At 36.5% G+C, this 288,358-nt stretch overlaps 1 protein-coding gene and 1 pseudogene across 13 annotated transcripts; both read left to right on the top strand.

Moving 5' to 3' along the window:
• The first annotated feature begins 44,940 nt into the window (after positions 1-44,940).
• Positions 44,941-193,700, top strand: KIF21A (kinesin family member 21A). 13 transcript variants are annotated; one of them, XM_027035892.2, is made up of 38 exons: positions 44,941-45,673; positions 122,263-122,485; positions 122,616-122,798; positions 124,202-124,351; positions 125,049-125,183; positions 125,988-126,155; positions 128,484-128,599; positions 132,612-132,807; positions 133,201-133,390; positions 133,763-133,826; positions 138,991-139,194; positions 144,751-144,789; positions 148,867-148,957; positions 149,368-149,485; positions 149,880-150,068; positions 150,495-150,694; positions 151,750-151,857; positions 155,400-155,468; positions 155,563-155,777; positions 155,929-156,082; positions 156,613-156,807; positions 157,478-157,579; positions 158,365-158,530; positions 159,006-159,026; positions 163,724-163,784; positions 164,139-164,193; positions 166,891-167,105; positions 169,675-169,779; positions 171,174-171,302; positions 173,634-173,672; positions 174,355-174,369; positions 177,763-177,899; positions 179,839-180,019; positions 182,001-182,165; positions 184,210-184,327; positions 185,742-185,912; positions 187,200-187,399; positions 192,446-193,700. In XM_027035892.2, exons 1-38 carry the CDS (start codon positions 45,630-45,632, stop codon positions 192,537-192,539), a joined length of 5,025 nt encoding a protein of 1,674 aa, XP_026891693.1. In that variant the 5' UTR covers positions 44,941-45,629; the 3' UTR covers positions 192,540-193,700. The 13 variants fall into 13 exon arrangements, with proteins under 13 accessions (XP_026891693.1, XP_026891695.1, XP_053082096.1 ...); XM_027035894.2 differs by lacking the exon at positions 159,006-159,026; XM_053226121.1 differs by lacking the exon at positions 174,355-174,369.
• Positions 193,701-215,073: 21,373 nt separating this feature from the next.
• Positions 215,074-215,610, top strand: LOC128311021 (60S ribosomal protein L23a-like; annotated as a pseudogene).
• Positions 215,611-288,358: the final 72,748 nt, after the last annotated feature.

Genomic DNA, 288,358 nt, shown 5'->3' with positions numbered 1-288,358 from the left:
CCAAGCAGCATATGCAACAAAAAAGCAGAACACAAACATTTAAGTAACCTTATTAGCTTTTGCTCAAATTTCTCTTTTCTCAGTTTAAAGTTATAAGCCAATCTTTCTCCCCCTTTAAAATTTGGGCATTTGAGTTTTAGGTTAGAAATATAGATCAGGCAATCACTGTTTGTGATTCATAAGCTAAGAGTATTGTATATTACCTCTTCCCTAACCCATGCCCAACCAGGAAAAAAGAAGAGTATTTGTTTTTTTTACATTTGTCTCTGTAGATCATCAAAGTAGTTCAGTTCAAAAAACACATATCAAATACTATGCTAAGTATTGGAAGCAAAAAGCTTAAAAAAGGGTGATTATTGCTGTCATGGAGCTTATAAGTTAAATAGAAATATAATTATAGCAGTAGTAATAATAATGATAATGCCTAACATTTATTGAATGATTCCTATGGTGCCAACTAGCACTAAATGTCTTAGATAAATTATTTCATTTAATCATCTCTGGAATAGGGATTATTATTTTATAAATGAGTAAATTGAATAGAGGGAAGTTTAGTAACTTGTCCACAGTCACACTTGCAATAAATGACAAAACTGTGTTGAAACTTGGGTCTATCAACTCTAGAACCTCATAATCTTAATCAGTACCTTAAAGTCCTCGAGGAGCGCATATAAAAAGAAATCAAGAGACGTGAGGGCACCTGTGTGGCTCAGTCAGTTAAGTGTCTGACTTTGGCGCAGGTCATGATCTCATGGTTCGTGAGTTCAAGCCATGAGTGAGGCTCTGTGCTGACGGCTCAGAGCCTGGAACCTGCTTTGGATTCTGTGTCTCCCTCTCTCTCTCTGCCCCTCCCCTGCTTGCATTCACTCACTCTCTCTTTCTCTCAAAAATAAATAAACATTAAAAAAAGAGAGGGAGAGAGAGAGAAGTGAAGATATTTTACAGAAGGACCTTCCTGTAACCTATGACTCCGCAGATGTCCTATTGATGCCAAAAAGGAGGCAATGAAAGTAACATAGATGTGGTCTATGAATTCTAGGCCTTCATACAGAATCAGACCAAGTTTTGATAAAAAAAATAAAATATTCTTTCCTTTTAATTCATTCTCTAATTTCCAGAGGTCTGGGTGGAATGCTGGGACAGGGAAGAACACGGCCCCCGTCCTTATAGATTTCAATTCTAGCAATTCATACATAATGCAGAAACTTCAGATTTCCAGGAATTTGTAAAAGCAAAACTAAACAAAAACAAACCAACAATACCCTGCAACTATCTGCCCAAAATTATCCAGGCATAACAGTTCTTGCTGCTATCTTTATATTTTTAGTTTTGAGTAATGAGCTCTTTGGAGAGAAACATATTGAGGATAAAGCTACATAGCAAAATGCAGAGAGAGGTAGATTGAGGTACATCTCAATTTATCCTGACAGTTTTTATAGCATTTAAAAAATAACACATAATTGAGGAAGACTTATTAGAATTTAGGCAGAGTTCATATTCAGAAAATTTCTAGAGATTAAAACTTAAATTTTCTGTCTGTTGCAAGATTTTCAAGGTTTATCAAGACTTTACCCAGAAGAATGCACTTTATGGGAAAAGTCTGACAATGAGAAATTGTATCTTTTGAGATGTGACACTAACAGGCTTGATAATTCAAGGAAGGATATTGAGAATTAAGGACCAAGAACAAAGACAGAAAACAAAAACTTGTAGAAAAGTTTTTTTTTATTATTGTTCCAAACAGTAAATAGATGTTTCATTTTTGTCATAACTCTAAGTTAATGAACATTTTATAAAGACTAGAGAAGAAAACTGAATTTTAACTCTGTGCCAGTTCACTCAAGTAGTAGTTAATATTTATTCTGAACACAATTTGCTTTTTTTTTTATTATATCTGTAAGCAAGTCTAACAGATGAATTGTTCTTTACTGTCCATAGACTCTGGGATATACAAAAAGAATATATACTCTTTTTTAAAAAATTGTTTAATGCTTATTTACTTTTGAGAGAGATAGAGACAGAGCATGAATGGGGGAAGAGCAGAGAGAGAGGGAGACACAGAATCCAAAGCAGGCTCCAGGCTCTGAGCTGTCAACACAGAGCCTGACGCGGGGCTTGAATTCATGAACCGTGAGATTATGACCTGAGCTGAAGTCAGATGCTTAACTAATTGAGCCACCTACATGCCCCAAGAATATATATTCTTTTAAAATCAATGAATAATGAGGTATGGTTATTAGGTTGAGTTTTCTTAAATGACCCTATCATAATATAAACATTCCAATATGCATTATTCTTTTTCACATGATCACTGTATAGCATCAAGCCCAATTATTTAATGTATTAACGTTACTGTTACAAATAATTTTAGAGATGCTCATTTGGGAATAGCTTTCCAACTCTGAATTGTATTTTTGAACATTTACTGCTCGTGAAACTTTCCCTTTAAGGGTGGTTTAATTTTTGCAGTAAAGCTAAAATCATCAAGCCAAGTCTTGTAAACAAGAAAGGTTGCTTATAATCCAAAATGAGCTGTCCCTAAAGTAATACGACTAACTCTGATATGAGACTTATGGAAAGTGGAGGAGTGATGATAGGAGAGGCATGTTGCACAATGATTTGCTTGGATAATGCTAAGTGGGTGATCAGCTGGATTACTAACTGATGGTGGAAGAGTAACACATTCATGGTGAACTCTGCAGAACAAACAGTAGAATTCATAGTTGAGCTTTTATCTGAGGACATACTCACTCAGGTGGAGCAATCCTGCTTGTCTGGACTGGACTAACCAAAATGGTAAGTTTTATGGAGGGACAAAGAGCAAAGAGAAAAATGGGGATTATGGTGATATAGGGAAAGGTTCTGTGTATTTTTAGATTAAATGAATAACCTAAAATTTCATTTTTACTGAAAGGTTTGAGACCGAAAGCTTTATGCTAAAATCAAAATAGATAATTTACTCAATTATATTGAATGATGAGGACCAATAAATCATGACACTGTTCTTTCCCCTTTCACCTATGTTATTAAATTAAGATTCACAAAATAAGTAATTAAACCAATCGCTCACAGGCATCATTCAAATACTCCCACTGTCTTCCCTTTTGAAAACTGGCATTTCTGCTCAAACTATCAGTTAAGGTATATTTTTGTAAAAACAAGAAGAACTTTTCAGAAACATATAATAAATACATTTGCAGTCATTATACTTGAGGGGCACCTGGGTGGCTCAGTTGGTTAAGTGTCCAACTTTGGCTCAAGTCATGATATTGTGGTTTGTGGGTTCGAGCCCCATGTTGGGCTCTGTGCTGACAACTCAGAGCCTGGAGCCTGCTTCAGATTCTGTGTCTCCCTCTGTCTCTGCCTTTCTCCCACTCAGTCTGTCTCTGTCTCAAAAATAAATAAACATAAGATAAAATAAAATAAAATACAAACTTGAGTTACACTTGGGATAATAATACATTAAATTGGCATAGCACTTTGAAGTTTTCAAATTACTTTCCTATTTCTGTGGCATAGAAGTAGGAAAGGTGTATCAGTTAGGGTTCTCCAGAAAAACAGACGAGCAGGGGATAGATTGCATGGATAGATAGATAGATAGATAGATAGATAGATAGATAGATAGATAGATAATAGATGTAGGTAGATAGATTTAGGTTAAGGAATTGGCACGCACAATTATGGGGGGTGGCAAGCTTAAAATTTGTAGGACAGGCTGACAGGCTGGAAACTCAGGCAGGATTTTTATGTCTTGAGGTAGAATTCTTTTCAGAGAAATCTTGGGTTTTACACTCATGGCCTTCAATTGATTGGGTAAAGCCCACCCACATCATCAAGTATAATCTTTTTTTTATATAAGTTTAAAATTTTAATTCCAGTATAGTTAACATACAGTGTTATATTACTTTCATGTGTACAATATAGTGAGGGATTCAACAATTCTATACATTATTTGGTACTCATCCTGGTGAGTATACTCTTAATCCCCTTCACCTATTCCACCCATCACCCACCCACCTCCCCTCTGGTGACCATCAGTTTGTTCTCTATAATTAAGAGTCTATTTCTTAGTTTGTCTCTCTTTCCTTTCCCCCACTTTGTTCCTTTGTTTTGTTTCTTAAATTCCACAAATGAGTGAAGTCATATGGTATTTGTCTTTCTCTGATGTACTTATTTCCCTTAGCATTATACTCTGTAGTTCCATCCATGTTGTTGCAAATGGCAAGATTTCATCCTTTTTTATGGCTCAAAATATTCTAGTGTGTGTGTGTGTATGTATACACACACACATATATATGATGTATATATACATATATATGTATATACTGTATACATATATACATATGTGTATATATATATGTATATATATATATATATATATATATATATATATATATATATACTGCCGCTTGCCGCTTCCTTATTCATTCAACAGATGGTTACTTGGGCTGCTTCCATTATCTTGGCTATTGTAAATAATGCTGCAATAAACATAGAAAGGCATATATCCTTTTGAATTAGTGTTTTTGTATTCTTTGGGTAAATGTCTAGTAGTATGATTACTGGATCATAGGGTAGTTCTATTTTTAATTTTTTGAGGCACTTCCGTACTGTTTTCCAGAGTGGCTGTACCAGTTTGCATTCCCATCAACAGTACATGAGGGTTCCTTTTTCCCCACATCCTTGTCAACACTTGTTTCTTGTGTTTTTGATTTTAGCCATTCTGACAGGTATGAGGTAGTTTTAATTTGTATTTCCCTGATGATGAGTGATGTTGAGCATCTCTTCATGTGTCTGTTGGCCAATTGTATGTCTTCTTTGGAGAAATGTCTGTTCATGTCTTCTGCCCATTTTATTATTTTTATTTTTTATTTTTTTTATTTAAAAAAAATTTTTTTAACGTTTATTTATTTTAGAGAGAGAGAGAGACAGAGCATGAACAGGGGAGGGGCAGAGAGAGAGGGAGACACAGAATCTGAAACAGGCTCCAGGCTCTGAGCTGTCAGCACAGAGCCTGACGCGGGGCTCAAACTCATGGACCGTGAGATCATGACCTGAGCCGAAATCGGACGCTCAACCAACTGAGCCACCCAGGCGGCCCTCTTCTGCCCATTTTAAATTGGATTATTTGTTTTTGGGGTGTCACATTGTATGAGTTCTTTACGTATTTTGAATACAAACCTTTGATCATATATGTCATTTGCAAGTATCTTCTCCCATTCAGTAGGTTGTCTTTTAGTTTTGTTGTTTCCTTGGCTTTGCAAAAGCTTTTTATTTTGACACAGTTCCAACAGTTTATTTTTGCTTTTATTTCCTTTGCCTTAGGAGACAATTCTGGAAAAATATTGCTATAGCCAGTTTCAGAGAAATGATTGCCTGTGCTCTCCTCTAGGATTTTTATGGTTTCAGGTCTCACATTTAGGTATTTAATCTATTTTGAATTTATTCTTGGGTATGGTGTAGGAAACTGGTCCAGTTTCATTCTTTTGCATGTAGCTGTCCAATTTTTCCAACGCTATTTGTGGAAGGGTCTATCTTTTTCCTAGTACATATTCTTGCCTCTTTTGTCAAAGATTAATTGACCATATATTCATGGGTTTGTTTCTGGGCTTTCTATCCTGTTCCATTGAGCTATGTGTCTATTTTTGTGCCATCAAGTGTAATCTTCTTTACTTAAAGTGAACTGATTGTAGATGTTAATCACATCTACAAAATACCTTCTTGGGTTCTTTTTATTTTATTTTTTCTCACTTGTCATATGAGGAAACCATGGCTCAGGAAAGTTAAGTAACTCAAGTCAGTCTCCCATTTAAGAAGTGGCAGAAGCCAGATTAGAGTTCATGTTTTGCTCCCCAGGTTAGGGATTCACCAATTCCCCTCTACCATTTCCTTTTTGACTGTTTTCAATAGGGCTCATAGCTCTTAGTATGTAACAGGGAAATTATTTCCTCAATCACAATGACTTTTTAAAAAATGTTTCATGATTATTTAGCTAGCATAAATATTTTATTCTTGATTGAAAAGATCATTTTCTTGGCTGTGTCATTTACTCTTTTATTTAGTCTCTTAACTTCAGCTATGTGATTCCATAAAATCCAGGAGAATCTACTGTTTTACTGATCACATGGGGAATTACCTTGATGTGATGGTAGCCTCCAAGTATACTACCAAGCAGCCTATCCCAGGGGCCATGGAACAGAAAGATTTACTGACAAAATTAAGATGTTCAAATTATAGTTTATTAAATCATTTAAAGATACCAGCATGAAACAATAAAAAAAAGAGGTTGATTACATTAATGCCCTTAGAAAAGGTTGTGAGTGAGAATACTATACTATCTGAATTCCTTATGAAAAGTTCATATGTCCTGCGTCTCTCTCAGTTGCATTAGATCTCCTGGTTTACAATGTGATTATGAAAATCATAGCTGAGATTTGAACAAGGTGCCCACAGACAGGATGTGTCTGGGGCAATGATACACATTTCTTCTATCAGAAAACTCAGGCCAATTAGTTTGTTGAGTCACTATGGTTCTTATTTGTGTTTCTTGGATTGAGAAAAGAACACTTGGGACCAAAATGGGATTATTATGTGTTATTATTATCTAGGGGTTGTCATGATCATAAACTGGTCTTTATGCTTTTTTTTCTGTCTTTAACACTTTTTTTCCCATCACAACTTCTATCAATTTTATCTATCTTTGGTATATGTTAAATATTAGTAATTCATTCTTGATATTTCATATATATTTTAAGTTTGCTTATGTTCTACATGCTAGTTGTTTACTCATTATCTACACTTACCTTCTGTAGACTTAAACTATATGTCATAACTTAATAGTTTATTTACTATCTATGCTTTACACTTTTTTTATGAGTTTTACTCATACCATTTGTTTTCTTGCCTTTTGACCATAATTGAATATTCTCAAATAATTTGAAAATTACAATATTGGAAGAAATAATCACAAATTTTATAAACCCCCAAGTCAATAATCTTAATAATATATACAGATCTTAGTAAAAAGTTGCTCTGAGAATAGAGCTTTAATGTTCTCATTGTAACAACAACAATAAAATGGTAATTATGTAAGGTAAAGAATATGGTAAGTAATCTTATTGTGGTAAACATTTTGCAATATACACATGTATCAAAGGATCACATTGTAAACCTTAAACTTACACAATGTTGTATGTCAGTTATATCTCAAAGAAGCTGGGAAAAAGAATAAATTATAAATTACAACTCCATTATGTAATTTGCCCATAACATCACTGCAAATTAGATTTTTATAATGAAGAGTGATTGTGCCGTTACACTGGCAGAAGATAGCAGGTCCCACCTTTGAGGCTTACTTCTACAGAATTCAAATGATAAATACAGCTTCTCATGGATTAATCTAATTTCTTAGATATTTATTTTTAAGATGAAGTGTTATGAATATTAATATAGAGCTCTTTCTATCAGATGACTTTGATTTTAAACCAATTCAAATACAAACATAAATATGAGGTGGTCTTTCAGTTTGAGTAGCTCCAACTATCAGGGGAAGAATATCTATAATCCTACTAGAATGAACAATGTCAAAATAATGGAAGAGGGAATGCTATCTCTAAGAGAATAGCTAGACTTCCGAAGAGAAGCCATTAAGGTTGAGTTTGATGAATAGAAGTTTGCAAGATGGTTAAGTGAGATGAAGAAAACACACATACAAACCATGCAGGACAGATATGGAGGAATAAAAAGAACATAGCATGGACAGAGCACGAGGCAAATTTGGAAAGGATGGAGTGCAGACTTTCTTAGGGTTGGAAGATAAATATAGTAATGTGACTTCTGTTCAGAACGTGAAGGGCATCGCCAGACTTTATTATGGGGTTTGGACTTTCTTTTTAGACAGTGAGGAATGATAAAAGAAATGTAAGATTGGGTGTGACATAATCAAATTTGTTTTCCCAGATATCATCCAGTTTGGGTCATGCAGATCAGATTCTGATCTTGGTTTCAACCTCAAGGCTTTGGGTAACCAGTTTCCTGCCAGCGTCTACAGCTCTGTCCAATAAACACCCGTGACCTGCCAATATCTTTTTATAATCTCTGTTAACACTCCTCCTCTTCCAAACACACACTTTGTACTTTTTAGTTATATTCTGAGCTGATGTTTTCCTTGTAACTTTTTATGTGTATAAATCTCAACTATCCCTTTACATAGGCTGAATCCTATTCTTTCTATAAAGTCTTCTTGAGCTGAAAAAAAGTTATAGAGCATCAGCTCAGAAGTTTTCCAGTTCAGCTTCCTCACTCTATTCTATACAGATTTCTTATAACAATTTTGAAAATGTTTTTCATTATTTAGTTCTTAGTTGTATATTTTTATGCAGACTTGCCTTACAGTTTCATTTGTAAGGTTTTTTTTGATGCGAATATTTTTATAATTATATGCCTTTAATATATTTATTTAACTTTAAAAGCAAAATTCTGAAAAATAATATCACTAACTTCCTATGCAACTCAAAATGTCATTATTAACAAAATTCAAGCCTTGCATTTTTGTAAGCATAATTACAGAAGTTTGGATATATGATCAAGATCACAGAAACAATGGCTGACTTTAATTATTCTTGTCACAATTGTTGCAGATATGACTTGGAACAGAAAACAAGAAAGTTAGCAGACTTATGGTAACAGGTTAAATGAATTGAGCTCTAAATTGCAGGCACTTCTGTTCATTTCTGAAAAGACTCTGTTTAATCTCCTGCCTGAACACATTGAAACTCTCCTTTTGTTGTGGATGACATGTATTCAGGTGTCACTCAGGGTTGGGAAACACCCCTTCTGACTGGTGCCTGGGAACCTTTAGGGCTTCTGGACTGAACAAAGGGGTTCTCTCCAAATACAAAGGGCTCAAATGTCTGTTGTTACTTCTCAGCCCCTCAGGAAGCAACTGCTATCTACCAGTGTGAACAACAAGAACAAGAACAAACCACTGAACTTTGTTGGTAAAATGGCAAGTGTTATATGGAATGTAAATTTCTTATGCTTAAAACTTTATTTTGCGTTGGCTTTATTTGGTAAAGGGATATGCCACACCAATTTTATTTTAAGCTTTGACTTAAAAAAAATATTTAAATAGTCTTGAATGGAAAAAGTGTAAAATTTGAATATGAATTTGAAAGTTTTATTAATAATATTTATTCAATGGGCTTATGTACATGACACTATTCTAGGTAATAATTAAATTTTCAAAGAATTGTGTGCAGTGGTTTTTATAATTAAGTCAAGGAAAAGAATAGCCAATGATTTCAGATTCTCCAAAATTTGAAGAATAGGAAAAAGTCCTTAGAAAAAAATTAAGAAAAAAGGAAAAAATGACTTGCTAAAGTTCATAAGAAAAAAGAGTAGTAAATTCAACTACAAAAGCCCCTTAGACCTATGTACATCAAAAACTCCATAAGGAAATTCAAAAGAAAATAACAAAATAAGAAAAATATTACAACTTATATAACTGAGAAAAAATAAAATTTCTTAATATACAAAAGGCTCTGAAAATTCAATAAAAAGACAAATAACCCACTAGAAAAATGGGCAAAGGCTATAAAGAAACACTTTATACAAAATGAAATAAAAATGTCCAATAACCATATAAAACAGAGTCAACTTCAAACACAAACAAAGGCAAAGCAACTTAGATGGGTAAAGCTAAGAAGTTTGGTAGTACCCTGTGGATGCAAAACATTCTCAAATACTACTAGAGGATAATATATAACATCATTGAAGATAATTTGGTAATATCTCTCAAAATTTCAAATACAAATATTCTTTAAGCCAACACTCACAATTAGAAATGTACAGTGTGGGTATACTAACATATGTATTAAAGATATATTCTCAGAGTGTTCACTTTGGCACTATAATAGCAAAAAGCTTTAAAAACCTAAATATTCATCAATGGAGAACTTGTTATTTACCTATATAAAATAAGATACTATGCTGCTATAAAATGATATGTAGTATAGATAGATATGAGAGAGGTAGAAAGATGTGGAAAGATGCCAAAGAATTATTATTTAAAAAAAGCAAGTTGAGAATAATGGGTATGGTATGATTGCATGTGTGTATAAAAAGAGGCAGAGAAAAAAGCACATGCAACAAAAGAAAAAATAGAAATATAGAATCTCATCAAAATTAAGAAAATTTGTATTTCAAAGGACACCATAAAGAAAGTGAAAAGACAACCCATAGAATGGGAGAAAATATGTATAAATCATATATAGCACAAGGCACTTACATGTAGAATATATAAAGAACTTTTCCAATTCAACAATAAAAAGACAAATAACCCAATTAAAAATGGGCAAAGTATCTAAATAGACATTTCTCCAAAGACGTATACAAATGGCTAATAAGTACATAAAACAATGTTCAGCATTATTAGCCATTAGAGAAATGCAAATCAAAAACACAATGAGATTCGTTTTTACCCCCATCTGAATGGCTAAAATAAAAGGCATACAAGTGTTAGTGAGGATGTGGAGAATTGGAACCCTCATATACTGCTGACTAGGTTGTAAAATCATGCAGTCACTTGAAAAACAGTTTTTTTTCCCACAAAATGTTAAACGTAGAGTTTATCATATGCTCCAGCAATTGCATTCTTATGTGTATCGTCAAGAGAATTGAAAGCAGATGTTCACCCAAAACCTTGTACATTAGTGTCCACAGAAGCATTATTCATAATACAGGAAAGAGTGGGCACTGAAATGTCTATCAACTGATGAATGGATAAACAAAATATAGTAAAGCCATGCATGGAATACTACATAGACATAGAAAAAAGTGGAACATGATATACATGTTACACCATGGATGAAGCTTAAAAACATCATGCTAAGTAAAATGAGTCAGACACAAATGGCAATATATCCCATTTATATGAAATGTCTGGAACAGACAAATTCAGAGGCAATAAAATAGACTAGAGGTTGCCAGGGACAACAGGGAATGGGGAGTGACTGATAATATGTATAGAGTATCCTTTCAGGGTAATGAAATGCTCTGAAATGAGATAGTGATGGTGACTTTACAAACTTGTGCATATACTAAAAACCATTGAATTGTACACTTGGAAAGGTTGAACATTAAAATATTTAAATCATATCTCAGTAAAGTTATTTTTAAAAGACAAATGAATAGACATGTGTGTACAGTTGACCATTGAACAATGCTGGAGTTAGGAGCACTGATTCCCCACACAGTCAAAAAAATCTGTGTATAACTTTTGACTCCCCCAAAACTTAACTACTAATAGCCTACTGTTGACTGGAAGTCTTACTAATAACAGAAAGAGTTGACCAACACATATCATGTATGCTATATATATTATGTACTGTCTTCTTACAATAAAGTCATCTGGAGAAAAGAAAATGTTATTAAGAAAATAATAAGAAAGAGAAAACCCATTTACAGTAGTGTACTATATTATCAGAAAAAATCTGCATATAAGTGAACCTACACAGTTCAAACCCATGTCTTTTTTTTTTATTTACTTTGAAAAAGAGAGAGCACGAGCTTGTGGGGGGGAGGGGAGAGAAGGAGAGAGAGAGAGAGAGTCAGAGAGAGAATCTCAAGCAGGCTCCCCACTGTTGGTACAGAGCCCTACGGGGGCTCAATCTCACGAACTGTGAGATCACGACCTGAGCCAAAACCAAGAGTTGGATGCTTAACTGACTGAGTCACCCAGGTGCCCTCAAAACCCAGGTGACTCTATGATCTGAATTCATTTATTAAACTTGGTAAAATCCAAGTGGGAAACAACTTTACTTGTTCTCCCCACTGGGCTTCAAACAAGCTCTGCAAAATCTTCCTTTTTTGGACAACATCTTAGGCAGATCCCCTTAAATTAACAAAAAGCCTCATTTATAGGTGACTAAGAGTCCAGTCCAGTCTATATCAAGAATTTAATTTTATCCAGTTCAAAGCTCCCCCCTCACTCTTCTAACCTTCTACCCCTTTATCCCTTCACCTTCTATTCCCTGTAGTGTCTGCTTTCATGGTACAGTTATCATCTGGCAGGTGTTCAGATTCTGGCTCTTCTTTCTTGGGCTGCTTTTGTGAGCTCTCTGGACAACTCTCTCCATCCCCACTGCTCAGAGCCCTCATTTGCACTGTGCTCTCCAGCAGGACCTAGCTTCTCAGATCCTACCCACATACCCTGACCCTGGGCGGCTGTAGGGGAAAGATCCTTTCAAGATGATTCGGCCCAACTACCTTCTCTGGCACCCATATAGATCACAGAAAACTTCTGGAAGTACAGGTTTCTCTTCCAGTGCAGGGACTGTTCCTCTGTTCAGGGTTCAGAGGCTAGCCTCTCTCTTTTAATCTTTTTCAAAAATTCAGAAATACAGACTGCATGTAATGGATATGTACACCAGAGAAAAACAACATCAATAATAAATTAACATCTATATACACACCTCCCAGATACTTTCTTAAGAAAGAGAACATTGCCAATTTCTTTGAATCCTTCTATTTCCCTCTAAGGTTGTATACTCTCCCCTCCCCTACAACAGGTAATTGTGAATTTTGTGCTAATTTTATATTTAATAATAGTTTCTGTCATATCTTATTCCCGAATATATGTATATTATTAAATAATATGTTGCTTAGCTGTGCCTACTTTTGAACGTTTATGAATGGAGTTAAACTCCAGACCCCGGAGACAGGTTGTCTGGTTTCAAATCAGGCCCCTCCCGGTTATGTGATCTTGGGCAGTTACTTAACCTTTCTATTCATCAGTTTCTGCATCGTAAACCAAAAGGGTAACAATAGCAGTTACATCACTGAATTGTTCCAAGGATTAAGTAAATTAATATTTATAAAATACCTGGTCTGGCACTAGTAATTACATGTTTAAAAATGTTTATGTATGCATTCTTCTATAACTTTTATAATGTTTTTTTTTTTTTGATGCTTATTTATTTTTGAGAGACAGAGACAGAGTGCAAGCAGGGGAGGGTCAGAGAGAGAGAGAGGGAGACACAGAATCCGAAGCAGGCTTCAGGCTCTGAGCTGTCAGCATAAATAATGTTTTATTTAACATCATTTTTTAAACTTTTATGAATTATACCCAAGGTTCATTTGTTAATTTCCCTATAACATTCTACCACACCATAATTTATTTATCTTTTTTACTCTCCATTGATATTTGAGATGTTTCCAGAGGCTATTTAAGACTTAGTCAAATCCTTTGATTACTTTTAAAATTTATCATTTTCTGGCTTTTTTAAAGTAAACTGTAGGAATACCTTATGTATTGCATCCTAACCCATTGTCAGTTTTCTGTTACTAAATAACTTTCCACAGGTTTTTGCTCATCTTTACTCTTAATAATGTGCTTTTTAACTCAGCAACATTTTTTACATTTTGAGATACTTTTAGATCCACTGATAGTGTGTTTCGATAGAGAAGTTCTTAATTTTAAGGTAGTCAAATTTCTCAATCTTTTCCTTTACAGTTAGTGCTTAAAAAAATTTTTTTTAATGTTTATTCATTTTTGAGAGACAGAGAGACAGACTATGGGTGGGGGAGGGGCGGAGAGACAGACAGACAGACAGACAGACAGACAGACAGAATCCAAAGCAGGCTCCAGGCTCTGAGCTGTCAGCACAGAGCCTGACAAGGGGCCCAAACCCATGGATGAGATCATGACCTGAGATGAAGTCAGTGGCTTAGCTAACTGAGCCACCCAGGCACCCCCAGTTCGTGCTTTTTTGAATCTTGTTTAAGAAATTCTTCCCTGAGACCATGAATATCACCTTCTATATTATCTTCTAAAAATGTCCATAATTTTGCCTTTTATATTTACGTCTTTAAGACACCTGGATTTATTACTATTATTTTTAGTATGATGTGACATAACAATCCACTTTCACATTTTTTCTTATTCACAGTTTTCGTAGTACTTTTTATGGGAAATTCCTCCTTTCTCCACTCATCTCCACTGTCTTTTCTGTCACAGATTAAAGGCCTACAAATTGTGGGTCTTTCTTTGAAGTTTGTAATCATATGTTTCTTTCTCCTCAACAAAAAATTGTGTCTGTTTATTGCCTATATACACAGATGTAATTGGCTTTTTTTAAAAAAAAAATTAACATATGTTTTCACTCTCATGTGGATCCTGAGAAATTTAACAGAAACCCATGGGGGAGGGGAAGGAAAAAAAAAAAAGAGGTTAGAGTGGGAGAGAGCCAAAGCATAAGAGACTCTTAAAAACTGAGAACAAACTGAGGGTTGATGGGGGGTGGGAGGGAGGGGAGGGTGGGTGATGGGTATTGAGGAGGGCACGTTTTGGGATGAGCACTGGGTGTTGTATGGAAACCAATGTGACAATAAATTTCATATATTGAAAAAAAAATTTTTAAAAATTAACATTTATTTATTTTTTGAGAGACAGAGCAAGAAAGAGCATGAGCAGGGAAGTGGCAAAGAGAGAGGGGGACACAGAATCTGAGGCAGGCTCCAGGCTCTGAGCTGTCAGCACAGAACCCAATGTGGGGCTCGAACCCACGAACCATGAGACCATGACCTGAGTCGAACTCGGATGCTTCACTGAGCCACCCAGGTGCCCCTGTAATTGACTTTTTAATAATGATTTCTAACTAGCAAACTTATAATAACAATTTTTTTGTATAGATCATTTTATGTTTTCAATAGTGACAATCATCTACAAATGATAACAGTTTTATTTCTTTCTTTCCAATCTTGATACATTTTATTTCTTTTTCTGGCCAGATTGCAGTGACTATAACCTCCAGGACCATGCTGAAAAGAGCCAGCAATGGGAATCCTTTCCTGTTTCTCATCTAGCACCATTAAGTAGGACACTAATTGTATTTTGTGTGTTTTGTGGAAATGTGTAGATATATTTCATATTATGTAAGCTCCTTTCTCTTCCTAGTTTATTAACAGCTTTTATAAAAAATGATTGTTACATGTTATATAATGCTTTTTTAAAGCTACTGTGCTGAGTAAGTTTTTCTTCATTAAAATTTTAATATAAATAATTAGATATTCTAATATTGAATGAACTTTCTATTCCTATAATAAAATCAACTTTGACTTGATATATCAACCTTAATAATATATTGTAGGTCTAAATTTGCTAATATCTCATTTAGGATTGATTCTTTAGTCAGGAGGGAAATACAGGCTACAACTTCTCTCTCTCTCTCTCTTTTTTTTTTTTTTTTTTTGCATTCTTTTCTGAATTTGGTATCAAGTTCATACCATTTTCATTAAAGAGGTTAGAGAATGTTCCATTTTTTCTACTTTCTCTCTCTTTTCTCTTTGCTTGTTTTGTTTCTTAAATTCCACATATGAATAAAATCATATGGTATTTGTTTTCCTCTGACTTATTCAGCTAGTATTATACTCTCTAGCTCCATCCATGTTCTTGCAAATGGCAAGATTTCATTTTTTATGGCTGAATAATATTCTATTGTGTGTATATGCCACCTCTCCCTTATCCATTCATCAGTAGATGGGCACTTGGGCTGCTTCCATACTTGGTGTTGTAAATAATGCCGTTATAAACATAGGGGTGCATGTATCCCTTTGAATTAGTGTTTTTGTAAATTCCCAGTGGTGCGATTGCTGGATCATAGGGTAGCTCCATATTTAACTTTTTGAGGAGCTTCCATACTGTTTTCAACAGTGGCTCTGCCAGTTTGCATTCCCACCAACAGTGCAAGAGTGTTCCTTTTTCTTCATATCCTCACCAATACTGTTTTTTTCTTGTATTGTTGATTTTAGCCATTCTGACAGGTGTGAGGTGGTTATCTCCTGGTGGTTTGATTTGCATTTTCCTGATGGTAAGTGACAATGAATATATTTTCATGTGTCTCTTGGCCATCTGTATGTCTTCTTTTTTTTATTTATTTTTTTAATATTTACATTTTATTTTTTTTTTAATTTTTTTAACGTTTATTTATTTTTGAGACAGAGAGAGACAGAGCATGAACAGGGGAGGGTCAGAAAGAGGGAGACACATAATCTGAAACAGGTTCCAGGCTCTGAGCTGCCAGCACAGAGCCCGACGCCGGGCTCGAACTCACGGACCACGAGATCACGACCTGAGCCAAAGTCGGCCGCTTAACCGACTGAGCCACCCGGGCGCCCCATGTATGTCTTCTTTAGAGAAATGTCTGTTCATGTCTTCTGCTCATTTTTTTTTTATTATTAAAAAAAAAACAAAAACAAAAACAGGCACCTGTGTGGCTCAGTTGGTTAAGCAACCAACTCTTGATTTTGGCTCAGGTCATGATCTCATGGTTTTGTGAATTGAGCCCTGAATCAGGTTCTGCATGCTGACCATGTGCAGAATCTGCTTGGGATTCTCTCCCCCTCCCCTGCTCACACTCTCTGTCTCTCTCAAAATTAATAAACTTAATTTTTTTTAATTTTTAAAAATATTTGAGAGAGAAAGATAGTGCAAGTGGGGAGAGGGGCAGAAGGAAAGAGAGAGAATCTCCAGTAGGCTCCATGCTGAGCATGGAGCCCAATGCAGGCTTGATCCCACAATCCTGGGATCATGACTTGAGTCGAAATCAAGAGATGGATGCTCAACTGATTGAGTTCCCCCTGTGCCCCTCTTCTGCCCATTTTTAATTGGATCATTTGTTTTCTGGGTGTTGAGTTGTATAAATTCTTGATATGTTTTGAATACTAACTCTTTATTGGATACATCATTTGCAGATAATCTTCTCCCATTGTGTAGGTTTCCTTTAGTTTTGTTGATTGTTTCCTTTGCTGTACAGAAGCTTTTTGTTTTGGTGTAGTCCCAATAGTTTATTTTTGTTTTTGTTTCTCTTGCCTCAGGAGACACATCTAGAAAAAAGCTTGCTATGGCTGATGTCAAAGAGGTTACTGCCTGTGTTCTCTTCTAGGTTTTTTATGGTTTCAGGTCTCACATTTAGGTCTTTAATCCATTTCAAATTTATTTTTTTGTATGATAGAAGATCTGGTTCAGTTTCATTATTTTGCATGTAGCTGTCCAGTTTTCCCATCACCATTCGTTGAAGAGACTGTTCTTTTCCCATTGGATATTCTTTCCTGCTTTAGCAAAGATTAATTCACCGTAGAGTCATGGGTTTATTTCTGGGGTCTCTATGCTGTTCTGTTGATCTATGTGTCTATTTTTGTGCCAGTTCCATGCTGTTGTGATCACTACAGCTTTGTAATATAACTTGAAGTCTGAAATTGTGATGCCTCCATCTTTGCTTTTCTTTTTCAAGGTTTGCTTTCATGGTCTTTTGTGGCTCCATACAAATTTTAGGATTGTTTGTTCTAGCTCTGTGAAAAAATGCTGGTGGTATTTTGATAGGGATTACATTAAATATGTAGATTGCTTTGGGTACTACAGACATTTTAATAATATTTATTCTTCTAATCCATGAGCATGGAATATCTATTTCTTTGTGTCAAATTCAATTTCTTTCATCAATATTTTATAGTTTTCTGAGTACAAGCCTTTTACCTCTTTGGTTAGGTTTACTCCTAGATATCTTATGGGTTTTGCTGCAATTGTAAATGGGATTCTTTTCTTAATTTATCTTTCTGCTTCTTCATTATTGGTGTATAGAAATGCAGCAGATTTCTGCAACAGATTTTCAGGATATGTTGATTTTGTATCCTGCAATCATACTGAATTATCAGTTCTAGCAATGTTTTGATGGACTCTTTCAGATTTTCTATATATAATATCATGCTATCTGCAAATAGTGAAAGTTTTACTTTTTTCTTGCTGATTTGGATGCCTTTTATTTCTTTTGGTTGTGTGGCCCTTTATCTTTTTGAGTAGAGCTTGTCAGTTGTATTAATCATTCCAATTTTGTGCCTGTCTCAGTCATTGGAGCATGTGACTCTTGATTTTAGGATTGTAAGCTTGAGACCCATGTTGGGTGTATAGATTACTTAAAAATAAAATCTTAGGGGCACCTGGGTTGCTCAGTCAGCTTAGGTCATGATCTCACGGTTTGTGAGTTCGAGCCCCGCGTCAGGCTCTGTGCTGACAGCCCAGCGCCTGGAGCCTGCTTCAGATTCTGTGTCTCCGTCTCTCTCTGTTGCTCCCCCACCCATGTTCTGTCTCTGTCTCTCTGTCTCTCTCTCTCTCTGTCTCTTTCAAAAATGAAAATAAAGATTAAAAAAATTCTTTAAAAAATAAAAATAAACAAAATCTCAAAAAAATCATTCCAATTTTGTCTTTGTTGATACTATTTTGTTTTCTATTTTCATTTGTCTATTCTTCACTGTATTCTTCCTTTTACCTTGAGTTTACTATGTTCTTTTTTCTAATTAGTTAAATTAGAAATGCTTAGTAAATTGCTTTTAAAAGTTAATTTTCAAATTTTCTTCATCTTAACAAGCATTTAAGACTATAAATGTACAAGTTCTGATAAGTAGTTTTTATATTATTCTTCTCTTTTCATCATAATATTTCCAAATATCTATTAGAAGATTTTTTTAATTTATAAAAGTTTCATATTATTTAAATTATAACTTTGCTATTATTTTCTTCTTAATTGAATAATAATATAAAAATGGGGTATAAGAATTTAATTCTATCTTGGTTTCTTGAAATGGCATTAATTGAACAATTTATTATTTTTTTTAAGCTTTAATTATGTTTATTTTTTTCTTTGCTCACCATTCTTCTTGTACCTCAAATATTTCTGGGATCATTTTCCTCTCTCAAGTTTATTTACTGAGTTTCGGTAGAATCACAAAGACAAACAGATGATATTAAAAGTAGAGGAAAGAAAATCCAGCAAACTTAAAAAGGAATGACCATTAGATTGACATCTGTCCCAAGAGTGATACAAAAACCAAAGGATATTGGAATGGTATCTTCAAAATGTCAAGAAGAAACTTCTAGCAAATTCAAAGTTCTGTATCTCAGTGGAACTATCTTTTAAAAGTAAGAAAAAAGACAAAGACATTTCAAACCAAAACTGAAAAAAATTACTATAAACAGAGTCAAGATAATGGCTGAACATTTCTATTAATTATTAAAAGTCATACATTTTCAGGTCCAGGAACCAAAAGATCATAAGCAACATAAATCAAAATCGATCCAAAACTTTCTCATTCTTTCTAATAATTCTAGGTCCTAGAATGGAGCATATACAAGCCTTTTTCACTCTAAACTTCATGTCTCTTAAGATCTCTTTAACTATATTTCATCTCTTTGTCTCCCATGCTACGTTTGTGTTATTCTTTTAGATCAATTTTTCCAAGTCTAACCTTCTTTCTTCAGCTAGGCATAACTTACTATTTGATCTATCCACTGTGTTTTCAATGTTAATTATAAAAACTTACATTTCTAGAGTTTCTGTGTTTGCTCCCTTTCAAATCTCACTAGCCATTTTCAAGTCTTTTTTTCTTCTTGTCTCTTATTTTCATTTGTTTGCTATTTCTTAAAGTATATCAAGCATGGTTATTTTGTATTCTGTGTCTGATAATTCTGTAACTGCAATTATTGCATATCTGATTTTTTTTTAATTGTTGGATTAGAGTATTATGGACCATATAGGTGGAGCTCAAGTTTATAATTAGGAAATCTCAGGTGAGATACATATTTTTTCCCATTCTATTTAGATCCAAAGATAAAACATGTACAGATGGTCACAATCTCACATTGTGTGATGAGTATCATTCTTTCCAGATCCTGCTTTTAGGCAGAGCTTTCTCCTATCTAATGTTTCTCTGTACTCACACTCCAGATTTCCCTCTTGTTCCTCATACAGATGGGTTACTAAACCCAGGTCTGTCCATGGTAATAGACAGATAGTCTTAGGGCCAATGCCACCTCCAGTTCTCTTTTATGCCCACAGATTGAAACTTTGTTTCTGGCCTCAGTTCAACCCTACATTTAAGTTTAAAAAATTTTAAATACAGGTTTTTTTTAAAGGCTTTATATTTTTACTTATTTATTTTTTAAATACTTATTTTTGAGAGAGAGAGCAGGGACAGGGCACAGAGAGAGGGAGACAAAGAAGCTGAAGCAGGCTCCAGGCTCTGAGGTGTCAGCACAGAGCCCAATGAGGGGCTTGAACTCATGAACCATGAGACCATGACCTGACCTGAAGTAGGATGCTCAACAGACTGAGCCACCCAGGTGCACCAAGGCTTTATATTTTTAGAGCAGTTTTAGTTTCACAGCAAAATTGAGGTACAGAGATTTCCCATATATCCTTTACATCCATACATGCATAGCCTTCCCTAGTATCAACATCCCACATGAGAGTGGTGCATTTGTTACAACTGATGGACCTACAAGAACACATCATTACCACCCATATTCCATAGTTTGTATTAGGGTCCACTCTTGATGTTGTACATTCTCAGAGTTTGGGCAAATTTATAATTACATGTATCCACCATTATAATACCATACAGAGTATTTTCACTGTTCTAAAAATCCTCTGTACTCTGCTTATTCATCCTTCCCTATCCCCAACCCCTAGAAACTATGATCATTAATGTCTCCATAGTTTTGCCTTTCCCACAAAGTTATGTAGTTGGAAATGTACATTATGTAGCCTTTTCAAATTGGCTTCTTTTACTTAGTAACATTCATTTAAGTTTCCTCCATGTCTTTTCATGGCTTGATAGCTCATTTCTTTTTAGCACTGAATAATATTCCATTGTCTGTATTTACCACTGTTTATCCATCCATCCATCCACTTAAAGACATCTTAGTTTCTTCCAAGTTTTGGCAATTATGAATAAAGCTGCTATAATATCTGTATACAGATTTCTGTGTGCACATAAGTTCTCAATTCCTTTGTGTAAATACCAAGGAGTACAACTGCTGGATCACATGAGTAAGAGTATGTTTAGTTTTAAGAAACCACCAGACTGTCTTTCTAAGTGGCTCTATCATTTTGCATTCCCACAAGCAATGAATGAGAGCGCCTGTTGTTCCACATCCTTGCTAGCCTTGGGATTGTCAGTGTTCTGGATTCTGGCTATTCTAGTAGGCGTGTAGTGGTATCTCATTGTTTTCATTTGCATTTTCCTGATGACATGTGATTTAGATCATCTTTTCCTATGCTTATTTGCCATCCGTATACTCTACCTTCTTTGGTGAGGTGTCTGTTAAGGTTTTTGACTATTTTTTAAATTGGGTTATTTATTTTTTCATTTTGTTGAGTTTTAAGAGTTCTTTATATATTTTAAATTAACAGTCCTTTATCAGATGTGTCTTTTGCAAATATTTCCACCTGATCTATGGCTTGTCTTCTCATTTTCTTTATCTTATCTTTCACAGAACAGAAATTTTTCATTTTAATGCAGCCTAACTTATCAATAATTCATTTCATGGGTCACACCTTTGTTCTTTATCTCTATGTAAGTTTTTAGGATGTTTGATTTTTCTGAATGGGGATTTATCAGAGGTTTATCACTGAACTTCTAGTACACCATACAGCCAGAAACAGAAATCCTCCTGACTGGATTTTTCTAGGTAAAGTCAAACACTTGCCTCTGTTTACATTAATTCTAGTGGGCAATAGGCAACTTCTCTCATTTCTATCACCAATCTCTACTCCTGTCCTGTAACACTTGTTCAGCAGGTTTCTGTAGCTCAATAAGTATCAAAGTAGGCAGGTGAGGAGGAAAGGGAAAAAGACTATATAGCATGTAGGTCCTTCTCCTGCAAGACACCCCTATCCTCAAAAATTACATTTCTTGATGCACTTCTTATTTGGCTTGTTATAAGACAGAAGTATACATAGTATTAATCCTCTTAAAAGAAACCTTCACTTTCCAATTTCTCTAGCCTTCTCATTTATAGGCTGGAAATAGGAGATGGCTATAGAACTACCTAACTATAATCTACATAGCACATCACTTTCGATCACTTATATTTTTCACCTGTGATTCTCAGCTTTGGGGCCCCAGTAGAAACCGGGAGAAGAACCTTTTCAAGGTAAAATATATATACATTCACACAGTAGTATGAGTATATATGTATAGCTCATCTCTGAAAGCCAAAACATAAAATAGATAATTGTGACTATCTCTGGGAAATGTGAATACTGAGTTGACAGGAAGGGCTATTGCTTTCCATCATATCATTTTACATTGCTTAATTTTTTTTACCATGAGCATCTTTCAAGTTTATTATTTAAAATGTCTTGAAGAAGACTCGATTTTTAAAAATTATTATTTATGAAGAAATGGGTCAGTTTTTATCAAGAATTGTGAGAAGAAAAAGGAGATATGTTTTATTTATAAAAGTTCATTTACCAGACAGTTATTGTCCATTTACTTATGTGTTAAGCACTGGGAAATGTAAAGATAAATAAGTCCCACAAAGACAACTGACAATCTAGTATAGGAAATAGATTTGTACGTAAATAATTCAAGGGAGTCAACCACTGCATTGAAAATGGGGAAAGTGAGTGTGTCTGAGATTTCAAATTAGAAAATATGTCTGTTCTGCACTGGAAATTCTATTCCACAGGTAAACCTTCTGTGTCATAAAGATGTTGAAGGATGGCACAAAAACAGACACATAGACCAATGGAATAGAATAGAAACCCCAGAACTAGACCCACAAAAGTATGGCCAACTCATCTTTGACAAAGCAGGAAAGAACCTCCAATGGAAAAAAGACAGTGTCTTTAACAAATGGTGCTGGGAGAACTGGACAGCAACATGCAGAAGGTTGAAACTAGACCACTTTCTCACACCATTCACAAAAATAAACTCAAAATGGATAAAGGACCTGAATGTGAGACAGGAAACCATCAAAACCCTAGAGGAGAAAGCAGGAAAAGACCTCTCTGACCTCAGCCGTAGCAATCTCTTACTCGACACATCCCCAAAGGCAAGGGAATTAAAAGCAAAAGTGAATTACTGGGACCTTATGAAGATAAAAAGCTTCTGCACAGCAAAGGAAACAACCAACAAAACTAAAAGGCAACCAACGGAATGGGAAAAGATATTTGCAAATGACATATCGGACAAAGGGCTAGTATCCAAAATCTATAAAGAGCTCACCAAACTCCACACCCGAAAAACAAATAACCCAGTGAAGAAATGTGCAGAAAACATGAATAGACACTTCTCTAAAGAAGACATCTGGATGGCCAACAGGCACATGAAAAGATGCTCAACGTCGCTCCTCATCAGGGAAATACAAATCAAAACCACACTCAGATATCACCTCACGCCAGTCAGAGTGGCCAAAATGAACAAATCAGGAGACTCTAGATGCTGGAGAGGATGTGGAGAAACAGGAACCCTCTTGCACTGTTGGTGGGAATGCAAATTGGTGCAGCCACTCTGGAAAACAGTGTGGAGGTTCCTCAGAAAATTAAAAATAGAGCTACCCTATGACCCAGCAATAGCCCTGCTAGGAATTTACCCAAGGGATACAGGAGTACTGATGCATAGGGGCACTTGTACCCCAATGTGTATAGCAGCACTCTCAACAATAGCCAAATTATGGAAAGAGCCTAAATGTCCATCAACTGATGAATGGATAAAGAAATTGTGGTTTATATACACAATGGAGTACTACGTGGCAATGAGAAAGAACGAAATATGGCCCTTTGTAGCAACGTGGATGGAACTGGAGAGTGTGATGCTAAGTGAAATAAGCCATATAGAGAAAGACAGACACCATATGTTTTCACTCTTATGTGGATCCTGAGAAACTTAACAGAAACCCATGGGGGAGGGGAAGGAAAAAAAAAAGGTTAGGGTGGGAGAGAGAGCCAAAGCATAATAGACTCTGAAAAACTGAGAACAAACTGAGGGTTGATGGGGGGTGGGAGGGAGAGGAGGGTGGGTGATTGGTATTGGGGAGGGCACCTTTTGGGATGAATCCTGGGTGTTGTATGAAAACCAATTTGACAATAAACTTCATATATTGAAAAAAAAAAAGAACAAAGTAGAGGTCACTTAATATCAATATCACCACAAAGAGAGATAATATATGGCTGAATGAAATCATTGCTGTAGAGTATTGAGTGAAATTATATGTAGAATACAAACCAAATGTTGACATCTGTATGGCACATATATGAAGGAGAAGGGCTTGACAATTTTATTTTGTTACAGAAAATCTATGCCATTAATGGATTTCCCTTTTATTGTACAAAGAGTCCTTCAACATCTTTTTTTAATGCTTGTTTTTTCTTTTCCATTGATTTTATTTATTATTATTATTTTGCAAATATATTTTCTACTTTGTTCTTTATAAAATAATTTGCTGGTAGTTCAGTGCTTCTTATACCTGATTTCATAGGTTTCTTAGCCAAGATGTGGCTTATAAATATTTACTTAAAAAAAAGGAAACTTTAGGGGCACCTGGGTGGCTCAGTTAGTTTATGTCTGACTTTAGCTTATGTCATGATCTCATGGCTTGTGGGCTCCAGGCCCACGTTGAGCTCTGAGCTGATAGCTCAGAGCCTGGAGCCTGCTTCAGATTCTGTGTCTCTCTCTCTCCATCCCTTCCCTGCTCGCACTTTGTCTCTCTCTCTCTCCCTCCCTCCGTCTCTCTCTCTCTCAAAAAAAAAAAAAAAAAAAAAAAAAAGGCAACTTTATGGAAAAGGCAAATCTTTGGAGATGGTTTAAAAAGATCAGTAGTGGGGCGCCTGGGTGGCTCAGTCGGTTAAGCGTCCAACTTCAGCTCAGGTCATGATCTCGCGGTCCGTGAGTTCGAGCCCCGCGTCGGGCTCTGGGCTGATGGCTCAGAGCCTGGAGCCTGCTTCAGATTCTGTGTCTCCCTCTCTCTTTGCCCCTCCCCCATTCATGCTTTGTCTCTCTCTGTCTCAAAAATAAATAAACTTAAAAAAAATAAAATAAAATAAAAAATAAAAAGATCAGTAGTTGTCAGGGGTCAGGGAGAAGAAAGGAGCAATAGGGGAAGAATGGGAGCTTTAGGCCAGTTAAACTATTCTGAATGATACTGTCATTATACATTTCTCAGAACAAAGAATGTATAATACAAATGATCCCTAATGTAAACTCTGGACTTTGGTTAGTAATAACGTATCAATATTGTCTCATTGATTGTAACAAATGTTCCAGGCTAGTGCAAGATATTAACAATAAGGGAAACTGTGCAGGGTGGAGGAGGTGTATGGGAACTCTACTTTCCACTCAATTTTTCTGTAACATAAAACTATTCAAAGAATAAAATCAATTAATTAAAAAAAATAAAAGGCAACTTTAAATTTAAGTTGTCCCTGAAGTGTTGTGTGCTGCTTTAGATACAAATGCTTCCATTTAATAATAAAAGGCATCAATGTTGCCTTTTTCTGTGCAAACCTGATTGTGTTTTAAACAGAAAGGCTGCCAATCTCTTCTGAAAGTTTGATAAAGTGTATAACAACTTTTGCGCTGGTATCTAGATGTAAATGGACAGCTAGAGCAATACAATTTACTTTTCCTATATGCAGCATCAAAATTCCTATTCTCGGGGCGCCTGGGTGGCTCAGTCGGTTAAGCGTCTGACTTCGGCTCAGGTCATGATCTCGCAGTCCGTGAGTTTCAGCCCTGCGTCGGGCTCTGTGCCGACAGCTCAGAGCCTGAAGCCTGTTTCAGATTCTGTGTCTCCCTCTCTCTCTGCCCCTCCCCCGTTCATGCTCTGTCTCTCCCTGTCTCAAAAATAAATAAACATTAAAAAAAATTTAAAAAAAATTGCTATTCTCACATTTGAAGTTTAGCTACTGGTGCAGTCACCACACTCAAATTCATTTGTCCCAGCATGTAAAAATTCCCATTCTAAAGAGACTATTTTGGAAGATGTCATTTTCACTTTTTCTCTCATAAAGCCTGTTGGAAACACATTTCTTCTAAAAAATCTTTTCTGACACTACACTTTACTCAATCACTGCCTGACTTTCTGAATAGTCCTCACTCTTCTCTTATTTCTGACTTCTCTTTGCAGCTAGAAATAATAGCACAAATCCCTTGCAGGAATACTTGCTTTATTATGCTTCACAGATTTTTTTTCTTCACAGATTTGTTTTACAAATTGAAGCTTTGTGTCAATCTTGCATCAACCAAGACTAATGCTGCCATTTTTTCCCAACAGCATTTGCTCACTTCATGCTTCTGTGTCACATTTTGGTAACTCTAAGCATATTTCCAACTTTTATATTTTTACACTTGTAATGGTGATTTGTGATCAGCGATCTTTGATGTTACTATTGTAATTGGTTTAGGATGTCCCAAATTGCACACGTATAAGACAGCAAACATAAGAAATGTGTGTGTTCTAACTGCTCCATATTCCCTGAGACACAACAATATGGAAATTAGGACAATTAATAACCTTACAACGGCCTCTCCGTGTTCAGGCAAAAGAGTCACACGTCTCACACTTTAAATCAAAAGCTCGAAACGATTAAGCTCAGTGAGGAAGGCATGTCAAGAACTGAGACAGGCTGAAAGCCAGGCCTCTTGTGCTGAACAGATAGCCAAGTTATGAATGTAAAGGAAAAGTTCTTGAAGGAAGTTACAAGCGCCTCCAGTGAACACAAGAATGATAAGAAAGTGAAACAGCCTTATTGCTGACATGGAGAAAGTTTGAGCGGTCTGGATAGACGACCAAACTAGCCACAACATTCCCTTCAAAGGCCAAAGCCTAATCCACAGCAAGGCCCTGGCTCTTCAATTCTGAGAGCTGAGAGAGTTAAGAAGCTGCAGAAGAAAAGTTGGAAGCTAGTAGACGTTAGTTCATGAAATTTAAGGAAAGCCATGTCTGTAACAGAAAAATGCGAAGTGAAGTAGCAAGTACTGATGTAGAAGCTGCAGCAACATTGAGACAAGACCCTCCACCAGCAAAAAGGTTATGTGTGGCTCACTGAAAGCTCAGAGGATGGTTAGCATTTTTTAGCAGCAAATATTTTAAAATCAAGGTTTATACATTGTTTTTTAGGCATAATGCTATTGCATGGTTAACAGTACAGTATAGTGTAAACACAGATTTTATACATTCTGGGAAACAAAAGAAAATCATTTCACTGGCTTTATTGCAATATTTGCTTTATTGCAGTGCTCTGGAACTGAACCACAGTAACTTCAAAGTAGGCCTGTACTTTGTGCCAGACCCTCTGTGTGCTAAGCATTTTACTTACATTAATTTAATCTTCAAGGCGACCCTTCCTAGTAGGTAGTGTGATTTCTATTTTACTAAAACTGAAGAAAGCCAGGACTATGAAATAGGTTTTGTACGACACTATCAGTCTTCTGCTTTCAAGGACTTTAGTGTAATTTTGTGTTTGGCTTGTACTATTTTAATGCGAATCCCCTTATATGTTGTTGTACTATATTGTAAATTTAAATCCTTGCCTATGTGCATGTTGTATAACTCCAAGGAAATGGTCAAGTCTGAAGATAAAGCACGGTGAATCCTTTTTCTCTTACCTAAAGCTTCCCTTCTCCAATGAATTCCCAGCCTTGTATTTAGTCCTCAACAAATATTGACAACCATCTCTCAAACCATTTTTTATTTTTTAAAGTGTTTATTTATTTATTTTGAGGGAGGGGGTAGGGGCAGAGAGAAGGGGAGAGAGAATCCTGAGCAAGCTCTGCATTGTCAGCCCAGAGCCCAATTCAGGGCTTGATGTCATCAACCATGAGATCATGACCTAAGTTGAAACCAGGAGTTGGATGCTTAACCACTTAACCAGCTGAGCCATCCAGGTGCCCCTCTAAAACCATTTTTTTAGTGCTGAGCACTATTCATGACTTGGCGCTTTGTGTGTCTGTGTGCTCATTTAAAATTTGTCATTGCAGCCAAATTGCCTTCCAGAGAGGTTGCTATCAATTTATAGGTAGTATAGTGTAATGGTTAAAAGAGTTGACTTGGGAGTCACTAAATGTGCAACCTTGGTATAAATCACTAGATTGTGCTGTCCTTCAATTCAACTGTAAAATATGAATGACAATATAGCAGCTACCCACAGGGTTACTGGGATGATTAAGTGAGTTAACATGTATGAAGACTACTTGGCACATTGCAAGAAGTGTATAAGAGCAACTCAACCATTGTTGGCACTTGAGATTCTATCAGAATGTCATTATTGTTATTAACAACCTGATGGGTATAAAATTCTGTTGACTTTTTTTTTTTGAAATTATTATGCAATGTATTTAAACAAAAAGATCTAGTAATTGTTTTATTTATTTACTTATTTTTTATTATTTAAAAATTGTTTTAAATTTTTTAAATTTATTTTTGAGAGACAGAGACAGAGCATGAGCAGGGGAGGAGCAAAGAGACAGGGAGACACAGAATCCGAAGCAGGCTCCAGGCTCAGAGCTGTCAGCACAGAGCCCGATGTGGGGCTCAAACTCAGGAATCATGAGATCATGACCTGAGCTGAAACAAGATGCTTAACCAACTGAGCCACCCAGGCGCCCCAAGTAATTGTTTTATTTTGCATTTTCCTAATTACTAGTAAGGTTGAGCATCTCGTGGTTTTTTGTTTGTTTCTTTGTTTCTGTTCTGTGAATGATCAGTTCATAGCCTTTGCTCATTTTGTAAAACTTGTTTTATGTTTTCATACTGATTTGTGTTTTAGAATACATTTGGGGTACTAATCCTTTGTAATAAATATAGCAGTATTTTTCTTTCATTGTTACTTATCTTTTAACTTTGTTCAAGATGTCTTTTTGTTTGCAGTTTTAAAATTTTATGTACTTACGTTAGTTAAACTTTTCCTTCAGGGTTTTCAATTCATGTCATATATTTTATGTTTTCTTCAATATTTACACAACATTGTTTTTTATATGTGGGTATTTAATACCCTAGGAATTTTTGTGAATGGGGAGAGGGAGGCCCCAGCCTCCCTGCCCCCACCCAAATGGTTAAGTATTTCCACATGAATGATCTGGAATTTGATCATCTGTCCAGGCTTGAGTGCTTGCATTCCTCATCCCTCCAAATCTGCTCTATTGCTTCTGTAGTGACTTCTTCAAAAAAGTAGGGTAGATAATCTTATCAATTCTTTCTTGGCTTTAGTTTTCCACCTTGCATATGGAAACTGACCTTGAGGAAGGTTGTGAACATCAAGCTGAGTACCATTGAAAGGCAGCTTGAGATGGGAAGGTGGTGAGTAAGTAGGCAAACAAGTCATTGTTTTAGCTTTGCTCCCATAAGAAATTGCATAGATCAGGAGGTTTAAATAACCATAGTTTATTTCTCACATTTCTGGAGGCTGGGAAATCCAAGATCAAGGTGCTGGCCAATTTGAGTGCCTGATGAGAACTCTCTTTCTGGCTTGTAGTTGGCTGCCTTCTTGCTGTGACTTCTTTGTGCACAATGGGAGAGAGACAGAGCAAGCTCTCTGGTGTCTTCTTCTTCTTCTTCTTTTTTAAGTTTATTTATCTATTTTTAGAGAGAGAGCATGAGCACACAAGCAAGTGGGGAATGGCAGATAGAGAGAGGAAGAGAGAGAATCCCAAGCAGGCTCTGTGCTGTCAGTGCACAACCCAACACGGGGCTCAGTCTTACCAACTGTGAGATCGTGACCTGAGCTGAAATCAAGAGTTGGACACTTAACCAACTGAGCCACCCAGGTACCCCTCTGGTGTCTTTTCTTATAAGGACACTAATACCATCATGAGAGGCTTACCCTCTAAACCTAATTATCTTTCAAAGCCTCCATCTCCAAATGCTATTACACAGGGGGTTAGGACTTCAATATATGAATTTGGTGGTGGGGGGGGAGGGGTAGATATAAACTTTCAGGCCATAACAGTCATTCTTACAGGTCAGTGGGTCACCTGTTGGTCACACCTTTCTATCTCAGACAGCCTTCAAGGCTGAGTTGATTTCAAAGGAGGGAATGAATGTCCTCTTGACATTTCAGAGCAACCTCACACAGACTGGAGATGCTGCCATTCTCTGAACCTGAGGTTAGCCCATCAGAAAATAGAAGGTGCGCTACTTCTGTGTGCCCACAGTAATTGGCCCAGTGTAGACAGCATCATCTTAGTGGATTTGGGATTGCCACTAGGCTCCACTTTCCAGCAGGAATGGCATATAGCACAGTGCCCATTATGGCTGGGATATCAAGGAGCATCATACCCATTGTCATTCACAGGTACCAGCTGGATTTCCCTCTCAATGTCCATCTCCTCCAGCATCAGATTCGTGCTGAATACCAGACACTCTGGTGACACAGTAGGGGCTTCATACACATGGTCTGGGCACTGCCATCCTGGCCTTGGCCTCCACCTCAGGCATGGAGTCCCACAGGAAGGTGGGGGGCCCCAGCCTGTAAAGATACTACATTTTAAAATTATCCACCCACCAGTAAAAACAAAACAAACTAATTTGGTATTTAGATTCATTAAGAAATTAAAATAATTAGAAAATATTATTACTGGTGTATGATGTTGCCAAATGAAAACATCACATATGCATTAAGTAGGAGTATAAGGAGCTATAAGGAGCAACAAAAGATAGTAACATATTATGGTTCATATGTTAGCACTCTTTTCTGTGTAAACTCATGAAATTTTATTTATGTTTAGCATTTGCTTCTAAATCTAAACTCTCAGGTCAGAATATGATAGGTATTTGGTGTGGTGAAATTTTCCAACTCTTTTTTGTATGTTATGCTGAATTATTTCCTAAATTTAAACATAGCAGAATCAAAATAAAACCCATGGGCACATCTGCATACCCTGTGCATGCAGTAAAGGCTACTGCAACTTAATTGATAAAGCCATGCTCCATGAAGAGCAGCTAGTGTTTCCTTAACTGAAGTTCATGTTCATTAATATTTGGGTTTAAGCAAAGTACCATTCATTCATCCTTTTGCTCAGTGAATACTTATTGAGCATCTACTTTGTGCCATTGCACCATAGCAGGCATTGGGCACAAAGCAGTGTACAATATACATGGTCCATGACCATAGTCAAGTCTGTGGAATTTTCAGCCAAATAGGAAAGAACAAACACGTGTAAAGAAGACATGGACTTTTACAATATGATTTCACTCATATGTTGAATGTAAGAAACGAAACAAATGAACGAAATAAAAAAGACAAACCAAAAAACAGTCTCCTAACTAAAGAGAAAAGACTAGTTACCAGAGGGGAGGTGGGTAGGAGGATGGGTGAAATCGGTGATGGGGATTAAAGAGTGCACTTATCATGATGAGTACTGAGTAATGTATAGAATTGTTGAATCACTGTGTTGTACACCTGAAACTGATATAATAATTATACTGGAATTAAAATTTTAAAAAGTATTTTAATTAAAAGACGACATGGATTTGTTAAAGAATAGGATTGTGAATGTGATCTAGGTGAAAGCAAATTTGTACAGAAGGCTTAAACTGTATCAGGGTAAAGTAATATTGAAAAGGACACAGAAATTTCTGGTATGGAGATGGCAAATAGGGTGTCTTAGAAACACAGATATCAAAGTATTCTTTAAATTTAATTTGGGAACCACACTATGCTGTGGAATCTTTTTCAGGTTAATACAAGTAGTAAAAAACATTGTTTTTGGAAGAGATTTTTTAGAAAAATGCATGCGTATATAGCTCATGACACTTGTTTAATTTTTATTTTTTAAAGTTTATTTATTTATTTTGAGAGAGGGAAATCCCAAACAGGCTATGCACTGTCACTGCAGAGCCTGATGTGGGGCTTGAACTCAAGAATCATGGTATCATGACCTAAGTCAAATTCCAGAGTCAGGCACTTAACTGCCTGGTTTTGTTTTTGTTTTGTTTAAACCAAACACTCAGGTGCCTGGGTGGCTTACTGGGTTAAGCATCTGACTCTGGAATTCAGCTCAGGTCATAATCTCAGGGACATGGGTTCAAGCTCTGTGCTGGGCTCCGTGCTTACAATGTGGGGCCTGCTTGGGATTCTCTCTCTGCCCTCCTCTGTCTGCCCCTCCCCCACTCATACTTTCTCTCTCAAAAAATAAATAAATAAACCTCAAAACAAACAAACAAAACACTTAGGTAAGTATTTACAAAATATCAATGTTATAAAAAGGATTTACAGATAATTTGGTAGCTGTTCTGGTGCTTAGACACTGACGTTGAGATGAATTGAAGAAAGGCAGACTGGAATCAGAGATACCATTTGGGAAGAAAATATAATAGTTTTGACAACTGCTTGATGTTTGAGTTAATAGTTTTCTTTATGTCTTATAAATACATAGTTTATATATTTATATTTTAATATTTAATAACCAAAATATGTGGGCACTTCAAAAATTTTACTAAAGTTTTATGTTCTTTTAAAAAATCATATGAGTGCCTGGGTAGCTCAGTTGGGTAAGCATCCGACTCTTGATTTTGACTTAGGTCATGATCTTATGGTGGTAAAATCAAGCCCCTCATGGGGCTCCATGCTGGGAGTGGAGCCTACTTAAGATTCTCTCTCTTCCTCTCCCTCTGGTCCTCCCACCGTGTGTGTGTGCATGTACATGTGCTCTCTCTCTCAAAAAAAAAAACCAAAAACAAACAAACAAACAAAAAAACCCCAAAAAATCCATTAACAAATAAATAAAAAACCATAACTTATTTTTAGGCGTGCCTGGCTGGCTTAGTCAGTAGAGCATGGATGGAACTCATGATCTTGGGGTCGTGAGTTCGAGCTCCACATGGGTATAGAGATTACTTAAATAACTTTTTTGAAAAACTCATGACTTGTTTTTAGTAGAATACTTCCCATATGTAGTATTCTATGGTTTACAATATATGAGATATTAGTAACACAGTAACTTTTCACCCTGTCAGGAATATACATCAGGAAAGATAAGCATTGTCTTTCTTCCCTCCTGCCTTCCCTCCTTTTTCTTTCTTCTTCTTTTTCTAATGGCTTATAACCCATAGAATAAAATAAATATCCATAAGTCCATGCCTATATAAATAAATAATGAAAGAAAGAAATAAATGGGGCAAGAGGGCAGCTTTTCCTTCTAGTAGAATTCCAATTAATAAAAATAGATTGTAGATAAGAATCATTGACAGATTTTAAAATTAGTGGATGAAAGTATAAGAAAAAAGATGATCATACTGTCAACACATCTTCCCATATTTATTAATTACAAAGACAAAATAATAATTTTATGGTGAAGAAATCCAGCAGACAACCACCTCAACCACATGATCAAAGTCAACATCAAAGTGGTGCTGTGGACTGAACTGCATCCCCCACAAATTCGTATGTTGAACCCTAAACCCCACTATGACTGTATTTGGAGATAGAATCTTTACTGAAGTACTTAAGATTAAAGGACATTCTAAGAGTAGGGCCTTGATCTGATGGAATTAGTGTCATTAAAAGAAGAGATATCAGAGAGTTTACACAGCACAAAGGCAGGTGTCTATAAGCCAGGAAGAGAGTCCTTACCAGAAACTGATCCTGTCAGACCTTGATTTGGGACTTCTAGCCTCCAAAACCATAACAAAACCAAAGTCTGCTGTTGAAGCTGCTGGGTCTATGGTATTTTGTTAGCACAGATTAAGACATATTGATAAAACATATTGGCATCATGCACCTCCTGATAGGATGTACTGTGAAGGCCACATCACTTCTCTGGTATTATTAAAGTGTCATTTTTCTTTAATAATAAACTCAATCAAGTCTTGAGAAAACATTAGACATACCCAAATTGAAGAACATTCTACAAAATGTGTGTGTGCGTGTGTGTGTATTTATCTTCAGAAATCTACCACTTCTCACTACCTTTATTGCTGAGCCTGGCCCAAGTCAGATCATTTCCTGCTGAGATTATGGTCATAGCCACCTAACCATCTCCCTCTTTCCAATCTCTAGCTTCTCTAAGTTTATTTCCAACCCAGTGGTCAGAGTGATCCTATTAAAGCATAGTTAGCTATGTCACTACTTAGTTCAATATAATCCACTGGCATCCTATCCCACTCACCAATTTTATGCCTTGAAAGGTCTGCCCTCGATGATAATCTGGTGATCATCTGGCCTTTTCTTCCCTGTACTAACCCCTCCCTTCTACTTCTCTAACATCATCTCTCAGTGTTTTTTTCCTGGCTCACTTTGCTGCAGCCATATTACCCACTTGGTTGTTCCTTAAACAGGGTCCGGTGTGTTTTTACCTGAAGGTTTTTGCATTTGCTGTTTCTTCTACTAGGGATGCCTTTCCTCCAGTTCCCCCATGGATCATTTCGTCACTTCTTTCAGGTTTTTCTCATGGATGCCTATTCATTCATACCTTTTCTGATTATTTTCTTTAAAATACAAAACGTTCCTACTACCCAAGCATTGTGTATACTCCTTTTTTTTTCCTATAGCATTAGTCACCATTAAGTATGTGTCACATTTTACTCATATTGTTTTATCTTTCTCTCTTCTAAAAATTAGGGCAAAAGTTTTTGCCCACTTTGTTTTCTGCTAGATCTCCAGTGCCTGAAATAGTGTTGCACATAGTTATTGAATAAATGGTTGCATAGATGAGTAATAATTGCCATCTAGATTGAATTTAAGCCATGAGGGAAAATGTAAAAAGGAAAGGAAAGAGGACCTTGCACTATGAATTGGGAGTTTGAAGATTTAGAGATCAGGAAGTGAAGGCCTGAAAAAAAGTCTAAAATACCTGAATTAGTGGCCTAGCAATAGAGAGTATCTCTGGGAAACAAACAAACAAATGAAAAAAAAAAAAAAAAGCAGTTAACTCTTAATTGCTATTTGGAATTCAAGGGCAATGTTTCCAGAAGAGAGATTTTGGTCATCCATAAACATTTACACACTATCAAATGATATGCACACAGTATCTACGTTTTAAAAACTTACAATCTAATGGGAAAGACATCTTTAAAACATAAATTCAAAGTAAATTAATAACCTTAATTATGCCTATGTACAATGTGAGTGTATAAAAGGGGCCCTTGGTCTAATCTAAGTGTGAGAGCATAAAGAAAAGAGTCTAGGGGTGCCCAGCTGGCTCAGTTGGTATTGTGTGCAACTCTTGATCTCAGGGTTGTGAGTTCAAGCCCCATGTTGGGTGTAGAGAGTATTTAAAAATAAAAAAGAGTCTAAGACACTTTCAAGATTGGGTAGAAGTTCTTCCAAATAAACAGGGGTAAAATGGAGATAAAGTGATGAAAGTACTTTAAATACAGTGTCATTTAGGCACTAAAACACTTGTTGAACTGATGTAATGACTTACAAGTGGAAATGGAACTTAGGTTGAACCCTTTTTGCATCTTCATTAAGAACTTCTCAAAGAAGTAAATTATCCCCTTGCCTTCCCATCACCAATTCTTAGTTCCCTGGACACCTAGCTTTTCTTTCCCCTCTTCTACCACAATTATTCTCTATGGTTACAATTAGTTGTGTTGACCTGATATATCCATTGATTCTTCTTCTGTCCTCGTTCCCTTTGGTTCCTCCCATACCTCCATTCCCATGTTCTACCTACCCTTTGACAATCACTTTATCACATTACTTCAGCCCAGATTGTCTTTCTTCTCCCAAAATGAACTCTCCCTTCCTTCCACCCAACTTGCCTATTTCAGCTAATAGTACTATTCTCTCAATTGTCTAGATTTAGGGATATTTTTGAAAACCACTTTATAAATTCATAATCTCTGATTGGAAGGACCCTCTAAGACCTTTTATTTTATTTTTTATATTATTTATTATTAAAATTTTTTTAAGTTTATTTATTTATTTTTGAGAGAGAGAGAGAGAGAGAGAGCCTGAGCACGAGTGGGGGAGGGGCAGAGTGAATAGGAGAGAGAGAATCCCAAGCAGGTTCTGCACTGTCAGCATGGAACCAATGTGGGACTCGAACTCATAAACCTTGAGATCATGACCTGAGTCAAAATCAAGAGTCGGACACTTAATTGAGCCACCCAGGCATCCCCTACGTTACATATTTTATGTTTATTTATTTTTGGGAGACAGAGAGAGACAGAGTATGAGCGAGCAGGAGAGGGACAGAGAGAGAGGGAGACACAGAATCTGAAGCAGGCTCCAGGCTCTGAGCCATCAGCACAGAGCCTGATGTGGGCAGGGCTCAACCCACAAGCTGTGAGATCATGACCTGAGCTGAAGTCGGAGGCTCAACCTACTGAACCACCCAGGCGCCCCACGCTATATATTTTTAAATACTACCTTTGTCTTATCACTCTTTCACTCACAAAGTTTAAATGGTTTCCTATATTTTATCAATCAAACCCTTCGGCTTTCAAGATTCTACTCACCTTATTTCTCTTGGTGTTGCAACACACCTTCTTTGTGGTGTATGCATAAGCAAGTGTGTTTAGTGCTGCCATTATCTTTTGCTAATTTAATGCCCACTGACACCTTAGTGTGTCCATATCTCTTTTTATCTTTATTCTTGATGTCAGTAGAAAGAAGTAATTTACTTATGTATTTATTTTAAAGTTCATTTATTTATTTTGAAAGAGAAAGAAAATTCCAGGCAGGCTCCAGACTGTCAATGCAGAGCCTGACATGGGGCTCAATCCCACAAACCGTGAGATCATGACCTGAACCGAAATTAAGAGTCAGGCATTTAATCAACTGAACCACCCAGGTGCACCCAAAGAAGTCCTTTAAATAGTAATTTTGAGATGTCTTTGGAGTAAAACTTGAGTTTAAAACTATTTTCCTGTCAGAAATAGTTCCTAACAACTATTTTCCTATTTCCCTTTGGACTTCTGCAAAAATTGGAGGAGTAGTTTGGGATTATAAAACAAACACAAATGTCACCAGTTCCTTCTGTCTGAGGGGGGTCTTTCCTGGTGGAGTCCACTGTGAAATAACTGTTATCAGATTAGATCAAGGAAATGAGAGTCAAGTTATATACCGATTTAGGTAAAGCATCTTACAACGTAACCTGTGTGTTTTTACCTAAAAACCACTGATTCTACCAAACAGGTATCTGAATAAAGAAAATTGAGAGATCTACATGTAAAGACTTTGTATTCTCTTATTTAATGTGTTGTTGTTTTGAGGGGAGATAAATCTAAGCACATGTTCATTGCAGAAGTTGGTGAAATACTTATATAATTGTAGATTATAATTAATTTTAACTTCATATTTTGCTGTAGGTTTTCTGAAATACAGTAAGAATGAAAAACCTAGAGCTTCATTAATCTTTTGGTTTCAGGGTTTCCAGAGCCATGAGAATTTGAAAAATATCCAGGTGGAGGTCACATGAAAAGAAAATGGTGAGAAAATAGAAAATGAAAGCAGGAAATTCAGTTAAGAGATATGAAAAAAAAGTGGTGGTATTGATGGATAAATAAAAGAGGAGGGGTAGTAAACAGTGAAATGTTCTCATATAAAAATAACTAATAAATTATCTTTCAGTGATTCAGTTCTATAATATTCCCCCCCCCAAAAAAAAACCCCACAAAAACACAAAGAATGAATGACTATCCCAAAATGCTTATCAAGTTGAGTCCTGCACAGTTAGAAAAAAAAAAAAAAAAACAACACACTCCTCTTAACGAACTTGGCTCAAGACTTTGGCTCAAGACCAGCATGACTTAATAGCTGTAATTTGCATTTGAATGCAATTAACTGGGCCAGTACTTTGGGGTAATCAAGCTGTGTGCAATACGCGTAAGCTGCAAGCTCAACAAAAGTCCAAAGCACTGGAGAGAAATCTTTACTCTTCGAATTTCCCTTAGATTTGGAATCCTGGTGCAAGCCCTTAAACACAGTTTTAGATTTCAGAACGCTGATTTTAAGTGTGGACACAGAAATTTAACTTTTCTCTACCTGTTTATTCTTAACGAAAAGAAATTTAGATACTCGCCGTTAGTTTTCCTTAGAAGAAGAATTTCACTATTTTTATAAAAGTGATTGATGTTACATTTTAAGAATTTCAAGCAATATTAAAAGGTACAAAGAAGGAAATGAAAAAATCCCTCAAACCCACCCAGAAATGACTCCCAGTATTCAAAATAAACATAAATGAGAACAATGTGAGGAAAATGTGTAGTTAGTTAAAACTTTGATTTTTCTAGTAATGTTATGAGTCATTAAAAAATAAATTTACACGATGTGAACAAACTCCTTTTATCATGAGGTTAACTACTGTAAGTATTTAAGCTCACCTTGTGTTACTTTGCAGTATATGTTCTTCATATGCAAACACTTGTACTGTAGGCTGAGATTTTCTAAGCCTAAAGAATAAAAAGTATAGTGAAATTAACAGTGAAGAACAAAGAACCCAGAACAGGGAGTCGAGATATCTAGATTTTAAATGAGCTCTGCCAATTGGGTAGTGTACGTGTGCGTATTGGGGCAGGTTGGGTGTGGGGGTGGGGAGAAAGAGAGTGGGGGAAGGGGCGGCAGCTGGAGGTGGTGAGCAATTCTCCTCTCAGGAACTGTTTCCCTGTCTGTAAAATGGAAGGGGTGTACTAATTGTAAAATGTTCTCCATCTCCAAAATTATAGAAGCCTAGCTTACATTCGCCACTTTACAGAAACTCAGGCGCTCTAGTTTTCTTCCTGATAGTTTGAATGTAACCTTTAATAGCCACTACAGTTTGGAAATAGTCTCTCTGAGAACTATAACCAGTAGGCAGCAGACTATCTACAATGAAAACTTGTTCTGTGTTGAAATCAAAGCATAGCATACACTTCTGGTAATCACTTATTTGTTGAACAAATAAGTACTGGCTGCACTCTTGAATTTTCCACAGATTCTGCCCTTTTAGTAATTTACAGTCTAGTTGAGGAGTTAAAAAGTGATCATAACAATAACAAAGACATTAATGAAATGTGATGAAGATCTGAAAGAGGAAAAAATCACACATCTGGTGCAGAGGCAGAGTGAAATCACAAATAGGTTGAAGAAAGGGTGATTTTTGAGTTGGGCCTGAACTATAGATAAGATTTTGACAGATAGTTGTTTGTTGGAAGGCTTCTGTTTCCTCATATGTTACATGGAGGTGGTAACTGTACTCAGCCTCTAGAGATGAAAGAATTATGTAAAATAATGCATGTTAGTCACTTCACACATTACAATGGCATGGTGTGAGCGTCTCATAAACGCTTTCCATTGTTATTAATGAGGAAAATGAATAAAACAAAAAGAATCAGTAAAGGAAAATTGGTATTTCTGATTGTGGTATTAAGGGTTGGTTTCCTAGAGACTGTTTTCAAAAAGATTTCTGAGGAGATGGCTGTCTAGGCATGCTCTTCCAAACCTGGTTGTTTGCACATAAAGTTGTAATCAGAACTTTTTCTTTTAATCTTTCTGCTAGCAGCAAAAAGGAAGAAGCAAATAACTTTTAATGACTGATTAGAATGTGAAAACAAGAAAGACACTGGGTAGATGGCCTAGAGGGAAAAAACTCGTGAGACAGTTGCTCTAATGCATGTTGTAGCTTCTTTTTGGCTGCCTGTTTACTGTGTGCTAGAATCTTTCTTCTGAATGTACCTTAGACAGGTGCAGCTGCAGCATCTGTATCTGTTTCTTAAAACACTTCGTATTACAAAGATATTTACCATAAAATTAGCTAGTTTTACAGGGCACTTATTGTGAGTTAGTGCTGTGATTAACATATGATAAAACTCTTTCAATCTCCAAAACAACTCTATAAGGTGAAAAATACATTGCCGATGTATAAGAAGCTGAGACTTAGGTCCCATATCTTGCCCAAAGTCACTTAGTCATTCAGCTTATCTTTAATGATCCATATTATGTGTCAGACACTGTTGTGGGACCTACAAATACATGACTGAATAAAACAGAAAAGAGGGGTGCCTGGGTGGTTCAGTTGGTTAAGTGGCTGACTTTGGCTCAGGTCATGAATTCAAGGTTCATGGGTTAAGACTCTCTCTCTCCTGCTCTGCTGTCAGCACAGAGCCCACTTTGGATCCTCTGTACCCTTCTTTCTCTGCCCCTCCCAGCTGGTTCTCTCTCTCTTTTAAAAATAAATAAACATTAAAAAACACATTAAAAACATAAAAAAAAAAAAACCCAGAAAGGTCTCTGCTATCTTGAAGCTCATATTCAAATGGAGGCAGACAATAATACAAAAAAATTATCAACAAGAAAATATAACCTAGTGAAAAGGGCTATGAAGAAATAAAATAGTGATGATAGTGAATAACTGGGGGTACACAGTGCTGGCTTCATGGGTGAATGGTTAGTGCACTCACACAAGGCCCTGGGCTTAGAGGGCCTTTGCTATTAATTTAATGCTCTACTATCACTGTCTTTTTAAAAAATAGATATATAGTTTTTTTTTAAGATTATGTATTTATCTCTCAGAGAGAGAGAGTGCATGCACATGCAAGAGCAAGGGAGGAGCAGAGAGAGGGGGAGAGAGAATATTTCATGAAGGGGTCCAAGCCATGAACTATGAGATCATAACCTGAGCTGAAACCAAGAGTTGAACACTTAACTCACTGAGCCACCCAGGCACACTATCTACTATCACTGTCTTAAAATGCTTAATAATTTGATCTTTGGATTTGTGTTTCATGAGGGAGATCTGATAAAAGACTAGTGCATCTGGGAAAGTAGAGGACATAAGGCAATATCCATGTCCTCCATTCTTTGTGGCACCATTCTCCTATAGCTTTTGTGATGTCCTGTGAGCATAGAAATCTGGTTGATCTATAATGTGTGGGAGTTTGGTGGGATTCAAAGCCAGTATAAGTATGAGGTAAACATGTTTTGTGTGTGTAAGCAGGGATGCTGATACTTTGAGAGGCTATACTTCCCTTGGACCAGATCTTGCTTCAAATAAAAAAAAGAAAGCAGTGGCATTCTAAGAAATACACTGACCAAAGAACCCTATCATATTCTTTCTTAGTCATCACTTCCCCGTGGGTACTATTAATGATGATGTAAAAGGAAAACAAAGACAGGGAAAAGTAGTTCCTCTTTCTTTCAGTTCTTCCTTACTCATCTGTAAGCCAAAGGTAGAAAGTGTTAGTAGAATATAGATGTATCAACAAGTGAAATAAAAAAAGTTGAGTTCGTTTTGTGCAATGTTTTCACAGTTAAGAATGAAATTCATATGCATGTATGTACTACACAATAGGAACTGTATAATTTTGATAATTCCACATGTGAGTTAATTGCTCTATTCATAGTTAAAGCTGGCATTGCACAATGTAAAGATGAATGGTAAAATTAATGTTAATAATTAAAAATTTTAAACTTTTCTTTGTGGAAAGTAATATTAAATAGCAAATAAATACCATGACAAGTTGAGCGAGAGTTCAGAAGAAAGAGCTTTATATTTTAACATCTTTTTTTTTAAGTTTATTTATTTTGACAATGAGAGAGAGAGAGAGAGAGAGAGAGAGAATGCATGAGCTGAAGAGAGGCAGAGAGGGGGAGAGACAGAATCCCAAGCAGGCTCCACACTGTCAACACAGAGCCCAACGTGGGGCTTGAACCCATGAACTATGAGATCTTTACCAGAGCTGAAATCAAGAGTCAGACACTCAACCAACTGATCCACCAAGGCTCCCCTGTATTTCAGCATCTTTTTTTATTTTTTAAATGTTTTTATTTATTTTTGAGACAGAGAGAAACAGAGCATGAGCAGGGGAGGGGCAGAGAGAAGGAGACACAGAATCTGAAACAGGCTCCAGGCTCAGAGCTGTCAGCACAGAGCCTGATGCGGGGCTCGAACTCACATACTGTGAGATCATGACCTGAGCTGAAGTCGGACGCTTAACCGACTGAGCCACCCAGGTGCCCCAAGTATTTTAGCATCTTTAACAGAATTTTTATATTGCTTTTCTAACAAGATGCTGTTCATTTTCATTTTGCATTGGGACATGCAAATCATGTAGCTGACCCTTGTGGGGGTGCTACCTCAGATGGGATGATCAGGAGAGGTCTCTCTGAGGAGAAAAATTTAAGTGGATATCTAAAAGTTCAAAAGGAGCCTACCATGGGAATATTTGGGGAAAGAGCATTACAGGTAGAGGAAATTAGCTACCGCAAAGTCTCTAAGGCAGGAGAGAATTCTTTGTGTTGAAGAAACAGAATGAAGGCCAGTATCACCACAATGTAGTAGTTACGACTTAGAGTAACAACTGATAATGTTAGGGGTGCATGGTTGGCTCAGTTGGTAGAGCATGAGACTCCTGATCTTGGAGGTTCTGAGTTCAAGCCCCATATTGGACATGGAGATAACTTAAAAAGTTTTTTCTTTTGTTTTTTAAAACCCACTGATTAAAGAGAAAGAAAGAAAGAAAGAAAGAAAGAAAGAAAGAAAGAAAGAAAGAAAGAAAGAAAAAAGTAAAAAGATAAGGCTGGAATCTGGAGAGGCCAGAGTGTGAAGTGTCCTAAAGTCTAGAAGAACTTACTCTATTTGTTACGTAGCCCTTGGAAGGTTTCAGGCAGGGGAATGCTATAAATGACATAGATTTTAAAAGATCACTCTTTCTGCAGTGTGGAAGTGAGAGTGGGCTCAGGGAGACCATCCTGAGTGATCTATATCTGAAGAATTCCTCACCCTTTCAGAAAAGAATTCATCATACTTTTGTTACAATTTCTATTATCGCACTTACGGATTTCCAAATTTGTTTTCTTGAACTAGACTGTAAGCTCCTGGTAGACCTGTCTGTGCTCCTCATAGACTCTACTTTCCACTATTGCTGGCATATAGCTTTACCACTAATTCTGTCTACAGGCATTTATTAAATATTAGTTGAGTAACTGAAATAGGATTTAAACTATACTATGGTAAACAGCTCTTCCCTTAGAGTTTTCTTCAACTTAAGATAATAAATTAGGTGAGCTATGATGTAAGGGGTTAGATAGCAGCTAGAAAAGAATCTAAATTAAATACAAAGATAATTTACAAATTTGGAAATTTTGGGGAAATGACTCAGTCCTCAAAGGAAATTTTAATTTTTATACTGCTTTTTCCTGAAACCGAGCAGAAAGCTACAGCTGTTACTGGTGCTAATGTTTTGGCCAGAAGTTCTAGCCTGATGGGTTGGAACTGAAGCTGGGTTAATACATATATTGATTGGTTTGCATGCTATGTAAATGTGGTGCTGAATTTGTTGTTGATGCTGTGAACTAAGGAGTTTTCACATAAAGGTCTGATTTTTCCTTATCTCTTGAGAAGTAACAAACATACAAACAAAAAGCTTGGCAGCATTGGGTCTGCATTCCAGCAGGCCAGAGCTGGTGATGGCCACTGTCTTTGTAAGAGGCCTGGTGTTTTCTATTTTATCAGTCCTTACTCTGCCTGCTCAGACTCATGTTAAGTGACCTGCCTGGCTATTGCTTGGTAGAATTTGTGTTTGTGACATCTCCTACTGAGACTTATGTAAGCTGGTGCTATTTTAATTTATTTTTTAATGTTTACTTACTTTTGAGAGAGAGAGAGAGAGACAGACAGACAGACAGACAGACAGACAGAGCATGAGTGAGGAAGGAGCAGAGAGAGAGGGAGACACAGAATCCAAAGCAGGCTCCAGGTTCTGAGCTGTCAGCACAGTTCCCTCCGCGGCCAATGGGAAGCTCGAACTCATGAACCCGGAGATCATGACTTGAGCTGAACTCATGGGGTTAACTGAGTGAGCCACCCAGGCACCCCTTAAATAAGATCTTTTGGGGTGCTTGCATGGCTCTGTCCGTTAAATACCTGACTCTGGATTTTGGATCAGATCATGATCTCATGGTGGTGAGATCCAGCGCCGTGTCAAGCTGGGCTCTATGTTGGGTGTGGAGCCTGCTTAAGATTGTCTCTCTCCCTGTACAGCTTCTGTGCTTATGTGTGTGCATGCTCTCTCTCTCTCTCTCTCTCTCTCACACACACACACAATAAAGAAATAAGATTCTTCTAAAAGGTCTTACATTATTTATATTTCTCTTTAGTTTTCTTGCTAAATTTGCTTGGCTTTAGTTGCCTTCCTTGCAGCGTTTATCAATCCAAGAAGCAAGGAAGCCAATCGAGAGCCACCCAGTCCCACCTGGGACTCCCAGGGCCAGAGGAAATGGTGCTCTGGTTTGTTAATATATAAATACTGAGGGGAGGACAGGCTCTCTGGAGGGCAGAGGAGAGCTTTGCCACTAATTTAGTCTACAGAAGGATACTCCCTATCTCTGCTCTCTTTACCTCCTAGCCTTGTGTCTGTTAAGACTCAGGGGTATGGAGGTTTAGGGACAGAATACCTTTTCAAACTATACACAATGATATATCACACAGGCCTTCATTTAAGGCCATTAGATGTATCTTGTTTGTCCCAGAGTGTGCTGCCTCCTCTGACCCTTGCTGCTGGATCTCTGCTGGCTAGGGTGACTGGGTGTGCGAATTTAGGATGTCAGTACTTCGGGCTGTGTCTTTACTGGGAAGGTGCCATTTAATCTATTACACTGTTTTGTACGAACCCGCATGTTTATTTAGAGAAATGTATGGGGCAGTCCACAAAAGATACTCTGTGGCGAAGCTAATAAAGGCTGTTGCTACAGAGCTATCTCAAGGCATGTGGAAGCACAATAGTCACAAGCAGAAACCACAATGGCTCAATGTTGATAGAATCCCGGGATTGGGAGGTGCTTTTTGAAGGCCAGGAAGGGGAGGGAAAAAAAAAAAAAAAGGCAGTGTGTGAGGATTTACTACACAGCAGGTCTTGGTGGAAATTCAGTTCTGGGAACACTTGGTACCAGGGTGCAGTTCATTTACTAGCGTGCACATGACTTAACAGAAACGCATTCAGGAGTCTCGGAGTAAATCGTTTCCATATTCCACGCGGGCTGGTAAACGGCCGACGGACTGCAGAAGAGCCCAGCTGCCCAGACAGTGGCCAAACCGGGGAGCCGGTTTAGCACGAACGACTGACTCCCTGGAGGGAGGGCGATCCGCGGGGGGCTGGGGAAGGGGGTCAAAGTCCAAGCCGGAGAGAGGACAATAAGCCTAAGGGTGGAAACAAAGCGGCCCCAGGGTGGCAGCTGACCGATTCCCGGCGCTGCGCTCGTGCTCCAAGCTCAGACTTTTAGCAAAGGCGCAGGGCGAGCACCCGCTGCTGCGTTCTCCCAGAAGAGCCTAGAAGGGCGCACGGACTCGTCGCCCTCGGGCGTGGGCAGCCCGCGGCCGGCATCCCTCCCCCGCGCGCCTCCCTGCCCAGCAGCGCCAGGCAGTGCCCGCCGAGGGCAGGGCGGGGCGCAGGCCGGGGGAGGGCGAGCTTGGGCCGCGCCGTGCGGCCGCCGCTGACGCAGTGCGGGGCCGGAGCCCTGAGCGCCCAGGCGGGCGTGGAGCGTTTTAGCCCGGCCGCCCGCAGGCCGCGTCCCCACCGGAGGGGGCAGGGCGCACTTACCGGCCGTCAGGAAGCCGCGGGCGGCCTGCTGGCTCCGCCGCCGCCGCCGCCGCCGCGCTCGCCTTTCAAGCGCGCCTCGTCCCCGCCCCAGATCCTGGGGGGTGAACGCGAGAGAAGGGGCGGGCGTCCGCCAGTCGCGAATCACCTCCTCCTCCTCCTGCCTCAGCGCCGCCGCCACCTTTCCATTCAGTCGCCCAACATGGCTGGAGCGCGGCGGAGGTGAGCCGGTCGCCCCCTGCCGCTCCAGTCTGCGAAGCCCGAGCGCCGCGGCTCCGGCGGTGCGTCGGCTCTGCGGTGCAGAGGCCCAGGGGCCCTGCTGTCGCCGGCCGCCAGCATGTGGGGCGCCCCGGACGAGAGCTCGGTGCGGGTGGCTGTCAGGTGAGGACCGACGCGGCGGCGGCGGGAGGGTTGCGGGTTGGCGGGCTGAGGGCGCGGCGAGGACGCGATCTCGTCCAGGGCAGCCGTGGCCGCGGTGCCGAGACCTGAGGGGGCGGTCTGGCGGGAGGCCGGCGTTTGGGTAAACTGAGGCTGCGTATCCCCGCCGGCAGGGCGCGCGCGGGGAGACCCTGCAGCCCCCGCGCCGGCGGCCTTTGCAGGTAGCGGGCGGCTGCGCGACGCCGGGTCCCCGGGGCGCCCAGACCGAGCGGGGGTGGAAGCCGTCGCCGCCCGCCCCCGCCGGTCCCGCACCAGGGGAACAACCGCCTCAGGTGGGGCCGCCTTGGGCGACTGCCTGGCCGGCGTCGCCCGGAGGAGCTGCCTCGGGGCTGGGCTGCGGTGTTCTTTTTATTATTTAGAGAATGTCTGTCCTACGTGTACGTGCAACTCCGGCCTTCTGAGGCTGGAGACAAAGCATCAGACTGACAGCGCTTCCGACGCAGGGTTCTAGATGCCCGAGCAGATGGAAGTCTCGTTAAGCATCACGGAGACACGCGTAGCACAAGCGTGTGGGTGTAGGAGACACATCTGGCTGGCCTGTTTGGCGTTGGAATGGGAATTCTCTGTAAGAATTACATTTCTTGGTGTCAGGCCTGTAGAGGGAAGAAAACTCTTCAGCAAGTGGAATACATGGGTGACTGGGTGTAACAGCCTGACGTTAGGCAGGGTGGATACAACACAGCGTTATACACGCCTGGGTGTGAGCTTTGAAATACCAGATACATCAAAATTGTATTTTGGTCAACGACAGATGCACGAGTATCGAATATAATTTAGACTGTTTTGATACATATCAAGAGGCAGAGCTCTGACAGTTGCTCACGGAAAATTGCAACATCATCACTGAAATATTAATGAAGCATTCATGGTAGAATAAGTGCGTCGCTTTCACAGCTCTCTGATGGTCTACTGTGAATCCACTTCTCTTTATACTTTGAGGGATTATAAAAATTTTTAAACTTTGAGGGATTAAAAAAATTTTCCTCGGAAAATTATTGAAACAAAATCTGCCATTCATGGAGCCTTTCTGGAAAGTTATTTTAAAAATGCTGTCATGTCAGCATTATTATTTTAGTGGCAAATCTTGGTTAGGCATAGAAATGGCAGCTTTATACACTTTGTGTCTTTAATCAATTTACAGAGTAACATGTATTTTATTTTATTTTATTTTATTTTATTTTATTTTATTTTATTTTAAGTTATCTCTACACCCAACATGGGGCTCAGACTCATGACCCCGTAGATCAAGTGTCATGCTCTTCCAACTGAGCCAGCCAGGAGCCTGAGAATAACATGAATTTTAAAGATTTTTTTTTTTTTCTCTTACAGATCAGGAAATGATCACCCATGGAGGTGACAGTTTTATGACTGTTTAGAATCACCTGTTTTAAAGCTTTTGGAGTTTTAATTTGACATTTTTGGTTATTCTGGTTAATTTGACATTTTGGTTATTTGACTACTTATTCAATTGTTGGATTAGTTTATTTCTCCTAAATACTGCTGCTACCTCTCTTTTGGCCTTTTAATACTCATTAATGACTGTACCATAGCAGAAACCCAATAAAAGGCAGTTTTGTTAGCAGAGCTGGTCGAAGAGGTGAAGAAGGAGCATAAAATAGTAATGAAAACAGAAAATTAGGGTGTAAGAGAAACCATTTTTAGAGATTTAAGGTTTTTGTCTGAATTCTCTAAAATATCATAGGGCGGGTTATTTGCCATGCTATTAAATCTGCCGCTTGCACTGGAGGTGAGCAGTCACGGGTGACCCTAAAATACAGTTGACAGATGAATAATTTATATTTGATTTTGGTATGTATGTTTGCACCTTTTAAGTGGTAAGCATGGGTCTGTTTGGGAAAGGTTTATAAAAATGTTAACAACTTGGTAAGCTGCATTGTGAAGGTCCTTTTTTTCTTTTTTCCATTAAAAACACTGAATAGATCCACTCTCTAAACTTATTTTGCATAGGGTAAAAATAACTTATGTTTTTATAGCACTTTGGTATTTATAAAGTGCTTGGGACATATATTTTCATTTACAGCAAATATTTGTTGAATGCATATCCTTATCTCTGATTATCCTGATTCTGAGCTAAAAATAGGAATAATTCTTGGACACATACCATGTGCTAGGGTCAGTGCTGTTAAGATGTTTTATATCATGTAAAATTTCATTTATTTGCCATAACAGTCTTTGATTTAGGTTCTGTTATTATGACCATTTTACAGATGAGACACAGAAAGATTAAGAAACCTGCTTAAACTAGTAGCTACTGATGGAACCAGCATTCCAAGCCAGACAGCTTGTCTCTACAGCCCAAATTCTTAGCCATTAAACCCATATAGGTGAAAGGCAAGAACATACTTCACAAAGCTTTATTTAGCTTGAGGTCGGTTGCCTTTTTTGGGTTCTAGTTCAATTACAAATGAGTGGCTTTGACAAGTTATGCATACCTTGATATTGCTGGAAAAGATAAAACTCAGAAAGAGAGGACCTGAACTTAGTTAAAATATTTCCCCAGATTGTCTTTAATCTTTCCAGTGTCCTCCAATCCTACCCTAGTTTGTGACAGACTTCAGCAGCAGGATAAGTAAATCAACACACAGACAAAAATCAACAGACATTTGACCTGCTTTTCCTCTTCAATGAATAATGTAATAACAGGTATAGGAGACTGACTCTACTGTGAAATGCAGAAAGTGTCCTAGAGGTTCTTGTGTTTTGTTAGAGGAAGAGACTTATCAGTATGTTAAAGCTGATGACTGTATTTTAAGATTTCTCATAGTAAGTGCAAGGGTCCTATAAAAATTTGGGGAAAGGAAATGCAAAAGAAAGTTTCTTATTTAGGGAGAATATTTTTTATTCAATTTCTGAAAATGGCTTTTACCTTCTGAGGTATTTTGCAGGGTATCTTTCATTGTGGTGGATATAGATTCAGATAACAGCCCTACTATTCAACCCATGTAGCTTTTGAGCACTTGAATCATGAGTAATGCTAGTCAGGAACTATATTTATCATTTTCTTAAAATTAAAGAAAAAAATTATCTGAGAGAGAGCGCATGTGGGCATGCACATGCAATCGGGGGAGGGGCAGAGAGAGGAAAGAGAGAATCCAGAGCAGGCTCTGCATTGCCAGTCTGGAGCCTGATGTGGAATTCGAACTCACAAACCAGGAGATCATAACCTGAGCCGAAGTCGGATGCTTAAACCAACTGAGACACCCAAGGCACCCCATTTTTAAACTTAAAAAAATTGGTCCTTGATTTAGTTTTTGGGTAACTTTTGAATATTCTTTTTTTTTAATGTTTTAATTTATTTTTGAGAGAGAAAGACAGGTGTGAACAAGGGAGGGGAGAGAAAGAGGGAGACACAGAATCCAAAGCAGGCTCCACAGAATCTGAGCTGTTGGCTCTGAGCTGTCAGCACAGAGCCTGATATGGGGCTTGAACCCATGAATTGTGAGATCATGACCTGAACTTAAGTGAGATGCCCAACTGACTGAGCCATCCAGGCCCCCCTTGAATATTCTTGAAACAACTTGGTTATATGGATCTATTTTTTTAACTTTAAGTTTGTATAATTTAAATACTTACAAAATATTTCTGGTAAAAATTTAGTGTCATAATGACATATGGTATAATATATACACTGGATTTAAAAGATTTAGTAAGAAAAAATGAATGCAAATATGTCAATAATCTTTGATTACATATTAAAATTATATTTTGATATATTGAGTTTTAAAAATTCATTAATTTTAAAATTAATTTAATTTTAAAATTAATTAATTTATTAAAATTTAATTAATTTATAAAATTATTTATTAATCTGTCAGCACAGAGCTCTATATGGGGCTTGAACTCACCAACCGTGAGACCATGACCTGAGCCAAGATCAAGAGTCCAATGCTTAACCAACTGAGCTGCCCAGGTGCCCCAATATATTGAGTTAAATAAAATATTATTAAAATTAATTTCACCCTGGGGTGCCTGGTGGCTCAGTTGGTTAAGTGTTCGAGTTCGGCTCAGGTTCTGATCATGTAGTTTGTGAGTTTGAGCCCAATTGGGCTCTCTGCCGTTAGCACAGTGCTTGCTTTGGATCCTCTGTTCCCATCTCTCTCCACCCCCTGCCCCTCAAAAATAAATAGACATTAAAAAAAAAGAATTAATTTTATTTATTTATTTTTCCTTTTAAAAAATGTGGCTCCTAGAAAATTTAAAATTAAATAAATGTTGTGCTCGCTTTAGCAGCACATATACTAAAATTAAGTAAATGTTGCTCATATTAAATTTCTATTGGAGCCGTGACTGAGTGACGCAGTTGGTTAAGCATCTGACTTTGGCTCAGATCATGATCTCACAGTTCAAATGTTTGAGCCCTGCATTGGGCTCTGTGCTGACAGCTCAGAGCCTGGAGCCTGCTTCAGATTCTGTGTCTCCCTTTCTCTCTCCCCCTCCCCCGCTCAGGCTCTGTCTCTCTCTCTCTCTCTCAAAAATAAATAAACACTAAACCATTAAAAAATATTTCTATTGAATAGTACTGCTCTATAATTTAAAAAATGTGAAAGAAGTACAGAATAAAACTACGGTACATCAATATATAGAAATAAATCATAACCACCCCATCATAGACTAACCACACCCTTAGATCAAGAAATTCCATAATAACTAAGGTGTCTTTTTTAGATAGACACACACACATACACACACACACAAGACTTGATTTAAAGGTAACATTACCGCCCCCCCCCCCTCCCCCGCCAGGGTACATAGGTGTGGAAAGATACTGATTATGGACTCAGTATGGTAGCCGAAGTCTTAGAAATGTGGTAAATTAAATGGATGGCTTAGGTAGATGTCATCAACAAAAATGAGCAACAAAGTGTAATATATATTCTATTCTTAATATCTAAGTATACTGATTTGAATCAGTTAAGTCAAAATAAGATCAATTAAACATTTTGAATTCTAAATTTAAGACATTATCAGATGATGTGCCTTTTTCCCTTCCCTGTCTATGAATGCTGATTTAGCAGATTTGAAACTTTTTTCCTTTTCAAGAACTTTAGTTTGCAAAATATGTCAAGGGTTGGACAAAAATAGAGATACAGAGAAGACCATTGTGTTTTTGTGTCATTGTCTCTATGGTTGTGAGTTAAAATGTCTTTGTTTGGCTTTGGCAGAGAGCTGTACCTATTCTTGACAGTCAGTTTGGATTAGTTTGTAATGTACTCTAATTGGGTTTCAATTTGCTGTGTTTTTACCTTACTAAAGCAATTTTAAGAAGTGGCATTACTCAGCAGGCTTATGATTGGTTGGTTGCACAGTTAAAAGCTCAGTTTTAGGTCTGTGACTGGCACTGATTTCCAATGTGACCTCTCTGCACTTTTCTTTTTCCACATGCTGAGGTGGCAATGTAAAGGTATTAAGAATTCTAAGAACTTTGCACATGCAGTGTATTAAATATGTGATTTTGTTGTTGTTGGTTAAACTGTTGGCTCTATATTGACAGGAAGGAAGTATTTTAACATTTCAAACTTGACTTTCCTAATAATATGTTTACTTTGGGTACTCTTTGTTATTGAACAGAAAACATTAAGTCTTTTGTGGTCACTTTTTCCCATTCTGGTTATAATGAAAATGTACAATATTTTACTTAATCTACATTAAAACTCTATCATGTAATCTGTACAGATACCCTTTTCCCTGTTTTACAGATGAAAAAATGAGATGAAAAAAGGCACTGGGTGACCTTTTCAAGGTTTCTTAGCTATTAAATATTTTTGTTTGTTTTAATTGAGAAATAATTGACACACATATTAGTTTCAGGTATACAGCATAATGATTAGGGGCACCTGGGTGGCTCAGTTGGTTAAGCATCTGACTCTTTGTTTTGGCTCAGGTCATAATCTCACAGTTTGGTTCGTGAGTTTGAACCTCACATCTGGCTCCTTGCTGACAGTGGGAAGCCTGCTTGGGATTCTCTGTCCCTCTATCTCCCTTCCCCTGCTTGCTCTTTCTGTCTCCCTCAAAATACATAAATAAATTTAAAAAATTAAAAAAACGCATAATGATTCAATATCATTGCAATCACATTGCAAAGTGGTCAGCACTATACGTCTAGTTAAAGTCTCATTTCTTTTTTTTTTAATTTTTTAATGTTTTATTTATTTTTGAGACAGAGAGAGACAGAGCATGAGCAGGGGAGGGACAGAAAGAGAGGGAGACACAGAATCCAAAGCAGGCTCCAGGCTCCGAGCGGTCAGCACAGAGCCCGACACGGGGCTCGAACTCATGAACTGCAAGATCATGACCTGAGCCGAAGTCGGATGCTTTACCGACTGAGCCACTCAGGCGCCCCTAAAGTCTCTTATTTCTGTTCTTAAACGTTTTTCCAAATGTTTTCAAAACATTTCATTTACTAATTTCAAGGTAATAAAGATCTTTCAAGCTGAAATGCTTATATACATGTGAGGTAAATTATTCCAAATAACTTAATATTTAGAAAATATAGAAGTAGATAAATGAGGCTTTTAGAAATATTTATTTTATCGAAATAGATGATTTTCTGGTGTTTGATCATTTGTTTATTACTTTCTTCATGTAACAAGTGTTTATTAAGTGCCTACTATGTGTTGGGCACTTTTTTTTTTTAGATCTTATTTTTAAGTAATCTCTACACCCAATGTGGGCCTTGAATTTACAACACTGAGATCAAGAGTTGCTTGCCCCACCACCTGAGCCTGGCAGGTGCCCCGTGCTGAATACTTTTCTAATTCGGGGGATATGCAGCCCATATGACATACTTGGTCCCTGATTTTACATCCCTAACAGTACAAGTCTCTTTAAAAGCACAAAATATGTTGGAACTAACACAAAATGTAATCAACAGTGTGAACTAGAAAGAAAGACAATTGTTGCAGCTTAGTTTTTATTTCTCCTTTATTTTTTATTTTTATTTTTTAAGGATTTTATTTTTTTAAAGTAATCTCTACACCCAATGTGGGGCTTGAACTTACAACCCCAAGATCAATAGTCACATGCTCTACCAACTGAGCCAGCTGGGAGCCCCTCTACTTTATTTTTTTAATAGCATTTTTTAGTTACTGCATTCATTAAAAACAGTGATTTAAAAAATGAAAGGTGTGCCCTGATTCCAAAGGTATTTCATATGAAAGGTGAACTTCAAAGCCTATGCATTAGGGAGATTTTATTTATATCATGTCCTACTTGATAAAATATGCATGCCCCACTTTGTATGTGTCTTTGTATGTCTTTGTAGTTGGATTAGGAAGTAAGGGAAATGAAAGAAAGGAGACCAAAGAGCTAGTAGATGATGTAAGTTGAAAGTCAGTGAAATTATTTTATTTACAAATATGAGTTGATATTATTTCTTCAGATAGGGTTTATTCAATTTATGAAGTATGGTAGACCTGTTTGTTGTTTGGAACTCCATGAAAGTTCAAGTTTCATGTCTAATTATTGCTACCCTTTGAGCTCATACCATCATACCTGCTAATTGGTTAATATTTTGATGCATAATTATGGGGTAGAGAATGATGCACTAGAAATTCCAGTTTCGTGAAACCATGAAAGCAGAAATTATCTTGGCAGTTAATTTCATAATCTTCCCAATCTTCCAATTCTCATCAATTTCTCTTCAAAGATGTGAACTTGGAATATGCATTATAATGGATGTTTTCCCCCAAGATATGTTACAACCCACTTGTGTGACTCTGATTTACAAATGGTTATTTTTTGTCAACATTAGACATGACCTTCATCTCAGCTTCAGATTAGGAAGGAAAACACAAAAATGAAAAGGGATGTCAGATAATAGAAAGTATTTGTATATGATATATCATTAGAATAAGTTTATTCAAAATGAAACAAATATGTTTGTTATTTTCAACACTTCTCTCTGGGAAGCGGATTTGTGAATTCTGTCTTTCAGCTTGGTTTCCCAGTGGATTAACTATTAATCTTCTCAGAGTGTTAAAATAGTTTTCCTGTAGCTCAAGCTTTATTTGAAGTAAATGACAGCCAAGCCAAAGAGACAATTGTTGTGACACTGTATGGTCATCATGAGATCCTTCTGAATGTTTAAGAATTGTATTTGAAGTTCCTTTATCCTTTGTTTTTTGAAATTATTAGACATTTATATATGGAAGATAATTTGTAGTATGTCCATGATTATTGAAAAAAATAGATTTTAAAATTGAAAGGGCGTAAAAGGACTAGCTGGTTGAGGCCCCTTCTTTACAATGGTTTAGACAATAGAGGCCCAGAGAAGTTGAGAAAATTGCGTAAGGTACCACAGCCTCTCAACTGTTCTGTTTATTAGTTTTGTAGATTTTCTAGATCTTTATGTTTTTGTGGCAGACATGTTAGAAATAGATTAAGTTTATATCTTAAAAACTACAGTTTTAATCCCTTAAGTACTCCTTATAAAAGTTCACTTGACATTTAGATGAGTTCCCCCATTCTTAGTGCCCATTATTTTTGCTTTATGATGGCCTCAATTCTAGAAAACTAGAACAAGTGTTTCTAAAAAGGACCTGTGAAAGGCAGAAACAGAGGGACTCCTGGAATAGAAATTCTGGTCTATATTTTGGGGTTCCTGGCATATTCACATGTGAAGAAATGCCAGAACTGGGTTATTAAAATAATATGGACTGTCTTCAACATTCATAGGTAGCACATTAGTGCTTTAACTACAACCACCAAAGGATAAGTGTGTCTAGTCTAATTTGGAAATAATGTTCAACATGGAAATAGGAGGATTTTGTGAATGCTAGGCACATAGCCTTCTCCCCCTTCCCTTCCCTTGGTTCTTAAAACTTTTTTTTCTTTTTACTCCAACATACTTAAGGATTATAGCACATTGCAGTAATAATGGCAGACTCATATGAGCAAGATGGTTGGAGGGTGGCATAGGGTAGAGGTAGGGTTGGATCATGCGGGGGGGGGGGGGTGAGATGTATTTATTGGAACCTGGAAGTGGAAATGGAACTAGAAATCTGAGTGGTTCAAAAAGACCCCCTTTTGAGTATTACTTCACTTGATAGGTGGTTCTCAAGCTTTTAAGTAATATCTCATCCCTTCCCCTCTTTATTTTAGAAGGAAATAAAGAATACAAAACATTTGGACCATAATGGAGGCCTATCATTCAACAGATGTCTTAAGTCCCACCTCTACATGAAATCTTTCTACACTCCCATGCATAGAAATTTCTGCCTTTTTTTTTTTTTAATGTTTATTTATTTATTTTGAGACTCAGAGAGAGAGAGCATGAGTTGGGTAGAGTCAGAGGGAGAGGGAGAGAATCCCAAGCAGGCTACACTCTGTCAATACAGACCCTGATGTAGGGCTCCATCTCATAAACCGTGAGATTGTGACCTGAGCCAAAATCAAGAGTCAGATGCTCAACTGACCCACCCAGGTGCCCTGGCCATAAATCCTCTTTATATGAGTCTTCTCTCTTTCCCTCTAAAATTGCCATGAGAGAGATATACACCATGTAATTTTCACTGTTGAGCATTGAAATGTTCCCCAAACTCACAGGATATTTAATGCTTTTTAAAAGAAAGTGCTAATGTATTGATAGTATCATTATAATGGAACATTTGAAGGACATTGCGGTTATTGTAATGAAACAAACAGATATCTACATTTCTAGATTGGAGTGAAGGTCTTTCAGGATTTAACCCCACGGTCAGGCTACTTAGGTGACTATTCACCCTTGTCAGTGTCTTCAGTAAGAGCAGGGAACTAAGGAAATTGTTCACACTTGATTGTGCCCCACCATGAGCCCAAGCAGGGGCTAAATCAAGGACAGCTCAAGGTTTAGTCCCTACTCTTTGGATCTCTTAGTATGTAGTAAAATATTAGTTTTTGAGATTGAATTTGACATTATTCTCAACTTCGAGGAGCTGTGTCTGTCACTTAGCATTATGATATTGTACTTTTCTGAATATGATGAAGGACATATTTTGTCACAGTAGTTATTTGTATTCTTTTACACAGTTACATAGTCATTTTGGAGTTGTTTTAAATGAGAGACTTTCAGCAAGCAGGAACAATAAACCTTGGAGAGGGTCAAGCTGTAGTTAATAATTAGGATGTGGTATGTAGATCACATGGTGTAATGAGGCATAGGCCATCTCTACTCTCAATTGTATTCTTTCTAATCTTATTTACTTTTTAGATCAAAATTCATTTTTTTATTACATAATTATTAAATGTCCACTGTATACTGGAATCATGTAAGTTGGAGACAAGGTAATATAATAGAATGAACATGGGTGGTTAGGAAGTGTTTTGGTCTGGACCCTAACCAGGGACAAATTTGGCTTTTAGTCAGTAGTTATGTACCTATCTAAGTGGACTTGAAAAAGGATCAAAAGAGCCAGTCATGTGAAAGCATTTGGAAAATGGTTTTTACACAACAGAGGCAGGAATATTATTAGAGATGAGTCTGATATAGCCAATGATGGGCATGTTGGTTATATTCTAAACTCTAGCAATTGGATTAGTCATTCCCTAATGTGTAAAGTGCTTTATATGTGTTTGTATCTGTTCTTTTGTTTTTTGAGTGTGTCTGTGACTTGCACCACTATGAATGGTCCAAAAATGTATATAAATACTTGCAAAATCCTTTCCTTGTCCAATCTTCTAGTTTCATTTTGTTTTCAATATGTGCATCACATACCATCCTTCTCTGTCTTACCAAATTCCTTCTTTTATAGTTTAGTAAAATCCACCATTTTTATTCTTTCTTTTCTCTTCCCACACAGACTTTCAGTTGGTATGGTTTTGAGTATTTTGTAGTTACTGCTGAGATTGACAATAGTATTGAGTTACATTTTCCACTAGTTATTTAACCTAATATAAGAGGATGATGACTAAATTGGTTAATAAAAATGTGAATTTTCATTTTGAAATGGCTTGCACTAGATTTTTGAAAATGTTATTAATGTTTTCCTTGCTTCCTCGTATGAATGTAGGCAACAGTGCACTAAACCAGACTATGGGTTAAAGGGTGCTAAAAAGGGTAAACTAAGTAAAAAGACCAGAAATAATAATAACACAAAATTTAAAAAATTTACATTTTCTCTTAAATTTTGGCACCTAGAGCTAATGGGGTAATGTGCTTGCAGTATTCATTGATAGAGGTATATGAAGACTTAGCTAAAAACATTTTAAAGAATACTGTTACATAGAAGCAGGAAATAGATCTTGCAAGCCTAGTCTAGTGATCTTAAAATCAGCTTTTCATTTCATAAGTTATGTTTATTTGACTTTTCTCCATTATTGTTTTCTTCTTTTGTTTTAAAGTTTATTTATTTATTTTTTTTACTAACCTCTACACCCAATGTGGGACTCAAATTTATAACCCAGAAATCAAGAGTCACATGTTCCTCCGACTGAGCCAGCCAGGTGCCCAATTTTTTTCTGTTATTGAAATAATATAATCACATTAGAAAAACCATCTAGGAAAAGATGAAAAAAAAAATCAATCACAGTTCACCACCCTGATCTAATTACTGTCAATCAGCATTTTGGTATATTTCTTTTTAGTCTGTTTCTGTGGATATACTTTTATAGCCTGATGTTTACCATTTTAGAGTATAGCATAAGAATTTTTACATGTCCTTATATCAAAGAAGGGCATTTTGAGTAACATGTTTAAGTATCATCTACTGTATTTTAGTGTTTAATATATATTAAATTCCATATATAAAACAGTAATTTAATTGACAGGCTTTTGTTGTCTAATAAGGATGTTAATTTCATTTTTTCTAAGAGTTGGCTCTGCTTTATGATTCCTGGTAATGTTTTCATTTCTACTGATAAGCATAGACTGTACAAATGACCATTTTCTGGAATTGAAGGGGAAGAGTAGTGCTGCCCATCCAAAACATATGGTTAAATGTTGTGGCATTGAGGATGCTTTTTAGGAAAAGATATCTTGATTTATAACTTTAATTTTTCAGCTATATCTACAGCAAGATATAATGTATTAGGGTAATACAGATATTCATTGAACACATTGGTCTAAGCCACTGATGGTTAATCAAACACAGGTCCATAACCATTCCATGTTTCTTGAAAAGTAGTGCATTTCTAAAGTACTTATTTTGCTTTTGTTCACCTCAGTTTAACACAAAACACTTGCTTGAGCAGCCTGTTGGTCACCTAGTCTGCATCTGTCCTGCTCTAAAATGGAACTTGTCAACTGCTGATTAAACATGAGATTACAGATTTCATTCCTGGTTATTTGGCCTGCCATTTAAGGTTCTTTAATCCAAATGTGACATCTGTGACATTTTCAAGTATCAGTTTAGGCAATACAATATGATACTTTTGAATTTTAGTTTGCCAACTTGCCCTTAGATTGGCAACAAATTCCATCTGTCCTTGATTATATTCTTATCTTTAGTTGCTTAAGTGTAATTGGACCTTCTGTTACCTTTGTAGCAGATTCAATTCTTGTCTCTGAGTATAGGGTTTCTTTAGTCATCTTTGGTTCTTAATTTTGTATTAACTTGGTATAGCCAGTCATAATTTTATTTATCTTCTGTATATGTTCTATGAGTGCAGCTTTTCCACATAGAGTAAGTCAGAGACTTCTGATGATTTTGCACTTTTAAATTTGAGTACATTTTGACATCAATTCTGTTGTCTCATTTTATGTTTCAACAGTAGGGTTCTACCTCATTCTATTTAAAAATAGACATAAAGAAATGATGTGTTTTTGAGTACTGTGGGTATTGGTGATCTGTAAGTTCAGTTGACTTCAGTATAATGCTAATAAGGCCAAGATTATGAGTTTTATCCCTGGATGGACTTGTGTGCTTTGCTGCTTTTTTTTTTTTTTTTAAATTTTTTTTTTCAACGTTTATTTATTTTTGGGACAGAGAGAGACAGAGCATGAACAGGGGAGGGGCAGAGAGAGAGGGAGACAGAATCGGAAACAGGCTCCAGGCTCTGAGCCATCAGCCCAGAGCCCGACGCGGGGCTCGAACTCACTGACCGCGAGATGGTGACCTGGCTGAAGTCGGACGCTTAACCGACTGTGCCACCCAGGCGCCCCGCTTTGCTGCTTTTTAATGTAAACTTTACTATGATAACAAATACTGCTGTTCAGAAGCAGGAACTGGTGAGCATGAATCAGTACAAATCGGTTAACACTGATGAGAATTATTTAACCATGTTCCAGAATTTTCATCCCCATTATTAGGTCATTATGAGTGAAAATATTTTTATATTTTCAAATAAATATAGGAGCTCAATAAATATTGTTATAGTCAAAGTCTACACAGGCTTAATAAGAGAAAATAGCACTTACATGTTTGCTGTGAAAATTAAATAAGAACATGTATATAAAACCCTTATACTACTGGCACTTAGTAAATAAATGTTTTATAAAGAGTAGACACTACTGTTATTTTCGTTATAATTATTTTCTCTGCTTAGTACCTCTGAGTTTCTGGGTCAGTCCTAAATAAAGCCACAAGTAAATCAGAGCAGTGTTGTTTGCCCCACCTTAGTCTGAAATTTGTTTTGCTGCTCCAATCTTATATGCTGTGCTTTTAGGGTCATAGCTTTCCCTGTAACCTATTTTATTTGTCCAGACCTGACTTCTGTCTTGGTTTCCTGATTTGTATCCCTTTTCCTATATCTTGAATCCAAATTTGCTTAAGTGAAATTATTGAAAGCCTTCTTGTCCTCTTTTTTTCAAGTGAAGTTTCCTTTAACTCAGGTGGGCTTACTTGATTCTACTTGCATATACACGCTGACACTGATCAAGCCTGGGTTACTTCTGGCCCTTAACTTCACTTTCATGTCATCCAGGCTGGTTGTCCAATTTTCTCTCTTACCCCATGCCAGCCTGGTGCCCAGGTATTTTTTGAGACAGACTTCACTTGAGATCAAGAAGCTGTGATTTTATCATGGAATTGACATGAAACACACACACACACACACACACACACACACAGACACTCCTCAAAACATAAAATCCACTGAGGAGTTGATGAATCTGGCTAATGTGGTATAAAATATATTAATGTTAATAGACAAAATAGATATTTATTTTTTTGTGATTAAAATTTTTTTTTAATGTTTATTTTTGAGGCAGAGAGAGAGAGAGAGAGAGAGAGACAGAGCACGAGTAGGGGAGGGGCAGAGAGAGAGGGAGACACAGATTCCGAAGCAGGCTCCAGGCTCTGAGGTGTCAGCACAAAGCCCGATGCAGGGCTTGAACTCACCAACGGTGAGATCATGACCTGAGCCTAAGTCGGTTGCGCAGCCGACTGAGTGACCCACGTACCCCAGATATTTATTTCTTAACATCAGCTAATGAAAATATTGTCAACCTGTCTGTATGACATTTTGGTTAAAAAACTTATATGAATTTGTCAAATATATGAAATTTTGAGTCCTCATCTGTGGCTTTATTGTCATTTTGTAGTGGAAAATTTTGTTCACCCCTAAACTGTACCTACCTATGCATTAATATGAAAATGGTTCTGTTCTATTGCTGTGGCCATATAATATATGCATATGACAGCTTAGCATCTCAATTTTTGTTTGTTTATTTATTTGCAGAGAGAGAGAATGAGCAGGGAGGAGTGGAGAGAGAGGGAGAGAATCCCAAGCAGGCTCCATGCTGTCAGCGTGGAGCCTGATGTGGGGCTCAAACTTACGAACTGTGAGACCATGACCTGAGCTGAAGTCTGACACTTAACCAGCTGAGCCATCCAGGTGCCCCAGCATCTCAATTCTGATGAAGCAGCCCATAGACTGTGTGTTGGGCTAGGCCAGATCAATGGTATACACTGTAATTGCTTAGTACAGGACTGGCATATCTAGGTCAATTGGCCAGTGCTGTTTCTCACAGCAGCTTCACTGAAGTGAGATGGGATGGGAAGAAGAATGTGTGAAAGGGATCAAGGGAACTGTTTCTTGAAATCAGGTAGCCATTGTGGTTCTCAGTAGCCCTGCACTCTCAATTAAAAGCATCATGGTTCTTTTAATGGTTCTTTTAACCAGTGCCCTGTCTTATCCCAATATCCGTCAAGGATCTGCCAAAAACCACTTGATATCTCTTTTTCTAGCTTCATATTCCTTATTAATTTTGTCTTTTCCCTTCACTCCAAGCCTGCCTTAATTTTATTTTCCTTTGGGGCATGGCTTATTAAAAACAGCATGGATTTTAGCGTCACAAAGATTTGAGTTCTAAATTTTAGGACAGCCACCTAAGCTTTATGAATCTTGGTTTTCTCATCTATAAAATGGAGTTAATACCTACCTTATAGGTTGTTAAGATTATATGAGTGTTATTATTTTTTTATATTATTTTTTTTAAATGTTTATTATTTTGAGAGAGAGAGGTAGAGCACAAGCAGGGGGAGGGGCAGAGAGAGAAGGAGACACAGAATCCAAAGCAGGCTCTAGGCTCTGAGCTGTAAACACAGAGCCCGATGCTGGGCTCAAACCCACAGACTGCAAGACCATGACCTGAGCTGAAGTTGGATGCTTAACCAATAGCCACCCAGGCACCCCAAGATTGTATGAATGTTATAAATACCTTGCATTTAGAAGTGTTTAGGAGATGTTAGATTCTCTTTTCTCTTATAGTTTTCCCTTTCTCCTTCTTCCTCCTCTTCCTACCACCTCTGTTTTTCTCTCTCCATCTATCCCCATCTCTATAAATTTCTGTTTTCCTCTTCTAGGTAGGACTTGTAGTGACTAACCACAGTTTCTTTTCTAATCACCTCAAGACAGGTATAATTTCATTGGTGAGCTCTTGTTTATAAAACTCCACCTTCATCTTGGTTTCTTTATCTATGAAATAGAGATAATAAGAGTACTAATCTCATAGGGTTGGTATGGGAATAAATTGGCATGTTTATAAAGTACTCAGAATAATGCTTGGCATATAGCAGGTCTCAGTAAGTGTTAGTTGTAGTCATTAACTTGCAAAAATTTATTTCTTGAACAGTGATGTTTTCAAGTCATTTATTATGTGTGTCTCTAAAGATAAAGAGAAGAGGTGATGGGGGATAGATATAGGGAGATGTTGTAACTTCCAATTATAAGATAAATAAGGTCTGGGGATCTAATGTATAACATAGTGACTGTAGTTGATAAAACTATATTGTATAGTTGAAATTTGCTAAGAGTAGAACTTGAAAGTTCTCATCAGGGGGAAAAAAAAAAGCAAATATGTGTGGTGATGAATGTGTCAATTAACTTGATGGGGGAATCCTTTGAAGTGTACACATACATCAAATCATCACAATGTACACTTTATATATCTTACACTTTTACTTGTCAGTTGTATCCTAGTAAAGCTGAATAAAAAGGATGATAATAGTGTGTTTATATTAGATGATATTGACCTTGATATTACCAGTAGAAGTTATCAGCATTGTTTTTACATGATAAAATGGATGTCTTAATTTGTTTTTATGAAACGTTGAGTTGTGAAAGTCAAGGCTGAGATAATTATGCTTTCTTGACGAGGTTGAATAAAATATTTTTAGAAAATCTTTGTCCTTTGTTGGTATGTATACTAATGGAATGACATTCCTTTCTTGTTTATCTTTAAGGACATGGGAATACTGATTGATTTCCAAGTGCTTACCTGGCAAGGTGAGCTGACTGACATGTTAATCCTTAAACCTCTTAAATACATCTCTTGGCATATCATTAACCCAGGCACAATTCTACTTATACTGACAGTACTTACTAAGACCCCAAAAATGATCCAACACTCATATACACACTTATGTATAAGCTCTAAGAGAACATCTATTTCCATGTCTAACATGAAATAATTGAAAGATTTGATTGAGGCAACAGAATTCCTTTGCTAATTAAACATTTTTTGATTAAGTTTTTTATTTTTATAGTTTATATTATGAGACCAATCATTTTGCATATTTTTAAATTTAATAACCATGATTAAATAAGAAAAAATAAATTTGTGACTCTTTTTAAGACCTTACACAATAATTGGACTTTTCTTGTTTATACAATATTAGCTGCTTAAACTTTCGTAGTTTTGTTTGCATTAAAAAACAAGTTTTTGAGTGATAATGGCATGAACAGAGTTTGAAACTTAAACAATCCTGAAAACAAACTTTACTTTTTAAAGTTTAGAAAAACAAACTTTATTGAACTGGTAAAATAAATACCTTTTTGTGTCCTTTACAAATAGATGTACTGTGAAATGAAACAGTGTGGTGATAGATGAACTTAGAAAATATGTGGTAGAAAGTAAGTGGGATGTTGAAGATGACTAAGACAGCCCATTTGCTGTCTTTGACAAGCATAATCCTCCAAATATTAGCTATTAAAATAACAATCATAGAGTTAGGAATAGAATAATATAACTGAGAATGAATATTCTCCAAAATCATCAGATTCCGAACCCTCATACTATAAAAACAGATACTTATATATTTGAGTTTATTTCTGTACATTCGGATGAGATACATGCTATTTACCTGAAAAAAGAATGCAATAACAGGAATTTCTGTTTCCGAAAGCAGTCCTCCTTTGTGCTTTTTTTTGTACTACCAAATACGTTTATTTGCACATTACATAATTTCCCTTTTATGATTGAATCTTTTAAAATGAACTTTGGTGATGAAAGTAATACTTTTGGACTTTGAATTCAGCTCTTTTCTGTTCCACTGACTCACTCTGAGGTGGCAGTGTGTAAAAGTAACCCTGTGGAAAAATAACATGACACTTCTCTATGACTCAGTCCCTCTACATGTATATAGTGAATTATACTTCTGCTGAGTACATTATAGCTTCTTTGTAAAGTGCCATTAAAAGTGTAAAGCCAAAGCTATTGCTCCAAGCTTGTTTTAAGTACAGCAGAAGTTATTTAAATGTATTTTGATATCTAAAATGGAGGAAAATGGGGTGCCTGGGTGGCTCAGTCGGTTAAGCGTCCGACTTCAGCTCAGGTCACGATCTTGCGGTCCGTGGGTTCGAGCCCCGCGTCGGGCTCTGGGCTGATGGCTTAGAGCCTGGAGCCTGCTTCTGATTCTGTGTCTCCCTCTCTCTCTGACCCTCCCCCATTCATGCTCTGTCTCTCTCTGTCTCAAAAATAAATAAATGTTAAAAAAAATTAAAATAAAATGGAGGAAAATGAATTTGTGAAGATGGTAAGTAGCTACCATCACTGATCATTCCAATTTAGTTTGGCTCATATCAGTTCAATATATTTCAATTTATTTCAGTCCCAGTTATTAGTTGTTGAGTCCCACTAAAATCGAGTGCAGTGCAAACACTTTGCTTGGCCCTGGGAAATCCAAGATGAATTGGAGAGGTTTTGCCCTTGAGGAACTCAGTCCAGTTAGGAGAGTCTTACGTGTCCCTATCAGATCTGATGGCTCTCTCATTAAACATGCGAAAATGAAGTGTGAACACATTATGTGCAAGTTATTGGAGTATTTTACCTCAGTAGCCATTGTAATCACAATGGCTCACTTTTTAAGACAGAAAAATGACTCCTTATTTTCCAAAATAGTAATGTAAGCTCTTCAATCTTCTAATCCTTTTTTTTTTTTTTTTTTTTGAGAGAGGATGTGAGTGAGTGAGGGGCAGAGAGGGAGAGAGAGAGCCCCATGCAGGCTCTGCACTGTCAGCATGGAGCCTGAGCTCACCCAAAGCAGGGCTTGAACTCATGAACCATGAGATCATGACCAGGGCTGAAGTCAGATGCTTAACTGACTGAGCCACCCAGACACCCCTCCAATCTTCTAATTTTTAACATAGCTCTATTGGTTTATTTGCTTTTTTTTCTTTTCCTCTGTGCTTATTTTCTCTAATATTTCCTAATTGTCATACTAATTCCATTAAAAAAAAATCCCTCTCCATAAATTTCTTCCTAGTTTCTGCAGTCATTATTTGCAACTGCCTCTCCACACATAAAAGTACATGACTATACACGCATGCGTGTATGTTCACACATATACACATATCTTTTCCCACACAGTTAGTTAATAACTAATCCATTCAGAGAGGCCAACTTGGATCTAAGTGAGGCAGGAGGCTTCTATGGAAAGTGCCCTAAAATACTCCATTTCTGAGTATAGTTTGAATAAGATTTTAAATCTCTTAGTTGGTTGTGTGTGTATCTTTTCCTTGTGTGTCCGCTCCATTAATCCTGGTGTTCTGTGGGTAATAGGCTGTGTTTTTTCCTAGGAGACTGATGATCTGTTTTATCTTTCAAGATCCAAAACCTGAAGCACTTTGAATATTTAATATTGGTGGAATTATAGACTTCTAGATGTCCTTGACAACTCCATTTGTTATTATCCAATCTTCTGTTAGATACACCTTTCATAGTAGCTAGCTCTTGTTACAAGGAAGTGGCAGAGATGATTTCCTAAGAGAATGGACTGTGACATTAAGAGACTTGATCGAACCTGATTCCTTTCCTAGTTTTTAACCTTGAGTGAATTGTTTAAACTAGCTGCTCTCAATTTCCTCATCTGTACAAGATCTTGATACTATATACCTCACAGAATTTTTCTCTTCTAAGGGTACCTTTACTGACTAATCCTACCATATTCACATATGTAGCTATAACTTATGGTGTATGATAGATTGCTTTGTAAATAGTTGTATTTAGTGTCTTGGGTTTAGGTTGTTTTTTCTTTCCTCCTGAATGGGTATTTAATTATTTAAGAGCAAAGATAGACTTTTATTTATTTTTTTGTCCTCTGTGAAGTGCTTAATACATCAGTATGAATGTCAGATGTGGTTCTTAACATCAGAGGAAAAACATAGCATAGTCTTGATTATTCTTATGGAATCTTTAAGTCAGTTTGTCAAAAAATATTTGATTGCCATTGAGGTTGCAGGAGGGTGCTCTGGGTGTGGAGGATATATAGATCCTTCTCGAGTTACAATGGGGTTACCTTCTGATAAACCCATCATAAGTTGAAAATATCATTAAGTTGAAAATGCATTGAATATACCTAATTTGCCAAACATCTTAGCTTAGCCTCAAATATGTTAAACATGCGCAGAAGACTTACATTCACCTATAGTTGGGTAAAAGCATCTAACACAAGGCCTGTTTTGTAATAAAGTGTTGAATATCTCCTGTGATTTATTGAAAGTGAAAAACAGAATGGTTGTAAGCGTATCGGTTGTTTGCCTTTCTTGTTGTGGCTCTCTGGGAGTTGCAGCTCACTACAGCTGCCCAGCATCATGAGAGAGTATAATGCTGGTATTGCTAGCCCAGGAAAAGATCAAAATTCAAAATTCAAAGTACAGTTTCTCCTGAATGTGTATCACTTTTGCAACATTGAGAAGTTGAAAAATTCTAAGTCAAACCAACATTGGGTGAGGATAGAGACAATAAACATAAAAAAATAATTTCAGATGTTGATAAGTACTATACAGAATATGGAACACTATGCTTGAGAGTAATTGGCTTTGTCTGGGAGGAAACATTTGAGTTGAGGTCTGAATACTGAGATGTGAGCTATGAGGAAGATCTGAAAGAACATTCTAAGCAGAGGCCAGTGCAAAAGCCTTGAAAAATAAGCTGGCATGTTAGTGGAATGGGAAGAAGAACAGTATAGCCAGATATAGCTAATAAAAGAGGATGGAGATGTAACTGAGAGGTAGGCCGGAGCCAGATCATTTAGGGCCTTGGAGTCTAAAATGGAAATTTTGGGCTTTCATTTTAGTTGGGAAGGCGATAGATAACTTTCAGTAGAGATACGACATGATCTGATTTACCTTTTAGAAAGAAAAGTGGTTGCTACGGAGAGGGTGAACTATGTTATAAGAGAGTTAAAAATGCAAGTGGGAGACCAGTGAGAAAGCTGTTAATGTGTTACAGGAAAGAGATAGAGGTGACTTGGACTAAACAGTAGCAGGACAGATGGTGAACAGCAGATATGGGGTGTATTTTGGAGATAGAGCTGTTAGGAATTGTGGATAAAGGGTGTGATGAAAAGACAAGAATTAAGTAGATTTTCAGGTTTGAAGCTTTGAGGAAAAATGGATTTTGGAGAAAGTAGTTCTACTTTGGTTGCTATTATGCTTATCAGACATCCTAATAAAGGTGTCAGGTAGGCTATTATAAAAGTATGGCTCACAAGGTAGATGTCTGGGCTGAAGATAAACTTTTAAAGGCAATAGTGTTTAAATGATTGAAGCATGGGACTGGATGAGGTCACCTATGAAGAGAAAGAAATTTGGAGAACACTTGTGGGGAAAAAGCCCTGGAGACTTTAAAATTTAGAGGTCAATAAGAGAAAAAGATCTAGTCATGGAGATTGGAGACAAGTAGTCAGTGAGGTTAGAAAAAGCAGGGAGAAGTATGTTGTACTAGAAGTTGGGCAACTGTTTCAAATGTTGCTGGGAAGTCAAGTAAGATGTGAGCAAAGAGGGACCGTTGGCTTTGTAAGAGGTAGGTTATTGGTGACCCATAGGGTCTGTTTCAGTGGATTGCTTGGTTGGAGCAGGATGTGAGATGAGGAAACAGACACCCTGGAATCAGTAATACTTTCGGAAGATGTTGTTGTGAATGGGAGCAAAGAAATGAAGCAGAGAAGGATAAGGTTAAGGGAGGATTATTTTAATGGGTGATGATGAGCAATGCTTATGCCTGATGAAAATCATCCAGGAGAGGAAGGAATTGATAGTGAAAGAAAGAGAGGAGATATTTGTAGGAGTGAAGCCCTTGAGAAGGAGACTGAGGATGAGATTGGAAAGAGAAAGTGGAAAGAGTGGCCTTAGATAGAATCCGGGACACTTTGACTTTAGTTGTCCTTTAGCAAGAGGAAAAGCAGAATTTGCAGATATAGATGCATGTAGTGAATATAAAGATGCGGTAGTTCTTTTCTGACTGCATTCCCCCCCCCCCCCCCCGAAATGAGAATGGTTTTAAAGAGGTCAAAGAACTGTCACTTAAGGGATTTGAAGTTGCCAAGAATGCTGATAGAAGTAGTGGTGAAGGGGATACTGTAGACTGTAAGTGAGAATAATGAATGAGGCAGTGTGACAAGGACAGCAATAAGGGATGTTGAAGGGTGGTAAGTTTTGATGACATGTGCTTTAAAGAAGATGGGATCTTTGGAAGAGGAAGGAGAGACAGGTTGGAAACTACGCTAGAGAGCAAGAAGAAAACTCACCTGCAGGCAACAACCTATATGTGGCGTGAAAGGAAAAATTAGCCTTACTTGAGGGCATATCAGTGAAAGCCACATCCTCAGGGGATGGGTAGGTGAGGTTTTAGGTTGAAGGCATAGGTGAATTTTCAAGTCTAAATAAATGAACTTTTAAACACTGTGGTAGAAGCAGATGTTCTAACTTCTAAACACATATTAACTCACATAATACTCACAATAATCCTATAATATAGGCACTATTATCAGTTGCACTTTATAAAAAAGGAAATTGAGCAATTTGTTTAGGGTCGCACAGATATAAGTGACAGGACTGGATTTGAATTAAAAAAAACTTGGTTCTAGCCAGTGTTCCAGATAAAACCACTTGTCTATACTGCTGCTGCTGGACCATGATTTTCAATACACAGTTGAGGTGTGTTCAGGAAGAAAGTGAGAGACACAATGGGGCCAAATTAGAGGCTATATAGAGTGTTGAATGAACATATATTTTTTCCTTTTTAAAGGTTTGTTTATTTTGCATGTGCATGAGTGGTGAAAGGGGCTCAGAGAGAGAGAGAGAGAGAGAGAGAGAGAGAGAGAGAGAGAAAATAGCCTGATGCGGGGCTCCATTTCACATATGTGAGATCATGACCCAAGCAGAAATCAGAAGTCGAATGCTTAACTGACTGAGCCACCCAGGTGCCCTTGAATGAATATTTTTGTTTTGAAAGACAATCTGGGAAATTTAGACTTCTGATGGTGACTTTAGAGTTTGATGAGCTTTTTCTATATCTTAGAGCATCTTGAAGATTTTAGATAGCTGATTTTGCTGTGGTTTACAGATGTTGTGCTAACTAAGAGAAAGTGAGTAATGAAAAGTTATCTGGTGACACCACCGAGAGGAGATAGAAGGGTAATTGCTGAGCTATATTCTGGTAGCATTGGCCTGCCATGTTACGGTCTTGTAGAGAGCTTGAGTGAACATTATATTGACTAGGTTGTCTTCCCGGCCCTGAAATTCAAGCATTTTTGTAGTTCTTGTCATTTAAAATCGTTAAGGCAACTTCTTTTGGCTACAAAATTTGGAACAATATTATTGACACTAAAAAAAATGATAGAAGTTGATTTTTATTGTAATAGTAAAAAAAAAATCATATTTTGTCACCAAGGCTACTTGCAGAATTTTGAGCAGTTTATTTTTTCTGATTGTAAAAGTGTTATCTATTCATTTTAGAAAATTTGTAAGAATTTTACCACCCTGAGAAATGAAAACATTTTATTTCTGTCCCTTGTATTTTAACATAATCTCATTCTTCATGTAATAAAATAAATTATTGATTCAGTTTTCTATCATATTTTATTTCACTTCACATTTTTCATTTCATGAATGTTTCCCTAGGTTATTAAGTTATCCTTTTCAAATCTGATTCTGAAAGAGTGTGTGTAACTGATTTGTTGAGTGGCTGCTTAGTGCTTTTTGGAGAGTTCTCTTGGCTTTTACTAGCTGGCTCTTATGCCCTCAGATTCTTTGTAGAGCCTCCTGAGGGCAGTCTTCTTGCTAATGGGGTTGCATTCTGTGCCTGACATTTTGGGAATGCTCTAGCTCTTTTCTTACTCTCCTTGTATATTTCTAGTCTGTGACAGTGAATGTCTGTTTGTCCTGGTGGTAGTCAATATTCATTTGCAAAATTTCTATGAAATGGCTGATTGTCTGGCCACTCTCTTTTTTGTCTACTTGGGCAATGAGAAATGCCATGTATCTGTGACTTGTTAACAGCGAAAGTGCAACTTGCTTGCTCAGTTATTGCTCTCTAACTTTTTTTTTTTAACTTCCTGTCTTCAGACTTTTCAGGTGTGAATATATATAACTGGAATTCAGAGGACATGCATCAGATTTTCCCAGAAACTCTCTCACTTTGCTCTGGGTGGACACTCTGAGATGGGACTGTGCTCTCTAACATAGACATTTTGAGGTGTGACAGTCTGCATTCTGCAGAAATGAAATGCCACAGTTGCATTCTTATAACTCTTTAGTCTCTGTAAGTAAACAAATCCTTGGACTGTGTCCTCACTTGACTTGATAGAGGAGAGACATTTTACTTCCCTATACTGTAGAGAGGAAATGAGAAAAGTGTTCTCTCTGCTTAGGGATTCTTAAAGTATTTCCACTATGAATCTTTTGCCTTATCATATATAGCCCGAAGATGAGTGGTAAGGACTGATAGTTGAAGGACCAGTTTGGTCACCTGTTGGTAAATGCTGTGGGGATGTGGTTAGAAACTTTTCTTGAGGTTTGTAGTTGAAATTATGAGATAACAAGACAAGTCCAATCCCTTATCTTTTTTTTAACTGCTAGTATTTTACTATATGAGTTAGTAGTTCAAGCAACTTCATAGTAAATATTGCTGGTCAATATGGCTCCTTCATAGAGGAGCTCCAATCAATCTCCAAGGGAGTGGCACAAAAAGAGGGACTGTTTATGCTATAGGAATGGAAAGTAGAAGACCTGGGGTTCAGCCCTGCTTCCACCAGTAACTGGATGAGTTACATCAGGCAAATCACGTATTTTCTCATAACCTTATCTTTAAAATGCGAGAGACTAAAAGATTTCCAAGATTCCTTCGGGCTCTGAAACTGACGAACCAGTTTCCAAGGCATTCTTACTGTTAGAACCACAGCACTCTAGGAACTTGTCAACAGATTACCCATGGAAATGGAACTTTTGGAATAGAGTCAGTACCATATTATCCCATCCCATCCCACCCCATCCCATCCCATTCATTTATTTTTTCATCAACTTATTCATTTAACAAATACTACTCTATATACTTATATGAATCCAGTCATTGCACCAATTTCATATATGAAGTAGATAATGTACCTTTTTTACTAAAGAGGGGAAAACAATCACAGTTTGAGAAACTGTACTTAAGCAAATAACAGATAAAATAATAGATGTAGATTCTAAATGTAGTTTCTGGCACATAGTAGTTGCTCAACAAATATTAAGAGCAGTTAAACCAGTTAAACATATCCTGGGGGCTTCACTAATTATGCCATATTATTGCTAAATTCTTGGTGATTTGTGGGTCTCTTAGTGCATTATTAATATAATGTAATTATGTAACATCATTATCATCATATACATCATATACATTTAGCTATTTGCTCTTACTTCAAAACTAGACCTTTTACTTATTAATGACTAATTCTAATTGATTCTACTATAGATGCTTGAGTATTCACTTATTGAAGAACATTCTGAATCAAATGGCTTTGGTTTATAATTTCTGTTGGTTTTGTAGTTTTCCAGTATTTCCCAAACACTGATGGTTTATATGTTCAGGTGAAGAATCATAAGATATTAGGATCAACAGACAATGAACTCATAGAGAACTCCAAGAAACTGTATTGTTTTCACATATCAAATATCAAAGTTAAAAGAAGGAGCATTTAGAGGCCCCTGGGTAGCTTAGTCAGTTAAGTGTCCAACTCTTGATTTTGGCTCAGGTTATGATCTCATGGTTCATGAGTTTGAATCCCATGTTGGGCTCCCCGCTACCAGTGTGGGACTTGCTTGAGATTCTCCTCTTCTTTCTCTGCTCCTTCCCTACTCATGTTCTCTCTCTCAAAATAAATAAACTTAAAAAAAAAAAGAAAAGAAGAAGCATTTGCATTGTTGGAAGAGACTGATCAACAATGCGTGCTATGTTTTTCATCACTCAACATGTCACTTCATGTATGTGGGTCATTCCTATTGAATTACTAACTAGGCAGGCTTCAGAAGTTACTAAACCTCTTTGGCCAGATATAGATTAGACTGTACAAAACCAATATTTTATGAATGCTATTTGTTCACTTAAATGATAGAAATAGAAGTTGGTCAGAAGAGGGGCCAAACTGTGGTATAACCAAGGTGGTACAGCCTTATCATTTCATATTCACGTATAGATGTGTTGCTGTTTCTGTCTTTTATATCTACCCCATTTTCCCTCCCATTTCCTTTGCCACTACCTTAGTTCAGGTTTTAAGTTATTTAATGCCTCAGTGATTACAGTTGTTTTAGTTAATGATGTAGACCAGTATCACCATTCCAAAGAGCAAACCTTCCTTCCAAGATGTTCTGACTCAAATCTAGAGTGATTAAACATTGTTTTGTAGTCTGTTGCCTTTACAGAACTTAACAGGTGACAAGATGAAGGAAGCAATATGTTTTCCTTGTCCACTACACTTGCAATGTAATACAAAGGAGTTTCACAGCTTTTCTTCCCTTATGAGTTAAAAAAATAGCTAGATGGTATATTTTTCATTCTTGGTTTCAATATATAAATGGAGGAAAATTTAGTAAAATCTGTAAAGATGCAATTGCTGATATTAACAAGTATCATCATGACTGAACAAAATTGTATCCACTTGAGAATTTTATGCCATCTTTACATGGTTTTAGTATTGCTAATGTTTTATTCATGTTTATTCCCCCCCCCCCAATTTAATGCTTTAATAATTTGTCATTACCCTCCCTCTTAACAGTGTATCTTTTGGTAATTAGGTTTTTAAAATTACCTCCTTTTCATTTACCCCTACTCGTACCAAATCCTACTGTGTTTTTCTCATTAATGCCTCATATTGCACTTATCTCCTCGCCTTCCTCCTAGCAGTTCACATTGCCTTCACTCTAGTTTTGGTCGTTACTATTTAATTTACTTTGCTGTGGTCTCTTCACTATGATAGTAATAACTAACATTTGTATGGTTCCTTGCAGATTAGAGACTGAGTGAATGCTCATGTTTTCTTACTTGAGCCTTCTAATCAGCTTGTTGTTATTCCTATTTTCAAGATGACAAGACAGACTCTGACAGTATCAGAGAATAGTAAGTATAACAGCAGGTATTAGAACCAACTTTCTTTCTTATGAGACAGAGAGAGGGTGCAAGTGAGCAAGAGGCAGAGAGAGAGGGAGAGAGAGAGAGAGAGAGAGAGGGAGAGAGAGAGAGAGAGAATCCCACACAGGCTCTGCACTGTCAGCTTGGAACCGGAAGCCAGGTTCCAGTTCACCCGAATGGGGCTTGAGCTCACCTGATACAGGGTCATGACCGTGAGATGAGCCAGAGTTGGATACTTCACTGACTGAGCCACCAAGGTGCCCTAAAACAAATCTTCTGATTTTTAACCACATGTTCTTTTTATTGTGCCCTCTGCCTTATCTTACATCCCTCTCCAGTCTATTTCATTGCTATCAGATTGTTCTTTCCTAAACCATTTCTTTGAACACATCCATACAGACCTCATTGTCTTCTTGCCCCTATGTATTTTTATCTTTTGAAGTTAGACTACTTAACACTTGCAGATTTATCATTTTCCTAGATGCTAGGACAGATCCTGTTCTTAAATACTAGGCCATCCTAAAGCTCTAGTGGTTCAGAAGTTCAGTTTTGTCTTGTCTTTTTTCTGTTTTCATTTCTGATACTCAGTGTGTACTCAGGTACTCAGTTTTTTTTTTTCTGTATGAATTAAACCCTTTATTACTAGGACTTCCATAGCTCAATTCCAGGAATTAAACTTGTGGCCCTGCCTTGTATCACTATTCCAATAATTTATACTCTGTTTTGTTGCTTCATGTGCTTTAATTACTGTCTTTGTTTACTGCTGAGTTCATCATTGAACTTTTCCTTGAACTAACATCCACAACAGAAACAACACTTGTATTCATAGATGTTTAGCACAGACCCTTGTATATAGCAAGGGTCTTTATTTTATTCATAACTGGGTTGTCAGTATCTAGAACTGATTAATTCAGAAGAGACCTTCAATAAATAGTGATTGACTATATTTTTTGTAATAAAATAAACATATATATTTTTTCTTTTAAAGAGAGAGAGAGAGCATGAGTTGGGGAGAGGGGCAGAGGGAGAGAGAGAATCTCAAGCAGGCTCCATACTCAGGGCAGAGCCTGACATGGGGCTTGATTCCATGACCCTTGGATCATGACCTGAGCTGAAATCAAGAGTCAGACGCTTAACCTACTGAGCCACTCAAGTGCCCCATAAGATAAATCTTTGTCATTGAGTCTCTGACACCTGCCAGTATACTTCCCTGATGTTGACTGTATCTGTTTAGGTTTCTGTTGCTTGACATCATATTTCTAATGCTGTTCTCTGTCTACTGCTAGGTCTACTTAGGTGCACTTGCCTTCATTCATGGATTTCTTTGTATTTCATGGTGCTGCTGACACCCCTGATTGTCAAGACCCTGTGGATCTATTTGGTTTTTAGATCTTATGTTTAGCTGGATCACATGTTTACCAAGCCTGTGTAGAATTCTTTACTAGATATTTAAAAGCTTTCTAATTGTTTATTTATTTATTATTTTTTAAATGGTTATTTATTTATGTTGAGAGACAGAGTGAGAGAAAGAACCCCAAGCAGGCTCAACGCTCAGCATGGAGCCTGATGCAGGGTTGGATCTCACAACTGTGAGAGATCTCGACGTGAGTGGATATCAAGAGTCAGATGCTTAACTGACTGAGCCACCCAGACACCCCTCTAATTGTTTTTTTTTTTAAATAATTTTCTGTGTTTGTGGTACATAGTTGTCAACCAAATACCAGCCAGCAATTTTAACAGTGAAATACCAGAGACAGTGATGTAATAGCAGTTAATGGTCTCATAGTGATCATTTGGTCTGCTTTCTGCACAACTACACTTTTGTAATCAAATAAACTGTAGGGCAAGAGTGAATAAAAAGGACAGTTTGGTGAAGCATAATCTTTATATTACCATCCCTAGCAACAGGAAGAATAATTATGTTTAAATCTTGATATGAAATGTTTTAAGTGTGTAGAATGATTCAGAATGTTTCTGTTAAGATATAAAGAAAAAGAAAAAGTCAAGTCAAATATCCATGCTTTTCTTTTAATGGAGGTTGAGCTATATCCAAACCAGTCCCCAAAAGCAATGCTAGGTTTTAATTTAATGTGGTACAGAAAGATAGTCTTATACATTTTAGGTTGTTATATATATCATGTTAGTTTTCTTTTAAGGTTCTTATACAGTAGAATTTTAATTAAGCTGGAGTACATCTGAACTCTTTGTGAAATCAAAACGTATAGTATACTTATGCCCATTTTGTGGGTGTTGGTGTAACACTTTTATTAGCGTCAACAAATAGATTTACTATATTTGTTTTATGGCATTTTGTTGATCTTATTCATCAAGACTGTCAAATATTACATTTTCCTATGGGAAAATACTTTTATGAGATATTTACATTTTAATATAGCTTTAATTCCATATATCGCATTTAATGGTCTTATTTATCATTATGGCCACAAAAAAAAAAAAAAGACATGGCCTGAATATATTTTTATATCCTGTGTTATGTATGTAATTTTGTTAGTTTCTATTTCACAATAGTTTGAAGTAATTTCACAGTTAGTTTTGAAGTAATTTGAATTAGTGATTTGTTGTAGGATTTCGGAAGAACTGATTTTATTCTCCTAGAACAAGAAGTGAGGTATGACAGTAGTCATCTGTTTGGACCACAGTTTCTTCTTGTTCCTGAGGAACCTCTCTCAGCATTCTTCATGGTCAAAGGACCCAAGGATTAGATCCAAGGATTATGTGAATAGTATTGAATAGGTAGGAGCAGGAGGGAAGAATGGACCAGTTATTTCCAAAATGGAAGTAAGAAACTGAAGCTTGCAGTTTATCTGTTTAAACTAGAAACAAAGGTTTTTAGATACTACATGGTCAAGATAATAAAATTTTGCACCTTCCCAGGTGTCATATTAACTTTTTAAAAGAAGTTTAGCAGGCACCTAGGTGGCTCAGTCGGTTAAGCATCAGACTTTGGCCCAGGTCATGATCTCACAGTTCATGAGTTCAAGTCCTGCATTGGTCTCTGCACTGACAGCTCAGAGTTTGGAGCCTGCTTTGGATTCTGTGTCTCCTTCTCTCTCTGCCCCTCTCCTGCTCATGCTCTCTCTCTCAAAAATAAACATAAAAAAATAAATAAAAAGAATCACTGTAAGTCAGAGCATTTAAACTTCAGTATGCATTCCAGTTACTTGAGGATCCTATTAAATAGAGATTTTAATTTAGAAGGTTTGGACTGGAACCTGAAACTCTGCATTTCTTTTTTTTTTTTTTTTTTTACTTTTGTTTTAATGTTTATTTTTGACAGAGAGAGAGAGAGTGTGCACGCAAGAGTGGGGGAGGGACAGAGAGGGAGGGAGACACAATCCAAAGCAGGCTCTAGGCTCTGAGCTGTCAGCCCAGAGCCTGACATGGGGTTCAAACCCACAAACTGCGAGATCATGACCTGAGCCGAAGTCAGACGCCCAACCAACTGAGCCACCCAGGTGCCCCTGAGACTCAGCACTTCTAATGAGCTCCCCAGTTGATGGTTTATGTTGATGGTTCATGAGCAGCAAGTCATAAGGTATAGATGAAGTAGTTGTCATTCTTATTGAAGAATTAGTATTTATACACCTGAGGTATTTAAACAATACTTCAAGATAAGATGTGATTGAGAGGTAAAGGGGCACGGATAATATATGATCTGAAAGTTGAGGGGAAGTTGAGATCTTTAAGGATTCCTTCATAGCAGGGGCGCCTGGGTGGCTCAGTCGGTTAAGTGGCCGACTTCGGCTCAGGTCATGATCTCACGGTCTGTGAGTTCGAGCCCCGTGTCAGGCTCTGTGCTGACAGCTCAGAGCCTGGAGCCTGTTTCAGATTCTGTGTCTCCCTCTCTCTGACCCTCCCCCGTTCATGCTCTGTCTCTGTCTCAAAAATAAATAAACGTTAAAAAAAAAACTAAAAAAAAAAAAAAAAAGGATTCCTTCATAGCAAAGGCAAGGTTTAAGCTGTGTCTTGAAATGAGGCAGGAATGGGTGGGAAGGGAAAAGGAAAGGCCTTACAGAGAAGGGGAGCAATGTTAGAGACAAAGATGAGTATGAATGAGGGCAGTGACATTTCAGAGCAGGGAGAAACATTCTCTCTTTCACCCTCCCGCCAAATGTTTAAGGTATGTATGAGAATTTTATGGGGAAGAGGAAGCTCTGTAACTTGCTTACTTTTCCAATATTTAGGAATTTTTAGTTATCTGTGTTGTTAATTCCTAGTTTAATTTCACTGTAGTCAGAGAATATACTTAGTATGACTTCAGTTTTCTGCAATTTGTACAGACTTGCTATATGGCCAGCATATGGTCTGTTTCAGGAAATGTTCATATGCATGTAAAAAAACTGTATCCTGCAATGGTTGCATTTAATATTTTATAAATGTCAACTAGGTCAAGATAGCTAGTAGTATTGGTTAAATCTTCCATATCTCTACTGATTTTTAAAAAGGAATCTGTTAGTTATGGGGCGTCTGGGTGGCTCAGTCAGTTGAGCATCTGACTTCGGCTCGGATCATGATCTTACAACTTGTGGGTTCGAGCCCCGCATTGGGCTCTGTGCTGACATCTTGGAGCCTGGAGCCTGCTTTGGATTCTGTGTCTCCCTCTCTCTCTCTGCCCCTCCCCTGCTCACAGTCTGTCTGTCTGTCTGTCTCTCTCTCTCTCTCTCAAAAAATAAAAAATATTAAAAAAAAATTTAGGGGCGCCTGGGTGGCTCAGTCAGTTAAGTGTCTGACTTCAGCTCAGGTCATGATCTTGAGGTTTGTGAGTTCGAACCCCATGTTGGGCTCTGTGCTGACAGCTCAGAACCTGGAGTCTGCTTCGGATTCTGTGTCTCCTTTTCTCTCTGCCCCTCCCCAACTTGTGCTTTGTCTATGTCTCTCAAAAAATAAATAAATGTAAAAAAAAAGTTCTTTTTTAAAAAATCTGTTAGTTAAGTGATGTGAATTAACATTCAGCAACTATAATGAATTTATTGATTTTCCCTTTGTTGTGTCAACTTTGCTTTTTATAGGCATTAGGGTTGTCATATTTTCTTGTTTTATTGATCCTCGTATTAGTTTTCTAATACAAAGTATTAGAAACAATACTTACAAGATACTGCTGTAACAGGTTGACATGGCTTAGTATCTTAAAACAACACAGATTTATTAATTTACTCTTTTGGAGCCAGAAGTCCAAAATGGGTTTCACTGGGCCAAAGACAAGGTGCCCTAGAGGCTCTAGGGGACAATTCTTTTCCTTGCCTTTTCTAACTTCTACTGCTGTAGTTGTGTTGCTGGGTTCATGGCCCTTCCTCCATCTTCCAAGCCAGCAGAGTAGCATTTTCAATCTCACATGGTCTTTTGTCTTATAAGGAGTCTTATAAGGTAGATCATATCTACCTTACCTAATGCAGGATATCTGATATCTGATAATGCAGGTTAATTTGCTACCTGAAGATCCTTAATTTAGTCACATCTGCGAAGTCCCTTTTGTCATACAAAGTCATGTTTTCATAGATTCCAGGGATTAGGACATGGACATTTTTGTTTGTTTTTAAATGGGATAGAAAGATGGTTTTATTTATTTATTTATTTGTTTATTTAATCTTAGAGTGAGAGAGAGAGAACACAGGGGAGAGGGGCAGAGGAAGAGAGAGAGAGAGAGAGTGAGCACACAGGGGAGAGGGGCAGAGGAAGAGAGAGAGAGAGAGAGAGAGATAGAGTCTTAAGCAAGCTCCACATTCAACATGGAGCCTGATGCGGGACTCAATCCTATGACCCTCGCATCATGACATGAGCCGAAATCGAGAGTTGGATGCTCAACTGACTGAGCCACCCAAAAGCCCCAAGGACATAGACATTTTGGGGTTGGCATTATTCTATCACAATCCTGCAGTCATTATGAGATATTCCTATGTATCTTTAGTAATCTCTCAACTTTACTTTATTTGCTTGGAATTCATTGAGTTTCTTAAATCTCTAAGTTTATGTCTTCCAAAATTTTTAGATATTTCTTGGCCATTATCTTTTCCAATATTGCTTCAGTCTCATCAGTCTCATTTTCTTGTTCTTCTCTTCCTGGGACTGTGGTTACATGTATGTTATGTATTGAGAATGTTCCATACCTCCCTTATATTCTGTTCTTTTTTCATTCTTTTTTTCTTTACGTGCTGCAGATTGGGTATTTTCTATTGATCTGTTTTGATCTAGCCAGACATCTTATGTGCGAGCTGGTGTGAAATCTATTCAAATTAGTTCTTGATTTCAGATATTATATTTTTCATTGCCAGAATATCCATCCCTTTTTCTAGATTCAGATTCTCTCTTGAAATTCTTTCTTTTCATCCATTTTGTTCATCTTTTCTTCTTTTTCATATAGTCATAATAATTATTTTAAAATTCTCATTAGCTAACTATAACATCTTGATCATCTGTGGATTTGTTTCCATTATCTACTTTTTTTCTCTTGATAATTGGTCACATCTTTCCTTCCTCTGTTAATATGTCTTGACATTATTGACTTTATGCCATATATAATGTGTATAAGACCAATAGAAGGAGATGTTTGGTTTTTTGGAAGAGAGCATGGGTTAGGAAATATTGATAATCATGGTGAATAGTATAGTAGGGACATAAGGACACCAGATAGCTGCCTGTGAAGGAATGAGTGGGAAGTGTATGTTAAAATAATTGGTAGAGGAGCACCTGGGTCTCTCAGTCGGTTGAGCATCTGACTTTGGCGCAGGTTATGATCTCATGGTTTGTGGGTTCGAATCCTGTGTTGGGTTTTATGCTGAAGCTTGGAGCCTGGATCCTGCTTCAGATTCTGTATCTTCCCCTCCCTCTACCCCTTCCCCACTCATGCTTTCTCTCTCTCTCTCTCAAAAATGAATAAACATTAAAAATATAAAAAATAAAAATAAAGTAAAATAAAATAAAATAATTGGTAGAATAGAGCTAAATTGTGAAGTTTTCTCTAGAACTTGCTGAGAGGTTGAGTAAGCTGGGTGACCTTGAGTAAGTTACTCGGCATCTTGGTTCCTTAGCTTCCTCTTTAAAATGAGATAACTATAGTAGCTATCCAGCAGAGTTTTTGTGAGGGTTAAATGAGTATGTTTGGCAGCATAGTAAGCGTTCAATATGTATTGGCTATTATTTGAGGACTGAGAATAGACTATTGAATTGGTCACATGGTAGTCATTAGTTCATTTGTCAAGTGGATTTTTAGGGATTGTTGATGGCAAACACCTGAGTTGAGGAAGTTTGGGAGAGAATAAGGAATTAGAGACAGTAAGAATAGGCCACTGTTTTGAGATTGCTATAAAGGGGATTTTTAAAATGTGGTTGCCAGAGGGGCACATGAGCTTAAGTGATAGATTTAAGACATCATGATAATAATAATAATTAATAATAATAGTAATCTTCACAACAACTCTATAAAGTAGGTACTGTTTTTACCCCCATTGTAAAAATGAGGAATGTGAGGCATAAGAGAGGAATGCAATTATAAAATATTTGTGAACTGAAAAAATCTAATAGGGAGGGAAGAATTCAGGAGCCAAAGGGGTAATTCCAGGAATAAAGTTGTTAAGTACAGTAGTCTCCCCTTATCCTTGGTTTCACTTTCTATGGTTTTAGTTACCTGTGGTCAACTGTGGTCCAGAGGCAGATGATCTTCCTTCTGACAGATTGTCAGAGGGTCAGTAGTAGCTCAAGGTCAGTGTGCTACATCACAATGCCTACATCATTCACCTCACTTCATCTTATCACGTTGGCATTTTATCATCTTACATCACAAGAAGAAGGGTGAGTAGAGTACAATAAGATAGTTTGAGAGAGACATTATATTCACGTATCTTTTATTAAAGTATATTGTTTTTGTTTTAAGATTTTAAGTAATCTCTATACCCAATGTGGGGTTTTGAACTCACAATCCCAAGATCAAGTCTCATGCTCCACCAACTGAGCCAGCCAAGTGCCCCTCAAGTTTATTGTTATAATTATTCTATTTCATTATTATTCTTATTAATCTCTTACTGTGCCTAATTGATAAGTTAAACATTATAGGTATTATGTACAGGAAAACACATAGTACACATAGGGCTCAGTACTGTCTATAGTTTCAGGCATCCACTGGTCATCTTAGAACTTATTCCCATGGATAAGGGAGTCTACTGTAGGTGATAAATGATGGAATTCAACCTACAAGTGCAGAAATTGACCTTTGATAGAAACAGGGAATGTGCATTCATTTTAACAGTATTGAAAGCAAAGTATGAATATATTTGGGAGTGGAGAGATACTTAAATTTTATTTCCATAGCTTGTATTTTCTCACTGAGGTAAGAAACAAAAGGATTCTCTGAGAGTGGGGTTGGAAATGGAGAAGAAACAGATGGATCGCTTAGACCACAGGCTTTGTCCTTCAGAGCGGGGAGTCAGCACTTCGGGCAACATGGGTGGCTTTAGTGGGAGGTGAGTGTTCGTTGGGCATTTGAGTGTGTGTAGATGTGAAAAGGATAATCATTTAGCATCTCTTTGGTTTCAGTATTGTGCTTCTTTCATCCAGAGTCTTTGAATTCCTTATCTGTGGGTTCTACTTCCTGTGCAGTTGTGTGGGTAGAGATATGAATTTGTCCATTTTCTTCTAATGATATTACAACTTTACAGTCATCTTAAATGAAGTATAGTCATATTGTAATGACGTTGAATTGTTTTCATTTTCATTTTATGTACAAAATATATTGTTTTAAAATTTGTTGAAACTTAAAATATTAATAGTTTTTTTTTTTTTTTTGAGGGAGGAGCTGCTGTTAGTGAGTGAATAGTAGTATTATTTTCTTACAGGCTATTTTCTGTAACTACAAATTTCTTTTAGAATTTACAAAAGGTTTTTTGAGTATTCTAAGCTTTCTTTGACTTGAACATGAAGGGTGGCCAGGAAGGACATAGGTAAAAACATGCTTTACATATGAACTAAAGGAGAGACTGTTTTTTTGTGTGTGTGTATATGCGTGTGTGTGTGTGTGTGTGTGTGTACATATATATATATATATATATATATATATATATATATGCATGTATGACATATTTGATATAATGATGGGTTTACAACTGTCCTGTTAGTATTTTGTCCACTATTGAGTGAATTTAGTATGTTTCTGATTGCATATTTTTTTCTTATGGCATAGTTAAGAATGACCAACTCTGTGCTGTCAGTCATTTTAGTGAACAGGCAGCCTTCTGTTTCAAACAGAGAAACGTCTGTTAGTAAGAAACATGCAACAATAATGTGGGGCTTTTCTTAGTAGTTTGTTTTGGAACTTTATATACACTTTTATAAAGCAGCTGCAAGGAAAAGTGTGTGTAGGTTTTTGTTTCTTAAATGTTAATGTAAGGAATATTTAAAAACCTGTGTAAAGCTTTCAATAATGCTTTATTTGACTGTTACTATTTAAATTTTTTCTGCATTTCAGTTTTATTAGATGGTGACCATTTTACATAAGATCCTACATATTTTTTACATAAACAAATATATACTGTTTATATAGACATTACTAAAAATGTTGCAGTTATTTTGGTAAAGATATTTTTTGGACAATTCTATATATATTCCTAATCTTTTGCTTTTTAAAATAGCATTTAATATTGAAGACAATTTAAAAAGTAAATTCTCAACTACAATTTAAACACAAAATAGCTTTAAATTCTCTATTACATGTTTTAATGGCATCCACTATATATTTTTTTTAGTTAAAAAAAGGTCTTATGAAAATTTAATTTACATAGGTATAATTTATTTAACACTACATTTGAAATTTGTGTTTGCTCAGTGGGGAATGTATGATATTTGGAATAGTATAGCTATTGTTGAAATATTATGTAGGTATTGCTAATTTTATATTTAATTTGTCAAGAAGAACTCCTAGGGGTGCCTGGGTGACTAAGTCAGTTAAGCATCTGACTCTTGATTTTGTCATGGTTCATGAGACTGAGCTCTGTGTTGGGCTTCACACTAACAGCTTAGAGCCTGCATGGGTTTCTCTCTCCCTTTCTCTCCGCACCTCCCCTGCTCATGTGTGAGTGCTCTCTCTTTCTCTTTCAAAATAAATAATAAACTTAAAAAAAAATCTTAAAATTCCACTATTTTCTTTATATTATATTTATATAAAATTCAATTTAGGAACATGTAAAAAGTTTCATTATTGAGGGGCGCCTGGGTGGCTCAGTCGGTTAAGTGACCGACTTCGGCTCAGGTTATGATCTCGTGGTCCGTGAGTTCGAGCCCCGTGTCAGGCTCTGTGCTGACAGCTCAGAGCCTGGAGCCTGTTTCAGATTCTGTGTCTCCCTCTCTCTGACCCTCCCCCATTCATGCTCTGTCTCTCTCTGTCTCAAAAATAAATAAACGTTTAAAAAAAAAAGTTTCATTATTGAAACTATAGAAAAATATTTGTATACTATTGACAACATAGTTTTATATTGTCATCTATATCATGAAACATGATGATAGTATTACATTTCAAGGAGTAGGCAGGATTTTTGCTAAATTATGTTATCTCAAGGGAAAGGAGAATTTTTATATTAATGGCCCCAAATGCTTACTGCATATTTCTCAACTGCTTTTGGAATGTGTTTTAGTTACGAAAAACAGTAACAACTCAGATTATTTTTACCACTGCACAGGGTAGTGAAACTCATACCTAGAGAGTGTTATCCTTTCTTAATTAAAAAAATATTTTTATGAGAGCTAGAAATGCAGTAATTATTCTTTGTGATGTTTTATTTTCTAATCAAGAGAGTAAAGACAATTTTTTTGTGTCTTGATTAGAAAATAAAACATCACAAAGAATAATTACTGCATTTCTTATCTTATTTGCTACTAAGGTTAGAAGGATAAGGTGATCTTTCACTACAGTTAAGTGGCTCTTATATTTTTATTTTTTATTATTTTTTTAAAAAGTTTATTTTTGAAAGAGAGAGAGAGTGAATGCGAGTGGGGGGGGGTGGGCAGAGAGAGAGAGAGAGAGAGAGGGAGACAGAGGATCTGAAGCAGGCTCTGTGCTGAGAGCAGAGAACCCTGTGTGGGACTCAAACTCATGAAACTGTGAGATTATGACCTGAGCTGGAAGAAAGATGCTTAACTGACTGAGCCACCCAGATGCCCCAAGTGGCTCTGACATTTTAATGTGTGTAAGAATCTCCTGAGTGCTTGATAAAGTTGTGGATACCCAAACTCAGCCCCCCTAGAAATTCGGTTTTACAAGTCAGCATATTTAACAGGCTCCTAGATGATTAGGATGTATCTGGTCCTTTTAGAAACTTTGGCTAAGTGTCTATTTCTCAACATTAACTCAATTGCCATTAATATTAATTGCAAAATTAACTTGTTTTTCATTAAATCTTCAACACTGGTCTTAAAAGTTGTTTTAAAAACTTACATGAAAGTATTTGAGCTATTATAATAGCTTTGGAAGTTAATAAGTTCTCATGTTTTAGGTTATTACATTATACATTTGTGTAGAATTCTACAATTGAATAAGGACTATTACATCGTTTGCCAGTTTATCTTCATAACATGTCTGTGAAGTAGGTAAAACAGGTATTATCTTCATTTTATGTGTTGGGAAACAGGCTAATGAACATTAAGTGACCTGTCCTAGGTCATGTAGCTAATAAGCATCTGAGCTTGACTAGAATGTAAGTCGAGTCCTAGACCAGTGCTCTTTCTATATCACACCATGTAAGATATCTAAAATTGAAAATTAAAAAAAGTGTATATACTTTTATGTGTATACACTTACTACATATGCATATATATCATCAGACATTGTTAAAGTTTTCTAATTAGAAAAATAAACATACTGATTAAATTTTAGCATATTTTTAATAGTAAATATGTTTTATCTTACAAACTCTACACTGTGAGTTGGGTAGAGGCATGGATTATGTGTTATATATCTTTATATTCTAATTGTCTAGCTTACTCTGTTGCACAGAGTACTTCGATGTTTAAATGTTTGATGAAAGAATGAATTGATAAATGAATGAAGGACCTTTAGGCTTTTGTGTCAAGGGGAATGTTTGAAGGTTTTTGATGTGTATTCTTGTCTTAAAATGGCAAAGTCTCATTATTAGGCTCTTGATTTTTTAAAAAAAAATTTTTAATGTTTATTCATTTTTTAGAGACAGAGAGAGACAGAGTATGAGAGGGGAAGGGGCAGAGAGGGAGACACAGGATCTGAAGCAGGCTCCAGGCTTTGAGCTGTCTGCACAGAGCCCGACGCTGGGCTCGAACTCACAAACTGCGAGATCATGACTTGAGCCGAAGTTGGATGCTCAACCGACTGAGCCACCCAAGTGTCCCTTGGGCTCTTGATTTTTAAACAGGGTTGGTACATGTTCTTGAGTCATGAATACATGGTGGTGCCAGTTCTCACAGATGTCAAATAGTGCTTCATGAAAAAGCAAAGCAATCATAAGATGGCAGTATATATATATATATTTTTGTGTTGTGTTGTGGAATATTTTGGTCACATATGCACTCCCAGTAATATTTTGTATGTTACCAGGGCAGAACTAAGTTTGCATTAGAGGTAAAAGGAGTTCTTTTTATTTTAGAAATATCTCAAAAACCCTTAGAGATTATCTAAAGAAAATGTTTCTAAATCTGACAAACCTTTAAACTACCATTATAACTTTTCCCTTGCCTTTTTTGATAGAAAGAAATAGACCCACTTCCTGCTCTTCTCAAATAGTTTTAATAGTTCATGAAGATTTCCAGCATTCTGGTATATGTCTAATAGAGATCCTTTTGTGTTACATAAAATAGAATGTCTATAGTGTCATTTCCTAAGTGTATAAAATCTCCTGAAAGGTACTGTTACCTTTCTTTCTCTAGAACTCTTTCTCTAGAACCTTATGCCAGTTATTCAGAATGTCCAAATACAGTTTTTGTGGGCTGCTAGTTTTGTTTGATTTTATTTTTGTTTTATCTATGTATCTCTATATAATTTTTTGTTTATAAGTAGGAGGAATAAATGAATCAAATATACTTGGTCTATCTCTCTGCGTATGTGCATAGTTGTATATTTGCAACTCATAACTAGCTTGACAAGGAAGTATATTAAATGAGTAGTTCAAAGACATTTTGGATAAACTGTGGTTTTCATGTATTTGGACAGTTCTCCTTTTTTTTATGTTATGTATAATTGATATGTACATTTATTACTCATCCTGAAATCCCATTTCCAAAGGTAAGTGTCTACCAAAATACCTTATCTTGAAAAACGTTTGAGAAGAATTTAGGAATAGAAAACACTTTAAACACTCCTCCAGAAGACATGCTTTTGACTGATATTCTGAGTACTGGTTTTGATTCAGCATTTGGCACTTGTCCAAGTATTCCTCTCATGCACTCTCAAGTTCTTTGAGCTGTTTCAATAAGTATTGGTAGAATCATGGGAACTTGGCTTTACTGTTGTTAATAGCATTATATTTTGAACACTCTTTAATCCTTGGCATACTAAACTTCATCTCAGGTATTTTTTTTTTTCAGAGTAAGAAATGTTGTTCAGAAATTGTCTTTATAAATAGGATAATTGGGCAAAGAATGTATTTTGAAAATATTTTCAAATTTTTATTTAACACTCTACTATTATTTTTGTTTCTTTTGACCTTGAAACAAGTTTATGTTCCCATGTTCTGCATGTGAACTTTCAGTTCTGAAAGTTATAGCTTGCTATTGTCGCAATTATTCCTTACAAATGTTCTGTTTTTTCCGTTCATACTATACTTATGACATTCTCCTGATTTCATTTTGACAGTAATTCCCTTTGGGTTCCTAGAGCTTGTTTTTTATTCCCTTTGCAATACTTATTTTATCTTGCATTTTTAAATAACATCTGAATTCTCTGAAATGCAAGCTCAGTGTGGATAAACTCTGGTCTTACTCATTTTTGTTTCTCACCAATACCAAACATAGGGCTTTTCAAAAAGTGGGTGCTCAAGATTTATTCTTTTGAATTAAATTAATCTTTTAGTCTCGTCTCCATGAATATAATTCTATAAAAACCTCTTGTTTCCAAGAACCTCTGTAAAATCTGGACAGACAATGGTTTTCTCCTTTGGTATCATCAACCGTTTTCTGCTTTAGATTTTTTGGTCCTGATTTCTTTCTTTTTTTCCTTCCTTCCATCCTTCCATCCTTCCTCCTCTTCCTCCTTCCCCTTCTCTTCCTCTCCTTCTTTTGTTTTCTTTCTTCCTTTTTTTTTTTTTTTTACAAATTTAAAAATTTGAATATAGTTGACACACAATGTTACATTGAGAACAATGGAGAACAACTTTAAAGTCTTGGGCCTGTGGGCTTTTACTATAACCAGGAAGAGCACTTTATTGTATCACATGAAGTCTGCTTTGTTTCTATATTACTGTTGTTACTTGTTAGCAAAAGAGCTTTATGTCATTACTGTACACACAGTAAGTGCAATAAATATAGAAGTGATAAATGATGCTATTCATCCCTATTCTTTACTTTTGATTCCAGTAAGATTTAGAAAAATTAATTGGGGTGGGGTTACATTAGAATATATTTAAATTCCTTTAACTTCCGTTAAATAAATGCATTTTACATTTAGTTGTCAGAAATGTGAAACCTACCTTACAGAAGGGCCAATTAATTCCTTACAGGTGATTGCTAAGAAAAAGTGTGATTCTCCTTGCCTTTTATATACCAGTCATATTAGCCTAATTTTGTCCTAGTAGAAAATTTGACTTTTTATTGCTGAAGTCATTGCAGTTTTTATGAAGGATATTTACACATTACAGATGAAATCCTTGTTGGTCATGTGACTTGAGATAAATTCCTTCATCTCTCCAAGTTTCTGTATCCTTGATAGTAGATTGGAGGCACCCAGATCAGACTCTTTATAGGATCTGTCTTCTTTTCCTAGCCTGGATTAATTTTCCTATTCATTGGTTCCAGTGATGTCTCCAAGTTTTCTATTTCTATATCTTGTCTCATTCCCCTCTGGTCCAGAGCAAGCAATTATTAATTCATCCTATGATTTCTAAACTCCCCTGGAACCCTCCTATGGAGCCTTTGCGCTTTATTAGACCTAGAATTAGGACAGGGTTTGGCTGCCTTGCAGTCAAAGGACTTAGCATTCCTTATTTCCTTCTCCTGCTTTATATGTTGCCTTAGGCTGTTCCTGACCCAGTACCCTGAATCCAAGCCTGTTTAATAGTGAATATGCACATGTCAGTAGTCCTCTTGACAACCACAAGAAGTATAGGTACCTTTAGCCTTATTTTAGAGACAAGGAAACTGAGGTACAGGGAGATTCAATTACTTGCCCAGGTGCACTGAACTGTGGAGTGGCAGAACCAAGATTCAATTTTGATCATTTAACCTGACACCAGGGTTCATGTTCTTCACCACCTCAGTATGCTGACACTATCTGTGCACAAAACCCGTCTTTGATGTACACATACTGACTGTAGATTTTCTGTGTTTTTTTTTCCCCCTCCTGAATAGATAATTTAATGCAGATCAATATCTGCTTTTGATACAATATTTCGTAAGAGAGTCTCTTAAGGTATTTAAAGACCTAATTACCTTCTTAGAGAACAGTCTCCATGATTGTAGCGTTTCCTGCTGCCTTTTCAAGTGCTTATTTTTTTTTAATTTTTTTTTTTAACGTTTATTTATTTTTGAGACAGAAGGAGACAGAGCATGAACGGGGGAGGGGCAGAGAGAGAGGGAGACACAGAATCGGAAGCAGGCTCCAGGCTCTGAGCCGTCAGCCCAGAGCCCGACGCGGGGCTTGAAGTCACGGACTGTGAGATCGTGACCTGAGCTGAAGTCGGAGGCTTAACCGACTGAGCCACCCAGGCGCCCCTCAAGTGCTTATTTTTATTGGCCCCATGTAACTGGGATGTCTCATCTAGAACTTACAAAGCCAAGATTCCCATTAATTTAATAATTAATTTAATAAGGAACATAGATTATTTACAGAAAATGTATAATTCTGTTCATTTCTTATAACTTTTGTTATTATACATATGTATTATAGAATGTTATGAAAATACAAGAAATTAAAAAGGAAGATTAAAAAGTGTCCATGTTCCAGCCCAGAGAATACTACTGTCTGATAAGTATTTACTTTAGACAAACACACATACATATGTGCCATATATCTAATTTCTATTTTCATATTTTTTACTCAATTGGGGCAATTAAGTAGATACTTTGTTTTTATCCTGTTCTTTTTAAAAGAAGGTTATTTCCATTTATGTTGACAATGCATTAAATGGATTTGATAGTTTCTTATTTGGTAGTATCATGACCAAGATCAAATTTTCCTATTTTAGTCTTTATGACATGTGTCTTTCTATTCCACATATTCATCATTTATTCAAGACAATAATCTTGGATTTTCCTTTGTCACATTTACCTCTAATCCATAGCTAATTCTGTTGGCTTTATTTTCTCAAATATACTGTATTCAAATAATTTCTCTTTACCTCCACTGTTGCACTCTGGTCCGTGTCACTGCCAGCTCCTGCTTAAATTATCATAGTACCTTTTAAATTTATCTCCCTGCTTCTGACCCTTTACATTTCTCTACACAGTAAAATTCTAAAATAGAGTTGGATCATGTCACTCTTCTCCTCAGAACCCTACTAAAGCTTCCCGTCTTACTAAGGGTAAAAGCCAAAATCTCTGTAATAGCTTACAAGGTTCTACATGATGTAGTCTCTACAGATTGTTGAACTCCTACTCTCTCCTTTTTTTCTCTCTTACTCTGTCCCTGCCCCATTGGCTTCCAGACTGTTCTAAACTGCCAGGACCACTCAGCTTGATGGCCTATTGTTTGGGAAATGGTAGTCTCCCAGGGCAACACCAGGCCATCTATCTATCACAGAAGTAATGGAACAGAAAGGCTCACAGGGCCAATTAAGATGCTCAAACACATGGTTTATTAAGTCAATTTAAAACACACTATGAGAGGTGCCTGCATGGGTCAGTTGGTTGAGTGTTGGACTCTTGATTTTGGCTCAGGTCATGATCTTGCGGTCGTGGGATCGAGCCCCCACGTCAGACTCTGTGCTGAGCATGGAGCCTGCTTAAGATTCTCATTCTCTCTCTCCCTCTCTCTTTCTCTCCCTGTCTTCCTCTCTCCCCCATCGACCCCCCTCAAACACACACACACACACACACACACACACACACACACACACACACACACAGTACACTATGAGAAAGAAGGGGAGAAATGGGATAAAGTTCATACACTTAAGATAGGGCACAAGTGAGTGAAGGACCAGATTCCCTGAATTTTGGAATACACAGTTTTCATGCCTTTTCTCTCTCTACCTTAACAGCAAAGAGGACCAGAATTGAGGTAAGTGAGAGGCCCAGTCAGATAGAAGATGCTCTGGTAATACCACAACACATACCTGCTCAATCAAAGAGACGCTGGGGTGAGCATGCCTGGCCTTAGCTCTAGCTTGCCACTTATCTTGGTGAGCAACTATGGGTTTTATTTTTGTTTCTTGGGGAGAGAACATGTAGGATAACTAAATTAAGACCTCATATATATGTAGAGTGCTTCTTAAGTCTCATGTTTATTTATTGTTCATAAATATTTAATGCATCAGGTATCTCATTATATATAGAACCTCTTTTTTTTTTTTTAAATGTTTATTTATTTTTGAGAGAGAGAGAATGCGAGCAGGTGAGGGGCAGAGAAGAGGGAGACATGGAATCCTAAACAGGCTCCAGGCTCTGAGCTGTCAGCACACTGCCTGATGTGGGGTTTGAACCCACAAACTGTGAGATCATGACCTAAGCTGAAGTCGGATGCTTTACTGACTGAGCCACCCAGGCACCCAAAGAACCTCTTGAATATTAGGGCTTATTGCATATTTAGTGCCTCATGAACTTAGGCATCTTGGTCCTTCCATTTCTATCTTTTCAGACACATGCTCTGCTTACTATTTCTATTTATATGTTTAACATGTCTTGTGAATTCTGCCTATTTATTATTTATTACTACTTATACATTTATTCAACTTCTGTAGCAAATTAGATATTCTCACAAGCAAATGTATACTATAGGACCTCTATATGACCTCTACACTTGCTGTTCCCTCTTTTATCTGTAACACTGGTCCTCCAGATATCTGCATGACTTCCTTTCTTTCTTCAAGGCTTTGCTCAAATATTATCTCAAATGTCATCTCACTGATAGGCCTTCTCTGACTACCCTATGTAAAATAGCAGCTTGCTTTCTCCCTCAACCTCGACTCTGTTCTCTTTTCTGCTTTAATGTTCTCTATGGTCTTTGCCACCATTACACATACTATGTACTGACTTCTTCCTCACTAGAATCTAAGCTACTTGAGGCTAGGCACTTTATTTTATTCAGTGCTTTTTCCCTAGTGCTTGGTACCTAGCAGTTGTTCAGTAGGTACCTGTTTAATAAAAAAATGAATGGGGAGCCAAATGAATCCATGAGGAGTCACTTAAAATAGTGGGTGTCTTTTTCTTCATTAACAAATAGTGTAGGCATAAGGAAAAGTTTTTTAAAGGCCATTAAACTAGTAGCCTGGTTGTAAAGGAACATTTTATAGTATGAGAGAGTTAAGAATATATAGTAAATATCCTTTCTTAAAGTTTACTTGAGAGCAGAAAAATGATTAATTTTAGTCATTATTTTGAAACTCTGGTTCCATGATAAATCCATTAAAGAATAATTTTTGTAATAGTTACTATGTATTATGTAATAAGTATTTACAGAATTTATGTTTTTTACAAAACAAGCACAAGGAATGGATATGAGGATTAAATATTTCCTATATGAGAAGAAAGATTCATTCAAGAAACAGGAAAGGATAATGTATGATAAGAGACAGTTTTGCATAAAATTAGTCATAGAGTCAATAAATGTCGTAGGAGTTTAGAGAAGGAAAAGGTCAATGTGGGTTAGAGTGCTGGGGAGCTCACTGTATGGACTGGGGAGGATGGATTGGATTTGTAGAAAGGGGAAGTGTATATCTGATGGAGACAAGGAAAAAAGATGCTGAAGTCTTTCATAACATGAATTTAAAGAATTTGGCTTTTATCCTATCAATCCTATTTTTGTTGAATCATTGGAAGTTTTGAAATAAGGGAGTGACATGATCAGATATATGTTTTAGAAATACAATAAAATGAGTGTTATATGGAGAATGCATGGGGGAGAGGTGGTAGCTCCAGCAAGAACAGAACTAAGAAAAATAGAGAAGAGTGTTGTAGTAATTCAAGAGAGATGATGGTTTTCTTTTTTTCAATTTAAAAAATTTTTATTTTTTAATATTTATTTATTTTTGAGAGACAGAGACAAAGTTCAAGCAGGGGAGGGGCAGAGAGAGAGGGAGACACAGAATCAGGTAGGCTCCAGGTTCTGAGCTGTCAGCACAGAGCTTGATGCGGGGCTTGAGCCCACAAACCGTGAGATCATGACCTGAGTCGTAGTCGGATGCTTAACGACTGAGATGATGGTTTTCTGAACTCAAAGAGAGTTAAGTGGGATTTTTGTTGTTTTTGTTGTTTAACTTTTGTTAATATTGTTCATGCAATTTATTACTTTCCTCTTTTGACCACTGATAACCTTCGTATAGGTCTCTGGTGTTGCATGTACTGCACAAAATTGCAACTATTTATTTTCATGCCTCTCATCCTCTACTAGTTTATAATCATCTTGTGCCCCAGGGAATCTAGCTATGCTCAGAAAATATAAGACAAATACATGAGTTTAATGAACTTAGGCTGTTAGGTTAGGACAGGATGCATTTAAGCTGGTTTCCTTCTTAAATTTAGCTCTCAGAATGTTAGAAGACGCCAGTCTTAAATTGGGGGATAGTCAATGGCTATTCACATAAATACATAAAGTAGTTTGGGTGATTGGCACAAAATAAAAAGGAATTTGCATTTTGATAATGTTTATAAAGGCATATTGCCTACATTTCAACTGTCAAATATGTCTTTGTCTTCTTTCTCTTATAGTTCATTTGTGCATGATTCTACTTTTATCTCAGTTGTGATAATGAGATGAAAAGTTTTATATAGGGAGAGTGCTAAAATAAGCAAAATATAAGATTTAATGTTTAAATATAATGGAATAAAAGTAGGCATCCTGCATGGAGGAATAATTTTTTAGTATTTTGTCTTGGAATTTTTATTCTATCAGAAACGTTTCTTTGATGACTCATATCATGGATAAGCCTTGGGCATAGCAGTTTGGTATAAACCCTTCTGATATCAGAGCAGAGATTAAAGTCATTGCCTATTAGAAGTCTGAGGGGATAGACTACATATCTGTAAGTACAAAATACGTAATACATATATATATATATAAGGCTCTTTAAGTACCTCTAATGATCTGATTTAGCCTCACTATAACTTGAGGAGATGGGCAGACTACATGCTGTTTGTTTCTATTTGACAGATAAACTTATTTCTTTATATCTCTGTGCATGACCTCTTTTTTTTTTTAATGTTCATTTTTTAAATTTATTTTTTTTTTTAATTTTTTTTTTCAACGTTTATTTATTTTTGGGACAGAGAGACACAGAGCATGAACGGGGGAGGGGCAGAGAGAGAGGGAGACACAGAATTGGAAACAGGCTCCAGGCTCTGAGCCATCAGCCCAGAGCCCGACGCGGGGCTCGAACTCACGGACCGCGAGATGGTGACCTGGCTGAAGTCGGACGCTTAACCGACTGCGCCACCCAGGCGCCCCTAAATTTATTTTGAGAGAGAAAGAGACAGAGAGAGCACAAACAGGGAGGGGCGGAGAGAGAGAATCCCAAGTAGGTTCTGCAGAGCCTGATGTGGGGTTTGATGGCATGATGGTGAGATCATGTCTGGAGCCGAAATCAAGAATCAGACGCTCAACCAACTGTGCCACCCAGGTGCCACCATGATGTCTTTGAAAGAACTTCTCTGTGAACTCTCATGTGATGCTAAGGATGACCACTTTATTATTTTTTTTATTTAAACTTTTTAATTTTAGAGAGCACAAGCTGGGGAGTGGGGCAGAGGGAGAGAGAGAGAGAGAGAGAGAGAGAGAGAGAGAGAGAGAGAGAATCTTAAGCAGGCTCCATGCTCAGCATGGAGCCTGACTTGGGGCTCGATCCCATAACCTTGGGATCATGACCCGAGCCAAAATCAAGAGTCGGTTGCTCCTGACTGACTGAGCCACCCAGGTGCCCCATGATGGCCACTTTAAACCGAGATTCAATGGCCATTTATTTTAATGGTAGTTTTTAAAATGTAGAGTATAAATTTTCCAAAATAAAGTACATATTTTGAGTAGTGTGTAGAACACTGTTGGCACCATAGATAAGAATCTGTCAGTTGCTTTGGATTTACAGCTAAAATTTCAGTTAGAAGAATCCTACTTAGTTGTTAATTTGACTTGTGGTTACATAAAAGCCTCTTGGGATACAACTTAAAAGCCTGGCTAAGAGTATTGTGTTAGATTTGTGTGGGTGGTTGTGGTTGAGGCAGAATTTTATATGTCATACTCCAAAAACTGAGGAATTTGTTCCTTACTTCATCTAACATTGTGATAAGTCTGTAAGCTCAGTACTCAGCTATTTACAGCTTTGTGGATTGTCCTTGCCGTTAGATTATTTTTGCCACCACTTAACTTGCTATGGCCATGTGTGAAGACCTGGGCTCCTTATGGACCAGTAGATCCTAAATGTTAATTTGCCATTATTCAGGAGAACTGATGGAGATGTAGATTCTAGGGCCTCACTCTAAGGGTCTGTTTAGTAGATCTGCAATGAGGTGCAGGAACATATTTTTCACTTATTTAGCAAATATTTGAGTACTTAACAGTATGTGCCAGGAACTGTTCCAGGTGATAGGGATGTGTCAGTATTTTCTTTCTGGAAGCCTTCTTGCCACTGTTTGTGTATGCATGTGAGTGTGGGGATCACAGATGGGAAAAAATAAATAATATAAAAAATAAGCCAATTCCATGGTATATTAAAGGGTGTTAAATACTATGGAAAAAACAGAGTTGGTTAAGTGGGTTAGCAGTTTGGGAGTGGCACGTGTGGTTAGGTATGAGAGATGGAGGTGGGAGTGCAGTTTTACCAGCTCTCATGTTATTCTGATATGTATTTGACCATACACTGCAAAACACTGTTGTAGCCATTATAATTTAAAATGATAATTTAGGGGCACCTGGGTGGCTCAGTTGGTTGAGCATCCGACTCTTGGTTTCAACTCAGCTCATGATCTCATGCGTCGTCAGGTGGAGCCCCATGTTGGGCTCTGCGCTGAAGCCTGCTTGGGATTCTCTCCCCACCTCCATCTCTGTCCCTCCCTCACTTGTACTGTCTCTGTCTCTCAAAATACATAAATAAACTTAAAAAAAAAATAGGGGCACCTGGGTGGCTCAGTCAGTTAAGTGTTGGACTTCAGCTAAGGTCATGATCTTGCTGTTTGTGGGTTCAAGCCATGCGGCGGGCTCTGTGCTGACCACTCAGAGCCTGGAGCCTGCTTCAGATTCTGTGTCTTCCTCTCTCTCTGCCCTTCCCCCACTTGTGTTCTGTCTCTTTCTCAAAAATAAACAAACATTAACAAAAATAAAAATACAAAATAAAAAGGCAATTTAATATGATTTCCTATGAATGAATTGTGGTTCTTCAAATTAAAAAACAATATTAAGTACAAGTTGTGAATTATAAAGAACTGAAACGTAAGTTTTTAACAGTTATAGACCATAAAATTCACCCAATATAAGTGTATATAGTTTAATAAACTTTAGTAAATTTGTGCAGTTGTGCAACCATTACCATAGTCCATTTTAAAAATATTTCCACCACCCCAATTTGTGCTTGTTTGCAGGCATTCCTTCCTTACCTCACTCCCAGGCAAATCACTGATCTGCTTTCTTTCTCTGTAGTTTTGCCTTTTCTAGAAATTTTTTATGTATGGAACCATAATATTTAGTCTTTTGAGTCTTGTGTCTTCATTTAGTGTTCTGTTTTTAAGGTTCATTCACATTGTTATGTGTATTAGTACTTCATTCCTTTTTATTGCAGAGTAGTATTGTTTTGTAGGGAGATACTGTACTTTATTCACCAATTGGTGGATATTTGGATTATTGTTAGTTTTTGGCTATTTTGAATAATGCTGCTGTGAATATTTGCACATGTTTTTGTGTGGACATATGGTTTCATTCCTATGGAATGGAATTACTGGGTATATGTTAAGGGTATACTCAAATTTTTAAGATGTTGTTAGTTTTCCAGAGTAGCTGTACTGTTAAATATTCTCACCAGCAGTATGTGATGGTTCCAGTTTCTCCACATCCTTGTCAACTCTTGGTCTTGTTAGTCTTTTTGATCATAGCCCATCCTGTTGGATATGTAATGGTATCTATCTGTGGTTTTAATTTGTGTTTCCCTAATGACCAGGGATGTCAAGCATCTTTTCCTGTAATTATTGACCATTTGCATTTCTTCTTTAGAGAAATATTTATTCAGATCCTTTGCCTATTTTTAAATTGGATTCTTTATCTATCTGCCTATTGTTGAGTTATAAGACTTCTTTTTATATTCTGGATATTAGACCCTTATCAGATATATGATTTTGCCAAACTGGAGGTCATGAAGATTTATCCCTATGTGTTTATTATCTATTCATATATCTTCCCATAGGATATATTTTTAGAAAGGGAAGACAAAACCAGGTATGATTAGGAAATATAGACAGTAATTCATACTTTTGAATTATGGTGACATGAAACTAAGATTCCTTTTTTCTTGTCATTGTACCCCTCCAAATCCTGGACTTGAGTTGAAAATTTTTCTCAGGACTCCCCTCAAATTTATTTCTTGCTATTAACCAACTCTGAGGATGAATTCTGTAGTTAAGATAGATTGGAGTTAAATGCTTCTTAGGCAGTATGATCTCAGCTTTTCAGCTCTAATGACTTTCTATCTCTTTTAAAGAAGCAAGTAACTTCCTATATAGGCTGGTTTATCTACATAAGGAGAGGTCTTACAATGTCCTCTCGTTTTCTGTGCCACACTTTCCTGTTTATATTTTCTAGTGAAATAGAATGATTATTTATATAGACTGAAATTGATTTTTTCTTTGATATTTTTCCTCCACATCAAGTAAACTTTAATGATTTACATCATTAAAGTTTACTTGATGTGGAGGAAAAATATCATATATCATATCATATTTTATCATAGTGTATCATATCACACCCCACCCCCCACCACCACCCTGGTAGGCAGAATAATAGTTTCCCCAAATGTCCAAGTTCTAATCCTCAGAACCTGCAAATAAGTTGCATAACATGGCAAAGGATAATTAAGGCAGAAGATGAAATATTAAGGTTGCTAATCAGCTGATCTTAAAATAAGAGGTAAACCTGTATTACATGAGTGGGCCCAGTGCAATCACAAGGGTCCTTAAATAGGGAAGAGGGAGGCAGAAGAGGAGGTCAGAGTGATGTGATGTGAGAACTGGACAGCTGTTGCTGGCTTTGAAGATGGAGGGAGAGGGCTCTGAGTCAAGGAGTATGGGTGGCCTTCAGAAACTAAAAAGGGCAAGGAAATTGATTGTCCCGTAGAGCCTCCAGAAAGGAATGCAGCTCTCTTGGTGCCTAGATTTTAGACCAGCGAGACCCATTTTGGATTTCTGACCTACAAAACTATAAGATTATAAATTTATGTTGTTTTAAGCCACAGAGTTTGTCCTAATTTGTTACATCAGCAATAAGAACACATACACCCCCTTATTAATTATCTCTAAGGTAATGACTTTGCATTTATATGGCAAATATGTATCACCTTTCCAGGAGTCTAATTTATAATTTTGGGTAAGATTGTTTTATATTTTTATCATATAAACCCTTGCTTATTATGTTTATTAATTGGAAATGAAAATGTACTTATTATCTTACTCATACTTAACTAGGAGCCCCTCGACATTTTAAATACAACGAGCACAAATCTCCCAAACAACGAGCAAATTACAAAAGTAACATGTTCCTAAACTAGGGTGGGTTTCCAGTTTTAAGATCTTGGACAAGTCTCTTAATCTCTCCTAGCTTGAATTTTCTTCTTGGTAAAATGAAGGAATTAGAATAAACAATCTTTCAGCTCGTCTCAAGTTCTATGATATGATAATTTAGTGCACATGTGTATGTATGTGTATATCCATACAATTACTCTATTCTTTTACCTTTTTAATTTGATTTGAATGTCTCCCCTTTAGGGATGTAAAAATATAAAGTTTTGTTTAGTAGGATGAATTATTGAATTGTTCATTTATTTAATTCTGTTTTTATGGAGTTTTGACTATTGCTTTCTACTGAAGATAGAAGATGAAGAGCCTTTCTGCTCTTGGGGATCTCATGGTATCATGGGGGGAAAGATACTGCTAGACAGCTCTACTTAAAGTGCTGTGGAAACACAGAGAAAGGGTCTTTTTTTTTTTTAATGTTTATTTATTTTTCAGAGAGACAGAGAAAGAATGCGAGTGGGTTAGGAGCAGAGAGAGAGGGGGACACAGAATCCGAAGCAGGTTCCAGGCTCCCAGCTGTCAGCACAGAGCCTGATGTGAGGCTCGAACTCACAAGCTGTGAGATCATGACCTGAGCTGAAGTCCGACACTCAACCTACTGAGTCACCCAGGGGCCCCCAGAGAAAGGGTCTTAACCCTTAGGAGGTCTGGACTGGCCTCCTACAGGAAATGGTGCTGGTCAAGAAGGGAGTGGGTGGGATGGGTGCCTGAGGATGGGTATTTGAAGCAGAGGATAGAGCATTTCTAAAGCAATGGAGAGAGAGAGAGCCTGAAGTGTTGGAGAGTGGAAATAAATGGGTCAGGGATGCTACTATTTTTTAATTGAAGTATAGTTGACATACAATATTATAATAGTTTCAGGTGTACAACATGGTGATTCAACAACTCTATACATTATACAGTGCTCACCATAAGTGTAGTTACTGTCTGTCACCATGCAAAGTTATTGCAATATTATTGGTTATATTGCCTATGCTGTACTTTTCGTTCCCATGACTTACTTATTTTATAACTAGAAGTTTGTACCTCTTGGTTCCCTTCACCTATTTTGTCCATCCCCCGCCCCTCAGGTGCTATTAAGATATTTTAAATAGGAAAATTGAACATTTTTGCACTGATGTTTTTAAAAGGTAGGCATGTGAAGACGGTTTAAAGTGTATAAACATAAGGTGGGGAACCTCAGTGGCTTAGTTGGTTGAGCATCTGACTCTATTTCAGCTCAGGTCATGATCCCAGGGTCATGGGATCAAGCTGTGTGTTGGCTCTGTGCTGACTGGGGAGCCTGCTTTAGATTCTCTCTCTCTCTCTCTCTCTCTCTCTCTCTCTCTCTCTCCTCCCTCCCTCCCTCCCTCCCTCTCCCTCCCTCCCTCCTTCTCTCTCTCTCTCTGCCCCCGCCCCCCTCTCATGCTATCTCTCTTTCTTAAAAAAAAAAAAAAAAGAAAGAAATTGTGTGTAAGGTATACATCAGGAGGGAGATGGGCAGATTGGAGAGTGAGAACAGCGAGAAGATTGTTGGCTATTGTCCACATGAGAAAGGACATTCACTTGAACTAAGACAGGAACAGTTAAAATGGAGGTAATGATTTCAAAGGCTTTACACAGACAAAATGAACAAATCTTAGTAATGGATTAGATGTGAAGTGGGTGTGAGAGAGAAGGAATATAGGATAAGTCTGGGATTTCTCATCAACAGAACTAGACATTGATCTCAGAAATGCAGAGGTGTGTGAAAACAGTATGAATAGTATTGGTCATATTGAGTTTGAGGTGCCTGTAGGATATCTGGGTAATTTGACAGGCCTACAACTCAGGGATGAGATTGGAATGGAGGTAAAAATTTAGGAGCTATAACTACATGTAAGGTCATTATAAGTGTCAAAGGAAATGACATCCGAAAGTGCCAAACAGATCAATTTACCTAATGAATAAGTGGTAGACCAAGTTCTCCTAATTTTAACTTGGGTGCTCTTCTGGTCAATGAAGTATATTCCCATCACCAAATCACAGAGGAGATTTAAGTAGTAGTTGGGGGTTGAACTTACATGTCTTTGAAATCTTTTCCAGTCCTGAGGATGAATGAGTTAACAAGTATAATATGTGTAAAATAGTGCCTGGCACATATATGGATCACATAAGTGTTTGTGATTATTCTGTAAATCTGTAGAATCTTTGTAGTTTCTGTTAATTTGGATACCAATACTATTTAGGTATATCAATACTGTTTGATTGTAAAATGCATACAGAAAAAGCACAATTAGCAAATATGAAAGCCATTATTTTATTTATGTCTTAATTTTTGTAAATAGGTTTGCCAAAAACAGTAAATGTGATTGCTTGGATAGAATTTTTACAGTTTCTTTAAAGATCTGGTTAAAGAAAATGAAGTTTGAATTTAACTGAAATTCAACAGTTTTTTTTTTTTTTTTTTTTTTTTTTTTTTGCTTAAAAAGGGCAAATAGACAAAGACTGAAATTTGACATGACGATGACATTTGTATTGCAGGCTGTGCCACATTTACAGAAAATTTGGCTTAGGAAAAGTGCTCTTTGGCTGCCCCTAAGCTTTGATTAGCATATGAATGGTGAAATGAAAAAAGATGAAAGCAAGCATTCACAATGAGGAGGAAAGGAGGACTAAAGGATTTCCTGCAGATTGGTTACATATTGTAGATACGCCAGTCCTGGAAGATGCCTGCAGGAATCTGGCTGGCTACTACGCAGAATCCAAGCTGTGATGCTTGTTCTGCTGTGGTGGGCTCAGTGTTCTAGTTAAAAACACAGCCACTTCTATATTTCCTTGTTCTTCATTGATAAAGTTGGATGGTACATTGGGAGGATTAAATGAGATTATATGAAATAACATGAAAATTCAGTACAGTGCTAGGTGCATTGTAAAATGCTCAACCTGGATTAGTGCCCTTTTCTCTTTATTCCACTGTAAGCACTGTGATAGTTAAAATGCTGTTTCTTTTCTCAAATTCTTTTGGGGAAAGTATCAAAAAGATGCCTCAATTAGTTTAATGTTGCCTATGTTATTAGCCTGTGTTTCCAACAGAGTCTGAGGCAAAGTCGAGGAGTTCATGCTCTACCTGAGTACAATCCCAGGGTAGCAAAAGTGAGGGGGAAAAATGAAGCAAGGCAGCCAAAACAGGACAGCAAATACATAGTGCACATTATTCATTTGTAAATATGGACATGTCACCAGGTTTGTCTCTGGATAAGCCATATGGAAACACTCATTTCAGAATAGTCTGTTGCAGAGAAGAAAGGAGAATAATGTATCTGTTTCTTCTTCCTGTCTCTTGTCTGTCATTGGTCAGCATTTGCCCCCTGTCCTACGGGTTTATGTTCTTTAGCCCTCTTGGCAGCTGCTGGGAAGCCACATACATGAAAAGTATTATGTGAACTATGAAACATTAAACACCTATACTTTTAAACCGTTTTTCTTCTTGGACATTCAGGAGACAGCAATATGCATATAAGTGTTTATTGGATAAATATTAAGTAACTAAATACTAATCTGTATGATAGATTTTTTCATTTACAGTTATTTTGTTAAAAAATGGAACAAATAAATGAAAAGTCTCAATTCTAACCGACTCAAACACATATGTATTAATACAAAATTTACATATTGAGAAATGCCATCTTAAAAAATTAGTTTAAGAATTCCCAAATTTTATAATTCAAAGCATTCTTACTGTGTTTACAAATTTCTATTAGAGAATGCATTTCATTTCAGTGAGGTTTCAGTATGTTTAGAGTTTTCCTAATTTTTAAAAAAATAAGTGGTAATTTAGCATTGTATTTTAACTACTATTATTATCTTGTAGCAAATGGTTTTGCAAAACACAGAATTACCATAGTGAGTCACAATCTAAATTAGTGGTTTAGGTGGAGTAGGGTTTTACAGCTATTCTCTGTGTCTCTACACATATCTAGACATTAAACTGAAAAGTTCTTTGTCATAGTTTTATAAGCATGTGTAAGTTAGCATATAGGCTTGACTGCTAGTACAGAGATCCCAAACATCAGCTGTTTTACGATATGCTAGTTCAGGGTGAGGAAGGAATCTGCACAGTGTTGGGGACCCAGGCTGCTTCTATCTTTTCACTTTGTTGTCTCGAGGATATTGATCTCATGCTTATGGATGGAAACCACCATGTTTATATCTCAGCAAATAGCAGAAGAGGGAGGACATGCTCCTTTATTTTAAGGTACTGACCTGGAGGTAGCACATATCACTTGTTTGTTTGTTTGTTTGTTTGTTTGTTTGTTTTTTCTTTTTGTCAGAACTCTGTCATAGTCATATGTACATATGTACATAGTCATATGTAGTAGCAAAGGAGACTAGGAAATGTAGGATGCCATATACCCGGCTAAAATTCCTAGTGCTATGGAAAAAAGAAAACATGGATTTGGGGAGATAGCTAACAGTTTCTGCCACATGCACTCTCTCTGCCAACCATGAAAAATGTCCATTTCCTTTCCAACTGTCATACCTGGATGATGTGAAGTCAGTCCTTTCTCTCAAGTTCTGATACTATTTCTTGTCGTTGGTGTATCTGATCTGAAAGCTAGTTTATCTGCCATCTGCTCACTGCCCAAATGCACATCCAATATACAATGGTAAAGTCAAGGCAGGGTAATACATCCAAAAGATACTGGTAGAGGAAAAGCAGGATAAGACACTCCATTTGGAAAAGGGGAAGATTGGAAACCCAATAGTCACTCTGAAACAGTCAAATCCTGTGTGTAGGAATCATGAAGATTTTTATCCTGGTAGTTGAAGCAGTTCTTTGTTAGCCCTCCTGGCAAGCTTATCCCCTGCCCTTGGGGAGGAAATCACTTATTCTCCAAGATTTCTGGCTTTGTCCTTTGGGAGATTGTTTATTGTCTGTTATTGCCCATGGCCAGATCTAAAGTGGGCATTGAAAAGTATATCCTTTTCTTAGGGATGGATAGCTTTCTAAGCTGGCTTCCTGCTGGTGCAGGAAAAAGAGCCCAAGGGGTTGTCATTGGATTGAGTAATTATAGGCTTTTACAGTCCAGGTGTTATGTGTGTGTAATACATACCTTCAAAAACGTATTGGATTTCATCCCTATTTGCGGTGATTAGTTCCAAGTGAGAGTAACCATAGTCAAACATTAATCAAGACATAGTTGTGTGCATTGGTTTGTTAGTTTTTTCCTAGCTAAGAATGCTGGATTTTATTTTATTTTTGTGTATTTATTTATTTGAGAGAGAGTGAGGGAGCACGCATGCATGAGTGGGGGAGGAGCAGAGGGAGAGAGAGAATCTTTTTTTTTTTCTTTAATGTTTTTATCTATTTTTGAGACAGAGAGAGACAGAGCATGAGCAGGGGAGGGACAGAGGGAGAGGGAGACACAGAATCTGAAGCAGGCTCCAGGCTCTGAGCTGTCAGCACAGAGCCCGACGTGGGGCTTGAACTCATGGAGTGTGAGATCATGACCTGAGCTGAAGTCAGACACTCAACCGACTGAGCCACCAAGGAGCCCCAAGAATCTTTTTTTTTTTTAAGTTTATTTATTTTGAGAGAGCACAGAGCCTGACGTGGGGCTCGACCTCACGAATTCTGAGATCATGACCTGAGCCCAGATCAAGACTGAGACACTTACCTGACTAAGCCACCCAATAGCTCTGGGAGAGAATCTTAAGCAGGCTCCACCCCCAGTGAGGAGCCCCATGAGGTGCTTGATCTCATGACCATGAGATCGTGATCTGAGCCCAAATCAAGAGTCAGATAGATGCTTAACCGACTGAGCCACACAGGTGCCCCATTGTACTGAAATTTAATTGTTGGCCTTTGTGCTCTGTAAATCCTCCAGTTTCTAAATCAAGGACAGTTACCTTGAGGTTTAGTGAGAAGGTAGTATCCTTAATATCTTCTTGATTGGCATACTGGCTCTCATTGTCTGGCTGTAAATTCTTGAGTCTCAGGTTTATATCAGCTTAGGCTGTATATTCTAAAACTCATGTTTACTGTGTTTCTTTGGAATATGTAAGAATTTGGCTTTTAAACCCCAGGAAGCCCCACTTTACCAGACCCTCAGTCAGTTGAGATTTCAAGCTATAGGTGGTGTGAACTTTTTTCCTGGAGACCCGAATTCCCTTCCGCATCTGCTTCATACTGTGTTATTTAGGCTTGAGCTTACATCTCTTGAAGGGTTTTGTTGAAAGCAGTGAGAAATAGCCAGTACTTGCTAACATTCCCAGTCACTTCATTCAAGCTAGAGACTTGGTTAGTACTTTTAAGGTACTAACATTGAAGATGGCAGTTCGACTAAATGTTTTGCTGTGTCATGGCAAGAGTTAGCTGCTTTTTGCTGTTTGCTCACCATCTGCTGTTCAGCCTCTAAGTCAGTGCCACACAACCCCGCTTCTGCTGGAGCGGGCATCAAATTCTACATTAGTTAGGACATGGGTTCAGGTGCTCCAACAAAGACCCTAAATTATAAGGGGCTAATCAAAATAGAGGTGATTTCTCTCCCAGTTTATAGCCTGGGAGAAGTAGCCCAAAGCTAAGTTCTATTGTGTCGGGAATCCAGGATTCTTCTATTTTCTTGCTCCACCATCCTTTGCGTGTTGCCCTTGTCTACATGATCCAACACAGTGCACCACTTGGATCACTTCTGTATTCCAGCCATCGAGAAGGGAAGGGAAAAAAGGGAAGTCCCATCTCTTCCATTTAAGACTCTATTCTTCACGTTAACCATAACTTACAGCCACATCTAGCTGCAAGGATGCTTAAAATGTGCAGAGTATCCAGATAAAAATTTTATTAAGAGTAAAATGTTTCACTAATAAGGAAAAAGGGCAAAATAGGTTTTGGATTGCTGTTAACAATTTATGCCACAAAATATAGACTGTACATTTGGATCTTAAAAAAAACAAGAAGACCAAAACTCAAACCAAACAAACGAAAACCAAAAACTTTTATCACTCTATAAAAAATTAATAGTTGGATAGTGTAATATAAAGTACAATACCCTAGTCATCAGTATGGTATATAAATTTAACCTCCTTTATAACAATTTAGTCTGCAGTTTGACTTCCAGAGGCTACAGTGGATATGCTTATGTGTATCACATTTGAGACTACGTGCTTAACAATTTATTTCTTCACCTGGGAATTTTTTCCCTCATTAATACTTAATGAGGTATGAAGTATAGAGTAGACCTAAAATAGCATTGAGTGTCCAGCATTTCCACCAGTCCCCTAACTGCAGAGAGAGAAAATGTGTCATATACTTTCAAGTGGGAAATTTCTTTGATGGAGGCCTCAAGGTTTATCTACAAAATCGGTAAAAATTTTGTATTTTACTCCATTTCATATGCCCGTTCTATAAATATGCTTGTTTTTAATATAAAAATGTGTAAATTACTTATTAAGTTTACCAAAGATAAAGTTGACACTCCAGGAAGATGTACAGCATTTTTCCTTTGTCTTTTATGTTGATGCTTACCTCCTGGGTGTGTATGAAATGGTTGGGAAATTGGGTACTGATATTTATTTATTTTTTAAGTGTTTACTTATTCTGAGGGAGAGAGAGCATGAGAGAATGTGTGAGTGGAGAAGGGGCAAAGAGAGAGGAAGAGAGAGAATCCCAAGCAGGCTGTGCCCTGAGCCCAATGTGGAGCTTGATCTCACAAAGCATGAGATCGTGATCTGAGCCAAAATCAAGAGTTGGACGCTTAAACAACTGAGCCACCCAGGAGCCCCTTGGGTAGTTGGATTTATAAAACGCACACTAAATACTTTATTTGTATTCATTGGCAACCATTGATGAAATGAAAAAATAGGGCTACTGGAAGCAGTCATTTTCATGGCTGCTCCTTTCTTGTGTCCTCTTCTTCCTATTCCCAGTGGTTGTCTCCTCAGCCCTCTGTTTTCACATAGCTGATTCCTCATTCTTCAAGTCTCTAATCAAATGTCACATTTTCTGAGAAAGAACTTTCTTAACCATGGCAGAGAGACTCTAATGTGACATCCAGTGATCCTCACCTCCTGATGTTCATGTCTTTCTGTAATCCTTCTGCCTTAGTTCAGGAAGTGCTTGTCACTTCTTTTAGGCAGTAGAATTTGGCAAGGGCAATGGGATGTCACTCCTATGACTGCATTATCCTATATGAAACTTGGTTTTAGCAGACTGGAGCAAGAAATTCTCGTGGTGGTTTTGAAGCAACAAGCTGTCATGTTGTGAGAAGACCACCCTGCTAGGACCTAAGCGTGGAATTTAGGAGCTGAGAGCTAGTTATCTGTTAACAAGAAAACAAGAACCTCAGCTGCAAGCAACTGAATTCCGCCAACAAATTGACCCTGAATTCTAGCTAAGAACATTGCCCAGATGATGGCTTGATTTCAGCTTGGTGAGACTGAACAGAGGCCCCAGTCTGGACTTCTGACTGACAGAAACTGAGAGATAATAAGTGTGTATCATCTTGGTCCCTAAATTTTTAGTAATTTTTTACACAGCAATAGAAAATGAAATATAGATGTTCAGAGTTCTGTGTTGCTTGTGGATTTTTTTCCTTCACATCCTACCTCCTGTCCTGATGGGTGTGGCTATTAGTGTTTGGGGCAACCTGTCCAAGGATCGTGGAGTGGGAAATGCAATCCAGAATAAAATTTATAAGCTTTAATATCTGTTGAGCTGAGAGCTGTCTGACATCATCCCATGAACCACTGATTCTACTACTGTAGTGTGAAGCTGCTTGACTGTGTAATGTCTAGAAACCTAAGTTATTAGGAATCACACTTTAAAAGAATTCTGTTACATCTCTACAGGTAATATGAGAAGGCTCTTTAGAAATGATAGATCTTATAATCATTATTACAATTTATTTTATTTTATTTTTTTAAAGTTTATTTATTTATTTTGAGAGAGAGAGAGAGAGAACACAAGTGGAGAGGGGCAAAGAGAGAAAGGGAGAGAAAATATCAACCAGGCTCTACACCCTACACCATCAGTGCTGAGCCCAATGTGGGACTCGAACTCATGAACCCTGAGATCATGACCTGGGCCAAAACCAAGAGTCAGTCGCTTAACCGACCGGGCCCCCCCAGGTGCTCCTATTTAGATTTACTTTAAGTGAGAAACACTCTATTAGTAGAAAAGCACATGTTCCTTTGGTTGATTCCTTTTACCTTTTATTTCTTTTTCCTCAAAATCCTACCTACTCAAGAGACCTTTTAAATATCTTCTCCCCCCTGTCATGACTCTCCTTCCTTCCCTTTTCTAATTTGGGGTAATGTCTTCCACCTATTTTATTGTTAGGCTTTGAAACTCAAGAGTCCTATATCAGCATTACCCATAGGTTATTGGAAATACAATATCATCTCTCACCCATACCCTCATCATCAGAATCTGTATTTTTAGAAGTTCCCCATTTAACTCATGTATAAAAGTCTGAGAAGTTAGGCTGTAAGCGTCTTTTATGGTCTTTAATTTTAGTATTTGCCTCATTTCTTGCATTAGGTGATAAATTCCCAGGTGTCAGAAACCAAATTTATTCATCTTTATTTCTCCTGCAGTGCCTACCACTTACATATAGAGGTGTGGAAAATAATTTACACAATAAATTATTTGTTAACTTGAATCAACTCTAGGAAGTGTTCTGTTTTCTGAAAACTTTTAATTCTTATAGTTTCAAATATCTGTTATTTAGGACATCATTTTGTTGATAAAACGGGAACCTTTCTAATCTACTTACAGATATTAGAGCTTTGCAGAGAGGGGAAAGCCGATGGTTTAGAGAGCTCATTGTGGTTCAGAAATCTCTAATGACATTTTTATTCAATTGTTTCCTCAGAATGCACGAATGTAGTTCCCAGCTCTTTTAGTATCCATGCTAATGGGTGAGATTTAGTTATTTCTTTGACCTTCAATTCAAAGAAGAGGATTAAGTGCATTCTGTGCATTTATCAAAGATACTTTAGTCTCTACTGTTTCTCTCTTACATTCATGAGCTAGAATATCTGAGAGAAAGCCAGCTTTCCTATATACCTCTCTTGCCCACTAGCCAGGGACCTTTTCACTTCCCTCTGATCTTGTTCTATGCCCTCTCAATTTTTTTCCAAATAAAAAATAAAGGTAATAGACAAATTAAACTGGTGAGAATTGAATAGAGAATGCTGTTTGCATGTTTCATTGCTGATACTTCATGAAAAAATATAAAGTTCTATGATAGTCAGCTGGATTTCTAAAAACAATCTGTAAAAAATGAAGCAAATGTATAGAATTTAACTATTAGAAAGATAATTTCACTGATAGGTAATTTTATTCCACATGTTAATGTATGGGGTGTGTGTGTGTGTGTGTGTGTGTGTGTGTGTGTGTGTGGTTTGTTAACTGTTCATTTTTGAGGACTGCTAAAATAACTTTAAAAAAAAAGTCTCTTTATATTCTGAGACTCTTTCATGGTCAGTCCTGCCTCATAACACTTAGCACGCATAATAGTTTAAGATGTTAGAGTTGTTTCATAGAGTGAATCCAATATCTTAGTGTAGGCTTCTATAACTAGGTACTGTAGGCTGAGCGGCTTAAACAACAGATGTTTATTTCTCACAATTCTGAAGGCTGGAAAGTCCAAGATCAGGGTGCTAGTGGAAGGCCCACTTCCTGGCTTGCAGACAGCCGTCTTCTTACTGTGTCTTCAAATGGTAAGGAGAGAGAAAGAGAGCTTTGGTTTCTCTTCCTCTTGTTATTAAGGACACTAATTTCATTGTGGGAGCTCCACCCTCATGACCTCATTTAAATCTAATTACCTCTCAAAGGCCCCACTTCCAAATACCATCCCATTAGGGACTAGGACTTGGACATTAGAATTTTGGGAGGATACCATTCACTGCATAGATACAGTATGAAAATAATTAATAACAATTTTTTTTTACATTTATTTATTTTTGAGAGACAGAACACAAGTTGGGGAGGGGCAGAGAGAGAAGGAGACACAGAATCCGAAGCAGGATCCAGGCTCCGAGCTATCAGCAAAGAGCCCAACGCGGGGCTCGAACTCTCAAACTGTGAGATCATGACCTGAGCCGAAGTCGGACACTTAACCGACTGAGCCACTCAGGCACCCCTGAAAATAATTTAAAAAAATCTAAGGCTGCTGGGGTGCCTGGGTGGCTCAATTGGTTGAGCGATGACCTTTGGTGCAGGTCATGATCTCATGGTTTGTGAGTTCAAGTCCCACATTGGGCTTACTGCTGTCAGCTGCTATAAGTGTGGAGCCTGCTTCAGATCCTCTGTCCCCATCTGTCTCTCTGTCCCTCCCTAACTCAAGCTCTTTCTCTACAAAAAAAAAAAAAATAAATAAATAAAATAAAAATGTAAGGCTGCTGAATCTGTTAAAAATGCCCCATTGGAATAAAGTCTTTTTTATTAAATACAAGGTGATTGGAAGTTAAGAGACATTGGTAGACTTGCCCTCTTGAACACGATTCATGTTTTTATTTTATTGGCAATCAGACTACCTGTAATTGTTCTTGGAATCATCACAATATGAAGTTTTTAGAATTTTAGAGCTGATGCACAAGGGAGCTTTAGGATTATCTAGTTCATCTCTCACCATATGTAGGAAGTTTCTCTACAGCATTGGTTTTTGAATTTACTTTTTGAACTCCAAATTATCTTTTTCTTTATAAAATAAAATCTTATAAATAAATAAGGAGCTGAATCTGCCATGTTTTTAAAAAAATGTTTATTCATTTTTGAGGGAGAGAGAGTGCTCACATGCACATGGGGGAGGGACAGAGAGAGGGGGATGTAGAGGATCCCAAGCAGGCTCTGTGCTGACACTAGAGAGCCCAATGTGGGGCTCCAACCCATGAATCGTGATTTCGTGACCTGTGCTGAAGTTGGATGCTCAACCGACTGAGCCACCTAGGTGCCCCTGAATCTGCCATGTGTTTTTTTTTCTCTTTTTCTTTTTTCATGTTTGTTTGTTTGTTTGTTTAGAGAGACAGAGAGCACAAGCAGGGGAGGGGCAGAGAGAGAGGAAGAAAGAAAATCCCAAGCAGGCTCCACGCTGTCAGCTTAGAGTCCAACATGGGGCTCAGTCTCATGAACTGTGAGTTCATGACCTGAGCTGAAATCAAGGGTCGGATGCCCAACTGACTGAGCCACCCAGGCACCCCTGAATCTGCCATGTTTTAAAGAAAGTGATGAAAGACAAAGCTTCTCCACCCTATGTCCATACATCAACTTGAAGTCCTTCAGGCAGAGGAACTGAAAATCAAGAAAGGCAATTTATTACAAAGTTGGATGATAAAGCCAAACTTAATACATTAGAGTCAAACTCCAATTGCATAATTTTAAAGACATTTGCTTCTCTGAGTAGTTATAACAAACAATGGACACCTTGAAGCTGCTTACTTCTGATGATATGAGGGCTTGGTTTTCATAGGCCTATTTTCAGAGGAGCCCTGATTTCATGAAGGAACCTTAGGGGCTACTATGGGTGGGGAGCCTAGTGGTGAGGAATTCCTGGAGTACTTCTAGTAGAAGTGACTTCATTATATATTTTTTGCATATTTGGCTTTAAGAATAAGATTATGTTTGGGAGGAGAGTAGGTGGTAGAAGTAATGGCATTATTATGTGTGTATATGATTTGAGAAGCATAGGGTGAGAGGGTCTACTACCAAATAAAGTATAAATATCACTGCTCATCATTGCTTCCAGAGTTTGGTGCTAGGCTGGCATTGTGTTACAATCTCTTGGAAGTTTAATTAACATCTTAACTTATTAATTTAAAAATATTAAAAGTAAATAGTCTATTTTCATGTACTAACTGATTTGGTCAGGATCTTGGTGGGAGACAGATGACACATTCAGACAAAATGATTGGGGGAAGTGTGGTAGAGGATAGATTGCACTAAGGAAACTCTAAAGGATAAGGCAGTACTCTGTTGTGAGCAACACCTACTGTTGTAGATGTCCTGATAGGAGTTGTGGCCTTTGGTAGAGGAACATGGCCCACCAACAGGATCTGGTAGGAAGGAACCAGGTGAATGAATACCTTGACCTCATTCATGCTGTACAATGTCCTATTGGCACCTCCCACTGCTAAATTTCACTGGAAGACTAAGAGAAGAGAGTCCGTTGTTGTAGCTCATGAAGTTTAGTCTCCTAGGTCACAGAGTATGGTGAAGATGGATGAAGAATTGATCTGGAGAAGAAGACTAAAAGACATTTGGCAGAGATCCAATGTGGCTTTTGTGTGCCTTTTGGTGGCATCTTTCATCTTGCAGAGGGTGTTCCTTTTAGAAGATAATGTTTTAGTTTGGATGCTTACTTAGGTGGTGTCATAACATTTATAAAACATTCCTAAATTCTAGCCACTTTTATTATCCTGCTGCTTCTCTGCAAAGATCTATGTTATGACTGGGAACAAATGCACTTCCTGTATCTTTGTCTTTGCTTTGCCTGAACTGACCTTTCTTTCTTCTCAGCCTGGAAAATTCTAATCTCCTCTTAAAATCTAGGTCAAATATAATTTCTGCTGAAGCTTTTCCTGTAACTATCGTATTCTCTTCTGACTAATCTTTATTCCATTTCTCCTTTGTATACAATATTCCATTGAGCACATCCTTAATTTTCTTCCAGCTCTTTGTTTTTTTTCCCCTCTCTGATAGCTACCTTTCTCAGGTTTTTGTTCTTGTTTTTAAAGTGCTTGCTTTACACACTGTTTGACATTTATTGGGGATTTGTTGACTCAAAGAAGTTTTCTGATGTTCTTGGGTTATAGACATGCTACCATGGACAGCCACCAGCAACAACAGAAATTTGATGAGCACTTTGAACAGTAGGTCGGTGGGTCATGTCATCACTTAAAGTGTCCCTTTTCCTTACTCCCTCAGTTTGTTGGAGTAGAAGGTCTTCAATTTTGGGGATAGAGGCTAAAGAAGAAAGCCCAGATTTTCTAAAAGTATTAATTACAGTGATGTAGAGGATTAGACTTTTCTCTAAATCCAGAATTTGGCTACTTTCTTCTTTATTTTGTCAGCCATGTGCACTATTTCACTGTAGTTCTCTGAACATCTGACTGGTACTTAACAGAGAAAGTAGCATTTGAGGCTTCCCCTTATGAAGTACTAGTTTCCTCACTTATGAGAAAATATTGTTCAGTGTACTGTATCCTTAGTTGAATCATAGGGATGAAAAGGTATGAGACATGGGAGTGGAAGTAAGAGAAGTCAGTGTTCCGTCATTCTTCCCCACCGCCCCCCCCCCCCTTTCTTTCTCTAATTAGCCAGTGGGGAACTGTACTTGAGGGAAATAAATCTTTGTTTTTCTAAGTGGCATTGCAAGCCAGACACTGAGTAGGTTAGTCTAGGAATTGCAGCCCCAAACATTAATGCATATCTTTTGGTGTTTCTGAGTGAGAATAAACGAGTCAGGTGGACCACACAGAGATGAGGCCATAGGATACATAGCTAATTATACAGATTAGGATAGGATTTCTGAGTAATTTTTAAAAGTGATTCATCATTAATGGATTAAAAAGAAATGAACTTCTCTCCATTTCTTCCATTCACTTAAGAGTATACTTCCTGGTCCCAGGTACATACTGCTGTGCTTTATTGTTCTTAAGCATTTTACAGAATTAATCTCTTTAATGGAATTACCGAGGTGTTTCTTTCTTGAATGTCTTGGAGAAATACCTTTCTTCCCACCAATTATCACTGTAATTTAAGATCCATTTCAGGAAGGGGAACTTCTTTTTGTGGACCTATGTTACTTATTATTTATGCCATTGCCTGATCTCTTAGGAAAACAATTCAGCAAGGCCACAGATGGTCTACAAGTTCCTATGATTTGTCAGAAACTCTCTTCTAGAACAAAAGGTAGAGGGTTAGAGTAGACTCTTTGTTAATGTGTACATACTAACTGGAATGGAACTAGGAGAAGATCAAAAAAGGGACCAGAAACTCCAGTGGCTCTGTTGTGGTGGCAATAGGATAGCTGTCCTGATTTTTAAGAAATGGAAGGGAGGAAATTAGTAAGTTATAGTTAACAGTAAAATATCAAATTGGACACTGGTAAGTAGCATCCAATATAACGATCATCCAAAACACTGACAAATGAGAAAAAGGCAAAGGATCTGAACAGTAGACAGATTTATTGGTGTCATGTAAGAAGAACAAAGGTGTTAACAAGGTGCCAAGTGTGCTACTTACAGATAGCTGTGAGTAAAAGAGCTACACAAAGTGGGAATCAGGTCAGATTATTGAGTAAACTGGAAAACTACCACTATCAAGTGGGGATGAGATCAGAATAACTCAAGCTAAAAAAAGAAGAGATAGTTTACAAAGACATTTAGGTAATGGAAAAATTTGTCACGTTTTTGAAACTGTAGATTAAGGACATCAGTGTATTCTGACAGAATAAGAGGTTAACAATGGCCAAATGCAGAAAGGAAGACATTTGTGTGTTATTTCCCTTCTGTTTATAGGGAAAAATAAAAATACCTTGACCAGTTAGGAAAAGAAAGGCTTATTTGTTGTGATGCCTTTAATAAAACAGAGACAGAGGTATAGAAGAGGTAAGGGATAAGAGAAAGTCTGGAAGGTACTGCAAAACTACTTGTGTTTAAAAATAGAGGTTTGGGGGGGCGCCTGGGTGGTGCAGTCGGTTAATCGTCCGACTTCAGCTCAGGTCATGATTTCTCAGTCCGTGAGGTCGAGCCCCGCATCGGGCTCTGGGCTGATGGCTCGGAGCCTGGAGCCTGTTTCCGATTCTGTGTATCCCTCTCTCTCTGCCCCTCCCCCGTTCATGCTCTGTCTCTCTCTGTCCCAAAAATAAATAAAAAATGTTGAAAAAAAAATTAAAAAAAAAATAGAGGTTTGGGGTATATGGGTGGCTCAGTCAGTTAAGTGTCTGACACTTGGTTTCGGCTCAGGTCATGATCTCACGTTTCATGAATTCGAGCCCTGCACTCTGTGCTGATGGTGTGGAGCATCACTCTTTCTTCCTCTCTCCCTGCTCCTCCCCCACTCACACTTTTGCACTCTCTCTCTCAAAATAAACAAACTTAAAAATAAATTTAAAAAAATATAGGTTTGATTGCCAGCATGTTTGGACTTAGGTTAATGAGTGATGTTAGAAAAAAAAAAATGGTGATTGCACAAGTCCTAGGGAGTATAAATTATAATGGCATACATTTATTTATGTAAATCAGCACCCTTCAGTAACTATAAATCATTGATTAGTTATTTGTCAACATTGTAGTCACTAGCATTTAATCAAATTTAATTCAGAACAAGACGAAAATGTATTATAATAATTTATTTCCCCTTTTTAAAAAATATTAAGATCAGGCTTCAAATTTTTTTTAATGTTTATTTTTTTTTGAGAGAGAGAGAGAGAGAGAGAGAGAGAGAGAGAGACAGAATATGAGTGGGGAAGAGGCAGAAAGAGAGGAGACACAGAATCTGAAGTAGGCTCCAGGCTCTGAGCTATGTCAGCACAACCATGAGATCATGACCTGAGCCAAAGTCAAAGGCTTAACTGACCAAGCCACCTAGATGCCCCAATTTATTTCCCCTTTTTAAAAAAGCCTGTTACTCAGGAACTTGGTTCTCTTCCATTCGGATTGAAGTTTCTTTATTGGCTATATGGAGATAGTAAAAATGATGGTAATATTGAAAGGATAAAAATTCCCATTTTGACTTCTGTATGACATGTTAATATGAATAGCAGGATAATGAGGCTTGGTTATTTATTGCTATGAAAATGTTAACTTTAGGGTTATGACTTTTCATTGCAAATGGAGGTATAACATTATTTAGCTTGATTGTCTTTGAATAGCAATAGATATTTGTATATTTGTATGTATATGTACACATATATATCCAGGTCGTGTTCACTGATGCATTATACCTCTATTCCTTACCTAATAGTTTTACATTTAATTGTTCTAAAGACTCAAGGCATCCACAGGGTGTTTTGAAAAATATGGCAATAGTTTGGGAAGCCTAAGAGAAAATCATGCATACCACGTTGGAAGGCTCAAATGGATTTAAAATGATAAAGGTGCCTTACAAAGGGACTGACCTGGAGAATTTTCAAGTGGTGCTGTAGCAACAATAAGAACAACACTTTATCTGTACATAGACTTTGCCACATATTATCTCATTTGTTCAACATTCTTTGAGGTGGATATTACAGTCATAATGGTACCATTTTTTAGGTAAGGAAACTGAGGCTAAGAGAGTGACTTGCCAAAGGTCCTAGTTAGTATGTAAGACCTGTGAAAGTCTGAGATTCTACCCTATTTATAAGTTAACAAACTAGTCTGTTACTGTGTCATGTATAGTGGCAGAAGCCACAGATTCCTGAGTTAGGACAGAGCATTGTAAGCTTCATGATGATTTGAACTGCTTCCCAATTCTCCCGCTTCCTCAGTTCATGGAGGCAATGCAGGTAGGCCTGTTACATGGATGTCTTGCAAGCCATAGGGCATTGAGAAACACAAACTTGGGGATTCATTGATTTGATAGTAAGCAGGAGCAAGCTACCTCTTTGTCCGGTGGAAGATATTATCCCTAAAGGTTGCTTTGAGAAATGCAACTTTGAGAAATGATTCTTTTTTTAAAAAAAAAATTTTTTTAACATTTATTTATTTTTGAGACAGAGAGAGACAGAGCATGAATGGGGGAGGGGCAGAGAGAGAGGGAGACACAGAATCGGGAGCAGGCTCCAGGCTCTGAGCCATCAGCCCAGAGCCCGATGTGGGGCTCGACCTCACGGACTGAGAAATCATGACCTGAGCTGAAGTCGGATGCTTAACTGACTGAGCCACCCAGGCACCCCAAGAAATGATTCTTAAAGAGAGCAGTCAGGCTCTTGTATTCTTGGCATACCCAGCAAGAATGTGCAAGGATGCTCTGGTCTCATGGTGGATTGCCTCCTCCAACAGTATGTGGCAGAATTAAACTTTAAACTCCATCTTTTTGAATTTGATGACTAAAATTCTAGCTGAACAGGTAGCAACTATAAGCCCCTCACTCCCACCCCCATATATTTATCTTCTTCTTTTTTGGTCCTATCAAGAACATGTTGAAACTAGTCCTCTTGGTTTATTTGATATACTCAGTTACTGAAACCAGTTATTGTTACTATGAAGGTAGGGACAGAAAACAGCCCAATTTAAGGAAAACTTACTGGTCCTAGTTTCAGAATCTCCCCTAATCTTTACTAGCTACTTCCACTGCAAGGAGCTGTGTTTATGTTTTTATGAATGAAGTTCCTTGTTCCTATGGCACATGTATATTTGCTATAAAAGTTGAAGGGAATGATAGAAACCATAAAGAAATAAGGAACAAGTGGTGTAACTAATGGTGGATATAGGGGAAGAAAAGGTTGTTTATTGATACTTCTTTTAAGTCAGGATTTTGCTTTCTTTTAAAGTTTATTTATTTTTGAGAAGGAGAGAGAGAGAGAGAGAGAGAAGCAGAGAGAGAGAATCCCAAGCAGGCTCCACACTATCAGCATGGAGTCAGACACAGGTCTTGAACTCACAAACCATGAGATCATGACCTGAGCTGAAATCAAGAGTCAGACGCTTAACTGACTGAGCCACCCAGGTGCCTAGGATTTTACTTTCTTAAAGGAATAATTAAAATAGAATTTGAAGTTAGAAAGGACCTTACGGATATTAAATCTAGGTTCCCCATCTTATAGATTAGAAGATTCAGACATAGAATGGTTGAATAACTATTGAAGATCAGGTTTCTAGTGACAGAATAAAGTGATGTAGCAATGTTATTGTGATGGTCACATGCCTGGTAGTGAAATGTTCCCCCCCTTAACTAGAGCAGTTTATAGGATTCAGTTAATAAATGTTTGTTACATTACTTTGTTTTTATAATTGAAGAAGACCTATTATCTGTCCTCAATTCATTTACTAGTAGAGCGATAAGAATTCAATTTGATAGCTACTATTCTAAAGTCATGTACAAATTGCATAGATTAATTCAAGCTTGGGGTGGTCAGGGGAAAGCTTTATAAAGGTACAGATGTTTGAGCTAGGTCTTGAAAAATGGTTTCTGTGCAGAGAGATGGAGGTTTGGCATTCCAAGCAAAACAAAAACCACATACTTTGGAATGGTGAATGAAAGTATATAAGTTGATCAAGAAATGATCAGTGGTTGGATGTAGCTGGATGTAACTAGAATTGAAAATGGAATGACAGGTAGAATATAGATAGGAAAATATTAGATACCATGCTAAATAACTAAGACATTATGGGGAGGAAACACTGATATTTTAAAGGAAGTTGGCATATGAGGTGCAAAAGAAAAAGATTGGTCCAGTAATCAGAATGAGTAAAAAAAGGAAGAGATGTTATAGAAGCCAACTGCAGATAAAGATTTGAGAAATATAATATATGAAGAGTAACAGAATATGCCACCCCAAAGTATGCCACTTTGACATAAGGATTATTTTGAGTGGAAGGCAATTAAAAAAAAAAAAGCAGATAGAAGGAAAGATCTCTGCCCTCCTCCTATTTGTCTAAAAGCAGGAAATAAATTTGTAAAGGTTTTCCCCCACCCCTCTGGAACAGGGAGGACCAAAGTTAGTCACTAGAAATGGTAGCACAGGAGCCTACATAACAAACTTAGCTAGTTAGCCCTTATCTTCCATTAGTTTCTTCATACTCTCCCACTGTTTGCTGTCCTAGAAACTCAGTCCTTTTTCCTCTGTTAATATGCTATATAAGTCCAAGTTCTAACCACTCTTTGAATTATTCATCACTGAGTATTTCCATGTGTATGCATAATAGATATGTAAATAAACTTGTTTGTTTTCCCTTTGGTGACTACCAAGGGGAGTAGTCTTTTCTCAGTCTAATTTGCAGGACTGCAGCCAGTAGAACCTAAGAGGATAGAGGGAAAATTTTTTTTCCTCCCCTGCAAGTTGTAAATAGGGTCAAATGTTGAAGAGAGGTGAGGTAGGATGAAGACTAAAAAGGGTCCACTTTATTTAGAAATGAAAAGTACCTCTTTCTGAGCAGTTTCAGGAGGGTGTGAGAGCAGAAGCTAAAAGGCAACTGTATGTCAAGGGAAAAATTTAGATGTGGGAAAATGGAGATATTTGTTCATGTACTTTTATCTTAAAACTAAATAATGAACATTTGTATCATATTCTGTTTCAAGCCTTGAATTTTTACAACTAGGTACAATAAATTACTTTTCTGTTTTCTATATGGCTCTTCATGGGTTTTCCCTTTCAGACCCACCCATTGGTCATTGGTCCACAAAGGATAAAGGGTCTGTACCTCATGCTAAGAAAAAAAGCACATTCTCTAGCAAAACTGTAACTATTTTCCATAATTGCCTTACTCTGCCTACATTCATTTCCAATGCATCATTTTTTCAAAAAACCTAAATAGAGATAGATCATCTCTATTAGCAAATTAATATTATAGGTAGAACCCACATGATTGTTGGTCTTTATAATATAATGTTGCTATATACTATGAGAATATCTTACTCTAAGTATTTATGACACAGGTTTTATGCATAATTGTTTTTCTTAAAGAAGCAGTTTCAAATGTTATCTACTTATATAATACACATTTTGAAAAACCTGCAAGGCCTTGTTACTATTTCTTAGTGTTAATGTTAACCAAAATGTTAACACTGATTATGTCTTAGTGTTGGGATTAGATGAATGTGTTTAATGTTCTTATTTTTATATAAAAATACTAAGAAAGGAGGCATTTCAAAATATTTAATAAATGTCAGATTCTGTTTTTAGTCTGTTATTTCCCAGAAGGGTTGATATATTTTGTTTATATATAATTTCAAATTATAGTTTTGAGATTGAAGTTTGTAGCTGGGTAAATTTCAAACTCTTCACATTATTAAAGTAGGTGAATTGGCATGGGTTAGAACTTCATGGGAGAATTCTTGACTTGAGTATAAATTTAGGGAGTTGTAGAGTTTAAAATACTAATATCTGAAGGGGAATTGAAAGGGTGAATATATTTCTAACCTTTGAAGTATAGTCAACCTCCAACTGTCTACATGTGTAGGAGACTATCCCCTTCTAGGTGGGAGTTTCTCAGACTTGCCAGGAAACTGCCATTTGCCTGGATCCAGCTGAAAAGAATTCCACGCAACTTGGTGGTTTTTAAAACCACTCTCCCCTCCCATGCAAATGGGTGGAACTGCACATCATTCATGCTTCAAACACAATCCTCCTTGCCATTAGCAAGGATAAGAATCAGATGAATAGAGTTTAGGAGATTAAGTTCTGAATGGTATTGACATTCTAAAATTGGCTGTCATATCTGCAATTCAAATAGCATTACATTCCTTTGTTATGTTAAAATGAAATTAAAAGTATCTTAATAGCCAAATAAGTTAGCCTATGGTTATAATAATTTACTTAAAATTAATGAGGCACTGATTTCAGATAGTAGCCCAGTGCTCATTTTGATTTAGACAGTTTGTGTTTATTTTTATCTGTTTTATTACATGGGATTTGTTAAGCTTCACAGAACTGCTATAAAGAAGGGAGAGAGCAGAGTCCTGGGGGCATGAGGTCTAGAGAGAAAGCCTGTGTTCACGTATGACTTTATGTTGGAATGCAAGGAGCAAGAGCTTTCCAAAGATGTGAAATTTAAATAGAGACTGAAAACGTGTGATGTTCAGGCTGGAAAAGGAGTTAGGAATTGAGAGGCTGGGGAAGTGTCCAGGAGAAGAGAGCAGTATATTTGAAGGTAGAGAGAGCATAGCTTGTTAGTAAAACTGGTTAAAAATAAGCCATCACTGCCACCACTATCGACAACCAAATCCTTTATTTCAGAGATGAAGCATGGCAAGAGGAGAGACCGCAGAGGGATTTAGGGATGTACTGAATGATTTTAAGCAAGGTAGTGACCTGATCAACTTCATATTTTACAAATATCACTGATACTGCAACATGTAGAACAGATTGGTGGGGGAAAGAATTGACATAGGCAGGCTAGTGAGGAGACTTGCAATAATCCAAGTAAGAGATAATGGTGGTGTTGATGGGGAAGGAAAGAAATTGGTGGGCTCTTGACTATTTCAGAGATAATTAATAGTTCTTGGAGATCAATTAAGTAGATGGAATAGGAAAGGGAGAGTAATTGAGGTTGACTCTCCTGTTTTTAGCTTGGCAGCAGTCAGGATGGTGATTCTCCCAAGGAGGTTGGGGATTTTGTTACAGTTTTCATACCATGATTGGATGAAGTAAGATAGGAAAAAAAGAGTTTGGAAAGAAGAGACCACTCATCAAGAAAACATGGAACCAGGAAGCCAAAGCTACTACTACATTAGCTGTTTTTGGTTGTAGCTTCATGTAAGAAACCCCTTTTTAATTTGTTATATCATTTTATTTTTATAGCAGTACATAAATATTATTTTCCTTTCCCCCTTTTTAATAATACAGTATCCTGCAGACAAATAGTGTTAGATCTAAAAGAAACCTTGGAAATTATAGTTTCTATCCCAGGTGAGGAAATTGAAGCTCTGAGAGAAAGACTGCATGATAGCTGTGGAGTGACAGAAGTAGTTAAATCCAGATCTTCTAATGGCTACTCTCTTGTTCTTTCTACAGTATGTAGCCAGCTCCATGTTGATTATTGTGTTCCATTAAAACAAATAAGTGAAATTGAAGACTTGATGAAAGAAGAATAGCATTATCACAGAGGAGAGAAAAAAAATACATAAATATATTGTTAGCACATTTTTTTTTGTAGTGTGGAATTCTATTTTAGATAACCAAGGTTGCAGAAATTCAGTCCCTTCTCATTATTATCTTCCCTATCATTCCATTGACCTTCTATCCTGATGAACCTGAAAGGGTTAAAATTTAGGCAATCTGGACTTATGTTTTGTTTTATTTCTATCTAATAAATTGATGAACCCATTTCACTTCTATTGACCCCATTTAAAAAAAAACAAAAACAAACTCAGATCTCAAAAAATAAGAATGTGGAACCAGATTCCTTTAAAATCCTTTCTTTGGTCTGTCTTTATCATTTTATGTTTTCCATTGCTGGTTGTCTTTACTTTCTCCTTAAACTGCTTCTCTTTCATCATGGCAAATAGGAACCTTTTAAAAAACCTAGGTACAGTGAGTGATGTATATGTCCAAGATAGTCCCTTTTATTGATTAAATATAATAGGGCCATATTTTGGTTTGTTCTGTTAGCAACATATCAACATCTTTACTTTTCTTCTTTGAAAATAGGCCTTGAAATCAGAAAGAGAAGCAGAAGAGGAGGGTCCTAGAATCTGGAGCAGATGGGGGTGGGTGTAGGGTGGGTATAATGCTGTGGTTTTCCCAATAGTGGGAGGATACCCTAGGAGATGTGCTTGATGATTCACTGGGTTTTGGAAAGAAGAAAGTGGAACTTCTCTTTATATTCCTTTTTAATTTCTGTCTTTACAAAATTCTGCTTTTGTGTATATCATAATACATGATATATCAATACAGTACATACATATCATTTATTATGAATATATATACATATATGTTGTGGGAGTGTGCTTCAGGATGTTAAGCTGACAGAAGGAAGTGGTTAAATAAGTTTGGAAACCATTGGTGAGGAATTTGCAAAAAAGACAAGTCAAGGGCATCAAGATAAAGATTATATTTTTAATTTTTCAATTTTGGGTATTGTCTTCCCTGGAAATAAAGAGAAGAAATTTAAAACAAAAACAACAAGACACAGCATTTTGGAGGCAGAATTTATTTAACTGATTCTTTACCTATTACAGAGTTATGGAAAAGTGTTCACCCACAAAAGTATTGAATTTTAAGATTAATTTTATTCTTGTTCATGATTTTTGGGGATTGTCAAGTAACTCATTCTGAAATAGACTCAGTATAATTTAATTTATTTAAACTTTCAACTGAAGGAACAGTAGTAGATTACATTAGTGTTTTAAAAATATTTGGCTAGGGGCGCCTGGGTGGCTCAGCGGGTTAAGCGTCCAATTTTCGCTCAGGTCATTATCTCCCAGTTCGAGAGTTTGAACTCTGTGTCAGTCTCTGAGCTGTTAGCACAGACAGATCATGTCCCGCTTCAGATCCTGTGTCTCCTTGTCTGCACTCCCTCACTTGTGCTCTGTCTCTCTCTCTTTCTCAAAAATAAATAAATAAAATAAAATAAATAAAATAAAATAAAATAAAATAAAATAAATAAAATAAATAAAATAAAATAAAATAAAATAAAATAAAATAAAATAAAATAAAATAAAATAAAATAAAATAAATAAAATAAAATAAAATATTTGGCTAAGAATTTTTAAGTCCTTTTTTTTCCAGTTTTTTTTCCAATTCATTTTAATTAATTTTTTTTTTCTGATTATTTCTCACAGAATAAGACCACAACTTGCCAAAGAGAAGATTGAAGGATGCCATATTTGTACATCTGTCACACCAGGAGAACCTCAGGTCTTCCTAGGGAAAGATAAAGCTTTTACTTTTGATTATGTGTTTGACATTGACTCTCAGCAAGAGCAGATCTATACTCAGTGTATAGAAAAACTAATTGAAGGTTGTTTTGAAGGATACAATGCTACAGTTTTTGCCTATGGACAGGTAAGTACCAAATTATTTTCATAGAAGCTATAACTTCGCAGAAGTGTCAGTTCAGTTGCGTTTTTAGTTTTGTTTCTTTAAGTTATATTATTACACTAAGTATGCATTTTTCTTCTGTTCTTTTATTCAGACTGGAGCTGGAAAAACATACACAATGGGAACAGGATTTGATGTTAACATCATCGAGGAAGAACAGGGTATTATTTCTCGTGCTGTTAAACACCTTTTCAAGAGTATTGAAGAAAAAAAACACACTGCAATTAAAAACGGGCTTCCTCCTCCAGATTTTAAAGTGAATTCCCAATTCTTAGAGGTAATAATCTAAGTGTGTCATTAGTTTCCTTTTACATCTTATCCTTAAGACCATAGCCCTTATGATTTTATACTCCCAGTTTGTAGTATAGTATTTGACACTTAGTGCTTGATAAATGACATCTGAGTAAACTAATAGGTAGTAGTAATAGGTAGTAGTAACAATAGATAATAAGTAATAAGTATTCATGTTAGTATTAAAAATTATAAACACTTGACCAGTGTTCATACAATAAAACAATTAATATTGTTTATTTCAGACTCTATCTTATAATTACTGTTATACTGTAGGTAGGCTCACAAAGCTCTGGGAACTCAGTGACTAAAAAGGAGGGAAGGTGTGTGGAATAGTGAATTCAGGCTATAGCACTAGCTGGGCTGCAAAAGCTGATATTCCTGCTAGGATGTCCACAGATTGGGGCAGGTTTTGATTAATTTAAGGCAGTCTAGTGTGGTGGGAGGGACATGACAGTAAGAGGACATCTAGGATTTGAGCACTATTGCAGTTAGGTGGATGGCAACATTATAATTCTAGGTGCTCGGCCCAAAGAGGGTTCTAGTCTAGTTCTAGTCTAGATTACCTGAGCTAATCATTTTGATCATTAATTAAATTGTTCAGCATTATATAGCACAAAATAGAAAATGTAATTCAAATTTAACATCAGTTATCTTACTGCTGGTTTTAATGGACATCCCAATTTAGTAAAAACTAAGAATAATGTAATTATTTACATTATGTATTTCTGCGAAAAGAAAGGTAATAAATAGTGGAAAACAAAAAGACATAGCGTTCTTGTGTCTTCCCTTTCACCCTCCAAAATGTTGTTAGGCATTGTGACTTTAAGCATATCATTAGAAAAGTAGGTGTATGAATCCTCTTCTAAGGTTGTGGTTCAATCTTCTTAGCCACTATTAATACAGAAACACTAATATTGCTGACCTTGGAAAAATACTAAGTGTTAATTTTTAGATACAGTAAGAAATGTGGTAGGCCAACAGGAAATATTTTTAACCGAAGTAGTAAAAATTCTTAAAAATTTCCCTAAGCTTAGGATTTTTCTGCATTTGGTATTTCTAAGTTTACTTGTATTTATAAATATTTGTTTATCTCTTCAAATGATTAATAGATCATTTTAGCTAGTCTTCAACTCATTAGTCATGATTAAGTCATTTACTTTTCTTACTCTTATAAGGAAATCTGGCACTTATTTGTATTTGTAATAATAACACAAATTTTTGTTTGTATTATATTTATTTTATTTATTTATTTGTATTATTTTTATGTGTTATTTTGGAGAGATGTTATTATGAAGACATTCTAAGATATGTTTGAAAGATATGCACTGTATGTTAATAACCATGAGGCAATTTCTGCTGAAATCAAGCTTATAATATTTTTTGTAGCTATATAATGAAGAGGTTCTTGACTTATTTGATACCACTCGTGATATTGATGCAAAAAATAAAAAATCAAATATAAGAATTCATGAAGATTCAACTGGAGGAATTTATACTGTGGGAGTCACAACACGTACTGTGAATACAGAATCAGAGGTGACATTTATGTTAAAGTTAAAATAGAGCATATTTAATTTTATTTGATATCAACTTTATTGCTAGTTTGCTTAAGATCAGGATATGAAATTTGTATCCTTATATGTAATATGGAGTTAAAGTCTTGTCTTCTTTTCCAATATTTATATCCAATTTATATCAGGATTTTATTATATAAAATGTCACGGTTATGGTAAAGTCAGTACATTTATCATAGCATCAAAAGAATCTAAGACAGAGAAAGTTTTCTTTCACAGACAGAGAAAGAGAGTTAGATCACTGAAGGTGGACAATGAGACCCCAATTTTTTTGTACCTTTTGTTGCTACATATGTAGGACTATATCATGGTTCCTAAAGGGAAACTATTAAGAAAAATTACAGAAAAATATTTCAGGAGAGGATATAGAAGGGCCTAAATAATTCAAGTTGTTGCTCAGTTTGTCCCAAAGTGTTCTTCTGTAACAGTTTTGGAATAGAAGCTGCAAATGTCAGCAAATGACAAACAATGGAATCTCAGTGTTTTCTCCTATTAAAAAAATAATACACTATTATACTATAAAGTTCAGCTCAAAAAGTGCCTGTAACTGAAATAATATGAAAATCATATGGTAGGTTTGGGACAGTAGCTCCAATTTCTGATCATATGGTATCATGTTTAAAGATTGTTCAAATAAAATCTGTCTTTCCCTTTTCCAGATGATGCAGTGTTTGAAACTGGGTGCTCTATCCCGGACCACTGCTAGTACCCAGATGAATGTTCAGAGCTCACGTTCACATGCCATATTTACCATTCACTTGTGTCAAACCAGAATGTGTCCCCAGATAGATGCTGTGAGTTTTTAGTTCTAATTTCTTAAGCTTGCAGGCTTCGTTTTCCTAAACATCCACATAAATCCCAGGAGAGTACACTTGAACCAAATTTAGTTTGGCTAATCGTTCCTTTCCTTTTTTTAATGTTTTTAAATTAAAAAAAAATTTTTTTTAATGTTTATTTTTTTCCGAGACAGAGAGACAGAGCATGAGTGGGGGAGGGGCAGAGAGAGAGGGAGACACAGAATCCGAAGCAGTCTCCAGGCTCCGGGTGGTCAGCACAAAGCCCGATGTGGGGCTCGAACTCACAAACCGCGAGATCATGACCTGAGCTGAAGTCGGACACTCAACCGACTGAGCCACCCAGGCGCCCCTAATAGTTCCTTTTCCTAATGAGATGTCTTTGATCCTATTCAAACTGAAGCTGACCAACTGTGTAAGATTTTGAAATAAAAAATTGGTATGTGTCTGCAGCAACCGTAAAGCAAGCTGTGGCTTTATGGTGATGGATGTAGTCATCTGAGACCCTTTCCTTTTGAGGACTGTGTATTACAGGTTTCTCTTCATCAACATAAACAAAGCCTCAGTTCGTATCAGCTGGTTTCTGATTGTCAAGCTCCTTTCTACCTTTGTCTAGGCTTCTAAGTGCCTTTTTGCACTTACATTTATTTGGCTATTTGCTTATTTTTGAATATTATATGTATTAGAGATATATTTATATTTAACTTATTTAATATATAATATGTTTAATGAGGGCAAGGTGGGGTTGGAGGATATTTAGTGTCACATTAATAAAATATTTTTTATTATATTCCTCAATTGCAGGAAAATGTGACTGACAATAAGGTGATTTCTGAATCATCACAGATGAATGAATTTGAAACCTTGACTGCAAAGTTCCATTTTGTTGATCTGGCAGGATCAGAAAGACTGAAGCGTACTGGAGCTACAGGCGAGAGGGCAAAAGAAGGCATTTCCATCAACTGTGGACTTGTAAGACTGAGACTATAGCTTTGTGTTGAGAATATATCAGGGCTTTTCTATTGTCCTTTCCCCTTTTGTAATACATAATACCCAAGTGGAAATCCTTCATGCACTGAGCTGAGAAATGAAAGTGACAGTAAACTTATAAACTTAGGAGTAATGTACTGAATTCTGATCTCCTCACATTATAAGCTTTTTTTCTTCAAAACATTGCTAATTTTCAGGGCGCCTGGGTGGCTCAGTCAGTTAAGTGTCTGACTTCGACTTGGGTCATGATCTCACAGTTTGAGAGTTCAAGCCCCATGTTGGGCTCTGTGCTGACAGCTCAGAGCCTGGAGCCTGCTTCAGATTCTCTCTCTCTCTCTCTCTCTCTCTGCTCCTCCCTGCTGACTCAGGCTCTCTCTCTCAAAAATAAACATTAAAAAAGATTAAAAAAAATTAAAAAAAAAACATTGCTAATTTTCATGTGTGTAAATTTAGTGGGGTTAAGTTTTATGCTATATATGCAGAAAAGAATACATATAGTGAAAATGATTTTTAAAATTCTTCCCACCTTTAGGGGCCCCTGGGTGGCTCAGTCGGTTAAGCGTTAAGCATCCAACTTTGGCTCAGGTCATGGTCTCACAGTTGATGGGTTCTAGCCCCATGTCGGTCTCTGCCGACAGCTCAGAGCCTGGAGCCTGCTTCTGATTCTGTGTCTCCCTGTCTCTCTGCCCCTCCCCCACTTGTGCTCTGTCTCTCTGTCTCTCAAAAATAAATAAATTAAAAAAAAATTTAATTCTTCCCAACTTTAAAAATTTATTGTCAAAATTAATATTTTAATATTCAGTATTAAAGTTTTTGCTAACATTTATGACAGTCACTTTATTTTGGGAATTACAATCAATTTTTTTAAAGTAATGATTGTTTTTAAAATGAGAACTTCCCTAGATTATATAGGAATTAGTTTTAATACCATGCCACCTAGTGGTGTTTTTGGTTGCAAAGCACCTTGTGTGTGCTAGCATAATGCTTTTGTTATATGGAAGAAAAAGTTTTAATGGCAGGTTTTTGTATAATAAATCTTTTCCTGTTGACTTCATTATAAAATGGACATTTGTTCCTGTATAAATGTAATAGCATCCCTAAATTTCTGTGATGTAGACAGCATCGGGTTCTGTGTTTTCTGCATTGTTTCTTTCCCTCCCTTCCTAGAGCTGGGGACTCCAATCAAATGGTCCTATTTTGCTAGTGATTGCAGCCCCTTGGTGTGGAAATTAACAACCAATGCTGAGTAAAGCGAGCCAGACCTCCAAACTCCCAACACCCAGCTTGATGCTTCCATCATATGGTTGAATGTTGTGTGAAAGGGAGTCACCTGGATCCTGGACTTTGCGTATTGATCTGAATTTCTTAGGAAATAAATACATAGTGGAATTGCCATTTGTGGTGTCAGGAAAAAACAAAAGTCGTTGATTTCTTTTCCTGTTTAGGCCACTGAAGCATGTTCAGATATATCTGGTAGAGTTCCAGTGTGGCCAGTGGTTAAAACTGAAGCTTCTCTGGAAAAGGGCCTCTAAGACTATGTAATGCTGATGTTGGTCTCTGCAGGATCCACTGGCCCTGACAAAGACATGGTTATGGCTCTTTGCCTTACTGAAGGCGGGTGTGACCAAAGTGGAGGATAGTGCTTATGCTGTAGGTGCTAGTTTAGTTTTAGTGCAGTAAGAAAAACAGTAGGAGCAGCAGGAGGTGTGACTAGACAGTTCAATAATTTGACCTACTTTTAAAATATTGGGTGCTTAGCACATAGATTCATTGTATTTCTTAAGACAGCTATACTTGTGTTAGGAACACCTTGTTCAGAGAAATCATACTGATATTTTTGTTATGGTTAAGGAAGATTTTGTTTTACCATAAGGAAGCTATATTACAATAAGAACATTTCATGAATCTGTTGAACTAACTAAACACTTCATTTCTTCATTGAGTTGAGAACAACTTGAAACATGAATTGACAATTTTCTGGGGATACAATCTGATGCTCTTATAATTCTAGGGATGGTTATTCATCACCAATTTTATAACATTTCTATTTTTAAAGAAAATCTCTGAGTAGAAGTTTAAGTATTTGTGAGTTATAGGTATATTATAGTCTAAATTTTGAGTGGTGTCAGTTTTTAGTAGTTAATATAGAAAACTTGGAAGTATACTTCATTTTTCAAAATTCAAAATGTGAAACAAAACCAAACATGGATGTTCTCAGTTCTGTCTCTGCATTATTCTCTATAAGCTTTTTTATTTAAAGGTGTTATAATTACTAAAATTTTATCACTTTCTTCTCTCTCTCTGTTTTAGTTGGCACTTGGCAATGTAATAAGTGCACTGGGAGATAAGAGCAAGAGGGCCACCCATGTGCCCTATAGAGATTCTAAACTGACAAGACTGCTGCAGGATTCCCTCGGGGGGAATAGGTATGCAAAAGTGATTATCCTCCATATTCCTGAATTTCAACTACTCATTAATTTTAAAGTAAATTTGTAAGATGATTTGTGACGATCGTTTTTATTATAAAGCAAATTAATAGAATGAGGAACTAATAATTTGTAAGTACCTAAAATGCATGAGTCCTTTTGTATGTGGTTATTTCACAGAATCCTTAATAACATCCCCTGAGGTAGTGTTACTGTTCCTATCTTACAGAAAAGGAAATTGAAATCCAGAGAGGTTGAGTAATTTATTCCAAGTCACTTGGCTTGTAAGCCTAATAAAATTTTGTTGAAAAGTAAATGCTGTCTTTTAAGTAATTACAAAGTAATTAAATATTGATACTTTTTACAAAGTTTTCTAAAATTTGGTATTTCTTTACATGTGGAAAACCTGTTTTAATGTTAATTGAATGAAGTACAGGATGTTTGCTGTTTATTAATTTTGCCAGTATCACTGATATTCCTTTTCCATACTTTGCATCATTCTGATATGTTTCATCAACTAAACTCATTCTTCTGGTAATTCATTCCTTTTCATAAACATTAACATGTTTGCTTTACAAGTGGAAGCATTTTTGGCATTTCTGTTTAATCATAGTGTAAATCACCAAGTTACAGACAACCACAGTGAAGCTTCAATGTTTTCAATGGTCTGACACATTTATTGGAAAGATCATTAGATGCTGTAAAATGACCTGGTAATTAGACTTGCAAACTTCATTTTTGAACAACTGTTATTCAGAGAGTTTTGATAATGTTAAATCTATGTAGATTTAGGAGTAAAGTTTTGTTTTATAGAATTCAACAGTATTATTTTTATATGTCTTCCTTTTATGTAGTGTTTGCATTGTCTTAACCTCATTTGTCTCCATGCATATTCTGTGTATGGGTGCAATATTGCTTCCTTTGTTGTATTTTTCTTTTCCTCTATATTCTTAGGCTGACCTTTAGTATCACTCTGGGTCTTAAGACACCAGTTTTTGTTTTTTCAGCCAAATAGAAGTTTTTCAAGTTTGCTAAATTGTAGCTCTTTCCTATATTTATTTCTTAGCTGTAAAACAAAGCGGAGATGATAAATGTCCTCCCCTTATAATTTTCAGTACTTTCAAGTACTTCAGTACCTCTGAAACTTTGCTTGCCCTGTAAGCAGTCTGAGATATTTGCACTGTGGGCCTTGAATTCCTCTGGAATTTCAGATTGGCTGCAGCCTAATACAGATTGGCTACAGTCTCAGATATCCCCCACCCATTTCCATACTGAGTGCTACTCCAGTAGAAAAGACCCCTTCTAAGTCTATCCTTAGTGAGCCTCAATTCCTGCTTAAATTTTTGAGGTTGAACTTCTAGTAAAAGCATTATATTTTGTATAAGGCTTAGTGAACAGAATAACTTTGTTTTGTAAAGTTTGTACAAATTACTCTTTTAAAAAAATGTTTATTATTTATTTCTTTTGAGAGGGAAATAGGAGCCGGGGGTGGGGGGGGAGTGGAGAGAGAGAATCCCAAGCAGGCTCTGTACTCTCGGCACAGAGCCTGATGTGGGGCCAATCCCATGAACAGTGAGATCATGACCTGAGCTGAAATCAAGAGTCAGAATGTCAATCAACTAAGCCACTCAGGTGTCCCTGTACAAATTACTTTTAAAGAAAAATTAGATCAAAGGTATTTGGGGAATAAGTTGCATCTATTTATGTGTATAATTTAGTGACTTATTTTTTTAACCAAAGCTGGCTTTCATAAATTTATAATGTTTAATATAACATTACCACAAATTTATAGGAAAAATTTTGAAAAATACAGAAAAATATAAAGAGCAAGCGAAAATAAATTATATTTCTATTACCTATAAGTAACTACTGTTAATACTGTGATGTATTTCCTCCCTAATGTATATGATATGACATGATAATATATAAGATATATAACATAATAATCTATTCAAGTGATATGGTTTCCTTTAAAACAGAGTTGTGGTTTTATATAAACTTTAAAAATAAACAAGTTTAATGTTTTCTTTGAATTTTTCATAAATACAACCATTCTTGAAATTTGTATCTTTGGGATTTTATTTAATATGTGATCTTTTCCTTATATAATAGATCTTAGACCCTCTCATTACTGGTTTTCACCGTTCTTCTTGAGCACTTGATCCCAGTGCTTCTTAAAATATTTGTGAAGGGGACATTCTTCTATCCCACTCCTCAATTTGTGGTGGGTTAGTACTGTTCATGATTGTACTCAGCTTGCCCATTTATGACTTACCATGTATGTTCAAACACACTTGAACTCCATTCAATATACCATCATTGATTACAGCAAGTTCAAATGTTGTAAAAGTCTAAAATGTTTACTCTCAATTTCTTTATGTATTGTGAACATGTAACAAATAATTTTCATACTGGCACCGAACTGGGACTGCACTTCGAGTAGTCATGCTCTCTAATCAGTGTCTGTAACCATCACTCTTGCTTGATTACCTTATTTTCTTCACCAAAAGAAAGAGCTAGAGATGCACAAATTGTTTTAACTTTCTGACCTCCAATAAGTAAACATTATGTATATGTGACACACATCACAATTACTAATGACTTACTAGGTTCCAGTGTTACACAATGTATACTGAGCAACAAACCTTGACCCTTATCCTTTAGCAGTTTAGGGTCTAAGGATTGGGGTCTATCAAATTTAAGTAAAATAATAATAAAATCAACAAAAAAGAGATACACAAAGGATATGAAGAAAAGAAAGAGAGTAGGCTGAGGATTGAATTCTTGGACTAGATGATACCCGAGTTGAATCTTGAATAATAGTAAGAGTAAATAAGGATGAACAAGCATTGACAAAGGGAAAGAGATAGGTGGAAGGGAGCCCGTTATAAAAGGCTTACTATGAGTGCTATGTTGAGATTTATAGGGGAAGGTGGGAGTGGAAGCAGACCAAGAGGCTACAGGTTAGAATTGATAGGCATGCATTTCCTACCCAGGTGGGTGAAGTAATTCCTTAACTGCAGTTCCTATACATTTTCCAGTGAAGTGTTTATTATAATCACCATGTCTGTTTCATTGACAGACATAATAGCTGGGCATACCAAGCATTTCACTATAGTATTATTTGGTTGGCAAAGTAATTCATCATGACCATAAAGTACACTTTTCCATTTTTTTTTCTGTGTAATCTAGCTGAAAACTCAAGGAACTTTGACCACTCAGTTACAAATGAGGTTTTATATTAAAACATGTGGATATACTAAATACTCTTCTTGTTCAGATGATAGTAGTTTATGTAAATTTCTTTACTAATATAAAAATCAGTATACCAGTGATTAAATAAAAAGAATAAAAATGGGGGCACCTGGGTGGCTCAGTTGGTTAAGCATCTGAGTCTTGATTTTGGCTCAGCTCTTGATCTCATGGTTTGTGAGATTGAGCCCCACATAGGGCACTGTGCTGACAGTGCAGAGTCTGCTTGGGCTTCTCTCTCTCTCCCTCTCTCTCTCTCTGCTGCTTCTCCAATTGTGCTCTCTCTCCTTCTCTTTCTCAAAATAAATAAATAAACATTGAAAAAACCACTGCAAGTAAAAAAAAAGAATAAAAATATAAAATCCTGAAATATGAAGTAAGTAATGAAATAAATGATTTTTGAATGTTACTTGTCATATTATGGGTAGGTTGACTTTTAGAACGATTTGTTTGCATTGCTTCAGAAATATTTTGTAAAGAGGTGTGAAATATATGCATTTATACTTTCTCAAAGTATTTTGGGTAAAAGAATGATAATAAAACCTCATTTCCCCCAATTTTACCTAAGTAAAAAATCTTTTTCCTTAAGATAGTCTTAAGGCATGAGGGCTTTTAAATTTGTTTTTATTTTTAAGGTAGTAGTATCAATCTTTTGGTATCCTAAAGAGAAAATACTATTCAAATGGCAGGATATTAAAAAAATGCTTATTTCAGCATTTTACTTTTATCTGTAAACCGAATTATTCTTTTTAACTTCCAGCCAAACAATCATGATAGCATGTGTTAGCCCTTCAGACAGAGATTTTATGGAAACCTTAAATACCCTGAAATATGCCAATCGGGCTAGAAATATCAAGAACAAGGTGATGGTCAATCAGGACAGAGCTAGTCAGCAAATCAATGCACTTCGTAGTGAGATCACACGCCTTCAGATGGAACTCATGGAGTACAAAACAGTGAGTGAATGGGTTTGACTTTGCATTTTGTGGTAGATTTTGCAAATGCAGTGGTGTCTTTTTGTGATGGCTTGTACATATATGTCTCTGGAGTCTCTTGTCTATCAAAATAGTGACTTCCTTCCTTTTGGAGATCAAATTCTTTAGTTTTCCTTGTGGGTGACCTTTATTATTGTTCAGTGTATCAACCTGACCAACCTCTTGTTTCAAAAGCCTTCTTATTTCATCACTCTTAGTGACAAATGTACCACAGAGGGATGTAATAGAGGGAAAAAGGTCTCTTTTGCCTTGAGGCTGCTAAAACAAAAGGGCTCTTTGTTGTAAAAGTGCTTAAACAAAACTCTTGTATGTTTAAGACCCCTCAACAAACCAGGAAGTGTTTTCCTTTTCTAGGGTAAAAGAATAATTGACGAGGAAGGTGTGGAAAGCATCAATGACATGTTTCATGAGAATGCTATGCTACAGACTGAAAATAATAACCTGCGTGTAAGAATTAAAGCCATGCAAGAGACAGTTGATGCATTGAGGACCAGAATCACACAGCTTGTTAGTGATCAGGCCAACCAGGTTCTTGCCAGAGCAGGTATGTGTGGAAAATGGGATGAATGAGGAATTAACTCTTGGAGAGCAGGGAATATTCTTTGTGGTCATTAATTACTTGGAATATTTAAAGTAGAAATATCAAACTGTGTATAAACAGTCTGAGATTTTAAGTTAAATACTTAATTTGTAAATAATACAAATACAAATTGTTTCTTGAAGAAACAAAATGTACCCTTTGCTTTAATAATATTATTTTATTGTCTGCTTATGTCATTAAGAGTAGGAAATCTGCTGTATGAATTGTATATTAAAGCATTATTGTTTTGTTTCCATAACTTTTCTTTTCTCCTATTCTGTTTTGTTGAAGTTTTTAATTTAAAGGAAATTCTAAAGTTCATATTTTATCTTGCAGGTGAAGGGAATGAGGAGATTAGTAATATGATTCACAGTTACATCAAAGAAATTGAAGATCTCAGGTGCAGTTCTTGTTCTTAATATGTAATGCACATGTTTTGGGCTTTGCAGTATAGCAGTATTGCTGTGTGTTAAGCATATTGTTTAGTAACTGTTCACAGTGATATCACAGCCCTTTTGATGAGGTTAACTTTAGGAGAATAGGTACTTATCCTTTCCCATAATGTTATATTCCAAACTGCTTTTCTCCTTCCTCTTCCCATATTCTCTTTCTATATTATCCTCTTCTCGTTGAGAGCTTACCCAACCTGACACACAGGATGGGCATAACTCATATCTGTGAGGTTACCTTTGGTGCTTTCACTCCCTGTGCCTCTTTCCCTGCCATTTGGGAATGGTCAGCATAAATAAGTCATTTCTAATTTTTTAAATCTGTTATTATTCTTGTTCTTTTCTACTTCTCCAGCTGTTCTTTGTGTGTGACTTATTGAATCCTGACCAATTTTCCTGCCTCTCTGGTACACACAGAGGCTCCTCCAACACTCAGTTTATACAACATAGTACAAATGCTCACTGTATGTGAGGCACCATGCCATGGACTGAGCAACTATGACATTAACAAGGAGTTTACAGTCTAGGTGGGGCGACTTACATAAATAGTAAATGGAATGACAGAAATTAGTGAAAAGAACACCCATGCCTGGTATGGGAATGTGGAGAAGACCACTGAATTCAGACTTGGGTACTACAGGTCAGAAAGCAGGTCAGGGACACAACTCATTTCTATAATATTTTCAGGTTCCATGGTCCGCTGTGATGGCTGAGCTACTTTCTCTTGAAGTAAAGCTCCATGGAGAGCATCTAAGGAGCTCAGATCTCATTTCTGCTACCCACTTACAGAAAATAACCAAGTGACCAGACCAAGTGGATATCATCTTTCACAGACACCCTAACACTGTCCCATCTTGTATTCGTGTGTTCTTTCTCTTTCCTTTGAGCTGTTTTAGAGATTGTCAGAAACAAGTGCTGTTTCCATTGTTTCTGCTGCCACAAGGCACACTGAATCCCTTAAGTGTTTTAAAGAAGTGAAAACAGAGGTGCCTGTGTGACTCAGTTGACTGAACATCTGACTCTTGATTTTGGCTTGGGTCATGATTCCGGGGTTGTGGGATCGAGCCCTGTGTCAGGCTCTGAACTGAGCGTGGAGCCTGCTTAAGATTCTCTCTCTCTCTCTCTCTCTCTCTCTCTCTCTCTCTCTCTCTCTCCCTCTCCCTCTCCCTCTCCCTCTCCCTCTCCCTCTCTCTCTCCCCCTCCCTCCCTCCCTCCCTCCCTCTCTCTCTCTCCCCCTCTCTTCCTCTCCCTCTCTCCCCCTCTCCCCCTCCCTCCCTCCCTCCCTCTCTCTCTCTCCCCCTCTCTTCCTCTCCCTCTCTCCCCCTCTCCCCCTTTCCCCTTGCGTTCTCTCTTTCTCTCTCTCTAAAAAAAAAGGGAAAACAACTAAGATATCTGATGTGGTTGTAAAGTTACTCAAATAACTGTTACTTTTATTTGGTAAATATGTATCTCTAAAGTTTACCTTTTTGGTGGAGACTTTTGGGGCATTGGGTCCTAGGTCTAGTAAGTAGCTAATCTGGACTTACAGTTTCTATCCTGTGTTGGCAGTGCTCTTTCTTGCCTATTTCCCAAAACCCTTTTTCTGATCTCACTCTGTAGACCCCGTCTTTACCATTCCTTGAGACATAACTGATATCTCTTTGAATTCTTGAAGATTCTCTTTCTCTTTCTAGGTTGCTTCTCTTTATCTCTTTTATTTCTTTGGCACTGGTCAACTGTTAAGGCTAATTCTAAGCTCTGGTTCTAGTGCTCTGTTTCTTCTTCTCGTCCTTCTTTTTTTAAAGTTTTTAAAATTTATTTATTTTGAGAGAGACAGAGACAGAACAAGTTGAGGAGGGGCAGAGAGAGAGAGAAAGAGAGAGAGAATCCTAACAGGCTCCATGGTGCCAGCACAGGGCCTGACGAGGGACTCAAACCCACAAAACTGTGAGATCATGACCTTAGCTGAAATCAAAAGGCAGGTACTTAATCAACTGAGCCACCCAGGTTTCTTCTCTTCTAAGGACATATCTAACCTAGATTTCACTTTAAGACAAATGGCTTGACTAGTGTCATTATTTCCTATAAAACAGAATCATTTCTACTCCATCCAGTGGCTAAATACAACATCTAATATCTTCCTTTTTTAAACCATTCTTTAAGCCATTTAGAAAACAGAGATGACTCTCAGGCTCTGAGTACAGTGATCAAATCTTTCTTGGTGTAAGTTAATAGTTTGTTGTGCTTATCCAGAATTCTTTGATGGCTCTTTAATTAGGTGTATCCCACTCCTGAGGGTAGTCTTCTAGAATTACAAGACTGCAATTTACAATTTAAAAATAATGGATGTATGGAATAAGCATAAATGAGCTTTGAATTTAAATGAGATTTCCTGGGTTGATATTTAAGCTTCTATTTATTAATAAGTGTGTGACCTTAGGCAAGTTACCTAACATCTCTGAGCTTTAATTTGTTCATCTCTAAGAATAAAGTAATACTTGCTAGTCTCCAGGAGTTATCATAGGGCTCAAATGAAAGAACAGGATTTCACAGTCTAACATGGTCCAAGTTCTCATACCGTGTTTTTTCTACTAATTCCAACTCTAATCCATATTTCTTTCAAAACTTTTTCTTCAGAAGCCATTTATTCACAACTCCTTTAACATAATGCGCATTTATGTTGATGCTTTGCCACTTGGGAATGTTTATATTTTATACTTTAAATTTTATTCTAGTTGTAAAACAATACTAATTTCCTTCTAATAAATTTACATGTCCCATTAGTTGTTGTGAAATAATAATGGGTACTAATTAATTAATTCTTGGTTTTGGGGGGTTTAAAATTTTTGCAGAAAGTTTTGAGAAGATAAGAAAGTATAAAAAAAAGTCATCCATATTGGTACCATCTGGTAGATCTGATGTTAACATTTTGATATATCTCTTCAGTGTTTTTTTCAATGCATTCTTTAGCAAGATTGACATCAGGGTAGATATATTCCTTTGCTATCTTTTCTTTGAAATGTGACAAGATATTATGAACATTTTTAAATGCTGTTAAATAATTTTTTAACATGATTTTTGCATGATTCCATGAGGTACTATTTTGTCATTGTAATCGATTTATTTAACTAATCTACTATTTGATAATTATATCTTTTCCAACTTTTTGACAACAATAGTTATTATTCATTAAATACATTATCATTCTGGTAGGGAAATGTATTACTTTCATTCCCATTTTACTAAGGAAAGAGTAGAGGCTTTTAAAGACTAGTAGTCCATGATCAAGTGAGTTACAGAGCTGAGATGCAAACCCTCTGTCTGCTCCTTCCTAAAGGGGTCCGTATACTTCCCCTTATGACTGACTGCTTGGTTTCCTATTAAATGAAATGCAGGCAGCAGGGTGGGTTGGTGAGTGGGAAGACAAAGAGAAGGAAAGAGAGAGTTGCTATAAAAAAAAGCCCCAAGGGAACTTCTGCTAATGTGTCATGGGCTTTGTGGAGTTGGTCCCTAAGGGGTTCAGCTTTTATCAATACAAGCATTGAAGAAGCATTGAGTATACGCCCACTAATGCAAACCTTAGATCATTACAAAAAAGAACTTGGCCGATTATTATAAGAATGAACCGATACAAGGCAGGACATTATTGATAGCTAACTTATTATATTTTCATTTATTCTTAACATTCATTATTATGTACCTGGGCTATATTAAAAATACAGAAAAGTGTAAATTTTGACTTTGAGTTTTTATAGTTAAACTGGCTTCTTATAGTTAGGTTATGCTCTTAAATAAAAACATGACACCATCATATTCAGAATTTTCCTTAAAATAACTTTGAGATCATTTAACCTGGAAGTTTGTACACAGAAACTTAACCATTTTAAAATATTGTATTGTTATTCTGCTCACATATGACACCAGACACTGATTTCAAATATATATTCACTGACGTATGTACACTGTATTTATAGCTGAATTCAGCAGTCATGAATAATTTTGGTAGACAGTGAAAAAGCACAGAGCTGACTATGTCTTATAGAGCTTACAACTGCAAATTAATCTAGCATATTTCTCTGAAATACTTGAATATATGGTAAAAGTGCTTTGCAATATAGTTTTGACACAGATACAGTAATAGTACTTTCTCCTTACAGCCCTGTGTCAATCACCCTTGTGCCAAATTGACCTTGGAAATCTATTATATTGAAGTAGATAATTATATTCTTGATCGTTTAAATGAAATAGAAATAAAGGACTGGTCTAGTGGACTCTGAATCCCTTTTTGTTTCAACAGTCCAGCTCTTTTAGAATCTCATCATTCTGTGTTTTTTTGCATATTACTGACAGGACATACATTATTCTCCTGTCATTGTTAGAACTGCTTGAACAAACAAAAGAATGTTTTCAATTATCAAACTCAGGTTTCCTTGGAGATACCATCTTTTCCCACACCATGTTTAGGAGCCAGATGTCTTTCAGCCAGTTAGGGGCAAGTTTGACTAAGTATTCCTTACAAAGATTTGGAAATGCTATTATAGCATGATGAATGAGGAACTGAAAGAAGGGGGACCATGCCGCTTGTAGATTTTAAGTTTAAATGATGGGTTGACAAAGCAAGGTCTCTAGTGCCTACTGGCCAGAATGCAACTAATCTCATTACCATTGGCACTTCTGAGCACTAAGAATGTTATTTCCAATTTATAATTACTTATTCAGGGAATTAAAAAAATCCTAATCATTAATGTTTGTGAGCACATTTATTTTAAAAAATGCTAGCTTGTAGCAATGTTGAAATACGTTTTGGAAAACTTTTTGGCATACAAAACAGCATATTTAAAATGTTCCCCAATCAATTCCTAGAGTAGTCAGATTTGTAGAGACAGAACGTGTAATGGTGGTTGTGAGGGGCTGGGAGGAGAGGGAGATGAGGAGTTAATGCTTAATGGGTAGTTGAAGAAGATGAAAGAGTTTGAAAGAGTTCGGGAGATGGATGGTGGCCATGGTGGCACAACAGTGTGAGTTACTGTGCTGCAGAACCATACACTTAGAAACAGTGCAGGTGGTAAAGTTTATGCTATGAATTTTATTACTACAATAAGAAATGTTTCTTGTTTAAATGTTTTTATTCACTAGGGCAAAATTATTAGAAAGTGAAGCAGTGAATGAGAACCTTCGAAAAAACTTGACAAGAGCCACAGCGAGATCATCGTATTTCAGTGGATCATCAGCTTTCTCTCCTACTGTGTTGTCCTCAGACAAAGAGACCATTGAAATTATAGATCTAGCTAAGAAAGATTTAGAGAAGCTGAAAAGGAAAGAAAAGAGGAAGAAGAAAAGGTAGTGTTATAAAATCACTGTTATATGAATCCCTGTTTTTCTTACTCTACAGAATATCTTAATTTGCAATTACAGTGAGTATACATAGTTTCACAGTATATTAATGAAAGAAATGCCATTTAAATTAGCTGACAATTGCAATGATATACTTTTAATTGTTTATCTCTACTTGTACGTAAGAAAAATAAGTTTAATTATAATAATATGGTAGATTTTTAGACTATGACAAGGTAAAATTTCTATTAGAAATTATTTTATTGTTTTTGAAATAGCTGCTTTTGCATTCCACTCATCTTTTCTGCAAAGCTTGTTCTACCATTACAACTCACTGTTTTCATTTCTTTCTCATTTTCTAATGCAATTAAGTAGTCTCCTGGATATAATCTGATTCCTGTCTAGATTAGTTTAACTAAAGGCTAAACTAATCCATCAGACTGTCATTTAATGTCATTTGGTCTCTTCAGTATTTTCTGCAGGGCTTCTAATTTGATTATGTCAAAGTTATTTATGCTATTTTAGGCTTTTTGAATCTTTCAGCAAGGAGTCACTCAGCTTTTCACCACTGTTCTAGGCTTTCTTTTCCTTGCATCCTGATAATATCTTCCTCTGGAACCAACTGGGTGCAAAGAAGAGGAAAATAAAAATTTGACCACTTGTAATGTGTGGGTGGTTAAATAGTCACAAATTCTTTATGTGTCTACATACTGATTCTGTGGTGCAGTCACATTACCTGCTAAACATATTTTGGATATGCCAGTCAAATTAATTTTAAGCATTTTTGGCTAGATATTCAAAAGTGGGCACAGCTATCAAATGGTTTGTTACAAGAGGCTTGCTTTGTAGAATTATTATTGACATTTAAACTGCTTTGCTCAGTCTACTTAGAAATTTTTTAGGCAACCAGGCATTTCTTCCTTGAACAGTCAGTTGACTGAAGTAATTGGAGGTTTAAATTTTTCAAATTAATTCTGCTGTGGTGTCCTTGAGTTAAAAAGGAATGATTTGAATAATGAAAACAAGGAGTTACACATTTATGGTTAGGAGGCATTGCAACTGAATTTGCATTCTTAAGATACTAATGTCTTAATAGGTGTTTTTCATGGATGACTGATTATGGCAGCATTAAGATACATAATGATTAGCTTTAATGCAAGGCTGTTAAAAACAAAACCGTGATCACAGAATTATATGATCCAACATACTGCTTGAGTGAAAATGGGGCTTTTGCTCATGACTTACTATTTTCTTGTATAATTCAGTTTTATAGTTGGTCAAAATATCAAATGGTTTGATTTGTTTTTAAAGGTCTTGGTGGTTTGTGTTCATAAATAGTAACTATAAGCAAGGTCTGTTTCTGAAGGTCATGAGCTGATTCTGCTCTTTTGTTTTGAGGTAAATTTAGAGATGTTACCATAATCACCTGTTTGGTATGAATAATGAAAAATAGGGATCCCAATAGAAACCTAGGTTGTTTTTGACAAGTTTATAGTGATCATAGGTATCCTAAAATAATACTTCTGATAGAGGTTATCTTTGTGACAGTGCAGGGCAGTAAGCATTTTGATTATAGTACTGGAAGAAAAACATTTTATTATTAAGATTTGTCCCTGTTGCTTTTAAGATAAAAAAATTAAACAGCTGTTATTTCAAATTGAAAAATTGATAATTTCAGTGATTATGGTAGATGTAGTAATTATTATGATAAAAATAATAGCAGATATTATTGCTAAGAAGACCTCATCGAACAAATGTATTTAAACATAAGAACCCAAGTGAAAAAATAAGTAATTTTTTTAACAAAAAGTGATATGAGATTAGAAAATTTTTGATGGGGAAAAAAATTAAACTGGATAAAGTAAATTTAGAGGTAGTGCCTTAATTACCTGTGGGGGGAAAGATGAGTGATAGCTTAGAATGAGAAAAACAAATTAGTAACTCATAATACGATACTTCAGAAAAGGCTTCATAAAGCATTTTCATATACATGCTATAATGTGTCTTTGTAGAACTAAAACCTACATAATGTAGTATGAACCTAGAAAGGAAAAATTTTCTTGCATATCATAAACTGTGTGAAAGCCTTTAGAACCAATTTATGCATTTATATTTATATATATTTATATCCATATAGTAAATTTAATAGTTTTTCTTACCACACTCCATTCAAACCTTGTTGTGGATTTAAACATGAAAATGAATACTGTTTTACTTAGCTTGATTAAAGCATTTCGTTCATCATTGTTAACTTTGCTGTAGATCCCAATAACTTTTAGGTTGCACGTAATGTAAATTCCTATTTTTAAAATGTAGGCAAGCTGTCATTTTAGCTAAAGGGTTTGCTACAGGTTGAAACAAACAAATAATAAACAAAGAGTTCCAGAAGTATTTAGAATGACTGCAGCTTTACTGAAGTTAGTGTTTAGTCTTCTATAGGAATTCCTTGGAGAAAATAGTTCCTGTAGGTATATTGATTCTGATTGTGTTGTTTTACATCCCTCATATTTATTTTGTTCATCAGAGAGAGCATTGTAAAATTTGGGTTGTGCCTCAACCCTACGTACAGAATAAGTTCATTTAAAAGATTCTTTGGAATTTGGGACTAATTTTTCTCAGAAAATGTTATGATGACTCACATAAAGTGATTTTTACCCATGTTGTAGTGTGGTAAGAACAATTCAGAAGGGAAGAGGAAAAGGAAAAAAAATGGAAAAGAAACTTTGTCTCCTTTCATGGATGTAGGCAACCTTTGGAGGAAAAGTGTGAATTTGTGCCTTAGCATCCTTTTTATTCCATCTGCTGACCCCCTGTGTCCTTATGCTACCTGCCTTGCTCCAGTCAGCTCTCATGTAATTCTACTTCACTCCAAACGAACTATTTCCAATTCCAAACCTATCTACTTCCTTCTCTCCTCCCCTTAAATTTACATTTGGTAGCAAAGCCATCTGACTAAAGGCATCCGTGCCAGTGGAGTGACTTATAACCAATAAGCCTCTTTAAGGATGTTTGTAATTTTGAAAGAGGAACCATTAATTCAAGTACTGAGATTTTGGACAGCAACCTCATGAAGGAAAAAAAAAAAGATCGAGTTATGTAGGGAAGATTTTACCCTCTTTTAGCTGAGAGTTTCCAGGATCTATCTGGGGATTCACTTATGGGTTCAGATTTCCTACGCTGTCCTCATTCTCATAGCTGCTTTCTTTCCTCTCCACTAAAGCCACAAATTATTTAGAAGCTCCATTTCTTTTAATTTACTGTGTTTTTTATTTGTCAGTTTTTGGTTGTAGTGACTATGGGGCCTCTAATAAAAGTTAAGTGTTGGTAGGAAGAGTGGTAGCTGGGTTATTTTTATGTCAGAAACTGCATTTATGTTCAAGGAGGATGTCATAAGTCCCGTTTTACATGAAAGTTTAACTTTCTTCTGCATCAAAGTCTTTATCAAATCTACAACTAGCTAATATCTGGAGGTTTAAGGTTTATTCTTCTACCTGTCTGTGCATATTTTGTATTGAGCTATAGAATCATCCATATGTATAGATAAGGGAGTGTAACAAAATCAGGTAAATAATTGAAGAGACTGTATTACCTATTTTTCAGTAACATAAAAGTTAAAATTGTTGGCAAGGTTTGTCATTCTCTCTCTCTCCTCTTTTTTTAAATGTTTACTTATTTTTGAGAGAGAGACACACACACAAAGCATGAGCAGAGGAGGAGCAGAGAGAGAGGGAGACACAAAATCTGAATAGGCTCCAGGCTCTGAGCTGTCAGCACAGAGCCCAACACGGGGCTCGACCCTCAAACCATGAGGTTGTGACCTGAGCCGAAGTCGGACACTTAACCGACAGAGCCACCAAGGTACCCCTCTCTCTCCTCTTTATGGAAGAAACAGCCCTTCTCCATGTGATGGAATGAAATGAAGTAAAAACTCCTTTAAATTATGGAGAAATATCAGATTATTATTTTTCTGCCCCTCCACTGTCTTTTGAACGATTTGTCACAATGTTCTTCCAAGTAACAATTGAAAAGGCATCCGAAGTTTATCTACTTATTAGCTCATGTCATCCATACATTTTAATACAGTCCTCTTGTGTAAGGTAAGCAAAAATTCTGCATATTAAACACAGGAAGTTTAAGCTCTTTGCCAGGAAACCATATCCTTTGAGCCACAGTGGCTCATTCTCATCAATATAAGACTAGATTAGGCATTATTCCCCATGTTTTTGGATATCTAGCTTTAAATGACTTGAATTATAAAAAAACTTTACTAATTCATCAGACTGCATTATCCTTGTGTTTAGTGGTGTCAGGTTGAAACTCTAGAAACACATAGATTTCTTAGGTGATGGCTTTATTTTCCTTTTTCTATCCATTATACTGGAACTTTTGATCCCTATTGAATACCACTCTAGAATTTTTTCCCAGAAAGATTGCTAGTCTCTTCTTATAATAGCAGTATATAAGTTGATTGTGAAAACCAATCGCAGGTGCAGGCACATGAAAATAACTGGCTTGATGAAATAATTTATACTTAAGACTCAGTCTTTTCATTTAAAAATATTGATGATTCTGAAAAATATATTTGGAATTCTGGTGAGAAGTGTGCTATATCAAGATTGCTATGTGCTTAATCAGAGCCTAGCACATCTATCTTTTTGTTTATATGACAAATATTGGTATTCAGTACATTCCATTGAGTAAAGACCCCCAATTCTGTGTATTGGGTATTGTTTAAATTATATTTCAAAGGTTCTAAGTACATAGTTATAATTTTTCTTATACTTTTCTGATTGAGAAAGAATCTTACTAATGGAAAGTACTGCATTCCCCATTTTATTGCCACCTTTGCCTTAGTCCTTTTGATAGTTTCTAATTATTAGTACAGTGATATGACATTTTATTTTCATTTAATAAAATTACAGTTTTCACTGACATCATAACAACCATATTCATTTGACTGTAACACCATTTCATATATAATTTTGAAATAGAAAATTTTTTTTAGATTTAGTGATGTTCATGTGTAGTATATTAAAAATAGAAAAGAAGTTTTAAACGTAGTTTTCTAGTATGTAGCATTAATGGTATTTTCATATTATGGTAGAAAGGCATTACTTTTTGACGTTCTTTTAATGATGCCATGAAAAAGTCTTCTGTGAAGATTTAAAAGGAAGAGGATATCATTGAAAGTAGGCTTTTGGGGGGAAGCTGAGAAAATCGATCCATTTTAAAAAGATTTAAAAAAGCAATGGCATCCAAACACTCTCAATACTTACCAAGTTATATAAACTGAGACTATGCATTTAATTGCTGAATAGCTTCAACTGATAGTCTATATATTCTTCTTAGATATAATGCTGCTTGTTTTTCTACTTACTTTTTATTCATTCAAAATGTATTGCCTTTTTACTGTGTATTGTCCTTTGATGATATCTTTTAAAATTTATTTTAAAGTCTTCAAGCTCATGTATCATTTTTACCTTCTTACCACTTTCGCTTTTTACTGTCTGGTTTGTCCTTCATTGGCTTGGCCTTCCAATACTGTGCCTCGTGATTTTGAAGGCTACAGAAACTTGAGGAAAGCAATCGAGAAGAAAGAAGGTTGGAATATTTCCCAGGTTTTTTATTAAAATGTCATTTAAATACTTAGTTGCCATTCACAAGGAAATGTGTTATAGAATTATAGATTGTTTCAGACTAGATTAGCTTGGTGCTCCTAAAATTAATGATGATTTTATAAAATTGACAAATACACCAAATGTATTTTTAAAAACAGCTTTTTAAGAATAAAACCCTCACAAGTTACATGGATTAAAATTCAGGCAATTTCATGTGATTTCAGAATAAATTATCCTAATTATGATAGTGCTTAATGACTTACCTTTTTTAGGTTAAAAATGATGCCCCCCAAAACTCACCATTGACTTTCAGAATATATCTTCCAGAAACTTGTGAGCAGACTGGGAACTTTTAATTGGGTGGGAATTGAGATTTTGTTGCAGCCCATGCTAAGTCACAGGTGGATTTTTCTCTCCCTCTTTCTTATTTTGTATAATATTTGTATATACAAATGTATTTGTATATACAAATATAGATGTATTTGTATATATGAATATTTGTAATATTTGTTGTTGGAAAACAACATTAAATGGCAACAAAGCAAAAGGAAACTATGGCATTACTACAGATAAGCTATCCAAGACATTCTTAAGTTGAATTATTAAAACAAGTTTGCTTTTAATATGTATTTGAGGTGAGTGTCAAAATGAGATATTTTCTTTTCTCATTTAAGTTTGAGCAAAATTTAGACGCACATTTCTGAACTTCTTATATAATAAAAATTTGCATTTTAGTCATTCAGAATTATAGTTATTTAAACCAGGATCGAGTAGTATTTTACTTATCATAACTTCTCTTCATAGATTTTTCTGAATAAACCTCCAGATTATATAATCAAAATGATTAAGAAAATAATATTTAAATATTTTAGAAGCACCAGTTTAGAAATTTCATCTCTTACTTAAAATAAGCTGTTTGAGAACTTTTACTATGTAATCATCAGTTATAGTAATATCTTATTTTAAATATGAAAACTTAAAAATTATATTTTATTGAAATTATTTAATAGTTTACATCCCACAATTATATTCCACATATTATATAGTATTCAACAATACCTATAATTTATTCTATAATTCTATAACTTATTTAAAGTATTTAATAATGAGAATATAACTCTAATTATAAGTTGTACTAGAACTCAACTAATTAGTATATTTAGAACATTATATTTGTCATTAGAATTAGATCATGGCATTAAAAATGTGAGATTTCTTCTCTTTCAGAAGGTCAAAATAAAATACATGGTTAAGGTATATAGAAGGAGTCTTCCGCCTTAAGATATTCAAGTCCTTTAAGTGTCTTTAGTGAGTAAAGTTTGTTTCCAAGTTTTATATCGTCCTTAAAGGATAGCAAAAACAGAGCAGTTTTGTGCTCTAGGATAGGGCTTTTCGAACATGAATATACATACAAATCACTTGGCTGGTTTGATAAAATGAAGATTCTGATTCAGTTAAAACTGAACTAGAGCCTGAGATTTTGCTTATCTAATAAGCTTCTCAGTGATGCCGATACTTCCCTGAACTTGAAGCATAAGATTCTAGAATACTGACCTGCAGTCAAGACACTGGTTTTAGTCCCCTTGAGTGGATTAATTTCCCCACAACACAGCTTTTTAGGTTGTCAACAAAAATGTTGACATTTGTTGTCAAATGTTAAAGAGACTAAACCACATGATCACTAGTGTTCCTTCCAACTCCAAGATTCTGATTCTGTGTAACATGCAAACTTAAATTTATCTTTCATTGCTGGTTAGATAGTTACCTTAGATATCAATTTGTCTCACTTTATTGAGGAAAACTTGAATATTTGTGGTGCAATAATTACAAAGCATCAACTTATATTTTAAAAGCTTAAGCCTTAAGTGGTATATAAAGGTAAATTAATAATGTAAAGTTATAACTCCTGATCTTTGTGTATCAGAATTGGTATGAATAGCTTATAATGTATGAGTTAACTTTAAATATAAGTGAAAAGTAACATTTGCTGGACACTAGTGACTTGGAGAAAATAGGAGGGTTAGAATAAAGTGGTTATCTAGCTATAAGCCTAAACCTGAGTAAAAGAGAATTTGGGTTGCAGTTTATGTAATGAAGTGGCCACCAATAACAAAAATCATGTGCTGCAACAGTTACAGGTGAGTAAAGAAGGCTGCATAGGGGAGAGACTGGGGAATGCTGATAAGAAAGGTCTTTCCAAACACATTCTCCTGTCCTGGCCTTAACCTTAACTTCAAGTATAGTCTGAGTACATGGTACTGTCCTTTGAATGGGATGATGGATGAAAGGGAGTTTCCTTCTAGATTTTCAGTTGGAACTGCATGATAGAAAATCAACAGTCCTAGTATAATACAAGTGATGTAAGAGTCGTTCCGTATCATCAACATTTTTCTCTAGCAAAATGATTTAACAACATTCATGGAACCTGTTATAGTTTACTTGATTTCTTTCCAGCTAAGATTGTTTTATTGAAATTTTTACTGGTAGTTCCTTCTCACTCTAGTGACATGCTGTCTTCTATGTATCTTTATGCATCTTTCAGTTTATGCCATCAGACTCTAACATAATTAGTGCATGAGATACACAGAAGTGACAAACAGAAGTTCTCATGTAGAGTCATAGAGGTTAATATATTTAACAAACACTTACTGCACATTTATTATGTGCATCCCTTGGGTATGGGGGACATAATGCTGAGTCAAACAGAGATGATCCCTGCCCTCACAAGGCCCACAGTTTAGTGGGGAAGATAGAAATTAAAGAAGTAATCACATAAAAAAACATAAATTAAGAACTCTGAAAAGTGCTTACAAAGGAAAGTATTTGTCTTACTCTGAATACAAAAGTATCTGTGAGAATTCAGACCTAGGGTTAAACATTACAATTTAATAATCACATAGCTTAAATAAGATTAAACTTTTAGCCTAGAAGCTAAAAACAAGTCCAGGTATTAGGGCAGTTTTTTAGTGTAGCAGAATATCTGAAAGAAATGATAGTGGTTCCAAAGTTATTTTGATACAGTTTTTAAGCTGTTTCAAGGGGAATTTTATTGGGACAATATTGCCTTTTGAGCATTTTTTTACTCTTGATTTAAAAATGTTACAGTAGCACAAGAAGAAATCTTTCGCGTATAGATTTACTTCAAGTTTACTTTCTTAGTATTATTTAGTTTGATTAAATGTGTGAGTCTAGCAAACAGAAATGTAACTTCTATGTATAATTGACCATGGTTGCTAGGCCATAAAAGAGTGAGTTAAGTGTGAAAAACTTTGCTCACTGTAGTGTGCACTGTCTTCTTAGGGCCACCAGGGCTGAGTTAGTTTAGCTATAAACATCACCTAACGTCAGTATGTAGTTAGAGCTGTTTAGTACCAGAAGACTGAGGAAGAGGCTTCCATTTGTATGGCCAATCTTGTGGCAGACCCTGGTATTTCCTAGTCAGTCAAAGGTTAGGCTGAACTTCAGACAGTTTTGATGTGCAAAGACCCATTTTGGTGAGAACATTTTAAGAAGAGTCCTGTGCTGTAGATATGGCATATGAAAAAAGAGCCTGTGCCATTACTAGCGGATGCAGCCAGTGTAGACAAACTTTGGTGCACAGATTTATTCTGGATCTTTAAATTTATTCTTAAATGTATCAGGTCACCAATAAAAATGCTGCTTCTGTATCTTTGTATTTAGATGGGAAAAGTCATATATTTAGATGAGAAAAGCAAAATATTTGTTTTGGTTTCCTTTGAATTTAAATCATCTACATTCTAATTAATTGACTGTTACTGTGACTAGTTCTTAGCTGTCTCCTCAGATCTCATACTCTAGGGGATAATCTATTCCTCGGTGTTTCTAGAAAATGATCTTTTTCCCAATGATAAGTCACTATGGCTGGAATGGCAATTTCTACTTTCCTCTGAAGCATCAGACATAACTTTGCTCAAATGATAAACTCTTAGTTTATTTCCATAAGTAATTGATGGTTTTTAAAATCTGGGAGACAAAAGTGAACACCTTTCCTCTCTACTTAAATACTGTATCTTTTTGTTCCCTTTTTTTTTTTTTAAAGTGTGGCTGGTAAAGAGGATAATGCAGATACTGACCAAGAGAAGAAAGAAGAAAAGGGTATTACAGAAAGAGAGAACAATGAATTAGAAGTGGTAAGTATGAAAGAATGAACTTGTAAATTTCAGTCCTTGAATTTAGCTTATTTATGGTTGCCGATAGCTACTAATTTATATGTAGAAAAGGGAAATAGTTATCATGCATCCATTTTAAACTATTTGCTTAAGGATTTCTTTTCTTCAGATTTGTGAGCCATAAAATACTGGCAACTCTCAATTTTGTGCAATGTGAAAGCATTGTGTGTGTGTAGATAGAATACTGTGAGAGAGAAAACACTATTTTATTTAAGACAAATTATGTAATACCCTAACAAGTGTGGAATGATTTTTGAAGTACTGAAAAGTGAAATTTGTATACTTCTGTATTTTATACTCTGGCAATCTAATGAGGTAATCAGTTTGTTTTGCTGATATTGGACTATTAATAGTCACAAATCACATTTTAGGAAGAAAGTCAAGAAGTGAGTGATCATGAGGAGGAAGAGGAAGAGGAGGAGGAAGAAGAAGATGACATTGAAGGGGGTGAAAGCTCTGACGAATCAGATTCCGAATCAGATGAAAAAGGTACTTGCTGTCTAGTACAAGGACAAAGATTCATTTGGGGAATATGTTTAAAATTTGGGGAGAGAACATTCTCCATTTCCTTCTTGATGAAGGCAGCTTTTACAACTGCCAACCTGTGTATCCCCTTCCAGCCTCATGTTTCTGCCCTTACTGGATTTAGTCACTATGTGATTTCCATTCTTATTTAGTACAAATAGTATCTGTTGTCACTGCTTAGTGTGAACGCTGTTAATTTACCACCTTTTCATAGTTTTGGGGTTACCCAGGATATTCTCCTTCTAGCAGCGAAGTGAATACCTGGATGTAGATGCTCGTTTTCATGCTCTTGCTCAAAAGCTGGAATTATGATATTGTTGCCTATTGCAGTATGTTTATTTTCTTCCTTTATAAATAGCCAATTATCAAGCAGACTTAGCAAACATTACCTGTGAAATTGCAATCAAGCAAAAACTGATTGATGAACTAGAAAACAGCCAGAAAAGACTGCAGACACTGAAAAAGCAGTATGAAGAGAAGCTAATGATGCTGCAGCATAAGATTCGGGACACTCAGTTGGAGAGAGACCAGGTGCTCCAGAATTTAGGTAAGAATTACATTTAATTCTAATTAAGGTTCCAATTAAATTGCCAAAATGGATGTTTATCATTGCTTCCCTTAGAAGAAAGAAATTACATTAGCAGCCACATTAAATATGAGTTTGTGTCATGTTAAATATTGCCTATTTTTTTTCATTTTGATACCTATCTAGGCTGTTTAATTATTTTGTCCAAAGTTGTGGCTGATTGTTTTACTGTCTTAATGCTGGAAACATTTATTAAATTTAAAAAAAAAAAAAACTGTTAAACAAATTGAGAGTAGATAATAAAACAGAGAGTAATTCAAAGATACCCTGGCTTCTTGAAGTTTGTGTTTGGGAGGTAGTTTTTCTCTAAGGTCATAAGTTATAAATCTGTGATGTGAAAAATCTGTGTCTCACAGAAACAAATGCAAATATCCTTTGGTCATTTAGGCTCAGTGGAGTCTTATTCAGAAGAAAAGGCAAAAAAAGTTAGGTCTGAATATGAAAAGAAACTTCAAGCCATGAATAAAGAACTGCAAAGACTTCAGACAGCTCAGAAAGAGCATGCAAGGTTGCTTAAAAACCAGTCTCAATATGAAAAGCAATTGAAGAAATTGCAGCAGGATGTGATGGAAATGAAAAAAACAAAGGTACTGACTGTATTTTGCATTAAAATCTGATGTTGAGGATATGTGTTTCATTTGGGACAAAAAAATTATTGTGATTCTTTCCATATTCAATAAAAGGGTAACCGAGTCTTACAAATGATGTACTTCCTTTTGGCAATTAGAAGTTGCTTCCTGCACTCATCCATTATCAAAACCTTTCTTCAGAGTAGGTGGAAATCATGAGGTTGAAAATAGGGCTTCTTTTGACTCTGATGGATATCTCTCCTCCTGAAACACGTAAAATATTTCAAACATGAAAAAAATCATTAAAAATTACATAATGAACACTATATACACTATCTTAAACACTACAGTTATACGGAAAATCTATGTATTCCTTTTTGATCATCTTCTTTCCTGAAGAGGTAACAACTATCTTGAATTTAGTGTTTATCATTCCCATGCATAGAAGAATACACATCGTCTTAACAAAACAGAGTATGTGAATTCTGATCTGTTATCTGTTTTTTCTGTGGGGTGAATTTTTCTTATTAACATTTGGTGTGAAAATCAGCAAATGTGAAAATGATTTAGGAAGTTTTAGATTCTTATGTTGTGTCTTTGCTGAGGACAACAATAGCTAAATTATTACGTGCTTACAATATGCCAAGCATTATTATAAGCACTCTTCAGGTATTACTTGTTAAATTCTCATAATAGTATAATGCCACAGAACTGTTATTTTTTATATATATTTTTTATATATGAGAAAATGAAAACCTAGGGAGGTAAAGTAATTTGTTCAAGGTCATACAGCTACTGGTAATAAGTACCAAAAATTCATTCAAGTTATAGAACAATTGAACATTTATATAAAAAGCATAGAGCACTAAGCAATTTGATAGGAATGTATTAGAAAAGTTATTAGAAAAAGAAATGTACTAATCCCACAAAAATAAGAATTGACCATTTAAAATGTGCAACAAAAGTCCACTTGTCTCTGTTAAGTATTCAGAATTCTAACTGCTTGCTTCCATTAGTTTAATGAATGTTGTGATAGGGTAACTCCAATAGATGTGTTTACCTAATTTTTTTAGGTTCGACTAATGAAACAAATGAAAGAAGAGCAAGAAAAAGCCAGATTGACAGAGTCTAGGAGAAACAGAGAGATTGCTCAATTGAAAAAAGATCAACGTAAAAGAGATGTGAGTGGACTTTAACTTAGTTATATACAAATCTTGTACATTGAACAAACTTGTTTAGTAAATGGAAGAAAATTTTCTTATAACTTTAACTATTAAATGCAGGTTAAGGACAATAAGCATAAGGACAATAAGTATGCATTAATTTAGTAATATGGCAGTTATTATATGGATTATAGTGATTCGATATACAAGCTTATGAAAAACAATATAATGTTATTATAAATTTTGTTAGAGGCTTATTTCCTAGATGATGAGATAGGAGAAAATGGCAAAGATATAATTGGTTATCTCTAGGGAAATCAGGTAACTACTTATAGCCTTGTATAAGACAGTGATTTTAGGATGGTTCCAAAGACAGTTTCACCGAGAGAGTCTTAGAGATGTTCCTGAATAATAACCCAGTTTCACTAGAGGTGGCTTTAATAAGAGCGCAAAAGTTTTCATATTCTTTCACTCAAGAATCCTGCTTCTTCCATGAACTCAGACTAAGAAAATAATCTAAAATAAGAAAAATTGTTATGTATTAAAATCTTTAATCTAGAGTAATTTGTAATAGTGAAAAACGTAAAAACAATCAAGATACTTGACAGTATGGAGAATAGTTAAATAAATTATAGCCCATCTCATTTAATAGGTTATTATTCATCTCTTGAAGATTAGGATTTGGAGACTGCATAGTAAAATGAAAAATGACTGTGATTTAACATTAAGCATAAAGTAGCATTTCATATATGCATGCTTGATTAAATGAGGGGAAAATTTTAAGGATATATACCAGCATGCTAACTGTAGCTGTGTCAAGATTTTAAGTTACAGCCTATTTGTTTTTTATTCTTTCTAAATTTTGGCAATATGGTTATTTCTTTTTTTTTTAATGTTTATTTATTTAGAGAGAGAGCATGAGCACAGTGGGGTAAGGGCAGAGAAAGAGAGGGAGAGAGAGAATCTCAAGCAGGCTCCACACTGTCAGCATAGAGCCCAATATATGACTCAATCTCATGAACCATGAGATCATGACCTGAGCCAAAATCAAGAGTCAGAGGCACCCCAGCAATTTGGTGTTTTCATTTATGGTGTTTTTTTTTTTTTTGTTTTTTTGTTTTCTCAGAAGAAGAAGAGGCCACCGTGGTCTTTTCTCCATTGTTGGTTAGGTTTCAGCTTCTGTTCCTTTTTTCTTGCTCAACTTTTTCTAAGTCCTCCCTGGAGAAAATCTGAGCATACAGCATATTTTAGAAAATAGAAACCTACTTTGGGAAATAAAAAGAAAACTTAGGAGATAGAAGAAAGTAATGACAGAGAAAAGTAGATATTTTCACAAGATGACTTCTGTATTAAGGCTATATTTCTTTTTTTTTTCCTATTAAAAAATTGACATATATTCGTGAGCCATAAAGTTTGCTCTTTTAAACTATACAATTCAAGGTTTTAATATATTCACAGAATTGTGCAACAATCATTACCATCTTATTCCAGAATATTTTTTATCAGTCCAAAAAGTAACTCCATATCCATTAGCAGTCACTCCCTATTCTTCCGTCTTCCTGGCCCTGACAGCCATTCTGGTATACTTTCTGTCTCCATGGATTTGCCCATTGTAAATGGAATATATGATATATATAGCTTTTTGTGTTTGGTTTCTTTCATTTAGCATGACGTTTTCAAGGTTCATCCATGTTATTACATGTATTGGTAGTTCATTCCTTTTTATGACTGTATGGATAGAGCACATTTTGTTTTTGCATTCCTTATTTGGTGGATATTTGGGTTATTTCTACTTTTTGGCTATTTATTTTTAAAGTTTTTATTCCAATTCTGGTTATTTAACATACAGTGTAATATTAGTTTCAGGTATACAGTATAGTGATTCGACACCTTCATATGATACTCAGTGCTCATCAAGTGCATTCCTTAATCCTTGTCGGCCCCTTCAGTCCCTTCAGCCTATTTCAGCCCCTTTCCCCAACTCTCCTCTGGTAACCATCAGTTTATTCTCTACAGTTAAAGAGTCTGTTTCTTGGTTTGCCTCTCTCTCTTTTTTTTCCCTTTGCTCATTTTTGTTTCTTAAATTCCACATATTAAAGAAGGAAATCTTGCCATTTGCAGTGACATGGGTGGAGTTAGTATTATGCTAAGTGAAATAAGTCAGAGAGAGACAAATACCATATTTATTTTATTTTTAATGAAAACTTTTGGATGACAGGAATAATTTCCTTATAATGTACTGTACTTATTTCTTTACGACTAATTCATATGAGATAGAGTAATATTGCACAATTAACTACTAGTATGGAATTTTTGAATCTTATTCTACAACATAGGATCATATATGATATAATATTCTGTTATAAAGATATGAGGCTGGCTAGTCACATACAAAGCTAACATTCAGACTCCTTTGCCCTTCTACTTATTGCTTTGTGTGCATATTGACTCCCTTTCTAAATTGTTTCTTGTCATATTCATCTTCAAACCCTTTGTACCAAAAATATGAATGAGCTTGAGATTTGATTTTGAATAAGAAAAAACTTAATTTAGTAACAAGTTTCAAACCATTTGTTTATTTTAATTTTTGGAAGTTCATTTATTTAAAAACATTTATTAACTTTGCCTCTATGTCAATCATTGTTGTAGGCAGTGAAGATACAGCAGTGATAAGATAGTGTCCGTTTCTCAGAGAATTCTCATCTGATGACATAGGACTATGCATAAACATGAGATGAATGATCTGTTTGAACTAGGGATACAAAACATGAAGGTTATTTGGTATATCACAGAATTTAAGTCCTAGAAGGGATGTTTGTGATTAAGTCCAATTCCTAAGCTTTGCCCAAGATTACAGAGTTGAATAAATGACAGAACCAAAACTAGGATCTGTGTTCTTTTTGAGTCCAAAATTTCTTCCTAAATTATAGCCTTATAAAGTGACTTAAAGTTGTTTATAATTAATTGTCTTTATCATATAGAGTACCTAAAAGCAAATTGGTAACCAATACCGACATGTTTTATTTTTCATTTACTTTACCCAACATAATATTTCCGAAGTTCTTGTAAAGTGCTAATACAATTAATATATGTTTTCCCTATATTTAAAATGGAGTTAATAATTACTGATATATTTTAAGGTGACTTTGTTGGAAATATTCTAAGCTGTGTTTCTTCCTCAGCAAAATTAAATGTCTAGCAAAAAATGAAATGATACAATATTTGTAAGGCATTTAGAAAAGCAGTTGTATATAGTAAGCACTATGAATGCTTCTTAAATAAAACTGTGGCACAGAGATAACTTCATTTTTCAGAAAGAAATGGCTGCATCAGTATATATTTTTGTTTGTTGGAATAAAATATTCTTGTCTGTAGTAATGGATGCAAGGTCGTTTTTAGCTCAGATTTTGCTAAGAACTGATGGGGCATCTGTTAATGCAGGAGTAGGAAGCATTGGGGCATATGTTAATGCAGTGGGATGGGGCATACGTTAATGCAGGAGTAGAAAGCATTGTATCTTTCAGTTTAGTATTTTAACTTATTCAATATTATTTTTATAGCATCAACTTAGACTTCTGGAAGCCCAAAAAAGAAACCAAGAAGTGGTTCTTCGTCGCAAAACCGAAGAGGCAAGTTGATCGTTTGGAGGAAACATCTGGCTTTGAGATATGTGATGTATTTCTGTAGACTAAAAGAGTGAGTCTATCTCTGTTGCACTTTCAGGTTACAGCTCTTCGTAGGCAAGTGAGGCCCATGTCAGATAGAGTAGCTGGGAAAGTCATGCGGAAGCTGAGCTCATCCGATACCCCTGTTCAGGACACGGGTTCCAGTGCAGCTGCTGTAGAAGCAGATGTATCAAGGGCAGGAGCCCAGCAGAAAATGAGAATTCCTGTGGCAAGAGTCCAGGCCTTACCAACGCCCACAACAAATGGAACCAGGTCAGTACAATTCTTTTGTTCCTTCTGACATAATCTTTGTGGCATTATTACTGAATGTTGGACTTAAATGAAAAAACAGCTTATTTTTTGGCATACAGTCAAATAAACATATAAGTAATAATTATGTTTATCTGTTTTTATATGGTTATAGAAAAAAATATCAGAGGAAAGGGTTGACTGGCCGAGTGTTTACTTCCAAGACAGCTCGCATGAAGTGGCAGCTTCTTGAGCGCAGGGTCACAGACATCATCATGCAGAAAATGACTATTTCCAATATGGAGACGGATATGAATAGGCTCCTCAAGGTGTGGAAAACAGAACATAGATATGTTCTTTCTTAGCTGACTGGTAATTTTAGGTTTCCAAATTTGATCCCTTGGTACATTAATCCTTACCAATTTGTCTTTTTTTCTTTTTCTTTTTTTGTGGGTTTTGATCGCATTATGTGTGAACAGATGAACATCATTTCTTTTTTGTTTTGTTTTGTCTTAATTGTGGTAAGAAAAGACAGCACGAGATTTACCCTCTTAACCCATTTTTAAGTGTACAGTACAGCATTGTTAACTATAGGAACAGTGTTGATTAGCAGATGTCTAGAACTTATTTGAGTAACTGAAACTTCATAGCACCCCTCAATTCCCCCCAACCTGGCCCCCGGCCCCTGGAAACCACCATTTTACTTACTGCATCTATGAGTTTGACTCTTTTAGATACCTTATATGAATGAAATCTTGCAGTACTTGTCCTTCTGTGACTCACTTATTTCATTTAGCATAATATTCTTAAGGTCCTGGATGAATATCATTTCTTAAAATCCAATCTGTTTTTTCAATAGCAACGGGAAGAACTCACAAAAAGACGAGAGAAACTTTCAAAAAGACGAGAAAAGATGGTCAAGGAGAGTGGAGAGGGAGATAAAAATGTGGTTAATATCAATGAGGAGATGGAGTCATTAACTGCTAACATAGATTACATCAATGACAGTATTTCTGATTGTCAAGCCAACATCATGCAGATGGAAGAAGCAAAGGTTTGTAATTGTAAAAAAATGGTTAATGGCTTAAGGAAGATGTTTTTGTATTTTTAATCATGAAAAGCACTTTGAATTTTTATATCAAGGAATTTTCTATTTATGGGTTTACTATGATTCTTAGGTTTTGCATGAATATCACTCCCTGCTTGCTCTCCAGATTTCTTTGCTGATTTTGTGATATTATTTATTGTTTATAAAATCAAAAAGAGGGGCACCTGGGAGGCTCAGTCGGTTAAGTGTCCGCCTTCAGCTCAGGTCATGATCTCACGGTCTGTGAGTTCGAGCCCCGCGTCGGGCTCTGTGCTGACAGCTCAGAGCCTGGAGCCTGTTTCAGATTCTGTGTCTCCCTCTCTCTCTGCCCCTCCCCTGTTCATGCTCTGTCTCTCTCTGTCTCAAAAATAAATAAACATTAAAAAAAAAATTTAAATCAAAAAGATGTAAAAACGTATATCACTTATTAATCCACCTTGAATTCTTAACTGCTCAAATGTGTTTTTTCTTTTCAACTAACCCATATGTTTCTTGGAGTAGGGATCATATTTTACATTTTTCTGAGGAGTCTTATTAACTTACCCAACACTATCAAATAAATAAATGAGACAACAGGCTTTTGCCTCTGAATATATTCAGCTCAAAATAATGTTCGACATATGCTGATTTGATGTAGGAAGAAGGAGAAACATTGGATATCACTGCGGTCATTAATGCTTGCACACTTACAGAAGCCCGATACCTGCTGGACCACTTCTTGTCAATGGGTATCAATAAGGTATGATCTAACTACACCCAAATAATGATTAATTCATTTTGTTTATCTTTCATCAGTGACCCTTTCCTTTATAATAGGTAAGAAGGGTTTTTTTTTTAACTGAAAAGTATTTTTTTACCTTTCTTTAGAGTTAAGAAAAGTCAGGACTATTTAGATCAATTCCATTAGCTTGTCATCCATTGTGCTTGTGTATTAGAAGAGGTAAACAACTTAAACAAGAAATAATTCATCTTTTGCTTTAACAAAGGAAAAATGAAAAGAAAAATCTCTTGGGGTGCAAACAAAGTTGGTATCGTAACTTTGGTTTAGTATTGATTTTTCACAGCTCAAAAAGAAATCTGAAAGTAAAAAATACAGTGGTGCTTCCCTCCTCTTTGAATGTAAATGCATTAACCTGTCACCTGTAAGAATCCTAAATATTGAGGATGATAATGATTTCTGACTCCCCTCCCCCCCTCTTTTTTTTGCCACTTTGGGATGGTGCTAGACCCTTTATTTTATGTTCTCCCACTTAAGCTTCACAATGTGCTAGGAAGTAGATATTATTAATATCATTCTGCATATGAGGCAACTGAAGTAGGAAGATAAGGTAATTTGCTCAAGGTCACCAGGCTAGTAAGCGGAGGAGCTACAGTGAATCAACGTCTATTGGATGTCAAAGTCCATATATCATATGCATTTGTTATTTGATACACATCTTTGTATGGAAGATTCTGTTATGTATGACCTGAGATAATTGTTGTTGTTGTTATTATTATTATTATTATGTTTTGGTGTTGTTACAGGGTCTTCAGGCTGCCCAGAAAGAGGCTCAAATTAAAGTACTTGAAGGTCGGCTTAAACAAACCGAAATAACCAGCGCTACACAAAACCAGCTCTTATTCCATATGTTGAAAGAGAAAGCAGAATTAAATCCTGAGCTAGATGCTTTACTAGGCCATGCTTTACAAGGTAATTTGGACTAAATTTCTGTTAAACAAATTGCATGGTAGCTTTGCTCTTTGAGAATGCTATACTATACCTCTTTCCCCTATTGCTTGATTGAATAGATGCTATATTTACTCATGCTTTTAATAATTATTCCTTCTTTAATTTGCATGTATAAATTTGGGGGGATTTAATTATTGTCATTCCAAGAAATGATTACCAACTTTAAAAGGCTTATTTAACCTTATTGAGCACTTAGTTTTTATGAATAAAGAGGATCAACCAAGTTTCTGAATTGGTTATTTAAAATATTAACCACATTTCATTACTTTACTCTGCATATCTAATTGCCTTAAAAAATAATAAGTGTTTTCTATGGCATCTATTCTACATATCTTATAAATGGTGCATAATCTTGTTTTATGTGGGAGTTCTTAACATTGGATCTGTTTTGATTGGAGTATTGCTTTTTGTTTCCTTTTTGCTGTTATTTACACAGATCTAGATAGCGTACCTTTAGGTAAGTATGTTTAGCTTTCTGTGTACCCTACAGCTGCATGAATTACTAATTGTTCATGTACACTAATTGTGGTACATCTTATGTTTAAAATTTTTATTGGCAGCCAACTGGTTTTTGCATGATCTTTTTGAAATGTATCCATGACCACAAACATACTAAGTCTTTTGTCTTTCCTATACATTCATTCCTGTTTTAAAACCTATTAGATTTTTAAAGAAGTATACTTTAGTTAATTTTCTCTTTTAGTTTTTGACCTCCAGCTGTGACTCCAGTTTCGTAAGCCTTTCTTTCTGTTTCTTGTAGGAAAAAATGGAGTATACATTTCTTTTTAATTTTTAAATATATCTGTTAACTTGCATCTGTTGTTTTAACCTCATAACTTTCCTTAGCATATATCTTTGGTATATACTTGTCTTTGGTATATATTTGCTAGATTCTCAGCTATTCTTAATTTTTGTAAAATTAAATACATATATTTTAACATTGTAAACTGAAATTATTCAAAGCATTCTACATGAACATATTGAAACAATATTTATGATTATAATATTTTCAGATTAGAAGTGGCTTTAGAGATGACCAAATATAGAGATTTTCAAACCTTCCCCTTGCCACTACAACCTTGTCATGAACTACACCCACCCATTAATAATGTTTCTGCTCCTCTCAATGATGATACACATGAAGGACCAGGAGTATCAGGGCAATTTTATTACTTGTGATTTTTCTGAATGATTATTTTGGAGCAGTTTTTATTTAATTAAAATTTTTTTTCAGAATCTGATCTGATCTTTTTTTTTTGTAAGCACACAGCTGCCAAAAGTGTTCTAAACGCTTATCCTTAAAGGAGAGGAATGTAATTGAAAGATTAAATGTACTTACCTTTATGTGTCAGTAGAATAAACATAATCTATACATCTGAATTTGTTTTAAATAAGATGTTACATAAATAAAATACATGAGTTATTTGATTTTTTTTAGATGTTTATACCGCATGTTAATCTCAAAGTAGTATTTTCTTGAGATCAACTGCATAATATAGGTATGGAAAGGCTGATACTTTTAAGCTGCTTAAGCTATACCAAGTATAGGTAGAACAAATAGGATTGGTTATATCCTAACCAAGACTGTCAAAGTTCCTGGATTATAACTAGGATTTTTGCCATTCCATGTCTTATCAGGCATGTTTCTTCTGTTTCTGTTCTTCTTCCTCCCTTTCCTCCTCCTCCTCTTTGTTCTTCTTCGTGGTCCAATCTATAGTAAAAAGTAAATTCTCTTTGTTTGCGTAAACTTTATTTATTTAGTTATTTTGAGAGAGAAAGAGAGAGGGAGAGACAGGGAGGGAGAGAGAATGGGGAGGGGCATTGTGAGTGACAGACTCTCAAGCAGGCTTCGCACCAGCAGCACAGAGCCCAATGTAGGGCTCAAACCCACACCATGAGATCATGACCTGAGCTGAAGTTGGACACTTAACTGACTGGGCCACCCAAGTGCCCCTAGTAATAAGTAAATTGTTATTTACATCCATTGTCTCTTTTAACTTGGAAGAAAAATGTAAGTGTCCTCCTTGATATCCTTTAGTGCAGAAGATATTGAACTGCTAATTTGATGAGCAGTGTTATTTTTTTTTACAACTTTCAAACAACTTCCATTTGTCTATGGCTGGAGAAGGGTCTGAATCAGAGAGTGGAAACCCATTCAGCTGATGTAACCTGTGTCTCATGGCTGAAATCTGTGCTGGGGATGGGGGCCATAGTCTAGCCCAGAGGTGCTTAGAGGAAAAACACAGAAAGAGAAAAAAATGGAAGTTAAATCCACAGAAGCTCGAGAGTCCTATAAACTTTGCTTTAAAAATATTTGCTTAGCTCCAGTTTTGCCTCAAACATCAGGCTGAGTGTTTGGATTCAAAGATGAATATGACAGAAAATCTTTCCCTCATTGACTTGATGCCTTACTGGGGGTGACAGACAGAGTATGATAAATTCAGTGAGGTGATTGAGATATGTATAGGGAGTTATAGGAAGAGATAGTAGGGTCACCCAACAAGAATGGAGGAGTTGATAAAGGCTTTTCTGGAGGAGGTGACATTTGAACTGAAACATAAAGGAAGAAAAAGAGTTAGCAAGGCAAAAGACAAGGTGGAAAGGGCGGGGGGGGGGGGGAGGCAGAGAAGAGTCCCTCTGGGCAATGACTAAACTAAAACATTGGGACTTAGGCACAGTATTGTGTGCCTGAGGCCTTCAAGCAGGTTGGTGCCCTGAACAAGTACATAGCATAGAATAATAGAACATAAGACCAGAGGGTGAACCATGCCAGCATCCCTTTCTGATAAACTTGTACTTTTGTAGCCTTTGAAGAACATCTTTATTATCCTTTTCTTTTTTCCCAACCTATGTTAGGATCCCTAAGACCTCCCTTATGTTTGAGACTTGCTATGAAGACTCATGGGGCTTAGCATGTGGTTGTTTTTATGGCAAAGATCCATGAGAGCATTGTAGGAAGGATAGACAGCTGGATCATAAGGCAAAAAACCACAGATGTTGTCTGGAGGAATCCATGTCTAGTTTTCCTTATGATCTTTCCCTTCTATGGGACGTAATACAGAATTTTCATTTCTCTCTGGAGTGAAAATGCAGCAGCATGTGCACAATGTTTATGTCCAGGGAAGTCCCTTGTTACTTAGCACCTGAAGCTTTTCCTGGGGATTGGTCACATAGGTTCCATCTGTCTGGGATTCAGGACTCCCAGAAGGAAAGCAGAAGTTTAGCATAAGCCATATTGTTTGTGCAAACAACATAGGTACAGTAAGTACCTTCGGTAGCTAACTAGTGACTGGGGATGCTCTGAGAATCAAGTTTCCAGATGCCAGACAAAGTCCAACTTTGTAAGCAGGCCATTCTAAGGATAGTAGTGTTTGGGCTGCTATGTTAACTCTTTTCTATACACTATTTTTTTTTTTTTTTTATAACTTCTAATAACTGAAAAAAAAAAAAGACTTGAAAATACCTGGTTTACTTCCAGTGATGTGACACTGCTCAACTTTACACTGGTACAGATGAACTTCAAGGCATTCGGAAGTTGCAAGTCTCTGCCTTTAGCTTTACCTTTCTGGCATTGAGAAAAGAAGCTAGTAGTGGGCTGGATGTGTATTCTCAGAGTTATGAGTACAACAGTGAGGTGATAGTTTGTTCTATTGCCCAGATGACCATAGTGCTCAGACTAAGCTCAGTCCAGCAGAGGAGTCTGATCTGGTGACTTTCCTGGTGGGGGCCTCTATCCTCTGGCCAGGTTGGTCATGTCAAACCATAATTATCTCTAAATAAGTCATACATGCATAAGCAGGAGCTAAGTTTTTACTAAGCACTCATATGATGTTTAACATACTAACTGGTCTCATACTAACTGGTTTCTACAAGAAAAACACTGGCAAATCTTAGCCAGCCTTTATGCATGGGAAAATAAAGATTAGGTTTGTCATTTCTTTATAACCTCATGTTCTATATTATCAACTAATGCAGTCACCTTAACACGCAATTATCACGTCTGTGAAGCAAGTCCTTGAGCCTCCCTCTAGTGGTAGGCTTTGAGGTACACATTGCCTTCAAGACCACCATGATCTTCACTTCAGAAAGTAAATTCCCTTTTACGGGTCCTAGATGGGCTCCACTTTAGATAATACTATCACGTATCAAGTATTACTGAATTTCTATCAAAGTATCTGCTAAACAGTGAGGAAGAAAGGGAACATCAGAGAAAGGAATTAGTTGTCCACAGTCCACATGCACAAAATTACAAGTTAAAAGGGGATAAATCATATATATTTTTGATTAATATATGTTATTTATAATATGTCTGCTTTTGTAGAATGATTTTATAATAAAATGTGTATATTTTAAAAACCTGCACCTATGTTAGGGGCTCACTGACATTTTAAATAGTTTACTTTCAGTGGCTGTTTGATTTATTGACTTCCTACTAGTTTTACTTGTTTGCTTTTTCTTCTCTTTTTTACTAGTCTGTTACAGTTCTGAAATAGTGGTGATTTACTTGTATTTATTTACAAAACTGTTGCATGTGAACCTATTGTTTTTGTCTTTTATGTACATGTGAATGAGCTGCATGCTGATGTGTGACTTCTGAATACCTTCACACATGCGCGCGCACACACACACACACACACACACACCCACTCTCTTACTCTCCGCTTGAAAACAAAAATAAAAATAAAGGAAAATATTTAAGTAAATTGACATATTAAAATATAGCAAGTATGTCTACCCCTATATAGTTTTTGAAGTTGGCTTAGTACATTAAAGGGATCTCATGCAACATTTACTCTCTCTTGTATTTTACTCTGTGGGTTTTCATATGTTTGGATAGCATGGGATAAATACATACTCTGAAAAATATATACATACTCTGATAAACACATGATCTCATCTCCATCCTGTGAATGTTGTTCTTCTATATTTTATGATTCAAACTTGTGGTTTTTCTATTTTGGACCCTTTTTCTCATTTTAGGACTCATAATCAAAGGGGTTTCTTAGAAGTATCTTTCTACATTTCTATTTGGACTCAGTTACGAAAACCAAAGTGCCCATATTGAGATGTTGATATTTATTATAGCATGGGGATTGCAGTCACTCAAATTGTGACATGTGGATAATACTTAGATTTTGGACATTTTTTTTTTAGAAAATGTAGAGGATAGTACTGATGAGGATGCACCTTTGAACAGCCCAGGATCAGAAGGAAGGTAGGAGAGCCTTTAGAAACTTAATAGATTTTATTTGTTTCTGTAATTTTTTAAATACTTTTATCTTGTTGCTTCAATCAATTACCATAAAACAAATAATTTTGAATTTTATGGCTAAGTGAATAGCACTAGAAATAGTATTATGGAAACCAAACTAAGTCATACTTAACCACCACAAAAATACCGGGATATTTAAGGAAAGAAAATGAATAATTTTGTAATTCATTTTGATTTTAAATATTGTCTTTTTTGCCCTGTAGACCTATAAGATGTTTTCTATAGTTAAGAACATAGAAGACAGCGTTTTCTATAAGTCCCCTTTTAACCCGTGGTTAATTATTTATTTGCATCTAGCACACTATCTTCAGACCTTATGAAACTTTGTGGTGAAGTGAAACCTAAAAGCAAGGTAAGGAGAATTGAAAATAACAGGTAAGCATCCTTCCCCACAGTTTTCTGTTATCACTAATAAACACATAGGCCTCAGACCCTTAAGAAGGTTAGCAAGTTGGCATGCTTTTACCATCGCTTCCATGTATAACAACTTTAGTTCTGTAATTACCATATTCTCCTTTGAAACAAACATTATGTCAAAATCTTTCTCCTTTGTGGAACTTGTGCTTTACCGTATTATTGCACTTCTTCCACTGGAGAAGCTATGATTATGGAGACCAATTCTTATTTTCTTCTAGGTTTTTCCTAAAAGTTTCATTACTCATTAAGGAAGTTATGTGGTAATTTATTAAGGTCACCTAAGTTTCCTAATAATTATAAAGGAGATTGTAGACCCTGTGGTGGCATACAGCATAAATTTGCAAAATTTGTTAATTGGCAGGAGGTTTTTGAAATTTTAACATTTAGTATCTTCTTCAGTGTATCACATATATTTTGTTAAAGTAGTATCCTGAGGTGGTTTGAATAATAAGCCAACTCTTAATCATTAATTAGTTGTATTAAAAACTAATGAGACTATAATGCATATTTGTATAATTTAAAAAAATATCAATGCCACATGCTGTTAAATGTGTAAGATATTTGGTATGTTTCATATTCAGTGTTGGTAGCATTTGATACTAGATGAATTAACTAACCATCTTAAGATGTTTAAAAACAAAGAATTCTTGTAGTCCTTAGTAAATATTTGTTACATGGATGGAAAGAATCAGGACCTGAAAGAATTAACACTGTGCAAATGGGTAAGACAGAGTTAAGGCCCATAGTGAATAGTCAGGTAATGCAAATGAATAATTTGGCTGGATGTAATGAGTAGGGGTCATTGTGATTGCCTGACGAGGACATGCCTCACCTAAGCAAATAACCACCACTCAAGTCTTGCTCATTTTTGCCATGAGGATTATAGGCCTAAGACAACTAGATCTTCTATTTTTTCCTAAAGAAGCCTTAAATACAGATTTTTATGTAGCATTTCCTGATCATTAAAACACTGGTCAAGCCAATCAAAAAAACATCTCCAGGCTGTATGTATGATCCTTGAGCTTGGTAACATATGGTTTTATTTTATTATTCTAAGTGACTAAGCAGAAGTTACTCCCACACTCAAAGAAAACATTCCGGTATGGTTTGGATCCAGTCTTAGGTAGAGGTGAAAATCTCTTAAGGTCCTGAATGTCTTTCAGGCCCTGTGAAAGCCTAGATATTCATGCCCTTCTGGGACACCAGAGAGAGGTGTAAAGTGGTGCTCTAAACATTATCTGCTGAAGGAACCGCTACAGTTTGGAATTCCTAAGAAAAGGATTCCTCCCTACCTTGGGCTGTTGGCAGTGAAGAGAACTGAGAGTGTAAAAAACTGGCCGGAGAGTTTTCTTTTTCCAAAAATTTTCTGAGGTGCTACTTACTACTCCTTTTGAACTTCATTCAAAGATGCCTGAAAGGATCTCATATCATTTCTGTTTCTTTCTTTTTTAAATTTATTTATTTATTTTGACAGAGAGAGAGAGAGAGAGAGAGAGAGAGTGAGTATGAGCGTGCTTGCACGAGCAGGGGAGGGGCAGAGAGAGAGGGAGAGAGAGGATCCCAAGCAGGCTCCGTGCTGTCAGCCTGAAACTAGATGCAAGGCTCAAACTCATGAACCGTGAGATCATGACCTGAGCCAAAATCAAGAGTCCGTCGCTTAACTGACTGTTCCACCCAAGCGCCTCTCATTTATTTTCATCATTGAAAAAGTAAAGTTAACTGTATACGTTAAATAGGTATGTACTAGCACTATGCTATGTACAGGGGAAATAAAGATGAATAAAACAGGGTGTGTGCTCTTTAGAGGCTTATAATCTGGTAAACACCTTGATTATCCATTAATACCTTAGTGATAATAACAACTGAACAACAACAGGGTAGTCAGTTCATTTTCAAGAGTAAGGAAAGGAATTTGTATAGTGAATTTAGATTCTAGGAAAATAACCTTCACTTGCCTAACTGTGCTACTAAAGCTCGTGTAGGCTCGTGTTGAATTATCCAGCAGGCAGGTTTCACAGCTAATGCATCAGGAGAATGGGGTCACAAAAACTGAGAAGCAGATTTAAAAAATTGATATTAAAATAAAATTTAAAACTGAAAGTGATATTAAATGAGCATCTGAGCATGGGGTAAATCAGAATTTAGTTGAGCTTCCCTGCAGTTAACTTTCGGTTTAATTTCTTCTTTCTTTTTTAAAAAAATTTTATGTTGAGGGAGGTGGCCATGAGTGGCAGGGTAACATAGTCATATTGGTGGCAAGTTGTTTGTTTTTGAATCTGGCTTTGCCACTTACTAGTTGTGTGACTTTGGGTAAATTACTTAGCGTCTCTCTGTGTTAGTCTCCTCATTGGTGAATTGGGATAATGATAGTACATGCTAATGTAATTAAGTGTTCGAACATTGCCTGGCATACAATAAGTATTATATAAATATTGGCTATTATTATGGCCTTTAAAGGTCTTATATAGCTATAGCTCTGGCTTGTCACTATCTTACATGCTATGTTTGACACTTGCTAGGAAATGACACGCTAAATATTTTTACCTATTTCAAACTAATATTAAATCTCTATTCCCTAATCATCTCTGCAAAAGTTTGCTTCTGATTGCTTTTCCTTCCATTCTCTGACTAGGCCCGAAGGAGAACCACCACTCAAATGGAATTGCTGTATGCAGATAGCAGTGAACTAGCCTCAGACACTAGTACAGGAGATGCCTCCTTGCCTGGCGCTCTTACACCTGTTGCAGAAGGGCAAGAGATTGGAATGAATACAGAGACAAGTGGTACTTCTGCTAGGGAAAAAGAGCTCCCTCCCCCATCTGGCTTCCCTTCTAAGATAGGCAGCATGTAAGTCTGGCCCAGCTACACTAACTTCCTTTTCTTTGGCTTTTCTTTTTCTTTCTTTTTAAAAATTTTTTATATGCATGTTGCTAATTTCTTATTTCTATTTTTTTAAAATTCCGTAAATAAGATCTCCGGTTTTCAAAGGAATTTCTGTTAGGTGTTATCTCCCCTAATTTTTTTGACATTTGAAATCATTTAAGATGAGATGTTCTTTGTTCAATTCTATTGCTTGTTTCTAAGTTTTAGGGTCATTCTTCAGGATTATAATTTTCATAAAGGCTGAGTTATGGATTATAGACAAAATTTTTTAGGAACACTTAAATCAGGTAGTTATATCTATAAAACCATCATACAAAACAGAAGCTTTAAAACATCTTTTATTTGCTTTAAATGAACATGATTTTTCGTTCTAAGAGTCTGGTCAGGATAGCAAACCTTTGCTAACCCTATAAGGAAAAAGAAATATCAATCACAAACAATAATTTTAAGGCTTCCTAATTTTTTGCCTTGAAGTACTTGCCATTGCATGTCTGGGATGAGTGTATGCACAAAATATTTTTTTTTTTGTATTGTTAAAGCTTTAAAGGAGGTAATACTCTCTTTCCCATTTATGTAATATGAACATTCTATTCAAAACAACTATTGTCCTGAGGATGAAGATTTCCCAACTCAGGCTAGTATGTGTATGTATGCTATGTGTGTATGTGTGTTTGGACAGTTATATTAAAATTAGATCATTCACCAGTAAAGTTTTTTTTTTTTTTAATGTTTATTTATTTTGAGAGAAAGAAAGAGAGCACAAGCAGGGGAGGGGCAGAGAGAGAAGGACTGAGAGAATCCCAAGCCGGCTCTGCTCCATCAGCACAGAGCCTGATGTGGGCTCAAACTCATGAACTGTGAGATCATGACCTGAGCTGAAATCAAGAGTCGGATGCTTAACCGACTGAGTCACCCAGGTGCCCCTGGTAAAGAGTTATAATGATATTTTTTTGCCGTAATCCTCACATATGATCTACCAAATGATTTATGGAATGAACGCATTACTGCATTGAGGAATATTGCCAAAAAAAATGGCACACATTACATGACTCTGCAAATAATAAAATATAACAAACTTTCCCCCTTTGAATATCTGTTTCCCATAATTTCCTTTTTTGTTTTGTTACCTTTTTTTAACTTCCTTCATTTTATGAAGATATTTCTGCCATCTTCCATTGAGTAAGCCCATCTGCTACCTTTAGATCCAAATGTAATTTTAATGATGACAACTTTCTTGCATGTGCTTGATGTGGCCTGTGTAATTAACTATTGGATTTGCTGATAGAGATTGCTAACCAGTATAGCTTATGGCTTCAGTGCTTTTTTGATAAGATGACTGTTAAAGAAATGCTTTTGGTGAAGGTAATGATATAAACAGAACAGATTTTAAGAATAGATTGAGTAGAGACTTTTGGAACTTCAAGACTTAATCTATGGCCTGGAATCCAGATTCAGGTAATACCTTCTTTTTGCCCTCCCCCCACCCCTTTATTTTTTTCATTTTTTAAGTGTATCCTTTATTACAGGTTGTAGAATATATATTTTGGACTGTGTCTCTTCACATGATTTGTTCTCAAGTTTTCATAAATTCAGACACTTGTGTAATTCTGTTCAAATTTAAGACATTCTCGGTGTGGTAACTCTTAATGTCATTACTGCATGACTTTAATTGCTTGATGTAAAATAATTTACTTAAGTGGCCCTTATGATTTAACTGATGAAGGATTTTTGAAATGTGATTTCTTGTGGTCAGAAGTCAGGGACATGAAATTTAAATATTTAGTTTTACCATTCTGGTAATTGTACATTCTAATTCCATAGTGTTTTCTTCTTATTGATATAACTAGTCAACAATAATAAAAATTCATTTTTTAATCAGAATGTATTATCACATACACAAAAATAATAGTCTTAAATTGTTAATTATATAGCCACTATTCAACATTTAAAATTTATGATAAGAATGTTTTTGTTACTAAAATTTATATAGCTACTAGTACCTAAATATTAGGTAAAATTATTGTGTGTCATTTGTGTGTGTGTATGATTTGTGTGTGTGTATGATTACTGGTAGTACTGTTTTTGACTGTGCCTAAGTATTATTTCATTAAATCTCACTGTTTCTCATATTTTGATATTCTAATATTTTGTGTTCTTATAAGATTATAAAGACAATTTTTTCCCAACTGTAACAATTATAATCAACCTAATCATTTATGTTTAAAATCAGTTATTGATTTTGGCCATTTGGCAGTATAGCATTGATATTTACATTCAAAGATAATAGGTTTGCATATATTTAATAAGATTGCCAATTTAAAAGTTAAATATACAGGTGTCAAGCTTCCATCAACTAAAATTGCCCATGTAATATATTCCTATCATAGTTTTGTTTTTTTGTTCCTGGGTAATACTCTTTCTCAAGTTGCAGTTATTGATATATTAAAAATTTTAGGTTGAAACTCTGCCAAACAAACTTGTATGTATATATTTAATAAAGTTTGATGATTAAAAGAGGCTTTTTCTATTTTAGTTCCAAACAGTCATCTCTATCAGAAAAAAAACTACCAGAGCCTTCCCCTATAACCAGGAGAAAAGCATACGAAAAAGAAAAATCAAAGGCCAAGGAACAAAAACAGTAAGTTACTTATACTAGATTACATAAAATCTCTGGTGCACTTAGATGCTAAAGGACAATAGTGAAATTATTTTCCACATGCAGGCTAGATCTGTGGTTGTGACTGATTTGACTAATCAAGACGATCAAGTCACCTGTTGGTTTGGCTCAGTGTTTCTTGGTCACACACATACCTGTAAACATATTTGAACACTTGTCCCTAATCATGTACTCTTATTTATTTTCCAGTTATTTGAGCATATCATTGTAAAAAGTTCATGTACACTTGAGATGAAGTTTAGTGAATCTATATTTCAGATAGTCTTCTAGAAGATTTGAAATTGATTTTAACTGATAAAACTGACATTGACTTTACCTCTGTAAAATAGCTGACAGGAAACTAGTGTTCATCATAGGGTGTGTTAGTTGTACCATTTTCTTGCTGTTCTTTTGCATTTAATTTTTTTTTTCTGAAATCTCTTAAAAGCTCTTTGTGTGTTTTGTGAGGGTTAATTTACTTAACAGTGCATAGTATAATCTGATGATCCACTTAAATGGGCATTTATAAATTGCAATGTCACAACATGAAGCTGAGTGAATGGATGAGAGCCACTGAAACCTCTCTCCCCTGTGGCACACCCACTCCTCCCTCAGGTCACCTAAGGTGCTACATGTGACAGGTAGATCCCTGACATGGCCTTGAGGGAGGGAGAGTTTTGGTGCCAGTCTCCATTTAAATATTAGTAAAGCTAATTTCTTTAACATGTAAGTAAACATAAAAAGTAGTTTTTATATATTTTCTGTACCCAAGTGGACAATCTTATACCATCCTCTCTCCTGTGCCAACATGCACACTCTACTTTGACCACTGGATTAGCTGACTTGAATGTCGTGGACATTCTCCTTCTAATCATCCTTGCTTCCTGTACTTAAAGTTGTAATTTTCCTATTTCTACTGGATTGAATGTCTCAGGGATATTTGGGAGATGGTGGATGGAGCAGATAAAGTAATGTAAAAATAAAAGTGAGTAAATCTTGGAAAAGGCAAATCAGTTTTAAACACTCTGGCTCTCTTTCCCCTGTATTCATCTGTAAAGTGAGTAATTTGGTTTTAACTCTAAAACTGTAATTTTAAATTTGGCTTGCTTTATTTGTATTGACTGTAGATTTCAGCAGACAAGTTTTTCCTTAGTGCCATCTTGTGGGCAATGTAACAAAATCCAGTGGAAAAGTTTTTTTGTTTTTTTTTTTTTAAATTAAATTGTTCAGAGTGTATTTTATCTTACAAAAAAGGAGGAGAGGAAGAAGAAATTCTCTAATGAAAAGCTTTTTTTAAAAAAGCATGTTTCTTATAACATTCCTAACAAATCATAACTGATTAAAACCACCTATTTAATGTTCTTTTTTTCTTGTAGCTCAGATTCTGGAACCTCAGAGGCTAGTCTTTCACCTCCTTCTTCCCCACCAAGCCGGCCCCGTAATGAACTGAATGTTTTTAACCGTCTTACTGTTTCTCAGGGAAACACATCAGTTCAGCAGGATAAGTAAGTCTTTATGGAAAAGAGCCCCTCTATTTATTACCGTAGTCTGAACCTTTCAATAGAGTCTGCAGAACACATTTAGCCATCTCTTTGTGTGGGAGATGAAGTCTGACTTGTGAACTCTGGCCATATTTGATGTGTTTTTCCAACAGGAAATGAACAATATAGAAAAGATTAGAGAAAATTAATTTCCTGCTGAACATTTTTCCCTGTTGTAGATTTGCATTGCTAAACTTTCAGCACTTGTCTTGCCTTTTCATTTCTATGTAAATTAGAATTCAAATATCTTTGAGACCACTCTAAGTTTAAATTTGTTGGGATACTAAAAGCCTCTAGTCCAGATAGCCTGAGTTGAAAAGAGGCAACTTATTTTACCTTCAGTGCATATAACAGCTTACAAAGTCCATTGTTATATGTGTAAAATGTTGTTAGCATTTGGTGGTTTGACACAAATCCACCACAAAAAGTCAGTAATAAAATAAAATAAAGACAGCTCGTATTTGGGTGGAGGGGGTTAGGACTGAGGTGGATTGTGGAGGAAGAGAAGTTGGAGGCCTATGAAAATTATAATTTGCATTAAATTTGAAGTGAGAAAGTATTCCCACATCGAGCCAGAATCTCTCTTGCAAGAATTCATACTAACAGTCCTGCCATAAAATATTTATTAACTCTGACTTATCTGCTTTGATTTTGAATGGTAGCATAGTGGATGTATGCACTTCATATCCAGTCTCCCACCCCTGTTGTTTTCAATGCTGTAATCTCCCTGTGTAGATCAACAATTTCTGAGATTTGTAGGATGCTATTTAAGATCTGTCTGGCATGTTCAGAACATGCCAGATGTCTCTGTAGACTTAGAGAAGCACACATTTTGAAAGAATTTTTAATCTGCTTAATGTATGGACAAAGTTTTTAAAGTTAGATTTTAATATAGTTTAATCAGTAGATGATCTACCCTTTAAAGTGATCTAGATAGATAAATATTTCATGTTATTGAAAAAATTCTCTAACATTGTTAAGTCATACCTTCCATTTAATTGAGAAAAGAATAGAAGAACGTTAAGAATGCCTTCGGGAAGTCCATTTTCACTAGTGATATGAAGGTTTACTAAATTTTGTCTGTACATTCACAGTCATAAAATTTGGTCAGTATTTTGATAATTTTGACAATCTAGTCATAGTTTTATATTTTCTACTGAAATATTTTATAAGCTACCAGTAATTTGACGCTGTTGTCATCTCTATAAGCTAAAACTCAGAATAAGTGACTACACTTTCAAAGACTCACCTACCTTTGAATCACTTTCTTTTTGAGGCTAGCATATTTCACCAGCTGGAAGTAGATCCCATAGATAGTTTTTGGTTATGTTCCATGTCAGTATTCACTCTGTTCTTTTCCCCAAGCCTAATAAACAAACTGAGTAGATTTTCTTTTTCTTTTTTTAAAAATTTATTTATTTTGAGAGAGAGAGAGAGAGAGAGAGAGAGAGAGAGAGAGAGAGAGAGGATGGACAGGGGAGGGACAGAGGGAGAGAGGGAAAGAGAGAATCCCAAGCAGGCTCCTTGCTGTCAGTGTGGAGCCCAATGTGTGGCTCATTGCCATGAACCATAAGATAATTACCTAAGCTAAAATCGAGAGTTGGGCACTCAACTGACTGAGCCACCCAGGCACTCTTCAATAGGTTCTTATAAGAACCCAACTTACTGTCAGTCGTGGAGGTTTCAGGGTATGCTGACAGTAGTAGCTCACCTATTTTTAAAATCTCACTAAAGTCTCATATTACTAAGGGACTCCCTCATTAGGAAACTGTTTTTGAGATAAGTCAAAATCAAAGGTTATTGAATTCTGGGTAGTTTGCTTTCCATATAAACATAAAATGCATTTGTGCAGTTTCCACATTAGAATCTAAATCCAAAGTAATTATCAAGATGGATAAAAATTCATTAATAGCTGTTTAAATGGGAAAAATGTTCTAGTACTAATCAAATTAAATAGAAAGAATCTTAAAGTGATGTATTTTACTTACTTGATATTGTTCCTCTTCGGGGCATTAATTTTAGAAGTGAGGAATAATAGGTTTTCTGTGGATTAGTAATAGAAAGTTTTTATCCCACCCAAAGTCTTAGTAGAAAACATAAGAATCAAATATATTGCCAGATACAGCTGTATATTTGCAGATATCCAGTGCAAATAGAAAAGTGGGACATTCACAATAAAGGAAATGTTTGCTATATTCCTATTATTCATACTGTCAGTTTTCAGTTCAGTCCCAGTGTCTTTACCTGTTGACATCTGTGTTCTTTTTCCTCATAATTCTAACTCTTTCACTGTAGGTCTGATGAAAGTGACTCCTCTCTGTCGGAGGTACACAGGTACTTTCTTTCTGTCTTTCCTACATTCTGGCATTTCATTGGTATTCTAAAATGCCTTCTGAGAAACTATAAGCATATCTCACTTTTGTATGCATAACCAGTTGTAAACCGTATAAACATACTAATATTTTTAAACATATTAATTTTAATATATTTTTGTCATCCCTTTTAGACCAAGAACTGGCAAACTTTTTTTGTATAATAGCACAGAAAGTTGTGATGCTTGTTCTCTGTCTATAATCTAAATCTTTTATTTGCAATAATTTAAGTTCTATGAATATTGATATCATTGCTCCTCAGTGATTAAATGTTTCAGTCTTTCAAAGTGTGGGAGGTAAATAAGGTATTTTTGTTGTTGTTATTGGCTTAATAAGTAAAAAGTTTATGGAAAGCTTTGTGATGAAGAAAAAAAGATATGCAAGGGGGGCACAAAAGATACTATGATACATAAAATATAAAAAGAAATAGAAACTAAAGGAGCTTTTCTAAAATAACAAATATATTTTTACTGATAGATGCTGTTTTAAAGATAACAATGTTGAATTTTTCATGTTGTGGGTTTTTTTTTCTTTTTGGATCCTTAATTTCTCTGTTTCTATCATTTCCTCTTTCCACTTATCATTTTGTCTCCTCTCTTTTTGCACTTGTTTCTCCTGTTTATGGCCATTTTGCTGATCATCAGTAGATCCTCCAGAAGGTAGGCAGAGGAAATTAATCTCATTTATTACAAGACTTTACTGATTTGCATGGAACAAGAATAAGCTTTTTTCCCCCTTCAACTCAGGTTGTTTTACAACTTTGCAATATATAACCTTAACTTAAACTATTTTAAAGTTCATTTCTATATTTCAGAATGTGAATAGATTAATTTTAATATTAAAAGAAATACTATGGATGTATGTTTCCAATTTCTGTATTTTTCTATTATCTTTGGTATAAGGTAATCTCTACAAAATATTAGTACTAATATTGTGAATACTGGAGAGCATTTTTCAGTATCTAGTAAAATGCTGTATTTAATTATGAGATTATTTTTCTTCAGAAGTCTGAAAAATCAATGATATTAAAACATATAAAAATGAAAAAAGGCATCTTACCCTCCAAAATTGTGTCATACATAAGTCACTGGAGGCAAATATTTACTTTTGTAATATTACAAACTTTGACATGACAGAGTCTTATACCTTAGGCTGGTCACATGGATTTCTTCTTTATAATCAGCTTATTGGAATATACATACATACATATTTTGTTTGAGAAGTAAGAGTAGCATCTGACTGTGCATTAGATCAAACCTTTTGAATATTTGAAGCTATAATTCTAATTCGATGGCTTCAGTTCATAGATATGAACTCATATCAGTAGGATTTCAAAACGGAGATTCAGACTTTTGGGGGAAGTTTTGCTTCTGTTTCAGTTTTAATTTGGTTAACTTCTTAGAATTACAAACAGGTTACCGAGCATTAATTTCAAGAATTGACACATGTATGCAAATAATACATTGGACTTTGTAATTACATATCCAGTGGCAACAATTCCTGGTGTCATTTCTAGTGACGATGAACAACTTCTACTTTTCAAAATCATTAATAACTACTCTAAAAATAAAGTTTGTTTGTTTCTTTTAGCCCTGAGCTTATATTTATCTCCTAATGTTTCTATTCATCAGCCCTCTTAAGCTCCGCCAGAATTAATCTTCTGGAATTAATTAATTGAATTAATCCATGCACATCTCTTTTTGTGTGTATATGACAGCTCTTTAAATATTCAGTGCCTTAACCTACTATTGAATCCTCTCCAATGAATGTTTTCCTATCAGTTCAGTAGGTCTAGTTTCATTATCTGCTCCTTATATGATGTAGTCTACAGATCATTTTGCTTCTACTATTTTTGAAAATGTCCCAATTTTTCAGTGTTTAAAATCTAGCATCTAGAACTCAACCTCCTTCCAGATCCCTCAGCAGAATATAGTAACTCTATTATGTTCTTTCTCCTGAAATATTTACTTCTATTGAACACGTTATTGAAAGTGCTTATAGAAGAGCCATAAATTGTTGATTCATTGATCTTATATTCTATTAAAAAAATCTCTTTGGCTATTAGTGTGTGTGTGTGTGTGTGTGTGTGTGTGTGTGTGTGTATTTCAATTTATTTAAACTGAAATAAACCCAGAAAGCAATTCAACCATTTCTCCTACCTCCCACTTCCCACCCTTACAATTACCAATCTATTCTCTGTATCTATGAGATTGGGTTTTTTAATGTATATTTTTAAGATTGCGTGTATAAGAGAGATAATATGGCATGTATCTTTTTCTTATTTCACTTAGCATAATGCCCTCTTTAGCTTTTTAGATCTAGGCTACTATTAAGGCTTTTACTACTTGAAGCATTTTGTTCTATCTTCTACTTAAATTTTATCTTTAAATTGTATCCAATGATTATTTTAGTGTTAAGTGGGTACTTAAAGCAAATAAATTTTGTTTGTCATTTTCCTAGGCAATACATACCAGTGTCCAGTTCTTTAATATATCAGTTTAATATATATGCCAGCTCTGTTTTCTGTGCTAGAGAAATATTGACTAGATATTGAAGACTTCTTTGAAATTGAAAGGAACATTGACTCCTTAAGTGTGCCTCTCCACCAATAGAACTACCTTACTCCAACTGTTCTGTTCTTACCTACCATGTCCACAAGGATATCATTTGAAAGGCTTAATGTAATGGACCTTTTTTGAGTCAACATGTGTTATGAATATGATATTTCTCTAATTTGCTATTAACCCTACAAAGAACTTCCCCCATGAGATTAGTGTTACCTCTTATTGATGAGCATTTATTTTTAAGTGTTTATAATGATTTGTTCAGTATTTCCCTTTGTGAGACTCAACAAGAAGTCTTACCCATCTGTAATTCTTGAAGTCTACTTTTTCCCCTGCTTTTTGGAAAAAGGGGCCTACATGTTTTGTGCCCCTTATTGATCTTAGTGTACCAACAATGATTTTTGTGTCAACAATGTTGTATCCTTCCAAAACCCTGTGATATAATGATTTAAACACAGAAATACTTGAATTCAATGAATAAGTCTCTATTGTCAGTTCTAACTTATCTTGGGCTTACATTTCTTCTTAATCATTTCTGCCCATTGCATCTTGAAGATTGTTCTCTTTCATTGAGAAGGTGGAAAGAAACAGTTTTATTTTATTCCTGTTATTTGTTCTGATATTATGCCATCTATTTTATATAATGGACACATTTCTACATAATAATTTTTCTTCCTGCTCTGAGCAAAGATATATCCAATTTATATATTTATTATGTTATAATTCACTCTCATCTTTAGTCTTCTCAATACAACTATTTCAATTCAGATCCTGTCTTAAACTCCTTTAGGATAGGGACAGTGTTTTGATAAACTTTGCATTTCCATAGTGCATAGCACAAAGCATAAACTCCAGAAATATGAAACTTATGAGAAAGTTCCCTAAATAGCCTCACTGTTCTTTTAAAGTCCCATTCTTTTTTCTTTTTTTAATCTTGGAGACTATTAGAGTTTTTTCTTTATTTTTTTTTTTTATATTTTTGAGCCATTCTCCCTTTAGAATTTCTGTGTATGTGATCGTTCCTATCTTTTTTCAAATTCACTTGAAAATTTTTTTTCAGTATTTTAGGTGATATGTGTTATACTTTCTCCAGAATGTTCTTTTTGACATAGAGTCATATTTCAGCATAGCAGAGTCGCACTTCCAGTTATCCATCATTTATACTTTATTTGTCAGAATTCACTCTACTCAAACAGCTCCCAATATTACTGCATTCAACTTTGAAGAGAATTTGTTGATAAGATGATCTGTGTGCCATAGGCTTTGCTCTTTGCAGAGGGCAGCTGCTGACTGATGCCTCATTAGTTGATGCACTCCATCATTACTGTTACTATTTCACATTTTGTCTCTGTCCTTTTGCTTTAAAAAGAGACAAAGGAGCAGTCTGAGTTTTCCTATTAATTAGAAAGGCTTCTTAAAGTCAGGAGAAAAATAAAATTAGTCTCATGATATAGCTACTTAAGTAAATCTTGTTTTTCCCCACATCAGGGGCATAATCAACCCATTTCCTGCTTCAAAAGGAATCAGAGCTTCTCCACTGCAGTGTATTCACATAGCTGAAGGGCACACAAAAGCTGTGCTCTGTGTGGATTCTACTGATGATCTCCTCTTCACTGGATCAAAAGGTACTTACTAGTGGTTGTTTCAGATGGATATTTAACAGATGAAAAAAAAAAGATTACATTTTAACAGGCTTAAAAGAATAGTCAAACTGCTTAATACCCATAAAAACCTGAGAAATAATTTGGTTCAACTCCTGAATTATAGAAAATCATTGCATAGTTGGGAAGAAAGTAAAACCTCTGTTGATGTTATATGAATAGAATGTTGAGAAAATACATCTCCCTTCAGTAACTGAGCACTTAATGTATGCAAGGTCCTGAGCTTAGTAATACAAGTTATATAAAAATTGACAAAAATGTACATCATTACAATGTACATACACTGTGGTAAAGAGAATAAGATGGGTAGGAAACCATCATTTCTTGAGCACTTAAGCGTATGTCAGAGACTATGCTAGATACTATACAAATTATATCTCATTTAATTCTCGTAGTAACCCCAGTGAGATACATGTTGCATCCTCATTTTACAGATGAAGAAACTAAGGATTCAAGATATGAAATAACTTCACCAGATAAACTTAGTAGTAAGTGGAAGAATCAGGATTGGAAACCCAGGTCTACTCATCTCCAAACCTGTATTCTTAACCCCCTTTGGTACAAGTGTAGGCAACTGGAAATGAACTACAAATGCTTTGAATAGTTAAATACTAATCTTTTTGAGGTTTCTGAAAAGGGAGGTTATGCCAACCTGTGAGACATAACAAGGCTTTGACAGAGGCATTTAGGAGGAACCTTACAGGATGGTTTGGATATTGACAGGTAATGATTGACAACCAAGATTGTAGAACAACATAAGCAGAGACATGGAGGGGAAAATGGGGTATGTTTGGAAACTAAATCCAATTGGTTGAAAAGTAGAATACAGCTGACCTTTGAACAACATGGGGGTTAGTGGTGCCAACCTCCTACACAGTCGAAAATCTGCGTATAACTTTTGACTCCCCCAAACCCGAACTACTAATAGCCTTCTGTGAACCAAAGCCTTACCAATAATATAAACAGTTGATTAATAAATATTTTGCATGTTATATGTATTATATACTATATTCTTACAATAAAGTAAGAAAAAAGAAAATGTTACAAAGAAAATCATAAGGAAGAGAAAACACATTCATCGTATTGTACTATATTTTTCAAATATTTTGCATATAAGTAGACCCTTCAAACCCATGTTGTTCAAGGGTCAACTGTAATCATAAGAGAAGTGATGGGCAGTAAAGCTAAAAAGGTAGGAAGGAAGCAAGTACAGGTTTGGGGAAGCTAATAAACGATTTTTAGCACGTAGGGATGTTACAAGACTCAGTTTAATCAGCAAGCATTTATTGCTCATTGCATATAAGGAAGTGTAACATATCTAGCTAGAACTTATGAATTGTGAATAACGGCAAGCCATTCTCCAATTAAAAAATAATCTGCACTGTGAAAAATGTACTTTTATAATTTAAAGTAAATTTATCTCCAGAATAATTATATATTTGACATGTCAGAAAAACAAAATAATTAGTTTATAATTATGTTTTGGGGTCAAAAATAAAACCATCTATCAGTGACCCCTGGAAAAGAAAGGTATATGTGTTTATGAGTGTAGAGTGCTGTGAGGCAGTGAGAGTGAAGAGGCTGATTTGGGAATGCCATTTTAAATTCAAGGGAATTTTGAAGCAAGACTCTTGTGATATGACTATTTCAAAGTTTTATATAATTATTTTTTTTAATACCACATAATACATACACCAGCTATCCCTTGCTTTCATCCAATCCTTTATATGTACTTGGCCATTGAACTTGATGCAGAGGGTTGATGTCTGTTGCAGCTAGTGGAATAATTACTTTTTATTTTATTTCATTCTTCTAGGGGAAAGATTGTTAAAGTAATTTTTATTGTTAAGAGAACCTAATTTAGTTCATATTGACAGTATTTTCCTTTTCTTGTTTGTTTTAGATCGTACTTGTAAAGTATGGAATCTGGTGACTGGGCAGGAGATAATGTCATTGGGGGGTCATCCCAACAATGTTGTATCTGTAAAATATTGTAATTATACAAGCTTGGTCTTCACTGTGTCCACATCTTATATTAAGGTGTGGGACATCAGAGATTCAGCAAAGTGCATTCGAACACTGACGTAAGTAATTTAAAGACAAATAGCATAAGGGCAAATAGTATAACATATATAAAAAGATAGGACTATGAATACATTTTTATTTATTTATAACTGTCCAGTTCCAAAAGGATGTTAAAATTAGGACATAGATAATATAACAGGGAAAAACTATTGAGAAAATGAAATATAGGAGCCTGGTATTAAATAGGAAGGAATAAATTGCATTTGATCTGTGACTAAGTATATATTTCATATTCCTCCCTCCCAAATACTAAGGTATTGCATTTTCATAGTATTTATTACTTGATATAATATTGATTTACATTACTTGCTTCAAATGAATACCACTCTGTGGAAAATGGCTAAAATCACCATTATAGATAGTGAAGAAGTATTTGTAACCTTTACTTAGCAGGTATTAAATAATTGAGAGTTTTTTCTTTGTTCATGTTAGAACCTATACTGCTTTTGTGTGAGCACAAATTCCATAACTGTAGGTTAGGTTGGATAATTGGAGGATGAGTTTGTTTTCTGTGTCATTATATGTGTCTTTAAAATAAAGAGCAAATAATGATTCTTTTTTGCTACAAGATCGATGAACAGTTTTACATAATTAAAATTGGGGTGAACTCTTTAAATAAACAAAGGGAGCATAGGAAAGGGTAATTTTTATAATTTGTAGAGGAAATATTAACTCAAGTCCTAATTTGTATTTTGAGAGCTACTAATTAATTTATTCTACTAAACACAAGTTTCTTGAGGGAAATTTCATAGAAAAAGGAACACTGTATCTTAGAAATCTGCCAATCCAGTTGACTCACTAAAGGCAAATTTAAAAAGATTGATTATAACTTGATATTTTAGAAGTTAGCTGAGAAAATGTTTCAAAATTTAAGAATATATCTATCATTTAGAATTTATCTGAGGAAATAGAAATAAGTTATGTTTAAGTCTTTAGCACTTGGAAATACTCCATATATGATTGGGTTAGATTAAGCAAAAACTGAAAATGGTTTGAAAAATCCTCATTGTCTTTAATTCAAAAGGCACACTTAATAAATAAGAAGAATATTGGTAGGCCTGGCCCTCTGGAAGCTATAGGAAAACGCCCAGAAGGGCGTTCTGGAAGCTATAGGAAAATGAATTACTTTTGTGGCACTGTATCATTTGTTGAGTTTTTTGTTCTTTATCTTTGACATCTAATCTTTTTTTTTTTTAAGTTTATTTATTTATGTTGAGAGAGAGAGAGAGAGAGAGAGAGAGAGAATGTACCAGCAGGGGAGGGGCAGAGAGAGACTGGAAGAGGGAGAACCCAAGCAGAGCCTGAAGTGGGGCTTGACCTCATACATTGTGAGATCATGACTTGAGCCCAGTCAAGTGTCCAACACTTAGCCGATTGAGCTAACTAGGCACCCCAACATCTAATATTTTTTGAATGATATTCTAGTCATCCCTAACTCAGGAGTCCCTAAGAATTCTGGAATTCTTAGGTTTATAATAGGTTTACAGATTAAGAATTTTAAGCCATTGGGGCTCCTCAGTGGCAGAGTCGGTTAAGCGTCTGACTCCACTCAGGTCATGATTTCACGGTTTGTGAGTTCCAGCCCCGTGTCAGGCTCTGTGCTGACAGCTCAGAGGGAGCCTGGAGCCTGCTTCAGATTCTGTGTCTCCCTCTGTCTTTGCCCTTCCCCTGCTCATGCTCTGCTTCTCTCTCTCTCTCTCTCTCTCTCTCTCTCTCTATCAAAAATAAACATTAAAAAAAAAAAAGAATTTTAAGCCATTTCATCTTGTTTTAGTTATTCATTTATTCACTTATTCATCAAATGTGTTTATAAGTACCAGCTATGTGTGCATGAGTTTGCATGCCAGGTACTGTTCACATGGTGACCAAAGGGCAAAGAGCTTGTTTTTGCCCACAGCCAGTTTCCTAGGAATTCAAGGAACTGTAAGCTGAACTCTCATCCAGGATTGTGACTTTTCCCTTTGTTTTGTCCCTGTTAAGGTCTTCAGGTCAAGTTACTCTTGGAGATGCCTGTTCTGCAAGTACCAGCCGGACAGTAGCTATTCCTTCTGGAGAAAACCAGATAAATCAAATTGCTCTAAACCCAACTGGCACTTTCCTCTATGCAGCTTCTGGAAATGCTGTCAGAATGTGGGATCTTAAAAGGTAGAATTTTTAAGAGAATGTATTTCTTATATACAGCAAGTACAATTTTCAGGCATTAATAACATATTAGTGCATGTAAAATCTAACTTTTATAACCCCAGAAGTTAATGTAAAATAATAGGCTTTTCTGTTTGGCCCAACACCCCTAAATGGCTCTTCTCTTCTCATTAGCAAATCCAAAAATTTCCTTTCTTTTATTCGCCATCAATAGAAAGAAAGTATACGAAGGAAAATAGCCTCTCTTAATATTTGTCTACAATTTGTGTTGTTTACTGGGAAGAGATCAAGATTCTCATTCTGTTTCACCAGGACGTTTGAAAGAGTTTTTTGTTGTTGTTGTTGTGGTTGTTGTTTTGGGGGGAGGGGCAGCATCACTTAAACATTTTATATCTCAAAATTTTTAGTTTATAAGCTTAAGTTAATTACTGGGGGCATAAATCTTTATAGGGGTTTTATGAATATAAAATGTATATAAGAGATTAAATATTAATATAAAATGGGTAAAAAATGATAAATTGAAATATAAGGTGTTATATCTCTGATTTGATTTTTATTTGCCATGAAATGTGAGCTTTTATCCCTCACTCGAGTGTTTATTTTAGCTTCTTTTCTAGTTCTTAAAATTTTGGCAGCAAGGGAATATTCATTTATTAGTTAAGTATTTTTTCAACTTCAATTCTGGCAGGCACTGCACCAAGACTATGGTGGGTGCTGGGAATAAAGACTGAGCAAGACAAATGTGGTGTCTACCTTCTTAGAACTCATTTTGTAACGGAGGATAATGGCCATTAAACAGGCAATTATAGGATACTGAGTGAAGTTTGTAATTCAGGTAATACAGGGTGCCTCCCATCTAGAGGGATTTGTCAGTGGTAAATAAAAAGGATATTTTAGAAACTGAAAATAACTAGTTATAACTTTTAATATGTTAACACATGACTGAGAGAATAATAAACATAATTTATAGATAAATAGATGAGAGAGAAAGAAGAAATACAGTCATGAGTCTGCTTTAGAAACAAAATGTAGAAAATTGAACACAGTGCTTGTTTGAGAAAATGAGAAAAGAGGTGAGTACTTGGTTTATTCTTGAAGATGTTAAAACTTGCCTCATAGTCAAAACACCATGGAGGAAGATGCCCAAAGTCATGACATGAGGCAAAAAAGGTAACAGCTTTTAAAAATCTTTACACTTTCTGTTTTTGCTGAAAAGTTAAGTCCTTTGAAAGCTGCTGATTTCAGCAATGTGATTAAATGTAGATTTATCATAAAAAAGTAAGAAAATAATTTTCTAGAAACGAAACTCTACAAGTTAAATATGTCTTTGTAGTCCAGTAGCTTGATTGAGGTAGGACTATGAAACAAAGGTTCATTGTCACCCCCTGACAATTAACATCACACATTTTTCTACAGTCACCTATATGTCCTGGTCATTTTCAGTCCTTATAATAACTGATGAAATGGACCACTTACTTTCTGACGTGCATATATACATATGTGTGCATAAGTATATATATGTGTGTGTGCATACATGTATATATGATTGGTGTACCTATTTGTGTATGTGTATATGCGAGAATATATGTGTTTTATATAAAGTAATCTTTTTCCATATTTTTATTGATTGTGTAGTCATGTAAGTGATATAGTTGTTTTAATCAAATTCCAAATTGAACCTAATAACATTGGTCATATATTTTAACATGTTCAGATATTTAACAGATTAAGGTTTATCTGGACTTAGGTTGCATTTAAAATTAGTCTTTAGCAAGTTTTGCTGCCATTTCATTTACTGTCTGAATGACATCAGTAACTTTGGAATAACTTATTTATGATTCCTCACACTTCAGTCGTAGAATAGGTTAGGTTGGCCATATTTTGACCCTTAATTTGAAAAGAGTTGCATGGAGGTGGAGCTAAGTTTAAAAAAAAAAAAGCATTAGTGAACAGTTTCATCAAAGAATGTAGATTATTTACGTTGGGGCTTAACCTCAACCCATTAAGAAATATTTTCAAACAAAATTATTTTTCTTTCTTTTTAAAGGTTTCAGTCTACAGGAAAGTTAACAGGACACCTAGGCCCTGTTATGTGCCTTACAGTAGATCAGATTTCTAATGGACAAGATCTAATCATCACTGGCTCCAAGGATCATTACATCAAAGTGTGTATGATAGAGTTGTTGAATTATATTCTCCTATTAAATGATAGATATGAAGTATCAGATGCACCTAAGACCCTTTGCTCTTAATCAGTTTTCTTTTTTAACAATCCTATCCTTTGCTTTTTCTTCTTGATCTTTGTCCTCATTCAATAGTTCCTGATTTTATTGTCTTATAATTCAATCCCATGTTCTCATTTTTCATAGAAGATTGTTTTGGAGGGATTTTAATGATGTTTGGCTCAGTCATCCAGCTAATGCTTAAGTCTCATTGTCACCATCTTTTACACTGAGTTTAGTATGGTCTTCAGATTTTATGAAATTAGGGAAGATGCACAATTTGATTCTGGAAATGTTAAATTTGAGATACTAAGTAAGAGAAGTCATCCTCCTATAGGCAAGTAGGCCATTTCAAAGGCAATTCTAGAACTCCAGATAAGTTATGACTAGACATGCAGGTTTGGGAGCCATTTGAAAGAAGCAGATGTTCAGGAGTTAGAGTAGTTGATGTGACCAAAGAGACAGAGGTTGACAGGACTCAGCCTTGTGAATTCCTGTAGGAACCAATAGGAATAAAAAGAGAATGCAGTAACAAAGGAGATAGGAAAAGTATAACTACTCTTTTTGGAACCTAAGATTAAGAGATGAGAAGTGGGTTAGTGACACGAAAATAGAGTGGTTAAAATGAGAGTATTGTGTATTTGGTAGACTTGAGTATTTCTGTCTGTTTAGGAAGCAGGCCCTTTGGAGAGGGAAAGTGATGGGGGAAGTGGTGGTAAGTGATGGAGGTGGTAGGAGTTAGAACCATATCAAAGATGTGAACCCTGGGAAGCAGGAAGCACACGTTAGCATCTAAAAAGAAGAGAAGGGTAAGAGAATGTTTGAAAATAAAAGGAAACTTTTGAAATGGAGGGAAGAGTCCAGAAAGTTTATTTTTGATCATGCGACCCTTTTCAGGAAATCATGAGGTCAATAGCTAAGAGAGATGATGACAACTGAGTGGAGTAGAAGGTTTAGAATAGCAACTTTGAGGGGAATTTGAGATGGCCACCAGGATTGCAGAGCTACATTATAGTGCCTAAATAACAGTCATATCATTTTTCTGACTTTCACCTGGATTGATATGTAGTATTTTTGTTATTGAACATATAGTTTGTTCACCATACATGAAAAAATTGGTTGCCTTTCTAAAAAGCCTATAGACATATAAGCTTGTGACATATAAGCAAAAGTAGCATGAATATAGGGCCTGGGTTCTTCCTGAATCATTTATACAAGGTTAATTTAGTTAATTAGTAAAATATTGTAACAAGTCATATCTGGTTAATATACATGTGTATGTGTTTCTATGTATGAACACATATAGGTGCTTATTTATAAGTTAAATAGGATGCCCCCCTTTTCTCTCCTTTTTTAGATGTTTGACGTAACTGAAGGGGCTCTGGGAACTGTGAGTCCCACCCACAATTTTGAGCCCCCTCATTATGATGGCATTGAAGCGCTAACCATACAAGGGGATAACCTATTTAGTGGATCCAGAGATAATGGAATCAAGAAATGGGACTTAGCTCAAAAAGACCTTCTACAGGTAATGTAAAACCTTTCATGGGATGAAGTGGGTACTTCAAAGCCACCAGTAGTCTATATAAGACCTTGAAGAGCCTCTCAAAGAGTGTTTCATCTTCAGCTACCAGGGTTACAAATTATGAGAAGGGCAACGTTCAATATTGAATAATACCTTCTAGATAAGAGTAGTTGAAAACAAAACGAACAAGTAGCATGAATGTCAATAGAACAAACTTGGCAACAGATGAACATATTGCTTTCAAAAGCGTTCTTTAAAAATTTTTTTTTGATGTTTATTTATTTTTGAGAGAGAGAGACAGAGCATGAGTTGGGGAGGGGCAAAGAGAGAGGGAGACACACAATCTGAAGCAGGCTCTACTCTAAGCTATCAGCACAGAGACCGACATGGGGCTTGAACTCATGAGCTGTGAGATCATGACCTGAGCTGAAGTCGGACGCTTAAACTACTGAGCCACCCAGGAGCTCCTCAAAAGCTTTTATAGATATACATTCATGGTTGTGACTTTTATATTATTCATATAAATATATTTATACCTAAATGTCATATAATTAGAGTGTAAGTATTGTTTACTCATTATGAAATATATGTGAGCTCTACTTTAGTTTTCTACAAAAAGCCTTAGGCTTCCATGTTCTCTACTAAAGGTTAAAGGCAGTGATTTTATGAAGCGGTCCTTATTATCTACATACCAGGTTGTAGTTTTCAAACTTGTTGAATTAAATACATTTTGGAGAAAGGTGAGATACTTAACTCCCATGAAGAGAATGTGATGCGAAAAATTCTGTGTACTTTCTGGGTCTTTGAGATTCTTCAAGACTTAATATTATAAGTTTTAATATTGATAACACTGATAATAATTGAGGCAAATTGGAAAGCAAATTGCAAATTTATTTCTTTAAATCATTAAGAATGATTGCATAGAAAATGATTTGTGGGGTACCTGGGTGGCTCAGTCAGTTAAGCGTCCGACTCTGGCTCAGGTCATGATCTCATGGTTCGTGGGTTCAAGCCCCACGTCGGGCTCTGTGCTGACAGCTCAGAGCCTGGAGCCTGCTTCAGATTCTGTGTCTCCCTCTTTTTCTGCCCCTCCCCGACTTGTGTTTTCTCTCTCTGTCAAAAATAAATAAAGATTAAAAAAAAAAAAAGAAGGAAAATTTCTTTATGGCTTCCAGGCCATTGAGTGGTCTAAATATTGTTTTGTCAACAAATGTTCGAAACTTACTTTGGTGTGAAACTGTCATTTTGGAAGGCTCCTCTTCAGCGGCTTATTTCTCTTTCTTTCTCCAGCAAGTTCCAAATGCACATAAGGATTGGGTCTGTGCCCTAGGAGTGGTGCCAGGGCACCCGGTTTTGCTCAGTGGCTGCAGAGGGGGCATTTTGAAGCTTTGGAACATGGATACTTTTGTGCCAGTCGGAGAAATGAAGGGTCATGATAGTCCTATCAATGCCATATGTGTTAATTCCACCCACATTTTTACTGCAGCCGAGTAAGTTTTTCCTATGTGATTTTTTCTATATTGGCTGTTTGTGTTCAGATTTAATAAATATTGTAAGTTGTAAATAACTGGAAACATAGAACACATGAAACCCTTTTATTACAGTCATTGTAATGTCTATTTAAGATCTCTTATTCATATTTTCTGATTTGCACCTTGGTCACTGCATTTAATCCCAAGATTACATGAGAATAGTGTTACTTCTGTATTAGCACTCAGCTTAACTAGCAAGTCTGATGCTAGATGTTCCCCTGGTGATTTTAATTAAAAAAATCATTTATAGGTGACTAATTCCAGAAAGTCAACAAACTTGCTATTCTTCTCATTTGGAACAAATCATTTAAAAAATCTCTGTTCCCCTTCTGCCTCTGTTTATAGTACAGTTGACTCTTGAACAATGTGGGCTTAGGGACCCTGACCCCTGCAGAGTTGAAAATCCAGATATAACTCTGACTTCCCCCAAATTAAATTAAGAATAGCTTACTGTTGACTGGAAACCTTACCGATAATATAGTCAGTTGACACATATTTTATATTTTATATGTATTAAATACTGTATTCTTACAATAAAGGAAGCTAGAGAAAAGAAAATGTTATTAAGAAAATCGTAAGGAAGAGAAAATACATTTATAGTACTGTGCTATGTTTATTAAAAAATCCACATGTAAGTGGACCCTCATAGTTCAAATCTGTGTTGTTCAAGGCTCAGCTGTATAAGTACATAGTAATACTATCTGGTTCCTCCCTCTTAGGAAGGCTGGATTCATTTGCTTATTTTTTCATTCATGATGAATCTCCAAAGTTGGGCACTGTTCCAGACTCTTGGGAAGACCTGTGAACAAAACAGATCCAAACCCCCAGTTTCATTCTAAGGGGAAAAAAAGACAAGAAATAAGTAAAATATATTATATGGTGACAGGTGCCTAGGAAGAAAAATAAAGCAGGGTACAGGGAAGAGAGTATTGTGGGGAGGGAGTTACACAATAGGGTGGTGGGTGAAGGCCTCACTGAGTAAGTGACATTTAAGAAGACGCTTGAAGGAAGTGGAGAGTTGTTGTGACCATAAAAATGACATAATATGTATATAAGTAATTTGGAAAGGAAAATATATATACCCTAATGTGAGGCATTGGTTTCATTCAAATAAAATATAATGTCTCATGAATATCTATCTTGAAAATCTCCTTTTGGTCATTTTTGCACATTTTAATTTAATCAGAACACCTTCTTGATTCATTTATCCTAAATGTATGATTACCTTGATATTATTTTGAAAGCTCTGCTCTATTTCTATGGCATCTCTTCTTATTTGTGCTATTTTCATCAAATCCCTCTTTTCATTTAGATTTACTTTCTCATATCTCCAAAGTACTTCAAAGTTGATTTATTTTGTGTTTTTCTAAGGTGCTTACCTTTGGTGCTTCATTGATGTTATTTCCAAGATATATTACTTTCTCAAGACTCACCACTTTTGTTTATTCTCTTGGAAACTTTCTGTGTCCTTGGTAATTTATGGAAAATAACTGAATACCTCCCAAAGTTGTGGGACACATAATATAAGACTATAAAAGTATTATATATCACTGAGGTCTGGTGGGTGAAGTATGATGTTACTGTAACACCTCTCTTCCACAATATAGTCTTATTTTTGAAGAACTGAACTTTTTCTCAGTATGTCCATGGTGCACCAGATGCAAATGTATTTACTATGTAACTTAAAAATCAGGAAAATAGCCAATAAAGTCAGAAAGGCTATTTTCAAATTAGTTCCACTTATTTGTTAATTAGCACACACTTGTATAGTGCTTAGTATTTACCAGGCATTGTTCTAAGTTCTTTCCAGGCATTAATTCATGTATTTTCATAAGAACTCTAGAAGGTAAATATTATTACAATCTCGATTTTACAGGTGGGAAAACTGAGGCATTTTATAACTTAGTCCTTATATAATAATTCCATCATATCTGATATTTCTAGATTTGTTGCTTTTTATTTATTTATGTATTTATTTATAAATCTGGATCTGTAGTATTGATTAATTTTTCTTATGATTATGGGGCTCATTTTATCTGTGTCTTTTTTGTCAAGTAATAGTTTACTGGATGTTGAACATTATATTGTTTTTTAAGATCTGGATTTTGTTGTATTCTTCTAAAGAGCATTGGACTTCGTCAGGAAGTTAAGTTTCTTGTGGTTCAGCTTCATCTTTTTGAGACCGATTTTTAATTCTTGGATTTCTACTGAATACCATAAGTGTTTGATGATATCTCCTTACTGATCAGAATGTGAACAGCTCATAGCGCTCTGTGGGCTCTGGGAATTGTTCAATTTATAGCTCACTAGTAGATGTTTGTTGTTGTTGTTGTTGTTGTTGTTTGTTTGTTTCTTTTTTTTTGGGTTTTTGCTTGGCCTTATAATCTTACTCTACTCATGGTGTAGCTTAGTATTCAGAGACATTAGTGACCCTTATATAGATTTATGGAGTTTTTTTTCCCCACAGCTCCATAGTTCTTTCTGCATAGCTCTCTCCTCTTCTCTCCTTGATCCTGAAAATTCCAACTACTCCACATCCCCCAGGTTTTTATTTCTATCTCTTCAACTTAGTGCTTCTGTAGTTTTCTGCTTGAGTTCTTCCTCCCTGGGAAGTGTTTCCAAAGCAACAGCCAGGGCTGTCATGAAGCTCACCCCTCTCCCTTTTCTCAGGGACAGCAGCCCTGTACTCCCCCATGGTCCAGTATCTGAAAATAGTTGTTCCATATATTTTGTCAGATTTTTACTTTGTTTGCAGCAGGAGAGCTAACCTGCTTCAAATTACTTGGTTATGACTAGTAGTGGAAATTTGATAATTTTAGACTTAGTATGTCCTAAACTGAAATCCCAACCTTCCCAGGAAACCTGCTCATCCTTTGGCATCTCTGTCTTCTCTGTTGATCAGGCTAGATAGAAACTTTCATTCCTTCCTTTCATACTCCATAGCCAGTCCTTGAGCAAATCCTGTTGGTATTCTACCTTTAAATTATATTTGGAATCTGACCACTTCTCACCATATCTGCTAACTCACTGATTTTAATTGCCATCAGCTTTTGGATTACTACAAGAACTGATTATTACTAGTAGCTCCTAAACAAGGTACCTTGTTCATATGTAGTCTACTCTCAACACAGAAGCCAGAATAATCCTTTTAAAACACAGATTAGATCATATTCCTTCTCTGCTCAAAACCTTGCATTGGTCCCCTATTTCACCTAGAGTAGAAGCCATACTTGATGTGACCTTGTGAGCATCTGTTATTTCTCTCACCTTTCCTTTTAGCACTTGCTCTTTCTAGACTTGCTCCTTGTTTTGTAGTCCCCAGTAACCTCTTTACTGGTCCTTGAACACATCACCTCATTTCAGCCATAGTACAGAATGCTCCCTTTGCCCAGAATGCTTTGCCTTCAGAGATCCTGACTCTCTTCCAATGTCCTTCTTTCTCACTAAGAGTAACCTTGCCATTGTATTTAAAATTGAAACCCTTCTATCACCTAGCACCCAATTCCCTTTACCATGCAGTCTTTTCTTTTTCTATAACATGGATTACTTTCTAATAAACTTCATAATTTAATTATTATGATTTACTCTCTATCTTCTCTTGTTAGAATGTGTAAGCTACAACAGAAGAGGGTTTTGTTATTTATCTGTTTGTTTGTTTTTAAGAATTGTCCCAAGCACCTAGAATATTGCCTGGAACATAGCAAGTTCTCAATAAGTATTTGTTGAATGGATGGCTGAATAAATGAATGGGTAGATGAGTAGGTGGATGAAGGAACATATCCCCTTGCTGTTACCAATATACATATGCTGTGTGGGTTGGTGAGAAGACTATTATTTTCCCCCAGTTTTATTGAGGTATAATTGAAATACAGCATTGTATAAGTTTAAGGTATACAGCATAGTAATTTGACTTACATATATTGTAAAATGATTATCACAATAAATTTAGTTAACATCTATCATCTTATATAGATTCAAAAAAAGAAAAAGAAAGTTTCTTTTTTGCTTGTAATAAGAACTCTTAGGGAGAACAAAGATTATTGATTAAAAACTAGAAAGCCTGGATCCGAGGCTCACCTCTGCCCTTTACTATGTTACATTGGACAGGTAACTAAACTCTCCTTATCCTTGAAATGGACTGCATAATCTCTGCAATGCCTTTTAACTATGAAATTCTATGGAAACTCTTTCTTTTAGCTTTGACTTTATTAGATAATTGGAGAAAAGTAACACTCCCTTAAAGCTATGAGAAATACAGTAAGAAATATGATTGTTTAATGACTATTCCCCAGTACCCACATGGTGGGTGAACAAAAACAAGTTTTCTCAGAAACACTTTGAATCTTCTATGTTCCATGATAGTGGAGTATTAGTCCACTTCTCAGTAGCCTCTTGCTTTTTCCATGGGCTTATGCTGATTTCATGTGAACATAATTCTGACTCTTGCCAGATTCACCAATTCCTGGAATCCCTGCTCCAATCTCCTCCCTTCCCAGAAGCCTTACTGTAACCTTACTCTGGGCTGTTGTGCCTGAAGATCTCTGACCAATGTTGTATCGCGTATTGTTTTTTGAAATAATGAGTGCAGATCCAGTGTAGTGATTAGGAGGTGGGCCCTGGAACCGAACTGCCTAGATCGAAATCTTGGTTCTGTCATGTACTTTGTAATTTTGAGCCAATTACTTAACCTCTCTGGACCTAAATTTGCTCATCAATATAAAGGGGATAATAGCATTATCTATCTCTATGGTAGTTAAAGAGAATTGAATGTATTTATATATAAAGGGCACATACTAACAATGCCTGCCATATAGTAAGCCCTTGATAATATGAATTATTTTTAATATTATTATGTGTATCTGTTTGATATACTTATGGGACAATGTATATTTTTACTTACATATATTAAAGTCCTCTTCAGAAAATGTTTTCACAGTAATTCTAAAAGCTATTTCTTTATCTTCCTGCCTCTTTTCACGTGTTCATTTTTAATTTGTTCCGTAGTGATCGAACTGTGAGAATTTGGAAGGCTCGCAATTTGCAAGATGGTCAGATCTCTGACATAGGAGATCTCGGGGAAGATATTGCCAGTAATTAAACATGAGTGAAGATAGTCATAAACTGAATACTGTGATAATACTCTGTATGTTCATTATGGAAAAGTTGCCTAATAGGCAAAAATTTATGAATCGGATTAACTGGAAAATATATCTGAATCCAACTGCTGAATATAAATGGTATTCTAATAAAATTGTGTACTAGCCTGTGTGCTTAATTTTAATATCTCCCAAACATATATATCCTATAATCGGTATACTGCTTGATTCACACGTTATTGTGGCTGGATTTTTGTGCCTAGCTATTAAAAAACACCTTAAAATTATTTGAATTGTAAGATGACTGCTTCTGTGACAGAAAACCCCCAGAATACAATGTAACCCATTGGTAATTCGTCATATAGTCTGTTCAGATGATTTATATATTTAAACATACTGGGAATGTTACTCAAATTGTGGTCCGTCTGTCTGGTATTTATATCAGTCTATAGAGGGTTCCCAAATTTCGAAGCTCTTTTAATATAATGGAAAAAAATAAGATAGGAGAATATGATTGATGATTTTGCATAAGGTGGAATTGACCGTCCTCTACTAACAGAAAATGTTAAACAGTTTGTGTTAAATGTTGATGTTTACTTGTATTGACCAAAGTTTTACAGCTGTGCTATATTCTGTGCTCAGGACTAAAATGCTGTTAAATTGTTTTATTAGTGCTGTGCATACATTCTGCGATGGAAGACAATTTTGATGTCCTAACAGAAATATATTTTGATCTATTTTCCTATGGAGTTGTTTCTATTATCACCTTTTAATTTCATTTTTATTTAATAGTATTTCCTTCCCCTTTTATCTAATTTTTTTATATGCTGCTAAATATATTTTAAATACACTGTGTTTGCAAACCTTGGTAGTTATGAGAGCTCTATCATTTGCGGTGGGAAAAGGTATGTAAATAAGTAGATTGTAAAGAATGTCTTACCTTGTAACTGTATGAATTTTTAAATGCTGTAGATTGGATTTTGCAAAAGGATGTATAATTTATCGGTCTGCTCAGAATATTAATTTGTAAATTCTGCAAGTTTAATTTTTATGTAGATGGTATAACATTTGAAAATATTGTCTTGTGATTTTTTTTTCCCTTTGACTATATTTGCTTGTAGATGAAAGCTTAGCTACGGCTTCAATAAACATGTTGCTCTGAATTGTTTTTATTCTCTTGTGCTTTTTCTAATTATGAAAATTGTTAGTATTTGTAAAACTTTGTTTTATCTGTGTGTGATATAAGGAAAGGCATTTTTTTTGTTATCCACTTCATATGCAATCCAGTTTTTGCTCATTAGACATGATATATTCTTGAATGTTTGAATCATAACCTACTCTTGATGAACCAAAGGAACTCACTATTGAAAGAATTAAATCAGGAATGCCTGGGTGGCTCAGTGGCTTGAGTGTTCTACTTCGGCTCAGGTCATGATCTCACCGTTTATGGGTTTAAGCCCAGTATTCCGCTCTCCGCTGTCAGCACAAAGCCTGCTTCAGACCTTCTGTTCCCCAGTATCTCTGTCCCTCCACCACTCTCTCTCTCAAAACAAATAAACTTAAAAAAAAAAGTAAATAGTTGAATCAAACTATGTAATTTAGGCATGTGAACATAGATGGTAAAACAAAAATTATTCCCACAAATATTAGGACAATAGTGACTTTGGTTATCTGGAGAAGAAATAGAGAGGGTGGTCACTGGCAGGTATTGTAGGAGGTGAGTTGGGAATGTAGAGGGGGGTGTGGAGGTGTTTTTGGGGTCCTAGAAATGTTCTACTTCTCAATCTGGGTCCTAAGTTACACTGTACATGTATTTCTCTTATTTTATGTATGTGTGCTATACTTCACAATGAAGTATATATTTCTTTTGTTTTAAAGAAGGGATTTTCCTGTAAAGAGGAAGTCAGCTACTTTGTAATTTTGCCTCCTTTCCTGGAGGAAAATACTATAAGTCCTGAGAGACATTTTTAGGACTATTTTGAATTTCAATACCCTTAGAGTGTGTTTTTTTTTTCCCATAGGACTATTGCTCAACCATTCATTTGACAATTTATTCAATAAATGTTTATTGAGAATGCCCTGGGCCAGGTACTAGGGACAAAAAAATAGCAAGACTGAGTTGATGCTTGCCCTCTGAGTGGAGAGAGAGAATAAATGTAGCACTTACAGAACAGCTTAGTAAGTGCTCTGACTGGAAAGATCTGGGTGTCTTCACGCCTATTAGAGGCCTGACTGCAAGGCCAATTAGAGGTCTGTCATAAGGTCCGAGCACCGTGTGTGTTTGTGCAGAACACGAAGTCCGGTGTCTGTTTTACCTTTTAAAATGCTTAAGGCTCAAAAGTAAAACATAAAATAAATAAATAAATAAAACGCTGAAGGCTCAGCTAGAGTTGATCTGATTTAAATAGTTCAAATGAATATGTAAAAGAGGCAGTCCTCTTAAAAGACTTTCATTTTGAATTATGTTGGGGGAAGTCATCTAGAGGGCATGACCTCTGATTGACCCAAGAGCTAGATCCGGGCAATCAGAGACTCCGCAGCCGCCTCCCCAGTCCTTGCAATGTTATGTTCTGCCCAAGTTACCACAGCCGGAGCTGTTTCTGTGTTTCAAGGACATAGCCTTGAGAGAGTTACGTGTTGTTGAGACTCTCTGCGTGATATTGGAGACTGAACCCAGGTAAGTCTTCTACGTAAACTTAAGATTCGGGCAGGCAGGTGTGGCAATCTACTCGTCTTGCGGCCGCCAGAGACAAGCCTCGTAAGTAAATCCCCTTGTTTCTTAAACCTGCTACCTACCAGTTTGGAGGGGCCGCTGCGTTCTTCTGTCTCTCCTTGTACTGGGGCTAGTTTCCCAACCAGGAAAAAAAATACCGTTAATCTCTAAAGATTTCATCCAGAAAGGTTAGCAATAACTCTTTTTTAAAATATTTATGTATTTTTTAAAGAGAGAGAGCACGAGCGGGGAAGGGGCAGAGAGAGAGGAGACATACGACCTAAAGCAGGCCCCAGGCTGTGAGCCGGATGTGGGGCTTGAAGCCAGGAACTGTGAGATCATGACCTGAGCGGAAGTCTGCCGCTTAACTGACTGAGCCACCCAGACACCCGTTATCGCTAATTTTTAATACAGTTAAAATAGCGCTTCTAAAATTTAAAAGTGGATTACTCTTATGTATGAAATATACGCCATGTCCCTCAAGAATAGTGTCTTTTTTTAGAAGCTAACGTTTATTTCTTCTTTCAAATCCAAATCTTTTTTAGCTAAAGAATAATGACACTGTTTTGCGTATTACTTATCTCCACATTTATTTATTTCCCAGCTGATATGGAATCTTTTATAAAAGTTTAAATTAAAATTATCAACATGTAACAATTTTTCTGTACTGCCGTTTGTAATTTTTCCTAAGCATTGACTGCGCCTTACTTCAAAATCAGTTCACATTCTCTTTTTAACCTGAGAATTGGTTGTGTTATTGCTGTGTTGGGGATTTGATTTGCCAGTTACTGTGCAGATACTGATGGTTGGGAATTTGTATTTGCAAATCATGGATATAAAATGTAAAGATTGCTCTGTATGAGCATCATGGTACAAAATATGAGTTATCTATCCTATTTTATAACCATAATGAGATGCTCGGCCAATTTTAAAATGTCAAACTGCCATTAATCTCCCTCTTTTTAAATGAGGTTAATAACTGTAATAACCAACGTTTATTGAACATTTACTTTCCCCTTTGGATGATCCTGAAATGGGGGTAATCTAAGATGTCAGTGAGAGTCAGAAGCATCTGATTTCAGAGATATTTAATTGTGAAAATGTGTGCATCCTGGAATTTGTGAAGGACAGTACTGTGAGAGAATTTGCCAGACAGACAAAAATAGTGACAAATGTACAGTACATTATATATGGGAGATAATATGACTCCTTTTAATATGTTTTTGTGTATGTCGGACCTGAGAAAAGCGAAGAACACATTTGTCAGACTTTCTTTGAGCTTGGGTTGCACATTTAACGTGGCTCTCCCACCAAGCATGAACCAGGCCCAAGGTGGAGTAAGAAGGAATCAGGCCTATAGTCGTAGAAACCCTCGTTTTCCCAGTGGCAGCAGTGACAGGGCCCCAGCATCTGGCACTAGCTGTGGGTGTTGGGAGGTAGGACACAGGGCACTGCTCCAGCAGAGGTGGTTCCTGGAATCTGCAGTTGGGGCAGTGGATCCCTTGTTCAGTTCCTTGTCTTCTTGATTGTAGCAGAGGTAGAAAGTGAGTGGGCTAGTTCTTGGTGGGGGGTAATCGGGCACCTACTCACAATTTTGTAAGCACCCACCTCCCTCTTTCTGCTTTCTGCTTAAACTAGCTACAACAGTTTCTGTATTTGCTACTGAATTCTAAAAGATACACTCTTTTTCTTTGTGATCTGTGTTTCAAGGTATTTCTTCCATTTATTTTTTTCTGGACACTAATCATTAACCTACATAATTGTTTTTGTTTTCATTTTTATTTTTATTTTATGTAATAGTTTTTGGTTGCCTAGAGGTTTTAGGTGTTAATGGAATCTCCTTAAGGGCTATTGTTATTGTTTGTGAAACTCATGGTCTTCTCTAGTCTGGTAATTCTATTTTGCTAGGAGCCCCCATGAATTATTCCGCATTGTCTTCCTTCCTCCAGTTGTTTGGTCCCCCTTAGGTGTGGTGTGCTGTTCCTTTGTTTTGCCCACTCAGGGTTCTGTCGACCCTGGGTGGTCGGGACAGGCTAGTGGTGAGGACAGCACTTTGCTCTGGTAAACCTGCAATTGACAGCAAATCATCTGTCCTCTCTCGGTGCCCTGGGAAACCCCTGCTCTACCGGTCTCTCGGTGTTAGCCTTCCTTCCCTGCTGTCTGTAGCTCCCCAACGTTTGCCTGGCCTGGAAGATTTAGCATGCCTCCCAAGGCTACAGGCATTCAGAGGTGTCGCTCTTCCTCGGGGGAATCCACAGTTTTGCTAATGTCTTCAACAACCCAATCAGACAGACCGGCTCTTCAGGCTTTCAGAGCTGTCTGGTGTTTTACTGGAGAACCTAAGTGGGGAGTAGCAGAGAGACAGTTTCATGCATCCTCATCTATTTTAACCATTTAACACCATCACTGAAAAATATCCAACAAATAAAAATAGGCTGATGGGAAGCCTGATTTCAGTAAGGACTGGGTTCACTTGCGTGAATCAGGAACCTGACTAATGTTTATTATCCTCAGATTAGACTATTAGACTGTTCTTGTATGTAGTAGTCTCTGCTGAAGGCAGGCAAGTAGGAGTGCCTTCACCAGCCTCGGGGAAGAGAGTAAGTGGCTGAGGATATTATAATTTTCAGCTACTTTGGCCTTTAGCTGAAGGATCCTGAAATACCTACCTTCTTATTTGATGAGTGCCTCATCCCACTGTGTTCCCACCTTCTTTTCCTTAGGCCTTCTGCTCTGACTTCCTCCAGTGCCTTTGCTGCGTGTGTGTGTGTGTGTGTGTGTGTGCGTGCGTGTGTGTGTGAGAGAGAGAGAGAGAGAGAGAGAGAGAGAGAGAAGCTGTCAGTTGTTGATAGGAATCCCCACGGAGAAAAAATGCTCCATGCGAATTACCCTGATACGTGGTGTGCGTGAGATGGAAGTTCTTAACCTTTTGAAACTACTCAGTACCAGCTGAGGAAATCAGGAGGACTCTGGGTAGTATCTGTGGCACAGACTTCTAATTTCTCCCACTACCACTCTCCTGCTTACTTTTAGTAATAAAAACCTGACGATTTCAGCTTAGCACGTGACTGCCCAGCCAGAGGTTGCATTTCCCACCTGATCTTGTGGTTATCCATGGCCATATGCTATGTTTCTGGCATGTGATTTAAGGGGAAGTGATGTACTGGTCTTACTTTTTTAAAAACTAGAGTGGTTGGCCTTCAGTTTGTCCTTCCCCTTTCCACTGACTAGGATGTGGAAGGGGTGACGATGAACCAACCTTGACTGTGCAGATGAAGACAACATCCTGGGTGAGTGATGGTAGAACAGCATGACTGAATGAACGTGTGTCCTTGATGGCCTTGTGGAACAGAGCTTCCCCTCTGTCTTGAACCACCCGTCGGCCTTTATGGCAGGGGTTGGCAAATTTTTTTCAGTAAAGAGATAATAATATTTCAGGCTTTACAGGCCACATGTTGTCCCTTTCACACATTCTTTATTTTTTAAACAACCATTTAAATTTGTAAAAAAATCTTTCCTAACTTAAGGGCCAATGCAAAAACAGGCTGGACACTGAATTTGTCCCAAAGACTATAATTTGCCAACCCTTGCTTAAGATTGTTGCATAGGAGAAAGACAACTTTTTTTTTTTTTTTGGAGTTACTGAATTTTAAGATCTTTTGTAAAGGAGTCTATCTGTATGGCATATGTATCTATGTAGTTAATGATTTAAGAAAATATACTCTAGAATAGATTTGCTGCAGAGAGGGATGGCTACCAGGGTTATCGCGTGTGGTTGTGCACATTGTGCACTGCACAACCCAAAAAGATGACATTTATTTTTAGATATAAATTTATATATTTGTTACAACATTTAGGGTAGATGGCAGTAAATCATTTTGTTTTAAGGATATAAGAATACAATGATAATTTTCAGCATATGGAACTAAAAAGTATATTTAGGAAGACATTTTTTCTAATTTGAACAAGGGTGTCTGTGGCCTAGTAATAGACACCCCTAGTGGTTAATTCTTTGACCTCTATTGCCTAAGGTTAACACATTTCTTATTAAGTAAGGTCAATTTAAAAATAATGAATATCTTCCCTTAAAAATATTCCTTGCTCAGGAAACTGGCTTCATGTCAGGTTTCATTAAAAATTATAAATTTTAGGTTTCACAATGTTTTCTGTCACATATGCCTTTTTAAAAATAAACAAATGTGCTAAAAAAATAGTCAACTATTTAAATGGAAGGATTTGGACAAGATTCCATTTTAACCTTTTCTCTAGGACTAATAACCCATTAGTTTGTGAACAATTGAAATTTTTGTTAAGATTTTTGCTATTATAGAGATTTTCTTATGTTGTCCCGGGTCTGGTGAAGTAGCATGGCAGCACTGGGCACGCTGTCATTGCTTGCTTTCTATCATTCCATCCACAAAGATGGTTAGTCTACAAGTGTGCACTTGGACAGTGTGTGATTGCTATACTTGTTTGCCTGCTCCCCCACACCTGATGGCAAAAAGTAAAACGAGAGCAGAGTATAAACATATAAAGGATCCTAAGTCTGGATCTAGTGAACATTTGCCATTCTTTTGGATTTCTTGGCACCTTTGAACAATTTTCTCTGTTAGGGTATTCCCACCTTATGAATTCCTTCTCACTTTCGATACCAGTTACTCATTTCCCCTACCTCCTTTTGCGGGCCAGGGTGGCATGTGACTTAGACTTGGCTCATTAGAGCCACTGACAACAGACTTTGGATTGGAAGCTGGTGACCCAAAACAGGTGGCACCTGGCAGAATCCCTGTGATGGAGGTAATGGGAGCTAATACCAATTTCCATGGAAGCAGTGGAAGAGGCTGCAGTGTCCATATCAATAATACAAACCATGGGGTTTGTGCCTACTGGGAAAAGAGGCAGCCAGTTGTGAGGTTTGATTCTAGACATGGTTCTGGTTGCATGGCCTCCAAATCTCTGACTTCTCTGGAAAATGATACAATCACCTAATAACCTCCAGTATATTCCTTTTCTATTTCAATGAGCTGAGTTGGTTTGTATGATTTGCCACTAACAACCTCTACTTATAAACTAGGTCATAGCCCAAAACAAATGATGATCTCTTGGGAACTGAGTTTCTCATTTCTGGAATTGACACAGATGTCAGTAACAGAACGCAAATAACTATAGACTGTTTTCCTTTTCCTGATGAGTTCACTTTAAGTAGCCTTACCTATTTCACATTCCAATGAGAGACTCACAGAAAAATCTCCAGAAAGGGTCTGAGATTCCAGGTCCTTCAATAATAAATGTTTTTCTTTTTTACATCTCATGGATTATTAATATGTTTTGACTACTGAAGGAAAGCATGTCAAGATCACTGTGTCCTTTCCTGGATGACTGGCTGTTTAATTGAGAATGAATGCATGCACAATCTCTTGGCTAAGTGCCTTTATTTAGCATGATTGCTTGTTTGCAGTAGTTGATAATTCAGTTTTCTGTAAGTAGGTCAGGAAAATCTTGTCCTTTTGTATCCCAAGTAAGCCAAAAGTTGTAACTGGATTTTTCCTGGAGCACGTCATTTCTGCCTTACAGAAAATATGTCATAGGCCAAGATACTCTCTCTGTTTCCTGGAACGAGTCTTGGTAGTCCATGTAGGGTGAGAAATAGCCAGCTGCCTCCATCACTGTGTGAGCAATAACTTTGTGACAGCTCAATTGAATAATTAAAGCTTTCTACCTTCAGGTGGGAAAAAAAAAGTAATATCTAGAAATTGTTGTGCATTGCATTTGATAAGGAATAATGGGCATTTGAAAACTATTTGGCTAGTCTCTATCTCTTGGTGTCCTGAAAAGTCTGTCTTATTAAATTAAAACAAAATTTAAATATAACCTAACTTAGAAAGGAGAGATAGTCTCAAATTGGGCAGACTCTAAGACATTGACACATTACATTTTTGTCAAACTCTAACTCAGGAGTTCATTTTACCCTGCATAGTCCATGTGATTCAGGGAAACCCCCTGTCTTGTTCTGATTAGTCTAAGCTGATGCTTCTGCTTTAGCATTTGCCAGTCAGAATCACCTGGAGGGCTTGTTAAGGCACAGATTGCCTGGTCACACCCCTAGAGTTTCAGATGCAAAAGAATTTGCATTTCTAAAAAGTTCTCAGAAGATACTGATGCTGGTGGAGGGCCCACACTTTGAGAAGCACTAGTCTAAGTTGGTTCTGTTCTTTGTAGTCATTCAGGAACCTGAGACAGACCCACCAAAACCTGGCATTCTCCTGGCAATGGTTACTGATCTAGGTGAGGACTACTGACCTAGTTCCTGGGTCTGTTGAGGGGAAAGATTAATATGCTGTGACTGGAAAAGCTCACCACACACTCCTGCTGGAGCGATTTAGCAAGCCTGTAACCTCACCTGCTACTGAAAACTATCTCTGACTCTGAGGGAATCCAGCTTTGGCATGACTACAGTGTTGCGAATGTCAGAGCAGGCTGAATGTCAGAGCAGGCCAAAAACCTGGGACTCCCCATTATGTGAGATGATAAATACTCATATTGATAAACGTCTCTGAGCAGGGGTTTCTTTCCAGCCCTTGAAAACACCCTAATTGAAAGAGTGTTTTCCAGGGGCACCTGGGTGGCTCAGTCAGTTGAGCATCTGACCTTGGCTCAGGTCATGATCTTGCAGTCCGTGAGTTCAAGCCCTGCGTTGGGCTCTGTGCTGACAGCTCAGAGCCTGGAGCCTGCAGTGGATTCTGTGTCTGCCTCTCTCTCTGCCCCTCCCCTGCTCATGTTCTGTCTCTCTCTCTCTCCTTCAAAAACAAATAAATATTTTAAAAAAAAGTGTTATCCAGGAGAAATGTCTCTATACATGCAGTTAATTTCGAGGCAGTTTGAAGGAATTTGAGGAGTGGATAAGTAGAAAGTTCCATGAATGTTCTTTGGTTGAATGCCTTGGATTGGCTTTTATCTACCTTTATCTCAGATACATAGAAAACTGAAGGTTGTTCTCTCTTTCTTTAAGAGGCAATACTTGAATTTCAGTTTAGAGAGGTGGCAGTGAGGGATAAAAATAGGAAGGAGAAGGAGAAAGAGAAATCCAGACAGAGTAATGAGTGATAAACCGGGGGCCAGATCATAACAAACCCTGCATGTCAAGTTCAGGAACTTGAACTTTGGTCCTCCATGGTGAAGTCAACAAAGGCTTCTAAATATGGTAATGACAAATTTCTCTGGTGGTGCTGTGGAATGGATTGAAAGGGATAGACACTGCAGACATAAAAACTCCCAGGAGGCTGAGGGAATAATCCAGGTGAGAAGTTTCGAGGGCATGAGGTAGGCAGCAGCTTTGAAAATAGAGAGAAACTCACGGTTATGAGAGATAAAGGTCTCTGTAAAGAACCATTGGGATGTGGGAGTGGGAGAGGAAGGGAGAAGAGTCCCGCAGGTCTGCTGTGGGTTTGTTGTGTATGTAGTGCCAGGATAGGACAGAGAAAAATAAAAGCATAAAGGTCACCCTCGACACCCTGCTTCCCCATGTGTCATGTCTGCTCTTGCACCCAGTCCCTCACACCTCAGCTTTCCTCCATCTCTGCTGCTGCTAACCATCAACTCTCTGAGGTGGGCTTCTGTTATATCCCCCTCGTTAGTTTCCTCTCCTCCACTCTGATCACCCTCCAGATTGTTCTCCAGAGTGATATTTTCCAAATAAAATTTCACCTCAGTCATGTTCTGCTTGGAACTGTTCAAAGGATTTCTGTGATTCTCCGGGCAAAGACCAAGGGCTTTGGGGCTCTCTATGACCAAGGCATCCAAGCACATTAGTCTTTGTTCAGCTGTTCAACCAGTCTTTGCACATGGTGTCCTCCATTTGCTCGATTAATTCCAATTGATCCATCAAATCTTATTTCAAGCTTGAATTCCTTAGGAAGTCATCGTTCCTGACTGTGGGACAAATTCCTTTACAACAAAGAGCTATACCCCCTTCTTCACATAACTTACATGAGTTTGTAATTACTTACTTTGCTTATTTGATTTGTGTGCCTTCCTCTCTTGACTTCCAACTTCTTGAGAGAAAGATCTGATCTTGTTCACCCTGTGTCTTCCACATTTAACACAGTCCCTGCCACATAATTGGAGCTCAATAAATATTTGTTGGATGAAAGAGTGATTCATTTTGCGAGCAAGAGTGTGAGTTTTCTTTTGGATGTTAGAGACTGGGATGCTTGCAGGAAACCAGAAATAGTGTCTAGCAGCTAGTTTTACAAGAGGGCAGGTTTAAAATATCAAAAATGAAGTTGATAATACTCAGTTGAATATTGGAAATTTGCTTCATGGCTTTGCTCACAAATGACCAGTTAGCAGTGTTAGCCTAATTCGCCAATGAGATTTTTTTTTTTTACTGAAGTAATGAAAACAAGATTAACTGAATATTTTATTTAAAAACATGCTAATAACGTTGTCAGATATTTCATACTTCTTAAATGTAAAATTTAAGTTTAAACACTGTACTTCTGTCATTGAAATGTTTAAAAATGATGAGAAAAAGTCCTATTTTCAAAGAATTGCATAAATGATTTCAAAATGTGAAAGCCAAAGACTAAAGAAGAAAAAAATAACCTTATCCTCTCTACTAGAAGTTATTAGTGCAATGATAGGGAGAACTTCAAATGAGTTAATTTCTTCTATTCCATTAAGTTTAGTGTGGTTTTGAGAAGCATCAAGGAGATGATGAGGATGCCAAAAATCAAGAGAATGATTACCACAGGATAAAAGCATCATGAAAAAGGACATTTTCCTGTGTCCTCATGTAATATTCATAAGAAATTAGAAAGTCAGAGAGAAAATGTTATTTAACATTACTGACAATGGATATAAAAGAGTTGTCAACATTTGAAATCTTTAAAAGTGATTTTATGAAAAAAATATTTTGTTTTGTTTTGTTTTGTTTTGTGGAACTCATTGCTTGCACAACACAAGGAGCACTAAAAAAGTTGGCAATGGATGAGGGCATACTCAAGTAAATTAAGAAAAATAGTGCTGATGCATTGTCAACAGTTAATCATCAAGGATTTTAGTGAAATTTCCACAAGTGAGTGAATGTCATTTTAGCAATGCACTTTGCAAGTGAAAAAGAAATAATATTCTCACATATGAGGTGTGTGCTATTGATTAGTATCAAAATAGTTAACTGTCTGATACAGTGGAATGGCTAGTGATGAAATAGTACAGAAGACATAACTAATATATGGAAATCCCATCACATGATAAAGTATATATTCAGTCAAATTCTTAAAAAATTTTGGAGATCATAACCTTTGCTAAACAATGGGGAATAGAAGATGGATCGGGAAAAAAACAGACCATGTAGAGAAGTTATGTGGTAGATCTCTAAGGACTAAGATATTAAAACTTAACAAGTAACTAAAAAGTTTTTAAAGTCAATACGTAATTTTAACAACATAGATTCATGTAATTCTGCCTTAAAAATGTACATACTTACAAGATGTCAACTCTATATAATATTTTTATTGGAGTATAATTGACATACAATATTGTATTAGTTTCAGGTGTACAACACAGTAATTTGACATTTATATACATTATGAAATGATCACCAAATAAATCTCCTACCATCTGTCACCATATATGGTTATTATAATATTATTGACTATATTCCCTATGCTGCACATTACATCCTCATGACTTATTTTTTTTATAACTGTAAATTTGTACCTCTTGATTCCCTTTACCTATTTCATTTACCCCTCCACCTCCCTCCCCTTTGGGAACCAACAGTTTTCTTTTCTCTGTATTTATGAGTCTGTTTCTGTTTTGCTTGTTTGTTTTGTTTTTTAGATTCTACATAAAAGTGAAATCATATGGTATTTGTCTTTGACTTATTTCATTTAGCATAAGACCTTCTAGGTTCTACATGTTGTCACAAATGGCAAGATTTCATTCTTGTTAACAGCTGAGTAATATTATGCTGTGTGTGTGTGTGTGTGTGTGTGTGTGTGTGTGCGTGTGTGCACACGTGTGTATGTATCCCACATATTCTTTATCCATTTGTCTTTCAATGGACTCATAGGTTGCTTCCATATCTTAGCTACTGTAAATAATACTGCAGTTAACAGAGGAGTACATATATCTTTTCAGATTAGTGTTTTTGTTTTCTTTGGTTCATCCGTTTCACCCAGAACTGGAATTGTTCGATCATATGGTAGTACTGTTTTGAGGAACTTCCATACTATTTTCCATAGTGGCTGTACCATTTTACATCCTTACCACAGTGCATGAACATTCCCTTTTCTCCACATCTTTGACAATGCTTATTGTTTTTATTTTAGTGGCCATGATACATGTATTTTTTGAAGCCTACAAAATGCACAGTGAAAATATAGGGCTTAGGGGGGAAATAGACTACTCCCAACCTATGGGACTTTGTAATGAAAGCAATAACTAAAACAGTTATAATCCTAGTAACCAACAGAAGCCCAAAGACCTCTTTTTTAGCATTGGCCCCAGAATCCCCCATAATCAAACATTTGCAACATTACACTCTGGTGCCCTTGACTTTTCTTTTGAGAGGTGTGAACTTTAGGGCTTTTGCTTTTAATAACAATTTCATCAAAACTAAAAAACTGGTTCACAATATAGCTTTCTCATTAAGTTTTTAAAATAGCATGGAAAATGTCTTTGTAGCATATTTTATGCCTGTAGCTTCACCAGGTAGCCAGTGAAAAGGGTTCTGATCCTTGAAGCCAGTAAATCAGCCACTATTTACACCAAAGGAAGGCCCTGCTGTGGAGTTTGCAGTTTTTATCGTAAATCTTCATATTGTGCTAAAGTTTGTCTTTTTAAAAATCTGTTTTTATTTATTTTAATAGAGAGAGAAAGCACACATGAGCAGGGGAAGGGCAGAGAGAGAGAGGGAGAGAGAATCTCAAGCAGAGTCCTCGTTGTCAGCACAGATCCTGATGTGGGGCTTCATCTCACGAGCTGTGAGACCATGACCTGAGCTCAAATCAAGAGTTGGCTGCTTAACCGACTGAACCACCCAGGTGCCCCATGCTAAAGTTTATCTTTAATTGTGAGAAACTAATTGTAAAATACATGTGTGAGCCAGCACCACTTCCTTGTCATACTGTCACCATTCTCCATGGTCTACCTGATATGAGATAATGCACATTAAGGAATACAAGTTGTAGCAAGACAGGTTGGTGTTTTCAATTGGTTTTATTACTTTTTTCATAATTGCACTGCTTTACTGAAAGTCTTTGCAATTATAGTATGTGGTTATTAATGCTGTAAAAAATAATTTGATTTCTTTCCAAACAAGTGATTATAAAGTCTATATTAGGTGCAAATTCTTATATAATGATAATAGTATGCTTTGGCCTCAAGATTGTTAAACTTTCCTGCCAATATTGGCCAGCATTTTGAATGCTGGTTTCAAATGAGTTTATTATGCTATTGAGTTTTTTTAAATTTTTATTAAGTTTTTTATTTTAATTCCAGTAAACTACAGTGTTAACTACAGTGTTGTATTCGATTCAAGTGTACAATATAGTGATTCAACAGTTGTTTTCATCACTCAGTGCTCACCATGATTGTGAACTCTTTAATCCCCACAACTTATTTCACCCCCTCTCCTGCCCCCCTCTAGTAACCATCAGTTTGTTCTTTATAGTTAAGAGTCTGTTTCTGGATTCCTCTCTCTTTCTCCCTTTTTTTCCCTTTGTTTCTTAAATTCCACACATGAGTAAAATCATGGTATTTGTCTTTCTCTATTTTACTTATATGCTATTAGGTTTTTAAATTTCATATAGATCTTCAAATCTAATCACCTTAGTTATTATAATCCAAATGAGAGTGATAGATTTCTAAAACAGTGTCTTAAAGCCAATGTTTAGCTAAATACTGCAAAGAGGAACACTAAAAATCCTCAGTGAACACTTTTAAAATAAATTACATAGTCTTGTGGTCTTTCCTTTCCAACCTTTAATGTGATTGGTGTCATTTTTTTGCAGTTTAAGAAAGAACTCATTTAAATTTTCAAATATATCTGAAAAGTACACATCCTATCATGAGATTATAATATAAATTTTCATTTTTAATGGATCGAAAAGATTAATAATAATACCAAATAGTAAACAAGGTATTTTTAAACAGCATTCTTTGGAGAGCCATCTTACTCCTATATTCAAAAGTTCCCTTAGCTATTACAGCCAAGAGGTAGTTCAGCAGACTAGAGTTGTGTTTTTCAAACAGTGGGTTCCAACACTTGGTAGGTTCTGAAGTCATTTCAGTGGCTTCAAAACAATTTATTTTTAAAAAAGAAACTGGATAACTTATTAATAGCATAGAAAACATCAGAGAGCATCTTTCTTAGTAAAGGTAATCCTTTAAAAATTAAGTATTATGTATGTATGTCTCTGGGTATATTTCCTACAGTGGGTCATGGTCAGAAATTTTATTGACCTAGAGGATACTGTGTATAGAACCACGGATAGAAATCAGATTACCTAGAGAAAGAGGAGACCTAATCAGAGAACTTACTGATGATACATCTGGTGAAATGAGGATTCTCAGCTGTCTGGTTAGAGACTTAGACACCCAAGGCCCAGGTCATGACCTCCATATCTGTGGGAGCTGAGTTGAGACCACCTTCTCTTGAGATTTCCCACTATAATTTGCACCAATGAGGATATTAATGCAAAGTCATATGACACATGTGCTACTAGGCAGTAATGAAAATACTCTCACTAAACCTCAGTTTAAAAATGGTTTGTTGGGGCACCTGGTTTGCTCAGTCAGTTAAGTGTCTGACTCTTGATTTCACCTCAGGTCATGATCTCATGAGTTCAAGTCCTGTATTGGGGCTCTGCATCTACTGCATGAACCTGCTTTGGATTCTGTGTCTCCCTCTCTCTCTGCCCCTCTCCTGCTCATGCTCTCTCTCTCAAAAATAAATAAACATTAGAATAAATAAATAAATAAATAAATAAATAAATAAAAATGGTTTGTTAATTTACAGTCTTATCTAACAAGGAGCCTATTCAGTATCCTTGATTTACGAAGTCATCAAAATATTAAAATGTCAACATCCAAGGAAATTACCAGTGACATAATTTGATTAACATTATCCAGAAAATATACTTGATAGTCACCTGTGAAATTTGATACCCTTGAGAGTTATCTAGCACAGAGATATATATTCCTATCAATCTTTCTTTTTATCAAAATCAAATAGTCCCTTGGGAAAATCTACCAATTATATCTATTTTGTAGTTTTTCTGTTTTTAAAGACAGAAAAAGACAGTTTATTGCTGAATAAAGATTATGACACAAGATTATTAGAGTAATAAAATGGCATCTCTGTATATAGGACAAACTTGATTATTAATTTGGGGTTTGTATATGGCCTTATTTATATTAACATTTGAGAATAGCAAGTATTTACCTATTGAGTCTTGCCACTAAGATGATTGTTGTATCTGTAGGAAAACATGGCAAGAGATCCTTCATTGGAGCTTGTTATTTTACCTGAGGCATCTGCCTCTTTTCTCTCTCATAGCCCTGCTACTTATATTACATAATGACCTTAACTGTACGTGTAAACATGCCTCAGGAGGACTCTGGGATGCTGATGGGAAACTGAGGACATTTACACAGATGTGATCTTTGTAAGGAAAGTTCTGCCGGGGTGGGGTCAGTTGGGGAAGTAGGTAAAGTATGAGAGAAGTCTGGTTTAACTGATGCATCTTCTGGAGATTTTTCTTTTTTTTTTCTTTTTTTAATTAAAAAATGTTTAGTTTTGAGAGAGAGAGAGAGAACATGAGTAGGGGAGGGACAGAGAGAGAGGGAGACACAGAATCCAAAGCAGGTTCCAGGCTCTGAGCTGTCAGCAAAGAGACCAACGTAGGGCTTGAACCCATGAACCATGAGATTGTGACCTGAGCCAAAGTTGGATGCTTAACTGACTGTGCCATCCAGGTGCTCCATCATCTTCTAGAGATTTTTCTAAGCCAATGCTGTCTGATAGAAGTATGATGTGAGCCACATCTGTAAGTTAAAATTTTCTAGTAGCCACATTAAAAAAGTAAAAAAAAAATAGGTAAAATTAATTTTAATAATGTATTTTATTTATCACAATGTACCCAAAATACTATTTCAATGTGTACAATACAGAAATCAATGAGATACATTGCATTTCATTTTTATGCTGTTTTAAAAATCTGGCAAATATTTATACCAACAGCACTTCTCAATTCGGATTTTAAATTTTCATTAGAAATATTTTATCTGCGTTTAGACTTTATAAAGCTTACAGGTGAAAAAGTAAATTCACAGTATGCCTGGTTGGCTCAGTTGAAAGAGCTTGTGATTCTTGATAAGTTCAAGTCCAAGCTAGGTGTAGAGAATACTTAGATAAATAAAACTTAAAAAAAAAAAAGAAAAACTGAATTGATGTATCCAAGTTATTCCAAACATACTTAAAAGTTTTCCCTTGAATTCAGTATCAGTTTTTCAGTTTAAATTTAAATTGACTAAAATAAAAAATTCAGTTCCTCAGTTGCACTAGCCAGATTTCAAGTGCTCAATACCACACATAACTAATGGCTACAGTATTGAGACAACACAATTATAAGCAGTGGTGACCTTGAATTAACTCCTCTAGGAATGGATTTCTCTGTTATAAATTCAGAAATGAGAGTTTATATTATACGAATTTTTCTTTCAGAAACTAACCTAAAAAGATGAGAGATGAAGCTTCCTACTCTTTTTGACATGAGGAAGGCAGTGGAATTAGAGGGAATTAGGACTGACCTGGGTCACTGGGGCAATTAGTCAATCTATCTATACCACTGTAATGGAGATTATAAGGGTCTCTACCTCTCAGGTGGTTAAGCAGATTGACAAAGGATGTGCTCAATACACAGGTTTTTGTTGTTGTTGTTTTGTTGTTGTTGTTTTTAATTAAGTAGATGGTTTGTACTTCAGTAAATTAATTGGGCATATAAATGTTCTTCCTTCTTCCCTATTTCCATTTTTTTTCTTTGTAACTGAAATCTAGACCTAGTTGTATCATAGAAATTAGAAATTATTTGACTTACTGCAGAAATTATTTTAGGAATAGAGAGATCAGGGAACTATTCCAGTTGTGGATGAAGAAAAACAGCTGCATTTTTTTCCTGCCTATATTGATATATATATTTTTTAATGTTTATTTATTTTTGAGAGAGAGAGACAGGCAGAGCATGAGAGAGGAAGGGGCAGAGAGAGGGGGAAACAGAACTTGAAGCAGGCTCCAGGCTCCGAGCTGTCAGCACAGAGCCTGACTTGGGGCTTGAACTCACGGACTGCGAGATCATGACCTGAGCCGAAAACCAAGAGTCAGATGCTCAACTGACTGAGCCACCCAGGCACTCCTTTATTTTGATTCTTAACAGTTCTTTATTAGAGTAGTATAGGTTTATAAATAAAATTAATTTACCCATCAGAGGGTCATGTGATAGTTAAACAGCAAAATGTAAGTATAATTGTGATACAATTAAATGATATGCCAATGATTTATTAATCAATGATTAAATATACTCAAAGCTTGAACTGAATCAAGCTCTTCCAGAACCTGAGGGCATGGGAGGAGGGCGTTCTTATAGAATCTGAGGAGCAGTGGCCTCTCTCAAGGTCTAGCTGCTTCTGTTTGGGCTCCCAAACAGCTTCTGTTACTCCCAGCTGTATGTGAGCCCACATTATGACCTATCAAGTGAAGGGACTGCTTTTATCTTCCACCTGAGGAAGAACTCTTGGATTCTGATTCTCTCCTGAGGTTTGTTCATCATGTGACTTTACACAGGGCTTTGTTTGTCAATCTGTTTGTCAATGGAGAAATGATAAACTGAGAGTCAAAGCTGAAATTATGCACACATTAGGCATCTCTGTTCGTCTATTCATTCAGCAGTAATGTTTTCTAGGGATATAGAAAATGACTCTCACATAATTCTCTCATTCTCACAGAAGTTCTAGCTTTCCACAGGCAGGAGAACAAAAAAATATAGTAAAGCATTATAGGTATGATAGCCAATTCTACCTGGGCCGAGGTGGGGTGCCAGAGAAATGATTCATAAAAGAGGGGATCTCGAGAGTCTTGAAACATTATAAATGCTAATGCTGCAGAGAGGGGTAGGGGTGGGGAAGGACAGTCTAAGCAGAGCCTGAGGCCAAAGCCAAGAGACTTGACACCATGCAGTGTGCTCCAAGGAGCCGTAAGTCATTGGTCATGGTTGAAGCCTAGCTTTTGCATATCATGCCAGGAAACAAGAATTTCATCATGCCTAGTGAAAGAGCCAACAAAAGGTTATATGCTGGGGAGTAGCAGGATCTAACTGGTGTCTAGAAATATCACTCTGAAAGCAGAGGAGAAGATGGATGGGAAGTATATCTGTTCCCATAAGACACTATATCCATCGCAATAGCCCAGGCACAAGAGGATGGAGACGTATGAATGAAAGCCTTAGCGATTAGGAAACAGAAAAGGGAGTTAATTTTCACGTCGTCAGTTATGTAAGAAATACAAAAGAAATACTGTGCTCAGAAGTTTAAGGTTTACTTAGAGACTTCACTCACTCATGAAAAGTTTGATTCTCCATTCTCTGAAATCCTGACTCAGTAAGTATGGGTGGTGCCTGGGAATCTGTATTAAGCAATAACAACAACAAACTCTCCAGATGATTCTGTTGAGCAGCCAGGATGGACATCCACAGGCCTAAAAAGATAATTCTTGAAGTTGAAAGGAGTCATATCAGAGTCATTGGAGGAGGCTTCTTCTGTGAAAGTGGTTCTTCTACTTTTTTTACAATGTCCACTTGGCAGAGGGGGAAAAGTGCCCTGAGGCTCTCAGGAAAGAACTAACAGGTGTTTTGCAAATTGGCTGAATTTGTGCAGAAGCCAGCTCTTTGTAGATTCATGAATTAGAGCTCCCCATAAAATGTTAATAGTGTGTTAATTTTAGTTTATGAATATAAACTTTGGTCATGTCCTAAAGTGACCACTGGTGTTTTGTCTAAGCCCATATTAACTGAGAAATTTCAGCCTCTCAGGGTTACTATCCTGAAGACATCTGATGAGGAATTCCAGGTGCCTGAGGCTGTTTGAACCAGGGGTTGAGAGATTAGGGAGAGGAAAATGATGTAAGATAATAACACAGTCCCCAGATTCCATGACCTTTTAACTTGCACATTTCTAGGGAGTCAGATTTTTGCTTGATAAACTTTTGGCAAAATTCTCAGGAATAGATTTTAGTATTTCCACCAGAGGGCAGTGATGTCTTCTACAATGTTAGTGACTGTGGTTAAGAAAATTTGTCAGTCTTTTTTTGGACTTGCAGTGGGTGTGAGTAGGAAGAACTGATTAATTCTGACTGCCCATGGTCATTAGGGTGGATTTGAAGCCAAATTCCAGCAGAACACAGAGCAGGGAAGGTTAAATAGCATCTGCAGAACTACAGAGTCTTTTAAACCAGAGTGACTGCTTGATTAAATCAGTTGCCACTGTTGGTTAAATCGAATAGCTATCTTAAGACTCTGAAAATTCATAATTCGTGAAGCTCCTGTCTAGTAGCCTTAGGACTCAGATTTGGCAAGAGTTATGGGTCCCATGAAACCACAAGAAACAGATTTATACTACAACAGAGGACAGGGGAAAATTGCTTCTGAAGAACTCATACGCTTAATGGCTTCGGGCTCTGTCTGTCACTAATTCCACCTTAGCTTGTTATGAGAGATTCAGCTGCTGGAAGAATGAAATGATATTTCCACTGGGGTAATATTAATGGGCATGGCCGTTAGCAAGACTGAGGAGCAATCCCGGTGTTATGGTAGAAAAATGATTTCAGAATTGGGGGTAGATATTTGGATGCTGGTGGTACCCTTTTAATGATAGAGGACCGTCACTTCCTATAATGGGTGTGGGTTAGGATCCTAAAATGTGTGTGTGTGTGTGTGTGTGTGTGTGTGTGTGTGTGTGTGTTCCTGGCTCTGCCACTATGTGTGTAATCTTAACTAAGTCAGTTGTCCCCTCTGGTCTCCACAGTCCATACCTGTAAAATGAGTCAGTTTGTCCAGGTAAGCTTTTAGAATCATCACAGCTATAAAATTTTAAATTCTATGAAAACACAAATCTATTCCTACTGGAGGATTGAGCTACCATCTGGACAGCTCAGAGTGGCTCTGTGGAAGAGGCTTTTAAGTATGGACATGAAGTGGGGGACCCTTTACCAACTTTATCCAGCAGCACAGATTTTGAATTTTAGTAATAAAAGAACACAGTTCTTTGCTGTATTCAATGGGCAAAGACCTGGGAGAAATAGATGATATCAAGTTTCATCTAGAAGGCATTAGTACATTTATTTCCACCCCATTACTTTACAAATGAGGAAGAGGAGTCGAGCCAAGTGTCTTCAAAATTCATTCATGCAGACACTGTTCTGGGTGGAGATACAAAGGCAAACAAGGCAGACAGAGTTCCTGTGCTCTTGAGCTTAAATTTGAGCTGGAGAAGAGCTAAGTGTACAGTGTTGAGGATAGTGGGAGATCAGAGGGCAAAGTAGAGGAAGAAGAAGGCAAGTACGAAGGTTCCATTTCATCTAGGTTTTCTGAGAAGGCCTCTCAAGAAGACCATTTTGAACAGTGTCCTCAGGAAGTCACCTGGGGATTGTTTTAGGTGCAGAAAACAGTGAGTGCGAAGGCTTGGGGGCAACCCAAGAATAATGTGCAGAACCAGGATTTGCTCATTCACTGGCGCATTCATTCACTCGTTCAACACACACTCAGTGCCTGCTCTGTGCTATGCCCTGTTTCTGCCCCAGGATTAGAATCTTGAATTAGAATTCAAAAGCATTTGTGTTCAACCACCTCAAATACTGCCTCCCTGATATAGTGTACTTTTCTTCAGCACCCACTCTTTGCTGGGTACCTTGTAGGCATTTTGTTGAAATTAATCTTCAAAACAATTCCATGAGACTGTTTTGTAAAGAATAAAAATAAATATACTAAGAAATGAAGAAAAATGGAACCTAATGTCATTTATTTCAGTATGTACTAAGTTAGATGGAAAGACTCATTCCTTTGTCTTGTGAATAACTGCTATAAGTTATCAAAGTGACTCCGTTGATATTATTCAGTTAATTCATGTGGATGTTTACTGAGCTTCTACCTTTGCCTGGTGTGGTATTGGAAAAATGAATAAAGTAGGAAGTCACACCAAGAATTGCAGTAAGTTGATAAATCTTCTAAGTGTCTGGGGGAAGTAAGAATGAACACGGTGGCAAGAGGATCTAAACGAAGAATCTCAGTCTTCCTGGGGGAAGGCAGGAAAAGCTTTATAAATCAATGAAGCCTTGGGCAGGAAATTGAAGGTATTGCGCCACGGGGCCATGGACGCATACCTTCAGCACTGTGTGAAGCAGATACTTTAAAGGGGTTACTACGGGAAAACTTATAAGCAGAGAATTGTTTGTGCGGTAAAGCACAATCTTCTGCTCTCTCACTGACCTGTAGTTTAGTCCAGTGCTAGGATGCATACATGATGGCTTATGTTCCAGTTTAAAGAGGTTCCAACCCTGTAGGGTCAGAGGAATGGAGGACATGCCTGCGACTATGTAGCAAGGGGTGAGCAAATGATATTGTTAGAAAGGGGAGCCTCAGAGGCCTAACAGCTCTTGTTTTCTAGACTTTTTGTATGTTAACCCAGACCCCCTGAGACGGCTCTCTGTTAATCTATCTGAAGGGGAAGGAGTGAGTCTGCAGGCCCATCAAGATCTGTCTTTCATGAAGATGGTACTGAAGATGACGAAGGAAGCCCCTACCCCTTGCTTTGAAGGTCAGAAAGTGGTGCTGAAAGGCATCCACAATCACACAAAAAAAGAAGATATGCAAGTTACCTACATTCCGATGGCCCAAGACACTGCGTCTTCGAAGGCAGCCCAAATATCTTCGAGAGAACGCCCTCAGGAGAAACAAGTTTGACCACTATGACATCATCAAGTTCCCCCTGACTACCGAGTCAGCCATGAAGAAAATAGAAGACACAATACATTTGTCTTCATTGTGGATGTCAAGGCCAACAAGCACCTAATCAAACAGGCTGTGAAGAAGCTCTGTGACGTTGACATGGCCAAGGTCAACACTCCGGTCAGGCCCGATGGAGAAAAGAAGGCATATGTTTGACTGGCTCCTGACTATGATGCTTTGGATGTTGCCAACAAAATTGGGATCATCTAAACTGAGTCCGGCTGGCTAAATCTGAATTTAAATTTTTTCACCATAAAAAAAAAGGATCTGTCTGTTTTTGGATGGATGAGTAGGAGTGTAAAGGGGCAGGAGGGCATTCCTGAAAGAGGGAACAGTGTATTTAACTGGAGGAAAACCAGAAACCATGGTGTGTTTAGAGAACTGCAGATATATTGTCAGGATTATACAGTGTGAGGTAGGTGGGAGATGGGCCTCAGAAGGCGAGGGGCATCTGGAAGGGGGATTCTAGAAAGGTCACCTGAAGAAGCATATCCAGATGGTTTTATATGTCGCATTAAGGTATTTGAAGTTTACATTTTAGGCCAGCAGAGCCAGTCACATACCCTGTGTGAGTGATGTGAGCAGTGGTGGACTGTGGTGGCCTGGGATCCAGGGCATCACCATTCAATGGGAAATAGGTGGCATTCAGCTCCATGTGGTTACTGAATGTGGAAATTTGTGTCCAGTGTTACCAGAGATTTGGATTTTTCAAGCTGAGCCATAAATTTAAAGTTGTACACAAAATATTCTCATTTTAATGTTGGAAACAAGTTCAAATTTACTTAACAAATAAGTGGTCCAAACTGAACATTAACTGGATTGGTCTCTGGTCTCTGATCCTTGCAGGGGAGTGAAAGGGGTGTCATGTGAAATCTTAATAGAGTAGCTGATCAGTTTTGGTTTCTAAAGGGATTATTCTAGGGGTACTGGATGACTTAGTTAAACCTCCAACTCTTGATCTTGGCTCATGTCATGATTTCACAGTTTGTGAGTTTGAGCCCCAAGATGGGATCTGTACTGATGGTGTGGAGCCTGCTAGGGATTCTGTCTCTCCCTCTCTCTCTGCCCTCCCCCACTTGTGCGCTCTTTCTCTCTCTCAAAATAAATAAAAAAATAAAAGGATTGTTCTGGAAATAATAAGTAGAATAAATTGAAGAAGGATAGGATAGAATCAAGAAGAGTAATAATGAGGCTTTTGAAATAGAAATTGAGGAGCTGAACTAAAGCAAAGGTAGCAGGGATGACGCTAAGGGATATTTAGAGGAATTGGCAAGATTTGGTGACCAGTAGGAACAGCTGTGAAAGAAAATGGAGTATAGGATGACTTTTAGATTTCTGATTTAGATGGCTAAGTAAATGATCTTTGCATTCATTTAAATGAGGGGCTGACACTGGTTTACAAAGCAATATCCAGAATTCTTCCTGCATATATTGAGTTTGAAGTGTCTGTGGGACATCTAAATGAAGACCTCATGGCAAGTTTAGTGAATTCTGAAGCTTGGGGAAAAAATCAGATTGGGATTACATATCAGAGAGTCATCAGTGAATGGCTCGTATACATCCTTTCAACAAATATCAATATTTTACTTCAATATTTCAGGCCTTGTGCTAGGTGCTGGGGTTAACAACACACTGGGTGTGTGCTCCTGAAAGGTTCAGTATGGTGAAGCAAGCAGATGGTAAACAAAGAGGCATACAAATACAATAAATACAAATTATGGTAAGTGCTATAGAGGAAATATGGTTCATATGAAGATCAAATGTGATATGGGAAAGAAATAGAAGTCACATTGGTCACCCTAAGCCAGTGGCTGAGAGGAAGGTCAACATGAAAGGAGAAATAGATGGTCTTTTGTTCAGAGAAGCTCAGTCCTTAGCGCTGGAGGAGAGAAGAGTGAGAACAGCCTGGAGATCGCCCCTGCATACTAGACTGGTAAAAGGAGAAGAATTTGAAATACTGGAGTGACCCAGTGCTCAGTCTTGGGGTGTTTCTCTTTTCTATCTTCACTCGCTTTGTGATCATCTGGTTTCATAGCTTGAAATGCCATGTATGTCTTTATGATCCCTAAATTTGTATCTCTTGCTCAGACTTCTCCCTTGGATTTCAGACTCATGACCCTACTGACTGTCACCCAACTGCCATGCACACGTCGATGTCTGATAGGCATCTAGTGTGGGACATGACCAAAAGCAAGCTTCTGACATTCTGTGATCCTCTCTCACTTCACCCTACCCAGCCTGAGTCTTCCGCATCCCAGCAAATGACAACTCCATTCTTCAGTTGCTGTGACCAAAAATCAGTGAGTCTTGTCGTCTCCACCTAAATGTCTTATCCTAAATCTAATTACTTCTTGTCACCTCACTGCTACCACCTTGATCAGGACTGCTAATATTTTTCATTTGGAATATTGCAATGGCCTCATAACTGACCTTCTTGCTTTAATTCATGAACTCCTTCATTCTATTTCAGTAGAGAAGCCAGTTATCCTATTAAAAGACAAGTCTTCTCATGTCACTTCTTTGTTAACCACCACCCCCCACCCCCACCATGGGTTCTCACCTCAGTTGGGGTAAAAGCCAAGCTCCTTCCAATGGCATACAAGGTCCTATATTATCTGTCCCCAGTTACTTCTATTTAGTGAGTTCCTACTTTTCTCCCCCATGTGCATTTGGCAACAATCACCCTGGTCTTCTTGAAGATCTTCTTCTTTTTTAAGTTTTTTTTTTAATTATTTATTTTAAAAAAGGGGTGAGGGGCACAGAGAGAGGGAGAGAGAGAATCTCAGGCAGGCTCTACACTGTCAGCCCAGAGCCTGACTCAGGGCTTGATCTCACAAACTGTGAGATTCCTGTTTCAGGGCCTTTGAAATTACTATTCTCTCTTCTTGGATTGATACTCCCCCAGAAATCCACATGGTTTACTCCCTTACTTCCTTTAGGTTTTTAATCAATACCCAATATCCACTTTTCTGGCTACTTTCTTTAAATTTACAACCCAAACTGCTTATCCCACCTTCCCTGCTTTATTTTTCTTTTTCTTAGCAGTTATTTTCCAGTATTCTAAATATTTTATTAATTTTTCTTTATCTCTCTTTATAACTTAAATTCTATGAGATCAAGGGTTGACTGTTTCATTTACTGTTGCATCCACAAAGCCTGTAAGAGTGCCTGGCACATAAAGACCTTCAATAATGATCTTCCAAAGGAATGAACATAGGGTTAGGGACCAGCATGAGAAACCATTTCAAGGAAAATTCATTTTCAAGGAAAGCGTAGCTGATAATCTCCAGTGAACAGAAATGCCAATTAAGATAAGGACTGAAATATAGACTTAGGGGTTGTCCAGCAAGAGGCTACTAGGAATCTTAATGAGAGAGGAGAGGATAAAGGTTATTTGAGTACCACAATCAAAAAGGGCATGAGGAAGTAGAAGCAGGGCATGCAAACCTTACCTGTGAACCAAGGTAGGCAGTTAGGGAAGTTGTTGACTAGAACAGGACAAGAGAGTCTTGAGGTCCTAATGTTTCCTGAATGTGTGAGATACTGTTCCTCAGGTTTTTAAAAAATATTTTTTATTTTATTTTTTTTGTATATGAAATTTATTGTCAAATTGGTTTCCATACAACACCCAGTGCTCATCCCAACAGGTGCCCTCCTCAATGCCCATCACCCACTTTACCCTCCTCCCCACCCCCCATCAACCCTCAGTTTGTTCTCAGTATTTAAGAGTCTCTTATGTTTTGCCTCCTTCCCTCTCTGTAACTTTTCTTCCCCCTTCCCCTCCCCCCTGGTCTTCTGTTGAGTTTCTCACGATCCACATATGAGTGAAAACATATGGTATCTGTCTTTCTCTGCCTGACTTATGTCACTTAGCATAAGACTCTCCAGTTCCATCCACATTGCTACAAATGGCCAGATTTCATTCTTTCTCATTGCCAAGTGGTATTCTATTGTAAATATAAACCACATCTTCTTTATCCATTCATCAGTTGATGGACATTTAGGCTCTTTCCATAATTTGGCTATTGTTGAAAGTGCTACTATAAACATTGGGGTACAAGTGCCCCTATGCATCAGCACTCCTGCATCCCTTGGGTAAATTCCTAGCAATGCTATTGCTGAGTCATATCTATTTTTAATTTTTTGAGGAACCTCCACACTGTTTTCCAGAGTGGCTGCACCAGTTTGCATTCCCCCCAACAGTGCAAGAGGGTTCCCGTTTCTCCACATCCTCTCCAGCATCTATAGTCTCCTGATTTGTTCATTTAGCCACTCTGACTGGTGTGAGGGGGTATCTGAGTGTGGTTTTGATTTGTATTTCCCTGATGAGGAACGACGTTGAGCATCTTTTCATGTGCCTGTTGGCCATCCGGATGTCTTCTTTAGAGAAGTGTCTATTCATGTTTTCTTCCCATTTCTTCACTGGATTATTTGTTTTTCACGTGTGGAGTTTGGTGAGCTCTTTATAGATTTTGGATACTAGCCCTTTGTCCGATATGTCATTTGCAAATATCTTTTCCCATTCCGTTGGTTGCCTTTTAGTTTTGTTAATTGTTTCCTTTGCAGTGCAGAAGCTTTTTATCTTGATGAGGTCCCAATAGTTCATTTTTGCTTTTAATTCCCTTGCCTTTGGAGATTACTGCGGCTGAGGTCAGAGAGGTTTTTTTCTGCTTTCTCCTCTAGGGTTTTGATGGTTTCGTGTCTCACATTCAGGTCCTTCATTCATTTTGAGTTTATTTTTGTGAATGGTGTAAGAAAGTGGTCTAGTTTCATTCTTCTGCATGTTGCTGTCCAGTTATCCCAGCACCATTTGTTTAAAGAGACTGTCTTTTTTCCATTGGATATTCTTTCCTGCTTTGTCAAAGATTAGTTTGCCATACTTTTGTGGGTCCAATTCTGGAGTCGCTATTCTATTCCATTGGTCTGTGTGTCTGTTTTTGTGCCAATACCATGCTGTCTTGATGATGACAGCTTTGTAGTAGAGGCTAAAGTCTGGGATTATGATGCCTCCCGCTTTGGTTTTCTTCTTCAATATTACTTTGGCTATTCGGGGCCTTTTGTGGTTCCATATGAATTTTAGGATTGCTTGTTCTAGCCTCGAGAAGAATGCTGGTGCGATTTTGATTGGGATTGCATTGAATGTGTAGACTGCTTTGGGTAGTATTGACATTTTATCGATATTTATTCTTCCAATCCATGAGCATGGAATGTTTTTCCATTTCTTTGTATTTTCTTCAATTTCCTTCATAAGCTTTGTGTAGTTTTCAGCATACAGGTCTTTTACATCTTTGGTTGGGTTTATTCCTTTGGTTGGGTTTATGATTCTTGGTGCAATTGTGAATGGGATCAGTTTCTTTGTCTTTCTGTTGCTTCATTATTAGTGTATAAGAATGCAGCTGATTTCTGTACATTGATTTTGTATCCTGTGACTTTGCTGAATTCATGTATCAGTTCTATCAGACTTTTGGTGGAGTCTGTTGAGTTTTCCACGTGTAGTATCATGTCATTTGCAAAAAGTGAAAGCTCGACTTCATCTTTGCCAATTTTGATGCCTTTGATTTCCTTTTGTTGTCTGATTGCTAATGTTAGAACATCCAACACTATGTTAAACAATAGCAGTGAGAGTGGACATCCCTGTTCTGTTCCTGATCTCAGGGGGAAAGCTCTCAGTTTTTCCCCCATTGAGGATGATATTAGCATGGGCTTTTCATAAATGGTTTTTATGATGTTTAAGTATGTTCCTTCTATCCCGACTTTCTCGAGGGTTTTTATTAAGAAAGGATGCTGAATTTTGTCAAATGTTTTTTCTGCATCAATTGACAGGATCATATGATTCTTAACTTTCTTTTATTAAGGTGATGTATCGCATTGATTGATTTGAGAATGTTGAACCAGCCCTGCAGCCCAGGAATGAATTCCACTTGATCATGGTGAATAATTCTTTTTATATGCTGTTGAATTTGATTTGCTAGTATCTTGTTGAGAATTGTTGCATCCATATTCATCAGGGATATTGGCCTGTAGTTCTCTTTTTCTGCTGGGTCTCTGTCTGGTTTGGGAATCCAAGTAATGCTGGCTTCAGAGAATGAGTCTGGAAGTTTTTCTTCCCTTTCTATTTTTTGGAACAGCTTGAGAAGGATAGATATTATCTCTGCTTTAAATGTCTGGTAGAATTCCCCAGGGAAGCCGTCTGGTCCTGGACTCTTATTTGTTAAGAGATTTTTGATAACTGATTGAATTTCTTCACTGGTTATGGGTCTGTTCAAATTTTCTATTTCTTCCTGTTTGAGTTTTGGAAGTGTGTGGGTGCTTAGGAATTTATCCATTTCTTCCAGGTTGTCCAGTTTGTTGGCATATAATTTTGCATAGTATTCCCTGATAATTGCTTGTATTTCTGAGGGATTGGTTGTAATAATTCCATTTTCATTCATGACTGTATCTATTTGGGTCCTCCCTCATTTCTTTTTGAGAAGTCTGGCTAAAGGTTTATCAATTTTGTTTATTTTTTCAAAAAACCAACTCTTGGTTTTATTGATCTGCTCTGCTGTTTTTTAGATTCTGTATTGTTTATTTCTGCTCAGATATTTAGTATTTCTCTTCCTCTGCTGGGTTTTGGGTGTCTTTGCTATTCTGCTTCTGTTTCCTTAAGTGTGCTGTTAGATTTTGTATTTGGAATTTTTCTTGTTTCTTGAGATAGGCCTGGATTGCAATGTATTTTCCTCTCAGGACTGTCTTCACTGCATCCTAAAGCATTGGATTGTTGTATTTTCATTTTCATTTGTTTCCATATTTAAAAAAAATATTTAATTAATTTTTTTAACGTTTTTATTTATTATTGAGAGATAGACACAGAGTGTGAACAGGGGAGGGGTAGAGAGAGGAGGAAACATAGAATCTGAAGTAGGCTCCAGGCTCTGAGCTGTCAGCACAGAGCCTGACACGAGACTCAAACTCACAAACTGCAAGATTGTGTCCTGAGCTGAAGTTGGTCGCTTAACCAACTGAGCCATCCAGGCACCCCTCCATATATTTTTAAATTTCTTCTCTAATTGCCTGTTGACCCATTCATTCTTTAGTAGGATGTTCTTTAACCTCCATGCTTTTGGAGGTTTTCCATACATTTTCCTGTGGTTGATTTCATGTTCATAGCATTGTGGTCTGAAAGTGTACATGGTATGATGTCAATTCTTTTATACTTATTAAGGGCTGTTTTGTGACCCAGTATGTGATCTATCTTGGAGAATGTTCCATGTGCACTAGAGAAAAAAGTATATTCTGTCGCTTTGGGATGCAGAGTTCTAAATATATCTGTCAAGTCCATCTGATCCAATATATCATTGAGGGCCCTTGTTTCTGTATTCATTCTCTGTGTAGATGTTCTATCCATTGATGTAAGGGGAGTATTAAAATCCCCTGCAATTACCACATAATATCAATAAGGTTGCTTATGTTTCTGATTTATTGTTTTATATATTTGGGGGCTTCCGAATTCGGTGCATAGACATTTATAATTGTTAGCTCTTCCTGATGGATAGACCCTGTAATTATTATATAATGCCCTTCTTCATATCTTGTTACAACCTTTAATTTAAAGTCTAGTTTGTCTGATATAAGTATGGCTACTCCAGCTTTCTTTTGACTTCCAGTAGCATGATAGATAGTTCTTCATCCTCTCACTTTCGATCTGAAGGTGTCCTCTGGCCTAAAATGAGTCTCTTGTAGACAGCAAATAGATGGGTCTTGTTTTTTTATCCATTCTGATACCCTGTGTCTTTTGGTTGGAGCATTTAGTCCATTTAAATTCAGTGTTATTATAGAAAGATAGGGGTTTAGAGTCATTGTGTTATCTGTAGGTTTCATGCTTGTAGTGGTGTCTCTAGGTGGTGTCTCTAGGGACTTTCTGGTCCTTGCAACTTTTCACTCACAGAGTCCCCCTTAGGATCTCTTGTAGGGCTGGTTTAGTGGTGATGAATTCCTTCAGTTTTTGTTTGTTTGGGAAAACCTTTATATCTCCTTCTATTCTGGATGACAGACTTGCTGGATAAAGGGTTTTGGCTGCGTATTTTTTCTGTTCATCACATTGAAGATTCCCTGCCATTCCTTTCTGGCCTGCCAAGTTTCAGTAGATAGGTCTGCTACTACTCTTTTGTGTCTACCTTTTTATGTTAAGGCCTGTTTATCCCTAGCTTGTTTCAGAATTCTCTCTTCATCCTTGTATTTTGCCAGTTTCACTATGATATGTTGTGCAGAAGATTGATTCAAGTTATGTCTGAAGGGGTTCTCTGTGCCTCTTGTATTTCAATGCCTGTTTCCTTCCCCAGGTTGAGGAATTCTCAGCTATGATTTGCTCAAGTACACCTTTGGCCCCTTTCTCTCTTTTTCCTCTGGAATTCCTCTGATACAGATACTGTTCCATTTGATTGCATCACTTAGTTCTCTAATTCTCCCCTTGTACTCCTGGATTTTTTTTCTCTCTCTTTTTGTCAGCTTCCTCTTTTTCCATAATTTTATCATCTAATTCACCTATTCTCTCCTCTGCTTCTTCAATCTGTGCTGTAGCCACCTCCATTTTATTTTGCAGCTCATTTATAGCATTTTTTAATTCATCATGACTATTTTTTAGTCCCTTGATCTCTGTAGCAATAGATTCTCTGGTGTTCTCTATGCTTGTTTCAAGCCCAGTGGTTAATTTATGACCATTTTTCTAAATTCTTGTTCTGTTATATTGCTTAAATCGGTTTTGATCAATTCATTAGCTGTCGCTACTTCCTGGAATTTTTTTGAGGAGAATTCTTCCATTTTGTCATTTTGGCTAGTTTTCTATTCCTTATGTGTTTTAAAAGCTTGTTGTATGCTCTGCACCTGCGAGTGCTGCTATATTAAAGGAGGGTCATACGCTGTCCATGGCCTTGCCCTTCAGGAGGTGTTTTTTCAGGGATTGTTACTTGCTGTCTGTTGTTGTGACTTTGGTTATTTTATTACCCTACTCATAGTAATATTTTGGACCCTCGACCAGATTTGCTTTGATTTGTTTCTTGGAGTAGGCCTGTAAAGGAAAACAGATAGACAAACAGACAAAAACATGCAAAAACACAAACAAATAAAAACAAAAACCTAAAGACTAAAAACAAAAAAACAAAAGCACCGACTACAAGTAAAGAAGAGGGTCGAAGCAGTGCTGATGGAAGAGCACATACAAAGAGAGAAACGATGGGGGGTTTGGTGAGGGAGAGAATAAACGTTGATTAGGCAGAGAGACTAAAGGCTTAATCCAGAGAGAGGGAAAGGAAAATAAAGAAGGAGGTGGGGAAAACGAAATGAAGATAAAGTTACCCAGACTGAGAAACTATATGGCTTGATTATTTCAGAGAGAAAGGAGTTAAAGAAGGAGGTGTAGAACATGTATCAAGAAAATGGATTAAATATGTCTGTTTAGACAGACCGATGACCAGAGTAACCAGCCTAGGGGAGGGAAGAGATAAGGAGGAGAAATGGGGGAGGGGGGGCGGAGAATATAGCTATATATCCAGAATTGACCTAGAGTTAATCCAGGCAATGCTGCATGGCTTGTAGGTAGCATCTGTCCCCGCAGAGTCTGTGCCGCTCCAGTGGGTATGCAGTTACCCAGTGCTAGGGGGCGTGGTTTGGTGTTTTCTGAACCCACCTCTGCTATGGGCCCTGGGAGTGATCCCTGAGGCCCCGCCTTGGTGGTGGTGGTGGCAGGGAGAGTGGGGGAAATGGTGATCCCCCAGTCTCTTCTCCACGGAGTCAGACTGGTGGACTCAGTTTGAGTTGTCTTCACTGTGCCATGGGTGCAGATGTGGTAGTCCTTCTCTCTGCTAACTCCCCTGACCCTGCACTTGGCTAGGATTGCACTCTGGCACTGGGGAAGCACCTCTCAGTGCAGCGATAAGTGGTCCCGGCTGGCTTTGTCTTTTCGCACAGCACTCCAGGGAAACGGCAGCATTTTCCTCCTGCAGACTGTGCCCTTGGCCCAGCCACTGCACCCCGGGGTGGGGTGGCAGACTAGGCGTGTTCTGTGCTATCACACAGCCCTCCAGAGACGGAACCACTTTCTCCAGCTGTGGACTGAGACTCTGACCTACCATGGCACCTAGGCCTGGCTCCCCTCTTCCCCAGGTGCACAGGCAGGGAGCTGGCCCCTGTCTGAAGAAAGCCCCATGGTTAGAGTTCGGATCCCTCTCAGTCTCAGTCCAAGGTCTTTCTCCTGTCCAGATATAGTCCTGTGCTTCCCTAGCCGCTCTTTATCTTTCCTTTGTCTCTCTACTGAAGGGGGTCCCTCCCCTCCATGCCCATGCAGCCTTTTTTTTTTATCTCCCCCAGTTCGCAGTTACCCACCTATCTTTTTTCCAGCTTTCCCATTTTCTTCCCTAGTGGATTCAGTCTCTTTTCCTCCCAGGCTCTGGTGTTCAAAGTCCTTTGGCTTCTACACTTCTTTGAGAGACCTGGGAAGTATGGATTCCCCCTACTTCTCCGCCATGTTGGCCTCCCACTCTATTTATTTTTTGGGAGAGTGCAAGCAGGGGAGGGGCAGAGAGAGGGGGAGAGAGGATCCAAAGCAGACTCCGTGCTGACATGCTGACAACAGTGAGCCCTGTGTGGGACTTGAACTCACGAACCTCCTCAAGATCATGACCTGAGCTGAAGTCAGATGCTCAGTCAACTGAACCACCCAGGCACTCCACTGTCTCCATTTGGATTGTCCTGGATTTTATGATTACCTAAATTCTCCAACTTTTTACCTGTGGTAAGATAGGAGGGGATCCCTGAGTGTTTACAGGGCCCAACTCTCTCACTCCTATTTCTTATTGAGTATTTCAGAAATACATTTCAGAACTGAACTGACTGTGTTCAGTTTAGTGCTTTAGTCTTTGATTATCCTCCAATTTTGTCAGCATATAAGTATCATCTTCATGATAATGGTGTAGCCCCTCAAGCTCCTTGTCATGCTCCTTTGGTTTTTCCCTTGGTCAGGGCTCAAGGGTTTTGCCTCTAGCGTTGTTAAACTGAAGGACTTGACTTGGATTGATTCAAAACCTAAATTTTAAAAAATATAAAATCAATTACCTTTGGACAGTTGCTTCTCAATATCTTCTGCCAGAATTCCCACCCCCCATATTGGTCATTAAAAGTCATCTTCTAAATCTTGATGTATCAAGATGCATACTAAATAAAATATGATCAGACTGCTTTTGTGGTCTATTATACTTTAATTGCAGAGTTTAACTGACTTTTGTTTATTCTTTTATTTTCTTTATATGTCAAATACCTCATCTGTGTATGCTGTGCTGTACTGCTTGATAATAGGCTCTACATAATAGAAATCCATTATGTTCCTCAAAGGAAATTTAAAAGCTGTTCTCTAAGGAGGAGAGGGAAACCCAAGTAGGAATTCAGTCTCTAAGAATCAGCATGTATGTTTTTTTCCAAAGAAAGAAAGAAGAAAATAAATAAAAGGTAGAAAACTAGACTTTGGAAGTGTAGTTTCATGCTGCTGCATAAAATGAAACCCATATGGGAGAAGACAGACTGTCAGTAATCCTATGGAGCAGATGGGATTTTGTTCTTTCAAGTGAAAAAAAACCTGCATCTTTATTCCCCAAATATCTTGAAGTTGAGGTAAGCAAGGTTTATTTTCACCATCATCATATTCTATTTCAGACTGATATTTCTAACAATCGCTAGACATCAGCAGGAAACTCTTAAGGAAATTAGCATTAAATGCAAAAACTGTGTCATCCACGCCATAGGAAACACAGATATATTTAAAAAGAACATTTACTCTTGGTTTGCTCTTTTATTTCTTCAATTGATTTCCATTTTCTTTTCTCCTTTTTAACTGATTCAAAAATTCCTAAATAATGAAAAGCAATAAATTTTTGTTTGCCCCTGCCTACTATCCAAACATATACCTTGGGGGCAAAGTCTTTTCATAATTTCTGTTTTTATCTTTTGTTGATTACCTCAAAAAGAAAATATGATTGCATCTCTATTTTTATTTATCAATAGATATTTATCAATTTAAAAGGCGAAAGATTTATGCGATCTGAAGAGAAACCAGAGTATGATATTTATCAATTTAGATAAAAGTGTAAATTGATAACATGGGTTGGTTTCCACTGTGAAAGTGGAGGCTTTGGCTCATTTATTCCCTTCTGTGTTTTTGTCTGGTGGTAGTATTTGTTTTAGTTCCTTAATTCCTTAACTTTCTAACTTTATTTTTTTGAGTTTATTTATTTATTTTTGAGATAGATAGATAGGTAGGTAGGTAGGTAGGTAGGTAGATAGATAGATAGATAGGGAATCTCAAGCAGGCTCCATGCTCAAAATCACAAACTGTGAGATCATGACCTGAGCTGAAATCAAGGGTCAGATGATGCTTAACCAACTGAGCCACCCAGGTGCCCCAACTTTCTAACTTTCAATAGTAACTTTAACTCCCTGTCTCTTGTTCTATTTAACTTCCATAGGGTATCTTGATGCCCCACTAGGTAAGATGAAAACATTAGCATCCTCCTCCTTTTGTCTGATCTTCCTCCCTTCTTTATGATCTTCTTTGTGTCAAGTAGGATTTTGCTTTTATATTGTCAAGGTTATTACGATTTTCTTTCTGTTCAGAAGCCACACCCGAGTCTTGCATGTTTTGTCCTTATGTTAAATCCAACGCTGGACAATGATGCAGAAACTATTATTTTACAACAACAAAAATAAAATTCAATTCTTGAATAGAGGTTGCTAAGAATTACTTCTCTTCTATTGCAAAGATGTGGTCCCAAGTATTTAAAATAGTGCTGCATTTTAGTGTTGTTTTATATTTAAACCTTGACATTTTTGTAGTGCCTTTCCTCCCCTATTTTTGTGGTGTTTCTAAATGTTCTTTTTTCCTAGCATTTGTCTTTGCCATATACTTATTTGTATCTGGTTATATTTTATGGCAATTCTGTTTTTCCTTAGGGTCCTCCCTCTCAGCGCTCTCTTAATTCCCCTAGGTCTCTGGTCAGTTTGGGACTTTACCTCTCCAGCCTTCCCATTTATCTCCAGTTTTCCAGCATCCTTAGACTGTCTTTTCATTTATTGATTTAGAGTAAATCCTCAAGTAACTTTTTTTTTTAAAGCTTATTTATTTTTGAGAGGAAGACAGAGCATGAGTGGGGGAGGGGCTGAGAGAGAGAAGGAGACAGAATCTGAACCAGGCTCCAGGCTCTGAGCTGTCAGCCCAGAGCGTGACTCAGGGCTTTAACTTGTGAACTGTGAGATCATGACCTGAGCTGAAGTTGGATGCTTAACCAACTGAGTCCCCCTGGCACCTCTCCTCAAGTAACTGTTTAAGAAAAGGTAGAGACAAAGTAAATTTTCTGAGAGTATTCTAACTATGGTTATCAGGTGCCATCACACTTGTTCGTTAAATTGACTTGTTACAGAAGTTTTAGTTGAATATATTTTTTTCCTCAGAATTTTGGGAGTGTTGTCTTACTTTCTTCCTATCATATTTTATTGCTGACAGGAAATGTAATGTCCATTTAATTTTTGTCACTGGAAACAACTTGTATTTTCTTTGGATATTCACTTTATCCTTGATGCTCAGAAATGTCTTTAAAATGTATTTATATTCTTCCATTTCTGTTTAGAGTCTATTTTAGTGTAACTATGTCTGTCTTCTTCAGTTCTGGATATTCTTATCTGTTATTTCTTTGAAAAATACCTCTCCTTCATTTTGCTCTTCTCTTTTTGTGAGACTTCCTCAGAAAGTCCTAGTCCAGTGTTTGGAACTTCTTGGAAAATCCTATTTCTGTTTTCCTCATATATCTGTCACTTTGTCTTGTTGCCATGTGTCTTGGAAAATTTCTGGGACTCTATTTTCCAGGCTTTGTTTTTAATTTTTTACTTGTTACTTTGTGCAACTTATAGTATTCAGGAATCATTATCAGGATACTACAGTATATAGGATACAAAGACTAGAGACCACATTCTCATCTCTCTCCCTTTACAAACTGCACTGTGTAGGGACATTCCTTGTTGTACTCAGACTATGAAATATTAGGATTCCTGGTTCTATAAGAGGGAGGACATTTGTAGACAGTAGGAGAGGAGTCTACATTTATCCATTAATAAATTTAACATCTCTCTGGAAGCATTACATAGCATATGCCATATCTTATACCCATTTTAAAATGACTTTCCTAAAGCCCAACAAACAAAATGATCATCATTCATCCATTTCTTTTTTAAGCAAGCTAGCCAAGTTTTTTCTGATTATGGCTTGTATTTGCTAAGCATTAAACTTTCTTTTAAAGACATTAAAATAGGGGCACCTGGATGGCTCAGTCAGTTAAGTGTCTGACTCTTGATTTCAGCTGAGGTCATGATCTCATGGTTCATGGGATCAAGCCCTGCATTGGGTTCCATGCTGACAGTGCAGAACCTGCTTGAGATTCTCTTCTATGCTTCTCTCTCTGCCCCTCCACCCCCTCGAAATAAATAAATAAACTTAAAAAAATAAGGGCATTAAGATATAAAAAGGCTTTTATATTTGCCTGTGATTATCATTTCCATTTCCCTTCATTCATTTATGTAGGTCCAAATGTCCATCTGTCATCATTATCTTCTTTCTGAAGAACTTTCATTAAAGTGTGTTGTAGTGCATGTCTGTTGACAAAGAATTCCCTTCGTTTTTGTTGTCCAAAAGAGACTTCATTTCACCTTTGTTTTTGAAAAGTATTTTTGTGGAGTAAAGAATTTTAGGTCAAGGTGTTCTCTCTTCCTCCCTCCCCTTCATTATTTTAATTTTTTAATGTTTATTGATATTTGAGAGGGGGAGGGGCAGAGAGAGAGTGAGACACAGAATCCAAAGCAGACTCCAGACTTTGAGCTGTCAGGACAGAGCCCGATGCAGGACTTGAACCCATGAACAGCGAGAACATGACCTGAGCCAAAGCTGACTGGAGACAAAGTGGACACTCAACCAACTGAGCCACCCAGGTGCCCCAATCCCCTTCATTATTTTAAAGATGGTTTCTCCAGTGTACTCTGGGTTGCATGGCTGCTGGCCAGAAGTGTGCTATCATTCTTGGCTTTATTGTTATTCTTTTTTGTTCTCAAGCCGTTACGGAGGTTTTTCTTTGCCACTACTTTCAACAACATATTACAATGTGCTGATGTGTTTTTTTCCGATATGTTTTGTGTGGGTTTCTTTGAATTTTTTTGGCACTGTGGGCTTATAATTTTCACCAAATTTGGAAAAATTCCAGCCTTTTTTTCTTCAAATATTTTTCTCCCCACCACTCTTTCTGGGACTCCAATTACACATATGTTAGAGTGCTGTATTGCCTAATAGCTCATTGAGCCTCTCACCCCCTCCCTCCAGTTTTTTCTCTCTGTGCTTTAGTTTGGATAGTTTCTACTGACATGGCTTAAAGCTCACTGATCTTTTTACCTGCACTGCCTAATCTGCTTTAATTCCATCCAGTGCATTTTCCACTTCAGATATTTCTTTCCATATCTAGAAAAAACTTTTGGGCCTATTTCATAGCTTTCATTTCTCTTCTTATCATGCTTATGTTTTCCTTTACTTTTTTGAAAATCAGGATCATATAGTAGCCCTTTTAATATCCTTCTCTGCTATTTCCATTATTACTATAATCTCTGAATATATTTTTGTTGATGAATTCCCCCATTTTGGGGCCATTATTTTCTTACCTTATAATCGTTTTTAAATCTAATGGTAGACATTGTGGGTTTTAAAGTCTTGATTGCTGTATTTTGTTGTATTCTATTAAATATGGTGTTGGTTTATTTTTCCCCTCTCATAACAATTTAAGTTAATTAGAATCCGTTACATCCTCTCAAGACTTTTAAGCTTTGTTAAGGTAAGTCCAGGGAAGTCTTTAGGGCCAATTTAGCACCATTACTAAAGCTCTATAGTTTTTAGGATTATGCCCAATGTGTGGTCCTGTACAGGCTTCCAGAAATTTTGTGTCTACTCTTTTTTAGTAATTCTTTCCCTGGCTTCAGGTAGTTTCTTCTTACACACACACTGGTCAGGTGAAGACCTGCCCCCACCCATCTACAGATCTCTAGGTCTCTTTCCTTGTAGTTCTCTCCTCTGTTTCATTGCCCACAACTTCTAGCTGCCCTGAGCTCTCTGAACTCTGATCTCGGGATCTTCAATTTGTAAGATTATTGGACTCTCAGTATCTTCCTTTTATTCCGTGGCATGTAAACTGACCCTCACCAGTAAATTGATGCAGTTGTAGGGCTTAACCTTGTAGGTTTACTTTCTCTGAGGGATCGCTGTCCTGGGTTGCGTGTTTCACATGTCTGAAAACTGTTTTTCATATATGGAGTCTTTTTCCTGATTGTTCTGGGTGGGGCCATTTGATCTCTGTACTTTCACCATGGCCAGAGCCGAGGATCTTTACTCCCCCTTCTTAAATTTACTGTGGGCAATAAAGATTGTGTTTTATCCCCAATTTTTATTTCAAGCCAAACCTGCCAACAACCCAGTTAGAAATTGATGCTGCTCTTTATGCAGACTTGTAGGAAGTCCTTGATACTTTACACAATTGATGGATAGTGCAGTTGTCTTCAAGCATACGTTTACCCTGAACCAGAAACATTCAAAGCTGCCTAGAAAGACTGCCGTGTGACAGTCACATGTTCCGTTTGTGTTATTGTTAGTTCAAAGAAGAGGCTGTGGATACCATTAGATTTCCCTCTCAGAAATGTACGGATGAGCATCCTCATCTAGGAGCCTGTCAAGAAACCTGTACAGTGAGCGCCAGGGTCATACAGGGCTGGCCTGCAGGTCTCAGGGCTTTCCAACAGATGACCAAAATGACTGCCCATAAGGGCCAGCCCCATGAGACTGCAAACAAACTGTTTTCAGAATTTTTATAAGTAATTTTTCCTTGTAACATTTTTGGCTTCAGCCTCAGTGTTGTATTCATATAATTTTGTTTTACTTTGTATTTTTATTTCTGTTATGATCACTCAAAGCAAAAAAAAAAAAAAAGAAAGAAAGAAAGAAAAAAAAAGTTTTTTCCCTCCACTCTATCATTTTTATATCTTAATCATTTGATCAAAACTCAACAGTTGAAGAGAAAGGTCCAACTATTTTTTTTCTCCGTCAGTTGTAACATCCCCTGCCTGATATCCAGATATGCTTATCACTTTATACGGTGAGGTGTTTCATTGCAAACCAGAAACAAATACAAATACTATTATGGAAAAAAAAAATCTAGCATCTGGGTAGCTCAGTCAGTTAAGTGTCTGACTTCGGCTCAGATCATGATTTCACAGTTCGTGGGTTCGAGCCCCACATCGGGTTCTGTGCTGACAGCTTGGAGCCTGGAGCTGCTTCAGATTCTGTCTCCCTCTCTCTCTACCCCTCTCCTGCTCACGCCCTGTCTCTCTGTCTCTCAAAAATAAATAAACATTAAAAAAATAGTGAAAATCTAGCTTTCAAAGATTTACAGATACATAAAATTAATAGAAACAATAAATGCTATCTGATTTATAAGTCTGGCATTCATTTAAGGAATCTCATAGAAGAATAAATATTTTTCCTTTGTAATATATTTGACATTTGATTCATTTGGGGCGATATGAGTCACCTATAGGGGCCTGGCAAAGACTCCAGACAGCATCCATACCTGCCACTGGCACGTTAAGCATCATTGGATCTACTGGCTCATATGGCTGAGTAGCAGAGAATCTTGCATGGTAGCCTGGACCTGTTGTAGAGCCTTTTCTTGTTCAGGCCTCATTTAAAACTGACAGCTTTGGGGCGTCTGGGTGGCTCAGTCGGTTGAGCTTCTGACTTCGGATCAGGTCATGATCTCACGTTCCATGAGTTCGAGCCTCACGTTGAGCTCTTTGCTGACAGCTTGGAGCCTGGAGCCTGCTTCAGATTCGGTGTCTCCCTCTCTCTCTGACCCTCCCCCGTTCATGCTCTGTCTCTCTCTGTCTCAAAAATAGATAAACATTAAAAAAAAATTTTTTTTTAACTGACAGCTTTTCAGGTCATTCAGTAACCAAATCTTGTTTAGAAATAATCACTCTTTGATTGCATTGCCAAAAAAAGTATGAGGACAGATTCTGATTTAAAAATGCATATAATCAGTGGTCTTGGTAATTTTTATAGAGATAATGCTTATTAATGGCAAGCTTTAATTGTCATAGTACTCATTGACTACCTCTTAATTTCTTATTGTAAAGTTAAATACAATTCTCATTTTGCTGAACAACAAATTGAGAGTCTTGTCATATCAATGAATTCAAAATACACCTTTCTCATTTGTTTTAGATTTATATTTTAATTTATTCCTATAATAAATTTATATTTTATAATAAAATTTTTATTTTAATTTATTATTTTATATTTTAATCATCATTATGTTTTAATGATTAATATTTCAGTGATTTGAAATTTCATTTAAAATTTCTTCTTTCAGTTGCAGCTGCTGACCCCATATAAGAGGTGAGGTTTTTTTTTTTCATTTCCTTTTTGTTAATTGAAAAATAATTGGCATACAATATTGTCTTATTTCCAGGTATACAATACGATGATTTAATATTTATATACATTACAAAATGGTCACTGCAATAAGTCTAGTTACCATCTGTCACCATACAAACTCATTAAAATGTTATTGACTATATTCTCTATGCTGTACATTACATCCCTGTGTCTTACTTACTTTATAATCAGAAGATTGTACGTCTTAATCCTCTTCACTTATTTCATACATCCTGCCATCCCCTCCTCTCTGGGAACCATCAGTCTGTTCTCTTTGTATGTGAGTCTGTTTCTGTTTTGTTTGTTAATTTTTAAAAAAATTTCACCTGTAAGTGAAGTCATACAGTATTTGTCTTTCTCTGTCTGACTTATTTTAGTTATCATAACACCCTCTAGGTTCATCCATGTTGTCACAAATGGCAAGATTTCATTCTTTTTTAGGGCTGAGTAATATTCCAGTGTGTGTGTGTGTGTGTGTGTGTGTGTGTCTATTCAGATCCTCTGCTCATTTTTTGACTGTATTATTTATTTTTTTGATATTGACTTTTATGAGTTCTTTATATATTTTTCATGCTAACCCCTTATCAGATATATCATTTGCCAATGTTTTCTCTGATTCATTAGGTTGCCTTTTCATTGTATTGATGATTTCCTTTATTGTGCAGAGCTTTTTAGTTTGATGTAGTTCCGTTTGTTTCTTTTTGCCTTTGTTGTCCTTGTCTGATGAGACGGATCCAAAAAAATGTTGCTAAGAAAAATGTCAAAGAGCTTACTGCCTATGTTTTCTCCTAGGACTTTTATGGTTTCTGGTCTTATATTTAATTCTTTAATCCATTTTATTTTTGTATATGGTATAATAAAGTGGTCCAGTTACTTTCTTTTTCATGTAGTTGCCCAGTTTTCCCAACACCATTTATTGAAGAGACTGTCTTCTTCCCATTGTATATTTTTGCCTCTTTTGTCATAGATTAATTGACCATATAAATGTGGGTTTATATCTGGAGTCTCTGTTCTGTTCCATTGGTCTATGTATTTTTTGTTCCAGAAAACAAGTTCTTGAATGGTTGATTCCATCAACGAGAATTGGAAGTAATAACTGAAGAATAATGTTGCACATTTAAATTATTCTTTCTTTAAAATATCTACATTTTTAAGTTCTTAATTTGACCATTGGCTGTGTCATATGTCTGGAGAAACATATAATCAGAAAAGAAGAACTATTAAAATATGCATTTTATTTTTCAATTAGGTTAAGTCAGTAGAACTTTTCAATTAGTTCTATATATGCAGATGGTTTGGGTTGTGGTGATTTTTCTTTCTGAAATCTTAGTTAAAATGAGTGTGTTAATAATTTTCACTGATACTTGAGAAACTTAAGTGAATATTTTACCCCATATTACTAAATATCCTAACATCCAAAAGTTATCAGAATAATAATATCACTAATATATAAAAGGCTAAGTTAATATTGGTCATTCTGTATTGCTTTTTATAATGTATTATCCATTCATTTGTTCATTCTTTTTTTTTTATTCATCTATGCCTCATTTATTGCCTGCCTACATTGTTATTAACCTGAGCCAAGGAAAATATGTTATTTAAGAGAACTGACATAATTTCCCAAATTTCAGTTTCTCCTAGGCTGGTCAGATAAAATATAAGATCTCCCATTAAATTTGAATTTCAAATAAACAACAAATAACTTTTTAGTATAAATATTTCCCCAAATATTACATAGAACATATTTATTCTAAAAAAATGTTGTTTATGTAAAATTCAGATTTAACTCACTATCTTGTATTTTTATTTGCTAGTTCTGGCGGCCATCGCTGGTCTGATTATTTAGGTTATCCACAGCTTTGAGGGAAGGATAGCATCTGAGAGGCAGTCAGCACAGTGACGTCAAGTTTGGATCAAGCCAGATTCAGATTCCAGTAATGTCTTGGAGATTTTGAGTTATGGTAACTTGAGGGAAATTATTATTTTTTCATATATATCAAAAGTGAAATTAAAGATCTTTTTATAGCGTTGTTGTAATGGTAAAATGATATAAATTATAAGAAGCTCATCCCAGTGAATTCAATAAATGATGATTCTGTTATGGTGGTTTTAGGCTCATGATTTGAATCTACTGAAACACATACATATGTATCTGTATGTATATAAAAAAGCAAGCCTAAAAAATGTTTAATAATTGCATCTTTGTTTTCCTCTCTGGTTTTTCTCTTGGCAAAGTTCTTGCTTGCACTCTTATTCCCCTGGAGCTTACCCCCAAACTGTATGTTAAGCTCCAATTTAACAATTTTAGTCCAACATTTTCAACTCCTTATTGGATATCTTTCAGGATTTTTTGAACAAGGATTTTAGACTCATCAGATCTATTTACCAAGCTCTAGTTACCATAATTCCCCCCAAAGATCCTATTCCTTATTAAATTTATAGCTTGTTATTTCCATTTACATATCTTCTACTCCAGTAAAACTAATCAATCTGCAGTACATGTTCTGTCCTTCCAGAATTGTTTCATCTTTATAATTCACTTTAACTCCAACTTTTCCATTAAATGTTTCCCCATCTGCTCAGTTGGAAGTTATCTCTTCCCCCATTGGACTCCCATGTACTTTACATATGTCTTCATTATGGCTCATCATTTTGTATTACATTTATTGAACTGTTTGTGTCTCCACTCAGTCTATAAGCTCTCTATGGGACAGAATCTGTTAATTTAATCCTTTTATCCACAAAGAGGCTAACAGAGTATCTTTTACATTGTAGATATTTAATAGATTTTTTAAAGGTTTATTTTTTTTTATTTTAGAGAGAAGGAGAGAGAACTTGAGCGGGGGGGAAGGGCAGAGGGAGAAAGAGAGAGAGAATCTGAACATGGCGCCTGACCCAGGTCTCTATCCCACAACCTAGGGATCATGACCTGAGCCGAAATCAGGAGTCAGTCGTTCAACCATCTAACTTACCCAGGTGCCCCTTAACAGATGTTTTTTTTAGTAAACATGTAGCTATCATCAGACACTCATTTAAGAGATGCTAAATAATACAGACAATAACTGAGATGCAACATGTGGAAACTCCAAGGTTAAAAATGAACAAATATAGGAAAGTGAACAGGAGTACTATCTGTGACACCTTTTCTTCCCTGTCTCCCCTTGGGTTGAGATAGGATATCTGGCAATATCTTTAATTGTGGCCACTTTTTCCACAGAGATATCTGAAGCAGAGAGAAAATTTGGAACTTTATTCTTTGGGCTTAACAGAAGCCGAGGAACTAATAATGGAGGGGAGGCCTCAGGAGAAAACCTGGATTGCATGGCACCTACAACTGCTTAAGTGGCACCTACAACTAGTAAGTGCCACCATACTGTTTTCTCAGTTGAATTTCCACCTCCTTAATTCTTTTCAATTGCTCAGGACCAATTAGTTTTGTAGATCAGGTCAGTATAACAACAAAAGACACCCGCCTGCTTTCCCCAGTGATACAGGTTTCCTTCTGTAATAGCCACCTTCTTCCTTTGCTTGGCTATTATAGATAGCTGGAAAGACAGCCTAATACTGCATACTCTGTGACTCACAGTAGGGCATGTTTGCATCATCAGCTTTATGAACCTTGCTTTCCCCACTGCTGAATTTAGAAAGTCACTCTTTATAGAGAAAAGAGAAATATCCCTTCCCAACAGGGATTACCAGTTATTGACTTAGATTTTACTTGATATTTGTGTCCTTCGGTCTCCATGGCAGCCAGCACTTTGATGTAGAACCTATAGTCAACAAAAAACCCTTCATTTGTAGCAGAAACATTTTTTATTGAAAAACTAGAATTTTTCAAGAGTGATTCAATATTTCAACAGAAGTGTGGGTTTAAAGCAGAGCTATAAAACTATTATGCCACAGTGCAGGTAGAAATTATAAGCTATATGTTATTATTGATTAAATTTATTCCTCCCTAGTTCTAAAGTTCAAGATGATTCACTTGATGTTTGAATTGGGTTTCTAGTACACACTGGAGATAGAAGCCTTTGCATTGCTCAGCTGTCATGTTAGAGTCTTAGAATCATAAGAGAATTGGGGTTGGGGGGCACCTGGGTGGCTCAGTTTGTTGAGCATCTGACTTCAGCTCAGGTCATGATCTCATGGTTCATGGGATCAAGCCCCATGTCGGGCTCTGTGCTGACAGCTCTGAGCCTGGATCCTGCTTCAAATTCTGGATCTCCCTCTCTCTCTGCCCCTATCCCTCTCTCTCTCTCTCTCTCTCTCTCTCTCTCTCTCTCTCTCTCTTCTTTCTCTGTCTCTGTCTCTCTCTCTCAAAAAAAAAAATTTAAAAAAAAAAAGAATTGGGGCTGGAGAACTCCCTTTAGAGTTCATACAACCATCTTATCTTGGGTTACAGTTATAGACACCAGGCCCCAGAAACACTAAGAGAAACACTGGCCCAAAAGTGAATTGTTGAAATAAGTCTAGGATTGACCTAACTTCCAGTGTTGAAAGAACTTCCACTATGGCCTCAGCTGCCATCTGACCTTTGGAGAACATCCTAGTTGAGCATACGTATGTTATTTTAGCCATCAGGTACTGCCAATTTCTTTTCGTTAAATGGGGCTTGAGCCATATTTGTATTGGGGTTGACTGTTGTCACTCAGCATGACAAGTGTGCTGTTGTATTGTTCATGAGCAAATGCCAGAGACATTGTTGTCGATATAATCCCTTTCCAAGTTGTAAAACTGGAGGCTTTTTCCCATGTGTTTGTGATGACCCACTCACCACAATGATAGGTGGTAGAAATGGCCTTCTGATACATTGCAGATAGGTCTGTCTTCATGGAAGTAACCTCATCAATACTGGCGGAATCTTTTGGCTTACTTAGGCTTATAATTCATGAACGTGTACTCTTGTGCTGTTGTGAAGAATAACGTTCAAAGGTTACATACGGTTCCTGCTCTGAAAAGGCTAATTTTAACATGGGATAGGATTAAGGAAGCTTCAAGATGAATGAGGATGAATAATGTGCTTTGGTAGCATGGAGGATGGAAAAAAGGATTAACTGTGAAAAGCAGATCAAGAATGCCTTCAGCATGGTGGAGGTTTTGAAGCTTGGAGATGCTTAAGTTTGAAAATGATTTCAAAAGGGTTAAAGGAGCTCATTTCGGTTTGGGGAAATATTCCATAAGCAAAAAGTTGCACATTTTTTTGAGAAAAGGGCAGTAAGACCAGTGTGGCAAGTAGAGGGAGGAATTGTAAAAGTAATTTTATAACACCCATACATACACACAATACATACATTCCCTATATCAGCTCACATACAGGAGAGAAGAAGTGAAGTGGTTGGACTAACCTGTAGTGGCTCATAAGAAGTGGTTGTTCAATTTTCAGGATTTTTCTGAGCCAGTTGTGAAACACAGCTATTATTAAAAGTTATACAAACTTATAATGAGATGAACTATATAAAGAACAAAGGTTGTGTATACTCAAGATGTATCAATTCCTAATGATTTTACTACATCTACTTCTGAAGTTATTTGTATCTGTTGTGTCTCTATAACGGAGGAAACACTGTGTGATGGTATGGTACTGTGCATCTCTTCCCAACCCCATTTTCAGTGATATCATGTTGGTAGCTTAAAATCTGCCCCCTGTGCGAGTATTTACACCACGGAAATTGGCAAAGCTAAAATCAGGGCTTGATTTATTGCTTTGTTGATCTAGATCTAAGAATGTAATGGATAAAATGTTACTAATGTAGATTAAATGTAAAAGCGTGTTGTGTCTATATCCACTAATGTGTGGTGAACAGCACAAAAATTGAGGAAATATTCTCCCAGTTTTTGAAAACCATAGTTCAGTTCAACAAAGAAGCTAATGAAATGAGTGGAATTCCAACATGCATTACTGTTTCACTTTTTTCTTACCTTTAACAAAAATGAAATTATATGTATATCCAAATGCAGACATGGATAGTAATCAACTGTTTATTTGTAATTTGAGTTAGTCAAATCAAGGACGAATCACAAATATAGGCTAGCTCTGGAATCAAGATTTTAGCAAGAGTCAACAAAAGCATTATTTGAGAATCAAATGGCCATATAGAATTTACAAACAAATTGTACAACTTATTATTTACAAACTGTATATTTTATCCTTTGTAGAATTTAAAATAAGCTATATATATTTATGTATGCATTTTTATTTTGGAGAGCTAGTTAAACATTCACCAGTACATTACTGGCAAAGAGAGTGAATTAGAAGAGTTATGTGCTTGTCATTTAAATAGCAACCTTTCAGCTTTTGTACGGGTCAAACATATCAAATACTGGCAGAAATTTCTCTCAAGATACAGTTTTAAGTCATTCATTAATATGTACAGAATATTTGGACTGGCTTATTAAAGACAAAAAAATTTTCATTTATTTTATGAAATAATACATGAAGTCAGATTGTTTTAATAAGATTCATGTTCGTATTTAGAAACTGATTTTTCTTTGTGAGGTGTAGATGACTCTTCAGTAAAGAAATGGAGCCTTGCAAATGGAAACAATATACTATCTCAGGGTTTTTTGGTCATACTTGTGCAAATTTTGGGGAGAGGTCTTTGGAAGCTTTTGTTGAATTTTGGTAAGAGAGTATAATTTCTTAAACATTGTTTTATCTTTCATGAAATTACCAGTAGAGCGGATGAGGCAGACAGGGACCATAAAACACTGTTTTGTTTTGTTTTTTTTTTACAGAAAATACATTTTTAAGGAAAAATTTAAATACGTACAACATGAGGCAGAATAGCACAATGATGCCACTACCTTCCCATCATCCATCCTTAACAATTATAAAACTCATAGACAATATTGTTGCTTCTCTACCCTACCTTCTATATTAGAACAGTTTGCATAGCAAACCATGGATCTTTTCTACCATCTTACCAGAGCATAATGGAGCATTTTCAAAGTTGGGATGCTTGATAAAAATAAAAGAATCTTAAAATGCTTTCTGATATATCTCCATTAAAAAAAAAGCGAATGTAAAATTATATAGCTTAGCAAAAAATTTTTACAGTTCTTTGGATTTCAGAATCCTAGCATTTAAAGGAAATAAAGAATAGAGCACTCTAATTTCTTAGGTGCTCCATCCATACTTAAGAATCCAAATAGTGCTTATTTTCCCTTTATAAATGTTTTCTTGTCACCTTTTAGGCAAAAGATTAATACTGGCATATCTCATTTTATTGAGCTTTGCTATACTGTGATTTACAAACTGAAGGTTTGTAGCAACCCTGTGTTTAGCAAGTCTATTGGTATCATTTTTCCAAGAGCATTTACCTGCTTGATGTTGGTGCCTCATTTTGGTACTTCTGGCAATATTTGAAACTTTTTCATTATTGTTATATTTGTTGTGGTGATCAGTGATCTTTGATATTACCATTGTAACATCATAATTGTTTTTGGTGCCATAAACCACACCCTTATACAGCAGCAATTTCAATTAGGCCAATTAATAACCTTAAAATGGCCTCTAAGTGCTCACGTGAAAGAAAGAGTCACACAGCTTTCTCTTTAAATCAAAAGCTGGAAATGATTAAGCTTCATCAGGAATGCATGTTGAAAGCTAAAACAGACCAAAAGCTGGGCATCTTGCAGCAAATAGTTAGCCAACTTGTGAATGCAAAGGAAGTTCTTGAAGGAAATTAAAAGTGCTACTCCAGTGAACATGTGAATGATAAGAAAGCAAAATAGCCTTATTGCTGATATGGAGTGGTCTGGATTGAAGATCAAACCAGCCACAACATTCCCCGGAGTGAAAGCCTAATCCAGAGCAAGGCCCTAACTCCTGTCCATTTCATCAAGGCTGAGAGAGATGAGGAGGAAAAGTTATATGGTAGCAGAGGTTGGTTCATGAAGTTTAAGGAAAGAAGCCATCTCCATAACATAAAAGTACAAGGTGAAGCTGCAAGTTATCCAGTAGATATGGTTAAGATAATTAATGAAGGTGGCTACACTAAGCAACACATTTTTTTTTAATATATGAAATTTATTGTCAAATTGGTTTTCATACAACACCCAGTGCTCATCCCAACAGGTGCCCTCCTCAATACCCATCACCCACCCTCCCCTCCCTCCCACCCCCCATCAACCCTTAGTTTGTTCTCAGTTTTTAACAGTCTCTTATGCTTTGGCTCTCTCCCACTCTAACCTCTTTTTTTTTTTTTTCCTTCCCCTCCCCCATGGGTTTCTGTTAAGTTTCTCAGGATCCACATAAGAGTGAAACCATATGGTATGTGTCTTTCTCTGTATGGCTTATTTCACTTAGCATCACACTCTCCAGTTCCATCCAAGCAACACATTTTTAATGTAGATGAATCAACAGCCTTCTATGGGAAGAAGATGCCATATAGGTTGAGAGAAGTCCATGCCTGGCTTTGAAGCTTCACTGCCTGACTCTCTTAGGAGTTTAATACATCTGGAGACTTGAAGTTGAAGCCAGTGCTCATGGACTATTCCAAAAATCCTAGGACCCTTAAAAATTTTATTCAATCTATTCTGCCTGTGCTCTATCCATGGAACAAGTCCTGGATAACAGAGCATCTGTTTACCACATGGTACTGAATATTTTAAGCCCACCATTGAAACCTGCTGAGAACAAAAGATTTCTTTCAGAATATTACTGCTCATTGATAATGCACCTGGGTACCCAAGAGCTCAGATGGAGCTGCCCACTAACACAAAACCCATTCTGCAGCCATGTATCACAGTAATTTTTAATTTCAAGAATTATTACTTAAGAAATACTTTTTATAAGGCTATTGCTGCTGTAGTTAGGGGTTCCTCTGATGGATCTGGGCAAAGAATATCGAAAATCTTCTGGAAAGGATCCACCATTGTCAATGTCACTAAGAACATTCATGATTCATGAAAGAGGTCAAAGTATGAACAGGAGTTTGGAAGAAGTTGATTCCAACCTTCATGGTTGACTTTAAAGGGTTTAGAGTTTTAGTGGAGGAAGTAACTGCAGATGTGAAAATAGCAAGAGCACTAGAATTAGAAGCAGAATCTAAAGATGTGACCGAATTGCTTGCAATCTCATGATAAAACTTCCACAGACAAGGAATTGCTTCTTATGGGTGAATAAAGAAAGTGGTTTCTTGAGATGAAAACTGCCCCTGGTGAAATGCTGTGAAGATTTTGGAAATGATGACAGGGATTTAAAATATTACATCAACTTAGTTGATAAAACAGTGTCAGGGTTTGAAAAGACGGATTCCAATTTTTTAAAATATTTTTTAATGTTTATTTATTTTTAAGAGAGAGAGAGAGAGATAGAGCATGAGTGGGGGAAGGGCAGAGAGAGGGGGAGACACAGAATCTAGAGCAGGCTCCAGGCTCTGAGCCATCAGCACAGAGCCAGACGTGGGGCTTGAACTTTTTTTGATTGGGTATTGAGGAAAAATATCAATACATGAAGCAAATGGAATGATATGTACTCAAACACAGTGAGAACTTACTTGTTTGAGGAAGGTTTCTCTGACCCCATACCCTTGGGATTAACCTGGAATTCATACTTTTTCTGTATATTCCCAAGACACATCTCCTTCCTTGCTTTTAAATAAGGTTGTGATCGCTGAGAGTTAAGGCACCTTTTTTTTTTTATTCATCTAGGTATGTGCCATGAATGTTAAAGGATGGGAAGGTGAGTGACTAGTGTTGGAGGATTTATTCATTGTGCCAATAAATGATTATCAGTCATTCTCCCTATATAGCTTGACTTGCTCATTCTAGTTCTATTCTGTTTTCCTGGATGCAGTACTGATTCTTAGCAGCAAATACGTCCTTGAAATGGATGAAATTCTCTAGCATACACACTGGAACCATGGCTTCTCCTGAGTGAGAGGACTGGATTTTGGAAAGCAACAAAGGCTATGGAAGTGGCAGTTCAGTAATTGGATCCAGGAGGCACACGTCCTCATCCCCATCACTTTGGATTTCCCTTTTCTCTTAAGCGATCCTATAGATCACTGGTTCTCAAGTGTCATCCCTGGGCCAGTAGCATTACTATCACCTGAGAGCTTGTTGGAAATGCAAATTCTCAGACCGTTTCTCAGACCCATGTAATCAGAAGCTCTGGGGATAGGACCTAACAATTAGTCTTTTAACAAACCAAGTGATCTGACAGATGCTAAAGTTGAGAGTCGTGGTACCATGTTCCAAAAAGTCTACCATGTCCAAATATGTTTGAGTAATGCTACAAGTTTATATCTCATTGAAAATCTGCAGAGTTCATTAGCAAGTTAAAGATCAATCATTCTGTAGTAGGAAGCCTGATTAGCCTAGCATTTCTATTTGCTAACATTATTTGGCACAGAAACCATAAAGGAGTTGACATTACCTAGCTCTCCTGGAGTGAGGTATGGCTGGGTTCATCCAGTGAAATATTGGTGGGAGTAGTATGTACCACTCACAGGCCTGGTCCCCCACTACCTTCTACAGAAGATCTTCCTTGCTTTTTTCCCTTCGGCCAATGCCTTGAGCAGTTTTGGAAGCCACATGTTGAAGACCGTATTATCTCTATAAGCTGGGTCTTCAAATGAGATCCCATCCCATCACCCCATTGGAATTGCCTTGGATTCTTTGAATGAGAAATATGCTTCTGTTACGTTTGAGCTGTAAGTGGAGAAATTCCATCTGTAATACTAGTTGCCAAGGAGATGTAAAATTAACTTCTGTGCTTCATTGCCACTGGTTCTAACTTGATAAAAGATGATGAACTCTTAGAGGGGAGACTCTTACTGGGCCCAAGGACTCTTTCCTGATCCATAAGCAATGGATCTTATTTTAACCAACTGCATACAGACTTACAGATTTATTCTTTCCTATCTAGAATGTTAGCTTTCATGCTTAATTACTTATAGTTATCATGAATGCCCTTTTCTAGAGCTCAAAACTTCCTGATTTTTCTTCCTGAATGAAGTAACTATTGAGCAAATTTCTTCACTACCGTGTAATTACTTGCCTAGTAAGTTAACAGACTCGACTTTGGGTATATTTATTTTAAATCAGCTTGTTTATTTATAGTTCTGGAGATCTTTGTTTTATTCTTTGATGAAGCCATCATACAATTTTGGATTGATTTGTTACAAAGTCTAATACAGAAACCTATTATCATCTCATCAAAATGTACAAAAGAAACACTGCTCTAGCTATCGCAACCTTTACATATGTGATTGGGGTAGGGTGGCAGATAGAAAACTAGGTTTGAGTTCTTGCTTTATTATTAATGACTTTGAATAAGTTACTTAATGTTTCTGAGCCTTTATTTTCTTTTTTATAAAAAGAGATAATACTGCTTCATTGGCTCATGATGAGGATTAAGAGTTTGACATGCTAGGAGCCAAACATAGTAACTAGTGCTGGAGGTGCTCCAAGTACTCATCTCTCTGATTATTTGTTGAAAAAGAATTTTTTGAATCAAGGCTGGTCTTCTCAAACTTGACTGACCTAAGTCAGTGTCTTGAGACACTGGTTGTGTCTCAAGATTCATTTTTTTTAAAGTTTATTTATTTTGGGTGGGGAGGAACAGAGAGAGAGGGAGTGAGAGAATCCCAAGCAGGGTCTGCACTTTCAGCATGAAGCCTCATGTGGGGCTCAAATCCATGAACCATGAAATCATGACCTGAGCTGAAATCAAGTCAGACACTTAACAGACTGAGTCACCCAGGCCCCCCTTAAGATTCATTTTTGAGATTCACATTATTACTTACTGTTTTGGCAGTTGGTATATTTATTGAATGATTATTTTTTTCCAGTCATCTTGTAAAAATGGCGAGTTCTGTCCCATTTACTCTGATACGTGAATTTGATGAACATGACTTTATTATTTAAGCAAGCTATGTATTTTATTGGATGTACATTTTTCAGCAATTAGTCACCAATGGTTGTGTATTTAGTAGAGAGCTTTGTAATGGAACTTTACTTTTCAAATTCCACTCTTAACAAGGGCAAATATGGCATACATGTCTGTTTATTCACCTGACAACATTACTCTTTTCTTCCTTGTGAAGAGAACTCCATTTTGTTTGAGTGGTAGTGTGCCAGTCTCATGCCTCCTTGCCAGGGACCGAGAGGGGTTAGTGCCTCACCATGTTTTAGCCCAGAATCTGTAGAGGAAGCTTACTAAGTACTTCTGAGAAAGATTTTTTTTTCCCCCAGTAAAGGGATAAGCTATGTAAGGAAAAGCCCATTTGCCCTTGCTTTGTCCTTCCTCCCTGGGATGCTGTGATTTGCGGACATTTTCTCTTCACCTTCAGTAGCCATTTTGCCACCGAAGCACATAGCCAGCAAGATTAAAAGCAGCAGAATGGAAAAATACAAAGAACCAATGTTTCCCTAAGCCATGGAATCACTTCCAGAACCAATAACCTCCGGATCTCTCATAAACAATAAAGGTGCTTGTACTTCTAGCCATCTTTGATCAATTTTCTCTCTCTTGGTGCAAAAGCAATACAATCTAACTGCATACAGCATGGATAATGGAAAATGTGTTTATAAAAGGTGCCAAGAATTTAATGCCAGGAGACATTTTGCTTAAGTGTATTTGTATTTAATCAGCCATGGTAAAATTTTTGGAAATTCCACTAATGTTTTCTAGTGGTCTGCACTCAGACCATACAGTCATGCTCTTTCATTTTCTACTAACAGTTGGTATTCAAATAGACGCTTTCTGTTTTTGGAATTGATACTGGATCTCATTTGAGTAGATATTTAAATGATAATAAACCCTCAAGTAATATCTTATATAGGTGTTGCAGACATTTGATAGCTCTTCTATTTTATACGTGCCCGAGAGAGCTTTTAATATGCATGTGGTCTTCTCTTGAACAGCAAGACTGAGTGATATAATTGCCTTGTAAAAATGTAAAAAGAAAGCAAATTTATATGTTAATTTCACCTTTTCCCCATCTATAATTTTTATTAATTAGAACACAGAAATTTAAAATCATTTAAGGGTTTGCATTTCATTTTGAAAAGGAGACTTTGCAGTAAAACATCTGAATGAAGGTAGCAACATATTAAAAATTTTATAATTTTCTTCCTTTTAAAAACAACATATTAGACCTCTAACTAGGATAACCAAGGGAAAAAAAGAGAAGATACAAATTATAATATCATAAATGAAAGAGACCCATTATTACTGATCCCATCAGCATTAAAAGGATGATAAAGGAATATTAGGAACAACTCTAGGCCCACAGGCTTGATAACTTAGATGAAATGGACCAATTTCTGGAAAATAACACGAGACTAGGGAAAATAGCAGTCACTTGAATATACCTATGTCTTCAGAGGCACACAGTAATTCAGTAGTTTGTCCCTACTTTAATATTTGGTGCCTGACCAGCAAGGTTGCCATGGTCACACATTTGTGTTAACATAACATTTGAATTTATGAAGTGAATAGAACTGGCCTCATGTAATTTATTTCTTTTGTAGGTTTTCTTAACCTGTGCTTGACAGAGTTTTGCATGGTTGAGTATGTGGCATTGTGTAAACATATAAGATGAATATAATTTTATATGTAACTTATAAGCAACTCCATGAAATCCTTTGGGAGAAAAGCATTAACATTACTGTATAGTCAAACATCAGTAAATTCCTGGACACCAGAGATGTTGGGATTAGTAAGTATTTAGTGTTAGTAGATCAATCACTTAGTTAACATGTGAATAATAGAGAACTTAAAACAGAGTGAGTTAGTGTTACTATTTGTACTTAGATTATTTTTTTCCCATCACCACTATCCATGTCTTCTTTTGACCTTTTTGACTGTTGAAGGAGTCCTTCCTTTTTGCATGTTTTGTGGCATCACATCTAAAAGTATTGTACAGCATTGCACAGATAGAAATATATCTATGGAATTTGAATTTAAATTGTCTTCATGCTGCTAAAATGTCTCATTATATTAAAGCACAGAGAAAGGAGGAACACTTTGAAAATTCACAAATTGTGTTCTAGCCCTTGAGTCTCGTTAATCTTTCCCCTAGTCTACTGAGCTATAATTGACATATAACATTGTGTAAGATGTATGATGTGACCATTTGGTACATGTGTATATTGCAAAATTATTACCACAATAGGATTACTTAATACTTCCATCACCTCACATAGTTACCTGTGTGTGTGTGGTGAGAACTTTCAAGATCTACTCTCTTAGCAACTTTCAAGTACACAACACAGTATGGTTACCTATAGTCATCATGGTGTACATCAGATTCCTAGAACTTAATCATCTTGTAACTGGAAGTTTGTGCCACCTTTATACATTTGCCCAATACCTTGCCCCTGGAAACTATCAATTTACTATCTCTTTCTGTAAGTTTGATTTTTTTTAGGTACCGTATACAAGTGAGAGCGTATAGTATTTGTTTTTCTGTCAGACTTATTTCCCTTGGCATAATGCCCTCAAGATTCACTCATGTTGTCACAAATGATACGATTTCCTTTTTTATGGGTGAATAATATTCTGTTGTGTGTATATATATACATTTTCTTTTACATTCATCCATTGATGGACACATGGGTTTTTTCCATGCCTTGGCTATTGTAATAAGGCTTCAATGAACGTGAGAATGCTGGTATCTCTTTGAGCTCCTGATTTCATTTCATATATATATATATATGTGTGTGTGTGTGTGTGTGTGTGTGTGTGTATATATATACACACATATATATGTATATGTATATAATATATATGTATATAATATATGTATATGCAAAGAAATGAAATCTATCTATGCAAAGAAATGAAATCTATATATATAAATCCAGAAATGGGATTCCTGGGTCACATGGTAGATCTATGTTTAATTTTTTGAGGAACCTCCAAACTGTATTCCATGGTGGCCGCACCCATTTATGCTCCCACCAACAGTGTACTGGGGTACCCTTTTCTTCACATCTTTGCCAGCACTTATCTTTTCTTGTCTTTTCCTGATAGCCATTCCAACAAGTGTGAGGTGAGATATCATTGCAGTTTTGATTTACATTTTCTTGATGATTAGTGATGTTGAGGATCTTTTCATGTGGCTATTGGCCATGTGTATATTTTCTTTGGAAAAATGTCTATTCGGGTCCTTTACCCATTTAAAAATTGGATTATTTTCCTTTTGCTATTGTAGGATCTCCTTATATATTTTGGATATTATTCCCTTATCAGATATATGATTTACAAATACTTTCTCCTATTCTCTAGGTTCCTTTTTCTTTTCTTTTCTTTTCTTTTCTTTTCTTTTCTTTTCTTTTCTTTTCTTTTCTTTTCTTTTCTTCTTTTGCTCTGCAGAAGCTTTTCGGTTTGGTACAGTCCCACTTGCTTATTTTTACTTTTGTTTCTTATGCTTTTGGTGTCATATACAAAAAAATCCTTACAGAGACCAATGTCAAGGAGGTTTTTCTCTGTGTTATTCTTGGAATTTTACAGTTTCACGTCTTATCTTTAAGTCTTTAATCCATTTCAAGTTAATTTTTGTGAGTGGGTGTAAACTAGGGGTTCAATTTCATTCTATTGGATGTTATTATCCAGTTTTCTCAACACCATTTATTGAAGAAGACACCTTTCTCCATCGAGTATTCTTGGCTCCTTTGACAAATATTAGTTGACTGTATTTGCATGGATTTATATCTGGGCTCTAGATTCTGTTCCACTGGTCTGTGTGTTGATTTTTATGCCAATTCTGTACTGTTTTGATTACTGTAGCTTTGTAGTATATTTTGAAATCAGGAAATGTTATACTTTCAGGTTTATTCTTCTTTCTCAAGATTGCTTGGGCTGTTTGGGATCTTTTGTGGTTCCATACAAATTTTAGGATTGTTTTTCTATTTCAGTGAAAAATGCCATTGGAATTTTGATAGGTACTGCATTGAATACATAGATGACTTTGGGTAGTATGGACATCTTAACAGTATTAATTCTTCAAATCCATGAACACAGAATATCTTCATTTATTAGTGCCTTCTTCAGTTTCTTTCATTAACGTTTTGTTGTTTGCAGCACGCAGATCTTTCACCTCCTTAGTGAAATTTTGTGTATAGTAAGGTTCTGTATGTTGTGTATATTTGTATATGTTGTAGTGAGTCACTTACCCTATTTAGTATCAGAGACCATGTTTGCTTCTACATTAAAGTTGGAAGGGGAATAGATGATTTTCACGATTCTGGAATGAGTAGATTAACAGTGATATTACAACTTTGCATGAACAACAGAACAGGAGATAACCAACAGAATGGGTTGATCAAGAAGAGTTTGGGGAAAGAAAATGAGTTTAATTTTGAATATACTTTGTTAGAACAGTGATTTTAAAGTGTGGTCTCTGGACAAGCAGCATCAGCATCACCAGGAACTTTTTGGACACAGATTCTTGGTCCCATAATAGACCTATTGACTCAAATTCTGGGGATGAGCTCAGCAATCTCAGTTTTAACAAGCCCTCCGGGTGATTCTGAGACACTCTCAAGTTGAGCACCACTGAATTAGAAGAATATATTGCTCATCGCTATATACACATTTTTAGTAGTTTGGTGGAAAGAAAGGTTTAGAGCACTGGAGCAGGCTCATGTGGGAGATTTTGGAGTAATCAGCCCATGGGAATCCATAGAGATTGGTGAGGATGTCTGGAAACAGTATCTAGGATGAGAAGAACAGAGTACCAACAGAAGGTAGCAAGAACTTCCCCAGCACAAAAACATTAAAGGAAGATGATGGTGAAGTTATTTTTACATGAGGGCTGGACAGTGATGCAGAATTTCTGTCTGGTTTCCCTAGTCCTAATTGCAGCCTTACCTCCTATACCCTAGAATCTAGGAAACTACAAATAAAGTAGTAGTGACATGAAAATATTTGTATGGGAAGGTTTTTTTTTTTCCCATTCTGGAAAACTAGATATGCGAAATACATTATGGTTTGTACAGGGAGAAAGAAACTGTTCTAGATTTTTATTTCCTTGGTTTTATCCACATGATGAACCATTTATTGTTTTAGATATACTTTTCAAGCCTAGTTTTGTTGGTTTGTTTTGTTTCTATGGTAATGTTTCAAAGCCTCTTGAATCTGAACTATTTTTTATTACTTTTCTAAAACTGTCAAGCCAATAAATAGACTCAGTAGAAGACAACTGTGAAGAAGTGGTATTAATTATGTCTTGATCATTCTCCACTCACATTTCTTGTGTTCAGTCTCTAGCCATTCAGTATGCTCACTACGCTTGAGTTCCTCATATACTCAGACTACATTTTAATCATGTTACGTAGAAGAGCATTTATGTTTTCAAAAATTTATGTTTTTACAAATATGTATACAATATAAATATTCTGGATTATTCCAATGACATGACCAAGCATGTTCTATTGCTATTTGTGTCAGTGTTTTTAAAAATTTTAATTTTCATAGGAATCACATGGAGATAATATGAAAATGCAGATTCTTCATTTCTAACAAACTCCTAGATAATTCTGATCCTGAGTCCATGTACCACACTTCGAGTAGCAAAGCTTCAGATAATATATGTTGAGATGCATCAATTTAATGGGATAGTCTGAATCCATTAAAGGGAATGAGGCCAGAAATGAAGAAATCTGCAAGATACGCTGTTTAAATGAAAAAAGCGGGGTGCCTGGGTGGCTCAATTGGTTAAGCATTCAACTTTGGCTCAGGTCATGATCTCATAGTTCGTGAGTTCAAGCCCCGCATCAGCTCTGTGCTGACAGCTCAGAATCTGGAGCCTGCTTCATATTCTGTGTCTCCCTCTCTCTCTCTTTCACTGCTGCTCACACTCTGTCTCTGTCTCTCTCAAAAATAAATAAACATTAAAAAAAATTAAATGAAAAAAGCAAAGTGAAGAATTGTATATCTTATGATTCCACTTGCATGTTTTCAAGGAAGTGTATTTATATAAAGAATATTTCTGAAAGAGTGTCTAAGAGACTTAACTAGAGATCATATTTGAGGAGGGGCAGTGAGGATCTGGGGTATGAGGGATGCTTTCTTTTATGGAATATAACCACATTTATTTTTGTTATAATCAAATATTTAAAATACACAGAGGTGTGTAGAGCATATTATAAAGAAAACGAACATGTTATATTTAAAAAGGATTTGGAAGGGCATATTTGTTTCAGATTTTTTCCCTTTAGCATATATCATATTGATGAAACAACTGCACGTGCTTCTTAACAACCCTTTTAATCCCAATCCTGAGGTACCAGTCTCCTTAGATTGGTATGAGTTTTTCCCATCCACATTTTTATAGGTTCATTGCATAGGGAACTTTAAAGTATCTGTTGGTTTTGTTTTAAAATTTTACATAAATGGGGTCATGTATTTATTTTTGAATTATTTTCCATGTGAGTTACAGCTTTTTCAATAAAAACTTTAATAAAAGGAACAAAATCACAATCAACAAAATAGGACTCTCAAAATGATGTGCTGTAGCTCTATTGTAGGAAGTGCACTGGATCAGGAACCAGAGGTACAACCTTAAGGTAAGTTGCCACTAGGCACGTTATGACATTGGGTGAGTCACTAGATCTCTCTAGACCACAGGTTTCTAATATGTGATCTAGCTGCTCCCAGGTCCCTTTAGCGGTCCAGTTATGAAACATTCCAATACATACTTTCTCTACTGTCACTTTATAATTGACTAAGCCCTCAAACTGTCATTCAGATTCCAGGAAGCCAGTTGGGTGCTGATTTGGCTTCAAGGATTGTAGATTTTGACTGAAGCTCTCACCTCTGGTTAGGTGACAGTCAGACAGCAAAGAGAGGATACAAATGTGAGTGACAAATCTGCCTGACAAAAGTGTTGGGAGATGATGTCTTCCAGCCTAGACCCTTTTGTTTAGTACTCATGGATGGAGTATTTTTTCAGATTGAGCTGTGACAGATTTCAACAGTGGCAGTGAGTACTTTGGTTATCACTGGTTTTATCGCTATCACTGTCACCTTTGTAAATGTTCTCTTGGCTTAAATATGTTGAGGCTGTGAGACATGGAAGGCAGTTACCCACCAGGGTGGCCTCCTGCCTGCCTTGGCTAGAAGGATGAGAAGAGTGATTAGAGGGTCCACAGTAGCTTCTCACCCGTTGTCAGCATTCATTTGAAAGGCGTGAAAACTGAGAAATGTTCAAATCCAAGATTGTGAGATCAATAAGGTTGCTAAGTGAAAGTTTTGGAGAGAAGTTTGAGTTCTGAAAAGGATTAATGGTATTTGTTACTTTCTGAAATGCAGATCTTAGAGTGAATGTTTTCTAAAATATTAGCTATGGAAGGGGCTCCTGGGTGGCTCAGTCGGTTAAGCGTCCGACTTCAGCTCAGGTCACGATCTCACGGTCCGTGAGTTCGAGCCCCGCGTCGGGCTCTGGGCTGATGGCTCAGAGCCTGGAGCCTGCTTCTGATTCTGTGTCTCCCTCTCTCTCTGCCCCTCCCCCGTTCGTGCTCTGTCTCTCTCTGTCTCAAAAATAAATAAACGTTAAAAAAAATTAAAAAAAAATATTAGCTATGGAAGAGAAAGTATTTCATAACGTCTTTGCCGGAAAGAATGTGAAAGACTTCACCTCCCATTCAAAGTGCAAAAATTAGACCCACAGATGGAGAATATATTTTCTTGAATAAAAGATTTAGTAACATTCATTTTATGGATACGATATATCTATAAAATGTGACAAACCTCTTTGAAACATAAATGTCAATTTAATGATGCCAGATACTTTTACCTGCTATGGTTTGCACAAACAAACCTTCTTCTCCTTTCTCTCTCTCTTTTTCTCCTGGGACTCCTATGATATAAATGTTATTATGCTATATGGAGTTGCTGAGTTCTCTAAGTCTACATTTGTGATCTAATATTTTTCCTGCTTTTTGTTTTCATTTTCATTACTTTCCTAATTTATCTTCCTCTTTTTTAGAGAGAGAATGTATGTTGTGCCCAACCGGGAGAGAGAGACAATGGGAGGAAGAAAGAGAAAGTGAGAATTGAAAGAGAGAGAGAGAGAGGGAGAGAGAGAGAGAGAGAGAGAAAGAGAGAGAGAGAGAATCTTAAGCAGACTCCATGCTCAGCACAGAGACTGACATGGGGCCTAATCCCACTACTTGGAATCATGACCTGAGCCGAAATTAAGAGTCAGATGCTCAAATGACTGAGATACCCATGCACCCCAATAAGAATTTTTCAATATAATTTGTTCTTCTGCAATTCTATGTATTTATGCATTTAAAAACTCTTCTAAGAACAGGTTGCTATACCAGAAAAGTCCCCACTAGGAGAGTTACAGGCCAATATCTCTGATGAACATGGATGCAAAAATTCTCAACAAGATACTAATAATTGAACCCAACAGTACATTAAAAGAACTATTCACCACTTTCAAGTGGGATTTATTCCTGGGCTGCAAGAGTGGTTTAATATCTGCAAATAAATCCATGTGATACACCACATTAATGAAAGAAGGGATAAGAACCATATAATCCTCTCCATAGATGCAGAAAAAACATTTGATAAAATACAGCATGCGTTCTTGATAAAAACCATCAATAAAGTAGTTATAGATGGAACATACCTCAACATCATAAAGGCCATATATGAAAGACACACAGCTAATATCATCCTCAGTGGGAAAAAAACATAGCTTTTTCTTTAAGTTCAGGCACAAGACAGGGATGTCCATTCTCACCATCACTATTATAGTACTGGAAATCCTAGCCTCAGCAATCAGAAAACAAAAAGAAATAAAAGGCATCCAAATTGGTGGATAAAAGTCAAATTTTCACTCTTCTCAGATGACATGACACTCTATGTGGAAAACCCAAAAGGCTCACCCAAAAATTTCTAGAACTGATACACAAATTCAGCAAAGTCACAAGATAAAATATCAACATAGAGAAATCTGTTGCATTTCAATACACCAGTAATGAAGCAGCAGAAAGAGAAATCAAGGAATTGATCCCATTTACAACTTAGGAATAAGTTGTAAGATACCATAAGATACTTAGGAATAAACCTAATGAAAGACGTAAAAGATCTATACTCTGAAAACTAAAGAACAGTTATGAAAGAAATTGAAGAGGACACAAAGAAATGGTAAAACATTGCATGCTCATGGATTGGAAGAACAAATATTGTTAAAATGTTGGTATTACCAAAGCAATCTATACTTTCAGTGCAATCCCTGTCAAAATAACACCAGCATTTTTCACAGAGCTGGAGAAAACAATTCTCAAATTTGTATGGAACAGCAAAAGACCATGAATAGCCAAAACAGTCTTCAAAAAGCAAGGCGAAGCTCGAGGCATCACAATCCCAGACTTCAAGCTACATTACAAAGCTGTAGTCATCAAGACAGTATGTTACTGGCACTTAAACAGACATATTGATCAATGGAACAGAACAGAAAACCAGAAATGGGCACACAACAAATGGGCAACTAATTTTTGACAAGGCAGGAAAGAACATCCAGTAGGAAAAACACAGTCTCTTCAACAAGACTGAACAGCAACATGCAGAAGAATGAAACTGACCACTGTCTTACACCATACACAAAACTAAATTCAAACTGGATTGAAGACCTAAATATGAGACAGGAAACCATCAAAATCCTACTGGAGAACACAGGAATCAACCTCTTCAACCTTGGCTGTAGCAACTTCTTACTAGACAAGGCAAGGGAAACAGAAGCAAAAATGAACTATTGGGACCTCATCAAGATAAAATCTTCTGTAAAGTGAGGGAAACTATCAACAAAACTAAAAGGCAGCCTACAGAATGGGAGAAGATTTTCACAAATGCCATATCTGATAAAGGGTTAGTGTCCAAAATCTATAAAGAACTTACTAAACTCAACACCAAAAACACAAATAATCCAGTTAAGAAATGGGTACAAGGCCTGAACAGACATTTCTCCAAAGAAGACATCCAGATGGCTAACAGACACATGAAGAGATGTTCAACATCACCCATCATCAGGGAGAAATATAGCAAAAACACAGTGAGATACCACCTCACACCCATCAGAATGGCTAAAATTAACAACACAGGAAACAACAGATGTGGTGAAGATGTGGAGAAAGGGGAACCCTCTTATACCCTGGGTGGGAATGCAAACTGGTACAGCCACTCTGGAAAAACAGTATGGAGATTCCTCAAAAAGTTAAAAATAGAATTACCTTATGACCCAGTAATTGCACTACTAGGTATTTACTCAAAAGATACAAAAATACTGATTTGAAGTGGTACATGCACCCTGATGTTTATAGCAGCATTATCAACAATAGCCAAATTATAGAAAGTGTACTCATCAACTGATGAATGAATGAAAAACGGGGATGTGTGTGTGTGATGGAATATTACTTGGCAATCAAAAAGAATGAAATCTTGCCATTTGCAACAATGTGGATGGAGCTAGGGTGTATTATGCCAAGGAAAATAGAGAAGAACAAATATTATATGATTTAATTCATATGTGGAATTTAAGAAACAAAACAGATGAACATAGGGTAAAGGGAAAAAAGAAGGAAGCAAAACATAAGAGACTCTTAATGATAGTGAACAAACTGATGGTTGATGGAGGGTTGGGCTAAATGGGTGATTAAAGAGGGCACTTACTGTAATAAGCACTGGGTGTTATATGTAAGTGATGAATTACTAAATTCTCCTGAAACCTATATTACAGTACATGTTAACTAACTAGAATTTAAGTAAAAACTTTAAAAAAAAGGAAGGAGGAGTTTCAAAGACTTTGTGGACATATTTTTAAAGTACCATAATGAAATATTACTCAGCTGTAATAAAGAATGAAATCTCACTATTTGCCGACAACATGAATGGAGCTACAGAGTAGTATGCCACGTGAAACAAATCAGAGAAAGACAAATACCATATGGTTTCACTCATAGGTGGAATTTAAGAAACAAATGAACAAAGGGGAAGAAAAGGGAGAGAGTAGCAAACCAAGAAACAGACTCTTAACTACAGAGAACAAGCTAATGGCTACCAGAGGGGAAGTGGGTGGGGGATATATTAAACAGGTGATGAGGATTAAGGAGTGCACTTGTTGTTATGACCAGCAGGTGTTGAAGTGTTGAATCACTATCTTGTACACCTGAAACTAATATTACACTGTATGTTAGCTAACTGGAAATTAAATAAAAACTTAAACAGAATACCATAATAGCCAATCAGTCAAAGAGGTCTAAGAATCATAAGATCAATTATAAGACTGCAATGAAGCATAACTTTGTTAAGCTGTCCTTTAATTTATATTAATTTCCATAGAAAATCACTGATAATAACTAATATTGGTTTAGGACTCCATGTACTGGGTACTGCACTTGGCCTTTTACACCATTGATTTTATCCTTAGCACAATTCTAGGAGGCAGAACCACCTATTAACAAGTTTCAAAATTAAAATGCCATAAATTATAACATGCATCCTTGTTTTATGTATGATTAAGAAAGAAACAAAAATGCCAATTAAACCACAGCACAGTGCCTCATTTATTTGAATTTGTACTTTGTCCTTATTGGAAGTACTGAATCTAGGCCTATTTAGAACCTCCCTCCACCCCCAACTTTGGTCATATATGACCCCTGTGCACACATAACAATTGGAAAACGTAAGTGAAAATAAATTGGTGTTCCTAAAACGTTTTCACATTCATCATCCTATTCTTATGAAACATTGACATTGTTACTTCCTACCAGAGGATTCAGCCTTGCATTGATTGTAGGTCCCATGCATGCAGCCCCATGGTTGGTATAGTTTAGCCTTGAGGTTATAGCCACTGTATCAACCAACCACTTTGTTTCAGATAAGTATAGGATCTTAAGTTATATTTCCATGTCCTGTTCAGATGCATATTTAGTATTCTCAGGCTCTGAACCACAAATTCTTCCTTTTTGGGTCTTAGATCCTATGTAATTAGCCTATATATTGCACTTTACTGGATAAAAACAAGTTTTCCTTTAATCTGTTCTGATTTATTCTATGGGTTTTCATCAAATTGTGCCCTAAAATTATATTAATAAATGTGTAGGAAATTTTCATTTTCATAGTATATGTTTGTTATTTTTCTGATGTAGGGCGTTTCCCTCCTTATGAAGTACATTTTCTTTGCTACAAACACCCATACGAGGTAGCTTTACCTTCTACTTTTGCTAATTTTGTTTTAATAAAGAACAGCCCAAATGCTTTATTTGTATTTAATTTCATCTCTTTATGGTGGGCATTCCCCAGCACATCTCTTTTAGCTAAGGAATTATTCTATTTTTAGAGAAGAGGCTAGAGCAGGGAATTAACACTTCCCAATATTACATCAAGGATGACTCTTACACAACTAACTTCATCTGATCGACCATTAGGCCTGCTCAGCTTCTTATTTCTCCAAATTTTACCCAAATTTTACTATTTTACAAGTAATCAAATTCAAAGACAGTTACTGCAAGATATAAAAAGTTGTGGCCATCAAATAGGGAAATAAAATTTTCATGCAAATAAAGAGAGGTTGCTTCTTGTAAAATTGTTTTCACCATTTAGTTTGAGCAATTATAGCTCTTTACATTTCCTAAGCAATTACAGCCATGTGCATGTGCAGTGATTCAGTTCCCACTGAATCATGATGAAATGGAAAGCAAAAATGAAAAGAACAAAACTAAAATTCTAAAAATGGTGAGCCACCATGTTTCTCTGAGGCTGGTGGGGGTCTAAGGATGCTCGTGTCTCCTCATCAGATGATCCTGGGTAACAGGAAATGGGATATATGAAAGCTAACTGTGCCCTTCCAAAGCAAATCATGGTGGAGAGTAAGTGCCAGCAGAGATGGAAAGTTGGCTTGGTTCTCTAAAGCCCCTGGAATGGATGGAAATTTACCAGGTACCTATAGCATTGTTCTAAGAAGAAGCTTCCAGTAAGAGCATGGAGAGTGGCATAAAGGACAGGCTTTGGAGACAGACATACCTGGGTTAGGGATTTGCCTCAGTCATTTTCCAGGTGTTTGAGATAGAACAATCTTCTCAAAATTTCAAGTGTATACGCATTACCTGGGGACTTAATTAAAATGCAGATTCTGATTCAGTAGGTCTGTTGGTAGGGCTGAGAATTCCACATTTCTATCTCCTAAAAAATGGCATTGCTGCTGCTATGTCAACCACTCTTTGAGAAGCTGTTTACTTCCGAGTTTTAGTTACCTACTCTGAAATTTAGAGAAATGGTATCTGATTACACATTTGTGGCTTTGATTATAAATAGTATGTGTGAAGGATGCCACACAGTGCTTGGCATATCATACATGTTCAAGAAATGATACTAATATGCCCCATTTGATCAGCTTCAAATATTTTGCTGATCTAAGCCAATGAACAATTATACCAGGGATGTTCCTATTAGGTGTGATAATAACAAGATTTAGCTAAGGAACCTTGCATTTTCATATACATCATTGGATCCATCTAAAAATGAATGACTGTTTAGCTACCTGAAGAATTTTGGCTTCCTTTCCCTCCCTTCCCTTCCCCTCCCTCTTCCTTTCAACTTCCTTCATTTATTTATTTATTTATTTATTTAAGAGCACAACATAGAGTCAGAGAAAAAAAAGCATGAATCAAACAAAAGATAGAATTTTAGCCACTAATGTCACTTTGGGCACTTTTAGAAATGAAGAAATAAAAGTGGCTGTGATTTTAGGTGTGTTCTTCAAACAAGTTAATGTACAATGCATTAGAGAAATTTACTTGAAGTCAGTGGTGCTGACATCTTGAGAAATAGACACAATGAAGCAACAGAAGAGTTTCCAGATTCTCAAGGTTATTTATCCCTGTTACAAAAATTCTTTGTATCTCTTTTGCATTTCAACAGTCTAAAGTTTTACCACTTTGTGGCATTTCTTTGGTAACTGTTTCTGATTTTATAAAGTTGCTTTTGACATAATTAGGAGTTCTATTCTGGTTAAAGTACAGGAGTCCTGCAATTACCCACTGCATTCCATGGTAATTATCTACACTTGTGCCTTTTCCCCCTGTGTGGAGCCAGTGGCCTTATTATGATATTGTAAGTGCTTAAAATGTTTTCTCAGGAGGATGTGGCTATGATGAGGCCGGCTCCCCTTCTCTGCAGGTGACAGAAGATTAAAATGTCCAGATTACTCTCATTGTTTGCCCTTTTTGGGCACATCCTGCAAGTGGCTTTAACTTCAGTTGAAGATTTTGTGAGCAGGTGAAAATTTTAGTAAAGAATGCCACACATGGTAAAGTGATAAGGCAGTGTTTCATAATAAAAGATGTAAGAGTTATGTATTCCTTGAGCGGGTAGTTTTGAAAACTAAATGGGTTAAACTTTGATTTTTCAGAAACAACTTCTCTTAAAAATCTAGTGAGAGCAACTCATTTTTGTTATGCCCAGAATTCGTGATCCCCAAAGACCACCAGGGAGCCGAATCCGATGCAAAAGCAAAAGAGCCTTTATTCAAGCTAGCTCGAGCTCAGTCCCCTACCTGCACCGACGCAGCGGTGAGATACCAGGGAGAGAGAGCGAGTTTCAAAAGCACAAAGGTTTTATAGGGGTCTAGGGGCAGCTGATTGGCTGGGGAAGGGTCGTGGCCTCGGCCGATTGGCTGGGGAAGGGTCAGAGTCCTGTTACGCAGGTCGCTGGGCGTGTTTTGATCAGGAAGTTTGAACGGGTGAGCGGGAGGTTACTCAAGGGGAGGAGGCGCGATCTGAGGTTTCTGCGATTTTCCCGGAAAAGGGGTCATGTCGGGGACATAGTCACTCAAGGTGGAGAACACAGAACAAGATGGAGTCGGCTGGTGTAGGCCCGCCCTTTCAATTTTCTTTGCAGATAATCTTGAGGTAGGTTCAATGAAGTTTGTAATTAATATGACACAGCACTCCTTTCCTAAGTAGCTCAAAGCAATTTTGTAAAATGAATGATTTACCTTCAAAACTTCAGATACAACTAGAGAAATTCCATTATTAGCTCAATTTTGAATGTGTAGAAGAAGGAAAAAAAAACTTATGCTGGCCCAGATTCAAACTAGCTTTAGATGCATTTGTGCCCTGGATCCTTCTGGTTATTTCACTTAGTTGTCAATGAAGGATGTTGGTATGACTAAAGGTGAGTGTTGTTTTTTTTTTTTTTCTTTTTTCCTTTTTTTTTTTTTTTTTTTAGAAACCATTAACTCTCTTGATCCTATAATATGGCCAAGACGTTAAATAAATTAACCAAAAAAATATTAAATAAGCATCTTCTATGTTTCAGGCATTGGGTTGATGTTGGGGTAAAGCAGGCCAGCAGGAATCCAACATGGTTCCCATCCTCACAGACCTTGTGGTCTGGCAGAGCAAAGGATGCCAAATTATCATGGATTGGGAGCTTCTTCAGTTTTGGAGTTAATACAAAAGTAATTAAAGCTTTGGGTGTGAATGAGACTGGCTGGAGAGGAAGTCCTCAACCCTTAGCTGCACATTAGAATAATTTATGGAGCTTTTTGAAAATTTAGGCCTTATCCTTAGACCATTTCCTGGGCCTTGATGTTTTTGTTTTGTTTTAATGTTTATTTAGAGAGAGAGAGAAAGAGAGCATGAGTGGGGGACATAGGGATGGAGACAGAGGATCCAAAGAGGGCTCCACGCTGACAGCAGAGAGACCAATGTGGGGCTCAAATTCATGAACCCTGAGATCATGACCTGAGCCAAGTATGAACACTTAACTGACTGAGCCACCCAGGTCCCCCTTGATGTTGGTGTTTTTAAAAGCTCCCCTGGCGATGCTAATGTGCAGCCAGAATTGAGAACCCTTAATCTAGAGAGAGGTTAAAAAAGACAGATAAATCCCAGTTATTAATAAGATTAAAAAAACATTTTGAAGGAGTTGACATATCATGTCTTAAGTATTGAGAAAAATTATTTAATTTGTAGGAGAAAGGAAGGGTTCCCTGCCACCTCTTGTCTTCCACCTTGCATTATATGTGTAAGGTAGAATTTTTCCACTCTTCCTCAAGCATCAGAATGACAAGCCTCATAGGTCCAAGAATGAGCACTGTTTAGATGGCACTGGGTAATGTTGAATTTTGATCAGTGTAAGGATCAAAACAACCCTAGAAACATCACAAGGAAAATTTTCTATGCATGGTGATAGATGTTAACTAGACTTATCATGATACTCATCTCGTAATATGTATAAATGTCAAGTCATTCTGTTGTATACCTGAACTAATATAACGTTATATGTCAATTATACCTCAACAACAAAAATATACCCCTGGAAAGACATGTCTTTCCAGATGTGCCTGACTGTTCCTGCTCTTCTATGGGAAGAAGATATTTGGATTTGCACTTGTCTGGTTATAACACATTCTCTTCCCCGATATATTCCTTCCTCCTTCACATTTCAGATTTTATACCCATCCATGAAAGACTCTGCTGGTATTTTATTTCCGGATTAATAGGTATTATCACCTATGTACAAAATCCACAGCAGGACATAATTCGCGTCGGAATTTAAAGAACTCCATGTTCGACTTGATAAGTATCTTTTATTCTGAGTGTTTACTACTGTAATAAGTTCAGGAAGTGAGGAGGGAAGAGGGAAGGAAGGGAACATTCTGACTCCCACTCTCAAGTACTGATTAAATAGCAAATATGTATTGCATGTTAGAGCAAATAGTGTTTAAGAGTTATAATGTATGTGAAGAAGGCATTTTCCCCTGTCCTGTGGAAGCAACTTAATTCAGAAGGGCAGAGATGAGTGTCTGCCTTTCACTTTGGGCATAACTAAAGGCTTAACACCCCATTTTATCTCCTAAAATTGTCTGCAGTTTTTCTCCTCCTTGTGCCGTTTTGCTTTATCCAACAATGTGGACTCTGCCTATTGCCCTCCAGGGTGCCACCACTTTGATAAAGCGTCTCTTTCTTACTCGGGATTCTACCTCACAGAAGTCCCAGAATGCCATGTAAACACTCTCAAGTATTTATTTGTTCTTCTAGGTCACTTTTGTCTCCACAACAGAACTTGACCTTTTTCTGGCTCATGTGATTAGCAGCTTTGCTTTGGGATGTGAGTGGCCAGGATCCAGGTTGTCAGGACAACTTGGAGGACAGAGCCAGAGCCCTAAAGGATGGCTAGGCCTGACATTCACAGTGCAAGTTAGACAGAGGAATCCAGGAAAAGATGTTCACCTCCATCTTTTTGTTCACCTTACCAGGCCTTGTGCTAAGTGCTTTATATAGATTGTACCATGAAATCCTCTCACATTATGACAAAGGTTCTCTTATAAACTCCAGCTTGATCATGAGCAATATAAAGATCATGAAGCATAAGGTCCCATAGCTTCTACATGACAGAGCCTGGATTCAATTCTAAGTCTGGCTCCAGAGGACATGATACATCCTACAGTCAGAGCGTGTCAAGTCAATGTCCAGAAACCTCAGCTGGGTGTAGGAAACAGGATCTGTGGCTGGGATTTGTGTTGAAAAATCCAGCATATGTGGGCCAATGACTTTAGACAATTGAAGCATGCTTATGTTCTATTTAACACAAAAATTTATTTTCCCCTTACAAATTGAGACCTTCTTTTAAATTTTACCCTTTCATTTAATATTTCAGGAAAAAAGAAGGACAGACACATGCATCCTAATCACATAGCACTTGGTGCATTTAGGTTAGCACTAAGTATAACTTGAGGCACAGGAAAAATACAATTTTAATGTAAGTAAAGAATTATAAAAAGAATTTTCCTAAATAATTATTTTTGTGGGTACCTGGGTGACTCAGTCAATTAAACTTCTGACTCTTGATTTAGGCTCAGGTCATGATCTTAGGGTTCATAGGTAGAGCCCCACATCAGGCTTTGCACTACTTTGGATTCTTTCTCTCTCCCTTTCTCTCTGCTCCCCCCTCCAGCTTGTGTATGCGCTCTCTCTCTCTCTCTCTCTCTCTCTCTCTCTCAAAAATAAACAAATAAGCTTTTTAAAAAAAGTTATTATTTTTGTGGTTACTCTGAGGAGTCAGCTTATAGGAAGATTGCTTTTATAATAATCAGTAAGTATTTTACTGCTCTTCAAATCTTGAGCATTTCTGTGACATTTTAGCTCACTAAGTTCACTTCAGACATTAAACCAAATATGGGTATCTTCTCCAGTGATGACTAGAGTATACTACCATCAATAAGTATAGTCTGGTTAAGTTGCAAAATGTTGGGAGATATTAGTAGGTCTGATGTAGACAGAAATGGTTTTGGTCTAAGTAGCCTTCATAGTAATGTCCTAGTTAGTGGGGGATGCATTGAGTTCTATGACAATGTCCTTTAGAATATACTGTATCTCTATATGACAGTCTATGCTATAAAGTCTTGTTATAGGGAAATGAAGGAAATAAAAATCATTGATTATTTTTCTCTAGTTATGATCCAATTGTATATGCCCATAATAACTCAGCAATTCTTCTAGACCATTGCAAACTATGTTCTCTAACACTCAAGGACTCCCTGGAGGTTTTTGGTTTTTTTTTCCCCTGCCAAGCTATGGTGGAAACTTTATGTAACAGATAAGAATCTGTTCTGTAAGTTGGAATTCCATAGTAATATTTTACTTAAGAAAAAATAAATCTACAGTAGAAAAACTCTGAAACCACTGATACAGATCATACTTCCCCAGATCATTATAATATTTGATATAGAGCACATTTTTAATAATATTTGCCATAGGCAGATGACAGTAGTCATTTCCCATTTACCTAGAAATTTCATCATTTTGTTATAAAAAGATTATTGTTACAGTAATTAATACTATGGATTAATATGAAAGATGTAAAAAAGAGTTTCTGTTCTTTATGAGTATACATATTGAGAGGGACAAACTGAATAAGAAATTTTGCTCTAATATATGTGTTAAAATGAGAATTGGCATTTTTTTCTGTGAAGGATCAGATAGTAAATATTTTAGGCCTTGTGGGTCGTATGGTCTTTGCCACAAGTACTCCATTCTGCTGTAGTTGTATGAAAAGAAAGTGACTATTAACCAATAGTAAGCAAATGGGCATGGCCAGAATTGGTCAGCGGGCTGTAGGTTGCCAGCCTAAAAAGTCAATGTTAATGGAATATACGTGGGGTAGAATAGAAACAAACAAGTGGTCATATTTAGCATTGATACCGTTTTTTAAAAATGCTACAAGACAGATTTTAGTGATTACACAGAATTTTAGAGAACAGTTCACAGTTAATGTTTGGTTATCTTGTGATTTTAGGTTACACACTTTTAAGATTTCCAGGATTTTTTTGATGTCTCTACAGTACTTTGCATACTAATTTACACATTTAAGAATTTTTGAAATGGGTATTCACTTTCATTTCATCCTTAACTATCACTAATCAATATTTGCCTGCACTGACATTATGCCCAGGGTTTACTTGGAAGGTTAAGAAACTTTTTATGTTTTTTCTAGTCACAGACAAAGCTGTTTTCTAGAGTGCAGTCCTTATAATTTAGCTCAAATACATTTTGATTATTTTAGTGTCTTTATTTAAGATGGTGGACAGTGAAGTGGTAATTTATTGCTTTTAGATAGATGTCCAATTTTCTTATTTTTTCTATGTTAAGTTTGTTAAGTTTCTATGTTAAAGAAAATGATTTTCCTCTCCAATATTTTACTTTATTTACTATGTTATACATATTGTCTGTGACTTTAAGTATTTTCAAAAACTAGCCACCAACATTTCAAAAGCATATTAAAATGACCTTACTAGAGGATTTAAAATCTTATCTATGATTTCGGAAGCTAAAGCCTTGCTTTTTAGTAAATTTCAGAATTACTGGGGAAGAGTATACCTAGGAGCAATATTATCAATGAATTCTTCAGTTATTAAAAGGTATTCAGTAGTGCTTAGAATATTAAAGAATATTTGTGCTTTAAAATTTTTAAAATTGCACTGTCCCCTTCCGTAATACCATCAGCTTCAAATAGAGCTATTTTCATGCACCAATAAATAAGAGGCTATATTGTAGCCCTTCTTGTGGACAGTAATAAAGAATGACCTGGGGGGGGGTTGTTTTTACTATGTGCCATACAGAGCAAGATTGTGGAGATAATCTCTGCTTGAGATATATATCCTCAAATACTACTAACTGGAGAGCTGGGGGCTACACACAGTTGAAGATGGGTTTTGGTTGGCTTGCATAATGTTTTTTAAATTTTTTATGACTTAAAAATATGATTTGAAAATCAGGTGATCTAAAAAATAGGTTAGTCTGGTAGAGATGGCTTGTATTTCTACATGGCCACAATGGGATGTAACTGAGAACAGGAACACCTGTTCCTTTCAGGTGTTGCCTGTTTTCATAGGCACTGTCATTCACACAGAGGTTGCCTTCACTCCAACATTCCTCTCTCTTAATCCAACAAGGTCTCCACATGACCCTGTGGAGGCATATACATTGTCAGCCTCTAATCAGGATCCAAATCTTAGACCTGGTTAGTTCAGCATCAGCTGCTGTTATCCAGCCCTAGTAATCCACAGGGATCTATTTGTTGTGTCACTCTCTTTGGATGCTTACTGTGTGCCAGCACCATGTAAGAATTCATAAGCCAATCCCGTAAAATGAGCATTGTCATTGCCCCCATTTCATAGAGGCAAACTGAGGTACCTGGAGGTAAAGCGACTTGCCCAATGTCACTGGGAAGTATGTGGGGTGGGCAGCCTAGGCCTGAGGCACTGTAATAATAGTTTTAGCAATGGTAGAAAGTAATTTCTGTTTTTCAATCATTTTTTTTCCAGAGACATACCTTCTCAAGCTCTAACTACCTCAAACAATGCAATTTTGTTTTCTGTTAACACTGATTCCACATGAAATGTTGTTTATAGAATTGTTGTTTATAGAATTTATTTTTTAAAATACAGACTTGATTTTCACACTAATAAAATTAATGTATACATGTAGCTTAAAAATAAAATTTCCAGTCCCTACTCCTGAATGGAAATTGCCTCAGATATTTACATTTCTTACATTTCTGAATCATTGACTTCCTTTCTGGTAATTGAGGATTAAACCTTTTACTGGATCTTACCCTCATTTCCTTCTTCCTTGTTTCCCTGAATAATTATGTTGTATTTTTAATTATAATGTTTACGTTTTTATGACTGCAGACATTGCTCATTAATAACTTAACACTGTACTGTGATCACACTTTCATTCTCTTAGAATATTCTTATCCCTGAGGTAATAGTGCCTATTATTCATTTGATCAATTTTCTATACATTTTGGTTTTAAAAATATTTATTTATTTTTGAGAGAGAGAGTGAGAGAGAGTGTGCATGCAAGCGGGGGAGGGGCAGAGAGAGAGAGGGGGGCAGAGGATCTGAAGCAGGCTCTTCACTGACAGCAGCAAGCCTGATATGGGGCTCATACTCATGAACCCCAAGATCATGATCTGAGCCAAAGTCAGATGCTCAACTGCTGAGCTACCCAGGTGTCCCTGTTGTTGTTTTCTTAATGCTCCACCAAGCCTTTATACATTTATGAACTTTTAAAATAAAAAAAATTAATGTTTGAGAAGGAGATCTTACATTTTAATCTTTCTATTGAAATATTTGTTTTGTTTATCATATTTTACAAAATGATTGCTCTGTCTTACCTGTTTCTTTTCCATCCATCCCTGTTTTAGTTTGGTGGGAATGATACCTTCTCATTTCTCCAACGATATGATAATAGGCTTCTCTCTTCTTGAAATGTTCTTCTGTATTCATTGTTGTTATTTCCTTATTCATTGCTCTTATTTCCTTCAGGTCTGTTTTTTTTATCCCTCTTTGTTTTGGCCTTTCTCCCTTAAGCTAAAGTCTTTCCTCAAGTGTCTGTTTGGTGGTTCCTTGGCTGTCCATTCATATTTAAGAGTGAAGTCTTTGGAAGATCTGTCAATGGAGGTGGGGTTTGTTGATTAGCAGCCTTCATTGCAGGGTTGTCAAGAAGCTTGCCAACCTTGGGGGACTGGCTCATCTCTGAGGTTCAGTTTCTCCAAAACAGAACCAGGCTCCTGCACATAGTCACAGCTGTTCTGGGAGCAGGTCTGAGCAAGGAGGCTGAGATTCTCACTGTTCATTATCACAGTATTCTCTCAATTCCCTTGTTGTTAGCTTGGCTCCTCATTCCAGTTCTAAATGTTGCCTGGAGTCCCTGTACATAGAGATAAACTTCGACTTCATGTGAGAGCTGGAGGAGCAGGTGTAGATGGAGGAGGCCTCCCCTAGCCAGCGGCATTAGCATAGCTGAATAATACGTGGTTGATAGACTTAGGCATTTTCATTGCCTTACAGAGGGAACCACAGGTATTAGTTGTGGTGCCATAATGGTGAGTTATAGCACTTCAGATGCAACTGACTTGGGGCATACCAGTTACAATCCATTGTTATACAATCATGACTTTTGAGTAGAACCATTTATCTAGAGCTATACGTTTGGAGAACTTCATAAACTCATTTTTTAAAGAAATCAGCATGAAAGAGAAGTAGAGCATGAAACATGATCATGGAAACGGACTGCCATACCTATCACTAAATTGTTGAACAGTGTCACATTTTACTTGGTTGCATTTATTTGGCTTTGGTTTGTCTGGAGACAGAATGAGTATAAACTTTGACTAAACAATATTCTGAAAAGAAAAGCAACAACAAAAAAATACGCATCTAGAAATAGATCTGCCAGTTGTAGCTTTGGTGGTGAACATAATTTTATATATTTGGAAAATTTACCCCATGGTAATAAATTAATACTTTTATGCTACTCATAGAAACCCCCCAAAAGTTATAACTCCCCAAATTATTTTAATATTATTCTATTAATATGCTGTCTCCTATTTCACAATAAAAATGCAAGAATTCTATTTTTAGTTCCAACTCAGCATTGAAAAGCCTCCCTTCAGACACCACCACCCACATCTATGCTCTCCAAGAACTTACTGATTGCATCTGAATTATGTTGCCAGTTGGAGTCCTTAAATAAGAATAAAAAGTTTCTTTAGATATATACTTTTCTCAATATGAAGAAGTATAATTTTAAGTCTTTTTATAACTTAAGGGTAAGAATAACACTACTTTGAAAATCTGAACTTAATGAAATAAAAACTATGAAAATTGCTTACCAGAAGGCATAAAAATTGGATCCACCTCCAAAAGGCAAAAAGGTCTTTACCGAGTGTATTCACTTGCTAGGGCTGCCTTAACAAAGTAGCACAGACTGGGTGGCTTGAACAACAAAAATGTATTTTCTCACTGTCTGCAGGCTGGAAGTCTGAGATCACTCTGTCTACAGAGGTGGTTTCTTCTGAGGCTTTTCTCCTTGGCTTGCAGATGGCCATCTTCTCCCTGTATCTTCACATTGTCTTCCCTCTATATGTGCCGATGTCTTCCTTTTATGACACCAGTCATGTTGGATTAGGACTCACCCTAAGACTTCATTTTAATTTAATTACCTCTCTAATCTATCTCCAAATAAGTTTACATTCTGAAGTACTGAAGGTTAGGACTTCAAAATATGAACACTGGGCCTAGGGCACAGTTCAACCCATAATATCAGATTACAAATGGAGGTACTAACCCTCAGTCTCTTCTATTCCTTAACTTTTTTTCTCAAAAGGCAAAGAGGTATTTGGATGGAATCTGTCAGTCAAAACAGTAAGTTGTTTGTACTGTCTGATTTAGATACAAGGTTTGTAACCAGGCTTAACCAGATGTGGAGCCACACCATTTACTCAGCACACTCCATGGTGAATGAGAAGGGCAGTAATTACTGCATTCCCACCATGTGCTAAGTACCGTACTTCCATATATATTATAAGTACTTTATATTATATATAAGTACTATATATTTATATATAAGTACTATATGTTATATATATATATATATAATCTGTCTGAATACTCATAGCAATCCCATGGTGAACATTTCACAGGTGAATAAACCAGAAGTCAGAGATGCTAGGTAATTTTCCCAAATTTGCACCACTGTTAAATGGTGAGACTTGAATTTGAATCTGTATCTGATTCCACAGACCAATTCTTTCCATTATTTTATACTGCTAGATTTGGCCATTCTCTATATGGACAAACTTTAATCATATGAATCAACTTGGTACTGAATCTGATTGTGACAAAAGCAAAATGTAAAGGAGAATGTATAACAAACCAGTGAAAATGTCTCGTATTTGCATTCATAAATACGTGTACACTGCAGGGCAGTATTCAGGGATTGAAAATCTTTAATGATATTGTGAGCATTATAACACTAAATCATAACTCATAAGAGGAAGTAATTAAGAAGTGTAATTAAAATGCTTAAACTTGGCTTTAAAAAATGTTTTCATAAAATGTGTGCAATAATTTGTATTCTCAAGCCCTTACCACAGAGTGTATAGTTATTTTTTTTAATGGGCTTTATTTCTTTCAGTGGTTTTAAGCTTACAGAAAAAATGAGTGGGAAATACAGATAGTTCCATATCTCTCTACTCCCACATCCAATTTCCCCAAGTAGTAACATCTTTTTTTTTAACTAAAAATTTTTTTAGTTTTTTTATTTTAACTCCAATATAGTTAATATACAGTGTTGTATTAGTTTTAGAAGTACAATACAGTGATTCAACAATTCTGTATATTGCTCAGTGCTCATCATGATAAATGTAGTCTTTAATACCCATCACCTATTTCACCCATCTCCTCACCCACCTACCCTCTGGTAACCATCAGTTTGTTTTCTATAGTTAAGAGTCTGTTTCTTGGTTTGCCTCTCTCTCTCCTTCCCCCCCGCCCCTTTGCTCATTTGTTTTGTTTCTTAAATTTCACATATGAGTAAATTATAAGGTATTTGTCGTTCTCTGACTGACTTGTTTCCCTTATCATTACATGCTCTAGCGCTGTCCATGTTGTTGCAGATGGCAAGATTTCATTCTTTTTGGTGGCTGGATAATATTTCATTCTGTGTGTATACCACCTCGTCTTTATCCATTCATCAATCAGTGGACATTTAGGCTGCTTCTGTGATTTGGCTATTGTAAATAATGCTGCTATAAACACAGGGGTGCATGTATCCCTTTGAATTAGTGCTTTTGTATTTTTGGGGTAAATATCCAGTACTGTAGTTACTGGATTGTAGAGTATTCTGTTTTTAACTTTTTGAGGAACCTCCATACTGTTTTCCACGGTGGTGGCACCAGTTTGTACTTCCACCAACATTGTGCGAGGGTTTCTATTTCTCCACATCCTCTCCAACACTTGTTTCTTGTGTTTTTGATTTTAGCCATTCTGACAGGTGTGAAGAGATATTGTGGTTTTGATTTGCATTTCCCTGCTGAAGAGTGATGTTGAGTATCTTTTCATGTGTCTGTTGGCCATATGGATGTCTTCTTTGGAAAAACCTCTGTTCGTGTCTTCTGCCCAATTTTTAATTGGATTATTTATTTTTGGGGGGTGTTGAGTTGTTATATATTTTGGATACTAAACCTTTATTGGATATGTCATTTGCAAATACCTTCTCCCATTCATAGACTGCCTTTTATTTTTGTTTATTGTTTCCTACACTATGCAAAAGATTTTTTTTTTAATGTTTATTTATTTTTGAGAAAGAGAAAGAGAGAGAGAGACAGCGTGAGCAGGGAGGGGCAGAGAGAGAGGGAGACAAAGAATCCGAAGCAGGCTCCAGGCTCCGAGCTGTTAGCACAGAGCCTGACACGAGGCTCAAACTCACAAACTGTGAGATCATGACCTGAGCTGGAGTCGGACACTTACCTGACTGAGCCAGCCAGGCTCCCCAGAAGGTTTTTATCTAGGGTGATGAAAAGAAAAGGATTTTGGATGGAGAGGATAAAATCACAATAGAGACCTAGTTATCTGTTTTGAAGTATGGGGGTAAAATTTAAGCTGCTGTAGGTAAAACAGCCCTGTTCTCTTTTTCCTGAAGTCCTGTGATTAAAGGCAAAAAATAAGCAAACCAACAGTAAAACTCCATAACATTTATTTACAAAAGATATAGTTGTAGGCTAATAATTTAGGAAGCATTGCTGATATATTAGATTTTGGCATTTTACCAAAGATATAATGATAAAACTAATTTGTGCTGCCATATACAACCATAACATGCTATCAGCATTAAAGTTAAATGCATGTAAGAATTATAAAAATAAATATTAATATGTTCCCCATATGAGCTTATAGCATAATTGTAGCAATTAGGTTGTTTCAGTGATAATGGAGTTTTCATTACATGCTACATTAGAGGAAGGATTCTATATTTATTAGTGAAATTGTTAATGTGATACAGCTTGATATTGACATAAACAAAGATGAAGATTTGAGTGGATATTTAGGAGTAAATGCAAAGCTTACTTAGGGATATTGAATTGGATTCATCCCATGGCATTTTACCTTTTTTCAGGGATCAAAATGTGAAATACATTGCAAGTCAAGTAAAAAAATTCCCTTTGAAATTATAAAAGATTATTACCATATTTTCTGAATGAGAGAATAATTATAAACACACACAAGTGTACTTGTATAAACATGAAGAGCTGAAATCCAATGTATTCTTAAATTCAACTGGAAAAAATACATGTTTACTTTCCTGTTATTAATTATTATCGAAGGCTGCAGAAAATGACAAAACTAACAAACAAAAATATTAAAGAATGATGTTTCCTAAGTTTGTGTGTGGATGCAAATTTTGTGTAATTCCTAAGAGGGAAATTAACCTATAAACCCATTTTATCAAAGTACATGGCAGCAGCAAACCGTATTATATTCAATAATTCTAAATAGGCATTTCCCCAATCTACTGAATGTTGAATTTCATACTGGTAAGAGGTAGTGTATAGTATGGGCCAGTAAGAAGTTATCTTTCTTTTTGGCTAAAGCAGGGCTTGTTGTGATGTCACTGAAAAGCCTGCCCAGACTTTGTGGTCTAACCCTCTCAGAGAAGGGAAAAAATATGGAAATTATCAGCCTTCTTGAAATAGTCTGAAGTATTTCTGGGAGTCCTTGGCATATGGATCGTCCACTGTGATTTGAACACTTTGTGGACCTTACTTAAATGACAGTAATTTCTAGTCTTGTATTGATGCAAAAGAACTGTTAAACCATTGTTGCCATCTAACATTTTTTTTTTGCAATGATCCACTATTGTGTCAACAATTAAAATATAGGGAGAAAAATATTCAAGAGTCATTATGCTCCAGAAAAAAATTGAGAGACGAATGACACAATAAATTTCACTTCACCCAATGTATTTCAAAAAAAGTCCTTCTTTTCAATTGGAACAAGAGAGATTGCTATTATTTTTCATTCAATGCTAGATATTAGATACTCTTTGGTACTTTACTCTGCCACTCTTATGGCCCTAGAAATACAAAAGCTTATTCATGTCTGAGTAAGTATTCTATTGATTTCATTCTAGTCTTTTCTGGTTTTCTATAAAATAGATCTAGATGGCCTTGATTAATCTGTACAGTCATTTGAAGATGGTACACAGGCCAATTAGAAGACACTTATTTGTAAAACTGACTATACTTCACAATCAATGAGCACTTACTGAGTAATTATACTATGGAAAACAATATGGTAAGTAGTGTAGAGCATAAAATAGAAGTATATGATAGTCTAATATCAGCAAAGTGGAGAAATTAAACTAACATGAAGATTTGGAAACCAATATAGAAGAGTATAACTAAATTATAATTCACTAATATAGATAGCAAATAGTGTAGAAATTCTCAGAAGGGAGAGATCACTATGGATTGGAATGGGGAATGTTTAGAAGGAAAGCAGACTAGAACTGGATTTGAAGTCTGTTTAGAATTCAGTTTGGTAGGAAAAAAAAATAGTCCATTTAATTATCTAACACTCCTTTGACCAGATGTAAAAATATAAATTTATATACTGTCAGGGAATCCATATCTGTAACAATTTTTATTATATAGTAAATTACTTATATGTTCAGATGTAAATGTTTTGGCAGCATCATTATTCAGAAAATACTTGTACTATATTCAAGTATTTGTGAAGTTTCTCATTATAGGCACTGATTCAATTATTTTACTTGAAAAAATGAAGAACTATCAAAGAAAAATACACTATTATGAAATAATCTCAACCAAGGCTCAATTCTCAGACACTATCTCGTCAAACCAGTAAAAATAGAAGCATAAATATTGACAGAAACAGCAATTATTTCTGCATATAGTGTCACACGTATGTCCCTCCATGTATGTTTCATGTCACTGAACATAGTAACCTTGTGGAAATTATGAATAAAAACTTACAGAACCAGTTTCTTTAAAGTCTTGATGTTATGCAAAAGACAAGAATAGCTTGAGATAGAATTTCCAGTGATGGCAAAACATACCAACTCCAAATGGCTTTCTACAACTTAGATGGACATGAAAACATATATTCTGGGCAACTCTGTTGGATGCCTTGAAAAGTTTACTTGGTAACCATAAGGCAGGATACAAAAAATGCATGTTTAAGTAAAATGGTTTGTTAAAATGTCAAGGTAAAAAAACAGTGATACCAATTAATGTGTTCAAATCTGTTTAAGTTAATACATGTTTTAAGTAGATATTTTAAACTTTTATTTAATTCCAATGAGACAACGTAACTTTTTTTGTAGGTGACCCCAATAAATGTCACTAGATCACTTCTAGGATGAAACCAAGGCCTATGGAACAATGAGTTCTCATTTTTAATGCCAGTATATTTAATTAATAATTACACATTATTACCCAAAAATTTGTCACACCAGATGTAATTTCACCTTTTTGTCCACTGGGCTTCGATTCTTGTTGAGCAGCCTGGATATGCTTAGTTAAGGTTATGTCCACAAAGCACTTTATTAAAACCAGTGATTTCTCACATTCAAAACTAGATTTGTTTATGATCCTGAGTTATGGAATAAATAAAACACATTCCTTTGGGGAAGAACAACAAGCATCAAAGAAGAGGCAAATGCTAGAATTTTATGCTGCAATGATATGGCTTTATCTTTTAGAGCAGCCTACATTTATTTTCATTTTGTACTTAAAATGAATCCAGAGGTATCATGGCTGAATTTGCTTTTTATACTTTTGATACAAATATCAAAAGTCATATTTCTATAATTATATAGAGGTTATATTTCTATAATTATAATCTAATTCTTCCTTTGATCAACATATATAAATAGACTAAAATATATTTAGTTTCTGAAATAACCACAAAATAATTTTAAAGAAATCCTATTTTGTATTAAGGAATAAATACTTACAGCCAATTGGATTATTTCATATCTTAAGACAACAAGGAATCCACTTCTGCAAATGTTTCAACTGCTTCCTCTGGTCTTTTCTGAATAAACCTTGAATGGCCATGGCTCAAATCTGCTTGGTTCTTCTGTTCCATATAATCATCTTGCAGACCTCTAAACAGAATTAGGAGACAGCGTATAAATGCAATCTGCGGTAGGGGGGATTAATGATACAAAGGGTGAAGGCAAATGGATACACACCTTTTGTACTTTTAATATCCCCCCCAACCCCACCACTCCCCCAAAACAGAGAGGAACGCTTTATAAGTCTGAAATGCTGACAGATCTATAAAGATTTTGTTGAGAAAGCGTTAGGATTCCCTGAAGCTCTTAAAAATATTTTCATGGCTGAACTGCCACAGAATCCTTTTGTACTCCACTTAGTTTTGAAAAAGCTTTCCAGTACCAGCATCCTGGAACTGGGATCAGACCTTTACCAAGGTTAGGGTTCAACCAGTGTCATGTATCTGAGGTTAACGTAGACTCTTGCCTTCATGAGATAAGGTCATTTGAACTGTTGGTTGTTTACTGTAGTCATGCTATGAAAGACAGGACCTATGGCCCAAAGAGGAAACTGTTTTTAAAGGAACCTATTGGCAGTGTTTAACTATGGGCAATTCTGATTTAATACTCTCATCAAAACTCAGTAAAAATAATCGAACATATTTTCAGTGTTTTCATATTTACAGAGCTCCTTCCATGTACTTTATGCTGTCAAACCCATACATTTGCCCTGAGAAAAGTATTGGTACTTCCAGGGATTACATTTAAAATATCTAATCAGCAGGGCAGTAAGTAAGAGTAGAAGGTGGCATGCCAGGCAGATGAAAAAGTGACGAGGAACGAGATGGTGGGTGTGTGTCCAAATGTGAAACAGTGGCAGATAAACTCCTGTGGAAGAGCTGGATAGTGGAGGGGCTGGTCAGCCATGCCATGTGGGTTTTAACCTGGCAGTAATGAAGTTTTTAGAGAAAGTACATGATTAGATTTGTCCTAGAAAAATAATTCAGGTGTCAGTATTAAGAATGATTTGGAAGATACTAGGGAAATAGAGTTAACACATTTTGGTAATTGCTTTTGGGTAAGTGGGGCAAAGGAAAGGGAAGAGTCAAAGCTAGCTTCCAGGTTTCTGACTTGGGCAACTGGATGGATGGTGGTATAACTCATGAAGCTATGGAATAGAGATGAGACACCAGGTTAAATGGGGAAAAAAGTTCAGTTGTAAACATATTGAATATATAGGCATATAAATATGGGACAAAATAGAATTGTCTACCAAACAATTTTCTCTCTCTCTTTTTTAAATGTTTATTTACTTAGAGTGTGAGTGGGGAGAGGCACAGAGAGAGAGGGAGAGAGAAAATATCAAGCAGGCTCCATGCTGTCAGTGCAAAGCCCAGCTTGGGGCTCAAACTCACGAAGCGTGAGATTATGACCTGAGCCAAAATCAACCAACAGAGACACCCAGGCACTCCCCTACCAAACAATTGTTAATGTAGGCCTGTTTCATAGGAGGAAGACAGATTGGAGGTGTAGCTTCGATAGTTTCAGAGGAGAATAGGTGGTTGAAACCACAGAAGTGAAATGGATAATAAAAGAACATATGGAATAAGAAACAAAAAAGTCCGATGAAGAAGGCCTAGTGAGTACTACTACTTAATAGTCTCTTAATATACTTATGAATATATTAATTATTACTAGTTAAAAAAATGTCTGTTTTAATTTTTTCATACCTTGAATGTTAATTATTTTTCTCACAAGCCCATTGACATCCTAAGAGTAATTTCTTGATTTGCCCTGTGTGGAAAAGCTTGATGAACTTTCTGAAAATGAATGACTAATTACTTAATTTCATAATGACATGTTGCTATTAAAAATATAATTGAAATGTATTTAGTAAATGTAAGTTTTCAATTAATTACTTGATCCAAGCAGTTTAGAAAACCTGCTGTGTCCTTTTTCCAACACTCTCTGATCTGCTGTCTGCCTTCAACACTCTCTTGAAGCGCCTCTTGTCAGGGTCACCAGTGGCTTTCATATCTCCAAAGCTAATGAGCACTTTGCCATCATTAAGTTATTCACTCTCTCGGTAGCACTGGAACTTTTTATTGTTCTCTTCTTGAAACTCTTTCATATACATGTTTGTAAATTCAAGGATTACCTCTGGAGAAGGATGCTCAGGAGACTGGTAACAATGACTGATTTGGAGAGGGACATGGGAGGCAGGAGGAATTTCTTTTCACTGTGAGGTCTTCTATACCTCTTGAGTTTTGACCATCTGTGTAGATCATCTATTTAAGAAAATGATACAATTTTATGAAAACAATTTTATACAAAAGTCTAAGAAGACTTAATTGCCTGAATTTCTACATAAATTTAATTTCTATATAATATGCACTTTAGTCACTATATGGTAGAAATGAAATATAAATACAATCCTAAGATTTATTTGGTGTTTCTCTCACTATGTTTTAAATTACCTTTCTGTTGTTATGGGTGTAATAATTTAGGTCTTTTGAGTCTAAGTGAAAGTTTCTGTTTAGAGTGTCTTATCCTTCCTTAAATGTTAGATCTTGTTTCACAAAACAAGAGGTCCTAAGATGGGTAGTTCAGGGTTGATCTGGTGGCTAAACAATAGTATCAGAGACCCAAACTCTCTCCATGTTTTTATGCCAATATTCTTAATGCCAAGTGTTCTGTTATTATGTTTATTGCCTTATAAACACAAATGTCTGGCTGGTCCATCTCCAGGCCTTGCCTGCAGGAGAAGAGCAAATGGTAAAACATATACTGATGAGTTGATGTCTTTAAAACAGTTTTCCTGGAAGCACCACTGTGTAACTTCCATTTATAACTCTTTCCATAACAGTGTTACTTGGTTTTGTTATGACTTTCTTAATTAACATTTGTTAAGTGGAGCACAGGGTGCCAGATGGCAAATCATGTTTCAATAACACATCATAAGGGAAATTGAAATAGAGAAGTTTATTACTTACAGGGCCTGGAAGAAGTACCTAGCATACCTCCAGGAACCACACAGGAGATCACAGCAGAGTACAGATGAGAGAGGGGCAAAACCTGGGTCACTGCCTTTATTGAAAGGGTCTGTGCTTGAAGTACTTAAGGGTTCCCAGGCCAGGGCCAGATTGGTCAATTCAGACCAGAAGAGTGGGGTTTTGATAAGACCCATAAGGGATCTTATGTCTTATTCAAAGGGAGCATAAGGCAAACAGGCACTGGAAGGTCAGGGAGGATGACCACAAGCCATTGGGAAGTTGCATCAGGAAGTAGCATTTGCCCGTGACTCTGTTTGCTGCTATCTAAGCCGTGCACTTGCATAAGAGGGCTAGTGTCAGTGTAAGGGCCCTGCAGCCTGCTTAACCAAACAACATGGATGCCAAGGCAGGAATACCATGAAGTAGCTTAGCTAAACTCTCAACAGACTTTCACTTGATACAAAGATGACTGGGGAGCTGAGTACTATTACTGGGCATATTTCTGTCCCCAGACTCCCCCTACAAATGAAGACTCAGATATTAAGGAAGAAAGACATTAAGTTGGCAATAGCCATGCAGCAGAGTTGGCTCATTATTAATTAATTCATTATTTATCATGTATATATTGAGAGTTCATCATGTAACAAGAATTTTTCTGGATCCTGGAAATAGTACAGAAAACAAAATAAGACAAATCTTTTTCTCAATGACATATGATTGACATAACATTATATTAGTTTCAGGTGTACAATGTAATGAGTCAATATTTGTATATATTATAAATTTATCACCACAATATCAACATTATTGAAGCAATGAAATATTATTATTAGAAATGAATCTGTATCATCTATTTTATATATAGGAGTTCCATGTACCATTTTTGTGTAATGTGTATTCAAGAAGGTAAAAACCTAGAAAAGTGAACATAGTTGTAAAGCTGGCTTTTACCTGGGGGAATTTTCTGAACCTGAGTGAAATGGAGTTTAACTTAGCCTGGCCTGGTGGTCATGAAAGAAATGAAGTGAAGACGTAAGCCCACCCAGTATGGAGGATCAATATTCAAGACTCCCTTGTACAAATATAGGACTTCAGGTGGCTACATGCCAAGTATAAAAGTGAACTAGAAATAAATCTGCTAACCCTAAACTCCAGGTAACTGAAAGCAAAATTATCTGTCTTGAAACTGAATACTAAGATAAGTGGGGAAAAATTTTCTCTGAGAATGCATAATTATAACTCATTCTCAGTTGGGTTTTCAGCCCTCAATTCTCACTATTTGAGTGGAAAAAAAACCATTAAGAATGCCTTAAGACTAGAGTTTGTGGTTGGTAGAGCCTGTAGTCACCTGGCAGAAACAAATATATATCTTCTCTGAAGAAATTCCAACTTTAAATCAGGTCCCAACAGATTCTCAGAGACAATAAAGAGTTTTAAAAACTGTAAGGTTATAGGGAAAAAAAATTACAGAAAAAAAAAGACTGAAGAATGAAATTGGCCAAGACTTCAGGTACTGGAATCGTATTTGATATATTTGAAGAAATGAAAGAAGGGAATCAAAATATGAATAAAAAGCAAAAGGTAATTTCAAAAATGAACTTCTAGAAAAGACATATTAAATAGCATATGAGACCCATTTGAAGGTAGAAATTACAGGACTGGAAAGACACCTGCAGGAGTTATCCAGATTGCAGCACAAAGAGGCAATGGAATGGAAAGTGTGAACAGGAGCTTAAAAGGTATGGAGGGTGAAAAGAGGGGAGGGGCGCCCACACAAAAGGGGGAGCACATTGTGGGAAGAGGGGAATGGCGGGTGGAGTAGACTTGTCCAACATACATTTAGTTGGTGTTTCAGAAGGAGAAGAGAGGGAGAGGAGGGAAGATGCATCGTTTGAAAAGATAATCGATGAGAATTCTTCAGAGTCCATGAAAGGTATCAAACCATAGATTTAAAAAAAAGCCTAGTTACCCCAAGCAAGGTAAATATGAGAGAAATCCAGAAAATCTACACCCAGATACATTATGGTGAATCTGAAGAATGCCAAAAACTAAGAGAAAAGTTTAAAAGCAACCAGAGAGAGAGAGAGAAAACACACACACACACACACACACACACACACGCACACACACACCCCAGATTACTGCCTTTAAAGTACTATAGCTACAATTAGAGTCAGAACTGGCTTCCCATTGGCAACAACAGGAACAGAAGACTGCAGTGGTCATTACAATGAGTGAGGAAATAAACAATCATCTAGAATTCCATTCCCAGTGAAAATACATTTCAAAAGTAAGGTAACCAAAAAACAAAAACCAAATGCCAAGAGTTTGCCTCATACAAAAAGTTCTGTATGTTTACTTCAGGCAGAAGGAAAATGACCTCAGGTGAAAGTTCTGAGTAGCAAGAAGGAATGATAATAAAAGAAAATATCAGTAATGCTAAATAAGCATTGACTGTGTAAGACAATAGCAATTATATTTTATAAATTAAAACAAAATTTAAAACCAAAATACTTGACAAAAGAGCATATATATTTAGAAGGAGTCATCAGAATTAAAGTTATCTTTGTTCAGAGGTCAGTGAAAACACTGAATAAATTTCAATGTTGATAAGTTATATTTGCATGTTTAAATTTTTATGCAAAGAAAAGAGGAGTTACAACTTAACTAGTTTCTAAGTAGATTGCCCATTCCACTAGCCTAGGCTACAGCATTCTGATTTAAGCCTTGTTTATGTTAAAATTTACATATCTTAGCACAGAATCTAATGTACAAGAAACAATTTCCATGGTCAGATTTTGACTGCCCATGTATAGAGAAAGTTGGAGTGAGTCAATGTCTCATCTATCACTACTTCTCTGATAAGCCTGATTTTCACAGGACTTTGTTCCTTCACACCTGTCAGGAGAGGATATGAATAGCATAGCCTCTAGGAATACACACTGGTTTTTTGTTTTCTTTTTGTGTGATGAAAACTTGATGCTTTAATATTACAGTGAAGATAACCTAGGATTTACAAGTGCTGAACTTTTTGTAATGGATTTCTCAAATGCCTGTTTTAATCAATGGTTGGCAAAGACCTCTAGGTAATTATTTCTTCATACTTTATATTCTCTTTTAAATGGTCTGTTCCTCATTTGATGGGGAAAAAGCATACATAAGCTAAGTAAGCTCTCAGAAATCATAACAACACTTACAGTGTTTATACGGCATTTTATTGTTTTCAGAGTACTTAGGCAAACATTGTTTCATCCAGAAAAGAATTTCAGGAAGTAGAAAAAAAAAGATGTTAAGCTTATTTTCAGGAGTTGGAACTACAGGTTAGAAAGATTAAGTGATATAGGTAAATTCACACAACTTGTGATTGACACGAGTGAAGACCCCTTCTGATTTCTAGCCTGGTGCCTTTCTTACTACTCAAGACTCTTCTAAACAAAGTGTTTGCCACATTAAGGACACAGAAACTCAGCTTTGAAAATTTTGCATTGAGAAGTTCGTATTTGCATGTCTAGCAGATTCTGAATAGGAGAGAGAGAGAGATATTTTGATATGCCACTATAGGAAACCAAAATCTCTTTTTAGTTAAAACATTAAAAAATACATTTAATGGGAAAATTTCAGATTTTCCAAACCTTAATATTACCTTCACAGTGTTAGACTGTATGCATTATGTAGCACATAAGGATAAGGTTTTTCTACTTAATAGTATTTTATGGTAGCACTATAGGTTAGATATAGTGGTTTTGTTTGGGATCAAACTTCATTCAAAACCATATTCCTACATGTGGATTTACTTTATCTTTTTCCTTTCTAATCTGTCACAAAAATATTTTGGACCTGAGCACCCATTTCTCAGAAGCTGAACATTTCTCATGAAAGAAAATTGTTAAAACAAAACAAAACAAAACAAAAAAAACAACCTCAAAAAACAGTTAAGGAGGGGTTCCTGTGTAGCTCAATCAGTTAAGCGTCTGACTCGATCTCAGCTCAGGTATTGAGCTGAGGTCTTGATTTCAGGGTCATGAGTTCAAGCCCTGCATTGGGTTCTGCCCTGGGTGTGGAGCCTACTTAAAAGAAAAAAAAGAAAGAAATAAAAAGAAAAAAGAAAAGAGAAAGAAAAAACAAAAACAGTGGGGAGACAACTTCAGAGTTGTTGACTAGAATTTGTAGATATTTAATAATTCATCTCAATTTTGTTTGTCTCTAAAAATTTTTTTTTAGTGTTTACTTATTTTTGAGAGTGGGAGAGATAGAGTGCAAGCTGGGGAGGAGCAGAGAGAGAGAGGGAGATAACAGAATCTGAAGCAGGCTCCATCCAGGCTCTGAGCTCTCAGGACAGAGCTCTACGTGGGGCTCAAACACGTGAGCCGTGAAATCATGACCTGAGCCAAGGTCAGATGCTTAACGGACTGAGCCACACAGGTTCCCCCCAATTTTGTCTTTTATGTACTACTCAAATTCTCTGGCATTGTTACTTCTTAAGGCTTAAGTGAGAGTAGATTGGCCCAAAGCCTCACTCTGAAGCGGCTGATGCCCTTGAAAGGACTGTGATTAGTATTGTTATCCCTTCTTTCTTTACAAAGCCAGTCTAGAGCTGTATTCCCTGTAACATTTAAGAATAAATTAAGTTCTAGCCAATGAGAAACCTTTTGAAACCAATCAATGAAGAGTCCATCTCTGATAAAAATTATAGCTTAAAAACTTACCTTTACCTCAGAAGAGGTTTTTTTTTTTAAGTTGGAAATGCAACTATGATTTTAATTCCGTATTCTCTGAATTTTTAAAAATAAGGACGTATGTTCTGTGAAAATCAAATAATTCAGAAACCTTATGGTCATAAATTAGTTTCCTGGCCACTCCTCATCTCCATTCCCAACCCTGCAGTCAACATTAAAACAAAAACAAAAACAGCCTCTACTCTTTTAAGTTTCTAGTGATTTCTTCCTGAACTAAAAATACCTCTATTTTTTGAACCTGTCTATTGATTCCTCCACAGTAAAAAAAATAAAGCTGTAGATCACTTATATGACATCTTCACTCTCCTCTTCTGCTCAGTGTTTCAGGGTTCACTTATTTTTAGCTCCTAGATTGGTTACTTTTGTTAACTTGAAATCACATACTTCTTATTGTTCCATCTATTGTGGTCTGTGTCTTAACTCTCTTGCTCTGTGGAAGGATGTAAACACAGTGCACCTGTCCTTCTTTCTGTTTGCCCTCCCTTCTTCTCTTTCCACCTGCCTCTAACAGCTAGAATTTCAGTGTTTCATCTTAGAAATTATTACCATTTAGATTGTGCTCTCCTACTCTAGTAGAGAGTTTCATGCTTTGTCCACTTGGTTGACCTGGAAAGTGGACAATTTGTAAATGGCATGTTCATTGTTAATAACCATGTAAATATTGTTAACTGGCCTAGGCAGTGTGTCAGTGTTCGAGTCCCTTAATTACCAGCCCAGTCCTGGCAAGATCAAATAGATTCTCTTTTCTTCTACTTTACCTCTTGCTTAAAAGTCCTATTTTTGTTTGCCTTATATCTCACCCACAACTCTCATGATGGTTTAGCATGCCCCAGTGGAGAAATTTCTAACTGCCTACCTTCTAACTAAAAAATGTTTCTAGGTCTTCCATTATTTCTATGCTGTAAATTATACTTTTTGTTTCACTTTCTTTTTTCCTGAGTAGTTTGCCATCCCACACCAGTCTGAATCAGTGGTTTAGCTATGCCTGCTGCCTACCTGTCTTCTTAGGACTGTTTTCCTGAATTAGATCCTAACTTCCTTTAAAAGGATCTCTGTTAAAGACAGCTATTTTTTTTTCTTTTGTAAGAATTGAGTTTTGATTTTAAAAAATTGATAACTTATCTTGATTTGTGTTTTAAGGTAACACACTTTTGAAAAAGGAAACAAGTTACTGAACATTGGCTGAGGTCTGATTTATTTGCAAATTTTAGAGAAATGTCTATGGTAGCCTTTGCCAGTTGATGTTATCTGGAGTGAAACATGTTCATTTACTTTTCTTTCATCAGAAAATTTGTTACTGCACTTAATTATATAATTACAAAATGAAACATCAATAAATAATGACTTTTCAGTAGCTATAAATGAACTGCACTTTTGCTCTTTGCTTGGGTTCATTATTTAGCTCAAGAAATTTTAAATAAGTATTCCTTTCCATAATCCTGCAAAGTAAGTATAATATCTATTGTATATATGGGGAAACAGGCTAGGAAGGTTGTTATATAACATATCCCCAAACAACTGTGTAGTTAGTAGCAAAACTATGATTAAATTCATATCTAGTATATTCTGTTTTTTTTTTTTTTTATAGGCAAATCTTCTCGTGGGTGGTTTTTCCTGGGGATGAGTAAACAAAGATAGAAGACTATTCCTTGCCCTGTTACAATGCACAGAAATATTGAAGCATGTTGAGAAGTTTCCAACTGATATAATTACTCCTCTAGAGTTGTCTAAATTTTTCTTAGTAGTGTAGATAATTAGACATAGAGAAAGTAGATATTAAACTCTGAAAGAACACAGGTCTGAGTTGAGAGATTTTAACTTGGTTAAGAATCACAATAGGATCTTTAGATAAAATTTCCAAAGGAAATTTTCATGACTTGATTTTCAAACTTAGAATGATATTCACGTTCAGATCTCCACATTAAGGGAAAAAAATAAAGGATGTTTATTTTCTTAGGTAATAAAGAGACACATTGAAAAGTCACTCTGTGCTCAGTGCCCGTGTGCCACTATGTAAGATAATTGTTTCAGTGGAGTCCTTTGCTATAAATGAAAAATATGAAATATCTAGGCCAGTGACTATAAAAATCAAACATAAACATATGGCCCCAAATTTGAAAGAAAACAAAACTAAACAAACAAAAAAGATTATTGAAAGTTTAGAAAGGTAGTTTATATATTGTTCACATTCTGGCCTTGGAAATATTATTCTTTAAAAGAAAGTGATAGGTAATAATGGAGTGAAGGAAAGGAATCTGTGTTCAAATATATTCTGTTTTAGCTTGAAAATATTAAGCCCTAAAAAACTGACCATATGAACCTTCTGGAAAATTAGCACAGTCCCCAGATTTTTGACATTGTCTTCCTAGAAGGCATCACTGCAGTCATTATTAAATTATCTCTTTAGGTCATCACAATTCAGTTTCCCATTCAATATGACCTTCTCCAAAGTTACAATGATAACAGCATGGTATTTGTAACAAGTGGCTAGTTAAGACCAAGCCTATAAGCAATATGGAGCACTTGTAGAAATACCATTACCTGTTGAATTTCAAGAGGTTCTAGGTGTTTACATAATTTTAATAAACTTAATGAAATCCAGCTTGCTTCCAGAATTGAATTATTTGAGCCAAAGATATACATACCCTATAAATATGGCATATGAAAAGCTTAGTTTTCAAAAAATGTATTGTAACTTAGAACCTAGTATATTTACCACACAGGTAATGATATATTTTTATTGTGGCAAATAAAAGAGAAAAGAGGAAAACAAATGCTAGTACTTCAAATTTCTCAAAGGTGATCAGGATTTCCAAAGAGAAATCTACTATATCTAAAGCTTTCTTCCCACAACTCATTTTATAATATAAGTTATGAGACTCTCTCATTCCATCTCTATGTGTCCATCTCTTAGTTTGAGTAGTATGGATGATAATTCCTAAATTCACTATTACTGAATTACTACCATGTTTATTTACTCAGGTAGTATTTGAAGTATTCCTAATACATGAAGATTCAATGGTGATCAAGTTGTTATTCTACCCTCTGGGATCTTTTTGGTTCAGTTCTTTATTTCCCCCAGCTTGTGAAATAAAACAGAAAAATAGGGAAGAAATAGGGGTTTGTAACAAAGACCAATGATTTTCTTTTAACATCTCAGATCAAGATCCTGATTCTGATGGAAGTTTTCAAGTTCTTGATTCGTTAAACCACTCATTTCTAGGATAAGGGCATACAATTTATTCCTTGAAACTTTACAAAACCACTTTGTATTGGAGAAAATTTTGTACTGATAATTAAGAAAAATGTATATATCAAATGTGTTCTGAGTTCTGGGAAATAGAAGGAAAAAGAACCACACTTTTATAGTGGTGATCTTATAAATGGCACAGACTTGTTCTAACAACAGTGTGTAATTAAATTATTTTACCATTTAAATTTGTGTCCATAAGAAATGCAGCATTTGATAAAGTTTGCAAGATAAAATCCCTCATAGATTATTCCTTATTTAAGGATTGTAAATGGTGTCTTCAGCATGTTAGTTTTTCAACTTTAAAGTACCTAAGGACAATCACTTCATTTTCCTGTCTTCAAAAATCTGGTATTTACAGGCACCTGGGTGGCTCAATCGGTTAAGCATCCAACTTTTGGTTTAGGCTCAGTTCATGATCTTGCAGTTCATGACATCAAGCTCCACATTAGGCTCCGTGCTGACAGCACGGAGCCTGGTTGGGATTGTCTCTCCCTCTCTCTGCCCCTCCCCCCTCTCAAAGTATATAAATAAATAAACTTAAAAAATAAATCAATGGTACTTAGGAGTGACATCAATGTCATGGCAGCATGAGTCTTTCCATTTATATTGCCCCTTCAGTTTACAGCCAGTGGGACATCCATAACCCAACAGAAGTTCCTCAGCAGGGCAGGCTATGACACCACAGGGATCCATATGTCTGTGCACCTGAGAGTGGGTGGGTTGGACCTCATAGAGGTGGTGAACTGAGGGACAGTGGTGGAACTGGGGTAACAGTGGCAGTGACTACACCTGTGACCCCAGTGGCACAAACAACAACGGCAGCACTGGTGACCCCTCTGACAGAGCAGGTGGGAGTTGGGAAATGTGCACCCCCAAATATAGCCAGCAGATAGTTCCAGTAAGAGAAATAGAAAATTTGTGCTGTCTCATCACTTGCTGGAAAACAAAAGAAAGGGCTCTAATTCCCAAACTGTTGAACTGTTAAAATCAGACAAAGCTTTACCCAAATTAAAACTTAGTAAAGCTTTACCCAAATAAGAAATGTTCTCATTATTTCAAATGAACTATCAGAGGCACATTTCATTAAGCACCACGAAAAATCATGGTAATATGGTGTCACAAAAAGAAAACGGCAATTCTCCAGCAACCCACATTCAACCTTATGGAATATTGGAATCTAACTGATAGAGAATTCAAAATATCTGTTATGAAGAAATTCAACAAACCACAAAACCATTTAAAAACATCAGAAAGGCATTTCAGTGAACTCAGGAGAAAAATGAATGAACAGAAAGAATAATTTACCAAAGAGATTAACATTGCAAAAAAGAACCAAGCAGAAATTCTGAAGTTGAAGAACTCAATAAATGAGATGAAGAATGCATTAGGAAGCACTGGAAAAAGAATAGATCAGATGGAAGTGAGAATAAGCACTCTGAAAGGCAGAATCTAGAAATGATTCAGGTGGAATGGGAGAGAGCTAAGATCTTTTTAAAACTTTTTTAGGTTTATTCATTTTGAGGGAGAGAGAGAGTGTGTAAGTGGGGGAGGGACGGGGGGGGGGAGGGAGAGAGAGAGAGAGGGAGACACAGAATTCAAAACTGGCTCCAGGCTCTGAGCTGTCAGCACAGAGCCAGAGGCAGGGCTTCAACTCACCAGCAATGAGTTTGTGACCTGAGCCAAAGTCAGATGCTTAACCAACTGAGCCACCCAGGTGCCCTGAGCTCTAAGATTAAAAAAAAAATTTTAATGTTTATTTTTGAGAGAGAGAGAGACATGAGTGGGGAAGGAGCAGAGAGAGGGAGACACAGAATCTGAAGCAGGCTCCAGCCTCTGAGCTGTCCGCACCGAGCCCAAGGCAGCTCTCGAACTCACTATCTGGAAATCATGACCTGAGCCGAAGTCAGACACTGAACCGACTGAGCCACCCAGGTGCCCCGGATCTAAGATATTTTTGAAGTGAAGAACCCTTTGAGAGCTATTAATCTCCGTTAGGAAAGCCAACATAAGAATAAAGTGTATACCAGAAGGAGAAGGAGGTATTTAGAGAATTAACAGCTGAGAACTTCATGAACCTGGGAAAATAACTAGATATACAAATCCAGGATGTTAATAGACCAGCTTATTATCTCAATGCAAAGATACCCTCTCCTAGACACATTATCATGAAGTTGTCAGAAGTCAATAATG

This window comes from Acinonyx jubatus, chromosome B4 (genome assembly GCF_027475565.1).
Source record: "Acinonyx jubatus isolate Ajub_Pintada_27869175 chromosome B4, VMU_Ajub_asm_v1.0, whole genome shotgun sequence".
NCBI classification, from domain to species: Eukaryota; Metazoa; Chordata; class Mammalia; order Carnivora; family Felidae; genus Acinonyx; species Acinonyx jubatus.
Note: the sequence above shows the minus strand (reverse complement) of the source record. Positions and strands in the feature narration are given on the sequence as shown.

What these genes read in the sequence shown, in the direction of transcription:
- KIF21A (XM_027035892.2), top strand. Translation starts at nt 45,630, where the DNA reads ATGTGGGGCGCCCCGGACGAGAGCTCGGTGCGGGTGGCTGTCAG. An exon ending in TGTGTCCCCAGATAGATGCT is followed by an intron (nt 125,184 to 125,987) that starts GTGAGTTTTTAG and finishes CCTCAATTGCAG; the next exon opens with GAAAATGTGACTGACAATAA. An exon ending in AAGTGAAACCTAAAAGCAAG is followed by an intron (nt 164,194 to 166,890) that starts GTAAGGAGAATT and finishes TTCTCTGACTAG; the next exon opens with GCCCGAAGGAGAACCACCAC.